General features: G+C 39.4%; 1 protein-coding gene across 1 annotated transcript; it reads left to right on the top strand.

The window, feature by feature from the left end:
* Positions 1 to 59639: 59639 nt before the first annotated feature.
* NECTIN3 (nectin cell adhesion molecule 3) lies at positions 59640 to 259514 on the top strand. The gene is made up of 9 exons (XM_064273468.1): positions 59640 to 59784; positions 116111 to 116452; positions 123514 to 123810; positions 128499 to 128616; positions 132498 to 132649; positions 159016 to 159154; positions 160737 to 160821; positions 257498 to 257560; positions 258345 to 259514. The coding sequence occupies exons 1-9, from the start codon at positions 59640 to 59642 to the stop codon at positions 258522 to 258524; spliced, it is 1521 nt and encodes a 506-aa protein (XP_064129538.1). The 3' UTR covers positions 258525 to 259514.
* Positions 259515 to 288358: the final 28844 nt, after the last annotated feature.

Here is a 288358-nt window from a genome sequence, read left to right as displayed (position 1 = left end):
CTAGCAAGGAACACACATAATTGTAATGAGTTATCCCTTTCTGGTTGTGCTAGGTTTTCTTCAGCAAGGTGTAGTTTCTTCTGGAATGAGAAATTCAGAGTAAATTACTAAGTCATGAAACTTGCATTCCACCTACAAGTGGTATTTGTTCCTCAGTACATATTTGTTTGGAAGTACTAAAAAATCTTTAAATTCATTATCAAATTCATGAAAGTCATTCACTCAGGCATTTCTCCAGTGCCAACTATGTGCAAGGACCTTCACCAAGATTTTAAAGAAAGAAAAAAAAAATATGGTTGGAACCAAGCAAGTCCTCTGTGAGGCAAATATCCAAGAATGTCCATGAGCATTGTCGATAATAGGAAGAACTGGAAGCAACCCGAAAGTTCATCAGTGGTATAATGAATAGATAAACTGTGGAATATTATTAAGCAATGAAATGAATGATTTCAACCTACACTTACCAACATGAATGAATCTCAAAAACATTGTTATGGATTGACTTGTGTCCCCCAAAAATATCTATTGTAAGTGCTGACACCTGTACATGTGGATGTAATCCCATCTAAGAATAGGGTTTTCTACGTTATGTTAGTGAGGTCATATCTGTGCAGGGTACATATTAACCCAATCGCTCTTGATGGAAAAAAGAGCAGATTAGGCACAGAAGCAAGGACAAAGACTGAGGACAGATGTCACGTGAAGATTACCGAGGAACTGAGGACCGGAGCTGGAAGACAAAGATCTTCCCCTAGAGCCAACAAATAGCAAGCTTTCCTCTAGAGCCAGTGCCCTGATAGAGGTTTCCCTGGGAGACTAACAAGGATAGACCTGGCAAGGTGCCTCCAAGGTACTGATAATGTCTTGTTTGTTAATGCTGGGTGGTAGATCCAGAGATATTTATCTTACTACTATTTAAACTCTACAAATTAGGTTTATGTGCTTTTCGTATGCATAGGTTTCAAAATTCTTTTAAAAAACACAAAGGCTTGAAAAATAATTAAAAGGAACGCTACTAGGGATTTTTTTTTTTTGTATCAAATATCGAATCTACAAAAATATTTTATTAACTACTATACAAAAAAATAACCTTTTCTAGGTTGTAAGTATTCAGAAGTAGATATACAATGGGTAATTTAGATGATTACCATTGTGGGGGAGCTATGGCTGGAGAAATGGGAAATATCTCTAAAGGAAATCTGTCCTTCATCATTGACTTTAAGACAGTCACATCTTGTTAATTATGACACCCTTATTTCTATTTAGTGTAAATTTTAAAAGAGACAATGAATCAACTGAGATGATGTCCCACTATATGTGACTATAGTATAAATCAACTGAGAATAGTTGACTGGATGTCAAACAAAATTAGGCCACAGATCTGACAAAATTAGGCCATAGATCACCAGGCCTATCTTCCTAGGCACCTCTGGGTGGACTCAAACCTCCAACTTTTCAGTCAGCAGCTCAGCGTATTAACCAATTTGATTTATTGTTCTCTTTTTCTGTGTATAAACAATTTTCTCTAGTTTTCTGTGCACAAGAGAGGGTGCCCTCCATTTCCAGATCTATATCGTTTTCTGAGACCAGTTTCAACCATTCATTGCCTAAAATTTCTAAATTCCATTTTCAAACACAGATTGTCCAGCGGGTATCAACTAGAGCGGTAGATTCACATGTCCATTTTTCCAGTTTTCAGGGCCTGCAGAAGAGAGAAACCAGAAAATGGAAAATGGTCAGGCTGTCTTTGGTGAAATGTAGGGGCAGGAAGGGAAGAATAGCATCTCTCCTAAAAAGGTCCAATCATTGGAATAATCAGCTAAACTTTGACTTTTGGGACTATGCTGTCTACTTTGTATGTTCCAAGATTGAATGTCAATTATATTTATAATGTTTATACATGATATGTTTAGTAAGTCACATTGCATTTTCGTCATATTTTTCCCCATATAAATTAGTATCCAGATTATTCAAAACAGATATATAAACAGGTATGTGTACATTTGTGCTTCAGGTGAAAGTTTACAGCACAAATTAATTTCTCATTAAAAAATTTATACATAAATTGCTTAATGACCCTGGTTGCAATCCCTACATTGTGTCAGTGCTCTCCATTCACTTTACGCCTGAGTTCCCTGTTTCCATCCGTCTGGTTTACTGTGCTGTCCTGTCTTCTTTTCTTGGTTTTAGGACAGGTGTTGCCCATTTGGTCTCCTATACTTGATGGAACTAAGAAGAATGGTCCTCACCTGTTATTGTTTATTTTGTAGCAAAAAAAAAAAACCAAACCTGTTGCCATCAAGTTGATTCAGACACATAGTGACCCTATAGAACACAGTGGAATGGACCCATAGGGTTTCCAAGAAGCGGTTGGTGGATTCGAACTGCTGATCTTCTGATTAGCAGTCAAATGCTTAACTACTGTACCACAAAGACCCCAGATAGACCTGTCTAATCTTTGGCTGGAAAGTGGACTTTGAGAGTGGCAGTTCAGTTCTTAGTTAGCAGAGTATCTGGGGGCAACAGTCTCAGGGAGCTCCTCCAGACTCTGTCAGACCAGTAAGTCTGGTCTTTTTTGTGTGAATTTGAATTTAAATTACATTTCTCTCCCACTTTGTTGGCAAACCTCTATTATGATCCCTGTCAGAACCATTGGTGGTGGTAGCTGGGCACCATCTAGTTCTTCTGGGCTCAGGCTGGTAGACGTTGTGGTTCATGTGGTCTGTAAGTCCTGTGCACTAATATTTTCCTTGAAAAAAGATATATTTTAAAAAGATATGGCTTGCTTTGTAAACAGAAGCATCTCTGCAAGTTCTGAGGCCTGGAAGAAGGCTAGAGAGCATAAAAAACCTGCACCATCAGGAAAGGTGAAAATAGGAAAAGTCACCACTATAAAGGAAGATGACAGGTCATCAATTCCAAAAATCCTTGAAGACAAGATGTCCATGGAACTGCTGCTAGTCTCCTCTAGACAAGACAGAATGTCTCTGGTGCTTTGCTGCATGTCTGAGGTGGAGAGAGACAGACTGAGAATGGAATCACAACTTTAGTTGTATTAGTACAGACAATGTGTGGGAAAAATGAGAAAGAGAAGCCATTTCCTAAAATAAAGTTAAAAAGCTATGATATTATAAATAGAGATAACTGCAATCAGGTCAGACTGAAGAAAAGTAAAATCTGTTGAGAGGTTAATTTCTTTTTTATTGCAATGACCGTGGAGCTGAGTTTCCTACTCCTTTGCTTCTCATCTTAATTTCAGCACTATCTTCTTGGCTGTTCCCTGTGGGTATTTAATTTAATAAAATATAGCCGAGCTGTGAGGTATTTATTTGCAACAGGAATCTACCCAACATGAATTATATCTTAATAGCTTGGTGCTTCATACCTGATAATACAAAGCTTTTTCATAGAAGGAGCTATGGAAAAGTACAGGCTACATCACAGATTCTTTCAAAATAAGCTAGGTCAGATACATTAATAAAGAGTTCTAGAAACAGATATCGTTTAAACAAAGCATTCATCTGACAATGAATGGCTAGAATACAAGCTAGCTTACACTCACTTCTCACTTACCAACATGGTTAGGTACCAAAAAGCAGGTCGTCATGCAAAAATCAGCATTATGCGAAAATGGAGGATGACCACATGAGATCACAAAATGGAGGATGACTACATCATTACATAACTGCCAAATTACATCATTACATAAGTGCCAAACCCCTGAGAATCATGGCCCAGCCAAGTTGACACATAACCTTAACCATCACAGACAGCATTACTCTCACCTCACACCTCGGCATTTGTTACTGCCAAATGTACGTCATTTGTGAGCAAAATAGATACCAGATTTTTTATTGTGCTTTAGGAAAAGGTTTACAGAGTGAGTTAATTTCCCATTCAATGGTTTATACACAAGTTGTTCCATGACATTGGTTACAATCCCTGCAATGTGTCAGCCCTCTTCTATTACCACCCTGAGTTCCCCATTCCCATTTGTCTGGTTTTCCAGTCTGTTTCTGCCTACTTTGCTTTGGGGCAGATGTTGCACTTTTGGTCTTATGTAGATGATTGTTTTGAGGCACACTTTCCTCACAGACATTATTGTTTTGTTTTTTTTAACAGGCCTGTGTATTATTTGGCTGAAAGGTGATCTACAGGAATGGTTTCAGTTCCAAGTTCGAAGATTGTCTAAGGGCTATAGTCTCAGGGGTTCCTTGAGTTTCTCTCAGAACAGTAAACAGGGACAGATTACCCAATAACCAAAGTACACATGGGCTTTCTTGGGTTTACTTACTAATCTGTAGTGCACAATTTCACCTGTTGTGGAAATGTGCACTGCAGATTAGTAAGTAAATACAAATAAACCCATGCATACCTTGCTTACTATAAGCCTGTGCAAAACTTGCTTACTGGTTAATCTGCCCCTGCCAGTAAATCTGGGTTTTATTTTAATGAATTTGAAGTTTGTTTTATATATTTTTCCCCCACTCTAAACGGGACGTTTTTTGTGATCCTGGTCAAAGGGGTTGTTGATGGTAGCCAGGCAAAATCTAGTTCTTCTGGTCTCAGGCTGGTGGAGGCTATGGTTCCTGTGATCCATTAGTCCCCTAGAGTAATTGTTTCCTTGAGTCTTTGGTTTTCTTCATTCTCCTTTGCTCCAGATGGAGAGAAACCATTAGTTGTATCTTAGATGGCCACTTGCAAGATTTCAAGACCCCAAACGCTACTCAAGATGGCCACTTGCAAGATTTCAAGACCCCAAACGCTACTCACCAAAGTAGGATGTAGAATATTGTCTTTATGGACTGTGTTATGCCAGTTAACCTAGATGTCCCCTGAGATGATGGGCCTTAGGCTTTAAGCCTGGTAACTCAGGTCCGTGAGGTGTTTGGATACGTATAGACTATTTCTATTTGTCCCCTGTGTGCTCTATTGTATATGTGAGTGTACAAGCAGCATGGGCAAATATGTATGTAGAAATAGCCACAGCCCAACCTATATATGCATGTGGCATACTCCCATATGCCCTCCCACACCTATTTAGCATATGTATCTACCTATGTATTCACTCATAAATTATTTTTGTTATTACGGTTATTGCCGGATTGTGTATGTTATAGTATTTACCTTCATTGCCTTTTATTCTTGCATACCTGTCAGTGTTTTCCCTTGCCTTGGCTGTGCTGACTTCCCCCAAGATTTTTTACTATTATAAATGCAAAATGTTGGATAACACGATAGTGGATGAGTGAGTAGCCTCTTGGTTAGCAGCTGTATCATTTAACCACTACGCTACCAGGGTTTCCATATTATAGATACTAATTAAAATATGCTAATTTGAATTCTATCCATTGAGTGTCATGTTAATGCTTATTATATTTTAATATTATGTATACTCCACCAACCACTTATCTGTCAGTTTGTCATACTGTAGTGGCTTCTGTGGTGCTGTGATGCTGGAAGCTATGCCACGGTATATCAGATATCAGCAGGGTCACCAATGATGGATGGGTTTCGGTGGAGCTTCCAGACTAAGACTGGCAAGGACCTGGTGATCTACTTTGGAAAAAGATTGGCTGGTGAAAACCTTATGGATAACAGTGGAACATTGTCTGATATAGTGCTGGAAGATGAAACCCTCAGGTTGGAAGGTACTCATCATATGACTGGGGAAGAGCTGTCTCCTCAAAGTAGAGTCGACCTTAATGACATAGATGGAGTAAAACTTTCAGGACCTTCATTTGTTGATGTGGGATAACTTAAGTGAGAGGAAACCGTTGCAAATATCCATGAGTAATCAGAATGTGGAATGTATGAAGTATGAATCAAGGAAAATTGGAAGTCATCAAAAATGAAATGAAATGCATAAACATCAATATCCTAAGTATTAGTGGGCTGATATGGAATGGTATTGCCCGTTTTGAATAGGAGCATCATATGGTCCACTATGCCAGGAGCGGCAAATTAAAGAGGTATGGCTTTGCATTCATTATCAAAAAGAACCTTTCAAGATCTATCCTGAAGTACTATGCTGTCCGTGATAGAATAATATCCATATGCCTACAAAGAAGACCAGTTAATGCAACTATCATTCAAATTTGTGCACCAGAACCTAATTCCAAACGTGAAGGAATTGAAGATTTTTACCAGCTTCGGCAGTCTGAAATTGATCAAACATGCAATCAAGAGACATTAAAAATTTTTGGTGATTGGAAAGCAAAAGTTAGAAACAAAGAAGGATCAGTAGTTGGAAAATATGGCCTTGATAATGGAACTGCCACCAGGGATCACATGAGAGAGTTTTGCAAGACCAATGACTTCTTCATTGCAAAGACCTTTTTTCAACAACATAAATGGTGACTATACACGTGGACGTTGCCAGATGGAATACACAGGAATCAAATCAACTATAAACCCGCTGCTGTCGAGTCGATTCCGACTCATAGCGAAATCAACTATATCTGTGGAAAAAGGCGATGGGGAAGCTCAATATCATCAGTCAGAACAAGGCCAGCAGCTGACTCTGAAACAGACCATCTACTGCTCATATGTAAGTTGAAATGGAAGCTGAAGAAAATTAAAACAAGTCCGCTAGAGCCAAAGTATGACCTTGAGTATATCCCACCTGAATTCAGAGACCACCTCAAGAATAGTTTTGATGTATTGAACACTAATGTCTGCAGACCAGATGAGTTGTGGGACAATATCAAAGACATCATACACGAAGAAAGCAAATGTCATTAAAAAGACAAGAAAGAAAGAAAAGACCAAAATGGATGTCAGAAGAAACTCTGCAACTTGCTCTTGAGCATAGAGAAGCTAAAATGAATGGAAGAAATAAAGTAAAAGAGCTGAACAAAAGATTTCAAAGGGTGGCTCTAGAAGACAAAGCAGTGTATTATAATGAAATGCGCAAAGACCTGGAGTTAGAAAACTGGAAGAGAAGAACACACTAGGTGTTTCTCAAGCTGAAAGTACTAATAAAAATATTCAAGCCTCGAGTTGCAATATTGCCCTGATTGCACAGTGGTTAAGAGCTATGGCTGCTAACCAAAAGGTTGGAGGTTCAAATCCACCAGCTGCTCCTTGAAAACCCTATAGGGTAGTTCTTCTATGTCCTATAGGGTCAGAATCAACTCAACAACAATAGGGTTTTTTTTTGTTTGTTTGAATGGGCAAAAGTTGAATAATGTGGGAAACACCAAAAGGAGGTGGAAAGAGTACAGAGAGTTACTGTACCCAAAAGAACTGACTGATGTTAAGCCATCTCAGGTGGTAGCATATGATCAAGAATCAATGGTACTGTAGGAAGAAGTTCAAGCTGCACTGAGGGCATTGGCAAAAAAAAAAAAAAAAAGCCTCCAGGAATTAACAAAATACCAATTGAGATGTTTTGACAAATGGATGCAATGCCAGAAGCACTCATTCATCTATGCCAAGAAATTTGGAAGATGTCTACCTGGCCAACTGACTGGAAGAGATCCATATATGTGCCCTTTCTGAAGAAAGGCTATCCAACAGAATGTGGGAATTATCACGCAATATCATTGATATCACATGCAAGTAAAATTTTGCTGAAGATAACTGTTTTAGGCCAGGTTCTCTAAAGAAACAAAACCAGTGAAGTATCTATCTAGACCTAGACCTGGACCTGGACACCTGGACCTGGACACCTGGACCTGGACACCTAGACCTATACCTATATGTAGACAGAGACAGAGATTTACATTAAGGAAATGGTTCATGAGGTTGTAGAGGCTAGAAAGTCCCAAGTCCATGGATCAGGCTGGAGGCTTCTTCTGGCTCATGTAGCTCCAGGGGCTGGTGAACCCAAGAGAGACAGCAGGTCTCTAGCTCACAGGATGCAGAGGCTGATGAATTCCAAGATCAGCAGTTAAGACAGCAGGCCACTGACTCAAGGGCTGCAGATGCTGAGAAATTCCAGAATCCCGAGCAAGCTGGTATCTTGGGACCCAAGAATTGGAAGTCAGATGAATAGGAGCCAGCTTCAGGATCCAGAGTGAGCAAAAGCCAGCGAGCTTTGTCAGAAAGTCCACATATATTGGATGCAGGCCACACCCCAAGGAAACTCCCTTTCAATTGACAGGCTACTCATAGCAGATCTTATCATGGAGCTAATTATATTATATAAGATCTCATTATGGAGGTAATTACATTACTACATAGCTACAAAATTACATCATAATTACCAGACCTCTGAGAATTATGGCCCAGCCAAGTTGGCACACAACCTTAACCATCACAATAATTTAAAAACTTTGCAGCAGTACATCAACAGGGAACTGCCAAAAATTCAAGCCAAATTCAGAGAAGGGTGTGGAACGAGGCATATCATTGCTGATGTTGGATGGATCTTGTCTGAAAGCAGAAAATACCAGAAAGATGTTTGGAAGGGAAACAGGCTTTGTGAGGCTGAACATGAGCACCTTCATGCATTCCACTAGTTCACCACCATTTGCTAAGTCATTCTTATGTAAGTCCCTGGTATGTAGCCACTATTGTCCACCACCACTATAAAGCCTCTGCCCTCCCTCTATGGGGCACAGAGATGGGCACAGAGATCTGCTTGGTCCTGCTGCCACCCAGGACTTGCTTGTATGTAAATCACCATAATAAACTCCTTTGCTGCCACCCTGGTGTTGCTGACCTCTTTCTTCAGTATTTTGGCGCCCTCCAGTTTTGGAGGCAAGTTTCGTGTTACAAGTCCATGCCAGGACAATTGGTGAGGCAGCCAGTAGACCAAGGAAATGGTGAGTGAGAGTGAGGCTTTTGTGGATGAAAAGGGTTGGCTGGCATCCTCCGTGTGGTGAGGTCTGGCCCATATGCTTGATGTGTGTGGCCCACCACGTGAGTACAGGGATACCCCACAAACACCAAGCAGTATAGCATGGTTGTGGGAAGACACACGTCCTCATAAGTCTGGAAAAGAAGCTAAGAAAGCAGCAGGAGCCATGGGGTGGCTGATGCTTTAGTCCATTCAGCTGACCACCAGTGCCTATCTAGCTGCTGAATCACCCATAAGAGCTCTGCAAAAAAGTTACAGCTGAAAAGGAATGTGTGGCAGTCATGTGTGGCCATGACTGACATATTAAGCAGTCACATTGTAAACAAGATAAGAGCTAGAAATGCTTGCCTGTAGGTTTGTAAAGATGGGGGAAAGAAAGTGCCAAAGGCAAAGATCAGGGCAATGTTGATGAAAGGTAACTGGGACACCAAGACATGGAATCCTTAGAGAGCAAATCTAGTACTGACTCAGATGTAGATATGATAGTCGAGGAGGAGCCTGGCTTTTCAGAACGGCCCCTCTGGGCATGCCCACTCACAACCCATAAGATGAAAGCTACCTGTGAGCCAGTGGCTACAGACAAGAAACCCCACCCCCCAGTTCCATGACAGTGAGGGAATACACCTCCACTGAGCTGATAGAATTGTGTGGGAAATTCTAGCAGAAAGGAAATGAAACCATTACAGCTTGGGATATCAAGAGAGACAGTATCTCTTTAAAGGTGCCAAGGCAGAAAAAATGAATAGTATAACCACTCACCATGTGCTCCTCCAGCAATGTTTACACACAGCTTGGAACACAGAGGGCATACACGTCCTTGCAAATTAGATCATGTTGTGTTGTAATAAGGTGTGGCCCAAATGAGGATGATCTCCCCAGTACAGTTGGGGCGTGGTCTTCAATAAAGGAGTTACAGCGACTAATACAGGAGCTAGGTATGTACTACACCATTTATGCTGAACACTTCTGGGGACCAGACAATAAACTCTTCAGGAATGAACGCTAAGATCTTGTAAGAGATCCCATCCTCCTGGTATGGCATGCTGATGGCTATAGTTAGTCCCTTAGTGGGCCAGAAGTTCTACCAGGTGGGACAAGCTGTAGCCAACTTGGGTGAAACCGAGAGTGCTAAAGAGAAGTTGATGCAAGCCATGGGAAAAGAGAAAAGAAAGGCTGAAAACCTTGTAAGATGATCGTCCATGGACTCCTTGAAAATAACCCGAAAGCAGATGTGCGTGGATTTAGTGACTCCAGGACAGCAGTGGAGAAGATAAACAACCTAATGAAGTTCCTTTGGCTGAATCTGAAGCCAGAGCAACAATACTGCCCTCTGGGTCCTACTGCTCCCTGTGAGGAAGTGCCCGTTGCCACTGTGTGGACGCCACAAACCCTAGGCACTAGGGGTGGGGCCGATGTCACCCACAGGTCAGGGCCATGCAGGCGGACCAGAGGCCCCATGTAGATGTCACGATACATTAGTCAAGAACAAACAAGCAGTGGGTGCTAAATCTGTTGATACAGGGGAAAATGCAGCCTTATCTTTGGAAACCCTGAATGGTTTTGAGGACCTGTCTTAGCAATTGATGGGTACAGTGGAAAGTCCATCTGTCTACATCAAGTACTCTTGACCCTACAAATAGGACATACTCCCACTAAACCATATCGAGTTTATATTTTCCCAATACTGGAATATATTCTAGGGGTAGATATCCTGAAGGGACTGACTCTGACCACTTCTGTGAGAGAATTTCAACTGCAGGTGAGAGTGGTAAAAGCAGTCTTGAGGGGGAATGTGGCATGGGAAAAGTGACCCTGCCCCCACCACAAAGAGTGGTAGACATCAGGCAATGTAAGTTGCCAGAAGGTAATACCATTTTGGAATTAAAAAGAGTGAGTATCCTCATGAATCCCACAGTGCTTTTAATAGCCCTGTGTGGCCTGTGAAGAAACTAGATGCGTCCTGGTGTATAAACATAGACTATAGAGAACTTAACAAGAACTTCTCCCCTACTCTTTCCCCCTTCCCTGTTACCGTCCATTGGTGTCATTACGCTGATAACATCATGTTAACTGCTGAAGGTGTTTCTCTGTTACAGGAGTGCCTAGACACCCTAATCATCTACCTACGAGAGAGAGGATGGGCTGTGAATTCCCAAAAGGGGCAGGGGCCAGAAATGTTGTTAAAATTCCTAGAGGTCATCTGGTAGGGTAAGACCCATAGGTTGCCAGAAGCCATAGTCTAAGGCTTTCCTGGTGAGGTGTACCAAGGTGCTGACTGAGGTTTGAGGTTGATAAATTCAGCTGCCACTGAAACCTAAGCTCCATATGCCAGACTTGGAGCCCCAAGTGACCCCCCAACAACAATACGAATGACACCACGGGCTCCAGAAGCATATCTACCAAGATTGCTGCCAGAACAAAGCAGTGTGATCCTCTGGACACCTCAGGACCTGGCACTGGAAAATGGAACCATCTACTGGCACTTGTCATGGGTTACCCTGCTGCGGTGGGTTGGTTACTTCATCCCTCTGGAGGTGGAAGAACTGATCCACCTAACATGGGAGCCCACAGTGCCCATAGTCCTACTGCACAGAGGGACTTGACAGTCGCACTTCACATGAAATGGGTCTTCTTTTCTGGCATACAGCAAAATGAGTGAATTTACTTACAAGCCTTCAAGTGACTTCCCCAGGGTAGCATATATGGTAAACTCAGCCAGGAAAAATGCCTAAAGTAGCCGCTGTTCTCACCACCCAAAGGGAAGTCATTAGTGTGATCCTTACAGAGGGGGAAGATTTACCCCCTTGGTATCTACAAAACACTGTCTTTCTGACCATAGGTGTGGCCTACTCTGCTTTCTTCCCTTTGGGGTTGCCAACATCTTTCTAGAGTGAGCTCACAGCTTCCCCATATTCCACAGCAAAAGCAGCTGCTGGGTCTGTGGACAACTCCCTCTCTCAAGCACGGAAAGCATGCCTTGGAGAATGCCAGAACAGACTGGGCAGCTCTGGGAGGCAGGAAGGTATTAAAGCCTCTTTAACTGAGTGGGGTATAACTGAAGAGGAGGGGGCTACAACATCACCTTTTCCTGGTCGCCTGTGTCCCACTGTCAAAGGGTGATAACACCTAATACCACTGAATGGTTGAAGTATTAAAACTCCAACAGGACTGCAGGAGTGTATCTCACTCCAAACGGCACCTGATGGCTATGTGGGCACTACTTGTGGCCCTGGTTACTGTATGATTGGATAGGGCACTATACTTTGGGGTTACCCTATGCTGCAGGAACCCTTAGAAAAACTGTAAGAAAACCTCTGAATTACCCCATGGTAGAAGTCAGGTGGAGCAAGTGTAGTCTTTTCCACTGGTATGATTTCTTTTTAACTATTTTTGTTCTGTCTGTTGGCTCCTTAGAAGTAATGGGGCAAATTAAAGCTCTGACTAATTTTACTAAACAGGCCCTGAATGATAGCAGAGAAAACCTGTGGCTATTAACTGCCACAACCACCCAAATGAGAAAGGTAGTCCTTCAGAACCTAATGGTTCAAGACATTGTAACAGCCACTCAAGGCAGGACATGTGCCATAGTAAAAACTGAATGTTGCACATCACCAGAACCTAAATGATTTGTTAGGCCATAGGAAGAAATAGACAGAAGCCTTGGACACAACTGATGGCTGGTCTGCTGTGGCCAACCAGTTTTCCTCTTTCCCTTCTGGCTGGTAAGATTTTTTGTTAGGTCTGTGTCTTTTCCTGGGTATAGGGGTTTTCTGCTGTGTTTGTCTACATTGTCGATGTGGCCTGGGCCTTTAACTACAGCGACGCTGTATGTCCCTAAGGACAGAGATGTAACAACTCCTCTCAGGGTGCTCAGGTACCCTGTTGAAAAGGGGGAACATGCCATATTGTAAAAGCTGGTCTCAAGGGGTGGACTGAAGGGAAAACAGGCTTTGTAAGGCCAAACGTGAGCTCCCTCACGCGTGATGCCTCTTCATTGTTTGCTATGTCATTCTTATGTAAGCCTCTGGCATGTAACTACTATTGTCCACCACCACTATAAAACCTTTTGTCCTCCTACTACAGGGCACGGAGATCTGCTTGGCCCTGTTGCCTCTCAGGACTCAGCTCATAAGTAGGTAAACTCTTTGCTGCCACCCTGGATTTGTCCACCTCTTTCTTCAGTCTCTCACCACCCTCCATTTTGGAGACAAGTTTCACATTACAAGCCCATCTCGAGACAATGTTTACCTGCGTATTATCGACTATGCAAAGGCATTCGACTGTGTGAATCGTAACAAATTATGGATAACATTGAGAAGAATGGGAATTCCAGAATGCTCAATTGTTCTCATGAGGAGCCTGTACATATACCAAGAAGCATTTGTTCTGAGAGATCAAGAAGTGTAATGGTTAAGGTTTTGTGTCAACTTGGCTGGGCCACGATCCTCAGAGTTTTGGCAGTCATATAGTGCTGTGATCTCTTCCCTGTTGAGATTTGATATGTGATCACTCCCATAAAGGGATTTGCTGTGAGTAGTCAATCAGAAGGAGTCTTTCCTTGGGTATGTGGCCTATATCTGAATATAAGCAGATATTCTGGCTTTTGCTTGCTCTGGACCCTGCAGATGGCTCCTGTTCATCTGACTTCCAATTCTCGGGACTTAAGCTAGCAGCTTAGCTTATCTGTGGTCTTGGCAGCCGATCCTGGGATTCCTCTATCTTCACAGCCTGTGAGCAAGAGCCCTGCTGTCTGACCTGCCAATCTTACCAGCCCCTGCAGCTACGTGAATCAGGAGAAGACTTGCGGTCTTGCCTGCTGATCTTGGGAGTTGTCGATCTTTACAGCCCGTGAGCAAGAGCCCTACTCTCTGACTTGCTAATCTTGGATTCTTCTGCCCCTGTGGCTACATGAATCAGAAGAAGCCTCTATCCTGATCCAAGGACTTGGGACATTCCAGCCTCTACAACTGTATGAGCCATTTACTTGATATAAATCTCTCTCTCTCTCTCTCTATATATATATATATTTATATGCTTACTGGTTTTACTTCCCTGGAGAACCCAGCCTACGACATTTGGTACCGGAAGTGGTTCTAGAGAAACAAAATTGAAGGATGAGTTTTCTAAATTGGTTCTCAAGTCTGGTTATTCTTAAAGATGCTGATGAACCTGCTTTCAGTAGTAAATAGGGCACTGCTAATCAATCGTGTGAGCTGGCAATAAAAATACACAAAATATCAACATCAATAGATGAGATATTGGTGAAAGATGAGGCTCTGGGTGAACACATGTGTGATATCTTTCTACAGTTTTGTCATAATGAGAAGTATAAGGAAGCTGGTGAGTTGGTCCTACTTTCACTAGACAAATGGGTGAAAGGAAGAGATGTGCTCAGGGCTTCAGAGTCAAAGCACAAGTGGGGTATAAAAGACCTCAAAGTTTCCACTTGTGCTTTGAAAGAAATTCTTATTTCTTGTAGTAACAGAGCTGATATTGCTGAAAACCAAACCCAGAGTCTTCTTGTAAGAGGGGTTGTGTTACAATGCCAACTCAATCAACAACCTTGAGAGGTGTCTGAAGTTAAAGTGAGGGCATTAATTAGGAAAAAAAATGGGACCCTGAAACCTGGAATGGGGACATATGGGCAGATAATCAGGAAGCTGGAGACACTGAGTCCCTAAATTCCATTGAATCATACCTGCAAACAAAACACTACAATCTAAAGAAATTACTCCATGTTTTCTGCTAAACCACCCTGCCCAGAAAAACCATTAGCCTCTCCACTCTCATCTAATAAGATTAGTCCAGCTGCCTCCAAAGAGCCCTTATCTGAGTCACTGCCAGAGGCATCACCTGAGGAAGATGCTTTACACTACAATGTTGAACGTTCTTGTAACAACTTCACCCTACCGATTCTGGCTTCTAGACATGTAATGAGCCTTAAGTCCCAGCAAGCCCTGAAAGGTGAAGTACAAAGTGTGACTCAGGAGATGGTACGCTATCCTCCAAAACAACTGCTTGACTTTTCTAATATGTACAAACAGACACCTGAGGAATATGTGTGGGAATGGCTAATAAGGGTGTGGGATAATGGTGCAAGGAACATAAAGATGGATCAGTCTGAGTTTATTGATATGGGTCCACTAAGCACAGGTTTTTCATTCAATGTTTCAACTTGAGAAGTTAGGAAAGTATCTAATAGTTTATTTGGTGGGGTTGCTGAAACATGGGTTATATAGTGGCCTACATTAAATCAAGTTGAAGTATCAGACCTGCCTTGATATACTGTAGAAGAAGGTACCCAAAGGCTTAGGGAAATTGACATGCTAGAATGAATTTATCAGGTTAGACCCACAGACCCACACGTGGAGTGCTCAGAGATTATACATTTTACCACAACTGTGAGGAATAAATTTGTGAAGGGAGCCTCAGCATCCTCAAAGACTGCTGTAATTGATATATAAATCAGACTTGACAGTGGGAAGTGCCCTAACTGAATTAAGACACCTAAGTACAATGGGGCTGATTGAACTTGGTGGTAGTACTGGCAAAGTGGCAGCACTCAATTGATAAAGAGAAGGTGAGCGTGGTTACAGTAACAGACAACAGAGACAAAGCAGAAGTTAGAATAGTCTGACTCATATGGGCTTATGGCTTTGGCTGCTTAGTCATGGTGCCCCTAAGGTGAAATAGATAGGAAATCTGCTAAATGTGTACTTGATACGTACAAACAGATGAATTCTATGTCAGGTGAACAGCAGTCTAACTTGAATTGCTGGGCTAGAGAGTAATGGTCCCTCAATCAATTCCCAGACTTGAGTGAATTTACAGGCTCACAACCCCTTGAATGAAGGGGAGGGCAGATCACCTTGAGAAAGTGCTCCAGTATATAGCCAAAAATTTATACTGTTAATCTTTCTCCTAGCCTTCCCCAAAGGGATCTACAGCCTTTTATGAGAGTGACTAGTCATTGGGGGAAAGGAAATAAACATTATTGGAAACTGGCTCTGAACTGACACTAATTCCAGGAGACTGAAAACATCACTGTGGCCCACTAAGCAGAGTGGGAGCATATGGAGGTCAGGTTATTAACGGAGTTTTAGCTCCGGTCCATCTCACAGTAGGTCCAGTGGATCCCTGAACCCATCCTGTATTGATTTCCCCAGTTCCAGAATGCATAATTTGAATAGATATACTCAGCAAATGGCAGAACCCCTACATTGGATCCCAGACAAATGGAGTAAGGGCTGTTATGGTAGGAAAAGCCAAGTGGAAGCCATTAGAACTGCCCCTACCTAGGAAAGTAGTAAACCAAAAGCAGTACAGCTTTCCTGGAGGGATTGCAGAGGTTATTGCCACCATCAAGGACTTGAAGGATCCAGAGGTGGTGATTCCCACCACATCCCCATTCAACTTGCCTATTTGGCCTGTGCAAAAAAACAGATCGATCTTGGAGAATGACACTGGATTACTGAAAGTTTAACCAGGTGGTGACTCCAATTGCTATGCTGTTCCAGATATAGTTTCATTGCTTGACCAAATTAATACATCTCCTGGTACCTGGTATGCAGCTATTGGTCTGGTGAGTGCCTTTTTCTCCATAGCTGTTTCAAAGAACCATCAGAAGCAGTTTGCCTTCAGTTGGCAAGGCCAGCAATATACCTTCAGTTGCCTACCTCACAGCCACATCAGCCCTATGTCATAATTTAGCCCCCAGAGAACTTAGTCACCGTTCCCTTCCACAAGACATCACACTAGTCCATTATATTGATGACATTATGCTGATTAGACCTAGCAAGAAAGAAGTGTCAATGACTCTGGACCTATTGGTAAAACATGTGCATACTAGAGGATGGGAAATTAATTCCACAAAAATTCAGGTACCTTCAACCTCAGTGAAATTTCTAGAGGTCCAGTGGTGTGGGGCATGTCAAGATATTCCTTGTAAAGTGAAGGGTAAATTATTGCGTTTGGCCTTTTCTACAACTAAAAAGGAGGCACAATGCCTAATGGCCTCTTTGGATTTTGGAGGCAACATGTTCCTCATGTGGGTGTGCTACTCCAGCCTATTTATCAAATGACTCAAAGAGCTGGTGGCTTTGAGTGGGGCCCAGAACAAGAGAAGGCTCTGCACAGGTTCAGGCTGCCTTGCGGGCCGTTCTGCCACTTGGACCGTATGATAGGCCTGATTCAGTTGTGCTTGAAGTGTCAGCGGTAGATGGAGATGCCGTCTGGAGTCTGTAGCAGGCCCCTATCAGTGAATCACAGCACAGAACATTACGACTTTGGAGCAAAGCCCTGCCATCCTCTGGAAATTACTACTCTCCTTATGAAAGACAGCTTTTCACTTGTTACTGGGCGTTAGCAGAGACTGAATGTTTAACAATGGGACACCAAGTCAACATGCAGCCTGAGCTGTCCGTCATGAACTGGGTGTTATCTAACGCACAGCAGCACTCCACCATTGAATGGAAGTGGTATATACGAGATCAGGCCCAAGCATGACCTGAAGACACAAGTAAGCTGCATAGGAAATGGCCCAAATGCCCATGGTCTCCACTTCTGTCACATTAACTTCCATCTCCCAGTCTGCAGTTCCTTACTATCAGGTTACTGAGGAAGAAAAAACTCATGCCAAGTTCACAGATGGTTCTGCGAGATATGCAGGCACCTCTTGAAAGTGGACAGTGGCAGCAATACAGCCCCATTCTGGGAACTCCGTGAAGGACAGTGGTGAAGAGAAATTCTCCTGATGGGCACAACTTTGAACAGTGCACCTGGTTGCTTACTTTGCTCGGAAGAAGAAATGGCTAGATGTGTGATTGCATACTGATTCATGGGCTGTGGCCAATGGTTTGGCTGGATGGCGAGAGACTTGCAAGGGACATGATTGGAAAATTGGAGACAAGGATTTATGGGGAAGAGGTATGTGGAGAGACCTCTCTGAAATGGCCAAAGAAGTGGAGCTATTTGTGTCTTATGTGAATGCTCACCAAAGAGTGCCCTCAGCAGAGGATGATTTTAACAATCAAGCAGTTAGGATGACACATTCTGTGGAAGCCAGTCATCCTCTTCTGCCATGTACTCCCATCATTGCTCAATGGGCTCATGAACAAAGTGGTTATGGTGGCAGGGATGGAGGTTACGCAGGGGCCAAGCAACGAGGGCCTCCACTCACCAAGGCTGACTTGACTACAGCCACTGCTGAGTGCCCAATCTGCCAGCAGCAGAGACCAGCACTGAGTCTCTGATATGGCACCACCCCTGGAGGTGATCAGCCAGCAACCTGGTGGCAAGCTGATTACATTGTACTACTTCCACCATATAAAGGGCAGCCTTTTCTCCTTACAGCAATAAACACTCTGGATACGTGTGTGCGTCCCTGTACAATTGAAATACCTTTAGTAGTAATGGTGTTAACTCTTCTTTGAAAGTTTGGTAGAACTCTGCAGTGAAACTCTCAGGGCCAGGGCTTTTTTGTTGTTGTGACTTTTTTTTTTAATTATTACCTCTTCAATCTCTTCTTTTATTACATATTTATTAAGTTTTCCTACCTCAGTTTGTGTTAGTTTAGGTAGGTGATATATTTCTAGAAATTTGTCCATTTCCTCTAGGTTTTCACATTTGTTCGAGTACAATTTTTCATAATACTCTTATGATTCTTTTAATTTCATTTGAGTCTGTTGTAATATCACCCATCTCATTTATTATCTGGATTATTTGCTTCCTCTCTGTTTTTTTTTTTTTTGACAGTTTGGCCAATGGCTTATTGCTTTTGTTGATCTTTTCAAAGATCCAGCTTTTGGTCTTGTTAACTCTTTCAATTGTTTTTCTATTTCATTTATTTCTGCTGTAATTTTTATTATGTCCTTTCTTCTGGTGCCCATGAGCTTCTTTTGCTGCGTCTTTACATTTGTTTGAGTTGTAGGGTTAATGTTTTGCTTTTGGCCCTTCTTTTTAGATATGTGCATTTATTGCTATAAATTGATCTCTGAGCACTGCTTTCACTGTGTCCCAAAGGTTCTGGTAGAATGTGTTTTCATTCTCATTTAAGACTGTGAATTTTCTTATTCCGCCCTTGATTTCTTTTAAAACCCAGTAGTTTTTGAGAAAGGTGCTGTTCAGTTTCCATGTGTTTGATTTTTTTTTCCTTGCTTTTTCTGTTATTAATTTCTACTTTTATGGCTTTATTGTCAGAAAAGATGCTTGGTAATATTTTGATGTTTTGGATTCTGTTAAGGCTTGCTTTGTGGCCCAACATGTGGTCTATTCTAGAGAATGTTCCTTGTGCTTTGGAAAAGAAAGTATATTTGGCTGCTGTATATATATATATATAAAATATATATGTTGGGTGCAGTGTTCTGTATATGTCTATGAGATCAAGTTGGTTGATTGTGGCATTTAGATCTTCTGTGTCTTTATTGAGCTTCTTTCTTGGATATTCTGTCATTTATCAAAAGTGGCGTGTTGAAATCTCCAATTATTATTGTGGAGCTGTCTATTTCTCTTTTCAATGCTGTTAAAGTTTGTTTCATGTATTTTGGAGCCCTGTTGTTGGGTGTGTAAATATTTATTATGGTTATGTTCTCCTGCTGTAAAAAAAAGTACTGACCCTTTAATCATTTTATAGTGTCCTTCCTTATCCTTTGTGATGGATTTTGGTTTAAAGCCTAATTTGTCAGAGAGTAATATTGCCACTCCTGCTCTTTTTTGAATGTTGTTTACTTGATTTTTTTTTCATCCTTTGAGTTTTAGTTTGTGTCTTTGAGTCTAAGGTGTGTCTCTTGTAGGCAGCGTATAGACGGATCACATTTTTTATTCATTCTTCCACTCTGTCTCTTTATTAGTGCATTTAGTCCATTTACGTTCAGTGCAATAATTGATAGGTATGAATTTAGTGCTGTAATTTTGATGTATTTTTTGTGGTGCAAACAGTTTCTTTGTTCCACTTAATTTTTTGTGCTGAGTCATTTTTCTTTATGTGTTCTCTTTTTCATTGTTGTTGATTTTGTATTTGCTGAGTCGTTACGTCTTTCTTCTTTTTTATTTTGATGTGTAGATTTTGTTAGTTTTCTTTGTGGTTGCCTTAAAATTTGGCTCTATTTTTCTAAGTTTAAAGCAACCTTTTATTTCTCAATATCCCCTTAACTTTCTGTCCATGTGATGACAGTTCTACGACTACACTATTTATTAGAAGTTTTCTTTTTTAAAACCTATATTCCTCTTCAATGTATGTTCTCAATTATTTTTTGATCATATTTGAAAGAAAAAGTATATAAAATGTAACTTGTGAGAAAAAGCTTAGATATTATTAAATTAAAATTATTAGCTAAAAATTTTTGCTGTATTTGAATTGGTTTAGCTGATGATTGATTTAGCTATCACATATCCTGAGATATTCTCATTACAACTACCCAGGAAAATGGCTCAGACTGGTAGCCAAACTTTCCCTAAAAGGTGATCAAATATTTGTTATTATTCATCCAGCACCAAGTTTATAGCCCTCAATTACTGGTGGTAGTTTTATTATTGGACATAATAGCTAGCAGTTATAGTAAGAAGAGATGCTGTTATTATATTTAGCCAGACATCCAGAAATATCAGAATTTTTTCACAGTAGGAACGCTTACTGCAATGTTTCTGAAGGAGGTATAGCCATTCACATAATCAACACATATTTATGAAGTAACTAATATTTGTCAGTTTCTTGGGATACGGTAATGAACAAAACAAAGTGCTACTTTCATGGAACTAACATTCTACTTGAAGTGAGAGACCATAAACAAATATATCAAATAAATATTTAATATGTTAGATGGCAAAAAGTGTAGCAATGAAAAACAAATTAAGTGACTAGAAAGTGACTGGGATATAGATGGGGAGGAAAAGGTAATGTTTTATGTAAGGTAGTCACATTAGGAAAGACCTCTCTGTGAAGGTGACAGTGGAGCATATAGCAGAAAATGATGTGAGGAAAGAAGCTGTGGGAATATAGCAGTGTGTGTTGGGGGGACAGGATGGGTAAGTGAGTGAGGTAGGGTTTGAAGAAGTTAGGTAGGCAGGGACCAGATCACTAAGGGCCTTGTGAAACAAGGTAAATCCTTTGGTTTTATTCTAAGCCATTAAAGTGTTCAGAGCAGAAGCATGACGTGAATTTTAAAATAATCACATTGGCTGCTGTATCAGCAGAAAATTAGAAGTAAGTATATCAGTTATGAAACTATTATAATGGTCCAGGAAAGAGATGATGCAGAATTGGATTAAGATGAGAGATAGATGGAATGAAGAGTGGTAAGATTTTGGATATACTTAAAGGTAGAGCCAAGAGACCATACACATGGATTAGATACAGGGCATGAAAGAAAGGGAGGAATGGAGGATGATTCAAGGATTGAGGCTTGAGCACTGGAAAAATGAAAGCTTAGTAGAGAGTATACTTTTGATAGCAGCAAGAGAAGGTCTTTACTGTTAGTTGGAACTTTGACTTCTTGGAGGAAGTCACAAGAGTTGAAGGAGAATTTACTGGGAAAAGAAAATAATTGCCAAGAAAGGGTAGTGCTCGGGAAGAGCGAGAGCCATTCTCATCAGAGCAGCACACAAGAGATGTGCAGGGCATCTGTGGAAGCCAGAAACAAACATCTTCATCTTGGGGCGCCTTCATGAGGCCTAGTGCACAGGAGACCGCTCAGCGTCAGGATCTTCAGATGTAGACCTGAGTTGAAGATAAGGAAATGGAGATGAGAAAAATGTAAGGCACCATATAATAGTTGTTGGAACTTGGGAATAACCATAAACCATCTCTAGGAGAATCCTCAGAAATAACTGGGAAATTTTGCAGGAGGCTGGAGGTCCTAGTCATTGCAGGTGTGGTCATGAGCCACCAAAACATGAGATGAAGTTGGTTTAATACTTATTTTGTTCAAATACAGTGTGGCTAATCCAGGATTTCTTGCATGTTTCTTTTGTTTTATATATTTTACAAATGGGAAATTGCTTCCATTACTGCCATTTTTCACTAGCAGAATATGTTTTGAAATTATTTTTCTATGTCATAATATAGAAAATAAGAGTCCTAAAATGGCACAAAACAGCACTTAAAATATCTAAAACCTTTCTTTATAATATGCTTTTATCAATAGAATTCATAAACAACCAACAATATATATATTTCAACTCTAATAAGAAACAAATCAGATTTCTTTGTGATTTTACTTATTTTTAATATTTCTTACACAAGGTATTTGTGACCTTTTAGGATCCAATCTATAAAGATCATCTGCCAACAGCATCATTTGATATAGGTATGTTCTAAGATATGATACATATTTATGTGTGCAGTATACACCGTGCATGCTGCAAATGGTATTTGAAATCACCACAAGTATGATAAAGGAGGGACAAGAAACTTTTTATATCATACCTATGAAAATAAACACTTTTTCTGAGTATACAGTATTGACTGTTAGTATAGCTGTTGGTTATTTATCTAATAGGAAAGATGCATTTTTGGCTTCCGGGATGCACACAGCTATTTTTCTCAATTATTCTTGCCATTTTACCCATCATATCAAGAGCTACCTGAGAGATAAGAAACAATGATCATTTTCTTCCAGGAACAAAGTGAGAATTATTTTACTTCATGATGTGATTTTTCTTTCACTGTTCTGAAAGCCTTGTTGGTGTGGATGAGTTATTTCTTAAAATCTCCTTCACACCACAGGTAGAGTAAAAAAAGAGGGGGAGAGAAAGAAACCATTAACACAGCAGTATTTTCATATTTTAAAGGTATGCTGAAGGGAAATTAAGATCCAAGCGTGCAGGAGCAGTTTTAGCTCATAGCTGGTGAAATCTCATACGGAGACTGATCTTCTGGTTTAATTCCCATTGATAAGAAAAACTGAACCATAGGAGTTCTATGAGGGAATACAGATGACTTATTACAAAGCCATATTCTAGAGCAACCATTTGACAATTAGGAACCACAATATATTAAAGACAATTGCTTAAGTATTTACCCTAGATGATATGTTGGTGAGCTTGCCATTGTGAAAACAAACAAAAAGAACTAATTTTACAAAATCTAGAATTTACCCAAGGGACTTCCCACTGAATATGGAGCTTAGCAGAAATTCTAAATGGATTTAAAAGTAGACAAATACAGATATTGCATTTTCACAAGTAACTTTCCAGGATTGCTATCAACATGAAATAAGGGTATCGCTCCTCCTGCTTTCCAAATACTAGGCCTGCTTCCAAGATGTGGGAAGAATTTCAGTGAGGCACACATCAAAGATACCTTGAGTGGAAGCTGCAATGTAATCTTCATTATAGTAGGGGGGTTGCTAGACTTGTTCATCGCCATTTCTCTAACACCTACCACAGTGTCTGGTATGTAATAGGGGTTCAACAAATATATTCAAAACGTGACTGAGCCATTTGGGTACACTATACACTGTTGGAGCATGACTGCTAACAGCAAGCTGTATGACAATGTGCACCCCTAATGCTTGGATTGGAGTGGCTTTCTTCAGGGTCAGTTGAAGGACTTCCTATGATTTCATTTGGAAGGTTAAAATTAATTTCAGGAATAAATATCTACAGTTTAAATCTTTCACTCTGTACTATGCAGTGTTGGTAACCCACCCATGTCCTCTTGAGTTTTTACCACTACAGCACACTCTAGTATCCAGCTGCCAGGATCTTCATCTCTTTGTCAGAGGACTGGCTGGTAAAGCAAAGGCTGGCTTCATGGGTGTGTGGCCAATTGCCCTCATACAGGGTCCTGTGCTCAGAAGGGGGCCTCACATTTGGGGTTTAATGCTCTGTGGTTGCCATATTGAAATTCTTAAAAAGCTTATTCTTGCATTTGTGTTCTGTAAGTGAAGACTGGGAAAATAGAACATGCACTGAATAGAGCACTGATGGGTACTCCCTCCTCCTGCTGCTTCCTCACCTCTCCAGGAAAGGTTCAAGGGCACCACCTCCTTACCTCAACTTACCAACTGCTACCACCCTCTGTATCCAACATAGAAAGGGTCAGATCAGGCGCATACATGCCACACACGACACATGCCCAGGTACTGGTAAGGACAGGGTCTTGGGCCACCCATGAGGCTCTGCACTTTCCCTACCAGTATTCCTGTACAAGATGAAGCGTGGCATTAAATAGTAAAATAAAAAAAAAAAAAAAGCACAAAATGGAAAAAAAAGCTTTTCCTGCTTTTTAAAGTAGCCACTTGTTTTCATTTTGCAATAAGCCCTACAAATCATGTAGCTGTCCATGGGTAGAACCCTCTCTGCCCATAGGCATGGCAAATGAGCAGTGCCAGAGAAATCACCCTCACTACCTATCCTGGACTAAACAAATTACCGATTGTTGGAGTTGGTGAGAGAATTCTGAGGCACATGTTCTGCCCTGGCTCTAGGTTTTTCCAACAGGATTAACCTCCATTTATCCTCAGTGGCAATTTGTTGCAACTTCTCTATCCCACTTCCTGACTTCCCTACTGGTGTTTCCTGAGATCACTTCCCAAATAAGCCACTTGGATTTGAGTTCTTGTTTTGGTTTTTTTTTTTTTCCTGGAGGAACCCAAAGATAGACTCATAAGCCAAAGTTTCAGAGACATTTTTAATATCCTTGACTAACTGAAAAACAAAAAAGTCGCCAGTAGAGTGGGATCCTTTCTTCCACACACACGTTTATAATTCAGAGGTTTTGGTTTTTGTATTTATGTTTACCTTTTCCTGTCTAGGATGTATAATCAGACGAAATCTTTTCCTTTTTGTTAATTTCCTCCTTCTGTGATCTGAATGCAAAGGGCTCGAGTCCCTCTGCATTCTGTGTTTCTCTGCATTTTCTGGCCTCCCTCAGAAGATTAAATTGCTCCGTACCTTGTTGTTGTTGTAGGGTGCTGTCAAGTCAGTTTCAACTCATAGTGAACCTATGTACAAAAGAATGGAATACTGGCAGGTCCTAAGCTGTCCTCACAATCTTTCTATGCTTGAGCCCATTGTTGTAGCCACTGTGTCAACCCATCTTGTCAAGGGTCTTCCTCTTTTTCACCAGCCTTCTGCTTTACCAAGTGTGATGTCCTTCTCCAGGGACTGGTCCCTCCTGATAACAAGTCCAAAGTATGTGAAACGAAGTCTTGCCTTCCTGGTTTCTAAGGAACATTCTGGCTGTACTCTTCCAAGACACATTTTTTTGCTCTCTGGCAGTACATAGTATGTTCAATATTCTTCGCCAACAACATAATTCAAAGGTATCAATTCTTCTTTGGTCTTCCTTATTCATTGTCCAGCTTTTGCATGCATATGAGGCAATTGAAAACACCATGGCTTGGGTCAGGCACACCTTAGTCCTTAAAGTGCTTTTTAACACTTTAAAGAGATCTTTTGCAGATTTGCCCAATGAAATGCGTCCTTTGATTTCTTGACTGCTGCTTCCACGGGCCTTGGTTATGGATTTAAGTAACATGAAATTCTTGACAACTTCAATATTTTTCTCTGTTTGTTGTGATCTTGCTTATTTGTCCGATTGTGAAGATTTTTGTTTTTTTATGTAGAGATGTAAACCATACTGAAGGCTGTGTCTTTCATCTTTATCAGTAAGTGTATCAAGCACTTTTCACTTTCAGCGAGCAATGTTGCGCCATCTGCATATCACAGGTTATTAATGAGTCTTGCTCCAATCCTGATGCCCCGTTCTTCACATAGTCCAGCTTCTTGTATTACTTGCTCAGCATACAGATTGAATGGGTGTGGTGAAAGGATACAACCCAAATGCACATCCCTCCTGACTTTAAACCGCAAACTATCCCTTTGTTATGTTTGAACAATCCCTTTGTGGTCTAAGTACAGGCTCCTTATGAACACAATTAAGTGTTCTGGAATTCCCATTCTTCGCAATGTTATCCACAATTTGTGATGATCGACACAGTCGAATGCCTTTGCAGTGTCAATAAAACACAGGTAAACGTCCTTCCGGTGTTCTCTGCTTTCAGCCAGGATCCATCTGACATCAGCAGTGATATCCCTCATTCCATGTCCTCTTCTGAGTCCAGCTTGGATTTCTGGCAGTTCTTTGTCAATGTACTGCTGCAAACACTTGTGAATGATTTTCAGCAAAATTTTACTGGTGTGTGATATTACTGATACTGTTTCATAATTCCCGAATTCCGTTGGACCACCTTGCTTTGGAATATGGATCTCTTCCAGCCTGTTAGCCAGGTAGCTCTCTTCCAAATTTCTTGGCATAGACAAGTGAGTACTTCCAGCACTGTATCCGTTTGTTGAAACATCTCAGCTGGTTTTCTGTCAATTCCTGGAGCCTTGTTTTCAACCAGCGCTTTCGATGCAGCTTGGACCTCTTCCTTCAGTACCATCAGTTCTTGATCATATGCTACCTCCTGAAATGATTTAACGTCAATCAATTCTTTTTGGTACAGTGACTCTGTGTATTCCTTTCATCTTCTTTTGATGTTTCCTGCATTGTTTAGTATTTCCCCTTGAATTTTTTCTTCAGTTCTTTCAGCCTGAGAAATGCCGAGCGTATTTCTTCCCTTTTGGCTTTCTATCTTCAGGTCTTTACACATTTCATTATAATACTTTACTTTGTCTTCTCAAGCTGCCTTTTGAAATCTTCTATTCAGTTCTTTTACTTCATCATTTCTCCCTTTTGCTTTAGCTACTCTACTTTCAAGAGCAACTATACCTAGAAATAAAAATATAAAATAAAATAAAATAATTTTCTATAGAGTTCTGATTTCTGGTACGGAGGTGTTAGTTTTTATTGAATATGACCCTCAAATTACAAAAAGACTGCACAATATATTTCTGATTCTTTGTTCTGGAAAACAAATATGTTCAACCGAGTCTGAAAATGTAACTTACACATTTCTTTCCAGATTTGGGAAACAAATTGGAAATGGTGCAAATGGTCAGTTTGGGATTTTTTTTAAATCAAAATATGTTTTATACTTAAACATTTTTTAAGTTTTAAATATTTTAGAAGTTTTTAATGCAACAAAACTTCTTTTTTTTTGTTATTCTAATTTATATCCCTTGCACTACTGCTTTCTGCTGATATGAAAGCAAAAGAGAGATTAATGAAGGTGCTGTCAGGGTCTTGGTCAAACATCCCATTCTGGGAATCTCTCAGAAAAAAAAAAAAATACGATGCTGAAAAATTAGAAATTATTTTTCACCTGCTCCCTGTTCCCTCTAATGATCCACGGAATCTTGGATAAAACTAGTCACAGTCACTAAGGGTCAGGTCCTCCTCCTTGCCACGTCTCAAACCTGATAAACACAGAATGAATAAAACCAAATTAGGGCTGCTAAGGGAAACCCAAGACCATCTCATAAGGTAGGTACTGGATGCAAACCTCATCCCCTCTAGGAGTAACCCTGACTACCAGGTGACTTGGCTTTGTCTGTTCTACCTACCTGCTCTGATTCTCCAGTTCTAATCATCCTCTCTACCTGTTTTACTTTCCCTGTTTCTGTTCTTTGATCTGGTGAAAAGTTAATCCATTTATTCACTTGTTTTGTTTTTTTTAACTGATATCCTTTGGTGGGGTATGTTGTTAGGTGCCATTAAGTTGATTTCGACCCCTAGCAACCCCATGCGACAGAGTAGAGCTGCCCCAGAGGGTTTTTTTAATCTTTAAGGGAGGAGATCACCAGCTCCTTCTCCTGCTGAGCTGCTGAGTGAGTCCGAACCACCAGTCTTTCAGTTAGCAGCCAAGCCCTTAACCACTGCACCACCAGGGCTCCCTATGAGGTACAGTGGTCTATAATTCAAGTGTAAATGTAGTATGCAAAACAGCAGCATCTGCATCACCTGAGAGTTTGTTAGAAATGAAAGTTTGTGGTCCCCACCCCAGACGAAATGAATCAGATCTCCGGGGGCAGGACCCAGGAACCTGTGTTTTGACTAGCTCTCCAAGGGATTCCTACGCACTTAATGTTTGAGTCTGGAATAGGATCCAAGAGAATTTGAATTTCTAATAAGTTTTCAGGTGATTTTAATGCTTCCAGTCTGGGGGCCACACTTTGAGAATCACTGGTCTAGAGGTTTAAGTTATTATTCTTGCTGCCTAACAAAAGCCTGAGTCCAAATCTCTCCAAATGACTTTTCAGCTCCAATCTGTGATGGCCCAATCTAAAATTAGTTTTACTATGATATTGTCAGGCCCAACTTGCCAACTCAAAGCTTTTTTTTTTTAATTTGGTTCCAGTTTGAAGCAGCTGCCACAGTACCCTGTTAGTATTCTCTCTCTCATCGTCTTGTTTTTTTTCAAGAGTTTTGTCTGAACGGGACACAGACTTAGAATTAGGTTCTGTGAGTTTAAACTATGGGTCTACCACAGTAACTGCCTAACCCTGAGCAAGTCACTTAACATTTGTGAAGCTCATTTGCTTTTCTTCAAAATGGAGGTTATATGGATTGGAAGTGATTATGTATTTGAAAGAAGCTAAGTAGCAGCAAGGTCTGGCATATACCAGGGTAGGTACTCAATAAATTTTACTTAAATTTTTGTGTCACAGTACTCTTCCCTTTCTCTAACACTACTTAATACTAGGTAATGAGATATGTTAAAATCAGTAAATTTTTAAATTTTGTATATGTGTTCAGAGTGTACTTTTGTTACATTTAAAAATTGATTTAACTTTAACTGTTGTCTGTATTTTATTCCTCTCTCTCTTTGGTGACCTCCAGGAAGTGTAAAAATGCTAATTTCCTTTCAATTTTAAAAAATACCTAGAGTTAAAAAAAAAACTGAAGCAGACTATAATAAAATGTCACAGTGGCAGTTCTAACACTCAGTTTCCTATATTTCCTTGTCATTTGAGGTTAAATAAAAGTCATAGCTAAATGTACCTTAAAATTTCTCATTAGAAAAAAATGGCTCCAACATTGACTAGATCTTTCATCTAAGCGTTGGAAATTCCTTTGTGGGTGTTAGTTAATTAAGTTTTATAAGACCTCCTTCAGGAAAGTAAGACTTAGAACACTAGGACTAGAATCACATAGGCTAGTTTAAGAAACAAGCAAGGGCTTATGCTATACCTTTCAGAGTAAACTGAACAAATCACAGCACAGCTGGTCTATTAATTTCTCTCATTTTACTGACTGATGTGAAACTCCAAATTGAAAACAGTTTTTAAGAAAATTATATTTGTATAAAAGGAATACATGAAGATTTCATCACCATTAATAAAGTTTACTAGAACTTAACCACACACATACATTTGCAGGTTATCTATGGCCACTATTGTACTATGACAGAGGAGTTCAGTTGTTTAGACAGAGATGACAAGGCTCTCAAAGTTTAAAATATTTACTGTCTACACAATAAAAGATTTGATGATCCCTGCTTTAGACCACAAGTCCTAAATTCTCTCCTCAATCCCACGACCCAATAAGATCACCTTAGCACCCTCACATTGTTGCCTTTATAACTGGAAACCCTCCATATGTCTATCAGTTCGTTGTACTGTGGGGGCTTGTGTGTTGCTGTGATGCTGGAAGCTATGCCACCAGTATTCAAATACCAGGATGGTCACACATGGAGGACAGATTTCAGCTGAGCTTCCAGGCTAAGACAGACTAGGAAGAAGGACCAGTGGTCTACTTCCGAAAAAAAAAATGTTGTTGTTGTTTTCAGGTGCCATCGAGTCGGTTCTGACTTATAGCGACCCTATGCACAACAGAACAAAACACTGCCTGGTCCTGTGTCATCCTTACAATCGTTGTTATGCTTGAGCTCATTGTTGTAGCCACTGTGTCAATGCATCTCGTTGAGGGTCTTCCTCTTTTCCACTGACCCTGTACTTTGCCAAGCATGATGTCCTTTCAGTTAGCAGCGGAACTCTTTACCTAACCACTATGCCACCAGGGTTTCCATCCACTATATATACATATGGAAACCCTGGCGGTGTTGTGGTTAAGGGCTATGGCTTCTAACCAAAAGGTGGGTGGTTCAAATCCAGCAGGTGCTCCTTGGAAACTGTATAGGGCAGTTCTACTCTGTCCTGCAGGGTCACTATGAATTGGAAGTGATTCAATGGCAACAGATTTTTTTAGTATAAACATATGTGTGTGTGTGTACAGAAAATCGTGGTAGCATAGTGGTTAAGTGCTATGGCTGCTAAACATAAGCTTGGCAGTTGGAACCCACCAGGTGCTCCTTGGAAATCCCATGGGGCAGATCTACTCTTTCCTATAGGTTCACTGTGAGTCAGAATAGACTCAATGGCAGTGGGTTTTGGTTTTTTCATGTATGTACATGTATATGTATATACATGTATGTATGTGTATATATATTTATATATATAGCATTCTGCTAGGTAAGAGGGGGGAAATAGAAGATAAAGAGAGAATGAGTTAGTGAACTCTGACTTTCTGGAGCCAAGGAGAGTGGATGAACCCCTGCAACTATGACCCTCAGATAATCTTTGAACCTTGAACTAGAAATATCCCCTATAATCTTCTTAAAACTGAACAATAGTTTAGCTTAACTAGTAAAAAAGGTCTGCCTTGAACATTATGCTCTTTTAAGAACTATCTGTATGGGATCCAACTGACAACAGCAACTCTAAAGACTGAATGGGAACCTTAGGGAGCAGTGAGTTCATGTTAATGGGGGAGGAACAACTCAGAAAAAGGGGGTAAGAATGGTTGTAGAACTTAGAGAATATAATCAGTGTCACTAAATGTTACATGTAGAATCTGTTGAGTTGGTGTATGTTTTGCTGTGTATCTTCTCAACAAAATTTTAAAAATTTAAAGAAAAAATGGAGGATAAGCTAGGGAAGAAAAGGCAGGGGACAAAGGAAGTATAAGATATTGTCTTTGTCTTGAAGGAAGTTACATTCTGGTTAATGAGATAAAGCAATCTAGAAAGGCTGGGAGGCACAGATAAAGTGACAGAAATTAAAAATAAATAAAAAAAGTGGGATGAATGGGAGGTTGAGAAAGACTTTGCTGAGAAGATAGGAACTGAGCTATCTAGGCCTAAAAGTGTGGAGTGGGTTTGGAGAGTATGTATTAAGGAACAGTAGAAAACTGAAGTAAATAGACAGATTAGTTTTCTAGGGCTGATGTAAGAAATTACCACAAACTTGGTGTCTTAAATAACAGAAATTTATTCTTTCACAGTTCTGGAGGCCAGAAGTCCAAAATAGAGCTATCAACAGGGTTGGTTCCTTTCGGAGACTCTGAGGGAGAACCTGTTCCATGCCACTCTCCTAGGTTCTAGTGGTTATGACAATTCATGACGTTCTTTTGTAGATACAGCACTATAGTCATCTTTACATGGCCACCTTCTCTGTGTGTCCTCCTCTTCTGTCTTTTATGGGGACACATGTCAGTGGATCTAGAGCCCACCTAGTTAATCCAGGAGGATCTCATTATAAGACCTTCAACTTAGTTGTAGCGCAAAGACCCTTCTTCCAAATAAGGTCACAATTTAGAAGTTCCAGGTAGACATATCTTTTGTGGGGACACTGTTCAACCCACTACAGTGATGAAGTGAGTTCTGTGTTGTAAGACCTTAGAACAAGGGTCATAAGTTGTGGGGCTGCCCCTTCCCCAACTCCCCGCTCTTCATTACTACCACTCCTATCCCTCTACTAGAAAATAGCAACTTCCTCTGACTGAGCCAGTTAGGTAATGGTACTATTTTCTCCAGTGATGTAAGCCTGTGCCTGGGAACAGACCCCAGACTTCAGTCTCTACTTGTACCCCCTGGGCAGGGCACAGTTGTATACAGGACAGCTTGGCCAAAAGTACATTGTGGACCTGCAGACTGATGGGTCCTTAGCTGCATCTTATCCTTAGACATATTTTATCAGAGTCTCCCAGTGTTTTAAAAGGACTTAATTAACGTTTGACAGAATGCTCCATTGGCAAGGCTGTGGGTAAGCAGGTATGCTCATACATTGTTAATGGGAAAGCAAAATTCATACAATCTCTATGGAGAGGAATTTGTCAAATTCTAGTGCAGTTATATACACATTATCCTTTGTCACAGAAATTCCAATTCTAGACATCTGTGCAACAATAAAATAACAAAAATACAAACTAACTTATGCCCAAGGCTTTTCTTTAAGGTAATATTAATAATAGCGAAAACTGGAAATAATCAACACGTCCATTATTAGTAGACTGGCTAAACAGCCCAAGCAGAGGCAAAGTTTTTGCCTAAAAGGCAAGGTAGTAAATATTAGAATTCGCAGGCTAAATAGTCTTTGTTGCAAATACTCAGCTCTGCCATTGTAGCATAAAAGTTGCCATAGGTAAGTGAGCATGGCTGTGTTTCAATAAAACTAAATTTATTAACACTGGAATATGAGTTTTATATAATTTCCACATGTCACAAAATATTATTCTTCCTTTGATTTTTTTTCCACCACTTTAAAAAATAAAACTCATTCTTAACTTGAGGTTTGTACAAAAATAGGTGAGAGGCCAGAATAGGCTCTTAGGCTCTAAGTTCCAGATTCCTAGAATAAACTATGGTAGATTTCCACAATAAAACCTCATGTAGTTACACAAAAAAATGAGGAAGACATCCGTAAACTCATATGGATCCAGAATGCAGTCAGTGAAAAACACAAGGGGTAGATGATGTTTACAGTACGTTACTTTTTTGTAAGAAATTGAAGGAAGTATGGGTGTATATAAATAATTTTTATTTTCAAAAAGAAATGATGGAAGGTAAATGAAAAAGTCATGAAAGCAGTTACTTACAAGGAGAGGAATGAAATGGGGCGGGATGGACAGGAACGGAAGCAAGACTTCTATGAATGTAACTTGTAATATAGCTTTGACTTTGGGATAAGTAAAACTTTTACGTAATTAACAAAAGTAAATCAAGAAAAAAAAAAAGATTTAGTCATTGTATTAGTCAGGATTCTGCAAAGAGAAATAGAACCAATACGTTATATGTCTAGAGAGAGAGAGACTGGGAGAGAAAAAGAGAGAGAAATTGATTTAAGAAATTGGCTGTCGTGATTGTGAGAGACGATGCGGGTGGGGGGAGCAAGTCCAAAATCTGTAGGGCAGGCTGGTAGGCTGGAAACTCAGGCAGGGTTTGATGCTGCAGTTTTTTTTTTTTTTCATAATTCATTTTCATAGCCCTTTTAGGGAATTCTCTATTTATGGGTTTTTTTCCCCATTTTTTAAATTGTTTTAAAAGTGTATGTAATATAACAATTACCAATTCAACATTTTTCAAGTGTAAAACTAAGTGATATTGATTCCATTAATCATATTTTGCAACCATCACCCAAAACCCACTGCCTTTGAGTCAATTCCAGCTCATAGCTGTCCTATAGGGCAGAGAAGAACTGCCCCCAGGGTTTCTGAGGCTGTGAGCTTTATGAAAGCCGACTACCACGTCTTTCTCCCGCAGAGCAGCTCATGGGTTCAGACCATTGACATTTTGGTTGGCAGTCGAGCACCTTAACCACTGTGTGCCACCAGGGTTCCATCACCCATAATCGTTGCCAAATTTCCCGTCGCCATAAACAAATACTCACTGCTCCTAAGCAATGGCTCCCCCATTCCCTTCCCTCCTGCCCCTGGTAAACTTTAATCTCTGTACATTTGCCTATTCTTGTTATTTCATATAAATGAAATCATACAGTATTTGTCCTTTTGTGATTGACTTATTTCACTCAGCATAAGGTATTCAAGGTTCATCCATGCTGTATCATGTGTCAAGACCACGTTTCGGTTATCCATTCATCCATTCATTGACGTCTAAGGTTGCTTCCACATTTCGGCTATTGTGAATGGTGCTGCAGTCAACAGTGGTGCACATGTGTCTATTCACACTGCTGCTTTCAGGTCTCTTGGGTATAGTATACCGAGGAATGAAATTGCTGGGCCACATATAATTCAATGTTTTTAACTTTCTGAGGATCTGCCAAACTGTTTTCCACAGTGGCTGTATTACTTGCTTCCCCACCAAAAAAGATCTCTATAGTCCCTTTGGAGTCTAAGATTCTACAATCAATGAACTGAGTGTGGGTGTGTGTATGTGTGGGAGAAGTGGTGGTATTTAGGTTCAGTTTTTTTCCTTTCCCTTAACTGTGAAGCAAACAAGGAAATAAACTATGTTTGATCCAGCCTACCTATGGAAATTAGGCTGTAGCTGGTCTGAAAAGTGGCTTCTAGGATCATGCCGTGAATCACTACAGACACTATGTAGCTCCGATGAGGTCACATGTTTGCAGGTAGACTAGCTTACCACTTTTTACCATCCCAACAAGTTCTCCACCAGGGTTTTCAGTTAACAAAGTATACACACTGGCATGAACGCCCAGTTTTAATGTTCCACTTGTTTCCAGAGCATTCAGGCCGTAAAGAGCTATTAGAGCACTCATTCCTGCTTTGTATGAGTATGGTTTAAGATAAGTTTTCTTTTAATAAATTAAATAGCTGCTTTAGAGCTGTCTTACTCTTAATTGGGATAAGACCTCATCTTCCTTCACGACAGGTCTAGGGTGAGCTTTGAGAAGCCCAGGAAATTACTCTTTCTTTTGTACCTTCCTCCAAGCCATGGCTTATATTCGTCATTATTCCAGGGAGGCTCCTTTTCAATATATTCTCCAATTTTGAGAAAGAAAGCTGCCAGGATCTAAATTGCTGTCCTGTGGCCAACAGGCGATTTCTGGCTTCTGGCTCTAACTTCTCTGTGTACCTGTTTGAATTGTAAAGATTACTGACACAGTAGGTCGCTGTGGGCTAACTTGCCTTGCGAGGCCTTTGGGTATATGTATCTTCCTAGTTATCCTCTGAGCCAAAGAATATGGCAAGAATTCTTAAGAACAAAGGTACTCCTCAGATACCCAATATTGTAATCTTTGTATAGTACAACAAGAAATGCAGTATCCTAGGGAAAAAACAGAACTGGAGGTACGATCCTTGAATATCTAGAAACCACTCTTTAAACGGGATCTCATAAATGATTAATATCTGAAATTGTTTATTTTATAAACCTAGGACAGTAATTCAGAGTTATGGTTCATACAATCAGAAATCAAATTGGCAGAAATCTTACCAGTTCTATTTACAATATCCAACATACATACTCTCGCACGTGCACTTTAAGAGGAAAAAAAATCAAGAAAATGTTGCTTCAAATATACTTAGTTTTCATGTTTTGAGACAATAACCACAGTTACCAAGACAGGCTACCTGGGAGCTTCAAAAACGTCAACCAAATTCATAGCAGCATTGCCTTTCTTTGGGGAACCCTTTTTATGAGGTGGAATGTGCCCCTGTCCTCTCTGAGGCAGACAACAGGAGCCCTATAGAGGAGAGCAAGGCCGGCCTGTTCTCTGTGGAAGGGCAGCGAAGGGGAGAATTACTCAGCACTCACTCCTCCACCTGTTTCCCAGATGCCTTTGACCATTTTGCCTTTTATTTGTTGTTTCCCTCCAAACTTGTTTGTTTGGATAAATAAGCAAAAAGGTGTCTCTAACCTTGCCACAAATACTGCACAATTAAACTGGATTTTCAAGAAGTGTTTGACATTACTTCCTCTGGACCAGATTTTCAGGTTTGGGAACTGAAACTTGAAAGTAAAGAAAAATCTCAATGCAAGAATGGCTTTTAAATTACTTTTTTCTTCTTGTTTCCCCACCTTTTTTCCACCTCCCATTTTGTGGAAGAAATACGTGAATAAATATGGAATGTGTTTAATAGAAGCATTCTCTGTTCTTGCTTTTATTCGCTCATTCATTTAACAAATATTATAGAATGCATCTATGTGTTAGCTAAGTGCTGGGGATAAATTAGATGGACGGACGGTTGGGAGGATGGACGGACGAATAGTCAACAAAATAGATAAGGTCTTAATGGCTCTTACACTCTTTATACTCCCATGGATTTAGACAGACATTATACCAAATCCATAATTGCTATGTGAGAAAATAACCAGGGGCACCTAATTTAGACTAGAGGGACAAGAAAGACTTCTCTGAGGGAATGACACACATAAACATCTGAAAAATATTTGAGGATGATTCTAGATATTCTGGACAAATTGTTCACAAATGTCTTCTGATAGAAAAATGTTTCTGAACACATCTACATGTCTGCAAAATAAATATAATAGAAAGGTGTGAACATATACATCTAAGTAGAAGTAATCATTTTTTCTAGGTCTGAAACCAGGTTTACCTAGGAAACTTGTATTTTCTAGTTCCATGACAGAAGACCCCCAAATAAAAATACCTCGTTAGTTGATATCAATGGAACTTACTAAATAAAGTGACGGGGTAAAGACAAAAGTAGCAGGGCAGATACACTTTCCTTTAGATGTGTAAGAAAATTACTTAAAAGCTCAGTATGAATGAGACAAGGGAGTCTGTTCAATATTATTAAAAAAAAAAACAAAAAAAAAACAACCAGTGCCGTCGAGTTGATTCCAACTCATAGCGACCCTATAGGACAGAGTAGAACTGCCCCATAGAGTTTCCAAGGAGCACCTGGCAGATTTGAGCTGCCGACCTTTTGGTTAGCAGCCGTAGCACTTAACCATTACGCCACCAGGGTTTCCTTTAATGTTTATTATATATATTTAATATTATAGACAGGCTCAAGCCGTTCTTTGATTACACTTTTGTTGTAAAGGAGACAACCCAAAGGAGACAAAGAACATAAAAATCCACAATTTTTCAGACACCGCCTTAGTTTAACTTTGGAACTTCATTATAAATCCATGAAATACAATGAACCTCAAAGTAGGACCACATTGGACCCATCTCCAATGAAATTATGAACTAACAAGATAATAAAAAAAAAAAAAACAAGATAACACCTTACCTTTATTACTTGTTTTCTAGTTAATAAAATACTTCCCTATACATTAATACCCCTCCTGATTCTTAAGACAAATCTTTGAAGTAGGTATTATTACTATCCCCATTATAACGAAGAAACAGAGAGGGCAAGTGATCTGCTCATAGTCAAACAGTAAGTAGGGAAACTGAGCTTCAAACCTTCTGACACCAAAGCTTGTGATCTTGCTGCTGTTATCACACTGGCAAACATTCCTGTAAGTCATAGAGACCTTGAGGCTGCCCCAAAAGGAGTGACAGATGAAGGCTTCCTACAGTAAAATGCCAGTATACTTTCTGCCATATCCCTTCATAGAGTCGAAGAGGTGATAACCTCACCTCATCCTAGTTTTCTTCAGAGAACAATTATGGGATCACATATTAAGAAGCAGAAGGGAAAATAAATCCTAACTTTTAACATGGTTTTGAGATACTTTGTTGCTAGTACCTGCAGAGGCAAACTTGGCCCAAGTGAGACCCACAGTATCCTAGATGCATTTCTGCCATGAGTGTCTTTCAGAAAGAGGGATGCAGAAGAAAGTGGAGATAGGTCCCTAAATAAAGTAAGAACTTGCAAGAATCCTAAGACTGTCTCCTCCCAGGGCAGTAATTAGTACAGAGAGTTCTTCATGAGCTTGATTTGTTCTTTAAAAGAGAACTAAAATCCCTCTGAAAAGGGGTGTATGTGTGTGTGCCCCCCAAGAATTCCAAGTTCCTGCCCACAAGCAAGGTGAGAATAAGAATAGTGATGATTCATGAGACAATGATCCTGATCACTAGCTGTCATGTTACTGGAACAAGGTTCTTGCCTCTCAGTGGTCAAGAACGAGCAGGTAAGGATTGTAGTTTTCCACACGAGCAAAGCTTTAGTGAAGAGGCTTGCAAGCGGAGACGAGGAGGGCCTAGAGCAATGCATACCCCATCTCACAGAACGAGATGGGCCTGAGTTTTTAAAAAGTTGTTGGGTGGGAAAAGATTCATGTTTATTCACAGACACAGGCAGGGATATGTTAACTAAGGTGTGCGAGCAGCAGCTTTCCAAGATGGCTGCTGTCCTGGAGGCCTCTGGGATTCGTAGCAGGACTTATTATGGGGTGTCATGCCTGCGCAGTCTCTTTCCCCAGCTGGGGCTGTAGCCCCTCACTGCCCCTGGTGGAAGGTCACCCAGTGGTCACAGGTGGATGTTCTGCACATGTCCCTGGGCCTGGTTTTCTCCAGCTGATTCTGAAAGGCAACTTTAAAGAATTTTGTGGGCTATTTTTAGGTACTCTACCCCATTGTTCCAGGGAATGGCTTTGTTTCTGTCCCCTGGCCCATTTCTTGTTACTTTGTTTGAGGATTTGGGGACCCCTCTGTTCTCTGTCTTACTAAGTCCCTAGGCTCTGTATCCAACCCCCTGTTACCTCCCTTGTAGTATAGCCTATTTCTCTTTTATTTGGTTCTCCTCTAACCACACCAGTCTCTTCGTTATTTCTCAAACAGGCACCCTCTGATCTCAGGGCCTTTGCTCCCTGTCTTAATTAGAGAAATGGAAATCAAAACCACAATGAGATATCATCTAACCCTGGCATTACTGGCACCAATCAAAAAAACAGAAAATAACAAACATTGGAGAGGCTGTGGGGAGATCGGAACTCTTATGCACTGCTGGTGGGAATGCAAAATGATACAACCATTTTTGAAAATGATATGAGGCTTCCTTCTGTTTCGAGGAATAGAAATACCATATGATCCAGCAATCCCATCCCTAGGAATATACCCTAGAGAAATAAGAGTCGCCACACAAATATACATATGCACACCCATGTTCATTGCAGCATTGTTCACAATAGCAAAAGATAGTAACAACCTAGATGCCCCTCAACGGATGAACGGTTAAAAAAAACTATGGTACATACACGCAATGGAGTATTACGTGAGAATAAATAACAATGATGAATCTGCAAAACATCTCAACGTGGATGAATCTGGAGGGCATCATGCTGAGTGAAATAAGTTAATCACAGAAGGCCAAATATTGTATGAAACCACTACTATAAAAATTCATAAAAAGGTTTATGCACAAAAAGAAACAATCTTTGATGGTTAGGAGGGAGGGGAGGGGTGGGGATGAAAAAACACTGAGTAGACAATAGATAAGTGCTAACTTTGGTGAAGGCTAAGACAGTACACAATACTGGGGAAACCAGCACAACTTGTCCAAGGCATGGTCATGGCTTCTCCACAGACATATCCAAACTCCCTGAGGGACGGAATTGTTATCTCCAATCTCTGATCAAAAGGAGGGAATTATTTAGGAGATAATATAGGAATCATAATTCCCTGTCCTTGAGCATAAGGAATGTGACCCAGCTGGAGTCGGGCTCACAAGGATTTACAAGTACACATCAACTGGGCCCTGAGGTATAAAGACAATAAAAAAATAAAATAAAATAAAATAGATAGGATAATATTGGAAAATACCTTTTAGGGAAACTTTCACATAAGTTGAACTGGAGAAATCAAACAGAACACAAAAGACTTTCCACCCGTATCTTTTTCTATTAGCATTTAGTGAACAGAAAATTTGTTGGACAATGAAGACCTCCCTGACTGTCCGTTACTGAAAACTGTACCAACGATGGTTAAGAAAGGTGATTCAAAATGTAGGATCCCAGTCTCTAGCCAATATGTGAAAAGGTGAAGCTTTCAATGATTTTGTCCATTAGTAATGTTAATATATACTGATGACTCTGTAATGTTCCTTGGAGTCAGGCAGACATGGCTGTGGCAGCATGTTTGTCGGTTTTCCCATTCTTGCCTATTCTGTAATATTCTTCGGACTCAGGCAGACATGACTCTGGCAGCATGCTTGACCACTTCCTGCTTTTGCCTTTTTGAATATATACCGAACAAAATTTTCTTTTTGCTTTATTAAGTTTTGTGATGTTTTTACCCTACAACAGAGTGATAACACTCACCCAACAGAAGTCCTTCAAAAAGGTTTTTACCTACATACTTTTTTTTCGTAGGTAGAAATTGACAATATAGTATATTGCTCTTATTATGTATTTCTCTTATGAGCAAGATTAAGCATCTTGTCAAATATTTAAAAGCCATTTGTAATTCCTTTTCTGTGAACTCCGTTCACATCCTTTTACTATTTTCCCATCATGCTCTCTGGTTTTGTTTTGTTTTTAATTGATTTGTAGGGGTTATTTATATGTAAAGACAGATTTTTGTAATATGAGTTGCTATATATATATATTTTTTGGCTATGCAGAAGATTTTTAAGAGGTAAATTAATTAAAATTTTACTTTTATGGTTTCTGGCTTTTGTGATATGCTTAGAAAACTCTTCTCCAAGATTATGAGAAAAAAATTCTTATGGTTTTCTCTACTACTTTTACGGTTTCTGTTTTTAAAATATTCTTCATATAAATTTTACACATTTCTAGTTCAGATCATTTCTAGTCATTTTATAATTTTTATTGTTATTATAAGTGGGTCTTGTCTTGTGTTAGATCTCCCAACTTGTTGTTATTTCAACATATGAAGGCTACTAATTTCTGTATATTAATTTTGTCACCTTACTGAGTTTCTGAGGTTTTAGGTTTTTAGTTAATTGTCATGGAATTTTCAGGTGTACAATTACATTACCTGCAAATAGTGATAATTTAACTTCTTCCCTTCTAATATTTAAACCTCTATTTTTTTCTCTTGTTTATTTTCTTTATTTAGTATCCCCAGAATAATGTCAAACAGTAAAGGTGATAGTAAACATTATTGTTTTCTTACTCAATCTTACATTTGAAATTATTTTCTAACTCCCTGATATCATCAGTCTCTCCCTATCCAATAGATTCTTCTAATTTTGAAAAACCCTCTGTGGATAACGTGTTGCTTTGCAGTTACTGCTCTATCACTTTTCTCTCACAGCTACATGACTTGAGTTACCTATACTTGTTGTTCTCATACCCTCCTCATCCTCCATTCCACCGTTGATTTCCGTCTAGCTCCCATTTCCACCACTAGATGGCAGATGCACTGACCAATGAATCACACGGCAGTCAAGAAACCCTGGTGATGGCAGTGGTTACAGGAAGACTGAGAGCTTCAAGTGTAGGAGCTGGCATCCAGTGCACAATTCAAGCCTTTGATGCCACATATGGCATCTAGTTCCCAGTGGCCGAATCAGTATTATCCTCTCCTGATTACCCACTGTGATTTTGGGCACTGTTTCTGGCTAGTGGTTTCCAGTCTGGTTTATCAAGCCCCCCAGAGATTCAGTGAACTACCTAATATTTTTAAAAATAAATTCAATTTTTACTTATATTAGCTATTTCTGTTACTTGCTCTTCCTAAGATTACCAATGTTCATATTTTAACCGTAGCGTTCAACCTAATTGACTACCCTCTCTATCTAGAAACACCTTGTCCCTTGCTTTTTACACCACTGTATACATAGTTTCCCTTTTTCTTCTCTGGCAACTCCTCTGACTCCGTTGCTGGCTCTTCCTTTTCTTCACTGTGTCATTTAAATATTCCCACTTCTTATGATTAGTCTTTATCTTCTCATGTTACAATTATGTACCAAGGGACCTCATGTACTTACATGGTTTGGGATATAATCAATTTGCTGATAGCCTCTAAACTTATTTTTCTAGCATAAGCCAATTGTTACCTGTTCTGTACCTGCCTATTCAACTGTCTACCCAAAATATTTTCTTGGATCTTTCATTTATACCTCAAATTCGAAGCTATGATATTTGCTCCACAGCTGTCTTAATTCAGTGAATGGCATCACTCTCTACCTACCTAGTGCTTCTGTCAGAAATCTTTAAAATCATTTTTGGCTTTGTCCCTCTTACCCCTGAAATCCAACCAATCCCTCAAGCCCCACCAATTCTATCTCATCTTTGTCATCTTCTCTATTTTCAGCACTATGGATGTAACCTCCATCATTTCTTGTCTGAATTACTATAATCACTTAACTGATCTCTACGTTCACTTTACTCTCACCAACCTATTCTCCCTATGGTAGTCAGGTTGCTTTTTCATTCAAAAATAGAGAATTGATCATGTTGATTCGCTATTGAAAATCCTTCAATCCCTTCCCATTACCATTAGGATGAAGTCCAGAATATGTAACATGGCCTATAAGAATCTGCTTTATCTGTCCCCTTTCTACCTCTCTAGACTCTTATGCCACTCCTTTGTATTAGTCAAACCAATTCTCTCTTCTGTATTAGTCAATCCAGTCAGAAAAACAAAAACCAAGAACCATCTCAATGAGTGAGATATTACCTGAATAAGAAGCTACTATCCTCCCTGGGCCAGATTCTACTAGCCTTCACTTTCCTTTCATATGCTGGAGGCACTGTGCCTGTTCCTACTGCTGCCGTAACTACACAAGTGCCTGTCTTGCTACAGATACTCCTGAAAACCTCTGTTGACTCTCCTGGAGTTACCAGGGGCAGGGGGAAAAAATGACTTCATTTTTCCTACTGTGATGGTTAAGGTTGTGTGTCAACTTGTCTAAGACATGATGCTCAGTGGTTTGGCAGTTGTGATGTAGCTTGGCAGTCATATAATGATGTAATCACCTCCATGATGAGATTTGATATAATGTGATACCTCCACGATGGGATCTGCTGTGAGCAGCCAGTTAGGTGAAAGGGAATTTCCCTGGGGATGTGGCCTGCTTCCAATATAGGTGGACTTTCTGGCAAGGCTTGTGGGCTCTTGCTTTCTCTGGATCCTGCAGCTGGCTCCTGTTATTCTGATCTCCAGTTCTTGGGACTTGAGGTAGCAGCTTACCTGCTGTCTTGTCTGCCATTCTTGGGATTTGTTGGTCTTTGCAGCCTGTGAGCAAGAGCCCTGCTGTCTGATCTGCCAATCTTGGGATTGTCGGCAACTGTGGATATGTAAATCAGGAGAAGCCCCCAGCCTGACCCACGAAATTGGGATGTTCCAGCCTCTACAACCACTTGAACCACTTCCTTAATGTAAATCTCTGTTAATATATTTACATGCTTTACTGGTTTTGCTTCTCTAGAGAAACCAGCCTAAGATACTTGGTACCGGGAGTGATCCTGTTGTTGTTGCTGTCAGGTGCCGTTGCGTCGATTCTGACTCATAGCGACCCTATCACAACAGAGTGAATCACTGCCCGATCCTGTGCCATCTTCACAATCATTGTTATGCTTGAGCTCATTGCTGCAGCCACTGCGTCAATCCCCCTCGTTGAGGTTCTTCCTCTTTTCCGCTGACCCTGTACTCTGCCAAGCATGATGTCCTTCTCCAGGGACTGACCCCTCCTGACAACATTTCCAAAGTACGTAAGATGCAGTCTCGCCATCCTTGCCTCTAAGGAGCATTCTGGTTGTACTTCTTCCCAGACAGACTTGTTCGTTCTTTTGGCAGTCCATGGTTTATTCAATATTCTTCGCCAACACCACAATTCAAAGGCGTCAATTCTTCTTCAGTCTTCCTTATTCATTGTCCGGCTTTTATATACATATGATGCAATTGAAAATACCATGGCTTGGGTCAGACGCACCTTAGTCTTCAGGGTGACATCTTTGCTCTTCAACACTTTAAAGAGGTCCTTTGCAGCAGATTTGCCCAATGCAATGCGTCTTTTGATTTCTTGACTGCTGCTTCCATGGCTGTTGATTGTGGATCCAAGTAAAATGAAATCCTTGACAATTTCAATCTTTTCTCTGTTTATCATGATGTTGCTCATTGGTCCAGTTGTGAGGATTTTTGTTTTCTTTATGTTGAAGTGTAATCCATACTGAAGGCTGTGGTCTTTGTTCTTCATTAGTAAGAGCTTCAAGTCCTTTTTACTTTTAGCAAGCAAGGTTGTGTCATCTGCATAATGCAGGTTGTTAATGAGTCTTCCTCCAATCCTGATGCCCCGTTCTTCATATAGTCCAGCTTCTATGATTATTTGCTCAGCATACAGATTGAATAGGCATGGTGAAAGAATATAACCCTGGCACACACCTTTCCTGACTTTATACCAATCAGTATCCTCTTGTTCTGTTCGAACAACTGCCTCTTGATCTATGTAAAGGTTCCTCATGAGCACAATTAAGTGTTCTGGAATTCCCATTCTTCACAATTTTATCCATAATTTGTTATGATTGACACAGTCTAATGCCTTTGCATTGTCAATAAAATACAGGCAAACATCCTTCCGGTGTTCTCTGCTTTCAGCCAGTATCCATCTGACATTAGCAATGGTATCCCTGGTTCCATGTCCTCTTCTGAAACCAGCCTGAATTTGTAGCAGTTCCCTGTTGATATACTGCTGCAGCCGTTTTTGAATGATCTTCAGCAAAATTTTGCTTGCATGTGATATTAATGATATTGTTCTATAATTTCTGAATTGGTTTGGATCACCAACCAAATGGGGAGTGGTTCTAAAGAAAAAAAAATTGTAAGGATAAGTTTGTTAATTCATTTTCAAGTCTGGTTGGTCTTACAGATATTGATGACTCTACTTCCAGTAGTAAAGAAGGCACTGCTAATCCATAGCATGAGATGACACTAGAAATATGCAAAATATCACCACCAATAGATCAGGTATTGGTGAAACGCAAGGCTCTAAGTAATCACATGTTTGATACCATTCTACGGTTTTGTCATAACGAGAAGTATAAGGAAGCTTGTTGGTCAGTCCTACTTTCGCTAGAAAAGATGGTGAAAGAAAGATGAACTCAGGGCTTCAGAGTCAAACCTCAAGTGCTGCATAAAAGACCACAAAGTTTCCACTTGTGCCTTAAAGAAAGTCTTAGTTCCTCTAGTAACGGAGCTGATATTGCTGAAAACAAAACCCAGAATTTTATCATAAGAGTGGCTGAATCACAACACCAATTCAATTCCCAACCTTAAGTGGTGTCTGAAGTTAAAGAGAGGGCACTGATTGGGAAGAAATCCGATCCTGAAACTTGGGATGAGGACATAGGGACAGATAATCAGAAAGCTGGGACATGAAGCCCCTAAATTCCACTGATTCAGTCCTGCCAACAAAATGAGCACTCTCCCTTTCACTCCCATCTGAAGAGATTATTCCATCTTTGTCTGCGAAGCCACCCTCCTCAGTAAAACCACTAGCCCCTCCACCCCCATCTGATGAGATTAACTCAGCTGTAGCTAAAGAGCATTTGTGTGAGTCATTGCCTGGGGTATTGCCTAAGGCAAATGCCTTACAAGACAATGCTGAATGTTCTCAAAAGACATCTCCACCACCCACTTTTGCTTCTAGACCCACCAAAAAAAAAAAAAAAAAAAATTTTTTTTTTTTTTGGACCCATAAGTAGGCTTAAATCCCCGTGAGTCCGAAAGTTGAAGTACAAAGTGTGACCCAGGAGGGGGTACGCTACATTCCAAAAGAACTGCTTGACATTTCTAATATGTTCAAACAGAAACCTGGGGAACATGCACAGCAATGGCTGTTAAGGTTGTGGGATAATGGTGCAAGGAACTTAAAAATGGATCAGTCTGAGTTTACTGATATGGGTCCACTAAGTACAGATTCTTCATTCAATATTTCGTCTTCAGAATTTAGGAAAGGATCTAATGGTTTATTTAGTTGGGTTGCTGAAGCATGGATTACATGGTGGCCTGCACTAAATCAGTTTGAAGTACCAGATCTGCCTTGGTGTATTGTAGAAGACGGTATCTATTTATTTATTTGTTGTGCTTTAAGTGAAAGTTTACCATTCAAGTCAGTTTCTCATACAAAAACTTATACACACATTGATATGTAACCCTAGTTTGCTCTCCCCATAATGTGAAAGCCCCCTCCTCTCCGCCGTGTATTTCCTGTATCCATTCACCCAGCTACCGTCCCCCTCTGTCTTCTCATCTCACCTCCGGACAGGAGCTGCCAACTTAGTCTTATGTGTCTACTTGAGCTAAGAAGCACACTCCTCACCAGTATCATTTTCTGTTTTACAGTTCAGCCTAATCTTTGTCTGAAGAGTCGGCTTTGGGAATGGGTTTAGTTTTGGGCTCACAGAGAGTCCGGGGGCCGTGTTTTCAGGGGTCCCTCCAGCCTCAGTCAGACCACAGTCTTTTTACTAGAATTTGAGTTCTGCACCCCACTTTTCTCCTGCTGCATCAGGGGCTCTGTTTTGTTCCCTATCAGGTACCATCTAGTTTTTCCAGTCTCAAGCTGATGGAGTCTCTGGTTTATGTGGCCCTTTCTGTCTCTTGGGCTCATATTTTCCTAGTGTCTTGGTGTTCTTCATTCTCCTTTGCTCCAGGTGATTTGGGACAGATTGACTCATCTTAGATGGCCACTTGTTAGCTTTTAAGACCCCGGACACCACTCACCAAAGTTGGATGCAGAATGTTTTCTTAATAGATTTTATTATGTCAATTGACCCAGACGTCCCCTGAAACCATGGTTCCCAGACCCCTGCCCCTGCTACTCTGTCCCTTGAAGTGTTTGGTTGTTTTCAGGAAACTTTTTAGCTTTTGGTTTAGTTCAGTTGTGCTGACTTCCCCTGTATTGTGTGTTGTCCTTCCCTTCACCTAAAAAGAAGGTATCTAAAGGTTTAGGAAAATTGGCATGTTAGAGTAAATTTATCAGGTTAAACCCATAGACCCACCTATAGAGTGCCCAAAGGACACGCCTTTTACAAAATAGGAGGGAAATAATTTATGGAGGGAGCCCCAGCATCCTTGAAGCCTTGTGTGATTGCTATTTTATGTAAGTCAGATTTGACCAAAATTTTTTTTTTTTTTTTACTGCCCTAACTGAATTAAGACACCTAACTACAATGCCTCGTAGAGTTTCCAAGGAGTGCCTGGTGAATTCGAACTGCTGACTTTTTGGTTAGGAGCCATAGCTCTTAACCATTATACCACCAGGGTTTCCACAATGGGTCACTATGAGTTGGACTCAATGACAGTGGATTTGTTTGTTTGTTTTTAACTACAAAGGGGCTGATTGGATCCTGCGGTGGTGGGGGCCAAGTGGCAGCACACAATCGACAAAGACAAGATGGGTGGATAACCCAGTGCCGTCGAGTTGATTCTGACTCATAGGACCCTATAGGACAGAGTAGAACTGCACCACAGAGTTTCCAAGGAGCGCCTGGTGGATTCAAACTGCCAACCTCTGGGTTAATAGCCATAGCACTTAACCACTACACCACCAGAGTTTCCAGATGGGTGGATAGCAGAGCCGAAATAGTAACCAGAATAGTCTGACTCGTATGGATTTGTGGAGTTAGCTACCCGGTCATGGTATATCTAGGAGTGAAATAGATAGAAAATCTACTAAATATTTACTTCATCTGTACAAGCAGAAGAATTCTAGGTTAAGCAAACAGCAGTCTAACTCAAATTGCCAGAATAGAGTTTGGGGTCCTTAATCAATTCCCAGAGAAAAGCGAGTTTTAAAGACCCACAACCTCTTGAATGAAGGGGATGCCGTGTCCCCTTGAGGAAGGACCTCACTACATTGCCAAAATTTATACTGTTAATCTTTCTCCCAGCCTTCCCCAAAGGGATCTAAGGCCTTTTACAAAAGTGACTATACATTGGGGAAAAGGAAATAATCAGACTACTTGGGGATTGCTGGATACTGGCTCTGAACAGACACTAATTCCAGGGGACCCAAAATGTTACTGTGGCTCACCAGAGTGGGGGCATATGAAGGGCAGGTTATTAATGGTGTTTTAGTTCATGTCCATCTCACAGTAGGTCCAATGTGTCCCCGAGCCCATCCTATAGTGATTTCTCCGATTCCAGAATGCATAATTGAAATAGATAATACTTAGCAACTGGCAGAACCCCCACATTGGATCCCTGACAAAAGAGTTAGGGCTATTGTGATAGGAAAAGCTAACTGGGAGCAATTAGAACTGCCCCTACCTAGGAAAATAGTAAACCAAAAGCAATACTGCATTCCTGGAGGGATTACAGAGATTATTGCCACTATCAAGGACTTGAAGGATGCAAGGGTGGTGATTTCCACCATGTCCCCATTCAACTTGCCTATTTAGCCTGTGCAAAAAACAGATGGGTCTTGGAGAATGACAGTGGATTATCGAAAATTTAACCAGGTGGTGGCTCCAATTGCAAGTGCTGTTCGAGATGTAGTTTTATTGCTTGAGCAAATTAATACATCTCCTGGTACCTGGTATGCAGCTGTTGATCTGGCTAATGTCTTTTTCTCCATACCTGTTTTGAAGGTTGGCCAGAAGCAGTGTACCTTCAGCTGGCAAGGCCAATAATACAACTTCAATGTCCTACCTCATAGCTATATCACCTCTCCTGCCCTATGCCATAATTTAGTACACAGGGAACTTGATCGCCTTTCCCTTCCACAAGATGTCACACTGATCCGTTATATTGATGACATTATTCTCATTGGACCTAGTAAGGCAGAAGTGTCAATGACTCTGGACTTGTTGGTAAAACATTTTTGTGTTAGAGGGTGGGGAATTGTATGAGACCTGATATTATGTGATCACCTCTATGGTGGGATCTGCTGTGAGGAGACAATCAGTTGAATGGGAGTTTCCTTGGGGATGTGGCGTGCGTCCAGTATAGGTAGACTTTCTGGCAAGGCTTATGGGCTTTTGCTTGCTCTGGATCCTGCAGCTGGCTCTTGTTTGCCTGAAACCTGGTTCTTGGGACTTGAACTAGGAGGTTAACTGCCATCTTGCTTTCTGATCTTGTGATTCATTGGTCTTTGCAGCCTGTGAGCCAGAGCTCTGTTGTCTGACTTGCTGATCTTTGTTCACACCCCTGTGGCTGTGTGAAACAGGAGAAGCCTCCATCCTGACCCTTGGACTTGGGATGTTACAGCCTCTATAGCCATGTGAACCATTTCTTTAATATAAATCTCTTTCTATATACATTCTTTGATTTACTGGTTTTGCTTGTCTATAGAACCCTGCCTAAGACACCTTCCTTCTAATATTGTGCCAGTGCTGCCTGGTGGCAGAATTTAATGTAAGTGAGCTGACAGAGGCTGGAAAATGTAGTTTGCAGGCTTCCAACCCCTGTGATTCAGTGTAGAACACAGAAGGTCAGGAATGGAACTGAGAACTACAGACAAATAACTGGCACATACTCCTATTCCAATTGTTCAAGTTGACAAAACTTTAGGCTTTTACATCCAACCCTCTCAAAACACACATATGCACAGTTTTCACATGATTAATACTGATTTATCTTTGAGTCTTAGCTCAAATGACAGTTCATCAAGGAAGCTTTTTTTGACCCGTTATATTAATGTAAACCCAAAACTGTTGCCATTGAATTGACTCTGACTCATGGTGACTTTATAGGACAGGTTAGAGCTGCCCCATAGAGTTTCCAAGGATTTATGGAAGCAGACTGCCACATTTTTTCTCTCGTGGAGTGGCTGGTAGGTTTGAATCTCCGACCTTTCTGTCAGCAGCTGAGAACTTAACCACTATACCACCAGGGTCCCTTGCATATTGACTTAGTCCCCAGTGTATACTTTTACAACACCATATGCCTTTTTAAATAACATTAATTGTGACTAAATAATTATTTGAATAATCGTTCACTTAATATTTTTCTCCCTTGCTAAACTTATAAGTCATTGAAGAGAAGGACCTGCATGTCTTGTTCATTGCCACATCTCTACTGCATTGAACATGTTAGGTATGGAATAATTATTTGCTGAATAAATGAAATGTGCAGCATTCAAATGAGTATTCCTTCATTCATTGTTAGTAAATGCTTCAGGGACAAAGCATTTAATAATCCTGAAGGGTTATTTTATCATCACGCAAAAAGGGCCAGTTTCAAAGGGATTTCTTTCATATTGTTATAAATATAAAGATTGCCAGAAAGGACAATCTAGGTAAGTTTCTCTGGATAAATTGTACCAGAAATATGAATGCCTAGATATTTTTCAATAATCTAGTGTATTTCACAGCAATTTAAGTAACCATGGAGGTAGTTATTGAAATAGATGGGAAAAGCCAAATTTTAGCAATTAAATAGATGAAATTCTTATGACATAAATTAAGGGAAATAATAAAGGGGACAAAGAAAATTAGACAGCACAGACAGTATAGAATTGCATATGAAAACAGCAACAAAGAAAATCCCTGGCTAGTAGCTCTCCAATTTAGTAGCATTCATTAGGTAAACTCCTTGGTGTTTATTTGGCTTTTTTAGTCCCACACCAGAGATTGTAGGGTACAAGAAGGCATTGAGCTACTGGCAGTCTGTTAACTTGGAAGATAGGCTCCTGCTTCTGAAACTGGATTTTAAGAATCCTAATGCTCAAAGCATTTGATCTATTTTTAAGAGGTGAGGAATGTCTATACTCTTCCATCCTCAGCTGCCCTGTCCTTGGTATATGCCACTCAGTTGATTTTGACTCACAGCAGGGCTGCCCCAGTTTCCTAGGCTGGTGGCACAGTGGCTAAAGCCCTTGACTGCTAACATAAAGGTGGCAGTTTGAACTCACCAGTTACCAGTTGGTTTGCTGGATAAAGATGTGTCAGTCCGCTTCCGTAAAGATTTATAGCCTTGGAAACCCTGCAGTGCAGTCCTGTAGGGTCATTAAGAGTTGGAATCCACTTGATGGCCGTGGGGGCAGTGGGAGTCTTTATGGGACTAGACCACCAGTTCTTTTCTCCTGCAGAGCAGCTGCTGGGTTCAGACTGCAGACCTTTTGATTGGCAGCTGAGCACTTAACTGTTGCACCAAGAGGGCTTCTCCTCAATTGCCTAGAATATGAAAATTAACAGGCTCTGGTTTGTCGGGGAGGGTGTCACTAAACTTATAAATTGTTACTTATTGATCACTACTGAGGGAGAAGAGATGACAAAATAAGTTGAATCAGGTCATTGATGAAGTACCTCTAGATTGCTTCAGTTTGGGGGGGAGGGGAAATGAGAAGCGATGTTATCCGATGAGAGTGCGTGGGCTTAGGAAGATGATGAAGGCTTAAGGAAAATGGAAAAAAATTAAAACAGTCGCTGTAAAGTGTTCAATAAGGATGACTATAACGATTGTTGAGTAGGTTTGAGAACCTCAGGAGAAGTATGATACTGTGAAATTATAACTGGCACCTGTTGATTCTTTATCAAGCAATTCCTGTTCAGCAAGAATGCTGAATATCATTAGTGAAGGCTAGCAAAACAGACAAGAGTTGATGATTACTGAAGAGTTTAACATAAAGTCCAGTCTGGATAGGGAGACAGAACAGTCAGAATGGGAATAATGAATTTGGAGATAAATGTTAAAAGACAAAAATTAATAAATAAATAAGGAATAAATGGAAGTGATGACAAACTCGTCGGAAAACAGGAAGCTACATTAGAAAACGCTCTTAAATGAGAAATTTCCACTGAGAAGAAATTTTCACAGCAGGTTAAAAAGCATTGATGTTGTCAAAGAATTCAAAGAGAAGCAGCATAAAGAAGTGTACACAGAGGTTCAAAAAAGGATTGTTGAATGAAGGCTACAGAACAATGGTCTAGAAGTAGGTAGACTCAGCCCCGTTCCAGGCAGCATGGGTTGAAAAAACAGAAGGCTCTTTTACAAAAAAGATACAAAAAGTATATAAAATTTAAAAGAAAACCTGTTTCAGTTAGTTTGAGGAGGTAGGAATATTCAAGGCAAAGATACAGGGATGTTTGTCCAGGCGGAATAGGGGTCCTACAGGGTCTCGTGAAAAAAACAAAGAGACTGGTCAAGAATGGAGTGGGCCTAGGGTAGCACTGAGGCAAACTAGATAAGAAGATAAGGGTGGTTAGAAATAATGCTGAGTTTTATGTTAAGGTTGTTCCTGAGTATTGACCAAAGGATTTTAAGGTAAGAGCGTTGGAAGGCATATTAGTTTTCTATTGCTACTGTAAAAAATTACCACAAACTTACAAAAACACCCATTTATTATCTTACAATTGTACAGGTTAGGAATCTAACATGAATTTCACCAGACTTGTCATGGACCGAATTATGTCCCCCCAAAATGCATGTATCAATTTGGTTGGGCCAAGATTCCCAGTATTTTGTGGTTGTCCTCCATTTTGTGATTGTAATTTTATGTTGAGAGGATTAGGGTGGGATTGTAACACCACCCTTACTCAGGTCACTTCCCTGATCCAATGGCCTGCCCCACCTTTTATCTCTCTAGAGATAAAAGGAAAGGGAAGCTAGCGGAGCCAGGGGACCTCATACCACCAAGAAAGCAGCACCTGAAGCAGAGCGCATCCTTTTGACCTAAGGTTCCTGCTGAGATCCTCCCAGAACAATGGAAGACTGATATATCACAAGGACCTTCCTCCAGAGCTGACAGAGAGAGAAAGCCTTACCCTGGAGCACCAAAAACCAAACCAAACCCACTGCCATTGAGTCGATTCCAACTCATAGCAACCCTATAGGACGGAGTGGAACTGCCGTGCAGATGCCCTGAATTCGGACTTCTAGCCTACTGGGCTGTGAGAAAATAAATTTCTGTTTGTTAAAGCCATCCACTTGTATTTCTGTTATAACAGCACTAGATGACTAAGACAGGGCTAAAATTAAGATGTGGGCAGGGCTGCATTCCCTCTTGAAGGCTCTAGAGGACAACCCATTTCTTTTTCAGTCTTCTAGAGGCTACCACATTTCTTGACTTGTTGTCTCTTCCCTCCATCTTCAAAGCCAGCAACAGTGCATCTCTCTGACCATTCTTCTCCAGTCACCTGCCTTCTGGCTCTTCTGCCTCCCTCTTCCTCTTTGAAGGATTTGTGATTACGTTGGACCCAACTGGATAAGCCAGGATAAACTCCCTATTTTTAAGGCCAGCTAAGTAACAACCCTAATTGCACCATCAAATTCAATTACCCCTTGCCACATAACCTAACATATTCACAAATTTTGGGGATTAGGACACGGACATTTTTGGGACAAATTAGAAACAAAGCTTCAGGTGATTAATTAGGACAGGATTTGTTGAAACACCCATGGAGAGGGAGGTGGCTCTTATTTTTCTCAATTTCAGCAGACACCAGACTTCTTTAGTTCAGTTTAATCTAAATAAAACAGCAAAGCTATCCAAAAAGCTACTCGTTCTTTTTCTTCTCTCCCTCCCTTCCATTCAACAAATATTGATTATTGACAACGTAAAACGAACTGTACTGGGCGTTACATGAATCTGAGACATAGAGTCAAAGGCATAGTATTCAGTGGAAGTAAATTATGAAATCTAAATTTACCAATAATTATAAAATTACCAATTGCATGATTACAGCCTGTCATTTGGTCTCCCGCATCTTCTCCTCTGTGCTCTCTCCTTTTAGTATCCTTCTGCCTCTACTCATATTTTCCTCATTACCTTCTTTTGAATGCTTCTCTTTTTATTCTATTTTCATCACTTTGCTCTTGTGCCTTTTGCCTCCTGCTTCCCTCAACTGCCTAGATTTCTATCTTCTAGCTAGCCAGACCATATTCAAACCACTGTGGAAACAAACTATTTTGTTTTAAAATATTAAAAAGTTCCTGACTTTGTGTTCTCCATTCCCTTTATCACCGCTCAACCTCAGACCCTCACTCTCTGCCCCATACAACTAACTCCTTACTCAACTCCAGCTTACATTTCTCCCAAATCCCCTGACAATCCATCCATCCTCACCTTCACAGTTTTCTGACTTTTCTAGCAAATCTGTTTTGTCATTCCACTATTAATAATTCTTCAGTGGTTCCCATGATCTACCAGACAAGATCCAAACTTCTTTGCTAAGTTTAAAAATTCCTGCCTATCCATCTTACTTCATTTTTACCCTTTTCATTAATTCTCCTTTGCAGGTTGCCCTCCAGCAGCACAGAAGTATTTGTGGTTTCCAAACACATCATGCTCTCATGCCTCTGTAACCTTCCATCTGTTGCTCCCATATCCCCTCTTCTGCTTTTATCCCATCCATATGAAAAGCTCCTAGTCATTTTTTAAGGCTGTTCAAATGTCACCTCTGCTGGGAGGCCTTTCCGGTCTCTTCTGGGGAGACCTGAGGTAACTCCTCTGCTTTTCTACGTGGTACAACTCTTCATGGTTTTAAGAGTCTTGTTCTTACCACTCTTTGGGGTCAGATCTTGGGTTTTTCCTTTGCTGAATATTGTGCGCATGGGTAGACTTTTTTGGTGGGTTTGTAGTTTGTTTTTTTAATACATTGGCTAGTTCTGCTTTAAAAGACTGTGGTTCTAGTTGGTCAAACATGAACTTATCATCAAATATAGTACCGAGTTCAAACGTTCCACAAAGCATTGCTCATCCATTCCACACAGGAACAGCTATACTTGTTCAGACAGCAGGTCGTGAAAATTGCTGATGTGAGGACTAGCTGAAGTCTGTAATGTCCTACCTCTACAATAAAATGCTTCTTTTGTCAGCTATGAAATTTTAATAGCCTCAAACCTTTTATTTGGATTATTTGAGTAAATGTAAAATGCCCAGCACTGTACATAATTACTTCTTTGTTGAGATGTCAACCTTTGTCTTTTTAGTTAAGAGTTAATGAACCTTGGTAATTGGCAAACAGTGTTTGAGGCAGAAAGTGAGATGGACACTATCAGTGCTTTTACCCAGCACAATGAAACCACTTTTGGCATTAAGATCATGACTTTTTTTTCTGAGAAAATACACGTATTCTTTGGTATTTAATGGTGCCAGAAATATTAATGAGTTAGCTATAATTATTCCTTCAACCAGTTTGTTACCCAAACAAAAACAGTGAATTTATCTTTAAAATTAGAGAACACTGAAAATGGTATAAAACCCAGTAAAGCTTTCATGTTAAAGGTTAAAAAAACAATAATTCTGGTCCTTGAAATAAACAAGCTGTACCATGTAATGTCAAATCCTTCTCTGTAGCCAGTAATAATTTGCAACAAGAAAGGCTTGAGGTGGCTATGTCTAACTTCACTCACTTGAGGAGAATGTAATTTAAGACTGAACACTTAAGTAGAAACTTGGGTTACCTTAATAAACTTGTTTGTAACTTAAAATGGCATCTTAAGAGGTCAGTGGTGCCCATTGGACCAGAAAAACTTTGTTCTGGCAGAAAAGCCACCACCTGTGGCTGGGAGTGTTTGCAGAGCACTCTACCTTTGTGCTTAGGATGCTCCGCTGTCAAGTAGGGGTGACAGTAATTACTACCTTCCATGGGAAGTGAGTGTGCTTCCACATCACTGGCTGACCATGCCATATCAACCCAAATTATCATTATTAGAACATAATGCACGTATGCACATAAAACACAAGCATGTTACTCTTTCGATGGTTACATATATAGCATCTAAAAATACTGCTCTTCCATGCTCTGTCTTCAATTTAGGTCAGAGGAGAACATAATCATAGCATGCCACTAATCTTTCTAGACATGGAGGAAATATGTATTCTAAAGCTCCATATCAACCTTTCGAGAAGCACTAAACCTGCTAATTCCTCATGGTCTCTGTAGCAATTACACTACGGCCCCATATTAAGCTTTTTGGGCACTTTTTCAAGTGTCGGCTAAATTACTTTTTCTGGAGACTGGAACCATCAGAGAAAGGCTAGGGGTGAAATTGGCTAGCGGTATTAAATGTTAAATAGCGATTGATATGTTTCAACAAACAGATGCTTCGCTGGAGGTACTCATTCGTCTGTGCCAAGAAATATGGAAGACAGCTTCCTGGCCAACTGACTGGAAGAGATCCGTATTTATGCCTATTCCCAAGAAAGGTGATCCAACTGAATGTGGAAATTATAGAACAATATTAACATCACATGCAAGCAAAATTTTGCTGAAGATCATTCAAAAACGACTGCAGCAGTATATCGACAGGGAACTGCCAGAAATTCAGGCCGGTTTCAGAAGAGGACGTGAAACCAGGGATATCATTGCTGATGTCAGATGGATCCTGGCTGAAAGCAGAGAATACCACAAGGATGTTTACCTGTGTTTTATTGACTATGCAAAGGCATTCGACTGTGTGGATTATAACAAACTATGGGTAACACTGCGAAGAATGGGAATACCAGAACACTTAATTGTGCTCATGAGGAACCTTTACATAGATCAAGAGGCAGCTGTTTGGACAGAACGAGGGAATACTGATTGGTTTAAAGTCAGGAAAGGTGTGCCTCAGGGTTGTATTCTTTCACCATCCCTATTTAATCTGTATGCTGAACAAATAGTACGAGAAGCTGGACTACATGAAGAACGGGGCATCAGGATTGGAGGAAGACTCATTAACAACCTGTGTTATGCAGATGACACAACCTTGCTTGCTGAAATGAAGAGGACTTGAAGCACTTACTAATGAAGGTCAAAGACCACAGCCTTCAGTATGGATTACACCTCAACATAAAGAAAACAAAAATCCTCACAACTGGACCAATGAGCAACATCATGATAAACAGAGAAAAGATTGAAGTTGTCAAGGATCTCATTTTACTTGGATCCACAATCAACAGCCATGGAAGCAGCAGTCAAGAAATCAAAAGACGCATTGCATTGGGCAAATCTGCTGCAAAGGACCTCTTCGAAGTGTTGAAGAGCAAAGATGTAACCCTGAAGACTAAGGTGTGCCTGACCCAAGCCATGGTATTTTCAATCACATCATACGTATGTGAAAGCGGGACAATGAATAAGGAAGACTGAAGAGTTGACGCCTTTGAATTGTGGTGTTGGTTAAGAATATTGAATATACCATGGACTGCCAAAAGAACGAACAAGTCTGTCTTGGAAAAAGTGTGGCCAGAATGCTCCTTAGAGGCAAGGATGGTGAGGCTGGGTCTTACTTACTTTGGACATGTTGTCAGGAGGGATAAGTCTCTGGAGAAGAACATCATGCTTGGCAGAGTACAGGGTCAGAGGAAAACAAGAAGATCCTCAAAGAGGTGGACTGACACAGTGGCTGCAGCAATGAGCTCAAGCATAACAACGATTTTGAGGATGGCGCAGGATTGGGCAGTGTTTCATTCTGTTGTGCATGGGGTCGCTATGAGTCAGAACCGACTCGATAGCATCTAACAACAACAATTAAAATTTGCTTGTTTAACATTTAACTGATGATGAACCTGTTAAAGTGCTATATAAACAGGTAATTAGCTAAGCATTGCGCATTGGGCTCTGTTTGAATTTAGCAGTGAAATTAGATTTAGCAATGCGAAAATGGGAAGAGAAATTTTCTCAAGGGAAAGAGTGGTGTCAGCACAGTTGAGGAATGTCAGGATAGCTACATTTCATCAATTATGATCAACATCAGGGGACGTCTCTGAGCCATGAAGGGAGAGGTCTTTTCCTAAGTGCACCCTGAGGGTAGGTGACGGAAAGGAGTGGCAGGCTGGCAAAGGAGAGAAGGAAGCAGGGGGTGGAGGAAAACAGGTACCAGATGCAGCGCGGGGAGACAGGCTGGGAGGCACAGGTTAGGCTGGGAGGCACAGGTTAGGCGAGAAGACAGGTGGGCAGAGGGCAGGGCGGTGCGTCGCCCCGGCGAGGTGGGCAGAGGGCAGGACAGTGTGGGCAGAGGGCAGGACAGTGTGTCGCCTTGGAGAGGTGGGCAGAGGGCAGGACAGTGTGTCGCCTTGGAGAGGTGGGCAGGGGGCAGGACGGTGCGTCGCCTTGGAGAGGTGGGCAGGGGGCAGGACGGTGCGTCGCCTTGGAGAGGTGGGCAGGGGGCAGGACGGTGCGTCGTCTTGGAGAGGTGGGCAGAGGGCAGGACGGTGCGTCGTCTTGGAGAGGTGGGCAGAGGGCAGGACGGTGCGTCGCCCCGGCGAGGTGGGCAGAGGGCAGGACAGTGTGTCGCCTTGGAGAGGTGGGCAGAGGGCAGGACGGTGCGTCGCCTTGGAGAGGTGGGCAGGGGGCAGGACGGTGCGTCGCCTTGGAGAGGTGGGCAGGGGGCAGGACGGTGCGTCGCCTTGGAGAGGTGGGCAGGGGGCAGGACGGTGCGTCGCCTTGGAGAGGTGGGCAGGGGGCAGGACTGTGCGTCGCCTTGGAGAGGTGGGCAGAGGGCAGGACGGTGCGTAGCCCTGGAGAGTTGGGCAGAGGGTACGACAGTGCGTTGGTCTCAATCATGAGGGCTAGTGTCATCAGCCCCGGACAATCCGAACTCTTCACTCCGCCACCCCCGCTTCGCAGAGCCCGGCGGCTGTGGCTCCGTCGTCAGGCCGCCTGGGCTGCCCGTGGCCGGCGCCCGAGGACGACGAGGCGGGCGCCCACGCGGGGTGAGGGTGACGAGGGTCGTGGAAGGCTGCAGACGGTCCTCTCACGGGCAAATGTTTACTACTCCCCGAGGTCGCTTTCCCGCAATTAGTTCACGGCTCAAAGGAAAACAAGCAATGAGAATAGTCAGGCGTGCGAATACGGAAGTGAAACTAACCAAGCGAGGAGAGCACCCCGCTCGAGGCGCCCCGGTGGAGCACCCACAGCCTCCTGCTGCCAGTCGCCCGGCACGGAGAGCGCATCCGGGGAGAGGAAGCAATCCTTCCGGGGCCTCTCCGGGTCCGCACCGAGCAGCCCTCCAAAGAAAAAGCTGGAAAAACGGCTGTGCAGACCTGCCTCGGCGGGCTGGGGGATCCGGGGAGCAGAAGGGCGGAGAAGGGCTGCCTCCAGGGCCCCGCAGCCCTGGGAAGGAGGGATCCGGGGAGCAGGAGGGCGGAGAAGGGCTGCCTCCAGCGCCCCGCAGCCCTGGGAAGGGGGGATCCGGGGAGCAGGAGGGCGGAGAAGGGCTGCCTCCAGCGCCCCGCAGCCCTGGGAAGGGGGGATCCGGGGAGCAGGAGGGCGGAGAAGGGCTCTCTCAAGCGCCCCGCAGCCCTGGGAAGGGGGGATCCGGGGAGCAGGAGGGCGGAGAAGGGCTGCCTCCAGCGCCCCGCAGCCCTGGGAAGGGGGGATCCGGGGAGCAGGAGGGCGGAGAAGGGCTCCCTCCAGCGCCCCGCAGCCCTGGGAAGGGGGGATCCGGGGAGCAGGAGGGCGGAGAAGGGCTCCCTCCAGCGCCCCGCAGCCCTGGGCGAGGAGCGGACGACGGGTCTTGCAGGCAGCGCCCAGCTTCTCAGTCAGGAGCCTTCAGCGTGGACGACGGGAGGGCAGCCCCTCCCCCCGCGTCCCGCCTCCCCCTCCCCCCGTCCCGCCCGGGTCCCGCCGGGCCCAGAGCACCGCCCCGTCCCCCCCTGCCCGCCCGCCCCGTCCCGTCCCGCCCGGGTCCCGCCGGGCCCAGAGCACCGCCCCGTCCCGTCCCGTCTCGTCCCGCCCGGGTCCCGCCGGGCCCAGAGCACCGCCCCGTCCCGCCCGGGTCCCGCCGGGCCGAGGCACCGCCCCACGGAGGCGAACGCCGAGCGCGACCGTCCGCCGCCCTTCGCCTCCGTCAGCGCCGGGGCCGCGGCGGACCCGCGAGGGGCGGGGTGGGCGAGACCACTGGCCACGCCGGGAGGGGGACGAGGCAGGAACGAGGGGCGGGGCGGGCTAGCGCGTTCCAGATTGTTCTCGGCGTTTTAAAGCCCTGTTTGTGCAGACAGCCCGTTATCTAAGCGGACAGAGGAATTTTTCCGTTCCGAGGGGAGGAGCGTTGCAGGAGGGCGGGGTGGGGGACCGCGGCTCGCACTCGGGAGCGGACGGCCGCCGGCTTCGCGCGGGAGCTCGGGCGGGTGCCGGCGCCGAGGGTCCGTTCCCTCTCCCCCTGCCGCGCGGGGCGGGTGGTGCGCTCCGAGTTCCCAGGGGTTCCGGGCGGGCGGGGCGGGGAGGGGAGTGGGGGCGGGGCGGGGAGGGGCGGCGGGCGGCTCCCGCCTCAGCCTCGGCGGCCGCGTCGGCGACGGCGGAGCCGAGAGGGGCTCGAGCGCTCGGCCGAGCGTCAGCCGGCGGCCAGGGCTCCGCAGCTGGGAGTTGGAGACGCGCGCGCCGGACCTGCCGCCGCCGCCGCCCAGAGCCTCAGGCGCCCGGAGCCTCAGGCGCCCGGAGCCGAGGGGCGAGCCGCGGGGCGGGCCGGCGGGCGAGCCGCGGGGCCGGCCGGGGGGAGGGTGGCCATGGCGCGGACCCCAGGGCCAGCCCCGCCGCGTCCCGGAGGCGGCAGAGCCCAACTTTCCGCCGCTGCTCCCCCCGGGGCCGGGCTGCTGCCGCCGCCGCCGCCGCTGCTGTTGCTCGCGCTGCTGCTCCTCTCCCGGCTCTGTGGTAGGTGAACCTCGGCGGCCGGGGCGGCTGAGGGTCCCGGCAACGCGGCAGGGCCGACGCTGGCCGCCCTCCGGGGCCGAGGCGGTTGTGCCGGCGGTTGGCTGCGCGAGCGGGGCCGCGGACTCGGGCTGGAAAGTTTTCGCCGGGCCGGGGCGAGGCCGGGGCGGGCCGGGGCGGGCCGGGCGGGTGCGGGAGCTGCCTCCTGCCGGGACGCCGAGTGCTCCGGCTGCCGGCTCCCGTCCCCGCGGCCCGTCGCCCCCGTCGCCCGGCGTCCGCGGAGCTGCCTCCTGCCCGGACGCCGACTGCTCCGGGGACCGTGACTTCCTCGCCTGTGGGCGGCGGGAGCTGCGAGCGCGGACTGGGACTTGGGGTTAATTACGGTGTGGGGCGCACGTTTGCTCCCTCGTTCATTTTCCCGATGGAACTTGAGCTCTGAGCCCAGAACCCTTTAGGGGCCATGGCTCGGAGGAACGAGCCCTTCGGGTCCACCCTCCGAGGCGTTCCACCTGGAGAAGGCACCGTGTCAGCCCACCCTACAGCATCCCCTACAGTCGGCCCTCTTCGCTCTTCCAGCCCTGCTCCTGCCCTGGCAGCCTCTGGACTCTGCACTGAGCTGGTCGCTGCTGTCCTGTTTATGGGACGCCTCACACTGTCCCTGTTTGTTTCAGCAAACCCCGTTTGTCCCCAGGAATTCTCTTTACGTGTTGACTGCCTGAGCGTATCCCGGAGCCTCTTCCCGGTCTCTTTCTGCTCTCAGGTTTTGTTACCGTTTTACCTGTGACTGGTCTCTTGTTGAGTTCTGTTCCCAGGTATCGGTAACTATACGCCTCCTTGTTAAGGATCGTACAAAAAAAAAAAAAAAAAATCTGGCCTACACGCAGAGAAGTGGACGAAAATGATAAGGGGAAGTGGGGGACTGGGAAAGTAAGGCCACCAGTCTTTGGGGATTTGCGCTGTGTGTCTTTAGGTAACATCAGAACACGGCAGGACCTTATTCCTTCCAGGGCTTTTACTTGGTGAGGAAGGTGGAGGAGCAAACCTTAGGCTTGCTCAAAGATTGGTTTACCTAAAACATTTTTACCGTATATAAGGCTGCTGTTAGGTCGCGGTGTTTTATGAAACTGAAGTTTTATCAGCATTTCTTAAAAGGAGAGAAGTTTACCTGTGTCCGCATGGTGTGATTTAGAAGAGAACCCTGATGCGGGTAGATGTGTCAGGGCAGTAGGTGGTTATGGTGGAGGCCAAGTTTTCATATTAAATTGAAAAACAAACAAACAAACAAACCAAACCCAGTGCCCTCGAGTGGATTCCGACTCATAGCGACCCTATAGGACAGGGTAGAACTGCCCCAGAGTTTCCAAAGAGCACCTGGCGGATTTGAACTGCCGACCTTTGGTTAGCAGCTATAGCGCTGAACCAGTACACCACCAGGGTTTCCATAACTCATTGCCTTACAGTCGTTTCTGACTCTTAGAGACCCTGTAAGACAGAGTCTTGGAACCGAACATCTGGGGAATAGGGATATATAACCGCCTAGATTAGATAACACGCCATTTATCACATCATAATCTGTGTAAACCAGCAACTCTCATTACAGTGCTTTAAACGTGGTAGTGAATTGCTAGTGGAAAGTCTCAACTTTTAAGGGGCACTCAATTTAATAAGCCCTGGTGGCACAGTGGTTAAGGGCTACAGCTGCTAACCAAAATGTTGGCAGTTCGAATCCACCAGCCGCTACTCAGAAACCCTACAGGGCAGTTCTACTCTGTAGTGCCCGTTAAAAGTTGAGATTTCCCACTAGCAATTCATTACCACGTTTAAAGCACTGTAATGAGTTTCTGGTTTACACAGATTATAGTGTGGTAAATGGCGTGTTATCTAATCTAGACGGTTATATATCCTTATTCCCCAGATGTTTGGTTCTAAGACACAATTTTTAATGCTATTATCTCTTTAAATTGGCGTGAGATTCTAGATTTGTGTGCTGTTTTTTTCCATTGAGGAGGATTGTGACTGCCACTTTAGATGGGAGGAAAGTTGGGGGGGCGGTTAACAGTTCCTATCCAGACTTTGTTTTAGGACTGAGAGAATATTTGTTTCTCCAGTAAAGGCAAACGCAGCTATGCAAAACCCTACTCCAGTCTGTGAAGCTAGGCAATAATGTAGAGCTGATACAAAGAGATAAATGTGCGTAATAATTTCACAGTGGTTGTGCAAGTGAAGTGTTGATTACTTTCGAAGGAACACATTGGTTTTAACGTGGAAAAAGAAGAAAAAAAATTTTTTTAATCTTTTTTGTAATGTGTTAGTGGAGAGACTTGTTTTATTTTAGAAACCTAAAAACTCAGTCTAGTTAAATGGACTGATTTAGAGGAAGTGTAAATTGAAGGTATAGAATCAACTCTTGTAGTTGCACAGACAGACAGTAGGTTTGTATTACTGTGCACTGCTCAGTTAAAGAGCTTCCTTTTTTGGCTTGTAGTGTTATAACACCTCACATTGTGAACCCTTATGACAAGTTTTTTCCACCTATCCTTCTCTATTTTAGAATTCAGCCTGTGAGTAGGGCACAGTTGTTGTGACTTATGGATGCTCAGTAAGTATGGAAACAGAATTTTCTTTGTGTAACAAGAAAATTATCTTACATCCATAGCATTACGAACAAGGTTTGGCATATACTTAAACGTTTTACTAAGTAGAACCAGTTTTAGAGTTTAAAAGATTTTTAGGCTTTCAAAAGATGACTACCTTATGATTTGTTAATCAGAAAACTTGTTTAGCATATACAGGTTTTTTTCCTCCTTTTTTGCTGCTGTTTTTGATAACGCTGCTTACATTTATCGTGGCGTTTTTTTTTTCAGCTACTGAAGTATCTGTTAGCACAGGATAGTTTTTATGGGATGTTAATTGGACCACTAAAAAACCCCTCACACTCGTGGTAGGCCCAAGATTCAGAAAGCTATAGCCACCTGCCCCTCCCCTCCCCAAGGGGAAAAAAAATGATTTACCTCTGATTGGCTGTTCCTTAGGTTTGGGGATTTATATTATCTATCTTATCTTATTTGAAGAACTGAACTTCTAAAATGAGGATTTTACAAGTTGACAGACTGCCAGGTTTTTTTCCTTTAGTTTAGGAAATTCCTTAAAATAAAGGTCAAGGGGGCTGGGTTTGCAGGAACATCAGGCTTGATGAATCATGTTCATTTAATTCCACATTTCTTTATGATGACCGTAATCAATTCATTAAAAAAAAAAAAAAGTTGCCATCGAGTCGATTCTGTCGATTCATGGGTAATCAATATTATCATTTTTTCTTCTTACTTTTTTTTTCTTAGATACAGAAAATTAGCTGAACATGGTGCCGATGAAAGGAAAAATAGATTTTTGGACCTTTGTAAGATTGCATTTGACTCTGGGGTTCCCCGACTTTGTCCATATGCAGCAAGGTTTTATCTTAGGATGGGTGTTTAGAAGATGATTAAAAAAAAAGAGAAAATCTAAAATGTTATTTAACCTTTTTGTATTACTGGCACTTGGGTACATAACACAAAAGTAAGACAGAGTCCTGGCTCCCAGGAGCTTACAGCATTGTGATAGATAATAAGGAAAGAGGTGGTCCTAGGGCTTTGATGTTTGTGACAGGTCTGCATAAGGTGCCCAGAGGGGGGGTTCCTAACCCAGTGAGTAAAGACATATGAATGTGAAATAGAGAAAAAAAAGAGTCACTTTTCAAAAATCAACTGGGTCAGATCATATCTTGCTCTCTAGGCAGTTTATAGTTAGTGTAGTTTCTAAAGAGACAATTTGATTCTGAAAAAGAAAAAAAAAAAGACTGCTGCTCACTAGCTGTGAATCTTTGGAAGATTTAACTTAAGTAAACTTCAAGTTTCTGCTCTTTAGAAAAGGATATTTTCACCTGGCTCATAGAGTTCTTGTGAGGATCACATGAAAGAATAAAATAAATCATTTAGCGGAGTACATGGCATACAGTAAATACTCAAATGTTAGCATTTATTGTATTGTAAAATATAAGCCAACCAGCCTGGTATTTGTGATTCATAAATTCTACCCCGATGTCCTGAAAATTGCATATTCAAGTAATTGATTTGCTGTGTTTGTACTTGACATTTTTATATTAAGTGCATAGCGCAATCAGTGCTTATTAAATATTTGTTAAGTTTACTTTAGATAAGTATAAAAATGAAAACATACCGATTTTCAGAGTATTAGACCACAGTGGAATTAATTCGGCTGTGTGACCGTGTGGAACCCAGGTGAATGTTCTCCAGTGGCCCAGAATGCCGTCTAGGGTTTGGCGGTTCTGTAACGTCACTTGGAATGTAGCAGTTACCTTGAGACGTGTGGTTGAAGTTCAGCTTCTGCTTTATCAGATCCCTGATAGTGTCAGGGTAGGGCCCACGATACATGTTGCTTATAGGAATCTTTCTGTATCCTAAACAGATATAATTGGAAAGTGTACCAAATTTAAAAGAAAACATAATAGACCGATTTTTTTTTTTTCCTCCAGTTAGCCACAGGAATTGGAAAATGCTGGGGAGTTACAGCGATCGCTGCATCTGCACCCGTGTAGCTGTGGGCCTGCCTTGCTTGTGTCACTTATAAAAGTCCGTTGCCATAGAGAGCCAGCTCTAGCTCTCGGCGACCTCGCGTGTGTGTCAGAGCAGAGGTGTGCTCCGGCGACTTCGCGTGTGTGTCAGAGCAGAGGTGTGCTCCGGCGACCTCGCGTGTGTGTCAGAGCAGAGGTGTGCTCCGTAGTATTTTCAGTGACTAATTTTTCTGAAGTAGGTTGTCACACCTTTCTTCCGAGGCACCTCTGGGTGGACTTGAAGTTCCAGTCTTTTGGTTAACTAAGCTCCTTAACTGTTGTACCACCCAAGGACTGTGTCACTTATACTTCATATACATATAAACCAAAACCAAACCTGTTACCGTCCAGTTGATTCTGACTCATAGTGACCCTGTAGGACCGAACAGAACTGCCCCATAGGTTTTCCAGAGAGTTGCTGGTGAATTTGAACTGTCAACCTTTTGGTTAGCAGCTGTAGCTCTTGATCATATATGTGTAAAACCAAAACCAAACCCACAGTCTTCGAGCAGATTCCGACTCATAGTGACCCTATAGGACACAGTAGAATTGGCCATATGTTTTCCAAGGAGGATCTGGTGGATTTGAACTGCCAACTGTATGTTAATGGTTTTAAGAAATTCTTCAGTAAGATATCCAATTTTACAAACTCAAGCAATATTTGATTTTGTGTGTGTGTAACACCTATTACCATGTTTCAGAAGTTGTGTAGAATACACTATGGGAAACGTATCCTTAGAGAGCTTTGTGCTTTTGATATTATTCTGCCTTGGAAGGCATTAAATTTGAGTTATAAACCAGAAGAGATTTGTAGGTTTTAAAGATGTTTCTTGATGGGATAGTTTTCCATTTAATTATTATTATTCTTCTTACTCAAATATCTTTATTCCCCATGGTTTCATCCATTTTAAACCTGAGGTGTTTGCAAAAACTGACCTTCTAGGGGGAGTACAATTTTTGTTCTTTAGGGCTGCAAATTGCAGAATTTGCTGGATATTTATTTACGTCGGGGTGTATCTCACTTTATGTATAACACATCTCACTTTGGGTTTGAGTTTTAGGAATAAAGTGGGTAAATTTCAGATAGCGAGTCTGTTTTGTGATGGAAGATATGCCAGTGCTGCTGCTGGTAAGGACAAAAAACTAAGGGGCAAATAAAAATAGGTGCAGACTGTCAGGGTTCCAGCTCAGGGTTTGAGAACATTGTATAAAATGAGGAGTGTGCTGGACCCTTCTAATTGCCATGGTTTAGAGGAGGAACGTATTAATGAAGTGTTAGTGTTGGTAGACTGTGGTAATATCAATTTCATACGGTAACCTTGTTTATGTTAGTAATTGGTGATTGACACAGCGGCTGCAACAGTGGGCTGAAACATAGCAGCCATTGTGAGGATGGCGCAGGACGGGATGGTCCTTCGTTCTGTTGTACGTAGGGCCGCTGTGAATCAGAATCCACTGCACAGCACCTGACAACGACAGCAGCATCCATAATAGACATGATTGCCATTACTAGAATATCTTAACCTGTTTGACCCATTGCCATTGAGTCGATTCCAACTCAGCGATTCTGTGGGACAGAGTACAGCTGCTCCTTAGGGTTTCTAAGGAGAGGCTGGTGGATTCGAACTACCAGTCTTTTGATTAGTAGGCGAGCTCTTAACCACTGTGCCACCAGGGCTCCTAGAATATCTTAGGCTGTAGTTTTTGAAGATTGTTAGTGAGATTTCTGTTTTATCTATCTACTGTGGGCTAGATAAGAGATTTAAGATTGATTTCATTGACTTGTGAACTCCAGACTCTACTAATTGGACTTTGTGATAATCGTTCATGGCTGTAATTTCAGCTTAATACTGACTCAGTCATACACTGTCGAGTTTTCAAACTTATTTACAGATACTTTGCTTCCTTTACATACAAAATTTTTAAAAAATGCTTTTTTTTTTTTTAAGAGAGTCAAATGGGAGAAGGTACATGGTTAACAATTCTGTCCTTCCCGTTAAAGGTTCGAGGCTAGAATATCATCGTAGCATTTTTCACTAACAATGAGTCTGCTTATGTTAACGGTGTAGCGTCCACTGTAAATCTTTGGTTTTCTGCTTGTTAAATTTAAAGGAGGTGAAAAACCACCACCCGTAAAACCCTTGAGGAACGTTTGCAGATATGGTAGTTGCGTCGTTTCAGCGTCTAGTTTGATAGTAATTTCCCCATTCCTAAAAAAAAAAAAAAAAATTTTTTTTTTTTATAAGCGTTCTTGAGATTATAGATATATGATTGTCTTTATGATGATGCAATTTGGTCTGCCTAGTTCGTATAAAACGAAAATGAACTCTTCGTATTGAAATAACAATAAGGAGCTCCTGTTTCTACTCGTTACCTTGTTTGTTGTTGTACAGTAGTACACTGGTCAAAGGACTAGTTATTCTTTTAAAGCTATATTATCCGCGCAGCTGACTGATTTTGAATAACATAAAGAAGACGAGTATCAAGGTTAGACTGAAGATAGCTATTCTTTCTTAGCAGGAACTAAAACTGTCTAGTTAGATTCGTGACATTGTTTTCTGTATTTGAGATAGATTATTTTTACAGTTTTCAATGAGAAAACATTTTCAACTTTTAGATTCTCAAAGGAGTCAGCAATTATGGTGGCTATTTTGAAGTCATGCATTGTTTATGAAACTGATTTTTCCATATTGTGTAAAAGGATCTGGGCACTGATACATTTTTGTGGTGATTATAGTTGATAAGTAGCTGGTGAAATTTGTGTTATAGCATGCTGAAAAGTCTCTTGTCCTATAAAAGCTTTAATCTTAACAGCAGCTGTTAACATATGAAAACAAGTCTGAAGTTCCCTGTGAAAAATGCGTGTTTTTCTTTGAGGACACTGCTGCTGCTTTGCTGCCCTCTACAGTCATCTGTAATAGTCACTGTAGATTTTTCTCCTATCAGATAATTAGACTACTTTCTCAACTTGTGAGCTTTAAATTTCAGAACTGGTTTGAGTAATATTTACTATTAAAATATGACAAAATTTAGTTAGGCACAAGAGTTGACTTATATATACCTGTGATGCAGAAAATAAAGGGCTTAGCAATTGGAGCAGAGGTTAGATTGGGGACTGTTGCACATCAGTCAGGAAAACAGGTGCGAGTACCAACCATGTGCTAGGTAGTATAGAGAATTACAGACACGGTGGCTGCTCCCAAACTTACAAACCCATTCAAACCAGAAAACCTGTTGCCTGTGGAGTCCATTCCGACTCATAGCGACCTTACAGGACGGAGTAAAACTGCCCCGTAGGGTTTCCATGGAGCACCTGGTGGATTCAAACCGCCTACTTTTGGGTTAGCAGCAGTAGCTCTTAACCACCATGCCACCGGGGTTTCCTCTAAACCCATTAGTACAGCTAATTGCCTGTTAGAATGTATGTGAAAAAAAGACATTCGCAACAACACACCAAGGGGTGTGATACAGCCAAAAATAAGGTCAGAAAGCCCTGAAAGAGTCAAGGAAGGCTAACTAGAGATGAAATTTTTGGTCTGTGTCTTCAGGAATGGATAGAGTTCACATAGGTCTCAAACAGGTTCACAGGCAGTCCCTGTCACTAACTTCTGACTTACAACTTGTACTTGCCTTTTAGTGTGATGTAAATTTGCCCTCGCTTTGAAAAGACTGAACCCACAACCCCTGCTCTCAACGAATTCTTCCCTTGTCGTACACGCACCTTTTAAATCCTTGAAAAGGCTTCCAGCCTTTTCTTGCCCAAAAACCCCATTGTCCTTGAGTTGATTCTGGCTCATAGTGACCCTACAGGGCAGGGTACAAGTGCCCCATAGGGTTTGCAAGGAGCGGCTGGTGGATTCAAACTATCGACCTTTTGGTTAGCAGCCAAGCTTTCACCCACTATGCCACCAGGGCTCCTTCTTGCACTAAACCCAAACCCAAAACCAAACCCGTTGCCGTCGAGTCGATTCCGACTCATTGTGACCCTGTAGGACAAGGGTACAACTGCCCCATAGAGTTTCCAGGGAGCGCTTGGTGAATTCGAACTGCTGACTCTTTGGTTAGCAGCGAGCTCTTAACCACTACGCCACCAGGGTTTCCTCTTGCACTAAAGGAAGGCTAACTAAGAATCATGGGTACCAGTTCCAATTTACTTGCATATTCAACTTAAAGACACAGAAACAGATCTCGTTCATAACCCAAGGACTGCCTGTATTTCAAACAGGAAGGAGAATATTTAAAACAAAGTATCTGTTTCACAGAAAGTACTATGCTAGGCCCTTTGGAGTCTTTGCCCTTAAGAAATGTAAAAATTAATTTTCAAATATTTGAAGTACAGAATTTGGAATTAGGAAAGTTGCGTGTTTTAACCAAGTTATTTAGCCTCTCCCTGCCAGTTTCATCCCCTTTAAAATTGGCTACATGATAAATACTTCACAGAGTTGCTGTGAAGATTAAGTGAAATCTCACTCAACTGCAGTACATTGCTCTACAAATACAACGATGCAAAGGAAAATGAATTGTTTTATGCTAGGAATATAAACAGTGTGGGGTTATAAGGAAAGAGCAGTTTAACTGGGGATGGAGGACGTCTTCATAAAGTAGTAGTTTTTTAGTTGAACCTTGAGGAATTTGGATTTTGATTTAGGAGGGAAGGTTGATGAAAAAGGACATTGTAGGAGACCATGGGATGAGGTATCTATAGAGGGAATTAGTGTTCCCATGTGGTTTCAAGCGTGAGCTTTATGGAGGGAGTCATGAATTTTTTAATACCATGCTGAGGAGATTAGACTTTGTATGGTAGGCAGGGAACTACTGAGTTTTGTCTGTGATTTGAGAATATTATATAGTCTGGCTGCAATGTAAAAGATAAATTGGAGATAGGAGAGACAGGCAGAAAGGAAAACTATTGGAATGGTCCATAGGAAGATAGGATTCAGGAGTGAAATGCAGTTTGACAGAGAAATATAAAGGAAGGAATGGATCTGAGAACTAACACTTAAGTAAATTTCCTGGTGTTTGGATAATCAGAGTGGGTGAAGAAGAGTTGGAGATGAAGTTGGGTTACTCCCTTGAATGATGAAGAGAGAGTGGTGATAACTTTTAATCAAGCCATTTTTTTGGAGGCATTTTAATTGTGCTGTCTCTTGGCCATGTTTTAGAGATGTAGTTGGAAATTTGTTATGAGAGGTGGGGAGTGGTAGGATGTAGAATTGGGAATTACCAGAATTGAGGTTTTTTTTTTTAATTTTAATTTGTTTTAGGTGAAGGTTCACAGCACAAGTCAGTTTTTCATTCAAAAATTTACACACATATTGTTCAGTGACACTGGTTGCAGTCCCCACATGTGCCAGCACTCTGCCTCTTTTCCTTTACAGTCCAGGTCCTCCCTGTCCCTTCCTGCCTTCTCTCCTTGGCTGTTAAAGGTGTTGCCCATCCTGTCTCGTCCACTTGGTTGAACTAAGAAGCATGTTCCTCACGTGTGTTATATTGTGTCTCGTCCACTTGGTTGAACTAAGAAGCATGTTCCTCACGTGTGTTACTGTGTCTCGTCCACTTGGTTGAACTAAGAAGCATGTTCCTCACGTGTGTTATTGTTTATGTCATAGGCCTGTCTAATCTTTGACTGAAAGGTGGACTTCAGGAGTGGCTTCAGTTTTGAGTTAGCAGAGTGTCTGGGAGCCATAGGGGTTCCTCCAGTTTCTGACAGACCAGTAAATCTGGTCTTTTTTTGTGAATTTGAATTTTGTTCTACATTTTTCTCCTGCTCTGTCTGGAACTTTCTATTGTGACCCCTGTCAAAGTGGTCAGTGGTGGTAACCGGGCACCGTCTAGCTCTTCTGGGCTCAGGCTGGTGGAGGCAGTGGTTCATCAGTTTGTCAGTCCTTTGGGCTAATATTTTCCTTGTGTCTTTGGTTTTCTTCATTCTCCTTTGCTCTGAATGTGATGAGACCAATAGATATCTTAGATGGCTGCTTGCAAGCTTTTAAGATTGTAGATGGTACTCACCAAACTAGGATGTAGAACATTTTCTTTATGGACTATGTTATACCCATTGACCTAGATGTTCCCTGAGACCATGGTCCCCAGCCCTTCATCCTGGTAGCTCATTCCCTCAAGGTTGACAAGAATGTGTCTATGAAGCTTCGGTGATTTTGCCTTGATCAAGTTGTGCTGACTTCCCCTATATTGTGTGTTGTCTTTCCCTTCACCAGAATTAAGACTTGCCTGCTATCTAGTTAGTGACTTCCCCTCTCTACTCCTCCCCTCTCTTGTAACCGTCAGAGATTGTTTTTTTTCTGGATGTAAACCTTTTCTAAGGCTTTTATAATAGTGGTCTCGTATTTGTCCTTTTGTGATTGACTTATTTCACTCAGCATAATGCCCTCCAGATGCATCCATGTTGTGAGAAGTTTTGCAGATTCGTCATTCTTTATCGTTGTGTCCCGTTTTATGTATGTACCACAATTTATTTATCCATTTATCTGTTGATGGAAACTTAGGTTGTTTCCATTTTTTTGCTTTTGCAGGTAATGCTACAGTGAACGTGGGTGTGCATATATCTGTGTGACAGCGCTAATTTCTCTAGGATATATTCCTAGGAATGGGATAGCTGGATGGTATGGTATTCCTGTTTCTAGCTTTTTAAGGAGGCGCCATTTTCTGTAGTGCTTGGACCATTTTGTTTTCCCACCAGCAGTGCATAAGAGTTCCAATCTCCCCACAACCTCTCTGACTTTCGTTATTTTGTTTTTGTTTTTTTTGATTAGTGCCGGTAATGTTGGGGTGAGATGGTATCTCATTGTAGTTTTGATTTTTGTTTCTCTAATGGGTAATGATCACGAGTGTTTACTCATGTGTCTGTTAGCTGCTTGAATGTCTCCTTTGGTGAAGTGTCCATATCCTCTGTCCATTTTTTACTTGACCATTTGTGGTTTTGTTATTGAGGTGTTGAGGTATAGATTTTAGAGATTAGACCCTTCTGGGTTATGTTGTAGCCAACGTTTTTTTTCCCAGTCCGTAGGTTTCTCTTTTTACTCTATTGAGAGAAAAATGACAGATGAAGATAAAAAGATGATTTTAGGACTAGGATACAAAGATCAAAGGAGAGGGTTTGATCTTTAGTAATTTAAGTGATATGTTTTGAGAATAAATGAGTGTGGGGTGATATTGGCATTTATGAAGAGGAAGCTTTGGGGGAAAAGGAATAAATAATGAACTGCAAATGAACGACATAAGGGATCAACGTAGAAAACCTAGCTGAGTTGGTATAACATAAATTTGTAAAATATGAATGATGATGTAGTGCAAGTAATAAGTTTACGTTGGTGGCTTTTGGTTGGTATTTTATTTATGTGTGCTAGAGATTATTTTTTTTAGAGATTACTCTGGTGCTGTCAACAGACAAGCTGATAAGGAATAAAATATGTTTTTGGAAATCAATTGTGTTTATGTATTGAAGGAAGTAGAATATAGTCAGACCACTGAGTATTTTTTTTCCTGAAATATTTGCCATTTTAACCTTTTTAAGTATATAATTTAATATTAATTATATTCAACATGTTGTACAGCCATCACCACCATCCATTTTCAAATGTTTTTCATCACCTTACACAGAGACTCAGTATCACTTAAACAATAACTCTCCATTCTCCTTTCCCCTTAAAACCGTAAAAGCAAACCCATTGCCATCGAGTTGATTCTGACTCATAGCGACCGTATACGACAGAGTAGAGCTGCCCCGTAAGGTTTCCAAGGAGCGCCTGGTGGATTTGAACTGCCGACCTTTTGGTTAGCAGCAGAACTCTTTAACCGCTGCACCACCAGGGTTTCCCCTTCCCCCGTAGCTCCTGGTTAATACTAATGAACACTAATAAACTTTTTTCTTTTTATGCAAGTATGTCTGTATTTGTCCTTCTGTGACATTTCCCTCAGAGTGATATTCTCAGGGTTCATCTGTGTCATAGCTTGTATCAGAATGTTATTTCTCCTTATGGCTGAGTAATATTCCATTGTGTGGGTATACCACATTTTGTTTATCCATTTGTCTGCTAACGGACACTTGGTTGTTTCCACCTTTGGGCGGGTGTGAATAATGCTGGACTGAACATTGGTGTACAAGTATCTATTTGAGTCCCTGCTTTGAAGACTTTTGGGCGTATACCTAGGAGTGGAATTGCTGGATCATATGGTAATCTGTGTTTAACTATTTGAGGAACTGTCAAATTGTTTTACACAAAGCTGCACCATTTTGCAGCCCCACAGCAATGAATGTTTCAGTTTCTTCACATTTTCACCAACACTTGTCGCTTTTTGTTTTCTGATTACAGCCATCCTTCTTGTTGTTAGTTGCTGTTGAGTAGATTTCGGCTCATGGCGACCTTGCTTGCAGAGTAGAACTACTTCGTAGGGGTTTCAAGGCTGTAATGTTTTGGAAACAGATTGCCAGGCCTGTCTTTTGATGTGCCTCTGGGTGGGTGTAGGGGTGAAATGGTATCTCATTGTGGTTTTGATTTGCATTTCCCCAAATTTAGGTCCCTGGATGGCACAAATGGTTTGTGTTTGGCTCAGCCAGAAGGCTAGTTGAATCCTCTCAGCGGTACCATGGAAGAAAGACCTGACAATCTACTTCCTTAAGATTACAGCCATTGAAAACCCTATGGAGCACAGTTCTACCCTGAAACACGTGAGGTCGCCAGGAGTCAGTATTGACTCAGCAGCAGCTGGTTTGGGTGTGAATAACTGTTGACATTGAGCATCTTTTCTTTCCTCGTACATATAGGCCATTTGTATATCTTCTTTGGAGAAATGTCTGTTTGAGCCCTTTGTCCAATTTTTGGGTTGTTTGTCTTTTTGTTGTTGAGTGATTGGAGCTCTTTGTATATTCTGGATATTGAACCCTTACCATATGTACAGTTATTACTTTGGCTTAATCAGGGCTCCTTTTCCTAGTTCCTCCAGTTATAAAGTTTGACTACTGATTTGAAATCCTTTTTTTTTTTTCAACTGCTATAGATTTCCTCCTGAGCGCTTTTTTTTTGGTTTGGTTTGCCGAATCCTGTAAGTTTTGGTTTATTATATTTTCACTTTCATTCATTTCTAAGTATTTTCTGATTTCGCTTTTGATTTCTTCTTTGACCCATTGGTTGTATAATAGTGTGTTGTTTAATTTCACATATTTGTGTAATTTCTAGTTTTTCTTCTGTTTTTTGATTTCTAGATTTATTACATTACCATCAGAGAAGAGAAACTTTTTATGAGTCCATAAACCTATTGAGACTTATCTTGTGACCTAGCACATGGTCTAACTTGCAGAACTGGAGAAGAATGTGTTTCATGCTATTGTTGGGTGGAGTGTTTTATATATGTCTTCTAGGGCTAGTAGTTTTATACTGTTGTTCACATCTTCTGTTTTCTTATTGATCTTCTTTGTAGATGTTCCATTTATTATCAAAAGTAGTGTATTTAAGTCCACTATTACTATTACTGTAGAACTGTTTACTTCAGTTCTGTCATTGTTTGCTTTTGTATATTTTTGGGCTCTGAGGCTAGGTGAATATGTATTTATGATTTTTATATATTCTTAATGAATTGACCCCTTTATCTTTACTAGTAATGCCCTTCTTTGTTTCTTGTAACAAATTTTGACTTAAAGTCCATTTTATCTGATACCAGAATAGTCACATAACCTTCCTGGCTCTCTCTTGGTTATTATTTATGTGGAATTTTTTTTTTTTCCCACACTGTTACTTTCAACTTATTTGTGGCTTTGTGTCTAAAGTGCCTTTCTTGGAGACAGCATATAGATGAATCGTATTTTCTTATCTAATCTGCCAATCTTTGCTTTTAGATTGGAGATTTTAATTCATTTACATTATAAAGTAATTACTGATAAGGAAGGACATCTGATATTTTGCTGTTTGTTTTTTGTGTCTAATATACCTTCGTTGTCTCTGATTTTCTCTAGTACTACCAGCATTTGTGTTTAATGGATTTTTTTGTAGTGAAACATTTTGATTTCCTTCTTTTCTTTTGTGTATATTTTTTAGATATTTCTTTGTGGTTACCATGGAAATTACATTTAACACCCTAAATTTCTAAAAACCTCATTTAAATTGATGCCAGCTTCTTAACTGCAGTAACTTACAAAATCTCTCTTCCTTCACTGCTCCTTCCCTGTTTATGTTGTTGTCATGACAAATTAAATCTTTATATGTCATGTGCTCACGAACTAAATATTTTTTTTATGCTTATGTGCTTATGAATATAAATTTATGGTTAAAAAGCACGTAAGATGTAACTAGAATTACCAACCAAAAATACCATAAAACTGGCCTTTATACTTGGCCATGAAATTACCTTTACTGGAGACCTTTTTTTCTATGTACAACTTCTGTTTACTGTCTGAAATCTGAAAGACTCCCTTCAGCATTTTTTATAGGGGCAGATTGGGTCATAATGAATTCTCTCCACTTCTATTTAAGAATGCCTTAATTTTGCCCTCCTTCTTGAGGGATAATTTTGTTGTATATATAGAGAGAGAGTTTTTGTTCGACAGTTCTTTTCTTTCAGCGCTTTAAAAATGTCATTCTACTACCTTCTGGCTTCCAGGATTTCTGAGGAGCAATTGGTACTGATTCTAATAGAGGATCTCTTATATGTTATGGTTTACACCTCTGTCTTTGGTTTTTAAGATTTTTATTATACAGCCACGTGCCATGTAACGTCCGTTTGGGGAATGTCCAACTGCATATGTGTCTGTGGCCCTATAAGGTTACAATAAAACCAGAAAAACCAAACCCACTGCCTTCAAGTCAATTCCGACTCATAGCGACCCTATAGGACAGAGCAGAACTGCCCCACAGAGTTTCCAAGGAGTGCCTGGCAGATTTGAACTGCTGACCTCCTGGCCAACAGCTGTAGCACTTAACTGCTACGCCACCAGGGTTTCCAAGGTTATAATAGAGTTCAGAAATCCCAGTCAGAGAACAGGCCATAGTGGATGTAACAGAACGTAGTGAATGCAGCAGCTTCCCGCACACAACGTGTGTATCATGTCGTTTGTATACACAGTGATTGTACTGCCAGGTATGTAATGGTACGTGTTTAACTTCTAATACATGTCTTGATGGTCACAGTAAATGTGTGTGTTACCAGGTTATGTATGTACTTGTCCTGCACTTTGTGTTGTTATTTTAATGTGAACTTTCTCTACTTAACAAATAAAAAGTTTACTACATGACAGTGTGTGCTTCAACTTGTGGGCAGCAGCATCTGATCTCATGTATTGTGTGTCTTTTGAGTGTTGTAGCATTATTCTTCTGTCTGATTTTCTTGGGAAAATATTATTGTGAAGTGCATCATGGCTCCCAAACACAGCAAAACCAGTGCTAGTGATAGCAGCAGCAGCAAGGGGCAAAGCAGAAGTATCAGTTTGGAAGTGAAACAAAAGGTTATTAAACAACACGAAGGTTGAAAATCAGTGAATGCCATTGCTCGCAATTTAGGCGTATTCACACAGTGTCCAAATCACATAATGTCCTGTTTCATAGAACATATCATGGAGGTTTAGCGAGACATGGCTGTAATGTGTCTCAGTGTGGATCTCTGAGTTTATACCGCTTGGAGTTTGTTGAGCATTTTGAATTTGTGGATTCATGTCCTTCAGATCTAGAAAGTTTTCTGCAATTATTTCTCCAAATATTCTTGCTTTCCCTTTCTCTCTCTCTCCTCCTTCTGGGATTCCCATGATATATGTATTGGTTCACATAATGGTGTGCTACAATTTCATTAGGCTTTGCTCAGTTTTCTTTATCATTTTCTCCTTTTGCTTTACAGATGCAATCATTTCGCTTGCCTTATCCTCTAGTTCACTGATTTCTTTGTTCTGCCAGCTCAAATCTGCCATTGAGACCCTCCACTGAATTTTTCATTCCAGTTATTTTTCACCTCCAGTAATTGGTTCCTTTTTATTTTGTAATTTTTATTGAGCTTTAAGTGAAAGTTTACAAATCAAGTCAGTCTTTCACATAAAAACTTATGTACACCTTGCTACACACTCCCAATTACTCTCCCCCTAATGAGACAGCCCGTTCTCCCCTCCACTCTTTTTTCATGTCCATTTTGCCAGCTTTTTTCCCCCTCTACCCTCTCATCTCCCCTCCAGGCAGGAGATCCCAAAATAGTCTCAAGTGTCCACTGATTCAAGAAGCTCAGTCCTCACCAGCGTCCATCTCCAGCCCATTGTCCAGTTCTAATTGGTTCATTTTTATAGTGCGTATCTTTTTACTGATAATCTTGTTTTGTTCATATATTGTTTTCGTGATTTTCTTTAGTTCATTGCCCATGTTCCTTTAGTTCTTCTAGTATATTTAATACTGTTGTTTTAAAGGCTTTCGGTATGTCTGTTATCTGGGCTTTTGTATTGACAGTTTCTGTAGCTTTATATTGGTCTTTGAACAGGCCATCCTTTCCTGTTTCTTTGTATATCTTGTAATTTTTTCCTTGGAACCAGGACCTGTGAATATTATAATGTATTATCTCTGAGTCTCACAATTTTTCCCCTTCCCCAGTGTTTGAAATTTTTTGATTATTGAAGCTGTAGTAGTTCATCTGCTACTGTAGTAGTTTGTTAGGGACTTCCTCTAACTCTTTTTGCAACTACTGAACTTCTGGTTATATGTAGACACCAAGGACTCTGTTTCCCAGCCGTTTCCAACTAGCATTTCAAAGAAGATTTCCTTGTATTCCAGTGGAGGTGGGGGTTGGGGGAACAACAGACACTTTTCCCAGGCTTTGCAGCTTGGGTCTGGGCTTAGGAATCAGCCTGACGTGAAAGTGTAGGATGTCCTTAGGTGTGTGTTGCACATGTTTTGCCCTGTGCATATGTGGCTTTTCAGCTCCTCATATATGGTGCTTTTGAAAGGGCTAAATTCTGCAAGAAATTCTCACACCACTGCCTCTCCTTTTACCCTAAGAAGCCCAGTGTATGCATATATCACTCTAGACCTTGTTTGTTGCTTCCTTACCTCACAGAAGTTCAGAGGCTGGCAAAACCCAGAGGATTGCCCCTTTTCAGTCCTTCAGGTAGCGCCCCGACAGCTTTGAACAGACACGTATAACTGTCACCAACAAAAGCGAAGCCTACTTTGTCCACTCCAGAGCCAGAGAATGGCCCCTCCTCTGAGTACGGTCCGTGGTTCATGCTGCAGCTGCGGCAGAGTTACAGCAGTTGCCGCCTCATAATGGGGAGGGGGAAAGGTATCAACAGAAAAAAAAAATTTTCCTACGCCAAAGGTCACCTTTTTCTTGAGTTAGCATTTGCCTAGTTGCTTAAACTCTCCAGTTGCTTTTTTGATATATTACATGGCTGTGTCTACTGATTTGGGGTTAGGTTCTTTTTTTTTTTTGGTTATAGCATGAGGGGAAGGAAGCATAGAACTATTCGTGCTGTCATCTTTCAGGAAGTCCCCTGAGTGCTTTTTGAATACAGTGCAGTAGAGTATTATTGAAAGCTTGGGAAAAGATCAATGATAAAACCAAACCTACCAAACCCGTTGCTGTTGAGTCAGTTCCAACTCATAGTGACCCTATAGGACAGAGTAGAACTGCCCCATAGGGTTTCCAAGGAGTGGCTGGTGGATTTGAACTGCCAACCTTTTGATTAGCAGCCAAATGCTTTACCACTGTACCACCAGGGCTCCGAATGATATAAGGAAAGCAGTATTTAAGAAATACTGATTCGTCATAAGCAGGGTGGTCCAGATATGGAGTTCTTAAGGCCTAAATTAGGATGATAATAGTAGAAATAAAAGGGAGATGTTTAAGAAATGAGAGACAGAAGGTGAAACAAAAACTTCTGATGATAACAGGATAAAGAGTAGGGATAAATGAGTGAATTTGGAATTTTTGTATTGGACAGGTGGGAGAATATAAATATTGATAAAAGAGAGGTTGAGGTAAAAATTAGATATTACATGAATGGGAGAATGATTTTGGTTTTGACTTTTAACTATGAGATTTAGGGCTTGATTCACGCCAACATGCTGGTAAATATAGAATTTGTAGATGTGAGGTGTGAGTTGGTTCGAACAATTCTTGAGGCATAGATTAATGAAATATTAAAACCTTTTTGTTGACGTATACATACAGAAAAGTATACATGATAAATGTAATGATAAAAATTAACTATTAGAAAATGATCGTATCCGTGCAACTGTCACTCTGGTCAAGGAAAAAAAAAAACATTACCAGTGTTCCAGATGCCTCCTGCCAGTCCTTCCTAATCAGAAATCCATGTCTCTTTTTTGGAAGTAACTGCAATTCTGACTTCAAACACCATAAATTAGTTTTACCTTTTTTTTTTTTTTAAAACTTTGTAAACTTCTTTTACTGAACATTGTTTTTGAGATTCATTCATGTTGTTACACGTAGCAGTGATTTTTTTTTTTTTTTTTTTTTAACTGTCAAGACAAATCCGAGGTCGCCAAGAAAGACAACTCATGCAGGTACTGGTTGGAATAATGCTTTACTCACATAGAGAAGAGACAGAAAGGTCAGCTTCCATAATGGGTATTGGTCCTCCGTGGCCAGCAGATTTCACTTGTTAGCCAACTTAGTGCTGGTGGTCTGCTTCTAACCCACTTCTGTTGCAGGAGAAGGACGCTGCTTCCTCCCTGCTGGGAATAAATAGAGCAGTGGGGTTGGCCAGGTGTTGTGTGATGCACACACAAAAGCAGTATAAAGAAGCTTTACTGTGTACAGAAAAGGGAAAGAGTTTCCCTGATGAGGGAGGACTAGAAGAAGCTGGAACAGCAGGAGGCTAAGTTCCCAGCCTCCCATTAGCTGGGAATATTCTAAGCTCCAGGCTCTTAATTAGGTGGTCCAAATGAGAGTCACAAGGCCACGTGACAGACTACCCTCCCGACATTAACCACTGTACAGTATTATCCCATAGTTGATATCACTTTTAATGTTGGACAGACATTTGGGTTGTTTTCAACTTGAGCCTTTTATGAATAGTACTGCTGTGAACTATTGTACCTGTTATTGTACGTCTTTTGGTGGCAGAATTACTGGTTCAAATTTTGCTTGTTTTTGTTGAAACAATTTTTCAGTTTGTACCAACTCCCACTGGTAGTGTATAAAGGTTTCAGTTGCACTACATCCTCATAGCCCTTTGTAATGTAAGGTACCAACCTCACAAGCAGACCTTTTCTAAAATAGCATTTTAGGCCTGCTGTGGTAACTTTTCTGCACGAAAGATTGTAATCTATGAGGTTTTTCTTAAAGGTCTCTAATACCCATTCTGGAAGTTTTGATTCCAGTGCTATCCTGATATTACCAGAAGGAATTAGTTGGAAGTTTTACAAACAACCCAAAACCAAACCGACTGGCACTGAGTTGATTCCAACTAGGAGTGACCCTATAGGACAGGGTAGAACTAGAACTGCCCCATAGGGTTTCCAAAGCTGTTACATTTACGAAAGCAGACTGCCATATCTTTCTCTTGTGGAGCAGCTGGTAGGTTCGAACCACTGACCTTTTGGTTAGTAGCCAACCAGTTTTAACTACTGTACCACCAGCGCTCCTTACAAACAATACCAGAACATATCAATGCTTGCTGTTAACATTAAAGGTCGTAGAATTAAAGCTGCCAGTCATGGTACCAGGAATAACAACCAAGTTTGTATGTGCAAAGACAATGTCACAACCTGCCACCTGTGTTCAGATTTTAGAGTTGTGAAAAAAAAAAAAGTGCGTCTTGGAATCGTTGACATACAAAACTAAAAATTCCCGTTTTTGAAGTTGCTTGCTCATATTGAAGAACTTAACCCAGTTCAAAGAGTACTGTGTTTTGCTGTTGAAATGCTTCATGAAAATTATGGTAGAAGAGAATAGTTGGATTATAGTTTAAATTTTGGGAGTCTAGCTTTGATTCTCCTTTATCCACAGTGCACAAGAAAGAATAAGTTGCCAGATGGTGCTTAAAAATAAAAACATTCTAGACAAGTAACCTGGATCTAGCCTCCTTTCCTTTTCCTATCTTTGTCCTTTCTTTCCCCTTCTTTTTTCCATTCTCTGCCTTCCCTTCTCCTTTCCTTTTGTTTCCCTTGTCCCTCTTCTCTTCTCTTCTTCCTTTCTTCAAACAATTTTACATGTATAAAAGTGAAGCTGCTTTTTTAGAAGCTCTAATCCCTGTCCTTTAAAATTCTCTATGTAGCAATTGGAAAAATTGAGTAATATCTCAGAATTAAAACTGGAGAAAAATTTGAAAACCGTTTTTCCAGTCCGGAGTCATCTTTTTCTAGATGAGGAATCTGAGGCCTATTGAAGTTGTAATTTGCTTTTTTTTTTTTTCTTAATATGTAAAATTCTGTGGAACTTTTTTTGTTTTTATTGTGCTGTAGATGAAAGTTTACAGAGCAAATTATTTTCTCACTAAACAGTTAATACATATATTGTTTTGTGACCTTGGTTGCCAACCCCACGATGTATCAGCACTCTCCCCTTCTTGACCTTGGCCTCCCCATTACCAGCTTTCCTGTCCCCTCCTGCCTTCTTGTCCTTGTCTCTGGGCTGATATGCCTGTTTAGTCTTGTTTTGTTTTATGGGCCTGTCTAATCTTTGGTTGAAGGGTGAACTCAGAAATGACTTCAGCACTGAGTTAAAAGGGTGACTGGGGGACATACTCTCAGGGTATCACCAGTCTGTCAGATCAGTAAGTCTGGTCCTTTTTCTGAGAGTTAGAAATTTTTTCCACCTTTTTCCTCTGCTCTGTATGGGACCTTCTATAATGATGCTTGTCAGAGCATTCAGTGGTGGTAGCTGGGCACCATCTAGTTGTGCTGGATTCAGTCTGGTAGAGGCTGTGGTAGTTGTGGTCCATTAGTCCTTGTTTTCCCTTGTGTCTTTGGTTTTTTTCATTCTCCCTTGTTCCAGATGAGGTGCAACCAGTGGAGTATCTTAAATGGCCACTCAGAAGTTTTAATACCCTAGACACTACTCACCAAACTAGAATGTAGAACATTTCCATTATAAACTGTGTTGTGCCAGCTGAGCTTGATTTTCCCTGACAGCTGTGGTCCGCAGCCCTCGCCGCTTAGACTAGTAATTTGGTCCCTCATGGAGTTTGGATGTGTCTATGAAGCATCCATGAATTCGCCTTGGTCAAGTTATGCCAACGTCCGCAGTATTGTGTACTTTCTTACACTTCACTGAAGTTACCAGTTATCTGTTGTTTATTCAGTGTTTTCCCCTTCCCACCTCTCCCCTCCCTTGTAACCATCAAAGATTGGTTCTTTCTGTGTACAGACCTTTTTGTGAGTTTTTGCAATGGCGGTCTGATACAGTATTTGTCCTTTTTTTATGCTTTAGGTGAAAGTTTACAGCTCATGTTAATTTCTCATAAAAAATTTATGTACGTATTGTTCGGCGACATTAGTTGCAATCCCTGTAATGTGACAGTACACTTCCTCTTTTCACTCCGGGTTTCTTGTGTCCGTTCAGTCAGTTCTAGTCCCTTCATGCCTTCTCATCCTACTTCTGGACAGGAGCCGCCCATCTGGCCTTGTGTATCTGCTTGAACTAAGAACAAGAAGCACAGTCTCCGTGAGTGTTATTTTATGTTTGATAGTCTAGTCTAGTCTAATCTTCATCTGAAGAGTGGGCTTTGGAAATGGTTTTAGTTCTGGGTAAATAGAGCATCTGGGGCCATGACTTTGGGGGTTCCTCTGGTCTCAATCAGACCATTAAGTCTGGTCTTTTTACTTGAATTTGAGTTCTGCACCCCACTTTTCTCCTGCTTGGTCTGGGACACTCTGTTGTGTTCCCTGTCAGGATGATCGTTGGTGGTAGCCAGGCACCATCTAGTTATTCTCGTCTCAGGCTAATGGAGCCTCTGGTTTTTGTGGCCCTTTTGTCTCTTGGGCTAATATTTTCCTTGTGCCTTTGGTGTACTTCATTCTCCATTGTTCCAAGTGGTTTGGGACCAGTTGATGCATCTTAGATGACTGCTTGAAAGCTTTTAAGACCCCAGATGTCGCTCACCAAAGTGGGATGCAGAACATTTTCTTATTAAACTTTGTTGTGCCAGTTGACCTAGATGTCCCCCAAAACCATGGTTCCCAGACCCCAGTTCCTGCTACTTTGTCCCTCGAAGTGTTTGGTTGTGTTCAGGAAACTTCTTAAGATTTTGGTTTAGTCCATTAGTGCATACTTCCCCTGTATTATGTTCTGTCCTTCCCTGCACCTAAGATGATTCTTGTCCTCCTATCTAGTTAGTGAATTCCCCTCTCAGTCCGTCACCACTCTTATAACTATCAAAGAATGTTTTCTTCTGTTTAAATCTTTTCTTGAGCTCTTATAATAGTGGTCTCATATGATATTTGTTGTTTTGTGACTAATTTCACCTAGCATAATCTCCTCCAGATTCATCTATGTTGTGAAATGTTTCTCAGACTCACATTGTTCTTTATTGTCGGTTAGTATTCCATTGTGTGTGTTACCGTAGTTTATCCATTCTTCTGTTGATGGGCACTTAGGTTGTTGCCATGTTTTTGCTGTTGTGAATAGTGCTGCAATGAATATGAATGTCCATATGTCTATTCACGTAACAGCTCTTATTCCTGTAGGATATATTTCCAGGAGTGGAATTGTTAGATTATATGGTATTTCTATGTCTAGCTTTTTAAGGAAGGTTGCACCATTTTGCATTCCCACCAGCAGTGCATAGCCTCTGTAACATTTGTTAGTTTTCTGTTTTTTTTGATTCGTGCCAGTAATGTTGGGGTGAGATGGTATCTTACTGTAGTTTTGATTTGCTTTTCCCTAAAACCCTGATGGCATAGCAATTTTAAGAGCTACGGCTACTTACCAAAAGGTCGGCAGTTCAAATCTACCAGGTGCTCCTTGGAAAGTCTGTGGGGGCAGTTCTGCTCTGTCGTATAGGGTCGCTATGGGTCCAGTCGACTCAATGGCGTCAAGTTTGGTTTGGTTAATGGGTAATGAATGCAAGCATATTTCCTCATGTGTCTGTTAGCCACCTGAATATCTTCTCTGGTGAAGTGTCTGTCATATCCTTTGCCCTTTTTTTTTTTTTTTTAATTTTTATGTGCTTTAGGTGAAAGTTTACAGATCAAGTCAGTCTCTCATACAAAAATTTATACACACTTTGTTATATACTCCTAGTTGCTCTCCCCTAATGAGACAGCATACTCCTTCCCTCCACTCTGTTTTCGTGTCCTTTTGGCCAGCTTTGACCGCCCCCCCCCCCCGCCCTCCCATCTCCCATCCAGACAGGAGTTGCCAACATAATCTCATGTGTCTACTTGATCCAAGAAGCTCACTCTTCACCAGTATCATTTTCTATCCCATTGTCCAGACCAATCCCTGTCTGAAGAGTTGGTTTTGGGGATGGCTTCTGTCTTGGGCTAACAGAAGGTCTGGGGACCATGACCTCCAGGGTCCTTCTAGTTTCAGTCAGACCATTAAGTCTGGTCTTTTTACGAGAATTTGGGGTCTGCATCCCACTGCTATCCTGCTCCCTCAGGGGTTCTCTGTTGTGTTCCCTGTTGGGGCAGTCATTGGTTGTAGCTGGGCACCATCTAGTTCTTTTGGTTTCAGGCTGATGTAGTCTCTGGTGTATGGTTTTTAATTGGATTATTTGTCTTTTTGTTGTAGAAGTTTTGGATTTTCCTATAGATTTTAGAGATTAGAACTTTGTTGGTTTGTCATAGCCAAAATTATTTTCCTGATCTCTAGGCTCTCTTTTTACTCTTTTGGTGAAGTCTTTTGATGAGTATAAGTGTTTAAATTTAGAAGATCCCAGTTATCTAGCTTATCTTCTGGTGTTTGTATATTGTTAGTTATGGTTTGTATCCTGTTTATACTGTGTATTAGTGCCTCTAACGTTGATGCTGTTTTTTTTTTTTTTTCTATTTATAGCCTTTGGTTTTATATTTAGGTCTTTGGTATATTTTGAAATAGTTTTTGTGTATAGTGTGAGGTATGGGCCCTATTTCCTTTTTTTAAAGATAGATATCTGGTTTCGCCAGCTCCATTTATTAAAAAGACTGTCTTTTCCCACATTTAATGGACTTCGGACCTTTCTCTGGAACTTTTGAGGGGTCTGAGAATCCAAACATCTGCCCTGTTTACGTTCATAATTACCACCATTTTTCTTCTGGGTATTATTACCTGATGCCTAGTTTAGAGCAGTAGCCTCTGGTTTTAGTTTCCTAGGACTCCTGTAAAAAATTGCCACAAACTTTGTGGCTTAATACAAGAAACTTATTCTTATAGTTCCAGAGAACAGAAATATAAAATCAAAATGTTGGTAGCATGGTGAATACCTTTGGGGGAGATTTTGTTCCTTGTTTTTTCTAGCTTCTTCTGGTGGTCCCAAGGCTTCCTTGGCTTATGGTTGCTTAACTTCAATCTCTCCCACTGTCTTCTTACTTCATCCCTAGTTGTCTCCTTTACATGTCTCTCCTCTGTGTGTTTCTTAAAAGGACACTTGTCATTGGATGTACAGCTCACCTAGATAACCCAGATGATCTCATTATGAGGTCCTTAACTTAATTACATCTGCAAAGACTCTTCCACCCTCCTCCCATAAGGTCTCATTCACAGTTTCTAAAAGATGTGAATGGATCTTTTTGAGGGCTGTCATTCTACCCAGCATGCCTCCTAATTGATCTTTCTCCATCCTGGCCTTCTTGTTTTCACTATAATACGTGAACTCCTGCTAGATTAATTTTTCTAATGCCCTGGCTTAATTTTTTGGCTAGAACGGGGCATCAGGATTGGAGGAAGACTCATTAACAACCTGCAATACGCAGATGACACAACCTTGCTTGCTGAAAGTGAAGAGGACTTGACACGCTTATTGATGAAGATCAAAGTCTACAGCCTTCAGTATGGATTACACCTCAACATAAAGAGAACAAAAATCCTCATAACTGGACCAATAAGTAATATGATAAATGGAGAAAAGATTGAAGCTTTCAAGGATTTCATTTTACGTGGATCCACAATCAACATCCATGGAAGTAGCAGACAAGAAATCAAATGACACATTGCATTGGACAAATTTGCTACAAAAGACCTCTTTAAAATATTGAAAAACAAAGATGTCACCTTGAAGACTAAGGTGTGCCTGACCCAAGCCATGGTGTTTTCAGTCATCTCATATGCATGCAAAAGCTGGACAGTGAATATGGAAGACCGAAGAAGAATTAATGCCTTTGAATTATGGTGTTGGTGAAGAATATTGAATATACCATGGACTGCCAAAAGAATGAACAAATCTGTCTTGGAAGAAGTACAGCCAGAATGCACCTTAGAAGGAGAGATGGCAAGACTGCGTCTCACATACTTTGGCCATATTATCAGGAGGGATCAGTCCCTGGAGAAGGACATCATGCTTGGTAAAGTAGAGGGTCAGTGAAAAAGGAGAAGACCCTCAGTGAGACCGATTGACACAGTGGCTTCAGCAGTGGGCTCAAGGATAACAATGATTGTGAGGAATACACAGGGCCAAGCAAGCAGTGTTTAGTTCTGTTGTTCAGAAGGTCGTTGTGAGTTGGAACTGACTCGACGGCAGCTAACAACAACAGCATGTTTCTCAGTGAATCTGTAGTCCAGATACTTTAGCTTTGGATTCTTACCCTGTAATGTCCCCGCCCCTGCCCCCCCTCCCCCTGCCACCTTATTCAATATTTCTGTGACTAGGCTTTAAATTCCTGAAGGTAAGGAGCATGACTCCTTCTTTATCCTTCTTCATAATGGCTAGCCCATACAAATAGATATTAAATAAACATTAGTGGAAAACATGAATGTGCTAACAACCTGAATTAAGAATTTGTCTTTCTGTCTCCCTGCCTGGCTATTTTTTTAAATAACACTTGGATTTTTCTCACATCTCCAAACTTTTCCTTGCATTTTCTGTTTCTGTGGATCTCTTTGCTTTTATTCTTCTACCTGAAATACTCTTATTCAGCTTGGAAAAACTCACCTCGCATAAAATCCAGCGTGAATTCTGCTATTCTTTCACAGTTGGCTAATTTTCGGAAGCAGGTAACCAAGCCTTTCTTCTTTGTCTTAGTCTGGAAGCTCAGCTGAAACCTGTCTACCATGGTGACCCTGCTGGTATTTGAAATACTGGTGGTATTGTTTCCGCCATCATAGAAACCACCAGGGCATGACAAACTGGCACATGGGTGATTAACTAGGAAGAAGAGCCTGGCGATCTAGTTCTAAAAGCCAGGCAATGAAAACCTTATGGATAACATCAGAACGTTTTCTGATATAGTGCTGGAAGATGAGCCCCTTAGGTTGGAAGGCGGTCAGAATACAACTGGGGAAGAGGTACCTCCTTAAAGTAAGTAGAGTCAGTCTTAATGACACCAGTGGAACACAGCCTTCAGAACCTTCATTTACTGATGGGGCATGACTTAAATGAGAAGTAACACCTGTAAGCATGCATTAATAATTAGAACATAGAATGTAAAATAAATCAAGGAAAATTGGTAGTCATCGAAAATGAAATGGAACACTTGAAGATCTATATCCTAGGTGTTAGTGTGTGAAATGGACTGGTATTTGACATTTTGAATCGGACATTAGTATGGTCTGCTGTGCTGGGAACATCAAATCGAAGTGGAATGGTGTTGCATTCACTGTCCAAAAGAACATTTCAAGATCTATCTTGAAGTAGAACACTATCAATGATAAGTTAATATCCCTATGCCTACAAGAGAAACCAGTAAGTACATCTGTTGTTCAAATTTACGCAGCAGCAGAAATAGCAAAGATGAAAAAATGAAAACTTTTATGGTCTCCTGCAGTCTCAAATTGATTAAGTATACAGTCAAGATGCATCGATAATTACTGGTGATTGGTATGCAAAAGCTAGAGAGGACAAAGGATCTGTAGTTGGAAAATATGTCCTTGGTGACAAAAACAATGCTAGAGACCACGTGATAATATTCTGCGAGAAGAATAACTTGCTCATTGGAAATACTTCTTTTCAATAAAAGAAAAATTAGTGAATATATATCTAGACCTCATTAGACAGATTAGATAGGAACTGAATTGACTGTATCTATGGAAAGAGATGATGGGTAAGCTTGATATTGTCAGTTAAGACAAAGCTAGGGGCTGACTCCAGAACAGACTGTCAATGGCTTATGTATAAGTTCAAGTTGAAGCTGAAGAAAATCAAAGCTAAGTCTACAAAAGCCAAAGTATGACGTCGAATACATTCCTGCTGATGGGAGAGGGCATCTCAAGAATTAATTTGATGCACTGAACACTAAGAAAGTTCAGGAGAATTTTGAAATGGCATCAAGGACATCATACGTGAAGAATACGAAAGGGCATTCAAAAGACAAGAAAGAAGAAAAAGACCAAAATGGTTGTCAGAAGAGACTTTCTGAAACTTGCTCATAAATGCGGAGTCACTAAAGCAAATGGAAGAAGTGCTGGAGCAGGAGCAGAACAGAAGATTTCAAAGGGCAGCTTCAGAAGACAAGGTAAAGTGTTATAATGAAATCTGCAAAGACATGGAGTTGGAAAACCAAAAGGGAAGAACACCATCAGAATTAAAAAAAATTTTTTTTCTCTTGTGCTTTAAGTGAAAGTTTACAAATCAAGTCAGTCTCTCATACAAAAATTTGTATACACCTTGACATGTACTCCTATTTGCCCTCCCCCTAATGAGACAGCACACTCCTCTCCACCCTGTATTTCCGTGTCCATTCAGCCAGCTTCTGTCCCCCCCTGCCCTCTCATCTCCCATCCAGACAGGAGCTGCCCACAGTCTCATGTGTCTACTTGATCCAAGAAGCTCACTCCTCACCAGTATCATCATCTATCTTATAGTCCAGTCCAATCCCTGCCTGAAGAGTTGGCTTTGGGCATGGTTCCAGTCTTGGGCTAACAGAAGGTCTGGGGACCATGACCTCTGGGTCCTTCTAGTCTGTCAGACCATTAAATCTGGTGTTTTTATGAGAATTTGAGGTCTGCATCTTGCTGCTGTCCTGCTTCTTCAGAGATTCTCTGTTGTGTTTCCTGTCAGGGCAGTCATTGGTTGTAGCTGGGCATCATCTAGTTCTTCCCATCTCAGGCTGATGTATTCTCTTGATTTATGTGGCCCTTTCTGTCTCTTGGGCTCATAATTACCTTGCATCTTTGGTGTTCTTCATTCTCCTTTGCTTCAGGTGGGTTGAGACCAATTGGTGCATCTTAGGTGGCCGATTGCTAACATTTGAGACCTCAGAAGCCACTGTCCAAAGTGGGATGCAGAATGTTTTCTTAATAGATTTTATTCTGCCAGTTGACCTAGATGTCCCCTGAAACCCTGGTCCCCAAAACCCCCGCCCCTGCTACGATGGCCTTTGAAGCATTCCGTTTATTCAGGAAACTTCTTTGCTTTTGGCTTAGTCCAGGTGTGCTGACCTCTCCTATACTGTGCGTTGTCTTTCCCTTCACCTAAAATAGTTCTTATCCACTATCTAATTAGTAAATACCCTTCTACCTCCCTTCTTCCCTCCCTCCCTCCCCCCTCTCATAACCATCAAAGAATATTTTCTTTTTAAACTATTTCTCGAGTTCTTATAATAGTGGTCTTGTACAATATTTGTCCTTTTGCAACTGAGTAATTTCACTCAGCATAATGCTTTCCAGATTCCTCCACATTATGAAATGTTTCATGGATTCATCATTGTTCTTTATTGATGCATAGTATTCCATCGTGTGAATGTACCATAATTTATTTATCCATTCATCTGTTGATGGGCACCTTGGTTACTTTCTTCTTTTTGCTATTGTAAACAGTGCTGCAATAAACATGGGAGTGCATATATCTGTTCAAGTAAAGGCTTTTATTTCTCTAGGATATATTTCAAGGAGTCGGATTGTTGGATCGTGTGGTAGCTCTACTTCTAGCTTTTTAAGGAAGTGCCAAATCAATTTCCAAAGTGGTTGTACCATGGGAACATCAGCAGTGTATAAGTTTTCCAGTCTCTCCACAACCTCTCCAACATTTATTATTTTGTGTTTTTTTGATAAATGCCAGCCTTGTTGGAGTGAGAAGGAATCTCCTTGTAGTTTTGATTTGCATTTCTCTAATGGCTAATGATCGTGAGCATTTCCTCATGTATCTGTTAGCTGCCTGAATGTTGTCTTTAGTGAAGTACCTGTTCATATCCTTTGCCCATTTTTTAATTGGGTTATTTGGCTTTTTGTAGTTAAATTTTTGCAGTATCATGTAGATTTTAGAGATCAGGCTCTGATCGGAAATGTCATACCCAGAAACTTTTTCCCAGTCTGTAGGTAATCTTTTTACTCTTTTGGTGAAGACTTTGGATGAGCATAGGTGTTTGATTTTTAGGAGCTCCCAGTTATCTAGCTTCTCTTCTGGTATTTGTGCATTGTTGGTAATGTTTTGTACACTATTTATGCCATGTATTAGGTCTCCTAGAGTTGTCCCTACTGTTTCTTCCGTGATCTTTATCGTTTTAGATTTTATATTTAGGTCTTTGATCCCTTTTGAGTTAGTTTTTGTGCACAGTGTGAGGTGTGGGTCTTGTTTCATTTTTTTTGCAGATGGATACCCAGTTATGCCAGCACCATTTGTTAAAGAGACTGTCCTTTCCTCATTTAACTGACACTGGGCCTTTGTCAATATCGGCTGGTCATATGTGGATGGATTTATGTCTGGATTCTCAATTCTGTTCCATTGGTCTATGTACCTGTTGTTGTACCAGTACCAGGATGTTTTGGCTACTGTGGTGGTATAATAGGTTCTAAAATCAGGTAGAGTGAGGCCTCCCACTTTGTTCTTCTTTTTCCGTAATGCTTTACTTATCCGGGGCCTCTTTCCTTTCCATTTGAAGTTGGTGATTTGTTTCTCCATCTCCTTAAAAAATGTTGTTGGAATTTGGATTGGAATTGCATTGTATCTTTAGATTGCTTTTGGTAGGATAGACATTTTTACAATGTTGAGTCTTCCTATCCGTGAACAACGTATGTTTTTCCATTTATGTAGGTCTCTTTTGGTTTGTTGCAATAGCGTCTCGTAGTTTTCTTTGTATAGGTCTTTTTTGTCTCTGGTAAAATTTATTTGCATTTTTATCTTCTTGGAGGCTACTGTAAATGGTATTGATTTGGTGATTTCCTCTTCAATGTTCTTTTTGTTGGTGTAGAGGAATCCAGGTGATTTTTGGATGTTTATCTTGTATCGTGATAATCTGCTGAACTCTTCTTTTGGCTTGAGTAGGTTTCTTGAGGATTCTTTAAGGTTTTTTTGTGTATAAGATAATGTCATCTGGAAATAGAGATACTTTTACTTTTTCCTTATGCCCTTTTTTTGTTTATCTAGCTCACTTGCTCTGGCTAGGACCTTCAGCATAATGTTGAATGAGAGTGGTGATAAAGGTCATCCTTGTCTGGTTCCAGCTCTCCAGGGGAATGCTTTCAGACTCTCTGTTTAGGATAATGTTGGCTGTTGGCTTTGTATAAATGCCCTTTAGTTTGTTGAGGAATTTTCCTTCTATGCCTGTTTTGCTGACAGTTTTTCTCACGAGTGGGTGTTGAACTTTGTCAAATGCCTTTTCTGCATCAGTTGATAAGATCATGTGGTTCTTGTGTTTTATTTGTATGATAGATTACATCAGTTGTTTTTCTAATGTTGACCCATCACTGCATTGTTGTTGTTGTTGTTAGGTGCCCTCGAGTCAGCACCTGGTATGACTTCCACTTGGTCATGGTGAATCATTTTTTGATATGTTGTGGAATTCTGTTGGCTAGAATTTTGTTGAGGATTTTTGCATCTAAGTTCATGAGAGATATAGGTTTGTAATTTTCTTTTTTCGTGCTGTCTTTTTTGGTATCAGGGACATGCTGGCTTCATAGAATGAGTTTTGGGAGTATTCTGTCCTTTTTTGTGCTCTGAAATACCTTTAATAGTAGTGGCGAACTCTCCAGTGAAGCTGTCCTGGCCAGGGCTTTTTTTTGTTCATGGTTTTTCAATTACCTTTTCAATCTCTTCTTTTGTTATGGGTGTATTTCATTGTTCTATCTCTGTTTGTGTTAGTTTAGGTAGGTAGTGTGTTTCTAGGAATTCCTCCGTTTTTTCTAGGTTTTCAAATTTGTTAGAGTACAATTTTTCATAGTAATCTGGTATGATTCTTTTTTAATTTCAGTTGAGTCTGTTGTACTATTGCCAATCTCAGCTCTTACTCAGGTTATTTGCTTCCTCTCTTGTTTTTATTTTGTGGGTTTGGCCAGTGCTTTATCAATTTTGTTAATTTTTTCAAAGAACCAGCTTTTGGTCTTGTTAACTCTTATATTTAAAGTGTTTTTCTGTTCTCTATTTTATTTATTTCTGCTCTAATTTTTAGTATTTGCTTTCCTTGATGCCTTAGGGTTTCTTTTGTTGCTCTCTCTTTATTTGTTCAAGTTGTACGGATAATTTTTGATTTTGGCCCTTTCTTCTTTTTGGGTGTTCGGGTTATTGCTACAAATTAACTTCTGAGCACTGCTTTCTCTGTGTCCCAAAGGTTCTGATAGGAAGTGTTTTCATTCTCATCGGATTCTATGAATTTCTTTATTCCATCCTTAATGTCTCCTGTAACCCAGTCGTCTTTGAGGAGGCTGTTGTTCAGTTTCCGAGTGTTTGATTCCTTTTCCCTGCTTTTTTTGTTACTGATTTCTACTTTTATGTTCTTATGGTCAGAGCAGATGCTTTGTAATATTTTGATGCTTTGAATTCTGTTAAGGCTTTCCTTTTGACCTAATATGTGGTCTATTCTAGAGAATATTCCATATGCACTAGAAAGTATACTTGTCTACTGTTGGATGAAGTGTTCTGTACATGTACATGTCTGTGAGGTCAAGTTGGTTGATCGTAGCATTTAGATCTTCTGTGTGTTTATCGAGCTTCTTTCTGGATGTCCTGTCCTTCACTGAAAGTGATGTGTTGAAGTTTCCTACTATTAGGTTGTAGTTGTCTATCTCACTTTTCAATGCTGTTAGAGTTTATGTACCTTGCAGTCCAGTCTTTGGGTGCATAAATATTTAATATGGTTATATCCTCCTGGTATATTGTCCCTTTAATCATTATTTAGTGTCCTTCCTTATCCTTTGTGGCGGATTTAACTTTAAAGTCCATTTTGTTGAAAATTAATATTGTGATTGACATTTCTTATGCTGAAAGAAGTGAGGAAATTCAAGCCTTGAATTACAATACTGATGGAGCCTGTGGGTAAAAAATTGAATGATGCAGGAAATATTAAGGGAAAGATGGAAGGAATACACCCAGTCACTATACCAAAAAGTATTGGTCGATGTTCAGTTATTTCGGATGGGTAGGATGTGATCAAGAACAGCTGGTACAGCGGGAAGAAGTTAAAGTCAGGCTGAAGGCATTGGTGGAAAACAAGGCTCCAGGAGTTGACATAATTCCAGTTAAGATGCTTCAACAGGTGGATGCAACCTGGAAGCATTCACTTGTCTATGTCAAGAAATCTGGAAGATGGCTACCTGGCCAGCGAACTGGAAGAGGTCTATATTTGTGCCCATTCCACAGAGAGGTGATCCAGTGGAATGCAGAAATTATCAAACAGTATCTTCATTATGACATTCTAGCAAAATTTTGCTTATGATAATATAAAATGACTTAGGTGTACATCGACAGAGTACTGCCAGAAGTTTATGATGAACTCAGAAGAGGACTTTGAAAAATCATTGCTGATGTCAGCTGGATCTTGGCCAAAAGCAGAGAATATGAGAAAGATGTTTACTGGTCTTTTATCGATTATCTGAAAGTATTCCACTGTGTGGGTCATAATAAATTACACATAACATTAAGAATCATGGGACTTTTAGAACACTTAATTGTGCTTATGAGGAACCTGTACATGGGCCCAGATACAGTTGTAAGAGAATAAGGGGATACTGTGTGGTTCAGAAGTAGAAAAGATGTGTGGCAGGTTTGCGTCCTTTCACCTCATTTAATCTGCATGTCGAACAAATAAGCTGGTTTACATGAAGAATAATGTGGCAGCAGCCTGGGATATGCAAATAATACAGCGTTTTTTGTTGGAAATAAAGATGACTTGAAGCACTTACTGATGAAGGTCAAAGACTACATCCTTCAGTATGGATTACATCTGAAAATGAAGAAAACGAAAATTCTGGCAACTGTATCCATAATGAGCATCGTGACTGCCCTGACTGGGAACGCAACAGAGAATCCCTGATGGAGCAGGAGAGCAGTGGGATGCAGACCTCAAATTGTTGTAAAAAGACCAGAGTTAACAATCTGACTGAAACTTGAAGGAACCTGGTAGTCCTGGTCCCCAGACCTTCTATTAGCCCAATACTGAAACCATACCCAAAGCCAACTCTTCAGACAGGGATTGGGCTGGACTGTAAGATAGACAGTGATACTGGTAAGGAATGAGCTTCTTGGATCAAGCAGACACATGAGATTATGTGGGCAGCTTCTGTCTGGAGGGAATATGAAAAGGTAGAGGGGGACAGAAGCTGGATGAATGGACAGGGGAATACAGGGTAGAGAGAAGGAGTATGCTGACTCATTAAAAAAGGAGAACAACTCATACATAAATACATAGCAAGGTGCATATAAATTTTTGTAGGAGACGGACTTGATTTGTAAACTTTCACTTAAAGCACAATTAAAAAAAAAAGTTAGGGAATAGAGGAGAAGGCCACAGGAAAAATGGAACCACAAAAGGACTGTGTTAATTAACAGCATTTGCTGTGAGCCTTTTATAGGTAAAAGCACCATACTAAGGAAGAAAACCAAACGCAACTCGCTGCCATTGATTCAATTCCGACTCATAGTGACTTTTTAGGGCAGCTTACAACTGCCCCATAGAGCTTCCAAGGAGTGCCTGGTGGGTTGGAACTGCCAGTCTTTTGGTTAGCAGCTGTAGCCCTGAACCACTATGCCACCAGATTTTCCCTATACTAAGCAGGGAAATAGAAAACAACTATTATGAAAAGATACAGCCTCCACCTGCATTAGTTTTCAATGCTCTTTGTTAACAGTTTCAGGGATACAAACTAGATAGATGAAGGAAAATGAAAGAAAAAACAAATCAAATGCCAACCTTAAATAATAAGCTTTAAACCAGAAAAGTGCCTGACAAGCTAGCAGTATTTGCTTAAACTTAAAAAGGTTATGTGTACTTAATATATCATAAACACTAAATACCCTTTTATGAGATGAGGTGGTAGATTTCTATTTTTATATACAAATTATGGTAACTGGAAACAGCAGAATGAGGAACAGATTAAGAAATAAGATATGTAGAGGAAAGATAAATATTTGTATTATGGAATGTTCAAACATGGTAGTCTCTTCACTATAAAGATAGAACCAAGCCTCGAAGGTAGTAGGTGCTGCACTGTATACCTTAATTATTAACTTGAGCTCTGATTAAGCAAACTCAGGAGTAAAACTTTCAATTTTTCTTGAGATTTGAAATGTTTTACAGTGGCAGGTATAAGAAAAAGCTAATGTTTACTGAGTTGTTTTTTTTTTTTTGGTAGATGTTATGTCATTGGAAAATTTAAGGTGTGTGTGTATGAGTTTTATTTTTCCCCCATGATATTTATGAGAATGGCTTGATTTTTGCTCATGTATTTAAAACCCACTATGTTGAAATAAAATAACCTTTTGCTTAATACAATATTACAAAATTATCAATGATATATTGATCTTTTCAGTTATATACAATATCTGCTATGAAATGTCATAAAGTTTTAAATGTTTGATGATAATAGTAACATAGAGAAGTAGGAAAAAAAATGATCAGCATCATGATGAATGGTGAAGAAATTGAAGTTGCCAAGGGTTTCATTCTGCCTGGATCAACCGTCAGTGCCTGTGGAAGCAGGGCGTCGGGCACATCTGCTGCAGAAGACCTCGTTAACGCTTCAAAAACCAGAGAGGTTACTTTGGTGACTAAGGTGCACCTGACTCAAGCCTCGGTCTTCTCAGCCACCTCATGTGGATTTAAAAGCTGGACAGTGAAAATAGATACAGAAGAACTGACGCATTCAAATGGTAGTGTGGTCGAAGAGTATTGAATACACCGTGGACTGCCAGCAGTACATACACATCGTACACGACCAGAAGAGCTGCGACCGGAATGCTTCTTAGAAGTGAGGAAGGTGGAACTTTGTCTTCTTTGCTTCGGGCATGTCATCAGGAAAGACCAAGCTAGAAAAGGACAACATGGTTTGTAAAGTAGAGGATCAGTGAAAATGAGGGAAACCCTCAATGAGTTGGATTGACACAATTGCTGCAACGGTGGATTCAGACCTACAAATGATCATGAAGATGGTGTGGGACTAGGCAGTTTTGTTGTATTAAACTTAAGGTCAGTGTGAGTTGGAACCAACTTGATGTCACCTAACAACATCTTTTATATGAGTCATCTTCTCCAGATGACTCATATAAAATTAGAATCTCTAGTTCAGATTTAGGTAAAGGAAGATTTTAGTTTCTAGACATAATTTTTCTTACTTTACGTGCTTGTCATTCCCTGTCCCAACTCACTAATTATAGGTTTGCACTCTTAACTAGAGTATCTCTGGTAGGGGTGACCCCTATGTCCCAGTTTGCCCAGGACTGCCTATGTTTACAACTGTTATTCTAGCGTAATTAATATTACTGCCCCCAACTCTTGTTTCACTAAAGAAAATGTTTTGGCTTGGGTAACAAACTATGTGGCCACTGTCCATGGCTTTGTATGTCTTATTTTCTCTTCTAGCTTCTCGGCTCTTGGAAGTCTCAAGCTATGCTATTTTCTCTCTTATACTACCTAGTACTTAATATTCAGTGAGTGAAATTCAGCACATACTTTCAACTTTACTATGCACCTTCTATATTTTACCAGTTATATCACTTTTCAGCCTAAACTTGATCAATTAAAATTTTCTCTTGCTGTATCTAATCCCTTGCTGCAGTGCTTTTCATTTTTATACCAGTCTTGTAATATCTTAACTCAGTATCAGTCAAGCTATGTACATTCTCTGTCCTTACCTCCTAGCTGCTTGGGGAGAAAAAAATCATGTAACAGTGTAACTTGGTGCCACTACAGAAGTTAGGCTTTAGTTTCAACTGGAACCTAATAAGCCTTACCTGGCAATTCTGAGCATAGTTAGTGCTCGCTCTTCATGTTGAAGGATGTTTTTTTTTTTACACTGATACCTTGTTAATCAGGTGATAATAGTCCCATTTTATAGGTGATAAAACAGGCTCAAGTATCCAGGGTGACACTGGTAATAACAAGAGATCTGTGTGTTCTTGAATCTAGGTTAGTTTGGTTCTACAGTTCTTTTTTATTCCATCCTGTTACCTATTCAGTCTTAAGTCTCATTCTTAGGTCTGAAAAGTATACTACTGCACTATAAGGTCAGTATACCTATTTAGAGATGCATTTTAAAGTCTTTTTTTCCTTTTGTGCTTTAGGTGAAAGTTTACAGCTCAAGTTAATTTCTCATACAAAAATTTATACACTTATTATTTTGTGACATTAGTTGCAGTCCCTGTAATTTGAGAGCACACTCACCCTTTCCACCCCAGGTTCCCTGTGTCCATTCACCCAGCTCTGTTCCTTCCTGCCTTCTCATCCAGCCTCTGGACAGACGGTGCCTGTTTGATCTCGTGTGTCTCATTGAACTAAGAAGCATACTCCTCAAGAGTATTATTTTTTGTTTTATACTCCTGTCCAGTCTTTGAAGAGTATGCTTCGGGAATGGCTTCACTTCTGGGTTAACAGAGCGTCGGGGGGCCAGAGTTTTGAGGGTTTCCGCAGTCTCTGTCAGACCATTAAGTCTGGTCTTTTTATGTGAATTTGAGTTCTGCTCCACACTTTTCTCCTGCTCTGTCCAGGACTCTCTGTTGTGTTCCCTGTCCAGATGGTCGTTGGTGGTAGCCGGGCACCATCTAGTTCTTCTGGTCTCAGGCTGGTAGAGTCTCTGATTTATGTGGTACTTTTGTCTCTTGGGCTAATATTTTCCTTGTGTCTTTGGTGTACTTCATTCTCCATTGCTCCAAGTGGGATGGGACCAGTTAATACATCTTAGATGGCCCCTTGCAAGCTTTTAAGACCCCAGATTCCACTCTCCAAAATGGGATGCAGAACATTTTCTTGATAAATTTTGTTAGGCCAGTTGTCCTAGATGTTCCTCGAACCTGGAGAGTTTTCTTCAGCAAATTACAGAGGAAGTAAAGTTGTTTTGCTTTTAACCAGTTTATGAGCTGATGCCTTTTTAAAACAGTAGATTTCAGATTTTGGAATATGAAAGAGTGTCAACATATCTGTATAAATTTTTACCTGGATAATTATAAACCCAGAAGGGATCAATAGAAAAGTAATAGACCATCATTTATGACAATTGATATTAGATCGGCATCTTTGAAGTGCTAGTTATTAACCGTGGTAAAAACAACATACACTTCTTCTGAGAGAGGTATTTACATGTTCACATGCTTTTTGTGTTTATATATGTACCACTTACACTAAATTTGAAGTAGTTTAAGGACCGGAAGTAAATTCATTAATATTTTTAACAACAACTTAATTGCTCTTGTTGAAATTTGTCATGATACTGTTGATTATAAATTTTGCTACTGGAATAATACTAAATTATCACATAATTGTAGAATTTTGGCTAATAAATTGTATTATGATTAACATTCAGTATTTCATTAATAGTCAAAATTTGCAACAATGTGGTTGCACATTCAGAGGTTGAAATGGGAATTCTTTTGCAAAGATTTTCTCCCAGTTGGTAGCTTGTGTTGAGTGTCTTTATTTTTATGTATGTATATATTTATTATTTATTTTTGTTACGTTTTAGGTAAAGTTTACAGAGCAAATTCATCTCTCATTAAATAATTAATATGCAAATTGTTATATGTGACATTGGTTGCCAACCCAGCGACGTGTCAACAAGTGTGTCTTTTTAAGAGCAGAAATTTTTAATTTTGATGAAATTCAGTGGTTGTGCTTTTTTGGTGGTTTATCTAAGAAATCTTTGTCTAACGAAGTATGGAAAGATTTTCTCCTATATTTTCTTATAGAAGTTTTATAGTTTTACATTTAGATGTATGATCCATCGTGAGTTAATTTTTTTATTAATATATAATGTATAGATCCAACTTCATTTTTTTGCACAGGAACACCCAGTTATTAGTGTAATTTATTAAAAAGGCTGTTATTAACTGCCTTTGCACCTTTGTCAAAAATCAGTTTGTGTGTATAATATTCTGGCCTGCATTGGGTTCCACTGTTCTATTTGTCATCTCTACGACAGTGCCACATGATTTTGATTGATGTAGTTTTATAATATTTCTTAAAATCAGATAGTGTTACCCATTCAATTTTGTTCTTTTTCAGATTTGTTTTGGCTATTCTAGGTGCTTTACATTTCCATATGAATTTTAGAAAAAGCTTATCAATTTCTACCAAAAACGTGTTTGGATTTTGATTGGGGTCCCATTGAATCTATAGACCAGTTTAGAAGGAACCAACATCTTAAGAATATTGAGTCTTCTGAACCATGAACAAGGTATAGCGCTCTCCAGTTAATTAGGTCATTTTTACTTTCTCTCAGCAGTGTTTTATAGTTTTAACTGTACAGGTCTTTCACTCCTTTTGTCAAACTTACTCCTATTCCATATTTTTTTAAGGCTAGTCTAAATAACTTCGTCTTCAGACCTGTGTTCTCTAAACTGTTAATACTCTCTGGATTATTTTATCTACTCTCGTGAGTTCATATGCCTTTTATGTGTCAGTCACTCTGAATTTATATCTCTAGTTCATCACTTTGTCCAGAACTCCATACTTTTATGTAATCTAGCTGCTTACTCAACATATCCATTTGGTTGTCATATAACCCGTTTCCGTTGAGTCAATTCTGACTCATAGAGACCCTATAGGACAGAATAGACCTGCGCCATAGGGTTTCCAAGGCTGTATCCTGTACAGAAGCAGACTGCCACGTCTTTCTCCCATGGAGCAGCTGGTGGTTTCAAACCACTGACCTTTCATTTGGTAGGCAAATGCTTAACCACTGCACCATGAGGGCCCCTTTCGTTGTCATATAGGCATCTCAGAATAACCAGGCCAAAGCTGCACTTCTGAAATTCTCTCTACCCCTTAGCCTTAAAAGTGTTCCTTTTGCTCATTCTCATTTTGGCACATGTCAACTCCATCATTCCAGTTGCTCCAGCCAGTAAAGCTTTCTCTCGGAATTAATAGGTTCCTAACTAATATCCTTGAATTTTTTTCTTCAGCCCTTTCAGCTTGAGAAATGCTGAGCGTGTTCTTCCCTTTTGGTTTTCTAACTCCAGGTCCATGCACATGTCATTATAATACTTTGTCGTCTTGAGTCACCCTTTGAAATCTTCTCTTCAGCTCTTTTACTTCATCATTTCTTTTTTTTTAATTTTTTAAAATTTTTATTGTGTTTTAAGTGTAAGTTTATAAATCAAGTCAGTCTCTCATATAAAAATTTATATACACCTTGCTATATACTCCTAGTTGCTTTCCCTGCAATGAGACAGCACACTGCTCTCCACCCTCTATTTTCCTGTCCATTCAGCCAGCTTCTGACCCCTCTGCTGTCTCATCTCCCCACCAGAGAGGAGCTGCCCAAATAGCCTCATGTGTCTACTTGATCAAAGAAGCTCACTCCTCACCAGTATCATTTTCTATCCTGTAATCCAGTCCAACCCCTGTATGAAGAGTTGGCTTTGGGAATGGTTCCTGTCTTGGGCTAACAGAAGGTCTGGGGACCATGAGCTCCAGGGTTTCCTTCTAGTCTAAGTTAGACCATTAGGTCTGATCTTTTTATGAGAATTTGAGGTCTGCATTCCACTGCTCTCCTGCTCCCTCAGGGGTTCTCTGTTGTGTTCCCTGTCAGGGCAGTCATCAGTTGTAGCTGGGCACCATCTAGTTCTTCTGATCTCAGGGTGATGTAGTCTCTGGTTTATGTGGCCCTTTCTGACTCTTGGGCTCATAATTACCTTGTGATTTTAGTGTTCTTCACCCTCCTTTGCTCCAGGTGGGTTGAAACCCGTTGATGCATCTTAAATGGCTACTTGCTAGTGTTTAAGACCCCAGAAGCCACTCTCCAAAGTGGGATGCAGAATGTTCTCTTAATGCATTTTGTTATGCCAATTGACTTAGATGTCCCACAAAACCATGGCCTCCAAACCCCCACCCCTGCTACACTGGCCTTTGAAGTGTTCGGTTTATTCAGCAAACGTCTTTGCTTTTGGTTTAGTTCATTTATGCTGACCTCTCCTGTTTTGTGTGTTGACTTTCCCTTCACCTGGAATAGTTCTTGTCTACTATCTGATTGAAAAAAAAAAAAATTTTTTTTTTTTTTTTTACTATGTGATTAGTGAATGCCCATCTCCATCCCTTCCTCCCCACTCTACTAACCATCAAAGAATATTGTCTTCTCTGTTTTAAAGTATTTCTCCAGTTCGTATAATAGTGGTCTCATACAATATTTGTCCTTTTGCAATGACTAATTTCACTCACCTTAATGCCTTTCAAATTCCTCCGCGTTATGAGATGTTTCGTGGATTCATCATTGTTCCTTATCGATGCATAGTATTCCTTTGTGTGAATATACCATAATTTATCCATTTATCCCTTAATGGACACCTTGGTTGGTTCCATGTTTTTGCTATTGTAAACAGTGCTGCAATGAACATGGGTGTGCATATATCGGTTCACATAAAGGCTCTTGTTTCTCTAGGATGTATTCCAAGGAGTGGGATTGCTGGATCGTATGGTAGTTCTATTTCTAGCTTTTTAAAGAAGTGCCAAATCGATTTCCAAAGTGGTTGTACCATTTTACATTCCTACCAGCAGTGTATAAGTGTTCCAGTCTCTCCACAGCCTCTCCAACATTTATTATTTTGTGTTTTTTGGATTAACGCCAGCCTTGTTGGAGTGAGATGGAATCTCATTGTATTTTTGATTTGCATTTCTCTAATGGCTAATGATTGTGAGCATTTCCTCGTGTATCTCTTAGCGGCCTGAATGTCTCCTTAAGTGTCCGTTCATATCTTTTGCCCGTTTTTTAACTGGGTTGTTTGTCTTTTTGCAGTGTCATGTAGATTTTAGAGATCAGGCACTGATTGGAACTGTCGTAGCTAAAAACTTTTTCCCAGTCTGTAGGTAATCTTTTTACTCTTTTGGTGAAGTCCCTGGATAAGCATAGGTGTTTGATGTTTAGGAGGTCCCAGTTACCTAGTTTCTTTTCTGGTATTTGTGTGTTGTTAGTAATGTTTTATATACTGTTTATGCCATGTATTAGGGCTTGTAGTGTTGTCTCTATTTTTTCTTCTGTGGCCTTTATCGTTTTAGATTTTCTACTTAGGTCTCTGATTCATTTTGAGTTTGTTTTTGTGCATGGCGTGTGGTGTGGGGTTTTGTTTTGTTTTTTTCAGATGGGTATCCAGTTATGCCAGCACCTACTTCATCATATCTTCCATTCGTTTAGCTACTCGACATTCAAAAGCAAGTTTCAGAGTCTTTTCCAATATTCATTTTAGTTTTTTCTTTCTTTGCTGCCTTTTTTTTAAAATAATTTTTATTGTGCTTTAAGTGAAAGTTTATAAATCAAGTCAGTCTCTCACACAAAAACCCATATACACCTTGCTAAACACTTCCAATTACTGTCCTCCTAGTGAGACAGCCTGCTCTCTCCCTCCACACTCTCTTTTTGTGTCCTTTTCGTCAGCTTTTAACCCCCTGCACCCTCTCATCTCCCCTCCAGGCAGGAGATGCCAGCATAGCCTCAAGTGTCCACCTGATCCAAGAAGCTCACTCCTCACCAGCATCTCTCTCCAACCCATTGTCCAGTCCAGTCCATGTCTGAAGAGTTGGCTTCGGGAATAGTTCCTGTCCTGGAGCAACAGAAGGTCTGGGGGCCGTGACCACCGGGGTCCTTCCAGTCCCAGTCTGGCCATTAAGTCTGGTCTTATGAGAATTTGGGGTCTGCATCCCACTGCTCTCCTGATCCCTCAGGGGTTCTCTGTTGTGTTCCCTGTCAGGGCAGTCATGGGTTGTAGCCAGGCACCATCTAGCTCTTCTGGTCTCAGGAAGATGAAGTTGCTGGTTCATGTGGCCCTTTCTGTCTCTTGAGCTCGTAATCACCTTGTGTCCTTGGTGTTCTTCATTCTCCCTTGATCCAGGTGGGTTGAGACCAATTGATGCATCTTAGATGGCTGCTTGGTAGCATTTAAGAGCCTAGACGGCACTCTTCAAAGTGGGATGCAGAATGTTTTGTTAATAGATTTTATTATGCCAATTGACTTGGATGTCCCCTGAAACCATGGTCCCCAGACCCCTGCCCCTGCTATGCTTGCCTTCGAAGCATTTCAGTTTATTCCGGAAACTTTTTTGCTTTTGGTTTAGTCCAATTGTGCTGACCTCTCCTGTATTGTGTGCTGTCTTTCCCTTCAACTAAAGTAGTTCTTATCTACTATCTAATTAGTGAATACCCCCTCCCATCCTCCCTCCCTCCCCCCTCTCGTCACCACAAAGTAGTGTTTTCTTCTCAGTTTAAACTATTTCTCAAGTTCTTATGTTAGTGGTCTTATACAATATTTGTCCTTTTGCAACTGACTAATTTTACTCAGCACGATGCCTTCCAGGTTCCTCCATGTTATGAAATGTTTCACAGGTTCCTCACTGTTCTTTATCGATGTGTAGTATTCCATTGTGTGAGTATACCATAATTTATTTATCCATTCATCCATTGATGGGCACCTTGGTTGCTTCCATGTTTTTGCTATTGTAAACAGTGCTGCAGTAAACGTGGGTGTGTATGTATCTGTTCGTGTAAAGGCTCTTACTTCTCCAGGATATATTCCAAGGAGTGGGATTGCTGGATCATAAGTTAGTTCTATTTCTAACTTTCTACGGAAGCTCCAAATCGATTTCCAAAGTGGTTGTACCATTTTACATTGCCACCAGCGGTGTATAAGTGTTCCGGTCTCTCCACAGCCTCTCCAACATTTATTATTTTGTGTTTTTTGGATAAATGCCATCCTTGTTGGAGTGAGATGAAATCTCATTGTAGTTTTGGTCTGCATTTCTCTAATGGCTAATGATCGTGAGCATTTATTCATGTATCTGTTATCTTTGCTGGCTTTTTTAATGACCTCTTGCTTTCATATATGATGTCTTCAATGTCACTGCACAACTCACCTTGTCCTCGGTCATTAGTGTTCAGTGTGTCAAATCTAGTCTTGAGATAGTCTCTAAAATTCAGGTGGGATATACTCAGGGTTGTACTCTGGCCCTTGTAGACGTGTTCTAATTTTCTTCAACTTGAACTTGCATACGAGCAGTTGATGGTGTGTTTCGCAGTTGGCCCCTTGCCTTGTTCTGACTGTGATGACATTGAGCTTTTCCATCATCTCTTTCTATAGATATAGTTGATTTGATTCCTGTGTATTCCATCTGGCGAGGTCCATGTGTATAGTCACATGTTGTTGATAAAAGGTACTTGCAATGAAGAAGTCGCTGGTCTTTAAAAATTCTGTTATGTGATTTCTGGCATTTCCATCCACACAAGGCCATATTTTCCAACTACCGATTGTTTTTCTTGGTTTCCAGCCTTCGCATTCCAATCACCAGTAGTTACCAATGCATCCTGATTGCGTATTTGATCAATTTGAGGCTGCAGAAGTTAGTAAAAATCTTCAGTTTCCTCATCTTTGGCCTTAGAGGTTGGTGCATAAATTTGAATAATATTAAAGGACACAAGAAGCACCAGAAGAGGATGGAAGGAATACAGAGTCATTATACCAAAAAGAATTGGTCGACATTCAGTCATTTCAGGAGGTAGCATATGATCTGGAACCGATTGTGCTATAGGAAGAAGTCCAAGCTGCACTGAAGGCTTTGGCGAAAAACAAGGCTCCAGGAATTGAAGGAGTACCAATTGAGATATTTCAACAAATGGTTGCAGCACTGGATGTGCTCACTTGTCTATGCCAAGAAATTTGGAAGAGAGCTTCCTGATCAGCCGACTGGAAGAGATCCGTATTTATGCCTATTCCCAAGAAAGGTGATCCAACCGAATGTCGAAGTTACTGAAGAATACCATTAATACCACATGCAAGTAAAATTTTGCCCAAGATCATTCAAAAGCGGCTGCAGCAGTATATCAACAGGAAAACGCCAGAAACTGAAGCCGGATTCAGAAGAGAACGCGGAACCAGGGATATCATTGTTGACGTCAGATGGATCCTGCCTGAGAGCAAAGAATACCACAAAGATGTGTACCTGTGTTTTATTGACTGTGCACAGGCATTTGACTATGTGGATCATAACAAATTATGGGTAGCATTGTAAAGAATGATAATTCTAGAACACTTAATTGTGCTCGTGAGGAATCTGTACGTAGATCAAAAGGCAGTTCTTCAAACCAAACAAGGGGATACTTTGTGGTTTAAAGTCAAGAAAGGTGTGCATCAGGGTTGTATCCTTTCACCATAGCTATTCAATCTGTATACTGAGCAAATAATCTGAAAAGGTGGACTATGTGAAGAAGAATGGGGGCATCAGGATTGGAGGAAGGCTCATTAACAACTTGCATTATGCAGGTGACACAGCCTTGCTTGCTGAAAGCAAAGAGGACTTTGAAGCATTTACTAATGAAGATTAAACACCACAGCCTTCGGTATGGATTATACCTCAACATACAGAAAACAAAAATCCTCACAACTATAGACCAATAAGGAACATCTTGATAAATGGAGAAAAGCTGGAAGTCATCTAGGAATTCATTTTACTTGGATCCACAATCAACACCCATGGAAGCAGCAGCCAGGAAATCAAAAGACACATTGCCTTGGACAAATCCACTGCAAAAGACCTCTTTAAAGTGTTGAAAAGCAAAGATGTCACTTTGAAGACTAAGGTGCCCCTGACTGAAGCCATGGTGTTTTAAGTTGCCTCTTACGCAACTGGTACGGAAACTGAGCAATGACTAAAGAAGACCAAAGAGGAATTGACGCCTTTGAATTGTGATGTTGATGAAGAATACTGAATATACCATGGACTGCCAAAAGAATGAACAAATCTGTCTTGGAAGAAGTACAACCAAAATGGTCCTTAGAAGCAAAGATGGTGAGACTATGTGTCACATACTTTGGCCATGTTATCAGGAGGGACCCGTCCCTGGAGAAGGACATCATGCTTGATAAAGTAGAGGGTCAGTGAAAAAGAAGAATACCCTCTCAAAAGAGACCTACGTAAGTGGAAAAAGTACCTTGCTCATGGATAGAAAAACTTAACCATGTAAAAATGTCTGTTCTACCAAAAGCAATCTAAAGATACAATGCAATTCCGATCCAAATTCCAATGACAATTTTTAATGAGATGGAGAAACAAATCACCAACTTCATATGGAAGGGAAAGAGGCCCTAGATAACTCAAGCATAACTGAAAAAGAAGAACAAAGTGGGAGGCCTTACTCTACGTGATTTTAGAACCTGTTACACTGCCAGAGTAGTCAAAACAGCCTCGTACTGGTATAAGAACAGATACATTGACCAATGGAACGGAGGTGAGAATCCAGACATAAACCCATCCACATATGAGCAGCTGATGTTTGACAAAGGGCGAAAGTCAGTTAAATGGGGGAAAAGACAGTCTTTTTAACAAATTGTGCTGGCATAACTGGATATCCATCTGCAAAAAAATGAAACAAGACCCATACCTGATACCATGCAGAAAAACTAACTCAAAATGGATCAAAGACCTAAATATAAAATCTAAAATGATGAAGATCATGGAAGAAAAACTAGGGACAACGTTAGGAGCCCTAATACATGGCATAAACAGTATACAAAACATTACTGACAATGCAGAAGAGAAACTGGATAACTGGGAGCTCCTAAAAATCAAACACCTGTGCTCATCCAGGGACTTCACCAAAAGAGTAAAAAGATTACCTACAGACTGGGAAAAAGCTTTTAGCTATGGCATTTCTGATCAGCGCCTGATCTCTAAGATCTACATGATACTCCAAAAACTCAACTACAAAAAGACAAATAACCCAGTTAAAAAATGGGCAAAAGATATGAATAGGCACTTCACTAAAGAAGGCATTCAGGTACCTAACAGATACATAAGGAAATGCTCGCGCTCATTAGCCATTAGAGAAATGCAAATCAAAAGTACAATGAGATTCCATCTAACTCCAACAAGGCTGGCATTAATCCAAAAAATGGAAAATAGTAAATGTTGGAGAGGTTGTGGAGAGAGTGGAACACTTCGACACTACTGGTGGGAATGTAAAATGGTATGTCCAGTTTGGGAATGGATTTGGCCCTTCCTTAAAAATCTAGAAATAGAACTACCATTCCAACCAGCATTCCCACTCCTTGGCATATATACTAGAGAAATAAGAGCCTTTGCATGAACAGATATATGCACACCCATGTTCATTGCATCACCGTTTACAATAGCAGGACGATGGAAGCAGCTAAGGTGCGCATCAGCGGATGAATAGATAAATTATGGTATATTCACACAAGGGAATACTGTGCATTGAGGAAGAACAATGGTGAATCCGTGAAACATTTCATAACATGGAGGAATCTGGAAGGCATTATCCTAAGTGAAGTTAGTCAGTTGCAAAAGGACAAATATTATGTAAGACCACTATTGCAAGAACTCAAGAAATAGTTTAAAGAAAGAAGAAAATATTCTTTGATGGTTACGAGAGGGGCGAGGGAGGGAGGGAAAGGGTTTTTCACTAATTAGATAGAAGATGAGGACTATTTTAGGTTAAGGGAAGACAACAAACAATAGAGTAGAGGTCAGCACAGCTGGACTAAAGCAACAGCAGAGAAGGCTCCTAAACAGACTGAATGCTTCGGAGGCCAGTGTAGCAGGGGCGGGGGTCTCAGCGGACTTCTGCATCAGCTGGCATAATAAAATCTGTTAGGAAGACATTCCGCATCCCACTTTGGAGAGTGGCTTCTGGGGGTCTTAAACGGTAGCAAGCGGCCATCTAAGATGCATCAGTTGGTCTCAACCCACCTGGATCAAAGGAGAATGTAGAACATTAAAGACACAAGGTAATTAGGAGCCCAAGAGACAGAAAGGGCCACATAAACCAGAGACGACATCAGCCTGAGATCAGAAGAGCTAGATGGTGCCTGGCTGTAGCCGATGAATGCTTTGACAGGGAACACAAGAGAACCCCTGAGGGAGCAGGAGAGCAGTGGAATGCAGACTTCCAATTTTCATAAAAAGACTAGGCTTGATGGTCTGACTGAGACTTGAAGGACCCCAGAGGTCATGGTCCCCAGACCTTCTGTTAGCCCAAGACAGGAACTATTCCCAAAGCCAACTCTTCAGACAGGGATTGGACTGGACAATGGGATAGAAACTGATACTGGTGAAGAGTGAGCTTCTAGGATCAAGTAGACACATGGGACTATGTTGGCATATCCTGTCTGGGGTGGAGACAGGAGGGTGAAGGGGGTTAGAAGCTGGGCAAAAGGGACAGGAAAAGAGAGAGTGGAGGGAAGGAGTGTGCTGTGTCATTAGGGGGAGAGCAATTAGGAGTATATAGCAAGGTGTATATAAGTTTTTTCTATGAGATACTGACTTGATTTGTAAACTTTCACCTAAGACACAATAAAAAAAAAAAAAAAAGATTGAAAAGAATACCCTCAACGAAATGGATTGACACAGTGGATATAACAATGGGCTCAAGCGTAATCATTGTGAGGATGGCATAGGACCCCAGGCAGTGTTTCATTTTCTTGTATAAAGGTTCGCTGTGAGTCAGAACCCACTCCATGACACCTAACAACAACAACTAATATCTTTGTTTAGTCCTTGTCTTTACCATCTCTTCCATTAAGGGCATAGTTATCTTTTTGAAAGGTAAGTTAGAGTGTGTCATGTTTCTGCTAAAAACTCTCTAATAAGGGCCTCCCATCTTAATTCAGGAGTTTGACCCCCTGTTATACCCCTGGCCTCATTTCCTGCCATTTTTCTCAGGATCACTTTACTTAAGCTACATGCATTTCTTTCTCATTCCCTCTTTCTGAAAGGTTCTCTCCCCTCACTCCATTAGTTTTTTTTACGTCTCTGCTTCAGTGTCATCAAAAAGACCTTCTTTTATCACCTGTATATCAAAAAGATATGTTTCATCTTTTGTCTTATACCTTAAAGGAATCACTGTTGATCTTACCTTACTTTATTTTCCTTATAGTTTTTATTCTTCAGTATATTTTTACTTCTTTCTTTGTTCTCTGCTTTCCCAATTAGGATGTAAACTCCATAAGGGTAGTGACTTCTGTTCAGTGGTCTTCCCAGGACCCAAAACAGTACCGGGCATAAAGTATGCACCCAGCACATGTTGATAAATGAATGAATATCCTGGGTTCTCTCAGCCAATTTTTGGCATGTGACCAAGGTTTCTCCTTAGGCTATGTTTTTTTTTAGGTGCTGTTGAGTTGATTCCGACTCATGGTGACCCTATAGGACCTCTTATGATCCTGGAATTACCCTTTCTAGTTATGACATGAGAGGAAGTTAGTCTTTCATACTGTAATAATATTTGAGTTTGCAGTTTATAGTTTTCACGTAAGTTACTCTATTTGGCTTTATTTTTCTGTGCTTTTTTCTGAGTGGACTTTTGTTGAAAAGGCTTTTGTTACATTTTCAAAGTAGATGGGACTTAAACATTTATCAGATAAAATAATTCCAATTAGCTACTAAATGTGGTGGTGATAAATTTGATTCATTTAAAACATATTTTATACTGATGTTACTGAGGCTATCTAGATGCTGTTATGTTGGTAGTTTCTTCAAAATGTGTACTTATTTTAAAGTATTTACCTCAAAACATTACTGTAAATCCTGAGGAGCGTGAAAGAATTTATGCCTTACAGATCTTTTGAGGCTTTGTTTGGTTGAACACAGACTAAAGTACATGTTTCTTTGTAGAATATTTGCCTAAACCTATTTTGTGGCTCCTAACATTTCAAAGATCCTAAGCCCAAATGCCCAGGGTGCCTGCCGTTTCCTGTAACTGAGAAGTGAGGTGTCGCAAAAGATGGTATTAAAAACCAGGAAGTTAGATTTGTGATGACACTCTTTCGCTCCTCCTTGGTTCAGTGCTGGGGCTTGGAGAGGTAAGAAAGGGAACTGTTGCCACTTTATTCATTCTTCCATTTCTAACACCTTTCTTTAATGAGATCAGTATGGGTCTGATGTCTGGTTTTTTTTTTTTTTTTTTTGCTTGTTTTGTTTTTAAATAACCCCATAATTATATATAAATGATTACATATTCTTTTCTGTCAGTAATTTCTTATTTACTATGTATATTTCCAAATGCTTTGTATCCTCTGGCACTGTGTGGTTACAGGCTAAATGACTGTTCCAACACGCATGAAGACCCTACAGACTAGGCACTCCAAGGAACTGCAGATGAAGAATTACTCCTTTTGCCATTTCTCTCTCCCTCTACACTAAGTGAGAGGCACAGTGGGTCTTTTCACATAAGTTACTTAGTTGCTAACTGTAGGGTAAGGATCAACTTGAATCCAATTCCCACCTGAAAATGGATCCAGTTCTTACCTTACCAGTTCTCCATCCTCATCTCCAGCCACCCAGCTACACTTTTATCTGACCCAGCCACCGGTAGCTGTGTTGGAGCTCCTAAGTTAACGTCCCTTGTTAGTCCTGCAGAGTGACTGCCTGCACAGCTCCTCTGGGATCTAGCCGCCTTGATCGAGTTAGCACAGAAGTTAAGAGGACACAGCCATTCTGACTGGCTGCCCGTGCAGCCCTTGTTGGATCTCTGCAACCCTGAGCGAGGTCAGAGCACACGTGTTGAAAGGACACAGTCCTTCAGACTGCCACATAGGCCAGCCTTTGCTGGCTGTCACTGCCCCTGTGGGTTCTGTCTTTGACTAGAGTAACTCACAGAACTCATAGAAAGGGATATACTCACTATGACAACTTTAATATAACCAAAAAAGGATACAAAGAAACACATAGGATGAGGTCTGAGAAGGGTCCTGGCCTCAAGGCTTCCATTGTCCCCAGGGATGCGTGGCCTTTTCCCGGGCATAGATGTTCTTGCCAATCCAGGAAGCCCAAAGATCTTTTGTGTTCAGGGCCTTTTATTGGCTTCACTATTTAGTCATGCTTGGGGCCTCATTGCATAGTCATGATTGATTGAATCGTTGAATATGCATGATTGACTAAATCATACCCCTACCTTTCCTGTGGTTGGCTGACCAGGTGTGGTCTTTGTGGCCCTCACTCATCTGCACAAATTCTAATGACAGGCCACATTCTAAAGACAGGCCAAAATGAGTTCTTTGTCTCACACCCTCTTTCTCTCTGAAAGGATAATAATTTCAGTTTAATTAATTAGGTAATAATAAAAATTTTTAATTGGAAGCCAAGTTGATACACAGGACAGAAACAGATCTTAATGGTTTTCCTTAGACCTTAAGTTTGCAGGATGCAGTGAGACTTTATGACAAGGTAAGTGTCTTGCTAGATACGAAAGGTTCAATTGTTTGCTGTTCCTTAGCCTGTTTATATTCCAGGCTTATATCACCATTAATGAAGAATTTACTTTAAGTAATATTTCTCTAGGACGCTGCTGCTCTTTAGTCAAACTCAGCTTCATACCAGAAAGTTGTGGAGAGGCTCAGTGTTTGAGAGATCCTAGGTAGTGAGACATTCTAAGTTTGGCCAAAGAACCACAATGATAAATCTATTCCTCCATAGTTTTAAGAGCCCATGGGGGAAATCGTATTCAGAAGTGGTTCCTAACTTTTGGGTTTAGTCCAGGAATAAAAATGTATTAGACTCTTTGTTTGCAAGCAACAGAAACTAACTCTGGCTAACTAAAACACAAAAAGAAGGATATGTAATTTAGAAGCTCGTGGAATCTAAGAGCCAAATTATAAGTATTTGAAGGGTAGGTACAAAGCCTTGATCAATGGTTTTAAGGATTGAAACAAAGAAACATACACCAAAAACTTTTTGTAACGAGCAAAAAATGCTCAGAACATTTTTGTAGAAAAATTCAAAAGTAAAAATTACTCATACTTCCTAGAAATAAAAATAATAGAAAAAAGACATTTTCAAGAACCTGACAGTTACATCCTTTAACATTTGTTTTTTAGTGAGGTTGAAAACTTGTTTAAAATTGCCATTTATAGGTCCTTTGTAAATACATACTCATATTCTTTGTTCACTTAGGAGGTCAATGTTTCTGGTCAAATCTACCAACCTTTTTTTCTGAGTGTTTTTTCTACCTTTGCAGTTATGCTGAGAAAGGCTTTTCCCACTTAAGTGTTACAGAATATATTTATATATTTTTGATTTAGTAGATCAGCCTTTTTTGTTTCCCTCTCCCTGGAGGCATAGTGGTTAAGAGCTATGGCTGCTAACCAAAAGGTCGGCAGTTCAAATTCACCAGGTGTTCCTTGGAAATTCTATGGGGCAGTTCTGCTCTGTCCAGTAGGGCCGCTATGAGTTGGAATTGATTCGACAGCAATGGTTTTTTTTTTTCTTTTTCCCTTGATCTCAGAATATTTCCTTTAGTAATGGTGGCCTGCTAGGCCATGATTCTTATGAGTTGTAAGAATTAGAAATACAATTAGAAATATCACTCCCAGATTATTATGTTTCTCTTATCTCTTCCACCCGTACCTTTACCTAAGGGGAATAATTTTATTTATTTTTACTTTTAGTTTGCTTTTTATTAGGAAAATTACTTATTGTAAATGATTTGATGTCAAAGAACACAAAGTGAAAACTAAAATGTCTTTCTCTAGCTCTCAGTAATCAGTCCTACTCTAGATAATTAACGCTATCTGATAGAATATACAAGAAGTTATTGTTAGTATAAAAAAAAAGTATATATATAGGCATATTGTCACTAATTGTTTACGTTAGGTCTTCATTCCATCTGGTATATATTTTTTTAATGCTATTTAGTATACTATATTTTTACGCAGATCATGCACATCTTCTACGTTTGTTTGCCAACCGCGCCCTCCTCCCATGAGGTATTTTCATAAGCACTGCTATTCCAGTTTTTTCACATGTTGCTATAGAAATAATTAGCACCGTGCGCTTACAAAAGTATCTCACTGGGGAAGGGTACGATTGGCAAACAAATGTAGAAGGCATGCGTTATTTGTGTAAAAATATGGTAAAACAGGGATTTATCTTTTTTCAAATATTTTGCTCTTGTCCTTTCAACATTTCATGAGTAATTCATAATTTCTCCACCCAAAGTACTAACTTGATTATATATCATATTTCATTATATATGTAGGTGTATTTCTGTACTTTCAATTGCTTTAACGTACCAGTATCAAACTATTTATTATTTTTACTGTAGCATTTCACTTTCCTTCGCTGGGTCATTGCAGTGTTTGAGATACTTCTTAGCTATTATCCTGAGCCTATTTTTCCAGAATTTTAATCAGTTTTTCACTGGAATTGCATTGAGTTTGTGTGCTGATATGGGGAGAATTGACATCTATATACTATTAAGTTTTGCCATCCAGGAACATGGCATGTCTGTCCCATTTGTCAAGTCAGCCACTCGGGTTTATAAGTCCTTTACAACTTTACTTATGGATGTTTTAAATATTAGTGTTTTGCACATACTAATTCATTCTTTTTCTGCAACAACTTTATAAAGGTAATCGCATATGTAGGAGCCCTGGTGGTGCAACAGTTAAGTGCTTGGCTGCTAACCAAGAGGTTGGTGGTTCGAAGCCACCCAGCGGCTCCACGGGTCAAAGACTTGGCAGTCTGCTTCGGTAAAGACTGCAGCCAAAAAACCTTTTGGGGCAGTTCTGCTCTGTTACGTGGGGTGGCTATGAGTCAGAATCAACTCTGCAGCACCCGATAACAATTTAACATATGTCTATGTATTTTTTATGAATTTTGCATATATTTTGTAAACAACCACGTTGTTGATGCTAATAACTTTTCACTTGACCCTCTTGGATTTTTTACATAATAGATTTTTCAGATAATTCTGTATGTTCTTTTCTAATATGTATCTTTTTCTTTCTGTTTTTTTTTTTTCTTACCATATTGCATTGGATTGAATTTTCAATTTCACTTGAGTAGTGGTAAAGTTAGTGGGTCCTGTCTTGATCCTGTCGTTAATGGCCAGGGCCCCTTTTTCAGTTGTAGTTTTAGTATGGTAATAGCCATTGATTTAAGATGAATATACTTTATTATTAAGAATCATTTTGTTTTCAGTTGTTAGGTTTTTAAAATTAGAAAATGTATGTTAAATTTTATTAAATGCCTTTTCAATATCAGACGAGGAAGTCGTGAGCTTTCAATGTGATGAACAGTCTAGAACTGTAATGTTGACTCCTCCTTATAACTCTAAAACTCTGTCTTTGAGTTGATTCTGACTCATAACGACCTTATAGACTCCTCCTTATATTTTTGGAATAATCCTACTTGGTCATGGTGTATTTTTCTTTAAATACAGAGCTGGATTTTATTTTATAATATTTGTGTCATTTTTGATTAATACTCATAAGATTGCTCTTTTGTTTGTATGTTTTCTGGTTTGGTTCTAAGCTTATGATAACCAGGTGCCATCAAGTCGTTTCTGACTCAAGGTGATCCCGTGTATGTCAGAGGAGAACTGTGCTCCGTAGGGTTTTCAGTGGCTGATTTTTCAGAAGCTGGTTGCTGGGCCTTTCTTCTGAGGAGCCTCTGGGTGGACTCAAACCTCCAACCTTTTGTTTAGCAGCCAAGTGCTTTAACCATTTACACCACCCAGGGACTCCAGACTTAATGAAAGCTTGCCAATATATACATAGGAATACTTTGTCATTTCATATACCTTAGATTCATTTTGGGGCCCTGGCAGTGCAGTGGTTCAGAGCTTGACTGCTAACCAAAAGGTTGGCAGTTTGAATCTACCAGCTGCTCCTTGGAAACCCTATGGGGCAGTTTTACTCTGTCCTATAGGGCCGCTGTAAGTTGGAATCGACTCCACGGTGACAAGTTTGGTTTGGGGTTAATTTTAAAAGCTTTTTTTTTTTAACCCTTGAAAGGCTGAGAGAGCTTGATGGTAAATTTTTTGGACTTGATACCTTTTTGGGTCAGTGGTTATACAAAACAAAAAAAACAAAAAACACAAAACACAACAAAACACAACACTCTTTCTTCTATGGCTGTGAAGTATATAGCCAGTGCGCATTGTCAGATCTTTTGCTGTAATTTTCTAGGTCATCTCTTGGATGGTAAAGTTCACCCACTAGGGTTTTTTTCCTGTGTTGTGTTTCATTGTCCCCCCTCCCACACCCCATTAAATGGACTTACAGAAATAATATTGTGTAAATTTTTTTTTTTAATTTCTTTTATTGTACTTGAGATGAAGGTATACAGAACAAGCTAGTTTCTCATTAAACAGTACACACATTGTTTTACGACATTGGTTAACAACTGCATGACATGTCAACACACTCCCTTCTCAACCTTGGGCTCCCTATTACCAGCTTTCCTGTCCTCTTCTGCCTGCTAGTCCTTGCCCCAGAGCTGTACCCTTTTCTTTTTATTAACTTTTATTGAGCTTCAAGTGAACGTTTACAAATCAAGTCAGACTGTCACATATAAGTTTATATACATCTTACTCCGTACACCCACTTGCTCTCCCCCTAATGAGTCAGCCCTTCCAGTCTCTCCTTTCGTGACATTTTTGCCAGCTTCCAACTCTCTCTATCCTCCCGTCCCCCCTCCAGACAGGAGATGCCAACACAGTCTCAAGTGTCTGCCTGATATAATTAGCTCGCTCTTCATCAGCATCTCTCTCCCACCCACTGTCCAGTCCCTTTCATGTCTGATGAGTTGTCTTCGGGGATGGTTCCTGTCCTGTGCCAACAGAAGGTTTGGGGACCATGACCGCCGGGATTCCTCTAGTCTCAGTCAGACCATTAAGTATGGTCTTTTTATGAGAATTTGGGGTCTGCATCCCACTGATCTCCTGCTCCCTCAGGGGTTCTCTGTAATATTGTGTAAATTTTTTGGTTGTTATTTAGAACTGTTTGAACATGTTTAAATACATTTTTTTTCTTGATTATCTTTTGATTCTCTCCTACATTCTTATATTCATTTAAAATATTTAACAACTCTAGGCTTTAAAGTTACTTTTATACATTTCCCATTTTTTAGTGCTTATTTTGGTTTATTAGTTTAAGTACTTTTTAGCTATTCTGCGAGGACCCGTATGTGAGTGGTGAACTTGTTATATATGCTCAAATATTCTTATCAGTGAGCAGCATATTGCTTGATTATGGTATTCATGAGTGTTAGTCTTATTTCTCTCAAGATGATACAGGCTTTTCCACTGCAACACGTTATGGTGGATACTTGATGCATTTGAGAGTCACCGTTTCCTCACAGCAAGCTCAGGAAACACGTGATTCTTTCCACTCCTGTTTTATTATTCAGTCACATATGTATAAATGTGTATATATCTGTGTATGTAAATATATACATATATGTTTTAATGATAACATAATGTGTTAGCATAATTTTTTCCATTCTAAGAGTTTATATATATATATATATATATATTTTTTTTTTTTTTCTTGTTTTTCCGTAGGTGCGTTAGCTGGTCCGATTATTGTGGAGCCACATGTCACTGCAGTATGGGGAAAAAATGTTTCGCTGAAATGTTTAATTGAAGTAAATGAAACCATAACACAGATTTCATGGGAGAAGGTACATGGCAAGAGTTCACAGACCGTGGCAGTTCATCACCCTCAGTATGGATTCTCTGTTCAGGGAGAATATCAGGGGAGAGTCCTGTTTAAAAACGACTCACTTCATGATGCAACAATCACACTGCATAACGTGGGGTTCTCTGATTCTGGGAAATACGTGTGCAAAGCCGTCACCTTCCCACTTGGAAATGCCCAGTCTTCCACAACTGTCACTGTGTTAGGTAGGTGTACTTAAACTGTTTTTTTTTTTTTTGGTGGTTGAGTGGTGATTATAACAAAAATATTTTCAAGAATTTAAAATGGTTGAGAATGTATTTATGCTTAGGTTTAAAGTAAAAAAATTCAAATAAGATTTTTCAAGTTCTGTCTTATAATTCTGTGATTCTAGATTCTCTTAATTTAAATAAAATCCTTTCTGTGTCTACTTACCTCTCCATATAATGCTACCTAGTTCTAAGCTACTTACTTCATGAAAGATAGTATTGCAATTATAATACTAAGTGTTGAATTTCCTTGACACGTATTTTCACTACAGGCAGTCCCCAGGTTATAAACGTCCAACTTACGTACAACCCATAGTTATGAGTCAACTCCCTTAAAACCTATTGTATTAAAAATTCCAGGTTCATGGAATGGTTTGTAATAACAAAGGAATGCTACTTTGTGGTGTGCATCAAAATATTATTGTTAGAGACATTTTAGTGTATCTGAAAGTGTTTAATTTTTTTTGTGCATAGAAGGGTCCACTATATACTGTATACTGAGGCAGACATTTGACTAACTTGTGTGAGATACGAACTGTACCTAACTGTTCTGACTTATGTATAAATTTGACTTGAAGACAGATTTAGAAACCACTTGTTTGTAATCTGGGGACTGCCGGTATTTCCCCTCAAATTTTCAATGAACATTTTTAGTTAAGTTTTTCCATTCCATCAAGAGACAGAATTTATTTATTTATTCCTGCTAGTATAAATTTGCATAGCTATTTGCATCTTTTCCTGTTGATGCTCCTAATAAATGACCTTCAACCTCGGGTGTCTGATAACTGCTGAAATTTCTGGTGGAATTTTGAATATGCTTATTCAGACTAAGATAGTCTGGCAGCGGAAAGTTGGTTTACTTCACTGCAGTGGAAAGTGGAAAGTAAACCAACTTGTGAAGGTTGGTGAGTAATAGAATAAGGATTAAGAAGTAATAACAACCTATGTGGAAATAAACCCGAACGCGGTGCCTGCTCGAATTCCCCCAAGGGAATGGTTAGCTGGCAGCCTTTAGCTCTTAGCTCCTTTAAGATCCCCTTCAGCTTTTGAGTTGAGGTCATGCTCCTGGGGTGACCCCGGGTCAGTTACTGAGCATGGCAGTGGTGGTTGAAGGCAGTCTTTTTGGAGCCAGTGGTTGAACAAGAGAGTGGTATGAGGGCCTAGCCATTTCCACCCAGTGTGATGTGGACAGTCTTTTGCTGTACATCTCCCCAGTGGCCTGGGAGGGTCTTTGTCAGATCTCCTGATAGCTCCCCTGTCCAGGCATGGACTAGTAACCTGAAACTTGCCTCCAAAAATGGAGGGTGCTGAGAGACTGAAGAAAGAGGCAGGAAATTCCAGAGTGACAGCAAAGGGGTTAATTAGGGAGACAAACAGATGAGGCAAGTCCTGGGTGGCCACGAGACCAAATCAGGTCTCCACGCCTGCAGTGGAAGGGCAGAGGTTTTATAGTGGCAGTGGACAGTAGTGACTACAAGCCAGAGTCTTGCATAAGAAAGACTCAGCAACTTGTAATGAACTAGTGGACCACGTGAGGGCGCTCATGTTCACTCTTGCAAAGCCTGTTTTCGCTTCAGTCCACCCCTCAAGGCTGTCTCCTACAACCTGGCACTTTCCCCTTCCTGAACTGCAGCATGAGAGACCCGGTTCCCTCCATGCTGGGAAAAGATATGGAATATATAGAAGTGTAGGAGTCCCTGGCATAAAGCAATCATACAATAAATGCTATTGAGTAGGATATAGGAATGAATTGGTGAACTTGGTAGATTAGAAATGTTTTATAAAAGAAATAGTTGAACCAGTCGTTAACGGAAGAAATTTAGGGAGAAGTTATTCTTGAATTAACTGAGAGTAAGTGAACCAAGGCAGTCCATCCTAACATTCAGGTTGCATCAGCATAGTTCTGACTTTACCTTTCTAGCCATTAGTTCTTGTACTTTATATAAAAACCTTTGATCAATCAATAACCCTAGTACAAAAAGCTATATTCAACTTGAGGATGTTTGACAATTCAGAAGAAACTGAGATGCTGAGCCAAGATCTTGAGACCCTTGAGAAGTGAGAAGAACATATGCCCGAGTACCATTGTCTTCAAGATGAAGTGTCTAATAGCTCTTCTCGTATACACCTTGTATCTCAAAGGCTTACACTCTCAGAATAAACCAGAAGTAAACTAGTCTTCTTGTAGACTTCTAGCCCTGGTTTCCATCACCTAAGTAGTCTGAACTTAGATTAAGGATATCCTGGACTGGTTAGAAGAAGCCCTGGTGGTGCAGTGGCTAAGTGCTCGGCTGCTAACCAAAAACGTCAGTGGTTCAAACCCATCAGCCACTCCACAGAGGAGGATGTGGGAGTTTGCCTTCTTAAAGATTGCAGCCCAGGAAACCCAGTGGGGTGGTTCTACTCTGTCCTTCAGGGTTGCTATGAGTTGGAATCTGCTCGATAGCAATGGATTTGGGTTTGGTTGGATGGGTTAGTATTTTTAGGAGTGTGGCAGAACAAAATGCACATCTTATTTGGAAGGAAGGTACTGTTATTCTGGGCCTCAGATTATTTCTACAGTAATTATTCAAGCACAGGAATATAGTCATTTTGTTTGAATAACCATGCATGCAAGTAAGGAAGACCTGGCAAGCAGCAGCCAGTACAAACAGAAAACAGACTTGCAAAGACTTAAGGTGTCATCAGATACAGACTGTTGAAAAACAGTGCTTATTTACTTTCTGAAGAAAATAAGTCAGTGTATAAAATTTCTGGTTGTAGACCAGAACGCTCCTAAGAAGCAAGGATGGCGAGACTGTGTCTTACATACTTTGGACCTGTTGTCAGGAGGAATCAGTCCCTGGAGAAGGACATAATGTTTGGAAAAGTACAGGGTCAGCAGAAAAGAGAAAGACTCTCAACAAGATGGACTGACAAAGTGGCTGCAACAGTGGGCTCAAGCATAACAACGATTGTGAGAGTGGCACAGGACTGGGCAGTGTTTCGTTCTGTGGTGCATAGCATAGGGTCGCTATGAGCTGGAACCGACTTGATGGCGCCTAACAACAACAACATAAAATTCCTGCAGCAGAAGAAGAATTTTTTTTTTTTTTTTTAATCACGTGGCAGCTGACCTGAAAGTAGAAAAGTATTTCTTAGGGTATAAAAGCAGTTAACCAAAAAAGGGAAAAACAGCAAAACAAAGCACGTGCGCGCACACACACACACACACACACACACACACACACACACACACATAAAAGCTGGTACATTTGAATACTTTAAGAAGGTCTGCTCATCAAAACATACCAATATATAGCCAATGAGTGTAATTGCTGTCAACAAGTTGTACACCTGTAAACGGTTTAATTGGCAAAAGTTGTGTGGTTGGTGTATTTACAACAAGGACAAAAGAAATAAAGAGCAGCTGCTGAGGTTGCTTAGGTGCAACCAAATACCTCATGCAATTTGGTTCCTTGGTTTAGAGGTTTAGGGTCATGGTTTCATGAGAGATCCCATTTAATTGGCCTAATTACATGTTTAGTATTTCTGTTCTGCCACCTAGTTTGTTGCATAGTGCCTGGGGTCTTAGAAGCTTACAAGTAAAAGCACAACAGTTGGTCTCTTCTCTTGGAACAACAGGAAGAAGGAGAGTCAGGAATACGAAGAAGGTATGGAATGTGAGGCTAATCACCTCCATGAGCAACTGCCTCTCTTGCCATGAGACCAGAAGACCTGGATGGTGCCCAGCCACCAGTATTGAACATTTTGATCAAAGATTCTGTAGAAGAATCCTTATCTAAGGGAGGGAAGTACAGAACAGAATTACACATTCACATGAAATCCAGATTTTCTGGAGCATCGGAGGGTAGATGAACCCCTCAAATTATTGCCCTGAGATAACCTTTAAACCTTAAACATCCTCGAAGGCTTCTAAAAAACAACAGTAGGTTAGCTTAACTAGTAAAGAATGTCTGCTTTGAGCATTGTCCTCTTTTAAGATCTATCTCTATGGGGCCAAACTGACAACAGCAACTCTAAGATGAGGTAGGAACCTCGAAGAGCAGTGGGTTTGTATTAATGGGGGAGGAACAACTCAGAAAAGGAGCGTGGGAATGGTTGTGCAACTTGAAGAATGCAGTCAGTGTCAGTGAATTGTACAAGTATGTTTTGCTGTGTATGTTAACGGTAAAAAGGATAAAAAGGCCAACTAAATTGTTAGAAGATACCTGCACCACGTGTAATCAAAAAAGACTCTTCCCAAGTCTGTAGAACTTCTGCCACAGCAGAAAGAACGACAGTTGGCTCCAATGGGCATTTTGCCCCACGAAATTCCAAATGGTCCGTTAACATTTGAAAAGGCCCTCAATCTCATTCATAATCTGAGAAATGCAGAGTAAATCTCACTGACAGGCCATTACCTGCCTTCAAGGTTGCAAATACTGAGAAATCTGCTCAATCAACTGTTGGCAAGTACACTGCCCAACAGGAGCTCTTAAGATTGGGACATAAATTGATGTTTTGGAAAATTTGTTAGTATTATCTGGTAAAGTTGATGCAGTTCTGCAAGGGACAAACGAGAAATCTATGCAAAAGATACTAAGATAGTGAATGAGAATGTTTCTCATAACGTGTTTATCTGAGACAGGAAGCAGTCCAAATACCCAACAGTAAATAAACTGCAGCAGTTAGGAGCCCTGGTGGTGCAGCGGTGAGGTGCTTGGCTGCTAACTGAAAGGCCGGTCATTGGAACCTGCCAGCTGCTGCTTGGGAGAAAGATGTGGCAGTCTGCTTTCTTAAAGATTTACAGCCTCGGAAACCCTATGGGGCAGTTGTGCTTTGTTCTATAGGGTTGCAGTTAGTCAGAATCGATGGCAGTGGGTTTGGGTATACAGTGATTAAAACTAATAATCTATACAAGTGCATATGAATCTCAATTATTTCAAAATAAAAATTTGAAGAAAAGAATTCCAAAAATAAACTAAAGTTAAATACCCCAACATGATTGAATCTCAGGAACTCAAGGGCAAACTATACAAAAATAAATGCAGTTTGGTTCCACTCATATAAAGTTCAGAAACAAGCAAAGTTAAACTCTATCGTTTAGGTTTGCATTTGTTGGTTGCAGAGCTATAATGACTAAGTAAGCAAAAAATTATTTGCCAAGTCAGTATAATGGTTTCACATTGAGGCAGTCGGGGTATTAAAATCAGGAAGAGATTTAAAAGGGACTTCTGGGATGCTAATAATCTTCCCTGTCAACGTTTATGGTGGTTATATGGGTGTTCGCTATAAAAGTATTCATCACACTTGTTGCCTGCACTTTACCCTTTGCTGATTTACAACACTGCGTCTTAGAGGAAAATGCAAAGCGAAAAAGATTAATACGTGTTAAATTATGAATCAGAAACTGGTACATATACATCAAGAACAGATACCAGTGAAAGAACCAATTAGAAATCCTGGAAATAGAAAAAGAAGTCATTGAAATAAAAACTCATTAGACAGAATAAACTATAGGCGAGACTGAAATTGCTGACAAAGAGGAAGAGATAGCTAGGAAATACGTGAGAGAGATGGAGAGGTTCTGACATTAAGGTTACTTTTGCGCACTTGGGAACTTCCGTTACCAGAAGATGGTGGCATGTACATCCCAGTAAACAAAACCATTAGTGACATTTCATGGTAGCGTTAGTTTAATATCTGTATATATTACGAGCAAAAGTAGTTGGACAAATTTAACAGCCTTAATCAGCGCCCCCCCCCTTTTTTTTTTAATATGAGAGAAGTTAAAGATAAAAGTTTAAAGGTGTTTTAAATTAAACTATAGAGTCATACTGGGGCAAGAAAAAGATGTTTTGTCCCCTGTGGCTTCTTTCAAGGGAACTTTTTTTTTTTTAAGTTGTGCTTTAGATGAAGGTTTATAGAGCAAACAACTTTCTCGTTAAACAGTTAATGTACATACTGTTTTGTGACATTGGTTGTCAGCTCTACGACATGTCAACACTCTCCCCTTCTCAATCTTTGGTTCCCCGTTACCAGCTTTCCTGTCACCTCCTGCTGTCTCGTCCTTGCCCCTGAGCTGGTGTGCCCATTTAGGCTGGTTTTGTTTTATGGGCCTGTCTAATCTTTGGATGAGTTGTAAGGGTGGCCGGGGCCCATACCCTTGGGGTTTCTTTAGTCTGTGTCAGATAAGTAAATCTGGTCGTCTTTTTTTTTGAGTTAGAATTTTGTTCTACATTTTTCTCCAGCTCCGTCCAGGACCCTCTATTGTGATCCCTGTCAGAGCAGTCAGTGGTGGTAGCTGGGCACCATCTAGTTGTGCTGGACTCAGTCTGGTGGAGGCTGTGGTAGTTGTGGTCCATTAGTCCTTTGGACTGATCTTTCCCTTGTGTCTTTGGTTTTCTTCATTCTTGCTCCAGGTGGGGTGAGACTAGTGGAGTCTTAGGTGGCCGCTCACGAGCCTTTGAGACCCCAGTTATTAGTCACCAAAATAGAATGTAGAACATTTCTTTATAAACTATATTATGCCAATTGAGCTGGATGTTCCCCAAAACCAACAAAGGAACATTTTCTTAACATTTTAAGTGTAGGCTCTTTACTGGTAACTTATTTTAAAAAAGTATTTCCTTTAAATGCTTTTGTAGTAAGAAGAGGCATTATATATTAATACTACCTTTTTTTCCCCATTCCACAATAATACCTTTAATCTTATAATGGAAATTATGATCCAATTCACAGAAATGCTTTTTATATTCTAATTTTTGGGGGGAGGGAACTCACCTAGCCCTGTAAAGTGTATCTGTACCAGGGAGAGCCATATCTGAAATGGACCTGTAAAGTTTTGGTCTCTTTTTTTGTCCTAGATCTTGATCATCTCTCGTTCCAAGAATCCAGTTGATGTTGCCATTACCTCAAAAGTGTGTGTGTGTGTTACATGCAGTTGTCCCTAAGCTTATAAAATATGACTAGTTGTGGCTTGGAAGGATGCAAATACAATTTCTTACATGAAATGTAACTTTTTTTGATTTAAACAGTTGAACCCACTGTGAACCTGATAAAAGGTCCAGATTCTTTAATTGATGGAGGAAATGAAACAGTAGCAGCCGTTTGTATTGCAGCCACGGGTAAACCAGCTGCACACATTGACTGGGAAGGCGATCTTGGTGAAATGGAATCTACTACAACTTCTTTTCCAAACGAAACGGCAACAATTGTCAGCCAGTATAAGCTGTTTCCAACCAGATTTGCTCGAGGAAGACGAATTACTTGTGTTGTAAAACATCCAGCTTTGCAAAAGGATATCCGAGATTCTTTCATATTAGATATTCAATGTAAGTACATAGTGACATTTGCTTTTTAATGTAAGTCATACATTTTATTTTAATTTTCTTCCTTTGATGTGTTTCTTTATCAGAATGTTTTTAGTTTGAATAATATTCAGATATCCGTACAGCTTTTCCTTGTTGGCTTGTTTTTTTTTTTTTTTAAATAATTTTATAATTTGTTTGTATTTTCCTGGGAATTTTATTTTTTAATTTTATTGTGCTTTAGGTGAAAGTTTACAGTGCAGATTATAGTTTCTCAGTCAAAAATTTATACACAAGTTGTTTTGTGGCATTTATTGCAATCCCTGCAATGTGTCAGCACTCTCCCCCTTTCCCTTATACCCCGTGCTCCCCACGTCCATTCGTCCAGTTTTCTTGTCCCTTCCTGCCTTCTCGTTTAGCTTTTGGACAGGAGTTGCCCATTTCATCTTGTATATTTGATTGAGCGAAGAAGCACGTTCCTCATGTGTGTTATTGTTTGTTTTATAGGCCTGTCTAATCTTTGGCTGAAAGGTGGACTTCAGGAGTGGCTTCCGTTCTGAGTTAGCAGGGTGTCCGGGGGCCATAGTCTCGGGAATTCTTCCAGTCTCTGTCAGACCAGTAAGTCTGGTCTTTTTTTATGAATTTAAGTTTTGGTCTTTATTTTTCTCCTGCTCCGTCCGGGATCCTCTATTGTGACCCCTGTCAAAGTGGCCTGTGGTGGTAGCCGGTCACCATCTTGTTCTTTGGGGTTCAGGCTGGTGGCGGCTGTGCTTCATTAGTCCTTTGGACTAACATTTTCCTTGTGTCTTTGGTTTTTTTCATTCTTCTTTCCACCAAATGTGATGGGTCCAATAGATGTATCTTTGACGGCCACTTGTGTTTAAGACCCCAGACACTACTCACCAAAGTAGGATGTAGAACATTTTCTTTATGAACTGTGTTATGCCAGTTGATTTAGTTATCTCCCGAGACCATGGTCCCTAGTCCTCAGTCCCGGTAACTTGGTCGCTCAAGGTATTTGGATGTGTCTATGAAGCTTCTGTGACTTTGCCTTGGTCAAGTTGTGCTGACTTCCCTTATATTGTGTGTTGTCTTTCCCTTCACCAGGGTTAACAGTTGTCTGCTGTCTAGTTAGTGATTCTCTCCCTACCTTTCTCCTCCCTCATAAGCATCTAAGATTGTTTTTTTTATGTGTATAAGCCTTTTCTTGGGCTTTTATAATAGTGATGTTATATACTGTTTGTCCTTTTGTGATTAACTTAATTCATGCAGCATAATGCCCTCCAGATTCATCCATGTTGTGAGATGTTTTGTGAATTCATCATTGTTCTTTATTGTTGTGTAGTATTCCATTGTGTGCATGGACCATAACTTATCTGTTCATCTGTTGATGGGCACTTAGGTTGTTCGCACGGGAATTTTAGTTAACCAGAACATTTTTTTATCGGTTCAGTAAAGATGGACAGATGGCTTTAAGCTTGTTCTACAACTTAAAATTATTTAACCTTGTCCTTTTCATACCTTAAAAGGACGCTGGATTTAAATGAGTTGTGAGAATTTTACTCAAAATGTACACTGCTTAGAAGGAAGCATCAGCTTCTCCATTCTGATTAATTTAGCTGTTATTTTCTTTGATGTTATGTATTGTGTTTTCATCAAGAACCTTGTACTTCTCTAGATGCATTTTAATTAGATTGAAATCTGTATTTTTTTAAATATCCTATTCCTGATCTGATCTGATCATATTGTAAAACAATATTTTAAAGGGGTAATTGGAATAATAACAATTATGGTCCGAATTGTACTTACATTTTTTTGTTAAGCAGTTCTCTCCTCTGTGTGTGTGTGTGTGTGTAATACGTGTGTTTGTACACTTTCATCTTTTATATAAAGTTTCTCAGTATTTGGTACATTTTTTGTTAGTTGTGTAACATTTAAAAATTTTGAGAATAATGAAAGCATTCAGGTTCTGCTATTATTTCCATCCTTGGACAGATCACAAATTTAGGCAGGTTTTTGAAGGAGATGTTCTGTTTGTTGTTTTTGTTGGTTTTTTTCACATAGCGTGCATAGAATTTGAAATTACACATTTATATTACACTTGATGTTGTAGTTTCTAAAGCTAACCTCAAGGCTCTTTTTCAACATTTATAGGGTTAAACTTGAGAAGTTATAGTTACACAATGTTATTACCCAGGGGCGGAGTACCCAATAAGCAAGATAAACAGGGGTTTCCTTGTGCTTACTTAGTGATCTGTAGTGAACAATTTCATATGGATTTCACCACACCACATCATGGTGTACAACCCAGGTGAAGTTGTTCACTACACATTAGTAAGTAAGCACAAGTAAGCCCGTGCTTACCTTGCTTACTGTGTCATCAGCCCCTGTCAAGGATTGTAAATTTGAAAAGAAGCTTTGATTCTGTTGGAAGGTGCTGTGGGGTTGGGAGAGAGACAGATGCCAGCCATACCTAGATGGAGAATCTTTGATGTGGTGAAAAAAAAATGAAATTGTTTGCTATAGATTAGTAAATAAGCCCTTTCTTACCTTGCTTATTAGATAATCCGCCCAGTCATTACCATTGTATTCTTCAATACACGTGCCATCTTTTCTCCTTTCTCTGGGGAATTCAATTAAAATATTCTTTTTCCTTTACCTACCTTACTTTCACGGATTCTTCTTCTTTTTTCTTGCAAAATTCAGATCCCAATTTTAAGTACTATTGATATTTTTCTTTCCCTGTGTCTAAAAATTACTGATTGTTTTAGTCATCTAGTGCTGTTGTAACAGCAATACCACAAGTGGATTGCTGTAAAAAAGAGAAGTTTATTCTCTCACAGTTCAGGAGGTTAGAAGTCTGAATTCATGATGCCAGCTCCTGGGGAAGGCTTTCTCTCTCTCTCTGTTCTGGAGGAAGGTCCTTTTGATGCATCAGTCTTCCCTTGGTCTGGGAGCATCTCAGTGCAGGAGCTTCAGGTTCAAAGGATGCGCTCTGTTCCTGTCACTGCTTTCTTGGTGGTATGAAGTCCCTGTGTCTCTCTGCTCACCTCTCTTTTACATCCCAAAAAAGATTGGCTTAAGGCACTATCCAATCTTATAGATCTCATCAATATAATTGCCACTAATCCATCTCATTACATCACAGTGATAGGGTTTACAACATAGGGAAATCAAATCAGATGACAAAATGGTAGACAGTCGTACAATACCGGGAATCATGATCTAGCCGAGTTGACAGATATTTTTGGGGTCACAATTAAATCCATGACACTAATATTTTATTCAATTTGTGTTATTTATAATTGATGGTTATTGATCTTCTTGATTGCATGAATGCAGTCCCAAATATATAAAACTGTGTCTTGTAAGACTATATGATTATGGCTTAAATTTATTGGCTTGATCCTAAAACGTTCTTAAAATACTCGTGACTGTTTTTCTTTTTTGATTGGGGACCTGTAAAACGTGAACAGATATTACAGAAATGAGATCTTATAACCCAATTTCAATTCTTGCTATTTATAAGAGGTAGGTGTTCCTTTAATTACTAAGGTAGCTTTACCTTAGTAAAAGATTAATTTTCACCACTTTTTTTGGTAATCTTTTCAATAGGTGAGGTTTCCCTGGCAGAGATAAAGACTGGCCTGGTCTCTCTGCAGCCTTTCACCTAACCGTGTACTTCTTATCCGGCTTACTGTCTAACTCACAGGAAGATGCAGAGTCCCTGCAACAACCCATTAATTACACTTCCTTGGGAAGCTTTTCATACCCTCCGCCACCCCATCCCTAATCTAAACTAGGCCATTCCTGTTACCTTCTCTCTTGACATCCTGTGCTTTCTCTTTTTGGCTTTTAGGATTGGTTTTAGTGAAATATTTTGAAAATTTCATCTTTCATGTTACCATTAGACTGTAAACTTTATGAACACAGGGCCTATATATATACCAAATACCTAAAATAGTACTTGGCACTTACTTGGAGTGAAAATAAAATCGTGGTTGAATGAATGAGTAGGACTGGATTTTGTAGTTTAAAGGCACAAATTTATACTCTTGTAGATAGGGATAATTTCTCTTTCAACTAGTTATATTACACACATGCTAAAAGACCTTTGGGTACATTGAATGGATAAAAGTTCATTTTTTACTAGGTAATTTACCTCACATGTAGGTATATAACCTGAGAAAGTTTGTGTCACAACTCTGTATACTCACTGAATAGTAATTGTAATACAGGGAACCGAATCTCTATGATTGAGATGGTGCCTCTTAGAGGATATTTCCTTTTAGATGACATACCTTTTTAAAGACAGTTTAATGTGGTGACTTGGTACTACCTGTGGCATAAATGCCATGTTTGAGTTTTGAATTAAGTATTGTAACGGTTGCTTTGTTCATATATCTCTACATGTCATAATAACATGTCATAATAGGTAATAGTATTTTGCCTTTGGTTTAGTTAGAGGTTTATGAATATTCCTACCTCCAGTGTCTAACTAGAACTGCACATGTGTATAGTTGCCTAGTGTTTGGGTATTCATTGACCATTCATTAACTCATTCTTTTAGTAAGCTAACATGTAGTGAGTACCGTGCTCGGTATGTTGAGAGTAAGAAAGAAACAATTCCTATTTTTTCTAACGAGTCTACAATGTTAATGCTTTCTCATCGTATATTGCTTTAAGAATAATTTATCATGTTTGTTTTGTAGATGCTCCTGAAGTTTCAGTAACAGGGTATGATGGGAATTGGTTTGTGGGAAGAAAAGGTGTTAATCTCAAGTGTAATGCTGACGCAAACCCACCACCCTTCAAATCTGTGTGGAGCAGGTAATAATGTTATGGACTTCATCTGCTCAGTGTTTAATGTGATATCTAGATTTTTCCGATTTTGGCTTATTTGAATAAACAATTTAAAAAAGATGATAAGCCATTTTTATAGTTTCCAGGGAATTAAAGGGATTAAAATTTTGTACCTAAATTACTGGGGTTGTTGTTGTTAGGTGCCGTTGAGTCCGTTCTTACTCATAGCGACCAGCATACAACAACAAAACACTGTGTGGTCCTGCACCATCCTCACAATCGTTGTTACGCTTGAGCCCGTTGTTGCAGCCACTGTGTCAGCCCATCTCATTGAGGGTCTTCCTGTCCTTCACTGACCCTCTACTTCACCAAGCACGATGTCTTTCTCCACAGACATCCATCCTAACGACGTGTCCAAAGTATGTGAGATGCAGTCTTGCCATCTTACCTCTAAGGAGCATTTTGATTGTACTTCTTCCCAGACAGATTTGTTCGTTCTCTGGCAGTCCCTGGTTCGTTCAGTATTCTTCATCTGCACCACAGTTCAGAGTCATCACTTCTTCTTCAGTTTTCTTTATTGTCGTCCAGCTCTCACATGCATAGGAGGCGATTGAAAATGCCATGGTTTGGGTCAGGCACACCTTAATCTTCAAGATAACATCTTTGCTTTTCAAAGTACTGAGGTAATTGGTGATACGTGTATACCTCCTATTCACTCTTAGGTATTTTTTTCCAGGAAAAAGTGTTCAGCTTTTGAAAGCTGATGCTTGCAAAAATCTTCATTTCAAAGTCTTCTTAAGAAGACTCTAAAAGGTTTTACTGAGTGCTCCTCTGCTCACTGCACTTGAGATTACAGAATAACTTCATCCCACCTGTTCTCTAGCGTTGTTTGCTTCTCCTGCATTTTCATTACTGTTAGTTTGTATTCGTTTGTAATGAAGTCTTTGTCTCTGTCTTAGTTTCTTAGTGCTGCTATAATAGAAATACCATAAGTGCGCGGCTTTAACAAACAAAAACTTATTTCGTCAGTTTAGGAGGCTAAAAGTACAAATTCAGGATGCTGGCTTTAGGGTAAGGCTCTCTACCCACGCTAGGGGAAAATCCTCCTCTCAAGGTCTCTAGAGTTTTTCTCAGCATTCGTTATAGATCTCTCTGTGGCATCTGTCTTTCCTGCACTCCGGCTTGCTTGCTTCTGTACCTGATCTGTTCTTTTTTATATCTTTTATATCTCAAAAGTGATTTGTTTAAGACATACCCTACACAGATGTCCTCATTAACGTGTCAGAGAAAACCATATTCCCGAATGGGATTACATCCACAGGGTTAGGGATCAGGATTTACAACACGTATTTTTGAGGGACAGAATTCAGTTCAACATAGTCTTCTTTCTCTGCTCTGTGCTTAGATCATTGAAAGCAAAGACCAGATCGTATTTACTTCCCCATCTCAGCACCATCAACAGAGCTGTTGTTAGGTAACATCAAGCTGGTTCCGAATCATAGTGACCCTGTGTACAGCAGGACAAAACTCTGCCCAGTCCTGTGCCATCCCATAATTATTGCTATGTTTGAGCCCATTGTTGCAATCACTGTGTCCAGTCTATCTCATTGAGCGTCTTCCTCTTTTTCAGTGACCCTCTACTTTACCAAGCATGACCATGTCCTTCTCCAGGAACTGGTCTCTCCTGATAAAATGTCCAAAGTGCATGAGATGAAGTCTTGCCGTCCTCACTCCTAAGAAGCATTCTGGGTATACTTCTTCCGAGACAGATTTGTTTGTTTTTCCGGCAATCCATGCCATGTTCAGTATTCTTCGCCAGTGCCACAGTACAAAAACATCAGTTCTTCTTGGGTCTTCTTTATTCATTGTCTAGCTTTCACATGCATATGAGGTGATTGAAAATACCATGGCTTGAGTCAGGCACACCTTAGTTCTCAAAGTGACGCCTTTGCTTTTGAACACTTTAAACAGGTCTTATTGCAGCAGATTTACTCAGTGCAATACTTTGTTTGATTTCTTGGTTGCTGCTTCCATGGCTGTTGGTTGTGAATCCAAGTAAAATGAAATCCTTGAAAACTTCAGTCTTTTCTCCATTTATCATGATGTTGCTTATTCGTCCAGTTGTAAGAATTTTTTCTTCTCTTTATGTTGAAGGCTGTCGTCTTTGATCTTCACCAGTAAGTGTTTCAAGTCCTCTTCACTTTCAGCAAGCAAGGTTGTGTCATCTGCATACCGCAGGTTGTTAATGAATCTTCCCCCAATCCGGATGCCCCGTTCTTCTTCCTATAGTCCAGCTTCTCGGATTATTTGCTCAGCATACAGACTGAATAAGTATGGTGAAAGGATACAACCCTGATGCACACCCTTCCTGACTTTAAATCACGCAGCATCCCCTTGTTCTGTTCGAACAACTGCCTCTTGGCCTGTGTGCAGGTTCCACATGAACACAGTTAAGAGTTCTGGAATTCTCATTCTTCGCAGAGCGGGGTATCGCAAATAGTAAGCTCCTGGTAATACGAATGAGTGAGTGAACAAACAAATGAACAATTTTGGAAACCCATATAGCTCAAATTATAACAGTTGAGTATCTGTTTACTTAACTTTTTAACCTGTTAAGACAGCAGGATAAGGTAATTTGTGTGTGCTTTACAAAGAGTTTTGAAATAAAGACCTATTGGTGGGGTTTTTTTTTTTTGGTACCTTTAGGTTGGGAAAGTAATTTTTAACATTCTACTTAATTCCATTGTAATGAATGGCTTTAGAATTCTTATGTTGTGTTATTGTTAGTTGCTTTCGAATTAGTTCTGACTCATTATGATCTCATGTGTTATGGGGAGAACTTCTCTATAGGGGTTTCTTGGCTGTAATCTAACTGAAGCATTCCACTAGGATTTTCTTCTGCCATACCACTGAGTGAGTTTGAACTGCCAACTTTTAGGTTAGCAGTTTAGCTCAAACTGTTTGTGCCACTGGGTTTCTTAGAGTTCTTATAAAGCAAAAAGAAAAAAAGACCCCGTTGGCTGTCAAGTCAATTCCAACTCTTAGCAACCACATAGGACAGAGGAGAACTGCCCCTTAGGGTTCCTAAGGTGTGACTGGTAGATTTGAACTGCTGACCTTTTGGTTAACAGCCGAGTTCTTAACCACTGTACCACCAGGGCCCCAGAGTTCTTACAGTGGGATTTTCTTCCTAATATGGTTTATAGTAATATGTGCACCAGATAGGACCTCTTGGCCAAATTGGTACAGGCACCTTTTAAAAAGAGTTATTATTGACATCAAATTGTGCCTTGGTTTCTTGTTATCACAGATGCCCACCTTATAAATGAAATTATTTTATAAGAAGACCTTTCTTGACACTTCAGAAGCCAACAGGCTTAAGGATGGGGCACTTGATAGATTTTTCCATTTTTAAATGATGCTCTATGAACGTGTTACAGAACGTGCTAAAACGTTGTTATATGTTTAAATGAGATGACTTTTCATTAACAAAAGTATATATATATATATATCATGAGTAGGTCCATAGTCCGTGGAGAATTATATGAGATTTGATACTGGGGGTATATCTTCAAATAATAACTTGCTGTAATTTTCCAGTTTTCTGAAAGTAATTCTTTAAAATTGCGTATTTTTTTCTCTTCCCTCCCATTTTAATATGTTGGCCTAGCTATACTTACATGGATTGATATTTTGAAAGGATGTACATTCTTAATTCTTTATTAGTTCATCTTTATTAAAATGAAAGAATCCTGACTTCTTATTATATCCTTTCATTTTATATTGTACTGTACTTAAGGGATACTGGTTCTTTTCCTAACATCTCAAAAGTGTAGTGTCTTAATTTAAATAGCTGTTGCGTATATTTTGAAGATATTTAAAATAATTTCAAACTCTTTAAAATCTAGGTTGGATGGACAGTGGCCTGATGGTTTATTGGCTTCAGATAATACTCTTCATTTCGTCCACCCATTGACTTTGAATCATTCCGGTGTTTATGTCTGTAAAGTGACCAATTCCCTGGGTCAAAGAAGTGATCAAAAGATCATCTACATTTCGGGTAGGTTATTACCACCTCACAAAACGAGTTGCTTAAAATACTCCTATTACAACAATTATAATAATAGCACTTTAAGCACTAATTTATACTTGAAAGAAATAGATTTATCAGTGTGAGGTTTTCCAAATAATCTAAAAGGGATATGAAAAAATAATCCTGTCTGAAATATATAAGTAAAGTGGCATGCCTTAAGGAAATACCAAAACATCTACACAACAAGTTCATATGCATTTTAGTACCTATGCATGTAATTTTTCTGTGAAACAGTATTGAATATTTCTTCCTTGGTAATATGCATTTCTGGTTTAATTTATCTTTATACCAACAGCAGACATTGATTTTCTTGCTTTGGTGGCTACTCTGCACCCAAGTATCTGATAAATAAAATGGGATATATCAACTTTGATGGCCTGCTTGTTAAATGACATTGTCAGTCAGTCAGTATGGAACTATACCATACTGGGTTACTGAGACTTGAGGTAGGAATGCTACTGACAACGTTCTGATGAAACACAGCTTAAGATGCTTCTGGTTGTCGGTCCTTAAGCCAATAAGAACTTAGATTTTTTATGTTCCAGTTTCACTGTGAATGTTTTTGATAATTTAACTGAGTATTAATTTGGAGATACACAAAATATTAGTATCTTTAGAGTAAAAATACATTTTCCTGTGTGTGGCTATAAACAGAAAGTGTTATTTATAATTATAGTGCTTATTTATTTAGATTATAAACTATCTTGAGTACCTCTTTACTGACTACTGATAGTCTTCATGTCTAACAAATGGAGAAATAAGAGAAAAAGGAAGAGAACTTTGAAGAATGCATGTTTGTATGTTAATTATGTAGCAGGTAATTCAGATCCAAAACTAAATAAATTAAGACGTCAGAGAAATTTTGTGCTTACTTGAGTATTATGCTCTCAGTCTTTGCATGATGACTCAATCTAAGTTCCCTGTATTATTTTCTCATAGCACTTACCAGTTGGTACTTGTATGACCCTTTATTTACTTACTACCTATCCTCACAATTAAGTGATCGACGTTTGCTTTATTCACCATTGTATTAGCCAGCCATTAACATAATGTCTGATACTTGGTAGGTGCTTAAATACTGTTTTTTATGAATCTTACAAGAAGTTCAGACTTACATACATTCCCAGCTCTTTCTACCAGTAGCAGTTGTGGAAATCTGAGCAAGATTAAATCTTAGTAAGTAAAATTAGTCTCTTTTTAATTAGAGGATTTTTATTTAAAAAAAGAATTGAAATGCCACAGGAAATGCATATTTACAGTGTAGTTATTTCAGGACTGTTTACTTTTTGTGTTGTACAATTTGGGGTGGGGTATTAACTCGTAAATTTTAAGTTCAAATGTGTTATAATCAAGCAATCATTTAAAAATTTGGTTCAGTTTGGGGACTCATGTATTTGTTCCATTGATGATATTCTAAATTTAATATTTTTTTGGCATACCCGGGTCACTTCCTAGTGCTCCTGTTTTGTGTGTCCAACTGCCTGTTAATGATTGTTAACTCTATTTTTAAGTTTAATAAGCATTTACAGCTTCACATGTCCAAAACCAAGTTCCTGATCATCCTCCTGGCCTTGCCACCAAACCTGTTCCTCCAGCAGTCTTCTTCCTCGCAGTTATGGTAGCTGCGTCTTTTCATTTGCACTGGGTACAACCCTCGATGATTATCTTTGATTTCAATTTTTCTGTCATACTGCATCCAATCCAACAAATCCTGTCAGCTCTGCCATTACGTTACATGCAGAATCTTACCAATTCTGCATGTCTTCTACTGCTACTTTTCTGTTCCAAGCCATCAACAACTCTTTCTCTGCACTGTTATAGCAGCCATTTCATTAATTTCTCTACTTTCAATCACTTATCAAATAGCAATCAGAGTGATCCTTTTAAAAGATACATCAGCTTGTGTCACTCCTCTCCACAAATCCTTTCATGGCCTCCCATTTTACTCACAATGAAAACCAAGTCTTTATAGTAACTTACAAGGGTTTATACATGATCTGATCCCAGATTATTTCTCTGAACTCATTTCTTATTATATCCCTTGCCCACTGTGCTTCACCAACAGGGCCGTCCCTGCTGTTCTTTGGACAGGACAGTCACATTCCTACCTTAGAGTTTTAACCTTTTCTGTTTCCATTGCTGGAGTCTTTTCCCACCAGATAGCCTCATAGCTCTTTCCCTCACTTCCTTTAGGTCTTTGCTCAAATGTTACCTATTTCATTGAGGTCTTCAAAATCAAGTTTCAAGTAAATAAATAAGAATTAATTATCTCTAAGTAGTTCAGAAGAAAGTAGCATCACACGAGATTACTTTCTTCAAATAGTCTTCAAAAATCAGACATTACCTTTCTGTCCAGTCTTAAACACATCACACGACACCAAATTCATTAGTTCCTAAGAAGTTGTTGGAGTATGTCACATTTTGTAGGTATGATGCTGTCTTTCTTAAATGACTAGAAAAACCTGCTAGAATTTTTTTTTTTTTTAGAATAAAAGGCCATAATTCACACAAGTAAAAGGTCATTTAATCTTTTTTTGTTGTAACATTATATATACCCTTTTTCTTCATTCTCCTTTTTTCCAGGTGGGTTGAGATCCATTGATACATCTGAAGGGAAAAGGGTAACGGTACATAGCAAATTTTTTGCCTTAATATTAAAGTTTAATTTTTTTAAGAAAGATTTTTAAAAAATGTTTGTAAAAGGCATGGATGTTATGCCCAGAGACTAAAAGTTCTTAGAACACGATAGAATCAGCAACTCTGTTTAATGTAAATGGCTTTTAATTTTATTCCACTTTTCCCACATTGTTAAACATAAGATTTTGGACAGGAGATCATTGACTGAAGATTGCAATATTCAACTTAAGTGATTAAATTGCACTTTAGTACAGTATCACTCTCAGAGGGTACAGTGGCTCTTTGTCCCAATATTAACTGACTGCTAGAAATTACGTTTTTCTAGTTTGCCTTTGGTATATATCTTTTCTATAACCGATACCTGTCAATTCTCTTTGAAAATAGAGAAGCATATGTATATATATCAAACAAGTTCCCTCAGTCCAAGAACTCAAAACTAAGTTCCTTTGGAAAACTTGAATTTCAGATAATAGAGAATTAAGATCGAGACATAATATTAAACTTAAGAGTCCTCACTTAACAGTCTTTGAACTTGTAAAATGCATAAATTTTATGTATTTAAAAATTCCACATAAAATCTAAAAGAGAAAGAAGTCTATTAATGTATTTACTTTTGTTTTTTCAATTCTCATTGTGCTTTAAGTGAAAGTTTACAAGTCAGTCTCTCATTCAAAAATTTATACACACCTTGCCATATACTGCTAATCGTTCTCCCCGTAATGAGACAGCACACTCCTTCCCTCCACTCTCTCTTTCCGTGTCCATTTGGCCAGATTCCGACCTCCTCCACCCTCCCATCTCCCCTCCAGACAGGAGATGCCAACATAGTCTTATCTGTCTACTTGATCAAAGAAGCTCACTCTTCACCAGTATAATTTTCTATCCCATGATCCGGTCCAATCCCTGTCTGAAGAGTTGGCTTTGGGAATGGTTCCTGTCTTGGGCTAACAGAAGGTCTGGGAACCATGACCACCTGGGTCCTGCTGGTCTCATTCAGACCATTAAGTCTGGTCTTTTTACGAGAATTTGGGGTCTACATCCTACTGCTATCCTGCTCCCTCATGGGTTCTCTGTTGTATTCCCTCTCAGATCAGTCATCGGTTGTAGCCGGGCACCATCTAGTTCTTCTGGTCTCAGGCTGATGTAGTCTCTGGTTTATGTGGCCCTTTCTGTCTCTTGGGCTCATAATTACCTTGCGTCTTTGGTGTTCTTCATTCTCCATTGCTCCAGGTGGGTTGAGACTCACTGATGCATCTTAGATGGCCGCTTGCTAGCTTTTAAGACCCCAGGTGCCACTCTCCAAAGCGGGATGCAGAATGTTATCTTAGTAGATTTTATTCTGCCGGTTAACATAGATGTCCCCAGTAATCATGGTCCCCAACCCCCAGCTGCTGCTACACTGGCCTTCGAAGCGTTGAGTTTATTCAGGAAACTTCTTTGCTTTTGGTTTAGTCCAGTTGTGCTGACCTCTCCTGTATTGTGTGTTGCCTTTCCCTTCACCTAAAATAGTTCTCATCTACTATCTAATTAGTGAAAACCCGTCTCCCTTCCTCACTCCCTACCTCCCCCCTCTCATAACCATCAAAGAATGTTTTCTTCTGTGTTTAAACTATTTCTTAGTTCTTGTAATAGTGGTTTCATACGGTATTTCTCCTTTTGGAACTAATTTCACTCACCATAATACCTTCTAGATTCTTCAGTGTTGTGTGAGATATTTTGCAGATTCATCATTGTTCTTTATCGTTGCGTAGTATTCTATTGTGTGAATATACCATAATTTATTTATCCATTCATCCGTTGATGGGTACTTTGGTTGCTTCCATCTTTTTTGCTATTGTAAACAGTCCTGCAGTGAACATGGGTGTACATATATCTGTTCATGTAAAGGCCCTTATTTCTCTAGGATATATTCCAAAGGCTGGAATTGCTGGATTGTATGGTAGTTCTTTTTCTAGCTTTTTGAGGAAGCACCAAATCGAATTCCAAAGTGGTTGTACCATTTTACATTCCCACCAGCGCTGTGTAAGTGTTCCAGTCTCTCCACAAGCTCTCTAACATTTATTATTTTGTGTTTTTTGAATCAATGCCACCCTCGTTGGAGTGAGATGGAATCTCATTGTAGTTTTGATTTGCATTTCTCTAACGGCTAATGATCGTGAGCATTTCCTCATGTATCTGTTAGCCACCTGAATGTCTTTAGTGAAGTGCCTGTTCATGTCTTTTGCTCATTTTTTAATTGGGTTATTTGTCTTTTTGTAGTTGAGTTTTTGGAGTATCATGTATATTTTAGAGATCAGGCGCTGATCGGAAATGTCATAGCTAAAAACTTTTTCCCAGTCTATAAGTAATCCTTTTACTCTTTTGGTGAAGTCTTTGGATGAGCATAGGTGTTTGATTTTTTAGGAGCTCCCAGTTAACTAGTTTCTCTTCTGCATTGTTAGTAATGCTTTTGTACACTGTTTATGCCATGTAGTAGGGCTCCTAACATTGTCCCTGTTTTTTCATCCAGGATCTTTATCATTTTAGATTTTATATTTAGGTCTTTGATCCATTTTGAGGTCGATTTTGTGCACAGTGTGAGGTATGGGTCTTGTTTTATTTTTTTGCAGATGGATATCCAGTTATACCAGCACCATTTGTTAACAAGACTGTCTTTTCCCCATTTAACTGACTTTGGGCCTTTGTTAAATATCAGCTGCTCATATGTGGATGGATTTATGTCTGGATTCTCAACTCTGTTCCATTGGTCTATGTATCCGTTGTTGTACCAGTACCAGGTTGTTTTAACTACTGTGGTGGTATAATAAGTTCTAAAATCAGGTAGAGTAAGGCCTCCCATTTTGTTCTTCTTTTTCAGTAATGCTGTACTTACCTGGGGCTTCTTTCCCTTCCATATGAGGTTGGTGATTTGTTTCTCCATCTCATTAAAAAATGTTGTTGGAATTTGGGTCGGAATTGTATTGTATCTATAGATTGCTTTTGGTAGAATAGACATTTTTACAATGTTAAGTCTTCCTATCTGTGAGCAAGGTATGTATTTCCACTTACGTAGGTCTTTTTTGGTTTCTTGCAGTACTGTCTTTTAGTTTTCTTTGTATAAGTATTTTACATCTCTGGTAAGATTTATTCGTGAGTATTTTATCTTCTTGGAGGCTACTGTAAATAGTAATATTTGGTGATTTTGTCTTTGATGTTCTTTTTATTGGTTTAGAGGGATCCAACTGATTTTTCTGTGTTTGTCTTGTATCCTAGTACTCTCCTGAACTCTTCTATTGGTTTCAGTAGTTTCCTCGAGGATTCTTTAAGGTTTTCTGTGTATAAGATCAGGCCACCTGTAAATAGAGATACTTTTACTTCTTCCTTACCAATCTGGATGCCCTTTATTTCTTTATCTAGCCTATTTGCTCTGGCTAGGACCTCTAGCACAATGTTGAATAAGAGCGGTGATAAAGGGCATCCTTGTCTGGTTCCCATTCTCAAGGGGAATGCTTTCAGGCTCTCTCCATTTAGGGTGATATTGGCTGTTGGCTCTGTATAAATGCCCTTTATTATGTTGAGGAATTTTCCTTCTGTTCCTCTTTTGCTGAGAGTTTTTATCATGAATGGGTGTTGAACTTTGTCAGATGCCTCTTCTGCATCAGTTGATAAAATCATGTGATTCTTGTCTTTTGTTTTATTTATGTGATGGATTACATTAATTGTTTTTCTGATGTTGACCCATCCCTGCATACCTAGTATGAATCCCAGTTGGAAATGGTAAATTATTTTTTTGATATGTTGTTGAATTCTATTGGCCAGAATTTTGTTGAGGATTTTTGCATCTAAGTTCATAATTTTCTTTTTTTGTGGTGTTTTTACATGGTTTTGGAATCACGGATATGCTGGCTTCATAGACTGAGTTTGGGAGTATTCCGTCCTTTTCTGTGCTTTGAAATACCTTTAGTATTGGTGGTATTAACCTCTCTGAAAATTTGGTAGAACTCTGCAGTGAAGTCGTCAGGGCCAGGGTTTTTTTCATTGAAGATTTTTTTGATTACCTTTTCAGTCTCTTGTTATGGGTCTTTTTAGTTGTTCTAGTTCTGTTTGTGTTAGTTTAGGTAGTTAGTGTGTTTCTAGGAATTCATCCATTTCTTCTAGTTTTTCAAATTTGTTAGAGTACAATTTTTTGTAGTAATCTGATCTGATTCTTTTATTTTCAGTTGAGTCTGTTATAATATCACCCATCTCATCTCTTATTCAGGTTAGTTGCTTCCTCTCCTGTTTTTCTTTTGTCAATTTGGCCAATGGTTTATTAATTTTGTTAATTTTTTCAAAGAACCAGCTTTTGGTCTTGTTAATTCTTTGAATTTTTTTTCTGTTTTTTATTTCATTTATTTAATTCTGCTCTAATTTTTATTATTTGCTTTCTTTGGTGCCTGAGGGTTTCTTTTATTGCTCTTTTTCTATTTATTCAAGTTGTAGAGATAATTCTCTGATTTTGGCCCGATTTTATTTTTGTTCATGTGTATTTATTGTTGTAAATTGATCTCTGAGTACTGCTTTCGCTGTGTCCCAAAGGTTCTGATAGCAATTGTTTTCATTCTCATTGGATTCTATGAATTTTTTAATTCCATCCTTAATGTCTTCTGTAACCCAGTTGTTTTTGAGCAGGGTATTGTTCAGTTTCCAAGTGTTTGATTTCTTTTCCCTGCTTTTTCTGTTACTGATTTCTACTTTTATAGCCTTATGGTCAGAGAAGATTCTTTGTAATATTTCAGTGGTTTGGATTCTGCTAAGGCTTGCTTTATGACCTAATATGTGGTCTATTCTGGAGAATGTTCCATGTGCACTAGAAAAGAAAGTATATTTGTCTGCTGTTGGGTGGAGTGTTCTGTATATGTCCAGGAGTTCAGGTTGGTTGATGGTGGCATTTAGATCTTCGGTGTCTTTATTGAGCTTCTTTCTGGATGTCATGTCCTTCACTGAAAGCGGTGTGTTGAAGTCTCCTGTAATTGTGGAGCTGTCTCTCTCACTTTTCAGTAGTGTTAGAGTTTGTTTTATTTATCTTGCAGCCCTGTCATTGGGTGCATAAATATTTAATATGGTTTTATCCTCCTGGTATATTGTCCCTTTAATCATTATATAGTATCCTTCCTTATCCTTTGTGGTGGATTTAACTTTGAAGTCTATTTTGTCAGAAATGAATATTGCCACTCCTGCTCTTTTTTGATTGTTTGCTTGATACATTTTTTTCCATCCTTTGAGTTTTTGTTTGTTTGTTTCTCTAAGTCTAAGGTGTGCCTCTTATAGGTAGTGTATAGATGGATCTTGTTTTTTAATCCATTCTGCCACTCTCTCTTTATTGGTTCATTTAGTCCATTTACATTCAGCATAATTATGGATAGGTATGAGCTTTTTTTATGAGCTTGGTACTGTTATTTTGATTTCCCTTTTTGTGTGTTGTTGACAGTTTCTTTCTCCCACTTAATTTTTTTGCCGAGTAGTTTATATATTGTCTTTTCCTCCTATTCGTTGTTGTTGATTTTATTTTTGCTGAGTATTTTTTTCTTTTCTTTTTATTTTGATGAGTAGGATAGTTAGTCTCCTTTGTGGTTACCTTAATATTTACCCGTTTTTCTCAGTTTCAACCTGACTTTTATTTCTTTATATTGCTTTTTCTTCCTCTCCATATGAAAGACCTATGACTACATTTCTTAGTCCCTCTTTCTTGTTTTAATGATGTCTTCTTTTACATAATAACATTGCTGTTTCCTTGTTGTGAGCTTTTTTTTTTTTTTAATCTTGATTTATTTTTGTGATTTCCCTCTCTTGGTCGACCTCTGATTGCTGTGTCCAGTGTTCTGTCTTGGTTTGATACCTGATATTATTTATTTTCTAATCAACCACCTCCTTTAGTATTTCTTGTAGTTTTGGTTTGGTTTTCACAACTTCCGTTTATCTCGAAATGTCCGAATTTCACCTTCATATTTGAGAGTTTTTCATATTTGAGAGACAGTTTTGCTGGACATACGGATCTTGGCTGGCAGTTTTTTTTTTTCCTTCAATGCTTTATATAAGCCTTTCTATTGCCTTCTTGCCTTTATGGTTTGTGCTGAGTAGTCCAAGCTTATTCTTATTGACGTTCCTTTGTAGGTGACTTTTTGTTTATCCCTAGCTGCTCTTAAAATTCCCTCTTTATCTTTGGTTTTGACAAGTTTGATTATAATACGTCTTGGTGACTTCCTTTTAAAATCCACCTCATGTGGTGTTTGATTAGCATCTTGGATAGATATCTTCTCATCTTTCTCAATATCAGGGAAACTTTCTGTCAACAAATCTTCAGCAATTCTCTGTGTATTTTCTGTTATCCCTCCCTGTTGTGATACTGCAGTCACCCACAGGTCATTTCTCTTGATAGAGTCCCACATGATTCTTCAGATTTCTTCATTTTTTTAAATTCTTTTATCTAATTTTTCTTCAAATATATTGATGCAAGTGCTTTATCTTCACGCTCACCAGTTCTGCATTCCACTTGCTGAATTCTGGTCCTCTGACTTTCTATTGAGTTGCCTAATTCTGTAACTTTATTGTTAATCTTCTGAATTTCTGATTGCTGTCTCTCTATGGATTCTTTCAGCTTATTAAATTTTTGATTATGTTCTTGAATAACCACTTTAATTTCTTCAACTCTTTCATCTGTGTGTTCCTTGGCTTGTTCTATGCATTTCCTGATCTACTTCCTGATGTCTTAAGATGCTGTGTTTTGACAGCTCGTTGAAGCGATCGTGGACTGTTTTTGATTTGATTTGATATTGACTTTTGTCTCCGAGCCATCTGTAAGTTATTATATTAGTTTATTTTATCTTTGTTTACTGTATCCTAGCTTCTTGCTTTTTTTTTTTTTTTGGTAAGCCCAAATGGTTTGCTTGAGTGAGCTAGCTTGATTATTTTCGAAGCTCTGCCGTGCTGTTCCCAGATGGTTAGAGCTGTTATCAGGTATATCAGTCTAGGAGTCCATTCACTTTTCTTGTATGGATTCAGCCCAGGTGTCCAGGTAGCTGGTCATCACGTGTGTGGTGCAGGCTCTGTCCTACAGTCTTAGAGGGGCAGGGGTGATCCATGTAGGTACTGGGGGTCATGCTCTGAGCAAGGCAGGGGGCTGAGAATCGTTCCCCATGTGACTCTGAGGAAAGCGTGTCCCTGTTCTGTGGAGTGTACAGGTGGGTGGGTTCTGCTGATGCACCATAGGCATCAGTTTGTTTGTAAGGACTGGGAGGTACCAGTCATTCTTGGACCCCAGTCTTTTGTGACTGGGTGACCTGAGTGGAGCCAGCAGTCCTCAGGCCCCTGATGTGGGTAGGTGAGTACCCTGTTTAATAGGCAAGGTGGTGTCAATCATCAAACACCTACCTCTCCACTGCACAGCTGAAACAGTTGCAGTTTGTCAACAAGAGCCTAGTCTCCTGTAATAGGTGCAGATATGTCCACACATTGGGGAAAGGTTTTCAAAGTCCATGTACCGTGTATACCTGGATAGGAACCACTTCTGTCCAGAGTTCCCTAGGTCAGTGGAACTGGGAAATTATCTTTTCCCCCTGTTGTGAATTTATTCCTTCTCCAAGGCTGGGAGAGTGGCTACAGGTACTCAGAAGGGCTTATCTGAGCCCAAGGGAAATCTTCAGCCTCTAATGCCAGCTTTGGTTTGGGAAGCATGGTAAAATATATGCAGGTACTTATTAGCTTTTGTCAAGAGCACCGTTCTTCTCTGGTTCCGGAGGTGTGAGTAGGATGTGAGGCTTTCTGCTTCTCCGTGAGGAAACCGCGGTTGAGCGCTACTACCAGCCCGTCACAGCTGCTCCTGGGAGTGGTTCCTGAGGGCTCCCTGCAATTCAGTTCCGGCAACTCCTCTGCACATCTGAACCGTCTCACTCTCCCCTTGCTGCTCAGTCCGTTTTCTAACTTTGCCTTTGATGTTCAGGGCTCCCAGGCTGTCATAAATATAATCATTTCACTTGTATTTTTGGGCAGGAAGCATCTGGCTATTCCTCCATCTTGGCCCTGCCTCTAATCCATTTAATTTTTTTAGCACCATAATTATTAGGTTAAAATATACCTTATAGCTATAGGGGCCTTACTGGAGTATTTGGTTTTCCTGTTTGGCAGAACTCATCAGTTAGAAAAAGAAACTTAAGCAGTTCTTGATTTAGGTGAAGAGAACCCAGAATTTACTAGTTTATTACATCCATTATATGTGTCTTTATCACACATTTAGCAAAGAATATAAAAAGTAATGTCTGACTAGAAAATGATTGCTGTTGGGAAGGATTTTAAATCATGATAATTACCTAAATAAGTAGCTGTTGTTGATTATAAAATAGTCCTCTCGCATCCTTTCATGAATTATGACTCTTGTTATAATTATCTTCGAGCAGGGTAAGAATAGAAAACATGAATAAATGTCACACATACGTTGTCAGAAGTCCATTTCTCAAAATACAAAAAAAGTACAGTATAACTTGTGAGGAAACCCTGGTGGCATAGTGGCTAAGTGCTACAGCTGCTAACCAAAGGGTCGGCAGTTCGAATCCACCAGGCGCTTCTTGGAAACTCTATGGGGCAGTTCTGCTCTGTCTTATAGGGTCACTATGAGTCGAAATCAACTCAACGGCACTGGGTTGGGTTATAACTTGTGAAAGTCAGAAAACTCAAAATATTTTCCACCAATAGAGAGCAATAGAAAAGTGGTAAAACTGTGCCCTATCAAAAGTGGAAAACTTTTGAGACCTGGAAAAACAAAGCAGTCTTGTTGAGGTCCAGCTCTCACAGGTTTCACTGTGTTAGTAATAGCCCCTGTTTTATGGAATGGTGTTAATAGTGAGATTATGCTATTTTTAACACTGGTTAAGAAAGGGAATAGTGAGTCAGTTGAAAAATTACTAGAACCAATGACAAAATTAAATAACTAGGTTTTAAATTTTGGGGGTTAAGATTACTTTTTTTAGTTAGGTTTTCTGAAAACTTTAGTTAAATCTGAGTGAAATGGACAGTAGACATCCATTTGTGTTCACAGAAAGGACTTTGCTAATAGATGTAAGAATTGTGAGTGATTTTTTTTTTTTTTACCTAAAGGATACTTGATAAAAATGTTTACTTGTATATCATACTCATTGAGAGCTCAGTTGTTAGCATTTCTTCAAGATCTTCCAAAAACTTTTAAAATCCTAAAAGCACAAAAATATGTGAATTATAAATATTTACTTAGGTGATGTGTGTTTTTATCTGGCCAGTCCATGCTGATGCCAGTTTATTGCATTATTTTTTCTTTCGGTGTCATTGTTAAGATGACCTTTAATTGTTAAACGTTTGACTTTTCCATTACTTCTCTCTCACAAAGCACATGAGTTGTCTTGCAGTGATTTAATTTTTAGTCTGTTTCTTAACACCCTAAGTTAGAGTATATGAAGCTTTACTAAGTTTATTCTAGAAATGATCCTACAACTGCACAATTATTTTCCTCAGATTGAATTTATTCAGCCTGTGAATGCCTTTTCACAAATTAAAGCTCATTTCTTTGATTTATTTACATGTACTCTGATAATTAATATTCACTTCAAGGTGCTTGACAGAATTGCCTGTTATGTCAGTTTAAACGTATAGGAAATTAGTCATACTGTACTTGTTAAATTTTATACTGTACTTGCTAAATTTTTTACCACATTCTATACATATGGCATTCCGTGATGAAACCTGTTTAAGTAAGTATTTTTTTTAGCTTGTAATATTAGAGTAACTTACCCCATGTAGATTTAGTATTTTTCTAACAATCATTTTTTTTTTTTAAAAGCTCTGTCAGTACCACTCATTTGAAAAATGATTATAGGAGATTGCCATTTAGGTCACCTATTTTTACCTATGAAGAAATTCACGATTTTTTAACTCATCCTTTGTTCAGACTCTACAGTTTTGTGTTACATGATCTAAAAATACCACTTACTTGGTAATTAACCAATCTTTAATTTTTATTATTTATGTTTAGTTGCTTATTAATTGCTGTTCACTCTGTATCCTAATGGCAGAACACAGGATCATTTGCCTCTAATACTCGGTGTTACTAGAATGTTCTCTCTAAAATATTAGTTGTTCTTTTCGAGACTCTTATCATAAAGCAATGACATTAAATTTTGTAAAATGTGGTTGAAATTCCTTAGTTTCTTAAATGTTCAGATATCTTACCCATGGGGTAATAGATGTGATGATGACATTTTTAGAATACTTTACAGCTTATAATGTGTTTTTATTTTGTCTGTGTCTATTAGTACCATTTGATAATAGCCCATTTGGCTAAAACAGTTTAAACATGATGCTCTTTGTCTTTTTCAATTACTAAATAATGTATATACTACATCTGTTTTCTAAAAATTGGAGAGCTCTCTTTATTTAAGACAATATTTTTGAGAGAATTTTTAAACAACAGCTTATACTATGCCCACTTAACAAGAATCTATAGTTTTTCATTCTTTTAAAGATAAATTCATAGGTTATGAAAATAAACTGTATTAGGTAAAGATGGATATTAAAAAGTGCACTTTATTCTTTTAATTCTTTCATTTTATTTCCTGTGCTACTGGCTAGAAAATGTACATTTGAATTATATAATTTTTTGGTATAATAATTCTTAAGCCAGCTTTGTATAAGACACTTAAGTAATGACTCTTCATTTAAAAAAAAAAAAGGTACCTTTTCCTTTAAACTTGGAATAGAGTAATATAGGATTTACACCATAAGTAATTTTTCCTTCCTTTCACTTCACTGGTATCTGGCTAAGTGTCAGTTTTATTATTTTTAAAATATATGAATACTAGTATATTCTAACATTAATCAAATTAAGAATGAAAAACTATTGTTACTGTGAATATATATTCATTAACTGCGCCATCTTTTCAACTTGCTGCTGAATCAGCCTTCATTAACATGCTTTACCTCTCTGTGTCTTGTCTATCTTTACTGTTTCCATTAGATCCTCCCACTACTACCACCCTTCAGCCTACAGTTCAGTGGCATCCCTCAACTGCTGACATCGAGGATCTAGCAACAGAACCTAAAAAATTGCCCTTCCCATTGTCAACCTTGGCAACCATTAAGGATGACACAATTGGCACCATCATTGCTAGTGTAGTGGGTGGGGCTCTCTTCATAGTACTTGTAAGTGTTTTGGCTGGGATATTCTGCTACAGGAGAAGACGGACGTTTCGTGGAGACTACTTTGCCAAGAACTACATTCCACCATCAGATATGCAAAAAGAATCACAAATAGACGTTCTTCAACAAGATGAGCTTGATTCTTACCCAGACAGTGTAAAAAAAGAAAATAAAAATCCAGTGAACAATCTAATACGTAAAGACTATTTAGAAGAGCCTGAGAAAACTCAGTGGAACAATGTAGAAAATCTCAGTAGATTCGAAAGACCAATGGATTATTATGAAGATCTAAAAATGGGAATGAAGTTCGTCGGTGACGAGCATTATGACGAAAATGAAGATGACTTAGTTTCACATGTAGACGGTTCAGTGATTTCCAGAAGGGAGTGGTATGTGTAGCAACCACTAAACAATGTACAGTATTCCATTCATACTAGCTGATCATTTTCAGATTGTTCATACGTTTTCCTGAGGAAGAATAAGCTTTTTCAAGTTGATTTTCAAGCTTTTTATATTCTAATCTGACAAATGAAAATGTAAAATCTGGGTTAAATGTATCTGAGCTGCTTTACAATTTTTTTTCAATGCTGTACTACTGTTCCAAGATTTAAATTTTAATGCAGAGTACTCTATTGGTCTGTGGCACACAGGTAAGAAGGAAATGTCAGCATTAAATGTATGACTTTTTGCTACAAAAATTAAAAAAAGAAAAGAAAAGAAAACTACCTTGGCATTGTGTATTAAATGTTTACTTAAGACTATAATCTCAAATATAATGTTTGTTAAACATATACCTCTCAAAATTTATCACCACTAAATGATACTGCATCAGAATTGACTATAAAACTAATTCAAGAATGTTTATATTTTAGTACAAAATACTCAGCCTGATGCAACATCTTTCCTTTTCAAATATTATTTTCTAAGTTTCTCTACAAAAGGAAATCTCCTTACCTCTGCATTTTAATGAGCCTTGCCATAGTTCCTGTAGAGTGGCTTTTTAAAGATGTTTTGTTGCACTAAAACTATGGCAGTAACTCAGTGAACATGGTATGTGAAAGAGGATAATTAGCTGATCAATATTTTTGTCCAAAGAACATACCAGAGTAATAAAATATGTCTTTTAACATGACAGTTATTACAATTATTTTCATCTTTGAAAGAGAATTCTTGTATTGCCATGTGAACATGGATTTTGGTACATTAAGTGATAGTAGTCCTTTTTTTTTTTTTTTAATGCTTTATGTCCTAAATATAAAAATAATAATGAACAGATGGTATGCACTTATATTCGGTGCAGAGAGAGCTTTTCAGAATATGGAAGAGTAAGAATAAATTAGCACTGGGATGCTAGTTTTACAAATGAGACATTTCAGTCAAGAATATACACAGAGCATTTCCAGACTATCTTGTTTTTAGTCATTTAATGTTGATGTGCAGACGGGTAAATGTACCGAAAAAATTTTCAAATAAACTTGGAAATTTTGGATTTAACAAGATAAATCTAAATTATAGAACCAGTTGGTAATTCTCCCTGGTGGATATTGGCAAACCATCCCCTTTTTACTCCTAAATGTATTTATGTGTTTCAAGATTTTTGTTTTTCCAATTAAAACTGGAAACATATCATGAGGGTTTTTTTTGTTTTTTAACATAATTTATTGAGTACATTCCTTCTAGAAACGCTGTATCTGTTGAGAAAGAAATGTTATCTAAATCCTCAAATTTGGGTCTCTTTGTGACGTAATCACTTCTACAGTGGAATCTTATAAAATTCTAATAATAAGAGAACTATTTTGAAGTCTGAAAAATGTTTTTCTATTTATGATTCATTTGGAAAAAGGACTGTTAGAATTGCCTTAGGTATTTTGTAGGGCAATGAAGTGGAAGTTAGCAGAAGAATCATAAATAAATTATTTTGTTAATGAAAAACCAAAGTAGATACTTTTTTTACTCTCCCAGCCCCACCGCTACCCCCACTCACACATATCCCGTCAAATTCAAAGAAAAATGTTTCAGAAGGCAAAGTTTCTTAGAATTTTGCAAGTAATGTAAGCTTGATTATAAATGATTATAAACTAGTTCCTTTAATTAGCAATGTTTTTTGGAATTAGAAACTTATTTCTCATCCCAGCCAATTAGTACAAGACTATAATATCAGGTTAAGAGTATGGTTAATAATGTTCACTGATTACTTGTAAAAAATGTCTGGTTTTTAATACAGTTAACTGTTGATTTACCAATATTAAATGTATAATCATTGGAAGGGAAACTTTTCTTGATAATACACTGTGTTTGAAGCAACTTTGTTTTTTATTTAAATATCAGTGATAATATGGCCACGAGAAAGATGGGTCTAAAATTTCTTGCCACAGAAGGTGTAAATTTGTGGCTTTTTCCACCAAAGCTTCATCTTTAGAACAGTGGTTTGAAATGCTATATGAATCTAAGCAGAATAATCACATTTAGGATACTGTATAAATCTTAGCTTGAGTATAGTCTTAAAGAAATTAGCATTGTATTTCAAGAACTGTATTTCAGAAATATAATTGTAGAATATGAGCTTGTGTTACATTGTAGCCCTTCTGAGATTAGGGTTTTTTTTTTCCCCTAGGGAGAGGGTGACATGGAAAACTACAAGTATTTGATGTCCTTAACCAATTTAAATCATTTGGTGAACTTAAAAAGTTTCAGAATTTCAGGAATCTACTATTAGTGCTCAAGACTTTCTGAAGCATTGCACTGTTTCTTAGAACTTTGTTTACTGTACATAGAGACCTGTTTGTACACATGAATAGTCCTATGAAATAAACATTTTTGTCAAGTTAAGTTCTGAATGCCGTGATGTGCAAAGCTAATCTATGGCTGTATATGAAAATCTTACTCTCTCCTTGGAAAAGATGAAAGAATATTTTTGGCCATGTGCATTTTTTTTCCCATGTGCTTTAATGTTGAACCAGTTTTGTATACATTTTAAGATTTTTTTTATACTGTTTAAAATACATCAATACAGTGAAATCTTTGCAGCTTTTTTTCTTGCCATTTTATTAAAATACATTGGAACTTTTATTTGTTAAGAGTTAACTTTATTTGTGCTTTAAGTGAAAGCTACCATTCAAGTCAGTTTCTCATGCAAAAGTAAGGGTTAACTTTAAAAGGTGATATTTGAGAAGGACTTTATAGTTGAAGGAAACCCTGGTGGCATCCTGGTTAAGAGCTATGGCTGCTAACCCAAAGGTCAGCAGTTCGAATCCACCAGGGGCACCTCAGAAACCCCATGGGGCAGTTCTACTCTGTCCTGTAGGGTTGCTATGAGTCAGAATCGACTCAATGGCAATGGGTTTTTTTTTTTTTTTAAATAGTTGAAAAATAAATTTTATCTTGTGCTTAATGGGTTTCTATTTTATATATGCCTAATACTAAAGCATTAAGGTTTTTCAGTAGTAAATACTGATTCTGATAGCCATGTACAAGAAGTTTTATAAAGGTACCTGTGGCTGAATATTTTGTATAAGGGGAAGTATAATGTATAAATGCAAAAAGTGTGAGAGGAATATAACCATTTTGTATGCAAAGACATCTAATTTGAGTTTAGTGTTTTCAGTAAATATTGCCAAAACAAAGTATATGAACAAGTAAGAGGTTGTTAATGTTTGGAAAAAATGTAAAATATGAGGAAGAAAAGGCACTCATACTGGCGTTTTTTAATTCTAATGGGGAATAGACTACAGATTGAATTGCTGTTCTTACCTACTTGTTAATTAGAAATGTACCATTCTCAAATTTTTGGTTCGTTGGCTTTTAGTTTGTACAGTGGGTTTTTTTTTTTCCTTTTACCAACTTATGTAGTAGGTGGTACCCCCAGTAGCCGTGTGACGTATCTTTACAGCCTATCAAAGATGCTCTAGAGGTGTATTTCTGTAATGAGCCTGTGGCTCTATAGCACGTTCTTTGTCCTGTCCCTGATACTTGCTGGAGTGTGCGTGCCTGTAAATAAACTAGCTTTCTTTACTTTAATTAATGCTGTTTTGTGGGAATTAGAAGACTTTTGTTTTCCCAAACAAGATTATAATACCCGGTTACGGATACGGTTGAGTAAAGTTTGAAGGACCATATGAGTTTGGCATGTTGGCATTATGACATTTGATTTTAATTAAACATATAATCTCTATTTTATAAATACATCATGAATGACAGTCTCCACAGCTGTGATTTATCTTGCCTCAGTAGCCTTAGCAGCTAAAAAACACATTTTAAATGTTTCTGCTAGGATTTTGACTTAAGTTGATTTTAATGTATTAGTTTTTACTTTTGAATTAACACGTTTCCCAAAGTATTTCTTGAGTTGGCACTTAGTATTTTTCACTTATGAGCTATTTTGATTAGAAATGCAGTTGTTTTGAATCATGTAAATTGCCTCTCTGTATCCTATTTCTGATATTTTAAATTATGATGCATTTTCTAAACCCCAAATTATCTGAGAGCAAGCAGTTTTTTTTTTTTGGACTGGGTTAAGTTTGGCCCCATCTTAGTATACCAATATTGTAATAATAAAGTTTAACTTTTCATATTAATTCATACATGAAAAAATCTTTGGAATAGTGTACACAGTATACGAACTTTTCTGATTTTTTAATGCTTTCTGTTTATTTTTTCCATTCAGTCAGCTGCATTTTTAAAAACACAATTTCGAGTTTTAGTTGACTTGTGATAGGTTTCCATCAAGAGCTTGAAACTAAACATTACTTACAAAAGCTTTTGCTGTATACACTGCGCTACCTAGAGGTCATTTCTTTTCTTGACCCAGGATAGTATTATTCACGTTCTTTTCAGCTTTAGATAAGATGTGATTCAGTGCTGGGATAAGTCTGATTTTACTCACCTTTTAATTAGTTGCTGCTGCTTGGTCTGGCTGGTTGGTATGGATGGAGCGGAATGAAAGTGAGCTTTACTAGAATAACTTTAAAATAGAAATCTTAAAAACAAGAATAATTCAAGGCCTACCTTACTTACATGCACAATATTTCTGTATAGATGTGATACCTAATTGCACAGTCTTAGGTATGAGAAATATCTTGGGGAAAACCTGGTCTTGAGGGGAAGGTTTGACCTAAGTCTAGATGCATTAGCCTTTAAAAACAGCTTTTTATTGTGGAAAATAGTAAACATATAAAAACAGAACAGAATAGTGAAACACCTCTGTGGACCCATCACCCAGCTTCAGTTGTTATTCATGCCATTCTTGTTTTATTTAGACCCACTTAATCCCTCCTGCCATTACTTTGTCTAGCATATCAATACGAGGCTCTAAAAGCCATAGGCTATTTTTTTAAAAAGTAATTAACCAGAGTACCATATTGCATTGAAAGTTAACAGTTTAAGATTAGTATCCAGTGAGTGTTTAAATTTCCAATCATATATTTTTTACAGTTTGTTTTAATCAGGATCTAAACATGAGATGGTGACTGGTTGGAATGTCTTAATTTGTGAATTCACATTATTCCATTGCAATTTATTTTTTGAAGAAATTGCTTCATTTGTCCTGCCAAGTTTCCCAGTTTGGATTTTGCCAGTTACACCCCCAAACGCATCCCTCTGTATTTCATGTAAATTGGTCGTGAGAGCTAAAGCCTTAGAAAGTCATGTTTTATTTATTTATTTATTTATTGGCAAAATTACTTCGTAAGCAATGGTCTGTTTTTCTATCAGGAGGCACGTGATGTCTGTCTTTTTATGTTAGCAGTCGTTTGATGCTCAATGCCTAGACCTGTTAACAGGAACGTGCCCAATGCCTAGATCTCTTAACTTCTTTTAATGTACCATGTGCCTTGATGCTTGTGTAATTATGTCTGTCACTCCCTTTGCCTGAAATTTGCGTTTATAACTTCTCGACTGGGATACCAGTCCGTATTGAAGGCCAACCTCAAATAATAGCTTGACGACACTTTCCCTTTTAGAACTAATGGTTGTTGCCCATAACCTTTTTTATCACCTCGCATCTACCATAACTTCACATTTTATTGTAGTTTTTAATCTGTCTACTTTGCATCAGTGATCTTCAAACTCTTCTGGTTGAACCTGTCAGTATGTACTCCCAATATGTGTAAGTTATATGTACACACTAGTATAGCAGTTTGCTACATTATAAAGTATTCAAAAATAGAAATATTAACATTGATAATTTTAAATGTTAAAAATTTTTTCTCACTAAAACAATATTTCGGGAAACTGGTTTATTTTAAAAGCTTTTTTTCTCACTAAAACAATATTTTTGACAAAACATGTTTGAATGTGCTTCATTTGTTTTTTCAATCTTGGTTTTATACTTGTGATTCTGTGATTTGAAGGTCTGATTCCAAGTTCCGTGTATTTTGATACTTGGTTATTAGGTGTTATTGCAAAAATGGAACCTCAAAAACAAGTAGATTCCAATGGAAGAAGCTCATTGTTGGGGACCTTAACAGTTTTCATCCCATCCACTGTTTTTAGAAGCTGCCTTCATGTTCAGGCAGTTTGGTGTTAATGTCTGGGTGGCGGAAATGGTTAATCGCTCGGCTACTAGCAGAGAGGTTGGCGGCTCAAACCCACCCAGAGGCACCTTGAAGACAGTCTTGGTGACCTGCTTCTCAAAGGTCACAGCCTTGAAAACTACAGAGCAGTTCTGTGCATACACGGGTCACCAAGAGTCAAAATCGACTTGAAAGCAACTAACAACAACAATCATAATAGTCTCTCCCTCACATTAGTTCATATATCAGGTACAACATAGATTTAATGTGAGATTTATTGCTAATAAGATTGGTCTCCTGGTACATTTGAATTTCTTGTTTATTTTTTTAGACATGTCACATCTGATTAGATTGCCCTGGTTTTAGTTTATTATGTAACTGATAAAATTCTTGTAAGATGTTCACATTGCCAGGATTTTGGTTAAGTTTTTTTTTGTTGTTGTTATTTGTGCTTATCTTCATTCTGTCAGTTTATGTCATTTATTAGAAATAAATGCTAATATATACCATATGGATTTATACCATATGGATTAGCACTGGTACCCCTACTTGGTCTCCATGTCAGATGTGGGGCACTCAGGCAATGCCTCCTCTGAATTTAGATAATTTATTGGTTTAATCAAATGAGCACACATAGGTCATAATGTATATAAGATGCTGAATATCCAGAAAGGTGATACATCCAAGTGAGTGTGTAACGGTCTGTTCAGTTCCATCGTGGAACTGTGTTAATGGACTCTTCCCACGGGGTCCACTGTGAGTGCGGAAGGGAGGCTACCGCTGCCCTTCCATGTGTCACACACTAGGATGTTTCTACTGAATGTCGTTTTTATATTATTATTGGTAGTATTTCTTCCCATACTTGACTGGATCGAGTTTCATAGATTCTTGTCACCCTACTTTGGGAGTTTTACTTTATTTTGTGAGGATAGGGAGTGTGTAAAATTCATCCTGTGTTCCTAGCACTCGGAAGAAGGCCTGGCTCATGCTAGGTGCTTGGTAATTTGTTGAATGAAAGCCTGAGGAGAAGAACCAGAAAGCCAAACCCCCTGCCGTCGAGTCGATTTTGATTCAGCAAACAGAGTAGCACTGCCCCACAGGGTTTCCAAGGCTATGAATCGTTATGGAAGTAGACTGCCACGTCTTTCTCCTGTGGAGCGACCGGTGAGTTGGAGCCACTGACCTTTCGGTTCGCAGCCAAACACTTTAATCACTGTGCCACCAGGGCTCCTTGAGAGAGAAATATTTGCATGGATACAATCATATTCAGAAAGTAAGTGTTAACAGGGGTTATTGAGAAATGCAGGATGGCATTAGTAAAGGGAAGAAAGATGGCAATTCCATGATGTATAATATAAAAAAAAAAAGGTGAAGATAAATTTGTAGACCATCACATTAACCTATGTATCGTGTGATACAATTTTGGCAAAAGGAATGAAGAGAAAAAGGGTACCAAAAATATATATATATATATTGTTAACTTGGTGTTTGTGAAAAGGGACTGTATAATTCTATATGTACTGCTTTAAAGGGCTTTTTAGTATTTTGTAATCAGACATATTTCAGTATATAGAACAGTATTTAATTTTTTTTAAATGTCCTTCTTCAGTTTCAGATGTGGATTAGGTGTGCAGATTTTTTTGTATGCCTTTCACACGTCAGTGATTATAAACCAAAAACCAAACCCAGTGCCGTCGAGTCGATTCTGACTCATTGCGACCCTATAGGACAGAGTAGAAATGCCCCTAGAGTTTCAAGGAGCAGCTGGTGAATTCCAACTGCTGACCGTAGCACTTAACCACCGCGCCACCAAGGTTTCCACAGTGATCGTAGGAGGGACAATACTTCAACTTAATATATATAAATGCATTCTTCTTAAAAAGTACTGAACGTTATTCCTTATATCTGGATTACATTTTTTCAAGTATGATTTGTAACTGACTTCTGAGCACTTTTTTCCCCAGGAGACGCGTGCGTAATATCTTGAATTGTATAATGTTGTTGTATTGGGGAATGCTATTTTTCCTTTTTTGGAGGTGGGTTTGCAGTGCCTGGATTACTGTAGCTGCTGTGATGACAGCAGACTGTTCCTTTGAGACACATGCTGAGTGTTTTAACACTTCTGTCTTTTTGTTTCTACGCTGATAACTGTGTTACATTTAGCAGAACATTTCCTTGTATGATGGCAGTGTTGCCTCGTTTTCAGTCACTCAGTAAACTGGCATAGTATTTAAAAGGGTCAAATTTTTATACATTTCCTAACTTTTTTTTTTTAGTTCTGTAGGAAGATAGAGTCTGTAATATATACGTGTTTGGTATGGGCAGGAAAACGTGGGGGCAGCGTTGTGGCTACATTCTCAATTTTCAACAAAGTACTTTGACTTAAATGCAAAAGATTTCAGTTCTTCCTTTGCATTTTCTAGTGTTCATCACCTGCTTTAAAATTTTACTTCTTCTCAATAGAAGAATCAGAAAAGGAAATCTGGAATATATCCCATAAAAATTAACACACAGATTCTAAATGGATATTTAACACTTTACCTATATAAAGTAGATTATTCAATTGGTAAATGGATTCATTCCTAAGTTTGCCCTCACCCCCCGAGTTGCTTATTTTAATACTTACTAGCATGTGTTTTTACTAAGAAGAGGTGTGCAAAAAAGAGAAGATAAATATAAATGAAGAATGAATAGATCCAGGTGAAATAAAGATGCCCAAATTAAGACAGAAGGAAATGTGGTGGTATACACACAGTGAACTCTCAGGTATAGAATCCTAGAACTAGAAATAGTAAGCCTAATGGGGCAGAATTGGATAAGTAGATCATTATTTAAATGTTTAAAAATATTTATTTAGACCTGGTAATTAAGGTATCTATTTAGAATTTGAAGTTACTTTAGGATACTAAAAGTCTACCTAATTATATCTTTTTACTTACAAAGCACTACCAAATTTCAGGTTACTGCCAAGATGAAAGGCTTTCTTGAAGAAGGTGTGAGGTTTGATGAAAGACGTAATGGTCTGTAGACTGAGAATCTTAATTTGGGCCATAAATATTCTGTTCTGGAAGTACTACTAGAAGTACATTAGCCTTGTTATTAGAATAAGAACACACATTTAAGTTCTGCACTGTTGGGCAAAAATGATAGGGCTGCTTTATCCTTTTCCCAAAGAAACCAAACCCACTGCTGTCAAATCAATTCCAACTCACAGCAACCCTGTAGGATAGAGTAGAAGTGCCCCATAGGGTTTCCAAAGAGTGCCTGGTGAGTTTGAACTGCTGACCTTTCGCTTAACAGCCGTAGCTCTTAACCACTACACTACCAGGGTTTCCTGCTTTATCCTTTAGCAAATTAAAATTTTGCATTGAAGGGGAGAGACGTTTATAAAAGCTAGTGTGGAATGGGGGTCCTGGTGGTACAGTGGTTAAGAGCTTTGGCTGCAAACCAAAAGGTCGGCAGTTAAATCCACCAGCTGTTCCTTGGAAGCCCTATGGGGCAGTTCTCTGTCCTGTAAGGCCACTATGAGTTGGAATCTACTCGATGGCCATGAGTTTGGTTTGGTTTGGTTTGGAGTGTGGAATAAGTAGGTACTAGACACGTTGGAGCCCTGGTGGTGCAGTGGTTGAGAATTACATTTATGGCTGCTAACCGAAAGGTCAGCAGTACGGGTCCAATAGCCGCTCCTTGGAAAACCTATGGGGCCTGTGTCCTATAGGGTCGCTATGAGTTGGAATCTACTCAAGTCAATGAGTTTAGACATACTAAGATTTTTTATGTTGGCCACTGACGAGTTGTATGATTTTAGTCAAATCCCGTAAACTTAACGGGTATCACCTGGCCTGTTTTTAAAGCCTGAACACAACCATGTTCTTTATAGCGATGGCCAGTGGCCAAAGGTATAATTTATATGGTGAGAAAAATGATAGTTTGGATAAAATACTACTCCTAACTCATGGATCATTTTCACATTTATAGGAGTAGAGTAGATTCTGACTGCACTGGGCTTCAATTTTTTTCTCATCTAGGGTATGCAGTCTTTGGCTTAGGACGTGTTCAAGTTATGATGAACTATCTTTTTATGTAATCTTACCTTTAATCATACAAAGTTTCAGCGTGTATTTTGCTGATGTTATTCTCAAATGTTCACTTGCAGATGTTCAGTGTTATGGTTTACTGTTCAAAATGTGGCTGTATAACAGGCTGTAAAGGTTAGAACCACCTAGGTCAGAGTCCACAGAGCGGGACTCTTAAGTCGGGGGCCACCTGTGTGTAAATGGAGAAACCAGGGAATAGAGAAATGGCAATAATAGCAAGAGAAATCAGGCACACATCATCAGCAAATGGGAGTAACACCCTGAATGACTGAGCCTGTTATATTGTTTCAAAATGGTTGTATGGTCATACTCAGATTCTAGTCAGTATTTGAAAAGTTATTGAAATGGGTGATTTACACTTGTTGGTGTAAGGTGTTAAGAATGAGCCTAACAAAATGACCCATTACGGAATAAACTCAGGATTCTTAGTAGATTAAATTAGGTGAGTGAAAGAATATTTTACCTTCTTTCCAATTATATAATTTGTTTTTAGCTATTTGAAATATCACATGACTCACAATAAAAATAGAATTGAAAAATATGCCTAATTATGCATGTATATGGAAATTGATGGTATACATGAAATATGTAATATAGAGTAATAATTTGTAATAAAAATTTAATGATTTGTAGTAATTTGTATGTTCCTTTTTTGGTAATTTGTAAAATAGAGTGACCCTTAGTTTTTAAGAATTGTGTGAAATGTTAACTGCTAAATATGTTTTTTAAATAATTTCTTAAAAAATTTGTGGTGCAAGTTGGGAAAGAAAATCGTGTCTATGAAAGCACCGTATAACATGCATCACCTCACAAAACTCAGTTATTGGATTTAATGTAGCTAAATTGTCAAAATAAAATTTACCCATAAGGATTGAAGGTTTTGTCATACAACATAATACTTTTATTTGAAAATATGTAGGTGACTTGTAACACAGGTAGTCCCTGAGCCACTATGAACCACACTTAAGACCATCTATTTTTTTCTTTTTTGTACATCTTGTCATTAGTACCATGTACTGCATACAGTGTAGTTGTACGTAATTTGCTGCTGTTACCATTCTTATGCCAACCCCTAAAGACAAAGATCGGATTTATAAAGATACTGATAATAAAAAGCAATAATAATTAATTTAAAAAATGAGGTATTGAGCTTATTTCAGAACCGACTTAACGATGGAGTTGTGGAAATGAAGCCCCTTCAGAAGAAAGAGAAGTTGATATTCAGAAATGATGTAGAATATGTATGGCCAGGATACAGGGAAGAATTTCCACTTAATTTTATAGCAGAGAAGCTATTTTAAGCTTACTTTGTATTAAATGTACATGAGCCAAGAGAATTTTTCTGCAAATAGTACTGTTTTAATAAGGATATACCTATTTTAAAACATTTAAAAATTTACAATGCTTAACATCATTTTACTGTATTTGTTTCACTTGGGATATTTTTTGTTTTGCCCTTGAAGGATTTTACTTTCTTTATTACAGAGTTTCTTTTATATTTTATTAGGCTAAAAATGGTAAATGTCTATATTGTTGGTTTACTCTATTAAAAACTTGATTTTTGTTTTATCATTATTTACAGTAAAATCTTAAATCGTTTTTCATCTTCTTTTCTCCTCCAGGCATTCTTTGCCCATAGGAAATAGATTCACTCATAGCTCTCTGACTGGGGATATTCATAATTTGAAAAAAAAAAATAGCAAAGCCTAGGTGCTAAGGTGACGTCTTACATAGAGGAAGGGTGTAAGCATAATGTTACTAAAACTTAACAAATCGATCAAATTCAGTATCTTCTAAGCTTGCCGTTGGCTAATATTCTCCTAATAGTTCTTGCACATTGTAGAAATTAAGGCACACAATTTCGAGAACCCTGTTAAATTGTTTGAAAAGCCTAATTTTTGTTACTTTGCAGATGTCCTATTTAAGCAGACCTCTTCTACAGCTGTAGCTGGAGCTGTAGTTGGAGCTGTCCTTGCCCTTTTCATCATTGCCATCTTTGTGACTGTGCTGCTGACTCCCCGAAAAAGGAGACCAACCTATCTTGACAAAGTGTAGGTAACTTTTTTTTGCCTGTGTTCAGATATGAATATTTAATATGCATCAGACTTTATATCTGCCTTTACATGTCATTTGTGAACGTGTCTGAGGGGTGGAAGCAAAGGTTCTGTTAGACCTTTGTCAGATGACTGTGGATTCATAAGAACGTCCCAAAATGCATCTTAGGGAAAAGTGTCAAGGGGCTGCTAGAGACAAATGAATTGGACGCTTTTTCACTACAACATGTTATACACCGTTCCAGATGGTACCATGATGACATGTTGTCGCGACTTCTGAACAGAAATTCAGGTGTTTGGTGAAATCAGAGTTGAAAGACAGGTATAAAAATATCACAGAAGTTTAATTGCTTCTTCAGTTTATTTATACCCTTTGTACATATAGATACAACTTAACTTTTAACTGCCAACAGCTATTAAATGTATTGTTTTAAAGCTTGTTCCTTAAAGATGAAAAATACTTAATTTTGGTGAATTATATAAAGTATATCTTTTCACTTAAAGAAAAATGTTTTTGACCAAATCATTGAGATAGCATTATAAAGTAGAAATTGAATCTTGATGTACAATCAGAAGACCTGTGTTCCAAGTCACTGAATTCCATCAGCAGCTTTGTCGCTTTGTGAAATGTGGATATTACTTTTCCTACCTACTTCACGTGGTTGTGATGAAGATCAAATAAGATAATGCTGGTTTATGAACTGCGAAGTTCTATACAAATGATATTACTCGTTGTAAGTTTATTAATGCTTTTATATTAGGACGTAAGAGAGAATGTCTTCTGTCCTCGTAAGTGCTCTGTGTATGTGTCTGCTGCTCTATTCTGGCATAGTTTTAACACTGGTCTTTTAGGTGTTAGTCTCAGCTCCATCATGATGTGATCAGTGGTCCCATGAACCAGCCACTTAACCTCCATGAGCCTGTTTTCTCACCTCAATGACCTATGGCACCTTGGAGATACAAATTTGCTTTGATTGTCAGTAAATTAAAGGAAATAATTACTTTGAGTAAAAGGACTATAAAATAGTCTTTCAGTGCAATACTCGTGAAACTGTACTTCTTTAATATTTCAAGAATAACCAATGTGGTTAACCTGGTCTTAGTTCCTGCATTACCTCATGCCTTTCTGTAGTTTCAAAAACATTATTTGTCAGCTAATACATTTGTGTAACCATTTTATTTATTGTTTGAAATTCTATTCATGTGTAATACTACTTTATGCCCATATTCAGAAGTTATTAGATTACAGAGAATTTATAATTACTTCAGCCACCATAGCTTCCATTCTCTGTATCCTTTAATTTAGGTATTTTTTTTAATTAACTAAGCACGAAGTGTTTAGAATTTTCAATTTCTAGTAAATATTGGAACATCTAAAAACAAGCAGCTTACTTTTTTTCAATCTGTGTAAAGGTAATGAAAATATGAGACAAATTAAACATGTTGGTTAGTTAATATAAATATTGGTTATGAGGAAAATAGCCTCAAAACTTTAAGAGAAACTAGATTTCCCCACCCCCTCCCACCCCCCTTTTTTGGCTAAATGTGACAATTACCGTTTTTAACCTTTTTAACACAGGATTGACCTCCCCCCTACACATAAACCACCTCCTGTGTGTGAAGAAAGATCCTCCCCTACACCTCAGAAAGACCTTCTGCATCAGGTATGTGTTCATAAGTATGCCAACAATAATATAAAATACAGTAAAAATACCAAGCCCCTTACATTATTTGAACATGTGTGGAGACAAAGAGTTATGTGGAAAAGTAAAGGAAGATATTTGAGAAAAAATTGATGGGAAAGTGCTTGCAGTGGGTAACAAACATGGGGCTTTGAAAGTCAGAGGCCATTTAGTAGCATTGTGTCCTTCTCAATTGTAAAATTAAGTATTTAAAAAAAAAAAAGATTGTTTCTCTTCTAACTATAAAACTTTGATTCTATGAAATTTTAAGTGTCAGTTAACCAGTTGCCATCGAGTTGATTCTGATTCGCGGCAACCGCATGTAGAACTGTGAAGTACAGCTGTGCCCCATAGGGTTTTCAATGGCACCAGTCCTTTCTTTAAAGGTGACTCTGGGTGGACTCAGACCACCAGCCTTTTGGTTAGCAGCAGGGCATGTTAACTGTTTGCAACACCCAGGGACTTCAAAGTGTCAACTAGTTGCTGTAATTTTGCACAGGAAAGTCAGAAATTTAGTTGGAAATGAAGTAATTCTTGATTCTATGAAATATTTAGGAATAATTTAGTCTAGAATCATCCATCAGTAAGATAATCTGTTAAGATTCATGTATTATAATGTTCTATGTAAATTTCATGGCTATTTGGGTTTTTTTTTAACCTCTTATTTTTGTAATTTTGAATTAAAAAAAAACTTTTTATTGTGCTTTAAGTGCAAGTTTACAAATCAAGTCAGTCTCTCATACAAAAATTTATACACACCTTGCTAAAAACTGAAAAACCAAACCCAGTGCCATCCAGTTGATTCCGACTCATAGCGACACTATACTACAGGGTAGAACTGCCGCATAGAGTTTCCAAGGAGTGCCTGGTGGATTTGGACTGCCAACCCTTTGGTTGGAAGCCGTAGCACTTAACCACTCACTACGCCACCAGGGTTTCCGTACAAATTGCTATATACTCCTAATTGCTAAAAAAAAATAAAAAAATAAAAAATTTTTTTTTTTTTTTTTTTTTAATGAGACAGTACAATCCTTCCATCCACTTGCTGTTTTCATGTCCATTCAGCAAGCTTCTGACCCCCACTGCCCTTTCATCTCCCCTGCAGACAATGAGATGCCAACATAGTCTCACGTGTCTACTTGATCCAAGAAGCTCACTCCTCACCAGTATCATTTTCTATTCCATTATCCAGTCCAATCCCTGTCTGAAGAGTTGGCTTTGGGAATGGTTCCTGTCTTGGGCTAACAGAAGGTCTGGGGACCATGACCTCCAGCGTCCTTCTAGTCTCAGTCAGACCATTAAGTCTGGTCTTTTTACAAGAATTTGGGGCCTGCATCCCACTGCTCTCCTGCTCCCTTAGGGGTTCTCTGTTATGTTCCCTGTCAGGGCAGTCATTGGTTGTAGCCAGGCACCATCTGGTTCTACTGGTCTCAGGGTGATGTAGTATCTGGTTTATGTGGTCCTTTCTGTCTCTTGGGCTCATATTTACCTTGTGTCCTTGGTGTTCTTCATTCTCCTTTGCTCCAAGTGGGTTGAGACCAATTGATGCATCTTAGATGGCCACTTGCTAGTGTTTAAGACCCCAGACTCCACTCCCCAAAGTGGGATGCAGAATGTTTTCTTAATAGATTTTATTGTGCCAATTGATTTAGATATCCCCCGAAACCATGGTTCCCAAACCTCCGCCCCTGCTGTGCTGGCTTTCGAAGTGTTCAATTTATTCAGGAAACGTCTTTGTTTTTGATTTAGTCCAGTTGTGCTGACCTCTCCTGTACTGTGTATTGTCTTTCCCTTCACCTAAAATAGTTATTATCTATTATCTAATTAGTGAACACCTCTCTCTCACTCACTCCCTCCCTCCCTTCCTTCTTCCCTTCCTCCCTCCCTTCGTCTCTCCCCCTTCTCTTAACCATCAAGGAATATTTTCTTCCTTGTTTAGACAACTGTTTCTGGAGTTCTTATAATAGTGGTCTTATACAATATTTGTCCTTTTGCAACTGACAGATTTCACTCAGCATAATGCCTTCCAGATTCCTCCATGTTATGAAATGTTTCACAGATTCCTCACTGTTCTTTATCGATGCATAGTATTCCATTGTGTGAATATACCATAATTTATTTATCCATTCATCCGTTGATGGGCACCTTGGTTGCTTCCATCTTTTTGCTATTGTGAACAGTGCTGCAATGAACATGGGTGTGCATATATCTGTTTGTGTAAAGGCTCTTATTTCTCTAGGATATATTCCAAGGAGTGGGATTGCTGGATCATATGGTAGTTCTATTTCTAGCTTTTTAAGGAAGCACCAAATCGAATTCCAAAGTGGTTGTACCAGTTTACATTCCCACCAGCAGTGTAGAAGTGTTCCAGTCTCTCCACAACCTCTCCAACATATATTATTTTGTGTTTTTTGGATAAATGCCAGCCTTGTTGGTATGAGATGGAATCTCATTGTAGTTTTGATTTGCATTTCTCTAATGGCTAATGGTCGTGAGCATTTCCTCATGTATCTGCTAGCTACCTGAATGTCTTCTTTAGTGAAGTGTCTATTCATATCTTATGCCCATTTTTTAATTGGGTTATTTGTCTTTTTTTAGTTGAGTTTTTGTGGTATCATGTAGATTTTAGAGATCAGGAGCTGATTGGAAATGTCATACCTAAAAACTTCTTCCCAGTCTGTAGGTAATCTTTTTACTCTTTAGGTGAAGTCTTTGAATGAGTATAGGTGTTTGGTTTTTAGGAGCTCCCAGTTATCTAGTTTTTCTTCTGCATTGTTAGCAATATACTGTTTAAGCCATGCAGCAGGGCTCCTAGCATTGTCCCTATTTTCTCTTCCATGATCTTTATCATTTCAGATTTTATATTTCGGTCTTTGATCCATTTTGAGTTAGTTTTTGTGTGTGGTATGAGGTATGGGTCTTGTTTCATTTTTTTGCAGATGGATATCCAGTTATGCCAGCACCGTTTGTTAAACAGACTGTCTTTTCCTCATTTAACTGACTTTGGGCCTTTGTCAAATATCAACTGCTCATATGTGGATGGATTTATGTCTGGATTCTCAATTCTGTTCCATTGGTCTATATGTATCTGTTTTTGTACCAGCACCAGGCTGTTTGGACTACTGTGGCAGTATAATATGTTCTAAAATCAGGTAGAGTGAGGCCTCCCACTTTCTTCTTCTTTTTCAGTAATGCTTTACTTATCCAGGGCCTCATTCCCTTCCATATGAAGTTGGTAATTTGTTTCTCCATCTCATTAAAAAATGCTGTTTGAATTTGGATTGGAATTGCATTGTATTTATAGATGGCTTTTTTGGAAGAATAGACATTTTTTACAATGTTATGTCTTCCTATCCATGAGCAAGGTATGTTTTTCCACTTATGTAGGTCTGTTTTGGTTTCTTGCAGTAGTGCTTTATAGTTTTCTTTGTATAAGTCTTTTACATCTCTGGTAAGACTTATTCTTAAGTATTTTATCTTCTTGGTGATTTGGTGATTTCTTCTTCAGTGTTCTTTTTGTTGGTGTAGAGGAATCCAACTGATTTTTGTATGTTTGTCTTGTATCCTGATACTCTGCTGAACTCTTCTATTAGTTCCAGTAGTTTTCCGGAGGATTCCTTAGGGTTTTCTGTGTATAAGATCATGTCATCTGCAAATAGAGATACTTTTATGTCTTCCTTGCTGGCCTGGATGCTGTTTATTTCTTCTTTATCTAGCCTAATTGCTCTGGCTAGGACCTCGAACACAATGTTGAATAAGTGTAGTGATAAAGGACATCCTTGTCTGGTTCCTGATCCCAAGGGGAATGCTTTCAGACCCTCTCCATTTCGAATGATGTTGGCTGTTGGCTTTGTATAAATGCCCTTTATTATGTCGAAGAATTTTCCTTCTATTCCTAATTTGCTGAGAGTTTTTATCATCAGTGGGTGTTGAACTTTGTCAAATACGTTTTCTGCATCAATTGATAAAATCATGTGATTCTTGTCTTTTGTTTTATTTGTATGATTGATTACATTGTTTTTCTAGTGTTGAACCATCCCTACATACTGGTACAAATCCCAGTTGGTCATGGTGAATTACTATTATTATTATTTTTTTAACTTTTATTAAGTTTCAAGTGAACATTTACAAATCCAATCAGTCTGTCACATGTAAGTTTACATACATCTTACTCCTTACTCCCACTTGCTCTCCCCCTATTGAGTCAGCCCTTTCAGTCTCTCCTTTCGTGACAATTTTGCCAGCTTCCCTCTCTCTCTATCCTCCTATCCCCCCTCCAGACAAGAGTTGCCAACACACTCTCAAGTGACCACCTGATATAATTAGCTCACTCTTCATCAGCATCTCTCTCCCACCCGCTGACCAGTCCCTTTCATGTCTGATGAGTTGTCTTCGGGGATGGTTCCCGTCCTGTGCCAACAGAAGGTCTGGGGAGCATGGCCGCCGGGATTCCTCTAGTCTCAGTCAGACCATTAAGTTTGGTCTTTTTATGAGAATTTGGGGTCTGCATCCCACTGATCTCCTGCTCCCGCAGGAGTTCTCTGTTGTGCTCCCTGTCAGGGCAGTCATCGATTGTGGCCGGGCACCAACTAGTTCTTCTGGTCTCAAGATGATGTAGGTCTCTGGTTCATGTGGCCCTTTCTGTCCCTTGGGCTCTTAGTTGTCGTGTGACCTTGGTGTTCTTCATTTTCCTTTGCTCCAGGTGGGTTGAGACCGATTGATGTATCTTAGATGGCAGCTTGTTAGCATTTAAGACCCCAGACGCCACATTTCAAAGTGGGATGCAGAATGTTTTCATAATAGAATTATTTTGCCAATTGACTTAGAAGTCCCCTCAAACCATGTTCCCCAGACCCCCGCCCCTGCTCCGCTGACCTTTGAAGCATTCATTTTATCCCGGAAACTTCTTTGCTTTTGGTCCAGTCCAATTGAGCTGACCTTCCATGTATTGAGTGTTGTCTTTCCCTTCACCCAAAGCAGTTCTTATCTACTGATTAATCAATAAAAAACCCCTCTCCCACCCTCCCTCCCTCCCCCCTTCGTAACCACAAAAGTATGTGTTCTTCTCAGTTTTTACTATTTCTCAAGATCTTATAATAGTGGTCTTATACAATATTTGTCCTTTTGCCTCTGACTAATTTCGCTCAGCATAATGCTTTCCAGGTTCCTCCATGTTATGAAATGTTTCACAGATTCGTCACTGTTCTTTATCGATGCGTAGTATTCCATTGTGTGAATATACCACAATTTATTTACCCATTCATCCGTTGATGGTAACCTTGGTTGCTTCCAGACTTTTGCTATTGTAAACAGAGCTGCAATAAACATGGGTGTGCATATATCTGTTTGTGTGAAGGCTCTTGTGTCTCTAGGGTATATTCCGAGAAGTGGGATTTCTGGGTCGTATGGTAGTTCTATTTCTAACTGTTTAAGATAACGCCAGATAGATTTCCAAAGTGGTTGTACCATTTTACGTTCCCACCAGCAGTGTATAAGAGTTCCAATCTCTCCGCAGCCTCTCCAACATGTATTATTTTGTGTTTTTTGGATTAATGCCAGCCTAGTTGGTGTGAGATAGAATCTCATCGTAGTTTTAATTTGCATTTCTCTAATGGCTAATGATCGAGAGCATTTTCTCATGTATCTGTTGGCTGCCTGAATATCTTCTTTAGTGAAATGTGTGTTCATATCCTTTGCCCACTTCTTGATTGGGTTGTTTGTCTTTTTGTGGTTGAGTTTTGACAGAATCATGTAGATTTTAGAGATCAGGCGCTGGTCTGAGATGTCATAGCTGAAAATTCTTTCCCGGTCTGTAGGTGGTCTTTTTACTCTTTTGGTATGAATTATTTTTTTGATATGTTGTTGAATTCTATTGGCTAGAATTTTGTTGAGGATTTTTGCGTCTAAGTTCATGAGCGATATAGGTTTGTAATTTTCTTTTTGTTTTTTTGTCATTTTTTTTTACCTGGTTTTGGTATCAGGATTACGCTGGCTTCATAGAATGAGTTTGGGAGTATTCTATCCTTTTCTATGCTCTGAAATATCTTTAGTAGTAGTGGTGTTAATTTTTTTCTGAAAATTTGGTAGAACTCTGTAGTGAAGACATCCTGGCCAGGGCATTTTTTTTGTTGGGAGTATCTTGATTACCTTTTCATTCTCTTCTTTTATTATGGGTCTATTTAGTTGTTCTTGCTCTCCTTTAGTTCAGATAAGTAGTGAGTTTCCAGGAATTCATCCATTTCTTCCAGGTTTTTTAATTTGTTAGAGTATAATTTCTCATAGTAATCTGATATGATTTTTTTAATTTCAGTTGGATCTGTTGTAATGTCGCCCATCTCACTTCTTTTTCGGGTTATTTGTTTCCTCTCCTGTTTTTCTTTTGTCAATTTGGCCAGTGGTTTATCATTTTTTTCAAAGAACAAGCTTTTGGTCTTGTTAATTCTTTCAGTTGTTTTTCTGTTTCATTTAACTCTGCTCTAATTTTTATTATTTGCTTTCTTCTGGTACCTGAGGTTTTCTTTTGTTGCTGTCTTTCTAATTGTTCAAGTTGTAGGGTTAATTCTTTGATTTTGGCCCTTTCGTCTTTTTGTATGTGTGCATTTCTTGATATAAATTGACCCGAGCACTGCTTTTACTGTGTCCCAAATGTTCTGATAGGAAGTGTTTTCATTCTCATTGGATTCTATGAATTTCTTTATTTCATCCTTCATGTCTTCTATATCCTAGTTGCTTTTGAGCAGAGTATTGTTCAGTTTCCAAGTGTTTGATTTGTTTTCCCTGCATTTTCTGTTTTTGATTTCTACTTTCGTAGCCTTATGGTCAGAGAAGATGCTTTGTAGTATTTCAGTGGTTTGGATTTTGCTAAGGCTTGCTTTATGACCTAATATGTGGTCTATTCTAGAGAATGTTCCAATGTGTACTAGAAAAGAAAGTGTACTTGACTGCTGTTGGGTGGAGTGTTCTGTATATGTCCAGGAGTTCAAGTTGGTTTATTGTGGCATTTAGATCTTCCGTGTCTTTATTGAGCTTCTTTCTGGGTGTCCTGTCCTTCACCAAAAGTAGTGTGTTGAAGTCTTCTCCTACTCTTATTGTGGAGCTGTCTATCTCAATTTTCAGTGCTATTAGAGTTTGTTTTATGTATCTTGCAGTCCTGTCAGTGGGTGATAAATATTTAATATGGTTATACCCTCTGGGTATATTGTCCCTTTAATCATTGTATAGTGTCCTTTCTTATCCTTTGTGGTGGATTTAACTTTAAAGTCTGTTTTGTCAGAAATTAGTATTGTCTTTTTTGATTGTTGTTTGCTTGATATATTTTTTCCATCCTTTGAGTTTTAGTTTGTGTGTCTAAGTCTAAGGTGTGTCTCTTGTAGGCAGTGTATCGACAGATCATGTTTTTTTATCCATTCTACCACTCTCTGTCTCTTTATTGGTGCATTTATTCCATTTACATTCAGTGTAATTTTTTTTTTTTTTTTTTATGGATAGGTATGAGTTCAGTGCTGTCATTTTCATGTCTTTTTTTGTGTGTTGTCGACAATTTCTTTTGCCCACTTATTTTTTTGTGCTGAGTAGTTTATGTGTTGTCTTTTTCTCTTATTCTTTGTGGTTGATTTTGTTTCAGCTGAGTCTCTATTTTCTTTTTTTTTTTGTAGTTTATTTTGATGAGTAGCATGTTTAGTCTTCTTTGTGGTTACCTTAATTTTTACCCTTATTTTTCTGAACTTCAACCTAACTTTTATTTCTTTGTATCGCCTTGTCTTCCTCTCCATATGAAAGCGTTGTGACTACATTTCTTAGTTCTTCTTTATTGTTTTAATGTTATCTTCTTTTACATAATAATATTGCTGTTTCCTTGTTGTGAGTGATTTTTTATCTTGATTTATTTTTGTGATTTCCCTGTTTGGTTTGACATCTGATTGCTCTATCCAGTGTACTAGTCTTTGTTTGATACCTGATATTATTGATCTTCTAACCAAAGAACTCCTTTTAGTAATTTTTGTAGTTTTGGTTAGGTTTTTACGAATTCCCTAAACTTCTGTTTATCTGGAAATGTCCTAATTCACCTTCATATTTGAGAGACAGTTTTGCTGGATATATGATTCTTGGCTGGCAATTTGTTTCCTTAAATGCTTTACATGAGTCATCTCATTACCTTCTTGCCTGCATGGTTTCTGCTGAGTAGTCCAAGCTTAATCTTATTGACTCTCCTTTGTAGGTGACTTTTTGTTTCATCCCTGGCTGCTTTTAAAATTCTCTCTTTATCTTTGGTTGTGATTTTCTTTTAACATCTACCTTATGTGGAGTTCCCTGAGCATCTTGGATAGATATTTTCTCATTTTTCACAATATCAGGGAAGTTTTCTGCCAACAAATCTTCAACAATTCTCTCTATTTTCTGTTATCCTTCTGTGTTCTTATTCTCCAATCACTTGTAGGTTATTTCTCTTGATAGAGTCCCATATGATTCTTAAGATTTCTTCATTTTTTTAAATCTTTTATCTGATTTTTCTTCCATTATATTTTTTTCAAGTGCTTTATTTTCAAGCTCACCAATTTTGCCTTCCGGTTGCTTAATTCTGTTCTTATGACTTTCTATTGAGTTGTCTAATTCTGTAATTTTATTGTTAATCTTCTGAATTTCTGATTGCTATCTCTCTGTATTCTTGCAGCTCATTAAATTTTTCATTATGTTCCTGAAAATCCTTTTTAATCTCTTCTAATACTTTATCTGTGTGTTCTTGGCTTGTTCTGTGTATTGCCCGATCTACCTAATTTTGTTCCTGATGTCTTGAAGAGTTCTGTACATTAATCTTTTTAATTATGCATCTGGTAATTCCAGGAAGGCATCTTTATCCAGAAGATCCATTGATTCTTTGTTTTGAGAGCTTGTTGAGGCATCGTGGTCTGCTTCTTTATGTGACTTGATTTTGATTGTTGTCTTTGAGCCATGTATAAGTTACTGTATTAGTTTATGTTCGCTTACTGTATCATAGCTTCTTGCTTTGTTTTGTTTTGATATGCCCAAATGGGTCACTTGAGGGAGCTAGTTTGATTATTTTCACCTTTGAAGCTCTGACTTCCTGTCACCAGTTCACTAGACCTTTTATCAGGTATATCAGTCTAGGAGTACATTCACTTTTCTTCTATGAATTCAACTCAGGTGTCTAAATAGCTGAGTGTCAAGTGTGTGGTACAGGGTCTTTCCTCCAGTCTTAGAGGAGCAGGGATGATTGGTGTAGGTACCAGTATCTGGTTGCAGTAGGGGGTCCTGCTCTGAATAAGGCAGGGGGCTGAGAACTTTCCCCCGAAAGTCCGTGAGGAAAGCGCATCCCTGTTTCCTAGAGCGTACAGGTGGGTGGGTTCTGCAGAGAGACCATGAGCACCCAATGCTTTTGTTAGTAAGGACTAGGAGGTACCAGTTATCCTTGGACCCCTGTTGTGGGTGGCTGGGTGACCTGAGTGGAGCCACCAGTCCTTAGGTCCCTGATGTTGGTAGGTGAGGACCCTATTTAATAAGCAAAGCAGTGTCATGTATCAAACACCCACCTCTTCACGGCACAGCTGAAATGGTTGCAGTCGGCCAACAAGGGCCTATTCTCCTGAAATAGGCCCACACAAGTCCATGCCAGGGGAAGGGTTTTTATAGCCCATGGACTGTTTATGCCTGTACAGGAGCCACTTCTGTCCTGAGCTCCCACGGTTGTGAATGTATTACTACTCCAATGCCGAGAGGATGGCTCCAGACACTCAATACGGCCTATACGAGGCCCAGGGAAATCAACAGCCACTGAAGCCGGCTTGGAGGCCGGGGCCACAGTGAAATATTTATACAAGTATTTAGGTTTTGCTGAGAGCGCCGTTATTCTCTGGTTCCAGAGGTGTGAGTAGGCCGTACAGCTGCCTGCTTCACCCTGAGGAAACTGCGGCTGAACACTACCACCAGCCCATCGCAGCTGCTCCTGGGAATGGTGCCTGAGGGCTCCTGGTGATTCAGGTCCCATAACCACTCTCTGCTTCTGAACCGTCTCTCCCTTCCCCTGCCGCTCAGTCCATTTTCTAACTTTGCCTTTGATGTTGAGGGCTCTTAGGTTGTCATAAATATAATTGTTTCACTTGTTTTTTCGGGTGTTTGTTGTAAGAGGAATTGCAGGAAGCATCTTGCTATTCTGCCATCTTTGCCCCACCTGTATTTTTTTTTTTAATTTATGTTGTGGTATCAAAATGTAAAATACATAGTAACTGTTTCCTGGTTAACAGAGAAATCTTTGTGTAATTACTGTTTAATTAGCTTTGTGTAATAATAAATGCCTTAGTAAAGTTCCATTTCGTTAGTTAACTTGTCTGCTGTAGACAAAAGGTAATCCTAGTTGAAGTCATTAGTCATAAGGCCCCCCTAGCCAGGTCTAGTGACTGAGGTCTCATGCTCCCAAATGCTCTCATGGCTTTATGGAAAAGACTCCCAGTGTTTGTAATCCGTCAGTGGTTTCCCCTTGGAAAATCACAGAAAAGAAACAGTTCTCACCACCTACATGGGTCCGCCCTGCTTAACCAATGTGTTCGTGGTCGTAGTGTCAAAATTCATCCCTAAGAATTTTCACTCTGAATATTAGTGAGGAGAGTGAGACCTGGTATCATAGGGAGGCAATTTCCTTTAGTGGGAACTATTATGATACAGCACAAAAGATGTATGAAAGCATACATATATACTTGCTTCAGAAAAGCAAACAAGAATGTCTTGAGTGAAGGCAGTAGGAAATACCAACAGCTTCTCATGTTATTAGATGATAATCTATAAAAGGAAGTCTTCATCTGGGAAACAAATAGTAACTTAGGACTTTAAAATTTATTTTACCTTTTTATATTCTTAACATTATACAGGTAATTCTTATCTATATTCTTGGTGCAAAAAAGGAAAAATCAAATGCTACAGAAGTTTATAAACTGTGAAAGTCTTTGTCTCAGCTACCTAGTGCTGCTATACCAGAAATACCACAAGTGGATGGCTTTAATAAAGAGGAGTTTATCCTCTCACAGTCCAGTAGGTTAGAAGTTCGAATTTAGGGTGCCAGCTCCAGCGGAAGGCTTTCTTCTCTCTCTATCCACTCGGGAGGAAGGCCCTCGTGATGCATCGTCAGTCTTCCCTTGGTCTGGAAGCATCTCAGTGCAGGAACCTCAGGTCCGAAGTATGTGCTCTGCTCCCTCAGCCACTTTCTTGTTGGTATGAGGTCCCCAACTCTATGCTTGCTTCCCTTTCCTTTTTATCTCTTGAGAGATAAAAGGTGGTCCAAGCCACACTCCAGGGAAACTCCCTTTACATTGGATCAGGAATGCGAACTGCGTAAGGGTGTTACAATCCCACCGTAATTCTCTTTAACATAAAATTACAATCACTAAATGGAGAACAATCACAGAATACTGGGAATCATGGCCTAACCAAGTTGAGGTACACACATATTTAGGGGGATGTAATTCAATCCATGACAGTCTCCTTTCACTTTGCATCCCCAAAGATCTCATATCCTTTCCCCAAAATCTCCACTGTTAGGAATTTAATTATTCTCCCAGACTTTTTCATGAGTTTACTGCAATCCATCCTTTATGCATCGTTTAGATCTACAAATAGAGTTTTAAAAAAAACGTAAAGGGGATTGTGGAATACATAATGTTCTACAAATTGGTTTTCTGACTTAATATGTCTTCCAGTACAGATCAGTCTTTCAAAGATTGACCAGCATAGCCATCTTTATCAAAATCTTTTGGATTATTACAAATGAGATTCTTAAACACAGTTTCTGGTCTACTCAGGCAGAATTTTTTTTTTGGGGGGGGGTGTTTTAAGGCAGAATCTTTGTGGTTGGTGATAATGGGCATTTTAACTAGGTTATTAGGTGTATTTTAATGCATATTGAAGTATGAGAACTATTACTGTATCTATCTCATTGTTATTGATGTACTATAGATAACCTAACGATTTTCCCATGTTTCCATTTTTTTCCCCAACATAGTAATTACTGCAGTGAAGGTACTTTTTATTTTTAAGTTTTTAAAAAATAGTTATCTATTTATTTTATTGTACTTTAGATGAAGGTTTACAGAGCCAATTAATTTCTCATTAAGCAATTAATACACATAATTGTTTTACCCCAGGACATGTCAACACTGTCCCCTTCTCCACCTTGGGTTCCCCATTACCAGGTTTCCTGTTCCCTCCTGCCTCTCGTCCTTGCCCCTGGGCTGATGTGCCCATTTAGTCTCATGGGCCTGTCTAATCTTTGGCTGAAGGGTCAACCTCAGGAGTGACTTCATTACTGAGTTAAAAGGGTGTCGGGGGCCATACTCTCAGAGTTTCTCCAGTCTCTGTCAGACCAGTAAGTCTGGTCTTTTGTGTGTGTATGTTAGAATTTTGTTGTGCATTTTTCTCCAGGTCTGTCTGGGATCCACACCGTGATCCGTGTGAGGGCAGCCGGTGGTGGTAGCCAGGCACCACCTAGTTGTGCTGGACTCAGTCTGGTGAAGGCTGTGGTACTTGTGGTCCGTTAGTTCTTTGGGTAATCTTTCCCTTGCATCTTCAGTTTTCTTTTATTCTTTCTTGCTCCAGACAGGGTAAAACCAGTGTAATATCTTAGGTGGCTGCTCACAGGCTCTTAAGACCCCAAGTGGTATTAATCCAAGTAGAATGTAGACCATTTTCTTTATAAACTGTGTTATTCCAGTTGAGCTAGATGTCCCCCGAGACCATGGTCCCCAGCCCTCAGCCCAGTAATTCGGTCCCTCAGGGAGTTTGTATGTGTCTGTGAAGCTTCCATTGACCTTGCCTTGTACAAAGTTGTGCTGGCTTCCCCGGTACTGTGTACTGTCTCATCCTTCACCAAAGTTAGCGCTTATCTATTGTCTATTTAGTATTTTGCCCTATCCCCACTTGCCCTCCCTCATAACCATCAAAGATTATTTCTTTTTGTGTATAAACCATTTTATGAGTTTTTATAATAGTGGTCTCATACAGTATTTGTCCTTTTGTGATTGAATTATTTCACTCAGCATAATGCTCCCCAGATTCATCCATGTTGTGAGATGTTTCGCAGATTCACTGTTGTTCTTTATTGTTGTGTAGCATTCCACTGTGCATATGTCCCATAGTTTGTTTATGCATTCATGTGCTGATGGGCACCTAGGCTGTTTCCACCTTTTTGCTATTTTAAATAATGCCGCAATAAACATAGGTGTGTATATGTCTATTCGTGTGATTGCTCTTATTTCTCTAGGATATGTTTTTAGGAGATTGCTGGATCGTATGGTATTTCTCTTTCTACCTTTTTGAGGAAATGCCATATCATTTTCCAAAATTGTTGTACCATTTTGCATTCACACCAGCAGTGCAAAAGAGGTCCATTCTCCCTGCGGCCTCTCCAACTTTTGTTATTTTCTGTTTTTTTAAATTCCTGCCAGTAATGTCAGTGTGAGATGGTATCTCCTTGTAGTTTTAATTTGCATTTCCACAGTGGCTAGAAATCACGAGCATTTCTTCTTGTGTCTGTTAGCTGCCTGAATATCTTCTTTGGTGAAGTGTCTGTTAATATCCTTTGTCCATTTTGTAATTGGATTATTTGTCTTTTTGTTGTAGAGGTGTTGGATTTTCCAAGATTTTAGAGATTAGACCTCTGTTGAATTTGTCATAGCTAAAAGTTTTTTCCCAGTCTGTAGGTTCTCTTTTTACTCCTTTGGTGAAGTCTTTTGATGTGCCTAAGTGTTTAATTTTTAGAAGATCCCAGTTATCCAGCTTATCTTCTAGTGTTTGTGTATTGTTCTTTATGGTGTATCCTGTTTGTGCCGTTACTAGTAGCATTGACCCAATTTTTTCTTCTATGACTTTATAGTTTGTGGTTTTGTATTTAGGTGTTTGATCCATTTTGAATTAGTTTTGTGTATGGTGTGAGGTATAGGTCCTGTTTCGTTTTTTTTTTTTTTTTGCAGATGGACATCCGGTTTTGCCAGCACCATTTGTTAAAAAGACTATCTTTTCCCCATTTGATGGACTTTGGGCCTTTGTCGAAGATCAGGTTACCTTAAGTTGATGAATTTACATCAGGATTCTCAATTCTGTTCCATCAATCAAAATGTCTGTCATTGTACCAGTACCAGGCTGTTTTGACTATTGTAGCTCTATAGTAGGTTCTGAGGTCAGGTATCGCGAGTCCTCTTAATTTCTTCTTCTTCTTTGTTAGTACTTTACTTATCCTTTTCCCTTCCTGCCTTCTCATCCTCCCTCTGGACAGGAGCTGCCCATTTGACCTCGTGTGTGTGATTGAATGGGTAAGAACTACGGCTGCTAACCAAAGGGCCTGCAGTTCAAATCCACCAGGCACTCCTTGGAAACACTATGGGGCAGTTCTGCTCTGTCCTATAGGGTCGCTATGAGTCAGATTCGACTCGACAACAACGGGTTTGGTTTCTGTTTTTGGTATCTGATTCAACTAAGGAGCACACTACTTGCATGTATTATTTATTTGTTTTATAATCCTATCTAATCTTTTTCTGAAGAGTGGTCTTTGGGAAAGGTTTCAGTTCTGAGTTAACAGAGCATCCAGGGGCCATAGTTTTGGGGATTCCTCCAGTCTCTGTCAGACCATTAAATCTAGTCTTTTTATGTGAACTTGAGTTCTATTCCACACTTTTCCTCTGCTCCATCCGGGACTCTCTTTTGTGTTCCCTGTCAGGGCAGTCAGGGTTGTCATTGGTGGTAGCCAGGCACCATGTAGTTCTTCTGGTCTCAGGCTGGTAGAGTCTCTGGTGTCTTTGAAGTCTTTGTGTCTTTGATGTTCTTCATTCTTCTTCATTCCAAGTGGAATGGGGTCAACTGATGCATCTTAGATGGCTGCTCGAAAGCTTTTTTTTTTTTTTAATTTTTATTGTGATTTAAGTGAAAGTTTACAAATCAAGTCAGTCTCTGATACAAAAATTTATATACACCTTACTAAAAAAAAAAAAAAAAAAAAAATTTTTTTTTTTAATTGCTCTCCCCTAATGAGGCACCCCGCTCATTCCGTCCACTCTATCTTTTTGTGTCCATTCCGCCAGCTTCTAAACCCCTCTAGTGTCTCATCTCCCCTCCAGATAAGAGATGCCAAAATAGTCTCAAGTGTCTGCTTCATCCAAGAAGCCCATTCTTCACCAGCATCTTTTTCTACCCCATTGTCCAGTCCAATCCCTGTCTGAAGAGTTGGCTTTGGGAATGGTTCCTGTCCTGGGCTAACAGAAGGTCTGGAGGCCATGACCACTGGGGTCCTTCTAGTCTCGGTCAGACCATTAAGTCTAGTCTTTTTATGAGAATTTGGGGTCTACGTCCTACTGCTCTCCTGCTCCCTCAGGGGTTCTCTGTTGTGTTCCCTGTCAGGGCAGTCATTGGTTATGGCCAGGCACCATCTAGTTCTTCAGGTCTCAGGCTGATGTATTTTCAGGTTTATATGGCCCTTTTTGTCTCTTGGGCTCGTAATTACCTTGTGTCCTTGGTGTTCTTCATTCTCCTTTGGTCCAGGTGGGTTGAGAAAAATTGATGTACCGTAGATGGCCGCTTGCTAGTGTTGAAGACCACAGGCGCCATTCCCCAAAGTGGGATGCAGAATGTTTTCTTAATAGATTTTATTATGCCGATTGACTTATATGTCCCCTGAAACCATGGTCCTCAAACCCCTGCCCCTGCTATGCTCGCCTTCGAAGCATTCAGTTTATTCAGGAGACTTGTTTGCTTTTGGTTTAGTCCAGTTGTGCTGACCTCACCTGTATTGTATGTTGTCTTTCCCTTCACCTAAAGTAGTTCTTATCCACTATCTAATTAATGAATACCCCTCTTCCACTCCCCCTTCCTCCCCCCCCATAACCATCAAAGAATATTTTCTTCTCTGAGTTCTTATCATAGTGGTCTTATATAATATTTGTCCTTTTGCAACTGACTAATTTCGTTCAGCCTAATGCCTTCCAGATTCCTCCATGTTATGAAAAGTTTCACGGATTCCTCACTGTTCTTTATCGATGCGTAGTATTCAGTTGTGTGACTATACCATAGTTTATATATCCGTTCATCCATTGATGGGCCCCTTGGTTTCTTCCATCTTTTTGCTGTTATAAACAGTGCTGCAATGAACATGGGTGTGCATATGTCTGTTCATGTAAAGGCTCTTATTTCTCTAGTATATATTCGAAGGAATGGGATGGCTGGATCATATGGTAGTTCTATGTCTAGCTTTTTAAGGAAGTGCCAAATTGATTTCCAAAGTGGCTGTACCATGTTACATTCCCACCAGCAGTGTGTAAGTGTTCCAGTCTCTCCACAGCCTCTCCAACATTTCTTACTTTGTGTTTTTTGGATTAATGCCAGCCTTGTTGGAGTGAGATGCAATCTCATTGTATTTTTGATTTGCATTTTTCTAATGGCTGATGATGGCGAGCATTTCCTCATGTATCTGTTAGCTACCTGAATGTCTTGTATAGTGAAGTGTCTGTTCATATCTTATGCCCATTTTTTAATTGGGTTATTAGTCTTTTTGTAGTTGAGTTTTTGCAGTATCATTTAGATTTTAGAGATCAGGTGCTGACTGGAAATGTCATAGCTAAAAACTTTTTCCCAGTTTGTAGGTAATCTTTATACTCTTAAGGTGAAGTCTTTGGATGACCATTGGTGTTTGATTTTAGGAGCTCCCGGTTATATACTTTTTCTTGTGCATTGTTAGCAATGTTTTATATACTGTTTATGCCATGTATTAGGGCTCCTAATGTCGTCCCTATTTTTTCTTCCATGATATTTATCCTTTTAGGTTTTATATTTAGGTCTTGATCCATTTTGAGGTAGTTTTTGTGCATGGTGTGAGGTATGGGTCTTGTTTCATTTCTTTGCAGATGGATATCCAGTTATGCCAGCACCATTTGTTAAAAAGACTGTCTTTCCCCCTGTTTAATGGATTTGGGGCATTTGTTAAATGTCAACTGCTCATATGTGGATGGATTTAGGTCTGGATTCTCAATTCTGTTCCATTGGTCTATGTATCTGTTGTTGTACCAGTACTAGGCTGTTTTGACTACTGTGGTGGTATATTAGGTTCTAAAATCAGGTAGAGTGAGGCTTCCCACTTTGTTCTTCTTTTTCAGTGATGCTTTACTTATCCGGAGCCTCTTTCTTTTCCATATGAAGTTGGTGATTTATTTCTCCATCTCATTAAAAAATGTCATTGGAATTTGGATTGGAATTCCACTAAATCTATAGATCGCTTTTGGTAGAATAAACATTTTTACAATGTTAAGTCTTGCTATCCATGAGCAAGGTATGTTTTTCCACTTATGTAGGTCTCTTTTGATTTCTTGCAGAAGTGTTTTATAGTTTTCTTTGTATAAGTCTTTTACATCTCTGGTAAGATTGATTCCAAAGTATTTTATTGTCTTGGGGGCTGCTGTAAATGGAGTTGATTTGGTGATTTCTTCTTCGGCGTTCTTTTTTTTGCTGTAGAGGAATCCAAGTGATTTTTCTATGTTTATCTTATACCCTGATACTCTGTCGAACTCTTCTATTAGTTTCAGTAGTTTTTTTTGAGGATTCCTTAGAGTTTTCTGTGTATAAGATCATGTTATCTGCAAATAGAGAGAATTTTACTTCTTCCTTACCGATCTGGATACCCTTTATTTTTTTTTCTAGCCTAATTGCTCTGGCTACGACCTCCAGCACAATGTTGAATAAGAGCGGTAGTAAAGGGCATCCTTGTCTGGTTCCCAATCTCAAGGGGAATGCTTTCAGAATCTCTCCATTTAGGATGATGTTGGCTTTTGGCTTTGTATAAATGCCCTTTTTATGTTGAGGAATTTTCCTTCTTTTCCTATTTTACTGAGAGTTTTTGTCATGAATGGGTGTTGAAGTTTGTCAAATGTCTTTTCTGCATCAATTGATAAAATCATGTGATTCTTGTCTTTTGTTTTATTTATATGATAAAAAAAGATTACATTAATTGCTTTTCTAATGTTGAACTATCCCTGCATACCTGGTATGAATCCCACTTGGTCATGGTGAATTATTTCTTTGATATGTTGTTGAATTTTATTGGCTAGAATTTTGTTGAGGGTTTTTGCATCTAAGTTCAGGAGAGACATAGGTTTGTAATTTTTTTTTTTTTTTTATGGTGTCTTTATCTGGTTTTGGTATCAGGGATTTTCCATCCTTTTCTATGTTTTGAAATACCTTTAGTAGTAGCAGTGTTAACTCTTCTCTGAAAGTTTGGTAGAACTCTGCAGTGAAGCTGTTCAGGCCAGGGCTTTTTTTTTGGTTGGGACTTTTTTGATTACCTTTTCAATCTCTACTTTTGTTACGGGTGTATTTAGTTGTTCCACCTCTGTTTGTGTTAGTTTAGTTAGGTAGTATGTTTCTAGGAATTCGTCCATTTCTTTTAGGTTTTCAAGTTTGTTTGAGTACAATTTTTAATCGTAATCTGATATGATTCTTTTAATTTCCGTTGGGTCTGTTGAAATATCACCCATCTCATTTCTTATTCGGGTTATTTGCTTCCTCTCCTGTTTTTCCTTCGTCAGTTTGGCCCTGCCATTCCTCTTGTCCCTCAGTTCGTTTTGTAACCTTGCCTTTGATGTTCCGGCCTCTGAGCTTGTCTTAAATATTCTCGCTCCACTTGTTTTTTCAGGTCTTTGTTGTAACAGGAAGCATATGTCTATTCTGCCATCTTCTCTATTTCACTTTTCAGTGCTGATGGAGTTTGTTTTGTGTACATTACAGCCCTGCTCGTGCGTAAATATTTAATATGGCTATATCCTCTTGGTATATTGTCCCTTTAATCATTATATAGTGTCCTTCCTTATCTTTTATGATAGATTTAACTTTAAAGTCTATTTTGTTAGAAATTAATATTGCCACTCCTGCCCTTTTTTTGATTTGTTCTTTGCTTGATATATTTTTTTACATCCTTTGATTTTTAGTTTGTTTGTGTCTCTAAGTCTAAGATTTGTCTCTTGTAGGTAGCATATAGATGGATCGTGTTCTTTAATGCATTCTAACAGTCTCTGTCTCTTTATTGGTGCATTTAGTCCATTTACATACAGTGTAATTTTCGATGGGTTTGAGCTTAGTGCTATCATTTTGATATCTTTTTTTGTGTGTCGACAGTTTTTTTTTCCCACTTAGTTTTATGTGCTGTGTAAATTATACATTGTTTTTTCTTCACATTCGTTGTCGTTGATTTTGTTTCTGCTGAGTCTCTATTTTTTCTTGTATTTTATTTTGATGTGTAGGTGGTTTGTCTCCTTTGTGGTTACCTCATTATTTACTGTTATTTTTCTAAATTTAAGCCTAACTTTTGTTCTTTGTATCGCTTTGTCTTCCTGTCCATATGAAAGATCTATGAGTACTTTTCTATGTCCCTCTTTATTGTTTTAATCTTGTCTTTTACATAATAACATCATTGTTTCCCTGTTTTGAGCATTTTTGTATCTTGATTTATTTTTGTGATTTCCCTGTCTGGGTTGACATCTGATTGCCCTGTCTAGTGTTCTAGCCTTGGCTTGACACCTGATGGTATTGATTTTCTAACCAGAGAACTCCCTGTAGTATTTCTTTTAGTTTTGGTTTGGTTTTTACGAATTCCCTAAACTCCTTTTTACCTTGAAATGTCCTGATTTCACCTTCGTCTTTGAGAGACAGTTTTGCTGGATATATGATTCTTGGCTGGCAATTTTTTTCCTTGAATTTGTTATAAAAGTCATCTTATTGCCTTCTTGCCAGCATGGTTTCTGCCGAGTAGTCCGAGCTTATTCTTATTGACTCTCCTTTGTGGGTGACTCTTCGTTTATCCCTTGCTTCTATTAAAGTGCTCTCTTTATCTTTGGTTTTGGCAAGTTTGAGTATAATATGTCTTGGTGACTTTCTTTCAGAATATACCGTTTGTGGAGTTCGATGAGCGTCTTGGATAAATATCTTATCATCTTTCACGATGTCAGGGAAGTTTTCTGCCAACACATCCTCAACTATTTTCTCTGTATTTTCTGTCATCCCTCCCTGTTGTGGTACTGCAGTCACTTGTAGGTTATTTCTCTTGATAGAGTCTCACTTGATTCTGAAGTTTTCTTTATTTTTTTTAATTCTTTTATCTGATTTTTCTTCAAATATATTGTTGCTAAGTGCTTTATCTCCAAGCTCACCCGTTCTGCCTTCCAGTTGCTCAATTCTGCTCCTCTGAGTTTCTTTTGCGTTGTCTACTGTAATTTTTTTTACTCTTCTGAATTTCTGATTGCTGTGTGTCTGTGGATTTTTCCAGCTTATTCAGTTTTTCGTTATGTTTCTGAATAATCTTTTTAATTTCTTCAATTGCTTTATCTGTGTGTTCCTTCACTTGTTCTGTATATTGCCTGATTTCCTTCCTGATGTCTTGAAGGGTTGTGTATGTTAATCTTTTTTATTCTGCCTGTGGTAATTCCAGGAATACACTTTCATCTAGAACACCCCTTGAGTCTTTGTTCTGAGAGCTTTTTGAGGCAATCATGCTGTTTCTTTATGTGACTTCACATTGACTGTTGTCCCCGAGCCATGTATAAGTTATTGTATTAGTTTTCCTTTATGTTTGCTTGTTGTGTCATAGCTTCTTGCTTTGTTTTGTTTTGATATGCCCAAATGGGTTGCTTCATTGTCTAGTTGATTATTTTCGCCTTTGGAGTCTGACGTCCTGTCCCCAGATGTCTAGAGCTCTTATCAGGTATATCCGTCTAGGAGTCTATTCACTTTTGTTGTGTGAATTCAGCTCAGGTTTCCAGGTAGCTGATCATTTAGTGTGTGGTATGGGCTCTGTCCTACAGTTTTAGAGGGGTGGGGGTGATTGTTGTAGGTACCAGTATGTGGTTGCAGCAGGGTGTCATGCTCTGAACAAGGCAGGGGCCTGAAAATCGTCCTCCAAGTGTCTCTGAGGAAAACGTGTCCCTGTTCCCTAGAGCATACAGGTGAGCGGGTTCTGCAGACATTTCATGGGCACCCAGTGTCTTTCATTGTAAGGAATGGGAGTTACCAGTTATCCTTGGACCCCTGTCGCAGGCGGCTGAGTGAACTGAGTGGAGCCACCAGTCCGTAGGCCCCTGATGTGGGTAGGTGAGGACCCTCTTTAATAGGCAATGTAATATCAAACATCAAATACCCACCTCTCCACTGCACAGCTGAAACAGTTGTACTCTGCCAATAAGTGCCTATTGTCCTGAAATAGGCCCTCACAGGTCCATGCAGAAAGGAAAGGTACTCAAAGTCCATGGACCGTTTATGCCTGGAAGGAGCTGCTTCTGTCGTGAGCTCTCCAGGTTAGTTCAGCTGGCAAATTATCTTTCCCCCCAGTTGTAAATTTATTCCTTCTCTAAGGCTGGTAAGATGGCTCTAGGCGGTCAATAGGGCCTATCTCAGGCCCAGGGAAATCAACAGGCACTGACACTGTCTTTGGGGTGGGGGCATGGTAAAGTATACGCACATACTTAGCTTTTGCCAAGTGCGCAGTTTTTTTCTGGTTTTGGAGGTGTGAATAGGCCGTGTGGCTGGCTGCTTGTCCCTGAGGAAACTGCTGCTGAATGCTAGTACCAGCCCACTGCACCTGCTCCCAGGAATGGCACCTGATGGGTCCCGGCGATTCAGGTCCGGCAACTGCTCTAGGCTTCTGAAATGTCTCTTCCTCCTCCTGCCTCTCAGTTCATTTTCTAAGCTTGCCTTTGATGTTCAGGGCTCCTAGCTTGTCATAAATATATTCTTTTCACTTGTTTTTTTGGGTCTTTGTTGTAAGAGGGCTCACCAGAAGCATCTTTCTATTCTGCCATCTTGGGCCTGCCTCCTGCTCGCAAGCTTTTAAGATCCAGACACAACTCACTAAGATAGGATGTAGAACATTTTCTTAGTAATCTTTGTTGTGCCAGTTGACCTAGATGTCCTGTGTTGGAAGTTTTTTTTTTTTTTTTATTACCTTTTCAATCTCTTCTGTTATTATGGGTCCGGTCAGATTTTCGACTTAAGTTTGTGTTTGTTTGGGTAGGTAGTGTGTTTCTAGTTTGTCCCGTTTCCTCTAAGTTTTCAAATTTGTTGTATAATTTTACGTAGCGCTCTGTTAGATCCTTTTTTTGTTTGTTTGGGTCTGTTTTAACGTGCTCCATTTCATTTTTTCAGTTGTTATTTGGATCCTTTCCTGTTTTTCTTTTGTCAGTTTGGCCAGTGGTTTGTTGATTTTGTTGATCCTTTCAAAGAACGAACTTCTGGTTTTGTTGATTGTTTGTATTGGTTTTCTATTCTCTATTTCATTTATTTCTGCTCTGATCTTTATTTCCTTTTTTCTGGTGACTGCAGGCTGCTTTTGCTATTCTCTTCCTATTTGTTTGAGTTGTGTAGCTAATGTTTTGATTTTGCCCGTTTCTTTTTTGATGTGTGCATGTATTGATATAAATTGACCTCTGAGCACTGCCTTTGCTGTGTTCCAAAGGTTTTGCTGTGATGCGTTTTCATTCTAGGAATTTTTGATTCCACCTGTGATTTCTTCTGTTCCTCAGTGGTTTTTAAGCAGGGTGTTACTCAGTTTCGGTGTACTCGATTTTTCTTCCTTGCTCTTCCTGTTATTAATTTCTACTTTTATTCCATTGTGATCAGGGAAGATACTTTGTATTATTTCAGTGTTTTGGATTTTGTTGCAAGTTGCTTTGTGGCCTAAGATGTGTTCTATTCTGGAAAACCTTCCACGTGTGTAGGAAAATAATGTGTACTTTGCTGCTTTTGAGTAGAGGTCAGTTTGGTTGATTGTGGGCTTTAATCTAGGTCTTCTGTATCTTTGCTGAATTTCTTTCTAGATGTTCTGTCCTTTACCAAGAGTAGTGTGTTGAATTCTACTATTATTGTGGAAGCGTCAGTTTCTCTATTCAGTGCTGTCAGAGTTCATTTTATGTATTTTGGAGACCTGTCGTTGGGTGCATAGATATTTATTATGGTTATGTCTTCATATTGGATTGTCCCTTTAATAGTTGTATAATGTCCTTCTTTGACTTTTTAGTAGCTTTTGTTTTAAAGTCTATTTTATCTGAGATTAGTTTTGCTACTCCTGCTGTTTTTGGTTGCTGTTTGCTTGATATAACTTTTTTCCATCCTTTGGTTTTTAATATATTTATGTCTGTGTTTCTAAGGTGTGTGTCTTGTAGACAACGTTTTGATTTTTTTTTTTTTTTTAATCCTTTTTGTCACTGTCTCTTTATGGTTGCATTTAAGGCATTTACGTTCAGTGTAATTACTGATATTGTGAGTTTACCGCTGTCATTTTATAGTGCTTTTTTTTGTGGTGCTGACATTTCCTTTGTTCCTTTTAGTCTCCTGTGCTAAATTTCTTTTGTTTCTGAATTTTTTTTTTGTTTTTGTCAATTTTGTGTTTACTGAGACATTATGCCTTCTCTATTTTGATAAGTAGGTTTGTTAACTTTCTTTGTGGTTACACCTATATTCCTAGGTTTAAACCAGTCTTTTATTACTTTATAGCACCTTGATTACCTCTCTCATGGCAATCCCATGTGTTACAGAGTAGAATTGCACCATAGGTTTTCTTGACTATAATCTTTATAGGAGACTACCAGGTCTTTTCTTCCTTAGGGCCACTGGGTATGTTTGAACTGCCAACCTTTCAGTTGGCAGCCAGCTGCAAACCACTTGCCTCCCCCAGGCCCCACATAGTGTGAGGCAGTGTCCTCCCCGCCCCATTTGTCTAAACACTATTGAAATGTTTGTCTCTTTCCATGCTTTGAGTACACTTTTATTATAAAATAGATTTCCATATACCAAAAAACAAAAACCAACCAAACTCAATGCCACTGGGTTGATTCTGACTCATAGTGATCCTACTGTACAGAGTAGAACTGCCCTATAGTATTTCTGAGGTTGTAATATTTATGGGAGTAGAGTCTCACTTCCTTTTCCTGTGGAGCAGCTTGTGGGTTCAAACCACTGTCCTTTCAGTGAACAGCTGGGCACTTAACCACTACCAGGGCTCCTTGGTGAAAAACAAGGCTCTGAGAATTGAAAAATATTGATTGAGATGTTTCAACAAATGGATGAAGCACTGGAAGTGCTCACTCGTCTATGCTAAGAAATTTGGAAGACAGCTACCTGGCCAACCAGCTGGAAGAGATCCATATTTATGCCTATTCCCAAGAAAGGTGATCCAACTGAATGCAGAAATTATCAAACAATATCATTAATGTCATATGCAAGCAAAATTTTGCTGAAAATCATTTAAATATACTGACTGCAGCAGTATATCGACAGGGAACTGCCAGAAATTCAAGCTGGATTGAGAAGAAGAAGTGGAACCAGGGATATCATTGCTGATGTCTGATGGATCCTGGCTGAAAGCAGAGAATACCAGAAAGATGTTTACCTGTGTTTTATTGACTGTGCTAAGGCATTCAGCTGTGTGGATCATTACAAATTATGGATAACATTGTGGAGAATGGGAATTTCCGAACAGTTAATTGTGCTCATGAGGAATCTGTAATGAGTCAAGAGGCAGTCATTCAAATAGAACAAGGGATACTGAGTGGTTTAAAGTCAGGAAAGGTGTGCATCAGGGTTGTATCCTTTCACCATACTTGTTCAGTCCGTATGCTGAGCAAATAATCCGAGAAGCTGTAGTATATGAAGAAGAACAGGGCATCGAGATTGGAGGAAGACTCGTTAACAACCTGCATTATGCAGACGACACAACCTTGCTTACTGAAAGTGAAGAGGACTTGAAGCACTTACTGATGAAGATTAAAGACCAAAGCTTTCAGTATGGATTATACCTACCTCAACATAAAGCAAACAAACATCCTCACGAATCGACCAATAAGCAACGTCATGATAAAGGAGAAAGGATTGAGGTTGTCAAGGATTTCATTTTACTTGAATCCGTAATCAACACCAATGGAAGCAGCAGTCAAGTAATCAAAAGATGCATCACAATGTGCAAATTGTCTGCAAGAGATCTCTTTAAAGTGTTGAAAAGGAAAGGTGTCACCTTGAGGACTAAGGTGCACCTGACCCAAGCCATCATGTTTTCAATCACCTATATGCATGCAAAAGCTGGACAACGAATAAGGAAGACCGAAGAAGAATTGATGCCTTTGAATTGTGGTGTTGGCAAAGAATCTTGAATATACCATGGATTGCCGTAAGAACGAAAAAATCTGCCTTGGAAGAAGTAAAACCAGAATGCTCTTAGGAGGTAAGGATGGCGAGATTGTTTCTCACATACCTTTGAAACGTTGTCAGAAGGGATCAGTCCCTGGAGAAGGACATCATGCTTGGTAAAGTAGAGGATCAGCAAAAAAGAGGAAGACCCTTAACGAGATGGCTTGACACATTGCCTGCAACCGTGGACTCAAGCATGAAATGAATTGGAACGATTGCGCTGGGCTGGGTAGTGTTGCATTCTGTTGTACATAGTGTTGCTATGAATTGGAACCAACCTGAGGGTGCCTAACAACAACTACAGGGCTCCTTTATATTAGGTATGTTTTTGAACTCTTAATTTTGTACCATTGCTCTGTTTTTCTCTTCATAAACCAAGATAACACTGTTTTAACTGCTATAGCTTTAAATTATTACTTGATGTTCAGTGGAGCAAATCCGCTTATGTCTGTTCTTCCTCTTCAAAAATTTCTTGGCTTCTCTTTTTCCTATCAAATCTACAATTGGCTTCTTAGGGTCTATAGAAATCCTTTTGAATTTATGAATTAATTTAGTGAGAACTGACAATTTTACAATGTTTAGTCTCCCAATCCAGGAAGTAGGTAAGCCTCTACTTTAGTGTTCTTTTATGGACTGTGTCTTAGGCTGGGTTCTCTAGTGAAGCAAGACCAGTAAAGCTTATAAATATATATATAGAGAGAGATTTATATCAAGGAAATGGCTCACATGGTTGTAGAGGCTGGAACGTTCCAAGCCGCAGGTCAGGATAGAGGCTTCTCCTGATTCACATAGCTGCAGAGGCTAGCAAACCCAAAATTGACAGGTCAGAGAGCAGGGCCCTGGCTCACAGGCTGGGAAGATCGATGAATCCCAAGATCAGCAGGCAAGACTGCAGGTAAGCTGCTAGCTCAAATTGCAAGAACCGGAGGTCAGACAAACAGGAGCTAGCTTCAGGATCCAGAGCGAGTAAAAGCCCACGAGCCTTGGGAGAATGTTCGCTTACATTTGGTGCAGGCCACATGCCCAGGGAAACTCCCTTTCAACTGATTGGCTACTCACAGCAGGTCCCATCATGGAAGTAATCATATTACATGAAATCTCATCATGGAAGTGATCACAACATCACTTGACTGCCAGACCCATGAGAGTCATGGCCCAGCCAAGTTGACACACAGCCTTAACCATCACGTACTGGAAGATAGTTTTGCTTTTTTGTTTCTTAAATGTGTCTTGCTTATTTCTTATTAGCTTTATTATATGCATTGTAAATATTTATTTGGATTCTCAGTGGTATTCCTTCCACTCCACTCCTCATTTTTTTCTAATTGACTATTATTAGCATATAGAAATGCTTTTGACTTTTTAGTATGAATAGTGTATCTAGCCTCTTATTCACTCAAATGGTTGTTTATTTTCTTGAATTTTCTAGACATATAATCTACTTGCTTAAAATAATGACTTTTAAACCTTTCTTATTGCAATTTATATATATGTGTGTATATATTTATCTATTTTTCAGTGATTAGAACTTCTAGCAGAGTGCTAAATGCTTACATTTACAGGAGCTTCCTTCACTCATTTAATTTCAAATGCAGTATGAAATACTGAATACTGATATCAAATTTATTTGTATTGAAATTTGTAGCAACATCGTACATTCTATGAATAATGCCATTTTTTAGCTTTGTCTTTGAAGAGTTGTGTAGTCTGACTTGAAAAAATTTTCTAAACCAACTAACATGTTCCATGGAATATTTTCCAAAAAAAAAATGTGTAATGAATACAGCAATTTCAAATGTGTAAATACCTGAAAGTAAATGTAAATATTTTAGAATACACTGTTTCAGCCTAATATTTCATGTGTCCTTGGAGAATCAGGACTATTGGATTCCTTTGAATGAGTACTGTTTCTTGACCCTACTGAGCTGAAAATAGGAATCAAGCAGAAAGATGATTGGGACTGTGGATTTTGAAATTATTTTTACAGTGCCAACATATCATACTAGTAAAAATTAACTAAAAAATTCTAACTCATAGCCACCCTACAGGACAGAGTAGAACTGCCTCATAGGTTTTCCAAGGAGCAGTTGGTGGGTTCGAACTGCCAGCCTTTCGGTTAGTAGCCGAGCTCTTAACCACTGTGCCACCAGGGCTCCACGTAATAAAACCTTGTTAATCTCTTAAACTACCATGGGCTTTTTCCCCTTCATATTCACACTTAAAAAAGTAGTTATCTGTCAGATGACTATTGGTAAAATTTTAATTTTTAATGGCTTTGAAAATATTTTATGAAAAGTATTTCAGGTGTGGAAACCCTGGTGGCACAGTGGTTAAGTGCTACGGCTGCTAACCAAAGGTTCGGCAGTTTGAATCCGCCTCCTTGGAAACTCCTTGAAAACTCTACGGGGAAGTTCTACTCTGTCCTATAGGGTCGCTATGAGTTGGAATTGACTCGATGGCACTGGGTTTGGTTTGGTTGGTTATTTCAGTTGTAGGAATTTGTGGGTAAATTTTTATGATTGAAATTATTTGTTTTATATACAAGTATGTGTATGTGTGTTTGTGTGTGAGTGATTTAAGGTTTAACCAATTTACTCTCAATCTATAAAACCCCATCTTTCTCTGTGGAACCAACAAGTCAATTAAATGGGAATGTGATAGAAAGCACAACCCACGTTTTTGGTGCCACGAATGTCTGCAGTTTTCCTAGGAATGCAATATTACTTTTGAATTACTATTTTGGAAGGGAAGAAAAGTTCCTGCAAACTTTAATTTTGCCCTTATTACTATAATGGTTCTCATCCAGGTCAAGGAATCAGTCGGGGACTCTATTCATTGTTGCATTTCTCAGTTTTAACCATGCATTCAAAACTTTGGAAAATAGCCATTAGCTGAGTTCGTAAAACTCCTGATCCCACTCTATGATGGATTGTATCAAACTTGATTTACCACCTGAGTCTGATAAGTTGTACCCAGTGGATCAAAGTAGCAGGATTCTTGCCGTTGCCTCACTTTAGGATTTAAAATCCTGTGTACGTTCGTCTACTTGACAGTACCTAATTCTCATCAAGAACTCTAGCTTTAAGAGTCTAGAAAATGTATTGTTTTTTGTTTTTTCTTTTTCTAGCCTCTAGATGTGAATGAATGTTGAGAGTCAATAGACTATATCTACTTTACATAGAAGTTTCTGTTTTTCCATTGGTATCTATTATTTCTTCTAGAATTTGATTCCACAAAAGAGAATTTGCTTTAAAAAAATACATTCAAAGAATGTTGACATAGCCTGTAACCTATTCTGTTGTACTCTAACTAAAATGTGTGAAAACACAGAAAACATTAAAAAAAACACAAAAACTCAAAGCAAAAAGGTATCATCTATCATTTTATTGGCAGAATCCTAAGGAAATATCCCATCTACGCATTTTAAGCAGAAAGGGATTCCATACAGGGAATTGAGTGTTTACAAAATCATTGACAGTTTGCAACTGGGACAGAAATTCAGAAGCATATTTCCATAACTGATATCCAGGGATGAGAAAGCCAGAATTAAGATCTGCGTTAACGCTGTACTTACCTCTCAACGCTCATTGCCATTGTTGATATGTGCCATCAAGTTGGCTCCGACTCATAGTAACCTTATGTATAGCATAACGAAATGTTGCTCAGTCCTGTGCCGTCTTCATGACTATCGCCATGTCTGAGTCCATTGTTTTGGCTACTGTGTCAATGCATCTCACCAAGGGCCTCCCTAGCCTTCACCAACCCTCCTCTTTACCAACCATGATGTCATTTTCTAGCTATTGGTCTTTCCTGCTGACATGTCCAAAGTAAGCATACTGAAATCTCACCACTTTCGCTTCAAAGGAGCGTTTGGGTTGCACTTCTTCTGTGGTTGGTTTGTTCTTCAGTTTCTCCACAGTTATTTACCTGCACCACGGTTCGAATGCGTTAATTTCTTCTTCTGTCTTCCTGTTTCATTGTCCAGCTTTCACATGCACATGAGGTGATTGAAAAGGTTGAGCCAAGTGCACTTTAGTTATTAAAGTGATATCTTTGCTTTTTAAATGTTTAAAGAGGTCTTTTGCTGCAAATTTGTCCAATAAAATACGTCGTCTGGTTTGTTGACTGCTACTTCCATGGATGTTGATTGTTGATTCAGGTTGTAAAGAAAATGGTGTGGGGGCAGAGTCTGACCTCCTCTAACTTCACAAGGGGGAAGGAGAACCAAGACCAACAGTGCAAGGCTGACTCCCATGAGGTGGAGGCCAGACATGCCTCCTCTCTCCATCATTTTTACTGTCTACTGGCACTGTCTGTGTCTTTGCTGGGTTCGATAATTCATTGCAGTGGCCACACAGAACTCACAGACCATACTCACAGTTATAGGGTTTATTAGGGAGGTAACAGGTTGCAATTCAGCCTCAGGAACACTCAAGGGTATAGTTCTTCCATCTGGACAGTTTCTTCCCAGCCGTGCTCACGGGCACGCCTCTCCCTGGCCCTCAGTCTCTTCCCTAAGGCACTCAGCTTTGTCTCTCTGTGTGCCGGGAAGCCCGCTGTGCTGTTTCCTGTAGGTCTCTCCTGCTGGTTTCTCCTTCCTTGGCGGTGGTGGGCTTTTCTTTCTTCCCTGCCTTTGGAGTGGCTCATTTTAAGTCCAGTGGGATGGCAAAGCTGACCAGTCCCTTTGCTGCATCACAATTACCGTATCTACACAGTCCCGCCACACAAAAGTGATACCTGGCACCATAAGAGTAGACCAAAATTTCTGACAACTTCAGTTTCTTCTTCATTTATCATGATGTTGTTTATTGGTACAGTTGTAAGGATTTTATTTTCTTCACATTCAGGTGTAATCCATACTGAAGAGTGTAGTCTTTAATCTTCCTCAGTAAGTGCTTCATGTCGTCTTCATTTTCAGCAAGCAAGATTGTGAGAAGATACAACCCTGCCTCACACCTTTTCCAGTTCTGAACCACACAGTATCCCCTTGTTCTGTTCCAACAACTGCCCCTTAATCCATGTGCAGGTTCCACATGAGCACAATAAAGTGTTCTGGAATTTCCATTCATAATGATATCCTTAATGTATTATGATCCACCAGTCAAATGCCTAAAAATAAACTTGATAAAAAACAGGTAAAAACATTTTTCTGGTATTCTCTGCTTTTGGCCAATATCCACCTGATATCAACAATGATATCCCTTGTTCCACATCCTCTTCCGAATCTGGCTTGAGCCTCTGGCAGTTCCGTATCATTGTACGGCTGTCTTAGCCATCTAGTGCTGTTATAGCAGAAATACCACAAGTAGACGGCTTTAACAAAGACAAATTTATTTCTTCACAGTAAAGGAGACTTAAAGTCCAAATTTGGGGCATCAACTCCAGGGAAAGGCCTTATAATCAATCTTCCGCCGGACTAGAGGCTTCTTTGTGCAGGTACCCCAGGTCCAAAGGACGTGCTCTGCTCCTGGCAGTGCTTTCTTGGTGCTATGAGGTCCCCACCTCTCTGCTTGCTTCCCTTTCCTTTTATCCCTTGGGAGATAAAAGGTGGTGCAGGCCACATCCCAGGGAAACTCCCTTTACATTGGATCAAGGAGGTGACCTGAGTAAGAGTGGTGTTGCAATCCCATCCTAATCCTCTCAACAGAAAATTACAATCACAGAGTGGAGGACAACCACGCAATACTGGGAATCATGGCCTAACCAAGTTGATACACACATTTTTGGGGGGACATATTTCAACCCATAACAATGGCTATAGCCGTTTTTGAATTATCTTTAACAAAATTTTGCTAGCATGTGATTAATGATACTGTTTGATAATTTCTGCATATTCTTTGATTGCCTTTTTTTGGAATAGGCACAAATATTGGATCTCTTCCGTTTCTTGACAGATGAGAAAGCACTTCCAGCTTTGCATCTGTTTGTTGAAGTATCTCAGTTGGTATTCTGTCAATTCCCGGAAGCCTGTTTTTCTCCAGTGCCTTTAGTACGGCTTGAACTTTTTCCTTCAATACCAGTAGTTCTTTATCATATGATACTCCCTTCAATGGTTGAACATCTACCAATTCTTTTAGGTAGAGTGACTTTGTATATTTCTTCCATCTTCTTTTGATGCTTCCTGCATCATTTAATTTTTTACTCATAGTATCCTTCAGTGTTGTAACTCTAGGTTTGAATTTTCTCTTCAGTTTTTTAGCTTGAGAAATACCAAGCATGTTCTTTTGGTTTTCTAACTCCATTTCTTTGTACGTTTCATTATAATACTTTACTTTGTCTTCTTGAGCCACTCTTTGAAGTCTTCTGTTCAGCTCTTTTACTTTATCATATCTTACATTACTACTCTGCACTCAAGAGCAGGGTTCAGAGTCTCTTCTGACTTCCATTTTGGTCTTTTCTTTCTTTCCTGTCTTTTTAATGACGTTTTATGTTTTTCATGTATGATGTCCTTGATATCATTCCACAACCTTTCCAGTCTTCAGTCATTAGTGTTTAGTGTGTCAAATCTATTGTTGGGATGATCTCTAAATTCAGGTGGGACGTATTCAAGGTCATACTTTGGCTTTCATGGACTTGCTTTGATTTTCTTCAGCTTCAACTTGATCTTGCACGGGAGCCATTGATGGTCTAGTCTGTAGTCAGTCCCTGGCTTTGTCTTGGCTGATGATTTTGAGCTTGTCCATCATCTGTTTTCACAGATGTCATGGATTCGATTCCTGTGTAATCCATCCAGCTAGGTCCATGAGTATAATAATCAACTGTGTTGTTGAGGAAGGGTATTTCTGATGAATAAGTCTTTGATCTTACAGAATTCCATCATGTAATTTCCAGTGTTGTTTTTATCACCAAGGTCACATTTTCCAATTATTCATCCTTCTCTGTTTACAACTTTTGCATTCCAATTACCAGTAATTTTTAATGCATCTTGATTGCATGTCTGGAAAATTTCAGACTGCAGTAGGTTGTAAAAATCTTCAATTTCTTCATCTTTGGCATTTGTAGTTTGATTAATAGTCATATTAACTGGTCTTCCTCGTAGGCATATGGATATTAGCCTGTCACTGATTACCTTGTACTCAGAATATTTCTTGAAATGTTCTTTTAACAATGAATGCGACACTGTTCCTGTTCAATTTGTCCTTCCTGGTAAATTAGTAGTAGGCTATAAGATTGCTGGATTTGAAATGGGCAATACTAGTACATTTCCGCTCACTAATGTCTAGGATACTTACCTTTAAACGTTCCATTTCATTCTTGAAGACTTCCAATTTTCCTTGATTCATATTTCTTACATTCCACTTTCCAATTACTATTGGATGTTTGCAGCTGTTACTTCTCATTTTTAGTTGTTCGACATTAGCAAATGAAGGTCCCGAAGGCATTGAAGCCAATTCTACTTTAAGGAGGCAGCTCTTCCGCAGTGGTCTTTCGAGTGCCTTCCAACCTGAGGGGCTCATCGTCTAGCACAATGTAGGACAGTGTTCTATTACGGTCCGTAAGGCTTCCTTTGGCTAATTTTCAGGAGATTGCCAGGGCTTTCTTCCTACTGTGTCTTAATCTGGAAGCTTTGCTGAAACCTGTCCACTACAGGTGACTCTTTTGGTATTTGAAATAGCCGTGGCAGAGCTCCTGGAATCATAACCACACGCAGGCCACCACAGGGTGACAAGCTGACAAACTGGTGGTGGTGGCACCCATTAAGTTGTGTGTCTACACTGGTATGCTGAATTTGGCCATCAATAGACAGCACACTGCCACTTAACACCCATATCTACACTGCCTTCCTTCTGAGAAAAACTAAGAAAACACCTCCTGATTATCTCTGTTCTCTAGACCGGATCTTAAAGTGAGCTCCATGGATCCCTGAGGGTCTGTGACCTGCTTTCAAGAGATTCATGAGGTCAAACTAATAATATTATGATGTTATTTTCCTTTTGCACTGTTTGACATTTGTGCTATTGTACAAAAGCAGTTGTGGCGAAACTGGGTCTCACTTTAACACAATTCAGAACAGTGGTACCAAATGGTACTGAATCAAATGAGAACAAAAACCAAAAACAAAAAAAACCCATTGCCATCAATTCTGACTTACTCTTCATTGCCACGTATTCATAGTTAAAAAAAAAAAAAATTCCGTTACACTTAGAAATGACCATGGATAAGCAGTAGGTATTAATTTTATCACTTATTCACCGTGGTATTACAAATGATTTTACTGTTCTGTGTGATGAAACGGGATATGTTCATAAATTACTTTTGTGTCTGTCTGAGTTCCAAGCTGAACTAGTTCCTTTTTTTGTGAAACACCTTTTTTTTTAATTGAGCTTTAAGTGAAAGTTTACAAATCAAGTCAGTCTCTCACAGAAAAACTTATATACACCTTGCTACATACTCCCAATTACTCTCCCCCTAAAAAAAAAAAAAAAAAAAAAATTTTTTTTTTTTTTAATGAGACAGCCCACTCCCTCCCTCCACTCTCTCTCTTCATGTCCATTTCGCCAGCTTCTAAGCCCCTCTACCCTGTCATCTCCCCTCCAGGCAGGAGATGCCAACATAGTCTCAAGTGTCCACCTGATCCAAGAAGCTCACGCCTCACCAGTATCCCTCTCCTCCCATTGTCCAGTCCAATCCCTGTCTGAAGAGTTGGAAACACTCTTTTTAATTGAAAGAATGACTGAGAAACCATGGTCATTCAGGCTTGAGTCTTTTGCAGACATTTGCTCCGAAACCAATGAAGCAAGCCTGCCAAGGCAAACAACTGATGGCATTTGTAGCCAATGATAAAATTTGAGTTTCCAAGAGAAAATTAGAATTTTTGGAAAGCTTGTATCTGCCAGCATGAGACTGGCATTTCCCAGTAGTTAGACATCTTGTCAGATTGGTGGAGATATTAACGAATATGATTTTTTGATACTGAATAAAAATGTCAAAGCTTGGGAGATCTGCATAACTCAGTGAACTAATAATTTCCAAATGAACAGTGCATGCTCTTATAAAATCATGGATAGATAAAATCCATTCAAGGTACAAGATAGAAAAATGTACGTTAATGTAACAGAGTATGAGAACTTTATTGACACGTTTTCAGGTTTTACTTTACAACTAACTTTTAAAAAGCTTCTTGAGTTGTGGCCTATTATCAAAGAAAAATATCCATAGTTATCTGAAAAGACTGTTGAAACACCCCTCCTTTTTCCAATTACGTATCTGTGTGATTTCGTTTTTTTCTTTATACACTCAACCAACCAATGTATTGCAATGGATTGACTGCTAAAGCTGAGGTGAAAACAAATTTTCTTTTACTGCCCCAGATATTAAAGAGATATCTTAAGTTTTTTTTAATGTCACTTTTCTCACTAATCATTGTTTTGGAAAACATATGTTTTTATTTAAAAAGATGCTATCTAATATATAGTGTGTTTATTATTCTTCTTAAATCAAGTATTTAAAAAATTTCTCAGTTTTAATTTTTTATTTTATTGTGCTTTATGGTGGCATTGCGGTTAAGAGCTATGGCTACTAACCAAAAGGTCGGCAGTTCGAATCTACCAGGTGCTCCTTGGAAACCCTATGAGGCAGTTCTACTCCATCCTATAGGGTCGCTATGAGTCACAGTCGACTCGACAGCAATGGGTTTTTTAAGTGAAAGTTTACAGTTCAAGCTAGTTTCTCATACAAAAATAATTTTTTTCCTAACTTTTTTATTGTGCTTTAGGTGAACATTTATAATTCAAGTCAGTTTCTCATACAAAAACTGACACACGTTATGTGACCCTATTTACGCTCCCTACAATGTGACAGCACACTCCTTCTCTCCACCCTGTATTTCCTACTTCTATTCAACCAGTTCCTATCTCCCTCTGCCGTCTCATCTCGCCTCCAGACAGGAGCTGCCCACATAGTCTCATTTGTCTACTTAAGCTAAGAAGCACACTCCTCACCAGTATCATTTTATGTCTTACAGTCTAATCTTTGTCAGAAGAGTTGGCTTCAGGAATGGTTTTAGTTTTGGGCTAACGGAGTCCAGGGACCATGACCTCTTGGGTCCTTCCAGTCTTAGACAATTAATTAAGTCTGGTCTTTTTACTAGAATTTAAGGTCTGCATCCCACTTTTCTCCTGCTTCATCAGGGATTCTCTGTCAGGGCAGTCATTTGTGGTAGCCAGGCACCATCTAGTTCTTCCAGTCTCGGTCTAGTGGAATCTCTGGTTTATGTGGCCCTTTCTGTGCCTTGGGCTCATATTTTCCTTGTGTTTTTGGTGTTCTCCATTTTGCTTCCTCCAGGTGGCTTGAGATCAATTGATGCATCTTAGGTGGCTGTTTGCTAGCTTTGAAGACCCCAGACTTGAAGACCTCAGACACCACTCACCAAAGTCAGATGCAAACATTTTCCTAATACATTTTGCTATGCCATTTGACCTAGATGTCCCCTGAAACCATGGTTCCCAGACCACTACCCCTGCTACTCTGTCCCTTGAAGTGTTTGGTTGTATTCAGGAAGCGTCTTAACTTTTGGTTTACTCCAGTTGTGCTGACTTCCCCTGTATTGTGTGTTGTCCTTCCCTTCACCTAAAATAATTCTTGTCTGCTGTCTAATTAGTGAATACCCTTCTCCCTCCCTTCCCACCCTCCTAACTATCAAAGAATGTTTTCTTCTGTGTTTAAACCTTTTCTTAAGTTCTTATAATAGTGGCTTTATGCAATATTTGTCCTTTTGCGACAGACAAATTTCACTCAGCACAATGCCTTCCAGATTCCTCCATGTTATGAGATGTTTCATGGATTCATCGTTGTTCTTTATCATTGCCTAATATTCCATTGGGAAACCCTGGTGGTGTAGTGGTTGAGTGCTATGGCTGCTAACCAAAGGACTGGCAGTTCGAATCCACCAGGCGCTCCTTGGAAACTCTATGGGGCAGTTCTACTATATCCTATAGGGTTGCTAGGAGTCAGAATCAACTCGACGGCACTGGCTTGGTGTTTTTTTTGGTTAGTATTCCATTGTTTAAATATACCATAATTAGTTTATCCATTCATCTGTTGATGGGCACCATGGTTGTTTCCATCTTTTTGCTGTTGTAAACAGCGCTGAAATGAACATGAGTGTGCATCAGTCTATGTGTGAGGGCTCTTATTTCTCTAGGATATATTCCAAGGAGTGGGATTGCTGGATCGTAGGGTAGTTCTATTTCTAGCTTTTTATGGAAGCACAAAATCTATTTCCAAAGTGATTGTACCATGTTACAGTCCCACCAGCAGTGTATAAGTGTTCCAGTCTCTCCACAACCTCTCCAACATTTAATATTTTGTGTTTTTTGGATTAATGTTAGCCTTGTTGGGTTGAGATGGTATCTCATTGTAGTTTTGATTTGCATTTCTCTAATGGCCAGTGACCATGAGCATTTACTCATGTATCTGTTAGCCGCCTGAATGTTTTCTTCAATGAAGTCTCTGTTCATATCCTTTGTCCATCTTTTAATTGGGTGTTCTGTCTTTTTTGTTGTTCAGGTTTTGCAGCATCTTGTAGATTTTAGAGATTAAACGCTGATTGGATTTGTCATAGCCAAAAAATTTTTCCCAGTCTATAGGTTGTCTTTTTACTCTTTTGCTGAAATCTTTGAATGAGTGTAAGTGTTTAACTTTCAGGAGCCCCCAGTTATCTGGTTTGTCTTTGGTGTTCGTGCATTGTCAGTAATGTTTTGTGTTCTGTTTATGCCATGTATTAGGACACCTGTGTTGTCCCTTTTTTTTTTAATCATTTTGGATTTTATGTTTAGGTCTTTGATCCATTTTGAGTTTGTTTTTGTGCATGGTGTGAGGGATGGGTCTTGTTTCATTTTTTTGCAGATGGATATCCAGTTATGCCAGCACCATTTGTTAAAGATACTGTCTTTTCCCCATTTAAGGGACTTTGGACCTTTGTCACATATCAGCTGCTCATAGGTGAATGAATTTATGTCTGAATTCTCAATTATCTTTCCTTGTTCTGTTGATGTACCAGTACCAGGCTGTTTTGACTTCCATGGCAGTATAATAGGTGCTAAAATCAGATAGTGCAAGGCCTCCCACTTTGTTCTTCGTCAGTAATGCTCTACTTGTCCAGGGCCTCTTCCCTTTCCATGTGATGTTGGTGATTTGTTTCTCCATCTCATTAAAAAATGCCATTCGAATTTGGATTGGGATTACATTGCATCTATAGATCATTTTGGGTAGAATTGACGTTTTCACAATGTTAAGTCTTCCTACCCATGAGCAAGGTATGTTTTCAATTATGTAGGTTTCTTTTGATTTACTGCAGTAGTGTCTTGTAGTTTTCTCTGTATAGGTCTTTTATGTCTCTGGTTAGATTTATTCCTAAATATTTTATTTTCTCAGGGGCTATCATAAATGGTATTTGATTTGATGATTTCCTCTTTGAATTTCTCTTTTTTGGTGTAGAGGAATTCAACCGATTTTTGTATGTTTATCTTATATTCTCAAACTTTGCTGAACTCTTCTATTAGTTCCAGCAGTTTTCTTGTGGATTCTTTAGGGTTTTCTGTGTATAAGATCATACCATCTGCTACTTTCTTACTAATTTGGATGCCTGTTATTTCTTTTTCTAGGCCAATTGCTCTGGCTAGGACCGCCAGCATGACGTTGAATAAGAGTGGTAATAAAGGGCATCCTTGTCAGGCTCTCCATTCCCAAACCTTGTCTGGTTTCAGACTCTTCATTTAGGAAGATGTTGGCTGTTGGCTTTGTATAAATGCCCTTTATTATGTTGAGGAATTTCCCTCTATTCCTATTTTGCTGAGCATTTTTATCATGAATCGGTGTTGGGCTTTGTCAGATACCTTTTCTGCGTCAAGTGGTAAGATCATGTGGTTTTTGTCTTTTGTTTTATTTATGTGATGGATTCCATTCATTGTTTCTTAATGTTGAACCATCCCTGCATACCTGGTATGAATTCCACTTTGTCATGGTGAATTCTGTTGGCTAGAAGTTTGTTGAGGATTTTTGCATCTACGTTCATGAGGGATATTGGTCTGTCGTTTACTTTTTTTGTGGCGTCTTTACCTGGTTTTGGTATCAGGGATATGCTGGCTTCATAGAATAAGTTTGGGAGTATTCCATCCTTTTCTATGCTCTGAAATACCTTTACTAGTAGTAGTGTTAACTCATATCTGAAAGTTTGGTACAATTCTCCAGTGAAACCATCAGAGCCAGGGCTTTTTGTTGCTGGGAGTTTTTTATTTACCTTTTCAATCTCTTCTTTTGTTATAGGTTTATTTAGTTGTTCTACTTCTGTTTGTGTTAGTTTAGGTAGGTAGTGTGTTTCTATTAGTATGTCCATTTCTTTTAGGTTTTCAAATTTGTTAGAGTACAATTTTTCATAATATTCTATTCTGATTCTTTTAATTTTAGTTGGATCTATTTTCGTATCGCCTATCTCATTTCTTATTTGGGTTTTTTGCTTCCTCTTCTTGTTCTTTTGTCTGTTTGACTCATGCTTTATCAATTTTGTTGATGTTTATAAAGAAGCAGCTTTTGATCTTCTTAACTTTTTTGATTGTTTTTCTGTTTCATTTACTTCTGCTCTAATTTTTATTATTTTCTTTCCTTCGTTGCTCGAGGGCTTCTTTTGCTGCTCTCTTTGCATTTCTTCAAGTTGTAGGGTTAATGGTTTGATTTTGGTCCTTTCTTCTTTTTGAATGTGTATATTTATTGCTATAAATTCACCTCTGAGCACTGTTTTTGCTGTGTCCCAGAAGTTCTGGTAGGATGTGTCTTCATTCTCATTTGATTCTGTGAATTTCTTTATTCCGTCCTTAATTTCTCCTATAACCCAGTAGTTGTGCAGCAAGGTGTTGTTCAGTTTCCAAGTGTTTGATTGTTTTTCCTTGCTTTTTCTGCTTGATTTGTACTTTTATGGCTTTACAATCAGAAAAGATGCTTTGTAATATCTCAGTTCTTTGGATCCTGTTAAGGCTTGCTTTATAGCCTAATATGCAGTCTATTCTGGAGAATGTTCCATGTGTGTTGGAAAAGAAAATATACTTGGCTGCTGTTGGGTGGAGTGTTCTGTATATGTCTATGAGGTGAAGTTGGTTGATTGTGGCATTTAGGTCTTCTGTGTTTTTATTGAGCTTCTTTCTGGATGTTCTGTACTTCACTGAAAGCAGTATGTTGAAGTTTCCTACTATTATTGTGGAGCTGTCTATCTTTCTTTTCAATGCTATTAAGAGTTTGTTTTATGTATTTTGGAGCTGTGTCATTGGGTACATAAATATTTATTTTGTTTTTGCCCTCCTGGTGTATTGATCCTTTAATCATTCTATAGTGCCTTCCTTATACTTTGTGGTGTTTTTTACTTTAAAGTCTATTTTGGCAGAGATTAATATTGTTACTCCTGCTCTTTTTTTAATTGTTGTTTGCTTAACATATTGTTTTCCGTCCTGTGAGTTTTAGTTTGTTTGTGTCTTTAAGTCTAAGGTGTGTCTCTTGTAGGCAGCATATAGCAAATTGTGTTGTTTTTTTTTTTTTTAATCAATTCTGCTATTCTGTCTCTTCATTGGTGCATTTAGTCTGTTTACATTCAGCGTAATTATTGATAGGTATGAGTTTAGTGCTGTCATTTTGATGCTTTTTTTGTGTGTTGTTGATAGTTTCTTTGTTCCACTTAATTATCTGTGCTGAGTTGTTTTTCTTTATGTGTTTTCATTGTTGCTGATTTTGTATTTGCTGAATCTTTAAGTTTTCTTGTTTTTTATTTTGATATGTAGAATTGTTAGTTTCCTTTGTGGTTACCTTAATATTTACCTCTATTTTTCTAAGTTTAAACCAATCTTTTACTTCTTTATATCGCCTTTACTTCCTCTTCTTATGAAAGATGTAGTCCCTCTTTTTAATTTTAATGTTGTCATCGTTTACATTGACGTCTCTGTTTCCCTATTTTCAGCGTTTTAACTTTGACTTATTTTTGGTGACTACCCTATCTGGGTTGATATCTGCTTCCTCTTTCCTTTGTTCTAGTCTTGGATTATTATCTGATGTTATTGATTTTCTAACTGGGGGACTCCCTTTAGTATTTCTTGTAATTTTGGTTTGATTTTTGCAAATTCCTTAAACTTCCATTTATCTGTAAATGCCCTAATTTCACCATCATATTTCAGAGATAGCTTTGCTGGATATATAATTGTTGACTGGCAATTTTTTCCTTTAAGGCTTTATATAAGTCACCTCATTGCCTTCTTGCCTGCATGGTTTCTGCTGAGTAGTCTGAGCTTAGTCTTATTGACTCTCCTTTGTAGATGACTTTAGGTTTATCCCTAGCTTCTCTTAAAATTCTCTATTTTTGGTCTGGAAAGGCTGATTATAATATGTCTTAGTGACTTTCTTTTAGGATCTACCTTGTGTGGGGTTCAATGAGCATCTTGGATAGGTATCTTTTCATCTTTCATGATATCAGGGAAGTTTTCTGCCAACAAATCTTCAAAAATTCTCTCTGTATTTTTTGTTATCCCCCCCCCCCCATTCTGGTACTCCAATGACTCAGGTTATTCCTCTTGAAAGAGTCTCACATAATTCTTAGGGTTTCTTATTTTTTTTTTAATTCTTTTATCTGATTTTTCCTCGAATAAGTTGGTATCAAGTGCTTTTTCTTCAGTCTCACTAATTCTCACTTCTATTGCCTGAATTCTTCTCCTATGACTTGTTATTGAGTTGTCTAATTCTGAAATTTTATTTTTCAAAAGTTGGATTTCTGTTTGCTGTCTCTTTATGAATTCTTTAAGCCTGTTATATTCGTCATCCTGCTCTTCTATAATCTTCTTAAGTTTGTCTATTGCTTTGTTGTGTTTTCCTTGGCTTTATACCATTTTGCCTGATCTCCTTCCTGATCTCTTGAAGAATTCTGTATATTAATCTTTTGTATTATACTTTTCATAATCTCAAGAAGTTCTCTTCCTTTGGAAGATTTTTTTTCTGGTTGTTTGCTGGAGCCGTCATGGTCTGCCTCTCTATGTGATTTCATATTGATAGCTGCCTCTGAGCCATCAATAAGTTATTATATTTATTTTATGCTTGCATATTGTATCCTAGCTTTCTGTTTTGTTTTGTTCTGATATGCCCAAATAGGCTACTCGTGTGATCTAGTTTGATTATTGGTCCCTTTGAAGTTTTAACGTCCTGTCATCAGGTGGTTAGATCTGTTACTAAGTATGTAAGCCCAGGAGTCTGTTTACTTTTCTTGTATGGATTCAGCTCAGGTGTCCAGGTAGTCAATTACCATTTTTGTGGTGCAGGGTCTGCCCTAGAGTCCTAGACGGGCAAGGGTGACTGGAGTAGACACAGGTTTCAGGCCACAGTAGGGGGTCACATGCTGAGTGAGCATGGGGATGATGGCTGCCCTTGAGTGTATGGGAGGCAAGTCCCTGTTCCCTACAATGTGTAAGTGGGTGGGCTTTGCAGCCAGACTATGGACACCCAATGCTATTGGCTATATGGACTGGGAGGCACCACTGATTCTTGGACCCCTGTCACAGGTAGCTAGGTGGCCTGAGTAGAGCCACCAGTCCTCACGCCCCTGGTGTGGGTAGGTGAAGACCCTGCATAATGGGCAGAGCCATGTCAAATGTCACAAACCTGCCACTTCTCCATATACGTGATACAGTGAAATTAGCCTTCAGGTATATACCCTATGGTACTGTGCTAATGAGGGGCTGTTGTTGTTCTTAGGTGCCATCGAGTCAGTTCCGACTCATAGTGACCCCATGTACAACAGAAAGAAACACGGCCTCGTCCTGAGCCATCCTTACAATCGTTGTTATGCTTGAGCTCATTGTTGCAGCCACTGTGTTAATCCACCTCGTTGAGGGTCTTCCTCTTTTCTGCTGACCCTGTACTCTGCCAAGCATGATGTCCTTCTCCAGGGATTGATCCCTCCTGACAACATGTCCAAAGTATGTAAGACACACTCTCGCCATCCTTGCCTCTAAGGGGCATTCTGGCTGTGCTTCTTGTAAGACAGATTTGTTTATTCTTTTGACAGACCATGGTATATTCAATATTCTTCTCCAACACCACAATTCAAAGGCGTCAATTCTTCTTCAGCCTTCCTTATTCATTGTCCAGCTTTCACATGCATATGATGTGATTGAAAATACCATGGCTTGGGTCAGGCACACCTTAGTCTTCAAGGTGACATCTTTGGTCTTCAACACTTTGAAGAGGTCCTTTGCAGCAACTTTACCCAATGCAGCACGTCTTTTGATTTCTTGACTGCTGCTTCCATGGCTGTTGATTGTGGATACAAGTAAAATGAAATCCGTGCAAACTTCAGTCTTTTCTCCATTTATCATGATGTTGCTCATTGGTCCAGTTGTGAGGATTTTTGTTTTCTTTATGTTGAGGTGCAATCCATACTGAAGGCTTTGGTCTTCATCAGTAAATGCTTCAAGTTCTCTTCACTTTCAGCAAGCAAGGTTGTGTCACCTCCATAATGAAGGTTGTTAATGAGTCTTCCTCCAATCCTGATGCCCTGTTCTTCATATAGTCCAGTTTCTCGGACTATTTGCTCAGCATACAGATCGAATAGGTATGGTGAAAGAATACAACCCTGGCACACACCTTTCCTGACTTTAAACCAATCGGTATCCCCTTGTTCTGTCCGAACAACTGCCTCTTGATCTATGTAAAGCTTCCTCATGAGCACAATTAATTGTTCTGGAATTCCCATTCCTCACAGTGTTATCCATAGTTTGTTATGATCTACACAGTCAAATGCCTTTGCATAGTCAATAAAACACAGGTAAACATCCTTCTGGTATTCTCTGCTTTCAGCCAGGATCCATCTCACAGCAATGATATCCCTGGTTACACGTCATCCTCTGGAACCGGCTGGAATTTCTGGCAGTTCCCTGTCCATATACTCCTGCAGCCGTTTTTGAATGATCTTCAGCAAAACTTTGCTTCCGTGTGATATTAATGATATTGTTCTATAATTTCCACATTCGGTTGGATCACCTTTCTTGGGAACAGGCATAAATATGGATCTCTTCCAGTCAGTTGGCCAGGAAGCTGTCTTCCATATTTCTTGGCATAGATGAGTGAGCACCTCCAGTGCTGCCTCTGTTTGTTGAAACATCTCAGTTGATATTCCATCAGTTCCTGGAGCCTTGCTTTTCGCCAACGCCTTCAGAGCAGGTCAGACTTCTTCCTTCAGTACCATCGGTTCCTGATCATATGCCATCTCTTGAAATGGTTGAACATCGACTAATTCTTTTTGGTATAATGACTCTGTATATTCTTTCCATCTTCTTCTGATGCTTCCTTTGTCGTTTAATATTTTCTCCATAGAATCCTTCACTATTGCAACTCAAGGCTTGGATTTTTTTCTTTAGTTCTTTCAACTTGAGAAACAATGAGCGTGTTCTTCCCTTTTGGTTTTCCATCTCCAGCTCTTTGCACATGTCACTATAATACTTTACTTTGTCTTCTCGAGATGCCCTGTGAAATCTTCTGTTCAGTTCTTTTACTTCATCAATTCTTCCTTTTGCTTTAGCTGCTCGATGTTCAAGAGCAAGTTTCAGAGTCTCGTCTGACATCCATCTTGGTCTTTTCTTCTTTCCTATCTTTTCGATGACCTCTTGCTTACTTCATGTATGATGTCCTTGATGTCATTCCACAACTCGTCTGGTCTTTCGTCTATAGCGTTCAGTGCGTCAAATCTATTCTTGAGATGGTTTCTAAGCTCAGGTGGTATATACTCAAGGTCATATTATGGCTCTCATGGACTTGCTCTGATTTTCTTCAGTTTCAGCTTGAACTTGCATATGAGCATGCAATGGTCTGTTCCACAGTCGACCCCTGGCCTTTTTCTGTCTGATGATATTGACCTTTTCCATTGTCTCTTTCCACAGATGTAGTCAAGTTGATTTCTGTGTGTTCCATCCGGCGAGGTCCATGTGTATAGTCGCCGTTTATGTTGGTGAAAGAAGGTATTTGCAATGAAGTCATTGGTCTTGCAAAAATCTATCATTCGACCTCCAGCATTATTTCTATCACCGAGGCCATGTTTTCCAACTACTAATCCTTCTTTGTTTCCAAGTTTCACGTTCCAGTCACCAGTACTTATCAATGCATTTTGATTGCATATTTAATCAATTTCAGACTGCAGCAGCTGATAAAAATCTTCTATTTCTTCATCTTTGGCCCTAGTGGTTGGTGCATAAATTTGACTGGGGAAGAGCTGTCTCCTCAAAGTAGAGTCGACCTTAATGACGTGGATGGAGTAAAGCTTTCAGGACCTTCATTTGCTTATGTGGCATGACTCAAAATGAGAAGAAACAGCTACAAACATCCATTAATAATCAGAACCTGGAATGTACCAAGTATGAATCTAGGAAAATTGGAAATTGTCAAAAATGAAATGGAATACATAAACACCGTTATCCTAGGCATTAGTGAGCTGAAAAGGACTGGTATTAGCCATTTTGAATCGGACAATCATATAGTCTACTATGCTGGGAATGACAGCCAGAAGAGGAACGGTGTTACATTCATCATCAAAAAGAACATTTCAAGATCTATCCTGAAGTACAACACTATGAGTGATAGGATAATATCCATATGCCTACAAGGAAGACCAGTTAATACAACTATTATTCAAATTTACGCACTAACCACTAGGGCCAAAGATGAAGAAGTAGAAGATTTTAACAGCTTTACTGGCGTATAATTCAAGTATAATAAACTCCTCATATTTACAGTCAGAGTGTGGTATGTTTTACACACACATACACGTGCATACATACATACATACATACAAACCTGGGAAAAGGCACCACAATCACAATATTCCATTATTCCCCCAAAGTTTCCTAGTGCCCCTTTGTAATCTCACCCTCTGCTCTTTTCTCATGCCCTTTTATCTTCAGGGACGAACCACTGATCTGCTAACTGTACCTATATATTTTATGTGTATATAATATGTTTTTTTTTAATAATATGTATATTATGTAGCTTATAGGCACCTTGGTGACACAGTGGTTAAAGTGCTCACCTTCTGACTGAAAGACCAGTGGTTTGAACCCGCCATCTGCTCCGTGGGAGAAAGATGTGACAGTCTGCTTCTGTAAAGGTTTACAGCCTTGAAAACCCTACAGGGAAATTCTACTCTGTTCTGTAGGAATTCCTATGAGTCAGAATCGACTTGACAGCAACGGGATATGGTTTATACACACACACACACACATAGCTTAACATAGTTTACATGTTTTCAAATTTTATCCCAATGCAATCATGCAGTATTTTTTTTTTTAAGTCTTCTTTCTTCACATAATGATTTGGATTCATTCATGTTGTTATGTGGATCAATAGTTTATTCCTTTGTATGATCAGTAGTGTTCCATTGTGTAGAAATATGCTATATTTTGTCTATACACTTACCTGTTGATGAACACTTGGGTTGTTTCCAGTTTTTGCTATTATAAAAAAAAATATGCTATGGACATTCATATACATGTCTTTTTATGGACATATGCTTTCGTTTCTCTTGAGTAAACACCTGGGAGTGAAAAGGCTGAGTCGTAAACTAAGTATGTTCAACTTTTTTATAAAATGCCAAACTCTTGTCATTTTACGTTCTCACCAGCAATATATGGGTTGCTTCATAATTCTCACCAACACTTAGTAATATCAGACTTAAAATTTTAGACATTCTGGTAGGTGTGCAGAAACCCTGGTGGTGTAGTGGTTAAGAGCTACAGCTGTTAACCAAAAGGTTGGCAGTTTGAATGCACCAGGAGCTCCCTGAGAACCTGATGGGGGCAGTTCTACTCTATGCTATAGGGTCGCTATGAGTTGGAATTGATTCGATGGCAACGGGTAGTAAGTGTGTATTTGTACTTCACTGTGGCTTTAATTTTTATTTACCTAATTCCTAATAATATGGATCATTTTTTTCCTTTGCTGATTTTTCATGTTCTTATCTTTTTCGGTAAAGTGTCTGTCCAAATTTTTACCCATTTTTTATTAGATTGCGCTCATTATTCAATTTTTAAGAGTTCTGTATACATTTTGAATACAAGTCCTTTCTCACATATGTGATTTACAAATATTTTCTCCTATTGTCTTGCTTACTGTTCTGTGAACAGTGAATTCAAAAAGTGCAAAGTCTTTGTTTCGATGTCATTCACTTTACATGATGAAAATGTAACACCATGCTTTCTCCCTGGAATGGGAGTGTTAATGCCTATTTTAGTTCATTGTTAATTTTTAAAATCAAAACAATATCATTAATATATTTTAATTATGATATATCATTTTATTTTTCCTATATAAACTTTATTACCAATTTGGAAATTTAGTGAATTAATTCAAAAACTAGTTTTTCTTGATCACTAGCGTTCCTTCAGTATCCACTATCCTCAGGAGACATAAATAGCACAAGTAATTCTCATCTCACCTGAAAAATATGAAAATTGGAAAGACCTGGCCTCTCTAATTTTGTGACCCATAACACAGAAGTAGCCATTATCTCTTTATATGTCCTATTCATCTCTGTGTCTAACACAGTAATTAGCACAGAGTTGATGCTTAATAAGATTTTAATAGGACAAAAGTGGTAACATGAAGGAAAAAATGTTTTTGAATCATGTTGCTAGCTGTTATTCCTAGTAAAATCAAATGGGAATCCAGCAATTTTGTTTTAACTGAGAAGATTAAGATTGTTTTATGAGTTGCTGTAAGTTGTATAATTATGCTAAGAAAGCTTATTATAGACCCATCTATTTATTATAGATGCTAATAGGGAACCTAAAGTGATGGTTTCTAGGCAATAAGAATTCTGCATTAAATTGCATTTTTGTACTCTTATTTTTTTATTTATTAGCCTGGAAATGCTTGCAAGTATTGCCAGGATCAGCAAATTAAGTATGTAATTTTTATCTGTCTTTTCTATGATTTTGTCTGTATTTTCCATGATTTTGTCTACTTTTTCCTTATTTTTGTCTGTGTTTTCCTTCATCTCATGGAGAATCCTGAATATTAGAGTTTTGAATTCCCTATCCGGTAGCTCCAGTGCCTTCTAGCAGAAGGTCATCTGGTGTTTTATTTTGGTCACTTTCTGAAGCCATCCTCTCCTTTTTTTTTTTATATGTTTTGATATTGTCTGCTATCTCTGGGATATTCAGGAATTATTTTCTTCATTTATTGATTGTAGATTTGATTGTTTCATTTTGCCTTTTTGTTTTATTTGGTTATGTCTGGGCAGGTGGGCTTGGTGTGTTTTATTGCTTGCTTGCCTGTGGGCACAATACTTCTCACCACCTTGTCCAGGTGGACAGGGCTGGTTACTCAGCTATGGTGCATCAGGTGGGTCTGGTGAAGGGTAGGGGTAAGAATGTGTAGTTTGTGGCACGAACTGGGGGCAATGGGGCAGGGCTGGGAGGCAGTGCAGGGTGGGGTGCAGGGGGCCGTGCCAGTACCATTCAGGGGTATGGCACCTGGCACATGGTGCAGATAGGCAGGAGGGAAAGGAGAGGATATGATGTGCAGAGCTACATGGGTGAGTGAAAGAAGAGGGAGAAATAAAGGGGAAAATAGGCAAAAAAAAGGGGAAATGAGGTTAAGAAGAAAAAATACATAAAATAGCAGTGCAGCAGAATTTGGCCAGTGGGTCTGGGGCAGACCTGGCAAGGCTGTTTGCAGGCTCTCTAGCAGAGTGGTGTGGCTTGGCTTTTCCGAAGGGGTGTGGGTGGTGCGGGAGAAAGGAAAGAGGATAAAGAGTGAGAAAAAAACAACAATCAGACACATAAAATAATTAAATAAAAAATAACCACCACAACAAAAGTGTGGGGGAGCCGGCCATTGGGGGCAGGGTGGAATGGGGGTGCTGGCGAGCTGATGTTTCGCTTGCTAGGTGGCACAGCATGGCCCATCAGCAGGTATAGAGGCAGTGCAGGGCCTAGGTGGGAGGGAGAAGGAAAGGTAAAGGAGAAAGATAGAGAAAAAGAAAAAATATGGCACAGAGAGGGCGCCAGCCTATGGGGGCAGCGCAGACCTGGGGAAGCCACGTGCCAGAGGCTCTCCTGCTGAGCGGTATAGCACAGCCCGCCAAGAATGCGGGGGGAGTAGTGCATGGGGCTGAGTGGATGCAAGAAAGGAAAGAAAGGAAGAGAGGGAGAAAAAACAAACAAAATAAGTAAATAAAAATGGCACTGAGGGGATTGGTCAGTAACAGTGGTGCAGACCTGGGGAGGCCACACGCAGTGACTCTCCAACCAGATGCGCAGGGCTGGGTGGGCAGGAGAAAGGAAAGGAAGGGAGGGAGAGAGAGAGAAGCAACCAAAAAAGCCAAAAAAAAAAAAAAGCAAACAATAAAATTGTGCTGCAGGGGCCAGCCAGCGGGGGTAGGGTGGATCCCAGCAGCAGTGAACTGGTGTCTCTCCAGCCAAGCGACCGTGGCCTGCTGGGAAGTGGCAGAGGACTTGTACAGAGAAGAAGGGTGGGGGGTGGTAAAGCGTCTATCACTGGTTACTGGGTCCTCTGTCTCCTGCTGGGAGCTCCATGGAGTTGTCTTCTCTTACTCCCTGTCTGTGTTCATTGGTGGCTATAGTTCAAGATGGCAAATCCAGCCATGTTAGCTGGTAGGGGACCTGTACTCCGTAGCTCTCCTCTTTCTCTGTTCTCTGTCAGTTTCTTATTCCATTCAGTGCTTGATCTAGTTCTTTATCTCTTTATTTGATGCCCAAGGTTCCAGGAGTGACATTTGCCTCTGTTTTACTTTGTTTTTTGAGTCTTTGCTGCCGAGGAACGACATGGTGCTTCTGTCTATAGTGTCATGATGACTCCGCTGACCAAGTATGTAATTTTTAGAAAGAAGTTGAAATCCTGTGTCCTTGATTCTCATTGCTGTCTGTTTCTGGTTTGTAGCAGGATTGCCTCTGAGTGGGAGAGTTAGGGAAGAAAATCTAAGTTATGCAGTATTTCTGTAAGTACTCTTTCTAATACCGATTGAATTATTTTTATGCAGATTAAATGATTAGAAAGAGCTGGCTGGATTCTAACTCATATGCAATATGAAAAAATGTAGATAAAAAAAAAAAAAGAATTACTTATTAGCCTTTCAAGACTTTCCTGAGTAATCTAGAGAGAACATCTAATACACCCTTTTCATAAGACTTTTTTTTAGTAGGACTTCACTTGGTGCTATCTTCTTCATAAATGTCTCATCTTCTTTCTTTCGAATTCTCAGCACTAAGTTATAAGAACTGCCTCATAAAAGTTGTATAAGTACATTATTTGTGTGTGTGTGTGTATATATATATCCACTTGTGGTTCTCCTATTTGTTGTTCATTAATTATAAGCTCTTTAGAAGTAGAAACCATGGCTGCTACTTCCTTTTTAAGTTTCCTTGACATCTAACATACAGAGGCTACTCAGTAATTGTTGCTGACTTGCAATGGTAGAAGAATCAATTGTTTATAAAATCACCATTTCTCAAGCTAGCTAAGGGTGATATCTAGGCTTCTGGGGGACAGAGAAGACATCAAAATCTACATACAGTGTCACTTCTTTATGCCTGTGTAATACCTAGAAGCTTGATTTTAAACAGCCTGGAAATCATAGTCCATCATCATTTTTTAACAAATTGAAGCAACTTTGGGAAAAATTTCAGGCTATAGTATCTTACCATTTTCAAAGTATTTTCACTATCAAATTATGGTAACTAGAGCCTCTGCTCTTTAGCGTTACCACCAAAATTATTTTTAAAGCACCTCCTAAACCACAGAAAGACTTAAGTATTAACTCAGATATAATATCAGAACTTAAAAAAACAAAAAAAATTTTAATGGTTCAGTGCTGCTTGGGAACTTGTATAATGCTTATCCTAACCATTAGTTTCCAATTTTCCTAGATTCATACTTCATACATTCCAGGTTCTGATTATTAATGGGTGTTTGCAGCTGTTTCTTCTCATTTTGAATCGTGCCACATCAGCAAACGAAGGCCCCGAAAGCTTTACTCCATCCACGTCATTAAGGTCGACTGCACTTTGAGGAGGCAGCTCTTCCCCAGTCATCTTTTGAGTGCCTTCCAACCTGGGGGGCTCATCTTCCAGCACTATATCAGACAATGCTCCGCTGCTATTCATTAGGTTTTCACTGGCTAATGCTTTTCAGAAGTAGACCGCTGGATCCTTCTTCCTAGTCTGTCTCAGTCTGGAAGCTTAGCTGAAACCTGTCCTCCACGGGTTACCCTTCTGGTATCTGAATACCAGTGGCATAGCTTCCAGCATCACAGCCACACACAAGCCCCCACAGTACAACAAACTGACAGACACGTGAAATGGAACGCATAAACATCCATACCCTAGGCAATAGTGAGCTGATATGGACTGGTATTGGCCATTTTGAATCAGACAATCATATAGTCTACTATGCTGGGAATGACAACTCGAAGAGGAATGGTGTTGCATTCATCATCAAAAAGAACGTTTCAAGATCTATCCTGAAGTACAACGCTGTCGGTGATAGGATAATATCCATATGGCTACAAGGAAGACCAGTTAATACAAATATTATTCAGATTTACACACCAACCACTAGGCCCAAAGATGATGAAATAGAAGATTTTTATCAGCTGCTGCAGTCTGAAATTGATCGAACATGCAATCAAGATGCATTGATAATTACTCGTGATTGGAATGCAAAAGTTGGAAACAAAGAAGAAGGATCAGTAGTTGGAAAATATGGCCTTGGTGATAGAAACAATGCCGGAGATCGAATGATAGAATTTTGCAAGACCAATGACTTCTTCATTGCAAATACCTTCTTTCACCAAGATAAACAGTGACTATACACATGGACCTCACCAGATGGAGCACACAGAAATCAAATTGACTACATCTGTGGAAAGAGAAGATGGAAAAGCTCAATATCATCAGTCAGAACAAGGCCAGGGGCCGACTGTGGAACAGACCATCAATTGCTCATATGGAAGTTCAAGCTGAAACTGAAGAAAATCAGAGCAAGTCCACGAGAACCAAAATATGACCTTTGAGTATATCCCACCTGAATTTAGAGACCATCTCAAGAATAGATTTGACGCATTGAACACTAGTGACCGAAGACCAGACGAGTTGTGGAATGACATCAAGGACATCATACATGAAGAAAACAAGAAGTCACTGAAAAGACAGGAAAGAATGAAAAACCAGGGTGGATGTCAGAGGAGACTCTGAAACTTGTTTTTGAGCATCAAGCAGCTAAAGCAAAAGGAATTGATGAAGTAAAAAGAACTGATGATTTCAAAGGGCGTCTCAAGAAGACAAAGTATTATAATGACATGTGCAAAGAGCTGGAGATGGAAAACCAAAAGGGAAGAACACACTCGGTGTTTCTCAAGCTGAAAAAAGCTGAAAAAAAAATTCAAGCCTCGAGTTGCAATAGTGAAGGATTCTATGGGGAAAATATCAAACGACGCAGGAAGCATCAAAAGAAGATGGAAGGAATACACAGAGTCATTATACCAAAAAGAATTAGTCGATATTCAACCATTTCAAGAGGTGGCATATGATCAGGAACCGATGGTACTGAAGGAAGAAGTCCGAGCTGCTCTGAAGGCATTGGCAAAAAACAAGGCTCCAGAAATTGATGGAATATCAATTGAGATGTTTGAACAAACAGATGAAGTGCTGGAGGCACTCACTCGTCTATGCCAAGAAATGTGGAAGACAGCTTCTTGGCCGACTGACTGGGAGAGATCCATATTTATGCCTATTCTCAAGAAAGGTGATCCAACCGAATGTGGAAATTATAGAACAATATCATTAATATCACACGGAAGCAAAGTTTTGCTGAAGATCATTCAAAAACGGCTGCAGCAGTATATGGACAGGGAACTGCCAGAAATTCAGGCCAGTTCCAGAAGAGGATGTGGAACCAGGGATATCGTTGCTGATGTCAGATGGATCCTGGCTGAAAGCAGAGAATACCAGAAGGATGTTTACCTGTGTTTTATTGACTATGCAAAGACATTCAACTGTGTGGATCATAACAAACTATGGATAATACTGTGAAGAATGGGAATTCCAGAACACTTAATTGTGCTCATGAGGAAGGTTTACATAGATCAAGAGGCAGTTGTTCGGACAAGAACAAGGGGATACTGATTGGTTTAAAGCCAGGAAAGGCGTGTGCCGGGGTTGTATCCTTTCACCATACCTATTTAATCTGTATGCTGAACAAACAATACGAGAAGCTGGACTATATGAAGAAGAACGGGGCATCAGGTTTGGAGGAAGACTCATTAACAACCTTCATTATGGAGGTGACACAACCTTGCTTGCTGAAAGTGAAGAGAACTTGAAGCACTTACTAATGAAGATCAAAGACCAAAGCCTTCAGTATGGATTGCACCTCAACATAAAGAAAACAAGAATCCTCACAACTGGACCAATGAGCAACATCATGATAAATGGAGAAAAGACTGAAGTTTGCATGGATTTCATTTTACTTGTATCCACAATCAACAGCCATGGAAGCAGCAGTCAAGAAATCAAAAGACGTTCTGCATTGGGTAAATCTGCTGCAAAGGACCTCTTCAAAGTGTTGAAGAGCGGAGATGTCACCCTGAAATCTAACGTGCGCCTGACCCAAGCCATGGTATTTTCAATTGCATCGTATGCATGTGAAAGCTGGACAATGAATAAGGAAGACCGAAGAAGAGTTGACACCTTTCAATTGTGGTGTTGGCGAAGAATATTGAATATACCATGGACTGCCAAAAGAACGAACAAGTCTGTCTTGGAACAAGTGAGGCCAGAATGCCCCTTAGAGGCAAGGATGGCGAGAGTGTGTCTTACATACTTTGGACATGTTGTCAGGAGGGATCAATCCCTGGAGAAGGACATCATGCTTGGCAGAGTACAGGGTCAGCGGAAAAGAGGAAGACCCTCAACGAGGTGGATTGACACAGTGGCTGCAACACTGAGCTCAAGCGTAACAGGGATTGTAAGAATGGCTCAGGACCGGGCAGTTTTTTGTTCTGTTGTGCATGGGGTCACTATGAGTCGGAACCGACTCGAGGGCACCTAACAACAACAACCATTAGTTTGCTTAAATTGCATTTTATGCCTTGGCTTTTAGAGAATTAAATTTAGACTATTCATTCTTGAGATGTAATCACATTAACTCTTCGGTTGTTTATTTGAGACTTGTGTTAAGTTCCTACTAACATCAGGGAAGTGTAAGCCTTAATTAGAGGTGATTCTTGACTGACTCATGAATAAGTAGAAGTAAAAGAACTCTTGAAGTTAAACACAGTAAGCTAAGTGCAGTGAAATTTCCCCCAAATTTCAGAGAACCGAAGAGCTTTCTTTATTTAAAAGCACCCATAATTTTCTTTATTGGGAGCAATTCCTTTTTAAAGTACAGAGTAGCCTGGGCAGAGAGCTGAGTTATTATATAAGCTCAGAACAAAGAAATTAAATTGTTTCAGAAAGTGAGCTTATTTATTATTTGTAAATTAAATTTTATGTAGACATTATCAATCTAATTTCACTTTGAGTTGGTCACTGGTCTTAATTTTACTCTTCACCACTTGTTAAAGTTCTTTTGAAATGTTAAAAAACAAAAAAATTGGTAAAGGCCACATTGGACTTTTGAAAGAATAACATGAATATGTTATATTTTTTAACAGAAATGTTACAGATGTTTCTAAGCTTTTCATGTTCACTTACTCGTTCAGTAGATTGTAGTAAGCATTGTGCTAAGTGTTGCTGAAGGAGAATCAGTTATGGAACCACTGGTTAAATGAGGCCGAGCTAGATAGAGAGCTGCTTCAGGCAGATGCCTTCATGCAACGCCAACAATGCCAGTGAGTCCTCCAAGCCTGCCGGCAGCGCCTGCTTCCCACCCCTAGACATTCATTTAGTAATATCTGCTAAAACCTGTTAATATGAGAATACCAATGGGAAGACCACCTCAAGCTGTTCATCATTATCAAGACTCTGCTTATATATTGGCAGAACAGTCTTACGTCCTAGAATTCCCAAGATGGTCTTGATTTTACATATTTATATCTGCTAGTGTCAATGCACGTGTAAGTCCGCTGACCCTCATTCTGAGTTTCTAAGTAAACATGGTGTTACATTAATTCTTGTGTTCTTCTTCAGAGTGTTCTAACATAAAACTCGGTGTGCCTTTTAGACATTTTTCTCAGGTCACCATTCTTCAGTGATGCTTAAAGCTTTCTAAGAGACTGCTAGTTTTCACTTCCCCAGACTTCCTGGCTCCTCTGTTACTCCCATGCCTTTTTACCGAATTCCCTGATAGCCACTTTCTTCATTTCTGACCATTCCAATTCAAAGCACTTCCTTCCCATAATTTAAATGGCCCCTATTAGCATTCCCCCAAAAAAACCTTCCCAAACTAATTAGAAGACTATCTAATTTAGAATAAAGTATGCCAATGTGAACTACAGTAAAAGTATTTATTGTGATAATCACTTGTCAAAATCTTACCCACTTTAAGAAGTAGATAGTAACATAGGTTCTGAGTTTGTGATTTGCTATGAATTATGTAGTTTTCAGGTTTTTTTCTCTGGCTCATAAAATGGCGGAATAACTAGAAAACAGCATAAAATAATTTTAGGAAGAGCCAAAAAAAGTTGGGTAATCGATCTTTTCATTTAAAACCAGTGTATTTAATGATAGATTTGCCTAATACTCAACACACTTTTGATCGTTTTTGGACCTACTCAGTTGCCTAAAAATAAAATTAGACCAAACATTTTTATTAAAATAAAATTTAATTTTGAAACCTTAAATTTGAAGAAAGCATGTTTGGATGAACTAATTAAAAAGTTTCTAAAGGGTTCATTCATTTAAAAAAGTAGGCCTCAACAATGAAGCACAGGCCATAATTTTAAAAATGCTATAAATTAGAAACAAGTTAGAATAATTAAATTTAAGACACATATTAGTTTAAAAATCTTTAATATGGCAAGTTAAGAAATAAGTAAAATAATAATAATAATTGAGTAGTTGGAAAAATATTTAAAAGGGTTTATTTTAGGTGAAGTAGTCTTGACCACACTTTATCCATGGGTGAGTTGACCTTAGTCATTTGACCTAAAAAAAAATTTGACCTAGAGCCACTCAAATTATTCCATTTTCACATTAGAATATGAGAACTTTTCCCCTAGTCCGCCTTGGCAACATGTCAGATGTATTTCTTTTACCAAGCTACCGTAGTACAAATTTTCTGTTCCTGACCATGATAGTAGGCCCAGTTACCCCTCTGTTTCCCCACATATGTTTTCACCGTGGCTTAAGTTTGGTTGTAATATGATTTGAGATTTATTTTGTTGATTCTTGGTCACATATTCTCAAACCAAGAAGTCCATCCTCAATTTTATATATAGTAATCTTCCTTTGTGTACTTTATTGATATTTGCTAAGTTGGAAATGCACACAGGGCAAGTGGTTGAACTATTAGTGACTCACTGTTTTTAATGTATTGCTTTGCTGTTGAGAAATCTCATTCTGAGAAGGAATAAGCACAAACTGATGTAAATGTTTCCTTGGGCATGTAAATACAATAGCTAATCTTATAATTTAGATTGAATAGCATGAAGAGTTAATAAGATCTATTGTTTGGGAAAAACAAAGAACAAACTTTAACTGGTGTGGTACGTAGTTTGAATCATTGATCCTACCTTATGAATAATTTTTTTTTTTAATTTAGGCCTGTTAAAATCTGAATAGTTTATCCTCAGCATTTCCATACGTATAAAAGTATCACGACTCACTTTCCGTAGCATTGTTTGCTGACTGTTATCAAATATGTGTATCATCCCATATGGGTTTCCATGACAACCAAAGAATTAAAGTTTATTAAATTATTTTAGGCCTACTTGTTTTCCAGGAAACTCCAGTGGCGTAGTGGTTAAGTGCTATGGCTGCTAACCAAGAGGTTGGCTGTTCAAATCCACGAGGTGCTCCTTGGAAAGTCTATGGGGCAGTTCTACTCTGGCCTGTAGGGTCTCTATGAGTCAGAATTGGCTTGACTACAACAGGTTTGGCTTTTTTTTTTAATAGCTACATAGTTGCTTATTTTTCTTTTCCACAGAGCTGAACTCTATGATGATTTTTCATTGTTCAATTGGTTTGGGGAGTATAATTTTTTCTTTTTAGAGTTTAGAAAAACAGAGGTAGGACCAGAAGGAGAAGGTCACAGGAAAATATATTTGAATACTCAATATAAAGAAGGTCTTTTCAATAATTCACTAATGAGGCTGATAACCTCTAGAAGTTATATTTCCTAACTGGTATTGTTTAGAGGACTCAGCTGTTGTCCTTTATTGTAGGAGGCATTCCTGCATTGGGAATAAAGTTAGAATTTTAAGGCACCTTCTAGCTCAACATTTAACTCTTTCTTTTCCTTGAGAAAATAATAAAAGTGTTAGGTTGAAACCTAACATTGCTGTTATTGGGACCAGTGTTATCCATAGATAGCTTCATGTGATTTCTGAGTGGAACAAATAGAGCTATACTATGGCTTTTTTTTTTTTTTTTTTTTTTTTTTTATGGCTTAGTTAGCAAAGGAGTTACTAAAGGCACACCCTTGAGAGGTAACCAACTCTATTCTACATGCTTATTCATTGCATTTAATTTCAAGAGCTGTTGCCAATTCCAGATATCATTGAGTCTTTATAAAAAGTAGCTTGATGCTACTTTAAAAAAAAAATTTGTCACTTTTTTTTTTTTTTTAAAGAAGGGAAAGATTTTCTTCTTAAAAATGTGAGTTACATGTTATTTTGTGGTTGGTTTACAATTATGACTGTTGGCTGCTCACATAGATACTAAGAGTTTAAAATATTCTTTGATATCTTTACAGTAGGTTTAACTACAGTGAATATAAGTGAGATATAAAACTTGCTAACTTCAGAATATTTTATACATGTAAGTAACTTTGGAAGAATGTAAATTGTTAAAGGTCTTTAAAAGGAAATGCTTAGCTTTATAATGATTTCTATTTTAGGTTCATAGGCACTTTACAGAAGGTAATAATGTTGATTTCAGGTGTTTTGCAGACAGTAATTATTTAGGCTATCAATCCTGTAAATGTTTGAAGCGTTTTAAATGCCTTATTATTTATGCATATATTCCCATGGAAACCACAAATACCCCTTTAGAAAAATGATGCACAAGAGTAGCTTTATGTTTAAGTAGAACTTGAGAAATTGCAGGCTCTATTCAAGAAAAGGTAGCTACAAAGTTGAACATTTTTATAGTGGTTACTTCCTGCTGAAATGTGAACTACATGTGAAACTGTAAAACCGAGTACACGTGTGTATGCACACACAAATAAGTTGTACTAGAACACAGAAATTATGAAATGTAAAAGGAAAGTTGGACTTTATTGAAATTAAAAATGTTTGGTCTTCAACAAATACCATTAAGGAAACAAAGACAAACAACACAATGGGAGACAAGGGAATTGTATCCAGATTATAAAAAACATGTAAAGAAGTTTTACAACTCAATAATAGGGAAGACAAGAACCCAATTAAAACACAATGGGCAGAAGAAGATTTATACAGACTTTTCATCAACAAAGATACACAGATAGCCAATAAATACATGAAAAGATGCTAGACGTCACTAGTCATCAGATAAATACAAATTAAACAACAATGAAGTGTCACTACACAACCATTAAAAAAAATAATTTTTTTTTTAATGAGATTGGCTAAAATTAAAGTGTTTACTTGCCTATTGATAGAAAACGTTTCAAATAGGCTCACAAAGTGAAATTTTGTATACATCTGCTCAGTATACAAGAGACATACCTAAAACAAAAAGATTATAAACAGTTAAAAACAAAGGGATAGAGACAGTGATATGACAGGCAAATGAAATGATAACAAAGCGGGGGCCAAGATCTTATCAGCAAACTAAGTGAAATTCAGCCCAAAAAGCATTAAGTGAGATAGAGGACACTTTATAATGCTAAAAACGTAATTCACAATGAATATACAACAGTTATGAATTCTCTTGAGGAACCCTGGTGGCGCAGTGGTTAAAATGCTAAGCTGCTAACTGAAAGGTTGGTGGTTTGAACCGCTCAGCCACTTCTCAGGAGAAGGTTGTGGCGTTCTGCTTTCCTGAAGATTTACAGCCTTGGAAACCCTATGGGGCAGTCCTGCTCCATCCTGTAGGGTCGCTGTGAGCTGGAATCAACCCAATGGCAGTGGGTTTGGTTTGTTTTTAGTATGAATACCTACACAACAGATAATACAGCATCTGTTTATATAAATTAGAAACTGCAGGACAGCAGCTTAAGGCAAATCTGTGTTTGTGCATATAACTTGTGTTCTTCTTGTGATTAGTAGCTATTTCTGGAACTTTCAATAAATTACAGTAAAACCTTACCATAATGCTGTAAGAGGGATCCAAAAAATCCAATCTCGTAAAATGCAGTGACATTATAAGGTTAATAAAAAAGCATTTTTTAGATAATCTGTTATCACAAAAAGCACGAAACTAAAAAATTTTCAATTTCTTTTTTTCAAAAACACTTTATTGGTTTAAAAAAAATTCCAATCCCAATGCTTAAATATTGAGTTCCTTATAGTGTCTTGAAGGTGCCATGCTTGTTTATGCTTCTGTGCTTTTGCACATGTATCTGTCCCTGGAATGAAAGCCCAACAGCCTACCGCCCAGCCACAATGCCTGCCTGCCCTACCACCTATACAATGTCCGCATTATATTTTACCTGGTTTATGTCTTCCTACACCGTGCTGATCTACCTTAGCATTTGCCCATAGTGCAGTGCTTCTCAATAAAAGATAGCTATATTCTTGAAACACAGAAAATGATAGTACCCTAAATAAAAAAACCAAACCAAACCCAGTGCCTTTGAGTCGATTCCAACTCAATAGCGACCCTATAGGAAACAGTAGAACTGCCCCATAGAGTTTTCAAGGAGCGCCTGGCGGATTTGAACTGCCGACCCTTTGGTTAACAGCCGTAGCATTTAACCACTACGCCCCAAGGGTTTCCCAATACACTGTATAGGTGGTCCCAAATGATACACAAATTTTAGCCCACTTGTTTGAGAACAGGGGTTGGGTAGAGGATAGGATTCAAACCCAATAATGTGTAGTAGTCCTCATTAGCTGAGTAATTCTGTTCTTGTTGGAAGTTTTCATGATGAACTAATTGCCTATAATCTGCACTACTTAATTTCTTTAAAAATTAGAAATGTGATATTATGGGTTACTAGGTGCAGTGGCTAGGCATTCGGCTGCTGACCAAAAGGTTGACCCTTCAAATCCAACAGCCGCTCCTTGGAAACTGTGAGACAGTTCTCGGTCCTGTAGGGTCGCTGTGAGTCAGAACGGACTCGACAACAATGGGTTTGTTTGGTAATTTGCCAGGGAAGAGAGTTGTCAGGGAAGCATATGGCAAATCTGAGTCATTGACATGGAGTTGAAAACATCATTTGAGATCTCATACCCCAGCCTTCCACTCACAGCAAAATTTCCTCCAACAACACCCCGAGAAGATGGTCATCCAGCCTCAACTTAAAACACTTGTGTTAACAATTTCACAACCTCACAAGACATTGTATTTCATTGTTGAGAGGTAAAATTGCTAGAAAATTGCAGTTCTGCCTACTTTCACCATATGTCATTAGTTCTGATTTTGATCTCTGTTAATTCTTAAAATTTCTTTAGCACTTTAAGCTACAGTTATGAAGAACATTTTTTTTTTTTTTTTTAATTTAGGTGTTTTTCATGCATACCTCACATGCTCACAGTAACCCTTCAGGAATTGCTTGATAGCTTTTCAAATATTTAAAGTTCTCAGACTTGCACTCAGCAGTCCTTACATGACGAACTCACTTTAACGTTGATCTTCTTAGGACTTTGGATACTTTACAGTATACCAAAGACATTCTGGAATTTCACCTTCACTTATTGTAGTCCACCTTTAGGTCTGGATTTCAGTCAGCCAACCAAACTATTAGAGCTACTTCCATCCACTCAAACTTATATGTTGAATCCAGAATCTCAACTTAGTGTGTGTGTGTATATATATATATATATAAACAAATTCTGTTTGATTCAACATTCTGTTTCCTCCACCCTTAACCAAACCTTTAGGATCCATTTCCAGGCAGGTTCTTCAAGTTTCTGTCTATAGAAATTGATTCTAGAAACAGGCCAGAGTGAGGTTCTTAAACCATGTTTATACAGGTCTGGGAGATCCTTGGGGAGCTACATTAAACATTAGCTAAGGATAATTGCCATTGAAAGTAGTAAACATATTTTCCTAACTTTTATCTTTAGGTGAATTTAGATACGGATCATAAGCTTTGTCTGTGGTTTGAGCCATGCGACAGCGTCTTATATATTCACTTAATGAAATTACACACCCTTTGCAAGATTTGTGATGTCAGTTTACAATCCATTTACTTTATATTTGCATTGTGTTGCCGTCCACTGTTGGCTGGTCATAACATTTGACGGGCAGGAATTATGTGGAGAATGATGGAGTAGGGTTTCACTTTATAGGCGATGATTCCACTATTGAGTACTTTCATGTCATAGTGGCGTAGTAGTTAAGTGCTATGGCTGCTAACCAAAAGGTCGGCAGTTCAAATCCGCCAGGTGCTCCTTGGAAACTACACAGGGCAGTTCTACTCTGCCCTGTAGGGGCACTATGAGTCGGAATCAACTCAATGGCAGTGGGTTAGTGACTTCTCTATGCAATGTTGTAACTTCAGTTACTTGGATAAAATATATTTGAGAGAGAGGTTTTCTAATCTTCACATGTGGATAGAGGGGATCTATAAAGTAGATGGATAATTCAGAATGAGGAAAAGATTGCCCAACAGGAGAGATGGAACCAGTAAGAACTGGAAATACTATCAAAATAAATTAACACACACACACACACACACGGCAAATGTATATACATATATACAATGGCAATTAAGAATAAAGAATTATTATTATCTGTGAAATGTGAAAAGGAACTTTAAGAACAAAAGTACAAAATGTAAAATGTAGTTGTATTTCAGAAATGATTATGCTTTAAATCTAAAGTTAGTAAAACTTTTGCCTTGAATGAAGGTTTGAACGTTAGCAAAACACTATAGTTCCAAGAAAAGCCCCTGTAAATCTGTTGCTCCTTGGATCTATTTTTTTTTTAATTTTTATTGTGCTTTAAGTGAAAGTTTACAAATCAAGTCAGTCTCTCATACAAAAATTTATACACACCTTGCTTTATACTCCTACTTGCTCTCCCCCTAATGAGACAGCATGCTTCTTCTCTCCATCCTGTATTTCGGCATCCATTCAGCCAGCTTCTGTCCCCCTCTGCCTTCTCATCTCCCCTCCAGACAGGAGCTACCCACATAGTCTCATGTGTCTACTTGATCCAAGAAACTCACTCTTCACCAGTATCATTTTCTGTCTTATAGTCCAGTCCAATTCCTGTCTGAAGTGTTAGCTTTGGGAATGGTTCCTGTCTTGGGCTAACAGAAGGACTGGGAACCATGACCTCCAGGGTCCTTCTACTCTCAGTCAGACCATTAACTCTGGTCTTTTTACGAGAATTTGAGGTCTGCTTCCCTCTGCTCTCCTGCTCCATCAGGGATTCTGTGTTGAGTTTCCTGTCAGGGCAGTCATCTTTTGTAGCAGGGCACAATCTAGTTCCTCTGGTCTCAGGCTTATATAGTCTCTGATTTATGTGGCTCTTTCTGTCTTTTGGGCTCATAATTACCTTGCCTCTTTGATGTTCTTCATTTTCCTTTGCTCTAGGTAGGCTGAGATCCATTGATGCATCTTAGATGGCCACTTGCTAGTGTTGAAGACCCCAAATGCCAGTCGCAAAAGCAGAATGCAGAATGTTTCCTTAATAGATTTTATTATGCTAGTTGACCTAGATGTTCCCTGAAACCATGGTCCCCAAACCCCTGCCTCTGCTACACTGGCCTTCAAAGCATTCAGTTTATTTAGGAAACTTCCTTGCTTTTGCTTTAGTCAAGTTGTGCTGACCTCTCCTGTACTGTGTGTTGTCTTTGCCTTCACCTAAAATAGTTCTTGTCTACTATCTAATTAGTGACTACTGCTCTCCCTCCCTCCCTTCCTACTCTCTTAACCATCAAAGAATATTCTCTTCTCTGTTTAAACTATTTCTTGAGTTCTTATAATAGTTCTCATACAATATTTGTCCTTTTGCAAGTGACTAATTTCACTCAGCATAATGCCTTCCAGATTCCTCCATGTTATGAAATATTTCACAGATTCATCATTATTCTTTATCAATATATAGTATTCCATTGTGTGAACATACCATAATTTATTTATCCATTCATCCATTGATGGGCACCTTGGTTGCTTGCTTCTTTTTGCTATTGTAAACAGTCCTGCAGTGAACATGGATGTGCATATATCTGTTCATGTAAAGGCTCTTGTTTCTCCAGAATATATTCCAAGGAGTGGGATTGCTGGATCTTGTGGTAGTTCTATTTCTAGCTTTTTAAGGAACAGCCAAATTGATTTCCAAAGTGGTTGTACCAGTTTACATTCCCACCAGCAGTGTATAAGTGTTCCAATCTCTCCACAGCCTCTCCAACATTCATTATTTTGTGTTTTTTGGGTTAATGCCAGCCTTGTTGGAGTGAGATGGAATCTCATTGTAGTTTTGATTTGCATTTTTCTAATGGCTAATGATCATGAGCATTTCCTCATGTATCTGTTAGCTGCCTGAATGTCTTCTTTAGTGAAGTGCCTGTTTATATCCTTTGCCCATTTTTTAATTGGGTTATTTGTCTTTTTGTGGTTGAGTTTTTGCAGTATCATGTAGATTTTAGAAATCAGGCACTGATTAAAAATTTCGTAGCTAAAAACTTTTCCCCAGCCTACAGGTAATCTTTTTACTCTTTTGGTGAAGTCTTTGGGTGAGCGTAGGTGTCTTAGATCTGTTTTAAAAAATCTGTACCTTGTATCCATTTGTCATTTCCTGAAGTCCAGATATTAAGACATCTCAATTTGTATGTAAACTGTTAGTATTAAATTATGTCAAATAAATTTCATTAACTAAACATTTAGAATGCTATGCCTCGAAGCCATCTCCCATGCAGAGTCCTTTGGCTTTATTTCTCTGTCATATCCTACCCTGGGTTTTGCCTAGTCAGCCTTTAAAGAGGATCGCCTTCCTCATACTTCCACCACCAATAAACACTGAAATATAAGTACCTGACCATATAACTCAAGCACTGCACTTATGCCAAAAGCACATTGAAATGGTTGGACATTTCTGGGTATTTCATTGTTTATTATAATATTTTTAAAATTAACACAGTTAAGCTCAAGTGTAATCAGGAAGCAGATAACTTCTTTAATGCATTTTTCTTTTTTTTTACTCTCCATGTTGTACCTTTTTCAATGAAGTTTGTATAAGGGAATTAAAAAAAAAATATGTTTGAGGTACCTAATAAGATCTGAAATGGCCAGTTTGATGTTTGGGTGGGATTCCTTGTTTGCTGGCTCTATTTTCACCCTAATGGCAGCCATCTTCCACACCGTTTCTAAGAGGGGAATGTCCAGTATTGATGTTGTAACTACACTGGGATCCGTACTTGTCACAGACCCTGTAATTGCCGCACTGTAACCAATCTAAGAAAGAGACATATACCCTTTTAAGCCAATCGCATTACAGAGTTTGGCACAGGAAGTCCTCCTTACAAGTTCTGCTGAAGGAATCCATCTTTCATGAGTTCTGCCACCGGGAGCCTTGCCTTAAAATGAACTACCAATGGAGCAATGTCTTTTGGTGATCTAAGCTTGTAAATACCAATCAAGTAACGTGTTTCATATCCATTTGTTCCCTCTGCTATAAAACGCCGCTGCTGAGTTGCCATTTTGCGTTACTGGATTCCATCTCATGGGGTTCAGTCTATTCCCAGCCGGAGCTGTCTCTTTTCTTTCAATAAACCCCTCAATTTTACATTAATCAGAGTATGGATGGTTACTCTAAGACAAGTTCTTCAGCCAAAAAGAGGTGTTCACATAGCCTGTTAGGTCTTTGCTATTTAGGGAATGAGAGCAATTTTTTCAAACTGGTTTCCTTAAAAGAACCAGGATAACAACTGGACAAAATGTTTGAAGAAAATGTTAGAAAAAGATTGAAACTACCCCATGCTTCCTGTTGATTGTGAAGAATTGTCTGAATAATTGTTGGAAGAGAGCACGGAAAGACTTTGAAATTCTGGTTTTCCCAGAGGGTTAACTTGGATGCTGTACGCATGTTTGCAAAATAAAGCAAAAACAAATAAGTACTTGGCTACTTTCAAAGAGCACTACTGCATCAATGAGCTTGTTAGCTGCACCCTGGGAGAGTAATGAATTAGTGATGATTAATATACTCTATTTTAAGAACAATATTTGGGAAAATGCCTGGTCTGAGTTGTAGCCAAATGTGTTGAATAAAATAATTTTGAAACTCTTCTGAGATGAAGGCACACACACACACACACACACACACACAATTTTTACCTTCATTTAGGATATTTTAAGTGATTGAGCATAAAACTTTTTAAAGTGGTCTTACTTTCATTTATATTCTTGGCTATCCATAGTAAGAGAAGAGTGAAAAATAGACGTAATTGAATTCTAGTAATTCAGAAAGCAATAACCCAGCTCATCCCCCCCAAAAAAAGTTTTGACAGTGCTACTAAAAGTGGCAACTTTTAGTTTTCCTTGGATCTGTCAGGATAGGCTTGGCTATGCTGCAGAATCAACAATCCCTAAATCTCAGGAGCTTAAAAATGACAAAGATTTATTCCCACATGTACAAAGTCTGCTGCAGGTCTTAGTGATTCTCCAGGGCAGCGTTGGTCCATTTGTGATTCGGAGTTGTACTTCCCCGTCAACACGTGCTTCCACAAATACTGGAAGAGGCCGATGACAGGGTAGACAAGTTGAAGAATTAGGCACCTTCAACTAAATGCTTAAATCGTAAGTGCATGTCAGCTCCCATTTTACTGGCTAAAGCAGGTTGCCAAAACCAAACCCACTGCCATCAAGTCGATTCTGACTCATACTGGCCCTGTAGGACAGACTAGAACCGCCCCATAGGATTTCCTAGGCTGTAAATCTTTACTGAAGTGGACTGCCTCCTCTTTCTCCTGCAGAGTGGCTGGTGGGTTTCAACCACTCACCTTTCAGTTAGCTGTCTTGCACTTAACCACTGTGCCAACGGGGCCCCTTAAAGCAAGTCAGGGGAGCATGTGCGTGCACTCGTACCTATACAGACTTCCTGCCCTCCTTTCTCCTTTCTTCCACCTCTCCTAGTACTCATTACTATTTAATATGCCACACATACATACATATATATGTAATTTCTGTCCTACTAGAAGGCAGATGCCATTGGACAGGGGTTTTTGTCAGCACTGCGCTGTCTTCAGCACCTGTAAAAGTATCTGGCGCATGGTTGGAGCTCAAATATTTATTGTATGGATGAATCAATTAAAGATGTTGAAGAGCGCAGTGACATGACCTAACTTGTACTTTGAGAGGATAACTCACAAGGTGCTGAAAGAGATGATTTGTAGAAGTAGAATGATTTGTAGAAGTAGAAGATTAAAGACAAATGGAATTTCAGAGACTACCAAAAGAATTTAGATTTTTGACGCTAATCACAGTTGAGGGCAGGACCCGTGCCTTAGTTATTTGTTGTGTACTAACACACAACAGCCTGCCTGGCACACATTAGACTTTCAGTAAATTGTTGGGTGGATGGATAGGTCTACAAGTGTTAGAGTAAAATCTACATGATTTAGCTCTTAATTTTATACTTCTCCCTATGATCCCCTTGTCGTAGGTTTTTTGATGAATAGAATAATGATTAGGTAAAGAAAAGCAAATGCATCTTTCTTTATTCTAAAGGAAGAAAGTACGTAAAGTGTAATGCAATATGAACTGGTCTATCAGGATGATTAATAAGTTTCTAAAGGTAAGAGTACAGTTGGATGTTCAAAATGTTTGATGTGTTAAAATCAAAATTTGGCATTAAGTACAACAAACAAAAATTTTGTGATAGCTTCAATAAACATTTTTCTGTTGCAAAACTGTGCTCAAGAATAAGTAAAATATACTGTCATAAAATTAATAGATTATACCTACAATTACTGTACCATGTTTTAAAGTTGTTTATGATTATTCTGTTTGCTTGCAGGGTCTAATGTAAAGATGGCACTTCTGTATTAAAATCCTCGGTGATAGGTATATTCCACTTTATTTTCTGCCTAGGTACTAGAGAGAAACCTAGAATATTGAACTAAGAATTAGGGAAACAGTTTTATATTCTGCTGCTGTGATTAACTTGTAAATACAAATCTTCATATATGAGAAAGCACTTCAGCAAGATGAATCTCTAGAAATGTAAATCCACAGGTACATGGACTTTAATTTTGATGGTTATTGCCAGATTGCCTCCTAACAAAATTATAATTTATGCCAATATACCCTACTACCAACAGTATGTGAGGGAAGAGCATGTCTCTTGGTTCATTTATTAGCTAGCTCTGGATCTAACAAAAGCAGTGCCATCCTTTTTTAAGGACCTAACTGGTAGACCGGTTACTTGAAAGTGTTCTCCTCTGACTTCTTCCCTTTCTCTAAATCCACTGATACACTGGATAAATTTTTTTATGAAATAGAATATATTAGATAAAAATCCTCTTTAAACTTTTTCCATGTTTCCCATGTTTAAAGTTGAAGAATCTATCTCCTGCTCTGTTCTTCTTTATTGGGTATAGGGATGGACAAAGGTGAAAGAAAGAGGGAGACGGAAGTGAAAATGTAGGAAGTAAGCTGGTGATGAGAAGGTTAGAAGCTCTAATTGAATTATGTGTATTGTGAATTATATCTATTATTTATTGAGCACTACTTATATTCTAGGCACTGTTGTAAACACTTCACATGAACTATCTCATTTAATCCTTACAGTCATCCTCTAAGTTATGAATTATTATTTTCTCCATTCAATATATGAGAAAACTGAAGTTTCGAGGGGTTAAGTAACTTTGCCAAGGTCATATCTAGTAAATGGCTTGTAAGTATGGGTCTTCTATTCCTTGCTGTCTGCCAACTGAAAGAACATATCTTAATACTACCTAATTATAGCTTAATTTATTTAGCATTTATTACATGCGAGGCATCCTTCTAAGCTATTTACATGTATTAGCTCATGTAAGGCTCATAACAACGTGGGATGCACACACTACTATTACCTGCATCTTACAGACATGCAGACTGAAGCTCAGGGTCACCAGCTATGAGAGATGTGATGAGAACTCAGGCAGTCTTGCTTGAGAGCCCACTCTGTGTTGCAAGTACTGGAAAGACCACTGGCCTGGGCATAAAAGAACGTGGGTTCGGATCTATGTTCCAGCTCTGTCATGAGTGAATCCTTGAAGAAAGTCTTTCATGTCTCTGAAACTCTTCCCTCGTATGAAAGGACAGCATTTATTTCTGGATAATTCTTGAGACTCTTATTACACTAACACTTTAGAATTCCTCAGATGAAAAGGGCTAGACAAGCCTGCTGCTTTTGATTCATCAAGAGTTTCAGACTTGAGTCACTATGTTACCCCACAGCCCCTGGGTTTGTGCCCGGAAGATGCTCATCTGCGGCTGTGTAACACAGCGTCCTTTCACAACACGTCAGGTGCGTTTGCATCTCTGCAGGTAGGGCACCAGCCTCTGGTGGGTATTGCCTTTGACAACTATGTATAAGGAGGGATCATATGACCCCACTGCACATGGGGGTGGGGAGCAGACAAACTCTTAAATTAGAAACAGTTGAAATACATACATACATATATATATAAAATGTCATGGTAGGTAAAAAAATTATAGCTACGACTTAAAGTGCACGTCTTTTCTCAGAACAACTCACTTTGTCATCCAGCTTGCCTTGTTAAAGTTCTGTCACACAGACATAGCCAAGTACTTGAGGTAGATTTTTTTTTTAAGTGTTTCACAAAATAGGGAAACATTCAGGCATTTTGTTGGCAATCATCCAAATATTCTGAATCTTCTTGTTTTCAATTAAATACAGATTCAACTAAAATGATTTTTTTTTTCTTTTTCTAAAGAAATTGAGGACTTTGTACTGTTACGCCTCTTTTTTTCTTCTGGACACTGGGCATACTTTATGACTTCTCTTCATGAGTGTTACAGGTAGCTTTATGAAGTCCTATAATCTTAGTATAGGAGCCCTGGTGGCACAGTGGGTAAGCACTCGCCTGCTAACGAAAAGGTCAGTGGTTCAAACCCACCAGCTGCTCCTTGGGAGAGATGTTGCAGTCAGCCTCAGTAAAGATTTACAACCTTGGAAGCCTTATGGGGCAGTTCGCCTCTGTCCTATACGGTTGCTATGAGCTGGAATATGACTCAAAGGCAATGGGTTTGGCTTCGTCTTTGGTAAGCTTCTTTATGTACTAATTTTAAAAACATTTATATTTCTCTGTAACATGCTGAATATAAGATGATGTGGTATTCAAAAATGATTTTAAAAGGAGGAAAAGAGAGTGAGTCTTTAGGTTGAACTATTGAATGTGCTAAGAAGTGAAACGCTGGTTCATCTGTAATGGTGCTATGATACCTGCTGTAGAATTTTCCACCCGGATTGTCATCAGGCAGGTATTTTTCCTGTTGGCCTGATTCCTTCATCTGCCACTTAGCCTTGCACGTTCGTTGGAGGCCTCGTTTGTTCTCTGAACACAGAAAACCTAGGTTTACTGTGAAATCCTGCACGTCCTCCTGAGAACTTTTGTACTACTCATGTTGTTGAGCTTCTCCAAATTCTTTAAAAATGAGATTGTAGCAAAGCACTCTGAGCTTATTTGGAGGAAAGGTAATGGGAGATTTTTGCAGCTTTTGAAGCCACTAACATTTAGTACATTCTTTTCCTCTTCTCCCTCAAGCAACTGACATAGAAATGCAACTTCTAAAACAAATAAACAAAACAAAAAAAGCCCGCTACAGTCAAAAGCAAACATCAGGCTTTTTCCTTTATATGCAGACGGTGCTCGTTCTCTTTGATGGATTACCCGTCCTGAGTCTGTTAGGAAAACGGGAGTCCTCTTCTAAGTGCAGGCGCCCCTTCTGTAATACAGCGTGCTTCATCTCTGTGAACAGGGAGGGTCTGTTTCTGAACCTGCAGCTGCTCCTCCTCTCCACAGGAGCAGCCGGCTTTTCCTCCATGTGATAACATTTAACCCCTCCTATTTTGTTGCGTCTAGTCATTTTCAGGCCTTGAGCAGTTTTTACCTCTTCTGGATCTTTTGCCTATAAAGGCGTGTGACCCTTTCAGTTGGATTCCTCTGTTCATCTGTTCGATTCACCCTTCCCTTCTCTGAGTCCATTAGGTCTCATCGTTTTTGGTACATGTGGCCTGTGCCTTCGTCCTCTCCCAACTTCACGATTGTTTCACTGTCTGTAACAGGAGCTGCTCACTCCCCGAACCAGCTCCCCCGCCTCAGGGATCTTGCAATCTTTGTGCTCTCTACCAGAACAATCATTTCCCTCCTTAGCAGGCCCCCTATAATACACACCCTCCTTCTATGGAGCTGGATTCCTTTATCCTTTCATTGTGCTTTTTATGCATTGTGCTCGGTCCTCCTGAATGGAATGTGATCCTTCTCACTCCTCAATCTATAGCAGTAATCTCTGCTGTTATCCACACTGCAATCCTTTTCACAGACAAATATGCTCTTTTGTCCCTCAAGCCTTTAATGAGGTGTACAGCCTGCATTTATTCTTATTTCCTTGTTGTTCTCTCCTATTGTGCAAACTTCCAGCTTCTACTGACTTGATTTAGGTCTGTGGGTATTTTCCACTTTCTCTCATAAACCTTTCTCAGCTCCCTGCTGATATTGATAAAATCTTGGATTTTTCTGGGCTTTGAGAACCTGAACACACTCATCATTATCATGATGGGCCAGGTTAACGTTTCTCAGCTCCTGCTTTTATAATGTTGCTCCCTTGACCTTAGATCTGGTGTCACCAGAGGCTTGGAACTCCTCAGTCTGGTCCTCTGTGATCTGTCACCACCCTACCTATCCTAGTACTTACTCCTCAGTGTGGTCAAGTGTGTCCTCCATCTCACTTGTAAATTCTGAGTCCTCACTAATACTGCTTAACCTTCCTCTCTCCGTAGCTCATGTTGACTGCTCTATTCGCTGAACTCCTCTCATTCCTGTGGTCTATCTTATAGGTCTTTAATCTGTTATCCACAATTCTAAAAGGCTGTTAGCTCCTGAAGTTTTATCCTAACTCATCTCATAGCAAAATCTGACCTAAGCAGCTGACTCTCAGGAAGTTATAGTCATACTTTCCTCAGTTAACGTGAATGTTCATATTTTCCACTTCCATTTATCTGTTTGATTATGGACTGTTATAGAAATATATAGAAAGTGGAAAATACCCACAGACAAGTCTGTGGAAGCTGGAAGTTTGTACAAAAGATCAGCAAGGAAATAAGAATAAATGTAGGCTGTACAGTTCATCTGTCACCTTCCCACAATCTGAAAGACTCTGAGTTCCAAAACACATCAAGTCCTACAAGTTTCGGATAACAGATTGTGGACCTGTAGTGATTTGGACATGTAATCCTATCAGAGCAGCATGTGTTTGTATGCATACAGCATGCTGTGTACTGTGGGAGATAATAAAAAGTAAAATTATAAGACAGGCTTTCTACTTTTAAGGAGCATGCATTCTAACTGCTTTGCTCCATTGTCTAACTATTTGGAAGATGAGCCCTATGAAACCAGTGTGAATTCCTGGAGGGCAGGAGCCATTAAGTTATTTATACTAGAGTATTGCTAATACTGAGGTTATTACAGGGACCTGATTCCATTCATTTCTAGTTCATTTAGAGGTGATTTAATTTCAACTCTATAGCGTTCAGTTGACATAGACAGCAGAACCAAAATTTTCATCGATCTCAAGGTCAGATATCCCAAACACGATATTCCTTCTCATAAACACTATGTCTGAACTAACTAACTCCATAAGACACTGGTAAGGACTGCTTCTGCAGCAGCACCTTTTGATGGCTTCCCCGGAGGCCTCCCCAGGAGTGATCAATTCCAGCCAGGGTTACACACAGCCCTGAGTCACGCCCACTTGGGCAGGAAGTAGGTAACATTAAATACTTTTTGAGTTGATATTTTTAAAATTTAATTTTCCTCCTCTACTATTTTTTTTTTTTTTTTACTATTTACACAACAGTCCACATTTATATCTTTCTCCTTAGTTCTTTCTTTTAAATAATAGAAATGCTCATATCATAACAGTGACAGATTTCTTTCACTATGAAGTAATGTCATCTTGCAGTGGCACTTACCAATCCCAGACTGCTCTGTGATAGATCACTTTGTGTGTGACCTTTCTAGCCATGGTCTTGTAACTTCCACCCAAGTGATTGGGCGGGACTGTGTGATAGGCTAATTGTGGCCCACCAAAGGGATTGGTTAGTTTTGCCATCCTGCTGGGCTTAAGGTGAGCCCTCCCAGAGGCCACAGAAAGAAAAGATACCACCACGACCAAGGAAGAAGAGACCCACAGGAGACGGTGTTGTGGGCTTCCCAGCAAAAAAGCTGAGTGCCTTTGGACAGATACTGAGGGCCGGGGAGAGGCATGCCCATGAGCACTGCTGGGAAGAGGCTGTCCTGATGAAAGAACTGTATCCTTGAGTGTTCCTGAGCCTAAATTGTAACCTGTTAATTCCCTAATAAACCCCATAATCATCAATATGGCCTATGAGTTCTATGTGGCCATTGCTATGAATTGTCAAACCCAGCAGAGAAGTAGAGAGTTCCTTGAATTGGTAAAGATGGTGAAGAGAGGGGGCACATCTGACCCCCGCCTCGTAGGAATCGACCTTTGGCTGTTGATCTTGGTTCTCCTTCCCCTTTGTGAAGTTAGAGGAGGTCAGATGCTGCGCCCAAGTTGTTTTTAAATTTATTTTTCATTGTGTTCTAAGTGAAAGTTTACAATTCAAGTCAGTTTCTCACATAAAAACATACATTGTTATGTGACCCTAGTTGCTCTCCATGCAGTGTGACAGCACACTCCTCCTCTCCACCCAATATTTCCCGTGTTTATTCAACCAGCTCCTGTCCCCTCTGCCTTCTCATCTCGCCTCCAGACAGGAGCTGCCCACACAGTCTTATGTGCTTACTTGAGCTAAGAAGCACACTCCTTACCAGTATCATTTTATGTCTTATAATCCAGTCTAATCTTTGTCTGAAGAGTTGGATTCGGTAATGGTTTTAGTTTTGGGCTAGCAGAAAGTCCAGGGTCCATGAGCTCTGGGGTCCCTCCAGTCTCAGTCAGACCATTAAGGCTGATGTTTTTAGTAGAATTTGAGGTCTGCATCTCGCTTTTCTCCTGCTCCATCAGGGATTCTCTGTTGTATTCCCTGTCAGGGCAGTCATTGGAGGTAGCTGGGCACCATCTAGTTCTTCCAGTATCAGGCTGATGGAGTCTCTAGTTTATGTGGCCCCTTCTGTCTCCTGGGCTCATATTTTCCTTGTGTCTTTGTTGTTCTTCATTATCCTTTGCTCCAGGTGAGTTGTGACCAATTGATGCATCTTAGATGGCCACTTGCTAGCTTTGCAAACCCCAGATGCCACTCACTGAAGTGGGATGTAGAATGTTTTCTTAATATACTTTGTTATGCCAATTGATCTATATGTCCCCTGAAGCCATGGTCCCCAGACCCCGCCCCTGCTTCTCTGTTCCTTGAAGTGTTTGGTTGTATTCAGGAAATTTTTTAACTTTTGGTTTAGTCAATTTGTGCTGACTTCCCCTATATTATGTGTTGGGATGACCTGTTATTTTTACTTGCTAGTCAGCTCTAGGGGCTAAATAGAAAATGCCCAGCTCTACTTGGCCATTTAAATTATGTGCACATGAAGAGAAAATGTTATTTTAACTTTTTTTGAATTGGCATTTTTTCACATGCCATTAACTAAGACTTTTAGTAAACAGTGTTGCTGGCCTCATAGGAGAGTAGCATGGAGTAAAAGAAGGACAACATGCTAGGTAAAGCAGAGGATCAAAAAAAAAAAGAAAAGGAAGACCCTGAATGTGATGGACTAATACGGTGGCTACAACAATGGGGTCAAACATAGCAAGGACTGTGAGGATGGCGCAGGACCAAGCAATGTTTCTTTCTGTCGTACATATGGCCACTATGTACAACATTGCTATGTTCTTCTATGTCAGAAACTGGACAGCACCTAACAACAACAGCTCTGTAACAACCCAATATTGATACTGTATGGTAAATTGAAAACAGAAAAAAGATTCTTGACTCATTTTATTAGCAAAGCGACATATTTCCACTGAAAGGAGTCACGTCCTTACATACCATGTGCTTCCCTTTCCTCCTGAAATCACTGATTCTGTGAACCTTCTTTCAAATCACTGATGCATTCTGATCGTGCTTAATCCCTGAGCTGGGTTCCAGTTCAAGGTGCCTTTGTGCGAGTTCTCTAACACTTAGCACTGCTGTGCAGAGAAATGTCATACAGGGATTACAGTTACTTTTCTAATTAAAAAAAAAAAAAAAAAAACTGCCTTCCTTGGATTTTATACTTACAAAATTAGTGTCCCTTTTTTTTTTTCCATAGCAGGTGGTTTCTCTCTCCATCTCACCTTCTTTACCATGATTAGGTCATCTTCGTCCAAAAGGAGAAACTGTGTCTGTACCTATATGTGTATATTTCTCCTTCAGGAAACAGTGGAAAAAACTCATTCAGTTAAATTTAATACCCTAAAGACATATAACTGTTAACTAAATATGTTCAAGGGATCCCTTAGATGACTTATGGAATTGTAAACATTAAGCAAATGGATAGAAACCTTTCCATATTTCATTTAATTACACCCATGATAGAAAAAGTAGATTATGGGTAGAAGAAATTATTCCTGTATTAGCTCATCTTTCAATAAAAAGGAATATTAAAAAAAAAAAAAAACCAAAAACCCCACTGCCATCCAGTTGATTCCGACTCATCGTGACCTTATAGGACAGAGTAGAACTGCTGCCCCACAGAGTTTCCAAGGAGCACCCGTTGGATTCAAACTGCCAACCTTTTAGTTAGCAGCCGTAGCACTTAACTACTACGCCACCAGGGTTTCCGAGGAATATAAGAGATAGTAATTCAGTCCTACTTTTCAGAAACTTCATTTTTATGTGGTTTTCATGTGCTGAACAATTTCAGAGTAAACTAATGACCCTTAAGACATGGCACTGGAAAAACAAATACTCTGCTAAGAATTTCTAGGTGGTTAATAATTTACCCCATTCTTAGCAAAAAAGATAAAAAAAAAAAAAAAAACAAGAAAGGGCCTCCAAAGATCTTCAATACTGAGAGTATATTAGATTCAGAAACAACAGGCAATATATTAAATATGAAATATCACTTCCCAAGGAATATAATCTCAGTATTGAAGACTATCTAATAGTCCCTCACCTCTTTAAACAAATATCTTTTTTTCTTTTCCTTTAATTTATATTTAAGTATAGACATAGAGGGCTTGGAAGCCAGACGTTTAGCTGTTGGCTTAAATATGAGATTTGGGAAGGCCCATATTAATGATCTCTAGAGAGGAATTGAATTAGACTTAGCCTGTAAAAACCTGACCATTACAGCATCTAAGCCAGGAACGGGATGTCTTTTGGCATGTTTTCTCTGTGAGCACACCTCTTTACTTGGTAGCATGTGGCTGTGTGATGGGTAATACACACTTAGAGGCTTGGTGTATAGTACAGTGCCCAACACACATAGAAAAAGCAATTAACATCTTTGAGGGTCTTAGGTGCATGAGTGAATGTACGTTAACACCTCTGAATTAAAAATTTACCTTGCAAGCAAATTTGGTTGATTGGGTGCAGCATTAAGGCAAAGGGTTGAAGAGTGGAGATGCTTATGGTAAAAATAACAGCATAACTTGCATTCTGATATTTAAATGTGCAGGTACTTATTAGCTCTGGAAAATATCAAATAGGAATGCATAACCATCTGCTTTGTGATCACAAAATAGGTAGGATTTATGATCAGGGACATATTAAAATTATATGTGGGTGTTTACTTTCCCTGAAAATAATTATCCATCACCTTTATCGTTTGTCGGCTTTAATTAGATACTTTGCATACATATTACAATTTAGGTAAAGTATCACTTTCTTGTGTATTTTAATGTAAGGATTAAGTTAAGACTACAAACCAAGGTAAGGAATTTCATTAAAATGTGTCAAATCACATTTCACTTTGAAAAATTAAAATCTAGAATGCATACACATTAAAAATAATGAGATTTATTTAAGAGGAAACAGTGTCTTCCTTTTGAATAAGACAACATTGTAAACAATAATAACCATGCTGTTATCCCCCACGCATCTGTCAGTTTGTCATACTGTGGGGGCTTGTGTGTTGCTGTGATGCTGGAAGCTATGCCACTGGTATTCAGATACCAGCAGGGTCACCCGTGGAGGACAAGTTTCAGCTGAGCTTCCAGACTAAGACAGACTAGGAAGAAGGACCCGGCAATCTACTTCTGAAAAGCATTAGCCAGTGAAAACCTTATGAATAACAATGGAATATTGTCTGATATAGTGCTGGAAGATGAGCCCCCCAGGTTGGAAGGCACTCAAAAGATGACTGGGGAAGAGCTGTCTCCTCAAAGTAGAATCAACCTTAATGACGTGGACGGAGTAAAGCTTTCGGGACCTTCATTTGCTGATGTGGCACGACTCAAAATGAGAAGAAACAGCTGCAAGTATCCATTAATAATCGGAACCTGGAATGTACGAAGTATGAATCTAGGAAAATTGGAAATCGTCAAAAATGAAATGGAATACATAAACATCAATATTCTAGGAATTAGTGAGCTGAAATGGACTGGTATTGGCCATTTTGAATCAGACAGTTGTATAGGTTACTATGCCAGGAATGACAGCTTGAAGAGGAACGGTGTTGCATCCATCATCAAAGAGAACATTTCAAGATCTACCCTGAAGTACAACGCTGCCAGTGATAGGATAATATCCATATGCATACCAGGAAGACCAGTTAATACGACTATTATTCAAATTTACCTACAAACTACTAAGGCCAAAGATGAAGAAATTGAAGATTTTTATCAGCTTCTTCAGTCTGAAATTAATCAAACATGCAGTCAGGATGTATTGATAATTATTGGTGATTGGAATGCAAAAATTGGAAACAGAGAAGGACTGGTACTTGGAAAATATGGCCATGGTGATAGAAACAATGCTGGAGATCGAATGATAGAATTTTGCAAGACCAACAACTTCTTCATTGTAAATACCTTTTTTCACCAACATAAACGGCCTTGCGAGATGGAACACACAGGAATCAAATCAACATCTGTGGAAAGAGTCGATGGAACAACTCAATATCACCAGTCAGAACAAGGCCAGGGGCTGACTGTGGAACAAGCCATCAATTGCTTGTATGTAAGTTTGACCTGAAGTGAAGAAAATCAGAGCAAGTCCACGAGAGCCAAAATACGACCTTGAGTATATCCCACCTGAATTTAGAGATCATTTCAAGTATAGCTTTGATGCAATGAACACTAATGACCGAAGACCAGATGAGTTGTGGAATGACATCAAGGACATCATCCATGAAGACAGGAAAAAGTCATTTGGAAGACAGGAAATGAAGAAATGACCAAGATGTATGTCAGAAGAAGCTCTGAAACTTACTCTCGAAAGTCGAGTGGTAAAGTAAAAGGAAGAAATGATGAAGTAAAAGAACTGAACATAAGATTTCAAAGGGCAGCTTGAGAAGACAAAGTATCATAATGACACGTGCAAAGAGCTGGAGATGGAAAACCAAAAGGGAAGAACACGCTCGGCGTTTTTCAAGCTGAAAGAACTGAAAAAAAAAATCCAAGCCTTGAGTTGCAGTAGTGAAGGGTTCTATGAGGAGAATACTAAATGATGCAGGAAGCATCAAAAGAAGATGGAAGGAATACGCGGTCATTATACCAAAAAGTCGACCTTCAACCATTTAAAGAGGTGGCATATGACCAGGAACTGATGGTACTGAAGGCATTGGTGTAAAACAAGGCTCCAGGAATTGGCGGAATATCAATTGAGATGTTTCAACAAACAGAGGCAGCGCTGGAGGTGCTCACTTGTCTATGCCAAGAAATATGGAAGACAGCTTCCTAGCCAACTGACTGGAAGAGATCCATATTTATGCCAATTCCCAAGAAAGGTGATCCAACCAAATGCGGAAATTATCAGAAAATATTAATATCTCAAGCAAGTGAAATTTTGCTGAAGATCTTTCAAAAGTGGCAGCAGTATATTGACACAGAACTGCCAAAAATTCAGGCCTGTTTCAGAAGAGGATGTGGAACCGGGGATATCATTGCCGATGTCAGATGGATTCTGGCTGAAAGCAGAGAATACCAGAAGGATGTTTACCTGTGTTTTATTGACTATGCAAAGGCATTCGACTGTGTGGATCATAACAAATTATGGATAACATTCCAAACAATGGGAATTTCAGAACCCATAATTGTGTTCATGAGGAACCTATATGTATGTAGATCAAGAAGCAGTTGTTCAGACAGAACAAGGGGATACTGATTGGTTTAAAGTCAGGAAAGGTGTGCCCCAGCATTGTACCCTTTCACTGTACCTATTCAATCTGTATGCTGGGCAAATAATCTGAGAAGCTGGACTATATGAAGAAGAATGGGGCATCAGGATTGGAAGAAGACTCATTAACAACCTGCGTTATGCAGGAAATGAAGATGACCTGAAGCACTTACTAATGAAGATCAAAGACCACAGCCTTCAGTATGGATTACACCTCAACATAAAGAGAACAAAAATCCTCACAACTGGACCAATAAGCAACATCATGATAAACGGAGAAAAGATTGAAGTTGTCAAGGATTTCATTTTACTTGGATCCACAATCAACACTCACAGAAGCAGCAGTCGAGAAATCAAAAGACTCATTGTATTGGACAAATCTGCTGAAAGGACCTCTTTAAAGTGTTGACAAGCGAGGATGTCACCTTGAAGACTAAGGTGCGCCTGACCCAAGCCATGGTATTTTCAATGGCATCACATGCATGCGAAAGCTGGACAACGAATAAGGAAGACCGAAGAAGAATTGACACCTTTGAATTGTGGTATTGGTTAAGAATATTGAATATACCATGGACTGCCAAAAGAACAAACAAATCTGTCTTAGAAGCAGTAGAATCAGAATGCCCCTTAGAAGCAAGGATGGCGAGACTTCGTCTTACATACTTTGGACATGTTGTCAGGAAGGATCAGTCCTTGGAGAAGGACATCATGCTTGGCAGAGTACAGGGTCAGCGGAAAAGAGGAAGACCCTCAACGAGGTGGATTGACACAGTGACTGCAACAATGATCTCAAGCATAACAACGATCGTAAGGATGGCACAGGACCGGGCAGTGTTTCGTTCTGTTGTGCATAGGGTCACTATGAGTCGGATTTGACTTGATGGCACCAAGAACAAGAACAACAACAGTCTGTTATAATTCTGTGATTACTTGAGAAGAATCCAATGCTTTCTTGCTGAGATGAAATACCGAATATTCTTCTATGTTACAGATAAACCTCATGATTTTAGGCTACGTTTAACAAGTTTGCTATGGGGACATTTTTTTCTATAGTCATTTCTTCTTGTAACTGCCTCATTACCGTCTTTAATTTAATATTATAAATTAGGGAACTGTAGAGCTTGTTCAGTGGTAGAATTCTCACCTTCCATGCAGGAGACCTGAGTTCAATTCCCGGCCAACGCACCGCCTGCACCGCTACCACCTGTCTGTCTGTGGAGGCTTGTGCGTTGCAATCATTCCGCTAAACAGGTTTCAGTGGGGCTTCCAGAGTAAGACTGAGTAGGAACAAAACCAGGCAGTCTACTTCCAAAAATGAGCCAACGAAAACCCTGTGGCTCACAATGGTTCAATCCCCAACCAATCCTAGGAATGGTGCAGGACCAGGCAGTGATTTCTGTTGTGTATGGGGTCACCATGAGTCGAGGGTTGACTCAGTGATACCTAACAAAAACAAGAGAGACGGACATTGAACTTTAAGATACTAACGGTACCACCGCAGGATATAAACAAAAAAAAAAAAAGGGAGGAATAATGCCCTCTAAATTAAGTTTTTAAATACTATCATACACCAAATGACCATTTTGTGTTCAGTCCTGGGCTGAGGCAAATAGAAAACTCTCAGAGCCTCAAACTGCACAAGAAAGCCATGCCTTTATTCTCTTTAATTCTGGCTGGGAGCCCAAGCAGGAGGTGAGGTAACTTAGGCCGTAGCGTCTATTAGACCTGTACAGATGAAGACAAAACAGAGCAGATGATAAAGCTGACTAGTACTTGGGAACATTGCTTTGATTTCACTAAGTGTAAACTTCCTCTTTTGTAAAATGGAGACAGTGATAAAAATTACCTCAAGGGGATAGTGTAAAAATATGGTCACATCTAAAGCATTCTGTATAAATCTTATAATAAGAGGAGTTAGTCCCCAGGTGGCAAGCCTTGAAAATCCCGTGGAACAGTTCTACTTTGTGCACGTGGGGTTGCCATGGGTCGGAATTGACTCGATGACAACTAACAACAATCTTATAATCAATCTTGGCTATTATCCTTGTTAATGCTTAATGCTTTCAGGAGAATGCATTCATACTGATGTGTTAATAAATCTCTGGGATATTTTCAGTGGCAGGCTTTATTCTGAAATTGTACAAAAAAAGAAAAGTTAAAAGGGAATATTGCTAATGGAAGGGGCAGGCAGTAGGGAAAGAATCTTTTGTCAGTCATTACAAGTTACAATTGTGATATTGCCTTACCAGTTGCTGTCGAGTCAATTCCAACTCAAGCAATCCTGTTTATTGGAGTAGAACTGTCCTCCATAGGGTTTCCAATGGATGATTTTTGGGAAGATTGCCAGGCCTTTCTTCTGAGGTGCCACTGGCTGGACTCAAACCTCTTAACTTCCACTTAGTAACCACACATGTTAACCGTTTGCACCAAGCACGGACTCCGATATTGCCAAAGCTGAGCCTAATGATGTTTAAGAATTTTGGCATTACTGTATTTCCTTTCCTTCTTAACTCTCTTAACCATAGACCCTGTCTTCTAGTCTTTTTTCCCAAGAATCTCAGATGCCAAGGGTCTAGAGCACCTTTTTATGGTGATCACTGCATTCTTATGAACCAATTCAGACCTGTCTCTGCCCCGTTCCTTGCAGCCAGGAATTCAGACCACAAAGTTTCTACTCTGCCTGATGCAAATTTCTCTACATAAACTAGTACCCGAGACCCCTGTGGGGACCACTGGTTAAAAGTGGGAGTCAGAACATATCTTGTTCCTGGGTTGTGCATCTGCAAGTGTTTACTGAGAACCTACTCAGTGCCATGCCATGCAAGTTTTGGGGGAAACCTCCCTGTTTTCCTCTTAGAGGGTCACAGGAGAGTACTTAATGGATGTAACATACGGAGAAGACATAGAAAAGGATCTTAGTTTATCAGACATTGGGGAAGAGGAATTGTAAGCAAATAAATCTCAAGTCTTAGGAAATAAAATCTAGACACACTTTAGATATCTGAAGCATGTAATGTGCTATGGCAGTCTACACTGATCATTATTGATTGTAGATGCTAAGGAACTAAAAATTAACTAAAACATAAATGGTTGTTTTTTAATTTAAAAGAAAAGGTTGATCAATAATAAAGCAATCCCCTTGACATTCACAGAGGCTATTTCATAGACATTTGAGAAATTCTCAATTCCTAAATATCGTATTTTTAGGCAAATAACATGCACCTTCTACATTTGTTTGCTAACTACTCACTCCCACTATGGGGTATTTTTGTAAGCACTGTTTTGCCGATTTTTTTTACATGTTGCTATAAAAAAATTAACATAGCACACTTACAAAAACACCTCACGGCAGGAGGGAGTGGTTGGCAAATGAACGTAGAAGGTGCACGTTATTTGTGTGAAAATACTGTACCCCTAAAACACAATATAGGAATGATTTGGAAAAGGATAGTGAAAATGGTTGTACAACTCGAATGTGATCAATGTCGAGTAGTCAGATGCTTTCTGTGGTCCCTCTTACAACAAAGACCTGAAAAAACAAGTGAATTGATTATATATGACAATCTAGGAGCCCTGAAGATCAAAGAGAGAGTTGAGGAGTTGGACTGAGCGGCATCAGGAGGGAGAGACAGTTCAGAAGCAGCAAGGATTTCCCAGGCCTGATGTGGCTAGCACCCCGCGGCTGGGTCGGCCAGTGCACGGGCTCAGGCAACCAGTGCTAGCACCCCACGGCTGGGTCGGCCAGTGCACGGGCTCAGGCAACCAGTGCTAGCACCCCACGGCTGGGTCGGCCAGTGCACGGGCTCAGGCAACCAGTGCTAGCACCCCACGGCTGGGTCGGCCAGTGCACGGGCTCAGGCAACCAGTGCTCAGGACGCATTTTCCACGTTGGCAGAAACCAAGTGGCGGAGAGTCTGCACAAGCCTCTGGGACCAGGGAGAAGTGGTGCTGAATCTGTGAAAGTTAAGTATAAGTGTCTAACCTACCATGTGGGATCAAAAAAAACCCTTACCCTCTCTGGGAAGTAACTCTCTCCCATTTACCCACACCCTCCCTGCTTTGTTCTGGTCCCAGTCCAGCTTCAGAATTGCTGTGCCCCCTGGGCTGGATGTAGGACCCTTGTGTGTCCTGAGCCATTCTCCCAGCTTTGGAGAGGGAACAAATTAACAAACAGGAAAAATAATCTGCCAGGTCCCCTGAGCTAGGAACTCAGGGCAGGCACTGCCCTTTGCCTAGGTACAGTCATAAGGGGTTCATGGACTTTGAATGTCTTTCACCCTTGCCTAAACACGTATGGGCCCATTTCAACAGCATAGGCCCTCGTTAGCACAGTACAACAGGATATATACCTGGAGCCTATTTTCAACTGCAAAAGCCAAGGGGAAGTGGCAGATTCATGACATTGCACACTGCCCTGCTCATTACACAGGGTCCATACTTACATCAGGGGCATGAGGACTGGTGACTGCACCCACTCCACCTAGCCACCTGTGACAGGGGTCTGAGAATAAGTGGTACCTCCCAGCCTTTACAGCCAATGGCATGGGGTGCCCAAAGACTGGCTTGTAAAACCCACCCACCTATGTGCTCTAGGAAATGGAAACACCTTCCACCCAGGTACTCAGGGGCAGCTGTCAGCACCCTACCTTGCTCAGCACATAATCACCTACTGCAGCCAAATACCTGTGCCTGCTCCAATCACCCCTACGTAGCCCTGCTTGTCTAAGACTGTGGGTGAGAGCCTGCACCACACACTTGCTGACCAACAACCTGGACACCTGAGCTGAATTCACACAAGAAAATTAAACTGACTTCAAGGGTCACATACATAGTAACAGCTCTAACTACCTGGTGACGGGACGTGAGAGCTTCAAAGTCACCAAAAATCAAAGTAGCTCATACTACCAGCCTATTTGAGCTTATCAAAACAAAATAAAACAAAAAGCTAGAACATAGTAAGCAAACATAAAATAAATAAATATAATAACATTGATGGCTCAGAGAAAATAGTCAATATCAAATCACATAAAGAGTCAGACTGTGATGGTTCAGCAAGCAACCAGAACGAAGAACCAAGAAAACTCCCGAAGGAAGACTACTTCTTGAAATTACCAGAGGCAGAATTCAAAAGATTAATATACAGAGGTGTTCAAGACATCAGGAAGGAGATTAGGCAAAACACAGACTAAGCCAAGGAACACACAGGAAAAGCAACATAGGAACTTAAGAAGGTTATACAACAGCATAATGACAAATTTAACAGACTGCAAGAATCCATAGAGAAGCAGCAAACAAAAATCTAAAACATTAACAATAAAATTTCAGAATTAGACAACTCAATAGAAAGTCATAGGAGCAGAATTGAGGCAATGGAAGTCAGAATTAGTGAGACTGAAGATAAAGCACTTGACACCAATTTATTTGTGGAAAAATCAGATAAAAGAATTTAAAAAATGAAGAAACCCTAAGAATTATGTGGAACTTTATCAAGAGGAATAACCTACGAGCGACTGGAGTACCAGAATTGGGGGGGTGGATAACAGAAAATACAGAGAAAATTGTTGAAGATTTGTTGGCAGAAAACTTCCCTGATATTGTGAAAGATAAGAAGATATCTATCCAAGATGCTCATCGAACCCCACACAAGGTAGATCTCAAAAGAAAGTCACCAAGACATATTATAATCAAACTTGCCAAAACCAAAGATAAAGAGAGAATTTTAGACAGTGACTAGGGAAAAATGAAACGTCATCTACAAAGGAGAGTCAATAAGACTGAACTCTGACTACTCAGCAGAAACCATGCAGGCAAGAAGGCAATGGGCTGACATACATAAAGCTTTGAAGGAAAAAAAAAATGCCTGCCAAGAATCATATATCCAGCAAAACTGTCTCTCACATATAATGGCAAAATTAGGGCATTTGCAGATAAACAGAAGTTAGGGAAATTTATAAAAACCAAACTAAAATTACAAGAAATACTAAAGGGAGTCCTCTCATTAGAAAATCAATAATATTAGATGACAACTCAGGATTAGAACACAGGACGGAACAACCAGATATCAGCCCAGATAGGGAAGTCACAAAAATAAATCAAAGCTAAAACACTTAAAATAGGGAAACAGAGACATCATTATGTAAAAGTTGAGAATATTAAAACAAAAAACAGGGACTAAATAATGTAGTCATAGAACTTTAATATGGAAAGGAAGTCAAGGTGATATCAAGAAATAAAGGATTGGTTTAAACTTAGAAAAATAGAGGTAAATATTAAAAAAAAAAATTTTTTTTTTTTTTTTTTTAGGTAACCACAAAAGAAACTAACAGTTCTACACATCAAAATAAAAAATGAGAAAAACAAAGACTCAGGAAATACAAAATCAGTAACAATGAAAATACATAAAGAGATACAACTCAGCATAGAAAATTAAGTGGAACAAAGAAACTGTCAACAACACACACAAAAATACATCAAATTGATAGCACTAAACTCATATACCTGTCAATAATTACACTGAATGTAAATGGACAAAATACACCAATAAAGAGAGAGTGGCAGAATGGATAAAAAACCACGATCTGTCTATATGCTGCCTACAAGAGACACACATTAGACTCAAAGACACAAACTAAAACTCAAAGGATGAAAATATATATATATCAAGCAAACAACCAAAAAAAAAAAAAAAAAAAAACAGCAGAAGTGGCAATGTTAATCTCTGACAAAATAGACTTTAAAGCAAAATCCAACACAAAGGATAAGGAAGGACACTATATAATGATTAAATGGTCAATACACCAAGAGGACATAACCATAATAAATATTTATGCACCCAATGACAGGGCTCCAAAATACTTAAAACAGACTCTAACAGCATTGAAAATAGAAATAGACGGCTCCATAATAATAGTAGGAGACTTCAACACACCACTTTTGGTGAAGGACAGAACATCCAGAAAGAAGCTCAATAAAGACATACAAGATCTAAATGCCCGTCAGCCAACTTGATCTCATAGACATATACAGAACACTGCACCCAACAACAGTCAAGTATACTTTCTTTTCTAGTGCACATGGAACATTCTCCAGAATATACCACATCTTAGGCCACAAAGCAAGCCTTAACAGAATCCAAAATGTCGAAAAATTACAAAGCATCTTTTCTAACCATAAAGCCATGAAAGTAGAAATCAATAACAGAAAAAGCAAGGGGAAAAAAAAAAAAACAGATACATGGAAACTGAGACCTTGTTCAAAAATTACTGGATTATAGAAGAAATCAAGGAAGGAAAAAAAAAATTCATGGAATGAAATGACAGTGAAAACACATCCTACCAGAACCTTTGGGATACAGCAAAAGCAGTGCTCAGAGGTCAATTTATAGCAATAAATGCATACATCCAAAAAGAAGAAAGGGCCAAACTTTAAACATTAACCCTAAAACTCGAACAAATAGAGAGCAGTAAAAGAAGCCCTCGGGCACCAGAAGAAAGGAAACAATAAAAATTAGAGAAGAGATAAATGAAATAGAGAATAGAAAAACAAACAATTGAGTTACCAAAACCAAAAGCTTGTTTTGTTGAAAAGATCAACAAAATTGATAAGCTATTGGCCAAACTACAAAAGAGAAACAGAAGAGGAAGCAAATAACCCAAATAAGAAATGAGATGGGCAATACCACAACAGACCCAACTGAAATCAGAAGAATCATAACACAATACTATGAAAAACTGTAGGAGAAAAGTGGGGTGCAGAACTCAAATTGACGTAAAAAGACCAGACTTGATGGTCTGACTGAGACTAGAAGAACCTCAGAAGACATGGCCCCTGGACTCTCTGTTAACCAAGAACTAAAACCATTCCCGAAGTCAACTCTTCAGACAAATATAAGACTGGACTATAAAACAGAAAATAATACTTGTGAAGAGTGTGCTTCTTAGCTCAAGTAGATACACGAGACTAAATGGGCAGCTCTAGTCTGGAGGCAGGATGAGAAGGCAGTAAGGGATAGGAGCTCGTTGAATGGACATGGGAAATCTGGGGTGGAGAGGGGGAGTGTGCTGTCACATTTTAGGGTTAACGACTAAATTTTTTATGAGAAATTAACTTGAGCTGTGAACTTTCACTTAAGGCACGATTAAAAAAATATGGTCAATGTCGCTGAATTATACATGTAGAAATTGTTAAGATGACCTGTGTTTTATGTTTCACTACAATAAAAAAAGAAAAAAATAAAAAGAGAAACTCATATATAAGATTTGAGAGTAACAAAGACATAGTGAGAGAGGATATTTAGTGGTCTTCTAATCTCATTAACTAGCTAAATGATTAGCCCTGTCACAAAAACCTCCCAGGTCTTGATTCACATTTGTGTCTCAGCAAAACTACAAATTTCTATCTGTCATAAATCTTTTAAACTCATTCATAAATGGCTGAAATTAGCAATGTTAAGCCTGTCAAAGCCAAAGGTCTACTGTAATAACAAGACACATTCATGTGAATAGCTTTTCCTTATACATAATTATCATGCAAAACAGTAGAGGTTATGTAACTCATTAAACATGTGCCTCATTGATGTGGTAAATTTTGCTTGATTAGAACACAACCTTTATGGTTGTTGTTTGTGCCACATGGCCAGCCTCTCTCACAATTATTAAAAAAAAAAAAAAAAAGGAAAATTGACCTTTGTTTCAAAATATTTTATAAATTTTTTCAGAGAGGTACTTATAGATCGGAATGTAGTATCCTTTAATGCCTCAAAGAATCCCTACTTTGTGGATTGTAGTAACCAGTTCTTTACATGCTACTACTTTGTTGTTGTTAGTTGTTGTACAGTCGATTCCAACTCATGGTGGCTCCACGTGTGCAGAGTAGAACCGGTCCTTAAGGTTTTCTGAAGCAGATTGCCAGGCTCATCTTCCGAGGTACCCCTGGGTAGGTTGAACTTCCAACCTTTCAGCTAAGCAGTCAAACGCTTAACTGTCTGCACCACTCAGGAGCAGCTGTTTCTCTTTTAAGATGGTGAAATCACCTCTACAGATTAGGAACTCTATAGAACACAAATAAGCTGTTGAATATTTAGGCAGAAAAACTCCTGCATCAGAGACAATCATTTGTATTTATTGAGAATTTGTTATGTGCTTATATCATCCCATATTCCCGACTATGCCAATGACTTACCATATTTTTACATAAGTAACAGACGTGTTCTGTTTTTTGCCAACCATGCCATCACTCCGTGAGGTACTTTTTTAAGTGTACTATACTAACTTTTTTTTTACAGCAAGCTCACAGAAAATAACTCATGGAGGGTGAGGGTGCGGTTGGCAAAAAAAAACATGCAACGCACTAATTATTTGTGGAAAAATACAGTTCTACTTTACCTCCCCATCCGTGCTATCCCAAAACAGAGTAACCATGATCAAATGAAAAGGTATAGGTTTTAAAACTCTTATTTTATTGAGATATAATTTATGTAACACAATATCCTCATTTTAAGTGTACAGTTAATGAGTTTTGTCAAATGTATACCCCAATGTAACCACCATGTCAATCAAGAACATTTCCATCACCTGAAAGTTTTTTTTCCTACAAAACCACCTTGACACACACACACACACCTCCTGCCTCAGGCAACCACTAATGTGATTTCTCTCACTAAATATTCAGAATATCTTTTTGAATATTTTCACATAGATGGAATCACTCAATGCTCTTTTGCATCTGGTTTTTTTTGCTCGGCATAATGTTTTTGAGATTCATCCATGTTATTGAATATATCTTTATTTCATTTCCTTTTATTGCTAAGTTGTATTCCATTTTGAGTCTACCGTAATTTGTTTATCCATCTCACTTTTGAGGGCCATTTTGGATTTTTTTTTCCCACTTTGGGGGTATTGTAAATAAAAACGTTTAATTTTCTTGTAATGCCTTTTTCTAGTTTTGGTATAAGGGTGATGGTGGTCTCATAAAAGGAGTTGGGAAGTGTTTTCTCCTCCTGCATTTGATCAAACAGTAGTAGTATTCCTTCAATGTTTGATAAAATCCATGAGTGATTCCATTTGGACCTAGAGTTTCTTTGTGGAAAGAATACTAGTTAGGAATTCAATTTCTTTAATAGCTGTAGGGCTATTTGTATTTCTATTTCTTCTTGCGTCTATTTTGATAATTTGTGTCTTTGAAGACAATCTGTCCATTTTATCTACATTGTCAAAGTTAATTGTCATCAAATTAGAATTATTCGTAACACATCTTTATTATCCTTTTAATTTACATGGGATCAGTAGCAGTGTCACCGTTTTCATTTTGATAATGGTTTGTGGGTTTTTTTCTTGCCAGGGGTTTAACAATTTTATTAATCTTTTCAAAGAATCAGCTTTTTGTTTCACTAATTTTCTCCAAAGTTTCCCCTTTGTCTATTTTACTGGTTTCACTCTTTATTGTTTTCTTCTTTTTATTTCCTATGGATTTAATTTGCTCTTGTGTGTGTGTATGCAGGTATATTTCATTTTCTGAAATCCTAGTCCTGTGCTGCACAGTTGCCTAGTGTCTGAAAGCTGTTGTTTTGTGTATTTTGTTCAATTTTCTAGTAGTTTATAGCAAGAGGGCTAGTGCGGTACTAGTTCTACATCATAGCTGGAAGCAGAAGTAAGTATGTGTCATTGGTAAGCATAAAGAAGAGGCATTAGTAGGACAAGAAACGTTGGTAGAAGGGGATCCTTTAAAATGTCTTCTGAAGGCATAAATTGAAAGAGAGAGAGATAATGCCAACAGATACAGAGCATCTTGTAGAGACTCGATAAGGGGAACGATAATACAGGTCATGGAGCAAGGACTCAGCTCAGGGAAGTGACTGGGTATTCTACGACCAGAAACCTCTTTGCCTGGAGTGCAATGGAAGGTAATTTCACCATGAATCCTAGGTGTTAACCTGAGTTTCTGACAAGGAAAAAAATAAGACATTATTTCCCTGGTTGCCAGTGGAATTGATAAAATAATAGAATCACAAACAAAAGTGAATGAAAAAGGAAAGGGTAATATTAAATGTATTATCAAGGATCCAGAGTTTCTAGAAAGGCAGAAGAGGATAGTCTGCAGTAATTTGTTCCATTTTTCTAAGAGACCAGCCAAGATTTCAGGCAGAATCAAAGTAAGTAATATATCGTTTATTCATGCATGTCTTCATATAATCTATACTCTGAGAGTGTCTTGTACCCTGAGAACTAGTGAGTGTACATTAAAATATTTGATGGTATCTGGTGTGCCATAAGTGACAGTGGAAAATTACCCAATGTTATGGCAGGAAAGCTTTGAAAATTCTTGAATTGGGGAAGCGGTGATGGAGGACAGACCAATACACGCTCACCACAAGGTTGTGGAGTACTTAGTATATTCTCACTTACAACCTTAGGACCTGAGGGATGACAAATGGTCCTTCAGCAGGAAGGCAAAGAACTTTAGGTGTCTTGTTAAGCTGAGGGTTTGAGAAGTGAGTAACGGCCTTTTAGTATTTAGGAAGCTGAAGTTTTAACACATATCATGTTTTTAGTTTTCTTTAAGATGGGAGAATCTCAGACATGCTTGCATGCCAGGGAGAAAGAATCAGTGATAAGAAAAGTAAGAGACCAAGAGACCTGAAAGATATGGTATGACCTGAAATTATATGGAAGTTCTTGTAGGTATGGAAAGGGTTCACTAAATACAGAGGAAGACCAAAAAATGGTGAAATTGGGCTATAAGATTAGCCATCTTTGTGAACATCTAGGTCCTGCAAAATGATGATTTGAATGGAATGGAAGAGAGTGATCGAGGTGTCAAAGTCTTCCATGGGGAGACTATTCTAACCATAACAGATGGTAGTTGGAAGGAGTCCTGCTTTCTCTGTGCTGAAGAAAATTCTGCAAGAGGCAGATGGCAGTTGGGGCTAGGAATTGAGGGAACATGTTAGGAAAAAGTTTGAGAAGGTAGAAGAGTGTTTAAAAAGAACAATGTTTATAGATTGCAATGAGAGAGTGGGGAAAAGGGGAGGAATGAATCAGAAGAAGGAAGTACAGGGCATTTGGGGATGAGATTATGAAAGAAGATAGAGGGCCAAAGGAACTCAAATTTGGAAGCAGAGAAAGGTTCCAAATAGAACTCTAGTTTGAGGTTTTCCCACTGGCAGTGTAAGCAGAATGTCCAGGCTGACCATAGGCCTCATGACAACACCAGCTTGAGATTTTAGTTCTATAATCACTGAGAATAAACCTTAACAACTCTGAAAGCTCTGTTTGTGGAATTTTAAAGCATTATCTACATGGAAACAGGTTAAACTATAATACATAGTAAAGAAGGGAGATTTTGGTTTATTGTTGAATCATAGAAGATAAAATATTTATTAAGGTATCAAATAATAAAACCTGTAAAACTAGAGTTTTGGAAGCCAGGAATAAAAGTCCACATGACTTTAGTATATCAGGAAAGTGAATATGGCTCAATAGAAATTGCTGCAATATAGTACATGTAAGTAGGGAAATCAAAATTATGTACTACACATTCAGAGTACCCCAAGGCTTTCTAGGAAAAGATGCAAAAATAATAGAATAATATATACTGTGTATTCATTGGTTCCCCCACGTGTCATTGAAAAGACAGGAAAGAAAGAAAAGACCAAGATGGATGTCGGAGGAGACTCTGAAACTTGCTCTCAAATGTCAAGCAGCTAGAGCAAAAGGAAGAATTTATGAAGTAAAAGAGCTGAACAGAAGATTTCAAAGGGCAGCTCGAGAAGACAAAGTAAAGTATTATAATGACATGTGCAAAGAGCTGGAGATGGAAAACCAAAAGGGAAGAACACACTTAGCATTTCTCAAGCTGAAAGAACTGAAGAAAAAATTCAAGCCTCGATTTCCAATAGTGAAGGATTCCATGGGGAAAATATTAAATGACACAGGAAGCATCAAAAGAAGATGGAAGGAATACACAGAGTCATTATACCAAAAAGAATTAGTCAATGTTCAACCATTTCAAGAGGTAGCATATGATCAGGAACCAATGGTGCTGAAGGAAGAAGTCCAAGCTGCTCTGAAGGCATTGGTGAAAAACAAGGCTTCAGGAATTGATGGAATATCAATTGAGATGTTTCAACAAACGGATGCAGCGCTGGAGGTGCTCACTTGTCTATGCCAAGAAATATGGAAGACAGCTTCCTGGCCAACTGACTGGAAGAGATCCATGTTTATGCTTATTCCCAAGAAAGGTGATCCAACCCAATGTGGAAATTATAGAGCAATATCATTAATATCACATGCAAGCAAAATTTTGCTGAAGATCATTCAAAAACGGCTGCACCAGTATATCGACAGGAAACTGCCAGAAATTCAGGCCTGTTTCAGAAGACGACGTGGAACCAGGGATATCGTTGCTGATGTTAGATAGATCCTGGCTGAAAGCAGGGAATACCAGAAGAATGTTTACTTGTGTTTTATTGACTGTACAAAGGCATTTGACTGTGTGGATCATAACAAATTATGGATAATATTGCGAGAAATGGGAATTCCAGAACACTTAATTGTGCTCATGCGGAACCTTTACATAGATCAAGAGGCAGTTGTTCAGATGGAGCAAGGGGATACTGATTGGTTTAAAGTCAGGAAAGATGTGCATCAAGGTTGTATTCTTTCACCATACCTATTCAATCTGTATGCTAAGCAAATAATCCAAGAAACTGGACTATATGAAGAAGAATGGGGCATCAGGACTGGAGGAAGACTCATTAATCACCTGCATTATGCAGATGACACAACCTTGCTTGCTGAAAGTGAAGAGGACTCGAAGCATTTACTGATGAAGATCAAAGACCACAGCCTTCAGTATGGATTGCACCTCAACATAAAGAAAACAAAAATCCTCACAACTGGACCAATAAGCAACATCATGATAAACGGAGAAAAGACCGAAGTTGTCACGGATTTCATTTTAGTTGGATCCACAATCAACAGCCATGGAGGCAGCAGTCAAGAAATCAAAAGACACGTTGCATTGGGTAAATCTGCTGCAAAGGACCTCTTTAAAGTGTTGAAGAACAAAAAAGTCACCTTGAAGACTAAGGTGTGCCTGACCCAAGCCATGGTATTTTCAATTGCATCCTACGTATGTGAAAGCTGGACAGTGAATAAGAAAGACTGAAGAAGAATTGATGCCTTTGAATTGTGGTGTTGGTGAAAAGTATTGAATATACCATGGACTGCCAAAAGAACAAACAAATCTGTCTTAGAAGAAGTACAACCAGAATGCTCCTTAGAAGCAAGGATGGCGAAACTGCGTCTTACATACTTTGGACATGTTGTCAGGAGGGATCAGTCCCTGGAGAAGGACATCATGCTTGGCAAAGTACAGGGTCAGTGGAAAAGAGGAAGACCCTCAATGAGGTGGATTGACACAGTGGCTGCAACAATGAGCTGAAGCATAACAACGATTATAAGGATGGTGCAGGATCAGGCAGTGTTTTGTTCTATTGTGCCTAAGGTCGCTAAGAGTCAGAACTGACTCGACGGCACTTAACAACAACAACAACAATTCACTGGTTTAAATATTATGGGTTTATTTAGTACATGTATATTAAACACTAAACATATGTAAGCTTGAGTAGTGCGAGAGGTTTGCGATTGGCTGCTAACTGAAAGGTTGGCAGTTGGAACCCACCCAGCGGCTCCAGAGAAGAAAAGCCTGGTGATCTTCTTCTTTAAAGACTGCAGCCAAGAAAACCATATGGGGCAGTTTTACTCTGTCACATGGGGTCACTATGAGTTGGGGTCTGACTTGATGGCAGCTAATAACAAAGACCCTTTTCTATACACTGTGGCCACTAACTTATCTTTAAAGTCAGTATATGCAACATTTCAGGTGGTTTATGAATTGGCAGAAGCCCTGGTGGCACAGTGGTTAAGCACTCGGCTGCTAACCAAAAGGTCAACAGTTCAAACCCACCAGCCTCTCCGCAGGAGAGAGATGTGGCAGTATGCTTCCATAAATATTTATAGCCTTGGAAACCCTACGGGGCAGTTGTCCTCTATTCTCTAGGGTTGCTATGAGTTGGAATCAACTTGATGGCAATGAGCTTGGGTTTGGGTGTGGACTGGCAAAAAGACAGCAATATACCCATTCACTATTACGTTAGGTTGAGTTCCATATGTATTGAGTCAAGGATACAAAATCTTGTCAAAAGCTGGGTGGCCACAAAATGCAGGGGCTGGTGCAGCCCGCTTTTCTATAGCCCCTGGTTCCTAAGGCAAGGACATTCCTAGGGTGTGTGGGGCCCTTGTCTTTATAAACAATTTGATTAAATATTGTAATACAAAGTTCATGTGCTCATGTAAGGTATAGTGAAGATTTAGAGTAGTGGATAAAAAAGAAGAAATTACCTGTTTGTTTGTTGTCCGATCAGTACATATGAAAATTATTCATTAGGAGTGTCCAGGTACCATTTCTTCCTGTTTAGTCTAGGAACTCTCTCTTCTTGTCCTTTATTGTCAAATATACTGTTTCTGGCTAATTTTAAAATGCTATGTATGGGTCACCATGAGTCAGAGTCGACTCACCAGCAAGATTTTTTTTTTTTTAACGAGAAAAAAGTAGTAATCCTTTTATTATTGATAAAGCCGTGGCTCTTTGAAATTTCTTTGTATTGAAACAAGCAGACAGAGTTGTTTTTTTTTTTTTTTTTAATGACTTTGCAGTTCCCTACTGCTGTTTAATACTGGATACATCAGTAGTCATGACCCTACACCATCCATTGTGCAATCCATGAATACTGGCTTCCCGTGACTCAGAGGTTGTTACTCTGTTTCATTGATGATGACCAAATGCAGGTCTTACCCAGAGTTTTCAGGAAAATATGAACGATAATTTCTTGTCTGGTCATTTTAAATTTTTCATTTGGTCTTTTATAGCATAAAGCTAGAAAGACAAAATTTGTCTTCCAGCCAAGTCTTTTCTTGAACTCTTTAGGCTGAAGTTGCTGCATTCCTAACATGGGATCTCTTTCAGTGCTGGCCACACCCCTGCTTCCCACACACTACATGGAGGAGGATAGGCAAGGGGCCTTATTCAGAGGTTGTCCCGTTGAAGCTTTCTTTTCCAATTTCCTTCCATTCATCCATGCGAGTGAACAGAAGTTATAGTAGACATGGGCCCAAGAAAATTACTGTTAAGCAAGGAACAGAAATGACCACAAGAAGTTTTTGCTTGCCCACCCTTAAGTAGACACTATATATTCCTTCTTGGAAGCTGAGGTTGCTTAGAATATAATTGGAAGACCTTTTCCCTTCCACAAAAGTGTCAAACTTAGAAATTAAGTCACACTCTTAGACCTGTGGGACTACTGAAGAAAACAGTGTGAGCAGACTGACAAGTGTCGGTCAGTAGCTCCTCGATGTTATAAAAGAGGTAGTGGGTTATGATGGGTTTTACTGTCTTGGTCTTCTAAAAATCAACACAAATGCATTTAGGCTTTAGTATTGTGATACAGGGCATACTTGCAGGGGAGAAATCAGTTTGTAAATAAGAGATAGTTTTTTAAAACATCCAGACACCTCTTCAACAAGGATGGATTAACTGTTCATAGGCTTAGAAAATTCACGTCCCATCCTTTCTACAGAGAAGTTTCTAAGCTCTTCTCAAATTAGATACACTAGTGGTAATGAATCATTCTCAATTATCTGAATTAACGCAAGCAGAGGAGTGACAGGGAAAATCTAAAACAGCAAAGAAGCAAAAGGAAACACTAGTTTTAAGGTTTCCTTTTATTTTCCAATTTTCTTTTTCTTGGATCAGGACCAGCTTCATAATTCAGGGGGCCCTGCAGTGCAAAGTGAAAATGAGGGGCCCCTTGTTGAAAAATCAGTAATATCAAGAGAGCACTACTGGGTATCTGGCTCTGGGGTGGGTAAGAGTTCGCCCTCACTGAGTCACAGCTTCTGGTCAGCTGCCAGATGTGCCAAGATGTGAGCAGAGCATGTGTGTTCTACCCAGACCTTCTTTGCAATGATGCTGAAGGTGCCTCGGCCTCCACTGGGGTGGAGAAAAACAGCAGTCTCTGGGTGGGGCAGGAGGAAAGGCCAGCCTGGACCTGGGGCACCAGGAAGTAGGGGAATGAGTGGCCAAGAACTTATTGCAGGGAGTCTGGGTGCTACTGAGCTTGGGCTCCAGGTCCCCAGGTATGCCCTATCATCCCATGAGATAACTTAGAAAACACAAATTCAAAATAAAACTATTAAGGTGTTTGAAATGGCAACTGCAGAGCATTGAACCCCAAGATAGGCCCTTCTGAGAGCAGGTTTCTATATAACTGTAAGGTAAGTACCCCTGCTTTGAGCGTTTACCAACGTGCACTCTTCATATCAACTGGTCATGTGAAAGGCATCCTAGAAGCATGTTGAATATGACAGGGGAATGAATTTGTTCCAGGTAATTTACAATAAGGATAACCCTGACAAGAAGTGATAGGTTCGAGCCCAGTAAACTCACTGGTTAACTACTGACTTCTCACTGTCACAGAGCTCGGGGCCAGGTATGGGGATGGAGGAGGATGGTGGAGAAAGGCTCCCTGTTTCCTGGGGCTGAACGATACAGATATTAGGGACTACAAAACAAGACAGATGTGTACTATAATACAGGTACAAACAAGAAGCAATAGGAAAACTGGGAGTAAACGTTTTTGACTGAGGAATATGTAAAGGCCTTGTGGAAAGAAGAATTGACTTTAGTCAGGCCATGATGGATGGCTAGTATTCCAACGGGACAGCGTGAGCAAAGGCAGTGAATGTAAAACACGCTGACAGGTGTGTCCACATGACTGGGACAACCAGCCATTCTGTCATAAGACTTACTGAACATCTGCTTTCTAGGCTCTGAGCTAGAAGCAGGGGATGTAAGAATATAAGATTTGGAATTAGACACAGCTGTGTTTGAATCAAACCCACCACTTAGCAGCTTTTGGCCTTGAACACCTTACTTAACCGCTCTAAGCCTTAGCTTTAGTCATCTGTACAATAGAACTTTTGGTTTTATAGAATTATTATAAGGATTAAAGGAGATAGTGTTTGTAAAATACTCCAACCAGCACTCTGAATCTGGTGAAGGAGTCAAGCCAGTAAACAAATAATTGTGGTACATAGATGCTATGAAAGCACAGGAGAGAGCGGCTACACCTACCTGAGGGTGTGGGGAGGTGATACTTGAACTGGGGCCTGAAGTGTACTATGTGTTTGTAGGCTAGAAGAAAGCTGAGGAAGGTTCTTCTTAGGTTAAGGTTTGAAAAGAATGGATCCCCTTTATAACCAGGGAGGTGGGAGGACTGGGAAGCAACAGGCAGGAGAAGGATGAACATATATACATGGATAGAGATGAAAACTAATGTTTCACCACCTCCCCAAATGATTAGTCTATTCAAAATATCAGCCTCTTCCACTGAGAAAAGGAAGGAGCCCTTCTGTGCTGGGCCCTCCCTCAAGGAAGATGTAAGCCAGTTGGCATTTGTATCAGATGCTGCATATTGTTTTCTTCCTTTCAGAACAAGTCCGGAGCCAAGAGAGGGAGAAATGTTGTTTTCCTCATCCTCGTGTGGAACGTTTTGCTTAGTTTATAGACATTTAACAAGACATAAAATAAGAATGATATTGGTGGGTATGTTTTGCTGTGGGCTTGGTGCCTTAAAGTACAAGTCTTTTTATGTCTTCTTCCTGCAGACTGAACACTTGCCTTTGCAGACTCCGTTCAAAGAAAGAGAAGTTGGCAGCCGTCAACACTCTGTAAGTAATGTGGCCACGATATGTCTGCCAGCCCAGGCCAAGCTGGTGGCCAGCATGCTTATTAAAATATCGTTTGATTTCCATAAAAGTCATTTTATTCATCTTTCTCCTGCTTGAGTGTCTATGGTATGATTTGGTGAAGATCTTGGGCCTGCTGGTTCTCTTAAGTAATCAAGTTTTACAAAGCCAATAACCAGGTAGAGTGGTCTGTATCAAAGACACCCCAGAGCATCACGGGGAATTCATGCTGTAGTCAGTGTCAGCTGTGCCCCACAGTAAAACTAAGCAAGGAAGAAAGGTCAACACAAGAGGATATTTTTTGCAGTGTTTCTTATTCTCAATTTTTCCAGGCCTACGATCAAATACAACTTCATTTCACTGTGTTCTTTCCCTGATTCCCCAGGGCTGTATCTGAAGGTTTCTTTCTGTTTTGTTTGTTTAATTCTCTGTATTATCTTATATACTCATTCGCAGCGTGAGCCTTGCTGAGAGACTCCCAAAGTTCACGATATTGTTCTTCAGTTTACCTTAACCAATTTTAACTCCAAATTTTAAAACCTGAAACTGATAACAGTTGCCATTAGTCACAATTTTGTATTTAGGGCTGCCACTTTTACTCAGGTATAGCAAGCAACGAGTAACCAGGAAATGATAATAGCTTGTGGGAGAATGAGTCAGGGACGTACACTGTAATGAGTTATACCCTTGTTTTACCCTTTTTACCAAAGTGCTAGAACAGTACAAACAGCTGCTTTGCTAATGTAAGCAATGTTTGAATTTTTAGAATGGACTAAGTAGCAGGAGATTTGATTATGAAGATGAGAACCCAGCGGAGGAGGATGGGATTCAGCAGATGCGTGCTCTTTCCAGTCAGATGTGCTACCAAGACTGGAGTCCTGGCGGACACCACCACAGTGATGGCCCTGGGAGGGTCTGCATCAACTCACGAGAACATTACGTGTGATTGTCCTCTCTTTCCGAAGGATGTTTTAACAAATGTTTCTTCTTAGACTGGGGAGAGAAACTGAGGCCAACAGTTAATATTTTATTCTTTCTCGGATAAAACAATCCCAATCTAAGCGTATTGGAAGTCTTGATGAATGACTTGGAGCCAATGAATTTCTTAGGGATAGTTTTGTGCGTTCCTGTGATGGTGGTGTTTTACCACTAACATTTGGCCTTCAGTAGCATGTTCATTTAACAGTACAGCATCTGTCCATGGGGACTGCACTGACTCTCCAGAAGAAAGGCCCCAGCTGGTAGTACTAACCTTGTTGGGCTCAGGCGGGCCACCCTGTTCATCTGTAACTCAACCAGGCAGCAAAATGAGTTCAGCATCCATTTCACTAATTATTTCTCTGGGATTTGTTTTTTCCTGTCGTGCTTAATACAAATACAATACCTGTGTACCAATACAGAGCCAGGGAAAGAGGCAAAATTAGCTTTTTATTAAAAAGAAAAAAAAAAAAAAAAGGCAGTTTAAACTTTAAGCCTATTGGTTGCTTTTAATCCCTGTGATATTATATTATCCCTCCTGGTGTCCAAGGCCCTAAGGAACACCTATTTCTTGCTATTATCTGCCTGCTCTTGATAACCTGTGTGCTAACAAAGGTTCTTCTCTTGCTCTGTCATTGTTCCCACAGTTCTATTCTTTATTAACCGGTTGGTCTATTTCTCACCTATTAAATTCTAAAACCCTGTCTAAATTACGTGCAGCCTTTAGCCTTGTTCCTCTTTCTGTGGTATTGTACATGACAAGCTCAGCTTTCATGATTGAAATTTCTTTCAAACTAATCTCATCCACACAGGCTTTAGCTACCTTTTTGCATTCTTCAGACTAGCTATGGTCTGTGTTTTATCTACCTCAGAAAAATCTGGTGGAAAATCACCATGAAATAACTCCTGCTCTGTAAAGCTAGTTGGAAAATTTGAAAACTTAAAAATAAAATAAAAGAGCCACTTCAATATGGCATATGTGCCTAAACCCACATGTTGTCCTTTATTCCTGCTCACCTGCTTTACCTGGTCAAGAAGAGCAAAGCAAATATCTTGCTAAAAAAGAAATATAGTGATTTGCCTACTAGTGTATCCTCCAACCCTCTGATGCCTGCAAATGCCTGTGCTAAGTTTTCTCACCTCTCTTTGCCAACTTTTCACCTGAGACAGAAAATAGTAACAATTAGAGTTGAATGAGGAAAGGAGGAGGAGCTTAGGTGCACATGCAAAGTCCATCACTCTCCCTCACATCTTGGGGAAAGCAGTGTTTTCCAGTTGCTCTGGAAAATTAAAGGTATATCACAGATATAAAAAAAACAAAAACAACTCAAACTTGTCCCATATTAGGAAAGAGTATCAGAAGCACTAAAATAGAATACTTCACCTTTCCAATCTAAGTTTCAAGGGGACAGGAGAATATTGACGTGGATCTCTAATGAGATACCAAAGGTGTGTCATTATCCAGGTTGTTTTACGGTAGTCATAAGTCTCCCCCCACCCCCATTACCTGGGTGACCAACAATTCTGGGAGAAAGGATGCTGAAATCCCAATGAATGCTTTAGTTAGATAGTTAGCAATTTTAAAGGTTGTGGTTACAAGGGATCAAAGGGTAAATGCCAGGGACCCTCACTGCTGTGTCACCATGGTACCTCAGAATTTACTGCCCTTTGTAGCAAGCTGGCACAGAAAGAAGGTATTAGGCTGTATTATTTGGAATCTCATAAGTGAGTTAAGGCAAATGAAAGTAGGAAATCTGGCAATTTACTTTTTTTTTAGAGAGATGGCTCTAGTCAGAGCTGTCATTGACAGGGAAGTGTTTTATAAATACTGGATGTTACAGAAGAGATGGTGGGGGGTATCACCTCCACTGTTGCTGCTGTTAGTTGCTGTCAAGTCGGTCCTGACTCTAGGCAACACCATGTGTGCAGAGTAGAGCTGCTCCACAGGGTTTTCAAGACTGTGGTCTTTCAGAAGCAGATTGCCAGACCTGTGTTCCGAGGTGACACTGGCTGGGTTCCAACCACCAACCTTTTGGCTACCAGTTGAGCGCTTAACTTTTTGTGCCACCCAGGGACTCCTTCACCTCCTCTAGAAAGCTTTGAAAGTGTCCTACGCATTGGAGATGGTTTCTCAGGTCCTATTAGGAAGGCACTTGTTCAATTAGCTTCACAGAGCATACTCTGGACCCAGGGGAAGTAGCAATGTCTTCATTTATTCCATGGTAAAGATTTTGAGAACCTGGACTATATGAAAAAGAACGGGGCATCAGGACTGGAGGAAGACTCATTAACAACCTGTGTTATACAGATGATACAACCTTGCTAACTGAAAGTGAAAAGGACTTGAAGCACTTACTAATGAAGATCAAAGACCACAGCCTTCAGTATGGATTGCACCTCAACATAAAGAAAACAAAAATCCTCACAACTGGACCAATAAGCAACATCATGATAAATGGAGAAAAGATTGAAGTCAGGGATTTCATTTTACTTGGATCCACAATCAACAGCCATGGAAGCAGCAGTCAAGAAATCAAAAGACGCATTGCATTGGGTAAATCTGCTGCAAAGAACTTCTTCAAAGTGTTGAAGAGCAAAGATGTCACCCTGAAGACTAAGGTGCACCTGACCCAAGCCATGGTATTTTCAATCACATCATATGCATGTGAAAGCTGGACAATGAATAAGGAAGACTGAAAAAGAACTGATGCCTTTGAATTGTGGTGTTGGCGAAGAATATTGAATATACCATGGACTGCCAGAAGAACAAACAAATGTGTCTTAGAAGAAGTACAACCAGAATGCTCCTTAGAGGCAAGGATGGCGAAACTGCGTCTTACATACTTTGGACATGTTGTCAAGAGGTATCAGTCCCTGGAGAAGGACATCATGCTTCGCAAAGTACAGGGTCAATGGAAAAGAGGAAGACCGTCAATGAGGTGGATTGACACAGTGGCTGCAACAATAAGCTCAAACATAACAACAATTGTAAGGATGGGTCAGGACTGGGCAGTGTTTCATTCTGTTGTACGTAGGGTTGCTATGGGTAGGAACTGACTCAACAGCACCTAACAACAACAACAAAGGATTTGGAAGCAGTGGATCTCAGGAGCCCTTTGTCCTGTCTTCAGTGCCCACCCTACTATGGGGAATCCCCTATCTTTTAACATTTCTTGGTATAGTTATGGAAAAGAATTTCAGGATGTAGAGACCTCTCTCTTGTAGCCAGCCAGTTCAATATCCTCTTTGTCGTCTGTCAGCTATGATACTTCAACAAACTGGTATATTTCATAGCCTTTGGCCCTTTACACGAGTCACATACGCTATAGAATAGTTTGTCTTGGTGTTCTAAATACCGAGCTCAATAGAAAGGAGCTTTAAAAGGGTTTGAATAGCCAGTCCCCTCAACCCAAAAGATGCCATCCAAAATTAGCCTGTTGATCTCCAAATTTAGAGCCTAGACTACTTGACAAAGACCATTTAAATTTGGAAGTTAGACTCTTAAAGGTCAGTGAGTGATGCGTAGGGCTATGATCCACAGCTGATATTAGGTGCTCTTCCCATCACTGGTTTACTAAAACACCCTGAAACAAATAAATCCCTAGAGGGCTTATCCACTTACACTGGCAGCTTTGCATTTCAGGGGGAAGTGTTTGTGTTCATCTGAAACATGCAGCCTTTATTGCCTGTTTTATAGGCAGCCCAAGCATCAGGGGTGTCTTGCTGCCATAGAAGATCACCAGGTTCTTTGTACACTGCACTAACATGAAGCGTCTGTACTACTTAAGACTGGCCTGACATATGGGATAGGAATTTAGATTAATTCTGAAATGGCAGTGATTTATCATCTCTTTTATGAGGCTTCTCCCTACCCATGGCCATCTGATATGTTCTAAAGTTGAAGAAGTCCATGCTTTTGGGGGCATGTAATAGAAAATTCTTCCCTGTGCTAGGCTTCCCTGTACTTCGCACATTTAAAAAAAAAAAAAATGTGCTGCAAACTAAATGACTTGGTCCCCTCATTAATTTTCTGTGACCTTGTTTACCCATAGGGACATAGAGATGTCTACATTCTTCTTTCCTAAGTCCTCTTGCATGTTGTTGTTAGGTACCATCCAGTTGGTTCTGGCTCATAGCAATTCTCTGTGTACAACAGAACAAAACACACCTGGTTCTGCACCTTCCTCACAATTGAGCCCATTGTTGCAGCCACTGTGTCAGTCCATCTCGTTGGGGGTCTTCCTCTTTTTCACTGACCCCCTACTTTACCAAGCATATTGTCTTTCTATAGGGACTGGTCCCTCCTGATAGCATTTCCAAAGTACGTGAGACGAAGTCTCACCGTCCTTGCTTCTAAGGAGCATTCTGACTATACTTCTTCCAAGACAGATTTGTTCATTTTTCTGGCAGTCCATGGTATATTCAGTATTCTTTGCCAACACTATAATTCAAAGGCATCAGTTCTTCTTTGGTCTTCCTTATTTATTGTCCAGCTTTCACATGCATATGAGGGGATTGAAAATACCATGGCTTGGGTTATGTGCATCTTAGTCTGCAAGGTGACATCTTTGCTTTTTAACACTTTTTCTTTTGCAGCAGATTTGCCCAATGCAATGCATCTTTTGCTTCTTGACTGCTCCTTCCATGGGTGTTGATTGTGGATCCAAGTAAAATGAAATCCTTGACAACTTCAGTCTTTTCTTCATTTATCATAATGTTGCTTATTGGTCCAATTGTAAGAGTTTTTATTTTATTTTATTATTTTTTAATTTTTTTATGTTGAGGTATAATCCATAGTGAAGGCTGTGGTCTTTGATCTTCATCAGTAAGTACTTCAAGTCCTGTTTGCTTTAAGCAAGCAAGGATGTGTCATCTGCATATTGCTGGAGTCTTCCTCCTAATCCTGATGCCCCATTCTTCTTCATATAGTACAACTTCTTGGATTATTTGCTCAGCAGATAAACTGAATAAGTATGCTGAAAGGATACAACCCTGACACACACCTTTCCTGATTTTAAACCACAAAGCATCCCCTTGTTCTGTTTGAATGACTGCCTCTTGGTCCATGTACAGGTTCTTCATGAGTACAATTGAGTGTTCTGGAATTCCCATTCTTTGCAATGTTACCTATAATTTGTTATGATCCACACAATTGAATGCCTTTTCCTAGTCTGATAAAACACAGTTAAACATCTTTCTGGTATTCTCTGCTCTCAGCCAAGATTCATCTGACATCAGCAATGGTATCTCTCATTCTACATCCTCTTCTGAATCTGGCTTGAATTTCTGGCAGTTCCCTGTCAATGTACTGCTGCAACCATTTTTGAATGATCGTCAGCAAAATTTTGCTTGCCCGTTATATTAATGATATTGTTCAATATTTTTCACATTGTGTTGGATCGCCTTTCTTTGGAATGGGCACAAATATGGATCTCCTGCAGCCCATTGCCAGGTAGCTGTCCTCCAAATTTCTTGGCATAGAGGAGTGAGTATTTCCAGTGTTGCATTCATTTGTTGCAGCATCTAACTTATATTTCCCTCCATTCCTGGAGCCTTGTTTTTCACCAGTGCCTTCAGGGCAGCTTGGACTTCTTCTTTCAATACCATCAGTTCTTGATCATGTACTACCTCCTGAAATGGTTGAATGTCTTTCTTGATGGTATGAGTTCCCCATCTGTCTGCTTGCTTCTCTCTTTTGTATCTCAAAAAAAGATTGGCTCAAAACACAATCTGATCTTGTAGATTGAGCCCTGCCTTATCAACACAACTGCCACTAATCCCATCTCATTAACATCATAGAGATAGGATTTACAACACATAAGAAAATCACATTGGATGACAAAATGGTGGACAATTGCACAATACTGGGAATCAAGGCCTAGCCAAACTGATACACATATTTTTGGCAGACACAATTCAATCTGTCCTTGATGTTATTTCACAATTTGTCTGGCCTTTGGTCATCAATGTCACTGCATCATTTCTATTCTTGAAATGCTCTCTAAATTCATGTGAATATACTCAGAGTCATGCTTTGGCTCTCATGGGCTTGTTTTAATTTTCTTCAGCTTCAACTTGAATTTGCCTATGAGCAATTGATGGTCTGTTCTGCAGTCGGCCTTTGGTTTTGTTCCTACTGATGATACTGATCTTCTCCATCATCTCTTTTCACAGATGTAGTCAGTTTGATTCCTGTGTGTTCCATCCAGCAAGGTCTAGGTGTATAAAAAAAAAAAAAAATAGTCACCGTTTATGTTGAAAAAAGATATTTGCAGTGAATAAGTCATTGGTCTTACAAAATTCTATCATGTGATCTCCAGCATTGTTTCTATCACCAAGGCCATATTTTCTAACTACCGATCTTTCTTTGTTTCCAACTTGGACATTTCAATCCCTAGTAATTATCAATGCATCTTGATTGCATATTTGATCAATTTCAGACTGCAGAAGTTGGCAAAAATCTTTAATTTCTTCATCTTTGGCCTTAGTGGTTGGTGCGTAAATTTGAATAATAGTCACATTAACTGGTCTTCTTGTAGGCGTAGGATATCATCCTGTCACTGACAAGGTTGTCCTTCAGGATGGACCTTTTAGGTGCATGGATATCACCCTGTCACTAACAGCGTTGACCTACAGGATAGACCTTGTAGGTGTGTGGACATCATCCTGTCACTAACAGGGTTGTCCTTCAGGATAGACCTTGTAGGTGTATGGATATCACCCTGTCACTGACAGGGTTGTCTTACAGGATAGACCTTGAAATGTTCTTTTTGACGATGAACTCTACCCCATTCCTCTTCAATTTGTCACTCCCTGCATAGTAGACCTTATGATTGTTCCATTCAAAATGGCCAATACCAACTCATTTCAGCTCGCTTATGCCTAGGATATCTATCTTTATGCTCAGCATACAGATCGAATAAGTATGGTGAAAGGATACAACCCTGACACGCACCTTTCCTGACTTTAAACCATGCAGTATCCCCTTGTTCTGTTCCAATGACTGCCTCTTGATCCATGTACAAATTCCTCAGGAGCACAATTAAGTGTCCTGAAATTCCCGTTCTCTGCATTCTGAAGAGAACAGAATTTTTCAAATGCTAATTAACAACCCTTGGAGGGTGTATTCCTGCTTAAGATACTTCAAATGCTAACTAACCACCCCTAACAAAAAACAAACAAACAAATCCACTGCCATTGAATTGGAACCACCCCAAGGTATAAAGATTGATTAGCATATGTAGAAATATTTTAGAGAAATTACATAAAATATAAGAGAATTTGTTGAGGATTCTTCAGGATATTACATCCTCAGAAGAGGGCGAGATAGATCTGTTACAAGGCTCTAAACTCAACAACCTGCTGAATACAGGTTCACTGTTATCTCTCCTAGTGACTCCGTTTTCCTTCTGATGGTATGTGTGTGCACTTGTGCGTGCTCGAGAGAGAAAGACTACTTAATTTTCACTTCAGAAAACATTTTGCAGTTCACATGTACAAGAGAACATCCATGCCTGCAAACATTCACTACTAATACAGAAGGTTTTTATCTTCAAAAATGTTAGAGGTATGAGTGGAGAGGCCATATTTCCTTTGTTGTTGTTAGTTGTCATTGAGTCGATTCTAACTCATGGCGACCCCTTGTGTGCAGAGTAGAACTGTGCTCCACAGGGTGTTCAAGGCTGTGACCTTTCAGAAGTAGATTGCCAGGCCTGTCTTCTGAGGCATCTCTGGGTGGAGTCAAACCAGTATTTCCTTTACCAGCCTAAATATGTAAAATATTAGATTTATTTCCATTACTGGGTTAGTTATTTTCTCTATTCAAATTTCCGTTTGATTGTTTAAATTTAGTTTAAAGCTGAAGAGACTACAGTAAAAGAGAATGTCAAAAATTCAGATGCCAAAAAACATCTTTTATCATACACTATCAGTTGGGACTATGATTTAGAAGTTCCTTCTGAAACTCAGGGAGAAGGGAAACCACCGTTGGCAAAAGCATTTTCCATTCCATTGAGTATGAATGAATCCATTCCATTGGTCCGTCTCCAGCATATGCCAGTCAGTGTTGGGGCAAAGGCCATGATAGGTATCAAATTACCTACCTCTCTCATCAAAAGTACTAGTTCTATTCTATATCTTTTACTTCTAGCTGTGAGGTCTAGGTTAAGTGTTGGAGTTTCAAAAAAAAAAAAAAAAAAAGGTGGATCTTGTTTCACAGTGCATAGAAAATAGCAACATCTCCATGAGCTGAAAATAGGCAGGACCCTGTCCTCTATTGTTCCCATTCTAGAACTTTCTTGTTTACAGTTGCCACCTGCACACAATTTATGCAGAATTCATGTCAGTGAACCCAAGGAATGCTCTTAACATTAAAATTACTATTGTATTGTAATTGCCATCCCAAACAATCTTCAATAAACAAAAGCTAGCTTTCTGTAATATTTTAGTTTTCACTGGATCTACAGGTGGGAGGGTGCCCCTGGGTGAGGTAAACAGTTAAGCACTCGGCTGCTAATTGAAAGGTTGTAGGATCGGAAATTGGAGTCCACGCAGAAGTCCCTGGGAAGAAAGCCCTGGCAATCTACCTCTGAGAAATTAGCCACTGAAAACCCTGTGGAGCACATTTCTACTCTGACACACATGGGGTCTCCATGAGTCGAAATCAGCTCCATAGCAACTGGTAACTGGTAGAAGTGGGAGAACAAAGAGTTGCCCTCTTGAGGTTTTTCCCAGCACTATCATTTAAATTTTGTATAATCAGGTCCCTTATGGCTGAGCAGGACCCTTGGTATCATGGCATGAACTGATTATTATCACGATGTGGGATTTATCTGTGAAAGTCAGTGGAGGTCATGAGGGAAAGCCTCCCTAGGAGTCCAGAATGTCAGATGTGCTGCACTGCCTCAGAATTCTGGCCTGTCCTGCTACAGATGGGTCTCACAGCTAGACAAAATATTTTATGTTGTTTCCTCTAGAGGTTAGGGATGTACAACCTCAAACATCCATAATTTCTCACAGTAACTCACAGTGCATCTATGAAGGCCAGAGTTGCACAAGATATTCCAAGTGAATGGGCACCATTGTTAGGATTTTCAATACCCTTTCCAATAATGACCAGTATTTTGCTTTTAAATGTAGCCTAGCATATCATTATACCAAAAAGAATTAGTCGATATTCAACCGTTTCAAGAGGTGGCATATGATCAGGAACCGATGGTACCAAAGGAAGAAGTCCAGGCTGCTCTGCAGGCATTGGCGAAAAACAAGGCTCCAGGAATTGATGGAATATCAACTGAGATGTTTCAACAAACAGATGCAGCGCTGGAGGTGCTCACTCATCCATGCCAAGAAATATGGAAGACAGTTTCCTGGCCAACTGACTGGAAGAGATCCATATTTATACCTATTCCCAAGAAAGGCGATCCAACCAAATGTGGAAATTGTGGAACAATATCATTAATATCACACGGAAGCAAAGTTTTGCTGAAGATCATTCAAAAACAGCTGCACCAGTATATCAACAGGGAACTGCCAGAAATTCAGGCTGGTTTCAGAAGAGAAAGTGAAACCAGGGATATCATTGCTAATGTCAGATGGATCCTGGCTGAAAGCAGAGAATACCAGAAGGATGTGTACCTGTGTTTTACTGACTATGCAAAGACATTTGACTATGTGGATCATAACAAATTATGGATAACATTGCAAAGAATGGGAATTCCAGAACGCTTAATTGTGCTCATGAGGAAGCTTTACACAGATCAAGAGGCAGTTGTTCGGACAAAACAAGGGGATACTGATTGGTTTAAAGTCAGGAAAGGTGTGCGTCAGGGTTGTATTCTTTCACCATACCTATTTAATCTGTGTGCTGAACAAATAATCCAAGAAGCTGGACTATATGAAGAAGAATGGAGCATCGGGATTGGAGGAAGACTCACTAACAACCTGCTTTATGCAGATGACACAACCTGCTTGCTGAAAGTGAAGAGGAGTTGAAGCACTTACTAATGAAGATTTTCGTTTTCTTTATGTTGAGGTGTAATCCAGCCTTCAGTATGGATTACACCTCAACATAAAGAAAACGAAAATCCTCACAACTGGACCAATGAGCAACATCATGATAAATGGAGAAAAGATTGAAGTTGTCGAGGATTTCATTTTACTTGGATCCACGATCAACAGCCATGAAAGCAGCAGTCAAGAAATCAAAAGACGCATTGCATTGGGCAAATCTGCTGCAAAAGACCTCTTCAAAGTGTTGAAGAGCAGAGATGTCACCCTGGATACTAAGGTGTGCCTGACCCAGGCCATGGTATTTTCAATTGCATCGTATGCATGTGAAAGCTGGACAATGAATAAGGAAGACTGAAGAAGAGTTGACACCTTTCAATTGTGGTGTTGGTGAAGAATATTGAATATACCATGGACTGCCAAAAGAATGAACAAATCTGTCTTGGACGAAGTGCGGCCAGAATGCTCCTTAGAGGCAAGGATGGCGAGAATGTGTCTTACATACTTTGGACATGTTGTCAGGAGGGATCAGTCCCTGGAGAAGGACATCATGCTTGCCAGAGTACAGGGTCAGCGGAAAAGAGGAAGACCCTCAACAAGGTGGGTTGACACAATGGCTGCAACAATGAGCTCAAGCATAACAAGGATTGTAAGGATGGTGCAGGACTGGGCAGTGTTTCATTCTGCTCTGCACAGGGCCGCTATGAGTTGGAACCGACTCGACGGCACCTAAGAACAACAAAAACAGCACATCAATCAGGCTAAATTTAAACTCCTTTCTCAAGACCATCATATTTTAACTATAAAACCAAAACCAAACCTTTTGCCATCAAGTCAATTCTGACTCATAGTGACCCTAGAGGACAGAGTAGAACTGCCCCCATCGAGTGCCCAAGGAGCACCTGGTGGATTTGAACTGCTGACATTTTTGTTAGCAGTTATAGCTCTTAACAACTACGCTACTAAGGTATAAAAAGACAGCATTATTTCCCCTAACTGCATTATTTCATATTTGTCTACACTATGGCTTATTTATTCTTCTTCTTTTTCACATGATCTTGAGAACTTAATTGTGTATATTCTCTTCAACTGAGCATTTCACTACCCAGATTAATGTTCGTCATTTTAGGTTTCTTTAGATAGTTGAAATTCCAAGTTCTCTGTAAAAAAATCTTAAGTAGCTGGTATTGCTACTGGATCCCTGGATTATCCCACTTCTCCATCCAGAAGAGTTCCTGTTTATCCTCTACCTTCTGTTTCTATTTCTAAGGCAGGCCTTTAAGATACAACATCTGCTCCAGTCTGTTTACTCTCCATGTGGCATTAACCTTTTAACATCCTTACTTCCCAATTTCTCCGTATACGTTAATGCTGTCTACCTCACAGGGGTCTTATGGGGAAAAAATTAAGACATTTAAGGGATGTCTTCAAAAGAGGTCTTATGTGTATAGTGATTTCGTAAAATCTCCTTGGCTCAGAAATGAGAAACTCTATAGCTATTATTTTTTTCCTATTCCTGTTTTGCTATTTTTATTTCTGAAAAGTGATCATTTTCTGAATAGAGCCTTACTCTGGCTTTAACTTTCTCCCCATTAACCCTGTCTGCACTGATGCTCTCTTCTCTACCTTATCCAGGCTCTGAACTTTTTACTTATGGGGGCCCAAACTAATTTTCCTAAAACCAATCCCACACACTGTTACTCCCATCATTAAACAAATTAATGTCATTCTCAAAGAGGCTTTTCTGGCTCTGCCCACAAGAAGTCAAGCGCTAAGAGGTCTTACTCTGGCTCTGGCCAATGTCACCGCGTACCTTGGTTCCCCCGGTGTAAACTGAGGGTAATCCTGCTACTTCACAGTGTCTGTGCGTTGTGAAGTCAGGACAGTAAATGGTGAAAAGCGTTTTGCAAACGTCCTGTGCTTTGTAAATGGATAGTGAATACATAATGAGTTATCTGGGGAATCTTCAATGAAAATGTGTTCAGAATATTAATCCACCCAAAAGAAATATTTAACTAACCTTTTTTTTCTTTTAGTCATGAAAATTAGTTTCTAGTTCATTTGGACTATTTTATTTTGATGTGTAGGGTAAGAGATCAGCAGTAAATATTCTTGCTAATCAGAAAATACCCTGCTGGTATTTTAAGTGTTAAAACTGAAAGGGTTGAATAAACAAAGTAGTGGGGCAGGGAGGAGGATTCTAGCCCAAATGTGGGAAAATACACAAATATGATGAAGATTAGCTTTGAAACTGAGATTTTAAAATAACTAGTAGGTGATATGTGTTATTTTTAGATACTTTATTTTTAAATTACCAAAAATTGTCTTATTTTTGTAGTTTTTGAAGTATATGGTTCTTTACATGTTCTGAATAAAGTTTTTTTAATCAACTAAGCTTTTTCATTTACGTTATTATCAGTAAGTCAATTATGATTAAAATACATATAAAATTAGTAAGCTAATTGTATGACTAAAAATTCTAGATAAAAAATATTTTATGGAAACTAAGTTTCTGTACTTGAGTTCTTTTTAAAAGAAGATTTGAAAAATAGTAACAAGTACTTTTACATTTCAAGCAGTATTGAAAATATTTTTAGGAAGTATGTAAAGTTACATATTAATTGTTTATGAAAATTACTTAATGCTTTTTTAAAATGAAGTTAAATTTATTCCACTTAAATGATTTTTTTATATTCCTGATTAATCCTTAGGCATTAATATGTCCTTTCTTTTATGAAATGATATTGGTGGTAGATGGTCATTTCTTAAATGTTCTTATTTGCAAAAAAATAAGTTCGTATTTTCAATGGATCCCAACTTTGTTTTGCGGATGCTTTACTAATCTGTGAAATCTCAAAGTCTGGGAATCACTTTTTTTTTTTTAAATAATAGGTTTATTGAGATACCATAAAATTCACTCTTTTAAAGTGCACAATTTCATGGTTTTTAGTATATTCATAGAGTTTTGCAACCATCACCACGACCCAGTTTAGAATATTTTTATCCCCGCCCCCACCCCGGAATATATACATTAGCAGTCAGTCCTCATTTCCCACCAATCTCTCTTGCCCCTAGCTCTAGGCAACCACCAATCTCCTTTGTCTCTATGAATTTGCCAATGCTGGACACTTTATATAAATGGACCCACGTAGTATGTAGTCCCTTGTGACTGGCTTCTTTCATTTAGCATAATGTTTTCAGGGTTCACGCTGTGGCATACATCAGTGCTTCATTTCTTTTTATTGCCAACATAGCATTCCATTGTGTGGATATACCACATTTATCCATTACCAACATTGAGTTTTTTTCCATATTTTGGAAACAATTATGAATTATTATAAATAATGTTATGAACATTTATGTACAAATTTTTGTGTGGATATATATTTTCATTTCTCTTGGGTATATACTTAAGGAGAGGTGCTCTGGTTATGTGTTCTTTTGCTAATCGAAAGGCCAGCAATTGAAACCTACCAGCCACTCCTTGGAAGTCATACAGGGCAGTTCTAATCTGTCCAGTAGGGTCGCTATGAATTGGAATGACTCGACAACAGTAGGTTTGGTTTGGTTTTTGGCATATCAGACTTTAAATAGCCTTTTGAAATTCTGGCCTAACATGTGTCCAAATTGGTGTTAGTTCATGAACTGTGTTTAAGAATAATCAAGCCACCTTGTCCACAATCTCTTGCAGCTCGGGCAATGAGGTTTTTGGTGGTCTTTTTTTTCTATGGATTAAGCTTTTAAGGAACTACTAAATTATTTTTCAAAGCGGCTGCACCATTTTACATTCCCACCAGCAGTAGATGAGGAATCCAGTCTCTCTACATCCTCACCTACTTGCTATTGTCCATCTTCTCTTTATAGCTATCCTACTCGGTGTGATGTGGTATCTCATAGTGGTTTCAATTTGCATTTTCCTGAGAATGTTTTCTACAACCCTTTAAGAATGTAAAAACTATTCTTAGTTCATATATCACATAAAAACAGGCTGAATTTTGCTCAGAAATCATAGTTAGCTGACCTCTGATCTAGATGATAGAATTAGTAGAAAAAATTAAAATTAAACAGCTATTATCAATACAATCAATATGTTAAAGAAAAAAGAAAAGCATGACTCTATTAAAAGGAGAATAAAAAATATATACATGTAGTAGAATGCTGGTAAACAAACTTGCTGGTTAAAAAAAAAAGGCCTTGATTTGCTTGTTTTCTGATTTCTATAATGTAAATACTCCCACCACGGCCAGTTTTAGGCTGTTAGTGTTACACCTTCTGAAATTGCTTCAAGGAGGTAAGACATTCTAGTGATATTAGATAACGAATCGTCCAGAAAATAAGTAGTTACTATCTCAGACTTTGGAGCCCTGGTGGCGCAGTGCTTAAGAGCTCAGGCTGCTAAACAAAAGGTCAGCAGTTGGAATCAACCAGCCACTCCCTGGAAATCATACAGGGCAGTTCTACTCAGTCCAGTAGGGTCACTGTGAGTCAGAATGATTCGATGACAGTGGGTTTGGTTTGTTTTTTTTGTTTACCAGACTTTAAATAGCCTTTTGAAATTCTGGCCTAACATGTCCAAATTGGTGTTAGTTCATGAACTGTGTTTAAGAATAGCCGAGCCTTCTTGTCCACAATATCTTACAGCTCTTCCTACATTTTCTAAACACTTCCTTCTAACTGATTGTAAAGTTCAAAATTACAGTGTAAGATTGATGCTTTTGACTTGTATTTGCCTGGTCAAATCAAAGCAAAGAAAGCAGAAGTTTGGTGCACACAAGTGATCATTATGCTAGTCCATCTCAGTGCAGCAAGGGGCAGAGCTATTAATGGATATTTTAATTAGAGCTTACAATTGCATATTCCCCAAAATTGAGATTTCCCAAGTGGAAATGCACAGCGAAAGGGACTTGAGGAATCTGTGACTTCTCTGTGTACTTCCCTGTTATTTTATTGGCTAAAGAGAAGGCAAAGCCTTTTCTAAAATGTGAAGGTCATTCTAGCACAGCTGTCCCCTACAGTGATTCAGCCAGACTTCCTGGATTTCCTGGCATAGCCTTGTTTTCCAAAGTCCTGTTATCCCCATAAGAACATCCACGCATGTCCAATTGTGTGTCACCATACTGGGTTCAACACAAAGGGTCCATGCCCTATACCCTAATCCAAACCATCACTACTTTTTATGGAATGAATTGTGTCTCCCAAAAATATGTGTTGGAAACCTAACCCCTGTACCTGTGGATATAATCCCATTTGGAAATAGTATTTTCTTTGTGTTAAGGACGTCATATCAGTATAGGGTGTGTCTTAAACCTAATAAATTTTAAGACTTTAAAAAAGCAGGTTAGACACAGAAAGCAGGTACAAATGGCAGGAAGATAGGTGCCACGTGGGGGCCTCGTGAGTCACAGAGTGATGATAAGTGGGGCCGCTCCTGCTTCCACACCTTGGTTTCTGGGCCCATGTATTCTTCCTATTAGGAATATGGTACAGTGTAAGTAAGCATCTTTGATTCAATGTATATGTAGCATCCTATAGCATGGCACAACTTCCTCGTAGATTGGGGTATTGCTTACAAGCTGGCACGTCAACTTCACCTTTAGTACGCTGTTCCGGTGTTCAAGGTATCAGACTGGCAGTTCCTGGATGGTACAGTTTGTGAAACGTCTGGTGGATTGCAAGGTCATGGGCCCCCTTTCACACCCCCTTTGCTGTAAAATGGGTCCTCATTCTGACCCAATGTGGTGTTGGACCTCATGCCAATGGATCAAGTGTTCTACAAGCCCTCAGTTAGTGGTGCTGGCTGAGCACCTGCAGGAAGGAAAGGCAAATCCATACATAGAATAAGTGTCTATTCTTGTTAGAACAAATCTCCATCCCAGATAGAAGGGGCCTAATGTAGTCCACTTGCCACCAAGTGGCCAACTGACCTCTTGAAGGAACAGTGTCATGTTGGGGGCTTAACATTGGCCTTTGATTCTGGCAGGTTGGTTATTTGGTGATACTGGCAGCTAAAGCAGCCTTGGAAGTGGGAACCCATACTGTTGGGCCCACACATAGCCTCATCTCTTTTTCCACAGCCACTCCATTCATGTGCCCATTATATCAGCTCCTGGGGTGGCTGATGATCATGGTTCCCTGAAGTCAACCTGCCAAGTCAGCCTCTTCATTCACACTTGGTTATTTAGTGCCTCTTACATGGTGGCTTTTTCTGATAGGTGTTAACATATAATACAAATATCTTCACCCTTTGCTCTCAAGCCATATATCCATCCACACGCTTTTATCCCAGACTTCCTTGTCCGCAGTCTTTCAATTTCCAATTTTCCTCCTTCTAGACCCCTGACCAGCAGAATGGCCATTCACCGCTTCCCATGAGTCCATATATGTTTTTACCCAGCTGTTTTTATGCAGTGTTTGACCAGGTGTTTGCCTCTTTATTTTTTTTTTAAACTCTTTTTCAAGACAATTCCTGAGTGAGTTTGCAGTGAAGCAGCCATCCATTTTTGGCTTAAATTTGCCTCCCCAAACTGGGCTTGCCTGATAGCTGATTGTAAGGGAATCCCCATGTGATCATAGGTGTGATCTGTGGGAGCGGCACTGGCACAACAGTAGGACGTGATGTGGGGGTGTGGATCATGTGCTCAGGCAGCTTGCTTGTGTCCGCTGGCCCTACTCATGCTTGATCCTGGAAGTACTCCCTCCATCTTAAGACAGATTGTTGCTGGGACTATCCAAACTTATTACTTGGTAAATTCTGACAGAACTCAGATCACAATGGAAGTTCCAAATGCACAGACATTCGTTATCCCACAATCACGTGCTCCAAATAGTTTGCTAAAGTAGCTTTTCAAAAGTTGTATAATTCCCTGACACAGATGGTCCAGCCTGCTCTAGAACCAGGGGCCTACATTATGATTTTCTAACTGAAGCTTGCCATAAGATTTGCATGGCATCTTTTCCTACCCCTTTCCTATTCTTCTCCACTCAAAGCTGACAGACTTTTTGCTCACCTGATGTATAGGCAGAATAGAAAGAATACATTTGCCAAATCAATGGCCGTATATACCATGAACTTAAAAAAAAAAAATTATTAATCTGCTCTAGCAAAGATACCACATTTTACACACTGGCTATAATAGGGGATACTGCTTAGGTGAGTTTGATAGTGTCTGCTGTCATACTCCAGGATCCATCTGGTTTCTGCAAGAGCCATGCTGGTGAATTAGATGGAAATATGTTAAGGATCATGACCTTTTAAATTCTTAGGGGTGGCACAATTTCTGCCATCTTTCTAGGATGCAGTATTGTTTTTTATTTGTCATTTTGCCTGAGGGGGCAGTTTTAAAGGCTTCCACTTGGCTTTCCCAGCTATGATAACCCATAGCCCACAAGCCAATGACCCAATGTGGGGTTGCACCAATTGTCAAGTATGCCAATGCCCTCGACACAGGACTGGCCATCAAGTGGGCCCACAGACCTTGGCCAAGACTCCATTAATTGCCAGCTCACCATATGCCTGCTGTAATGGGGTCGTGGGAATAATGGCGCATGGGGTCCCAGATATTGTCATTAACTTGGACCCAGCAGCCCTTGGAATGATTGAGTTACCCCAGTGTAGGGTTGTCCAAGTAAACGGCCATAGGTTTCTTTGGAAAAGACCTGGGAGGATTACTGTCGTGAATTCTTGCTGGGGTTCTGCATAGCCCTTCATCTTGGGGACCTGTAGTCATTCAGCAAATGGGTTATATGTCTGGAAACTGTATCAGGTTCAGAAATTGAGCAAGACATCTTGATTTTCTATTTTTCAGACTCCTTGTTAACCATCCCTGATTTCCTCTGATGGTACCGCTGTTGCCTGCTCATCTGTGCTGCTCCCTGGGGGGCTGTGTTCTATTAATTCAGTGGGTTTTAAACTTTAGCTTGCATTAGAATCACCTGGAGTGCTTTTTAAAACACAAATTGCTGGGCCTCACAGTTAATGATTCAGCAGGTCTGGGGAGGCCTGAGAATTTACATTTTTTAAAAATTCCCAGGTGATGCTGATGCTGCAGGCCCAGGGACCACTGTAACCATCTCCGTAACTGCAGATCATGGTCCCTTCACTGCCACTCTGACTTGCTGCTCATTAGGATAATTGCATCCACCTGGCTTGCTTCTGGGAGTTACCATTACCTGCCCCATGTTGTTCCGGGTCATATCAGCTCCACTGTTATCACAGTTTGGGATCCTTTCATGCTGGATGTTTTAGTTTTTTTTTTTTTTTTTATGTACCTGAGGGCCTTGATGAGTGATGTGTCTTCTAGGTGGTTCTGTGGAATGTGATCATTTGGTGGGTTTTGAGGCCGCATATATCCACTCTAGCATGTCCACTTCCCTGAGTCTTAATCTATTCTACCTCTCTCTGCATTTCAGCTTTACTTAGTATGTGTCATTGCTTTTTCCGTGCTTCTAGGAACCATCCTAGTAGCAAGGTGACACCATCTGCTAGGGTCCTTTCCAAGGTGTAAGTCCTTTGTCTCTGGAGAGTGCTCCCAGGTCAATAAATTCTCTCTTATCCAATCTTATGCTCCAACTCCTCTTGGTAAACAGCCCCGGAATCCAGTCCCACTTGTACTGCCCTGACTCCTGCAGTGTATGTTGGCTAAGTCTTGCAGCTCCTTCAGAATAGAGGCCCTTTTCTCCTCAGTCAGGACCAGCATGTGTCTGGCTGATTCGGCTGTGACTTAATTCTAGTTATAGGCCTAGTAGCCAGGAGGAGAGGTGAGGGTAGATCAAGGGGCAATGCTGTCTTGAAAGGGAGGAACTGCATGGTTTTTAAGAAAAGGGACATGTCAACTCTGCATAGGGAATGGCAGGTCACTTCTGCAGGTTGAGAGAGTTCAGAGGAGTTGTAGGGTGAACAATGGCCCTGGTTTACCCAGAACTCTCCTGGTTTTAGCACTGAAAGTCCCATGTCCCAGGAAATCCCTCAGTTGCCAGAAAACTTGGGAGAGTTGGTCACCCTAAGTGTCTGGGTTGTGTTCCATGGCATCTCCCAGATACTCCCATCCTAAGTGTCAGGATCCCTTTTTTTTTTTTTCAAACCAGGTCCCTGACTTTGGCATAACACATCTGCTTTGATTGGTCGGTTTTCTCTGGAGATTGGCACTTGATTTAGTCCTGGGCTTGGTCCTCCATTTTTCACTGCTTCCTGCTGTAGGAGATGACAGGCTGTTTGTAAACTACCAGGAACATTGTCTGGCTTTCAGTTGCCTATTAATTGACTGCGGCTTTTCATTATCTTTAGGATATCAATGGCCTAATCCCATTGTCTTTATAGTTACTGTTGTTGTTATGTGCCATTCAGTCAGTTCTGACTCATAGTGAACCTATGTACAACAGGATGAAATGCTGCCTGGTCCTGTGCCACCCTCACAATCACTGCTATGTTTGAGCCCATTGTTGCAGCCACTGTGTCAGTTCTTCTCCTTGAGGATCTTCGTCTTTTTTGCTGACCCTCTCCTAAGAATGATGTCCTTCTCCAGGGACTAGTCCCTCCTGATAACAGGTCTAAAGTATGTGACTTCATCTCACCATCCTCATTTCTAAGGAGCACTCTGTCTGTACTTCTTCCAAGATAGGTTCATTTTGTTCTTTTTGCAGTCCATGTTTCTCCCTTACTTCTCAATCCCCTGATGAATCTCACCTGCTAGTGAATTCCATTCCACTTCACCATTCCATTTTACCACCAGTTGGATTGCTACCTTGTGCCAGGGGCCACTTGTGTTCCATTAATAACCAGTAAAGTGCTTGTCGCCAGCCCAAATCCTATCTAACTGGCTGCCTTCTAGGGCCATAACTGCAGCAGGTTGGGCTCTGGAAGTGGATGCTGAGAGGCACTTTGCCATAAAGAGCATTTTTTAGGATGGATACCTGTAGAAGGAAAGGAGAGAAAGCAGAATTGGGCTAAGAAAGAAGCCAAACGGTGATATGGGCTAAGAGCCTCTATCCACTCCACAGGGAGTCCTGGAGCATATGTGGCCCATCAGAGTTGTCCCAAGGAGCTCTGGTGGTACAGTGGTTAAAGGGCTCAGCTGCTAACTGAAAGGTCAGCTGTTCAAACCCACCAGCCAGTCCGCTAGAGAAGGATATGGCAGTCTGCTTCCGTAAAGATTTACAGTCTCAGAAACCCTGTGGGGCTAGAAGTCCAAATTCAGATCAGTTTCAGGGGAAGGCTTTCTCTGTCTGCTCTGGAGAAAGGCCCTTGTCTTCAATTGTCCCCTGGTCTAGGAGCTTCTCAGTGCAGGGACCCTAGGTTCAAAGGACACATTCTGCTCCTGGCACTAGTTTCTTGGTGGTTTGGGGTCCCCCATGTCTCTCTTCTCACCTCTCTCAAAAGAGGTTGACTTAAGACACAATCTAATCTTGTAGACTGAGTCCTGCCTCATTAACATAACTGCCTCTAATCCTGCCTCATTAACGTCATAGAGGTAGGATTTACAACACATGGGAAAATCACATCAGATGACAAAATGGTGGACAATCTCACAATACAGGAAATCATGGCCTAGCCAAGTTGACACATTTTGGGGGGATACAATTCAATCCATAACACAGACCAAACCAGACAAGACTAGTCACTGTTGAGTCAGTTCTGACTCAGAGCGACCTCATATACTGCAGAGTAGAACTGCTCCATGATATTTTCAAGGGTGTGACCCTTTTGGAAGCAGACCACAGGACCTTTCTTCTGAGGCACCTCTGGATAGGTTCGAACAGCCAACCTTTGGTTTGTAGTCAAGCACTTAACTGTGTTGCACCTCAGGGACTGTTGTGTGGAGACCTGCCATCACCTCATACTCCAGATGGCATGCTCAGACATCCTAGATGGGCACCTCCCTATCATCTACTGCGTGACAAGAGGTTGCCTCACCAGACGGGTATGTCTGACCTGTTTACTTTCTAGCAAGCATCTCAGGCTGACACCACTGCTATAAAGTATTTGGTTTCTTCCCACTCCAGAATCTTCTCTAGGTTTTTCTCTCAGTAGGAATGTCCTCAGCAAAGCCGTTAATTAGACATGTTTGTCTTGGCACCTTCCACATCCCCTAAGACAATTTTCTATGTTCCAGCAGCTCCTTCCCAGTGCCCAAAGCTTTCTCGTGGTGCTGCTGCAACCTTAGTGAGCGGCCCTGCCACTCACCTTTGTCCAGTTTTTTTTTTGTGTGTGTGCTTTAGGTAAAAGTTTATAGTCCAAATTAGTTTCTCCCTCAAAAATTTATACAAAAATTGTTTTGTGACATTGGTTGCAACTGAGCAGTCTTTTGCTCTCTCTGAAAAAGGGGAAAGCATACCCTTAGAGGCTGTCAAGTTCCCTTTCAAACTCTACTTGGAAAATATCATAGTTGCAACCAAACAATTCTGTTAATAATGGTTAAGGAGGACCCCAAGGGTGGACCTATTCTAGATGTTTTGAAGAAAATATGTTTATACATTCAACTGTGCTTTTTGTTTCTTGTAGAGAACTTAGCCTCTTCAAAATGATGAGGCTTTAAATAATAATGAAATATCCATTTCCCGCACTTTCCAGTGATAAATAACTTTAAATTATAATACTTAGTATTGAAAATGGGATAATAAAATAATACATATACTGCTTCTAGAAATGTAAACTAGTACATCTTTCTAAAAAGAAAGCCCATATTCTCTGAACCAAAAATTTCTTATTTATTAATGTAATCTGTGGATATAGTGAAATAATCAAAGATTCATGTGTCAAGATGTTTATTAAATTATCATTTAAAATAGCAAATGTATATAAATATTAGAAATTTCATCAATAGAGAAAAGTTAATATAAAATGATACATTTATTTGGTGGAACTTTATACAATCATTAAAATGTTTTCAAATAATATTTAAAAATATGGAGAAATATTGATGAAATACTATTAAATAAAAAGGAGCCCTTGTGGCACATTTGTGAAGAGCTCGGTTAGGCAGTTCGAATCTACCAGGCGATCCTTGGAAACCCTATGGGTCAGTTCTACTTTGTCCTATAGAGTTGCTATGAGCAGGAATTGACTTGACAGTAACAGGTATTAAATAACAGTAAGATTCAAAATTTCATATTTTATGATCTTGATTGTATGAAATGTGGTGTAGTGTGTACATGTGTTTGTGTATGTGTGTATTGTATAAATAAAAGCTGGGGTAAATACATTAAAATATTCACTGCACTCCACTATAGAGTTAGAATTGATTTTTATTCTGCTTTTATGTTTCTCAGATTTTCTATAATAAACATGTAAAACTTTTAGAGTTTCAAAGACGGTATTAAAAACACATAGGTAGTTAGACTTTAGCTCAGTATAGGTGTTTTTAGTGGCTGGAACAGTTGAACCAGGGAGTGCTTCCTGCAATTGATCGGGGATATTTGAGTAGAATACAGATGTCCCTCTGTTGGTGAGTTTTCCTGTTACAAACCAAAAAACCAAACCCATTGCCATCAAGTTGATCCTGACTCACAGCAACCCTGTAGAACAGAGTAGAACTGCCCCATAGGGTTTCCAAGGAGCACCTGGTAGATTTGAACTGCCAACCTTTTGGTTAGCAACCAAGCTCTAAACCACTGTGCCACCAGGGCACCTTTCCTGTTACGTTGCTTGAGAGAAAAAATAAACAAGTTGCCATTGAGCTGACTCCCACTTATGGCAACCCCATATGTGTCAGGGTAGAGCTGTGCCCTGATTTTTGGAAAGTAGTTCACCATGCCTTTCTTCCAAGGTGCCTCTGAGTGGACTCGAACCTCTAACCTTTCAGTTAGCAGGTGAGCACGTTAATCATTGGTACCACCCAAAGACTCACTTGAGAAATGTTCCCGTTTTAGGCTATGTGTGCAATTCATGTTTTCTCGTTTTCAAGGGAAACCATCAAGGAGTTGAGTGCAACAATCAAAATGATAGAAAATTGTCTTTGTTGAGATGAACTCCATGCAGTAAATATTCTGGAATGTAAACTAAGGAGCTAGCTTTGAGCACTGTGTCCTCATGATTTTTGCCAGTTTCAGAGAAAGTATGCAGATTAGGCCACCGCGCAGGGACCTCCCCAGATACTAAGATGTCAGCATAAACTATGCAACTGCTCACTAAAGGAAATACAAGTAAACTCAGGTCATGTGTAGGCAGATGGGAAATAATTTTAAGCTCCTACAGTGTTGAGTGTCTTCTGACTCTTTTAAGATGATTTTGCTTTCCCCGAAACAAGCTTTCTTTGAGTGACTTCCTGGGGATACTGCCCCCAAGTCTTGTGTGTAAGGAGGACGAGAACAGAGGGCTGGATGGAAGAGGTTTGCACACAAGCAAACCTCAGATGCTTTCACGGACTGGGCCCACATGGGGTTTGGTTTTTGAGTCACAGTGCAAGTTACCAAAAACTGCTTCAGGATCAGACCTCTCTCCCTGTTCCAGCTGACCTGCTCCAGTGGGAAGGCCTTGCAGGCAGGCTTTTCTAACTCCTGGGTACTAATCCCACGAAGCATCACTCTGCCCAGATGACTCTCGCACTCAACTTGGCTTCACAGCTCGGTAGCGCTTCTCTGCTCTCAACATGAATTTCCTAGCATCTACTTACACATTCCTTACTATATTCTCCTAACTTCAACACAGAGCATGTGGGATAAGGACAGTTTTTCCCAATTGTCTTGGGAAAGTCTTTTAAATATAACAATTAGATCATATTAGTTATATTAGCAAAATGCTACTTTAAAGGAAAAAAATGAATGAAATTGGAGCTGTCCCAACACACTTTGTTCTTGCTGTCACTGCACTTACTGCTGACTGTCCCGAAGAAGGCCTGGAGAACCACTAGTGTCCTCCCTGGGGCTCCTTCCCAGTCCAGGCCGGGCTACTCCAGCCTGCACCTGGCATCAGTGTCATCTCCTTTGATGCCGCTGCTACCGGAGAGCTTTCCCACCCGTAAACTAATAAGCTAGCAGGTTTCAGAAATCTCCACGCTTACTCTTAAAGGAGCTTTAGTATTTTCACTCTACTCTAAGCTTTTAAAACAGCCTATGTATTTGATGAGCACGGAAAAAGCACTAGATACAGCCTCTCCTATTTTTCAAGGTTAGTTTCATTTTTTCAAATGTCAATTTAAGACAGATACAATTTATCTCAAATTACAAATTACTTGCAGTAAATATCTGAATAATTGATTTCTGAGGGGGAAGTAGGCAGTGAAGGGGGAACTTCAGGGGGCTTCCCACTGCTCTTGGGCCACAGTGGATGGAGAAGTACCCCTTCTTCTCTATAAAGTCAGCTTTACCTCTAAGATCTCTCTTTGAACTGTGTTTTCACGAGTTACAGGAGGGTTCAAATACCTACGGGATGCTGTGATATCACTCAGAATCTGATATAGGATAACTCAGGAACTTTTCATGGCAAGAAAGAGAAAAGCCTCAGGATGGCCTTTTAAAGATTTCTTGAATCTCTTACTTTAAAAGATAGTCTAAAGATATGTTCTTAGATTAGTGGAATTTGATAAGCCCCCAGCTCCTATCTTCACCTCTTTGGCTTATACTGCTTTTGAGTCTGTGACTGGTCCCTAAAGGACAGAGCTGTCACCAAAATCCAGGGGCTGGATGATGGTGTGGACCGGAAGCTGTGCGTTGTGCCATTGCTATGGAGAAAACCCATGTTCCTAGGCTGAGGCAGCCATCTTGAAAACATACTACTCTGGTCAACAGGAGGCAGGGCACGATGGTGTTTAGGAAAAGTGAAAATCTATTCTGCAGGGTAAAACTCACACAAAACACTCGTTCTACTGTTGCCACCTTTCTCTCTGCAAAGGAGATCGTTGCTATCATTCTGGGTTTTAGGTGTTTCTGTTAATATAATTAAGCACACTTTCATAGCAATGGAAAGCCTAAAGGAAGTTGTTTATTTTTTAAAGCTATTGTGTTAGAATATCCTTGAAATATATTATTGGATTGATCATTTAAAAAGGACAAGGAATAAGGATATCTTAGTTACATTTTTATTATTCATATGTTGTCTTATGGAGATTTAGATAAACTAATCATCTCCAAGAGTGAAAAAGAGTCATTTCCTTACAGAAGTATAATGTAAGAAAGAACCCTAGAGACTGTCAAGCCTTGAGGGTAGATTTATAAGAAAAACCCCACTTTTTCCCCTAGACATTTGATAGAAGCTTAGAGCAGGCTCCCTCCATGAGACAGACTCATAAAAGTCAGTGGTTCCTTTACTTGAAGCATAATTTCACCCAGAAAGACTTGATGAAACAGGAAGGATGAGAACAGATTTCCCCAGTTATTTCTAATATAAAACAGTGGAAGGAGAAATGGCCTTATAAAGTGACTGATAGGAAAGAAACAAAATAAGATCTTCAAAAATCACTGACTAGTAATGGATGTAGTTGATGTGTGCCCTCAAGTTGATTCCAACTCATAGCGACCCTATATGACAGAGTAGACTTGCCCCATAGGGTTTCCTAGGCTGTAAATCTTTATGGGAGCTGATTGCCAGGTCTTTTCTCCCACGGAGCCACTGGTGGGTTGAACTGTCAACTTTTTGGTTAGCAGCTAAGCGTTTAACCACAGTTCTACCAGGAGTCCTTTGTGACTGATATAGGCCATGAAATGTAAGTTTTCAAATGAGACAAGAAATAACAATATCGGTAGTTAATATTTATCGCTTGCTATTTTTTTTATGTGCCAGGCATTGCGCTGAGTGCTTTGTACTTACAGTATCTCATTTAATATGCATGAGGTGCACGTACCATTGTTATTCACACCTTAGAGACGAGGTCACTGATGCATAGAGGATTAAATAACCTCTTCAAGAGTGTAAAAGCAAAAAGTGATAGAGTTGGTATTCACACCTTGGCAATCTGGTTTCAGGATCTGAGGCCATAACCACTACATCTACACTGACTTAAATGGAAGTTCCAGTTCAATGTTTCTACTCTGTTACCAAGGGAAATCTCAATAAAGGACTAGAAGGAGCCTTTACTGGCACCAATAGCTAAGTGCCTGTTATTGGGACAATTATCACAAGACCTTGACAAGTCATTTCCCTTAACTCTTTCACAACTAAGGAAACAGATCCAGAAAGGCGAAGCTCAGGGAGGTGAAGTAGCTTACCCGAGGCTCTAGATCCAGAAAGGCGAAGCTCAGGGAGGTGAAGTAGCTTACCCGAGGCTCTACAGCTAGCCAAGGAAAAGAGCAGTCATTTGAATATGTGTCTGTGTGATCCCAAATTTTTACTCTTTACACATTTCACACAAAGAAGCACAGACAAATGATCTAAGGTGTGAGTTTGTTTTTTTCTCTTTACAGGTTTTTAATAAAAAAAAAAATTTTTTACTAAATTTTCCACAAGATCATTATTGAACAATGCAATAACGATGAGTTAACACTGATAGCTCTTGCTCTAATATCCTAAACACCTTTCTTTAGAAAGAAATGCTATGAAAAATAGCTGAAAGATAAACAATGTAGTTAACATTCCATACATAATGCCTGGTTGGGTCATATGAGCATCAGAGACATACAATAGTACGTCCACTCTAACTTAAGTGACCTTTTAGAAAGACAGGTGTCAGAAATAGAGGCCCCCACTGGCTGGTTTGCATCAAGCATTTGTTTGCCGCTTTCTCTGATTAGGGCTTCTTGCTTGACCAGTGATGATCAGGAGCTGAGTTACAGACTTTGGCCTTTCTGCAGGCCCCTGTTATGCCAAAAACATTTATCCATCAGATCTGTGTACTAAATGAATCGTCCAGATAAACAGATGGCCTGGCGGTGGTATTTCCCAGCAACATGTGTTTGTTTGAATAACATGGTCATAAACTTTTCACTCTGGGTCTAAAATTAAATTGTGGCTTTTGGATGTTACCTAGGCCTATACAAGAGAGAGCATTCAAATGCGAAATTTATGTCTTGGTTTCATCAGTAAGTTCTATATAATTTTCTATATTCATTTATAAGAAGAATCTAAAACATGTTTTAGAATTGTGTGTGTATGTGTGTATATGTGTAGTATTATACATAAAAACCCAAACCCCATGATTCTGATTTACAATTAAACAGATTAATGCATTGGCTTGTACCTCGTCAGGCAGAAAACCCTCTTATCAGAGACTGCGATTTTACATTCCAACATAACAGCAGGTCAGGATTCTGGGATTCACTCTGCTGTAGAGTTACAAATTGCCACTGTGTCTTTAAAAACTTAAGAGGAGGTAGGGAAAGAAACTGTATAGCATTCTGCCCTAAATAGCAGTCTGAAGCTGTAACTATGAATCTTAAGTTTCCTTCTCTCAGGAGAACAACTGATGATGCAGGTAGGATGGCATACTCTTGAAGGGTGGAACAGGGTATATGAGAGGGGAAACTGAGTGTTGCAGTTCTGTACAATTTTCATTTCGTATTTACAGAGAATAATACTGAAGTTTGTCTTGTTAGCATCATATATCATTATTTGAGCTATTCTAATAAAACTCTATCTTATTTGTGTTATTACATAAGAATGAAAGAAATAGTCATAGCTATTGTAATAGTGTGATAGGATTATGGAGATAATTTTCTCTTTCCTGCTTACTATAATGTTACATGGTTTTTTATAAACATTTTATTTTGAGATAATTGTAGATTCGCATGTAGTTGGAAGAAATAACACAGAAGGTTCCTATATACTGGGTGAACAGTTTTCCCCAATGGTAGCATCTTGCAAAATTATAGCACACTGTCACAATCAGGAAATTGGTATTGATACAATTCATTATTGACCTTATTCAGTTTTACATGCATTGGTGCATACGTGTGTATTTAGTTCATACAGTTACATCATATGTGTAGATTTCATGACCACCACCAAAGTCAAGATACAAACCATTTCCATCACAAGGATCATTCATGCTAGTATTTTTTTTAATATAAATATATTATTCATGCTAGCCTTTTATAACCACAGCCACCTCTCCTACCCGACTCTCTAACCCCTGGCAACTGCTAATCTGTCTCCATCTCTATAATTTTGCCATTCTATGAATGCTATGTAAATGAAATCATACCATATGTAACCATTAGTTTTTTTTTTTAACTCAGCACAATTTGCTTAGATCTATCCAAGTCGTATTTTTAGATTTAAGCAAATTGTGCTGAACTTAAAAAAAAAAAAAAGCCAATCTCAAATGATTACATCTTGTATGATTTCATTTATATAGCATTCTTTGAATGACAAAATTATAGAGATGGAGACAGATTACTGGTGCCAGAGGTTAAAGGTCGGGTAGGAGAGGTGGCTGTGGTTATAAAAGACTAGCATGAATAGTATATTCATATATATGTTAAAAAAACTGCATGAATGATCCTTATGATGGAAATTATTTGTATCTTGACTTTGGTGGTGTCCTGTTCTTCCCCCAGCTAGCTTCTACGTATCCTTCTTGTCTGTGTTCAAATGCCCCTTCCTTGGAGAGGTTCCTGTGGACTACTCCTCCATCACCATCCAATTTAACTCAGGACCACCTGACATAATTTCTCATCACACTCTACTTTTCCTTCAGATGCTATATACGATTTATGGATACGTATTTATTTTTTATCTTATTTAATGTCCACAATCCTTACTAGAAACTGCATGAGTGCGGAGGCTATGTCTATTTTGTTCATCTCTAGCCCCAGTGGCACAATGAATCAATGGATGAATGAATTGCACAGATGAGGAATTTCTGCTCAGCTACTCCTCAGTCAGTGCCACCTCTTTTCTGCCTTAGGGGTGGCCCTGTCTCTGCTCCCTTGGGATTTGACCTTTTTAGCCTTTTAGGACATCAATCACGGGCCACAAGGAGAGATTGCTACTTTCATCTCAAGTCAGTATGCACCACCGCCATTGGTTGGGGTGAGTGGGGGAATTTATTTCTTTAAATGACATTTGCCAGCTTTTTCTCTTAGGCTATTGTTTTTCTTGTTCTTAGTTTAAAGTTACTTCCCGCTCAGTTGGTTCATTCTGTCCTGCAATCTTTGCCTGGCTCTCAGTGCCTTCTTTATCTTACAGTCAACTTATGCTTGTTTTATCATTATAGAAGTAAAGGGGCATTAAATTTTTTATTTGCTTGTTTTTGCATCACCCACAGAAATTGCCAAACTGGAAAGATTTTCTTTGATCTTTGTTGTCTTTCTTCCCCCACTAGAATATAAGCTGTCTGAAAGCATGGGTTTGTTATATTAAAAGCTCTATCATCTGGGGCCTAGAACAATGCCTGCCACACAGTAGGCATTCAACAGACAAGCATAGAAAGAGTGAATTAATGAATTTATTTCCAAAGCATGTTAATGAATAAGGACAGTATGCAATAAATTTCAGAAAGAAATCCCCAAGGACAAATGGTTTACACAGGAACAATACCTAAATATTTTAAAAAGAAAAAACAATCTGTTAATACCAATAACTACACGAATTAAAAAAAAAAAAAAATTAGAGCCGACTAAATCGCAGATTGAAATAACTGTTAATTTAGCAGAAAAGAAGTCAATACATAATGTGATTAAACCTGGTCCTGTCCTATAATTCCTTTCAGAGTCTGGGCATAGAAAGTATCAATTTTATGGATTAATAGATGGTACATTTTTATTTTCAATAATACCACTTTTATACTTACATGGCACTTTAGGGATTACAAAGCTGTGTATTGCCATACTTGACACTTATATGAACTAAATCAAATATGTTCTATGCTTAAACTCAAGCCCTATTGCTATTAAATACAAAAGAAATAAAGATAGTGTGTCAGAAAA

This window comes from Loxodonta africana, chromosome 20 (genome assembly GCF_030014295.1).
Source record: "Loxodonta africana isolate mLoxAfr1 chromosome 20, mLoxAfr1.hap2, whole genome shotgun sequence".
Classification (NCBI taxonomy): domain Eukaryota; kingdom Metazoa; phylum Chordata; class Mammalia; order Proboscidea; family Elephantidae; genus Loxodonta; species Loxodonta africana.
Note: the sequence above shows the minus strand (reverse complement) of the source record. Positions and strands in the feature narration are given on the sequence as shown.

What these genes read in the sequence shown, in the direction of transcription:
- NECTIN3 (XM_064273468.1), top strand. Translation starts at nt 59,640, where the DNA reads ATGGCGCGGACCCCAGGGCCAGCCCCGCCGCGTCCCGGAGGCGGCAGA. An exon ending in AAAGATCATCTACATTTCGG is followed by an intron (nt 132,650 to 159,015) that starts GTAGGTTATTAC and finishes GTTACTTTGCAG; the next exon opens with ATGTCCTATTTAAGCAGACC. An exon ending in AGAAAGACCTTCTGCATCAG is followed by an intron (nt 160,822 to 257,497) that starts GTATGTGTTCAT and finishes TTCTTCCTGCAG; the next exon opens with ACTGAACACTTGCCTTTGCA.